We start from the raw sequence: 288,358 nt of genomic DNA on the forward strand, positions 1-288,358 counted from the left end.
TTCATAGTATTTATAGTGACCAGAGACTAGGTTCTAAATGTGGTGTGAGCTATAAGAATGTAAAAAGGATTCTGTGCCAAAGAAAAAGCTTATAAATACTCCTTGTCAGGATTATGCATGCAACCAGTTAGCAGGAATTACTGGGGTTTAGGCAGCTGGAAAGCATTCTTATGTATTAAATGTTTTCGATTGATTAAGTGCAGCCTGTCTGTAAATACCTCTTCTTACCTTGCTGCTACAGTGTCACTTTTTACACTACGTGATGGACCCTTCTTACTCCTTGGCTTGATTTTTTTCTTTTCTCTTTCACTTGTGGGTGACTGAAAGTCTTAGACAATGACAACAGGCTGCAATTTGTTTTACAAATGTGGATGAGCTCTCTATAGAAGGCAAGATAGAACCTGGAAATAGGGTTTGAGTTTTGGGGCTGCAGATCCTGTGTATGACCCCTGAATACATATGTGGATCTCATTCCAAATGAGAAAAATATGACTTTAGACAAACTATTTAAAGTATGTAATAATAAATCATAAAAAGTGAAGAATAACTCAATTGGAAAGATGGTTTTGATGCTTTTTGTTTATTTCAGATGGTTTAATACCAAATTTTTATGTACATGTTTGCAGACATAAGCTCATGCTTTTATAAGTTTAAGAATTCAAGTGAATTTTTGCATGAGTCTTTCCAGACCTTGCTCCTGTTTGCATTATCATTCACATGCCCCTGGCATGCTTTAAGGGACATTTGCTTGAATCCCAGAAGAATAAAATAATTTAAAATGGCAAAAGACATGTCAAATGTATTTTCTTATTTCATGATGGAAAAAATTGTCTGATTTGTGCAGGAATTAAAAATATGTTTACTAGAATATATTGCTAGCTAATGGAAAATGGTAAGTTTATTAAATTATCTCAGTAAAAATGTATGGTGTTCTGATCCAACCGTTTTAGTATACTTAGACTTGGACAGAAAAATGAGTATTTCAGGTAGGTTTCTTGAGCCCTTTTTGCCCTTTATTTCAGTAACGGAGTCTTGTGGCTTGGGCAGGTAAGTAAACCATGTCACTAATCTAACCTTGGCTAGTGATGAATTGCATGGCCTTCGGCAAGTAATGAAAAAAAACCCATATAATTTTTGTCTCAAAGTCATCCGCTTGCCATGAGTTGGAGCTTTGTGAAGGCTGAGCCGTTTTTGTAAAGAACTTTCAGGTTCCTCGGTATAGCACACTGTAAAGAAGTCCAGTATTCACCAAACAGCTCAGAAAATCCAAGGTCTGATAACTTAGAAATGATGCTCTAAAAATGTTAACTTGAACTTTGTTACAAACGATGTTGAGAATATGCTAGTGGGATCATTCATGGAATGAGCCTCTATTTATCTATTTGAATACGAAACTTTTTGATGATGTTGGCTAGTAGATCCTGTATGTCTAAAGAAAGTATTAGTGAATAGGATCTTGTATTTTGGGAGTTAATGCTTATTTATAGCTTGCCTTAGTTCTCATCCCATTGACTCTCACAAGCCATTCTGTCATTGATCTCTGGGACTTCACAGAGCAGTTAGTCATCCAGAATTAACTGCCTCTGGTTTGCTTTAGACTGAGGTAATGGTGCTGTGGCTGGGTGTCTCAGGTTTCTCAAATTCCCACTAAAGTGCATGCAGAAGCATTGCCACTGTTGGAAAAAGTGAATCAAGAAGCAGAACTCCTTTTTTTTTTTTGTTTGTTTGTTTTGTTTTTGTTTTTTTTTTAGGCCTCTGTAGGTGCTTACTTTCTAAAAGGACTGTAGTAATTATTTGATATTATTGAACAGTTCAAGATTTGGAATATTTTGACTAGTGGAATTCAGGAGTTGCAGCTGGAGTTGAACTCGAGACTCATCCCAAGAATGATCAAAGGCAGGGTAACTTTTGCTTCTGTAAAAAACCCAAACTTCTTGGCCTAGGTCATCTTCCCACAAAGATGATAAAGGAAACGAGTGCTTGCAAAAGTAGCCACACTTCTATTTCTGTGCTTTCTAGAAGTGCTGAGCAATTACCTGTATGTGTAGGCAGCCAAGTGCCTTTAAAAATCAAATGTTGCAATGTCTGTCTGTGTATTTGTTCTCCAGCCATACAATGAAAATAACCTGGTATTGTCAAACATCTAAAAGCTTGACAAAATCTGTTCAGCAGGCCTGGAACTGATGGGCTCTTAAGCTTTTTGAAACATCTAAATTAACTTTAAATTGTTAGGTGGAGGAACGTTCTCCCTTAGGAGATGAGAAACAACAGGGAGCTATGCCTTCTAGGTGGATATTACAGGGCTGTGGTGGTTTTGGTCAGAAGTAGTAAATTAAGGTTCAGACACCAGTGTTCACTTAAAAGGTGATGTTCCCATACCATCTGGGATTAATACATACTACAGAATGATTCATAAAACTGCACGGAAATGATGTATGTTTATCCAGTACCTTTGGCTCTCAGCACAATTCATAAAAACATAAGTGTTCTGCTTCCTTTGAAATAGAGACTTGACAGTGTATAGGGTTCCCTGCTTCTTGTTAGCATCTCATTTAAGCTAGGAGTGGACAGGGAACCTTTTGATTTCTCCTGTGTCTCAGGGGAAGCGCAGGTCAGTCTCCCTCCCCATTATCCTGACTACCAGAGTTCCTAGTCATAAAGTTATAAACAAGGGTGATTTTTCTGCTAAAGCTGGTCTTGGATGAGTTGAAGATCAGCTATGCAAAAAAGTTTAGTATTTACTATGTAAAAATGTAAACCACCAGCATGAGAATTCTCCCTGGACTATTGTTAAGCCCTTTAAATCTACAACAAATGTTACTGAAACAAGCAACCCCAAAAGAAAACCCAACGTTTTTAGGCAAAACAAGCCCTGGGCAAAAAAAAGTAGAGTCTCAGCATTCATTATACATTACAGGATGCATATTCCTATAGCTGCAGGTGATCTAGGGATTGCATAGCAACAACCTTGAAGCATTTTTATTCAGTATTGTATCATTAAGTAGCAGCAGTTGCAGGGACTCTTCAAACACAATTTTAATCTTTGACAGTCTACCAGAATTTTGGAAACTGAACTTTATTTCTCACGACAAAGATTTTCAGCAGACAACTTTTACTCTCAAAAAACCCCAAAAACCAAACCCCTCACCCCTCCCCCAAACCTACCCTAAACCCTTACAAACCAAACATTTCTCAAGTGAAGCAATGGGTTTTTTTACAATGCTTTTCTATGCAAGTCCAATCCCAGATTGAACACTATACCACAGGCAGCTTTGAGCACAGGCAGCCAAGCCCTTGGTGGTGGTAAATGGCTGCAGAGCCTTTCGGTGCACTTGGGCCCTTATAAGAAAATTGAATGGTAACTTGAAAGTTGTCTGAATTAAGAATTTACACTGGAAAAAAAAAAAATCAGCAATTTGGTAGCAATAATTTTGCAAAATCTCTGCTTATTTTAGTTTTTAATTAAATTACAAAATCTATTATATTAAAAAAAAAAAAAAACAAAACCACTTCATAGGACCAGTTATGTTTATAATGCAAATTAAGTGGTATTGAACACCTTTTATGAATAGCCTCAGTCAAACAGAAGTGGGAGGCTAGTCTAACACTTGAATTCAAGACCCACAGATACGAAGTTGCACATACCCTGATATGACAGTTTTCTGGTACCTGGTGACAATCCAGAAACTGCCCTGCGGGTAGCTCTGTGATCCTGAGCGGTTTGGTCAGTCATCTGGGATGTAGGAAACCGACTGCGACATTTCTGCAGTGGAACAAAAATAAACTGAGGAACTTCAAAACCTCTCATGAAATGGAGTTATTTTCTGCTTTGCTATGTTATCCGCTAAACTTGTCCTCCTTCATTTGGAAAGCATGGATTGCTCTGCAGCTGGGGATTAAACTGAACTTGGCATGGGTCCACAATGGAAGAGCAAGCATCCATCCTGGTAGCTGTGACAAGCACTCTTCCCTGTGAGTTAATCTAGACTCAGGAGATTAATTTGGAGACTCGGTGCAAGTAATTGTGCATATGCAGAACAACAAAGCCGTGGGCAGCTTGTTGCATTAGCACATGGTTGGATTTATATATGTAAAGTGATGCTGAAGCAATTGAATGTACCTCCAAGGCCAGAAATAAGATCCTGGCACTGGGCTGTAAGATGGCTTCATGTAACCAATGATATTAGTGAGGGGGTGAAAAGCTTTTCTCCCCAAAAGCTAGGTGTTTGGGAAGCAACTGCTGGACCTGGATTGCTTCTGAAAGTGGTGAGAGCTTGGAAGCTTGGTGGTGATAGTAGTGGCCCTGGCTTCCTTTGCAGAGAAGCAGCTCAGGTGATTGGGGAAGATTGATGTTTGGAGCCGGCTTCTGTGATGGAGGAAATGGGACCACCTTCATTTCTGCTACTCTGTTAACATCTATTTTGGTGTTAGCATGCTGGGCAGCTGGGTAGAGACACAAGCACAGATTTTAAGTGTATTGAAAATGTACAGGACATGAGTGTCAGCAGCTGCAGTGAGCAATGCCCAGAGCCCAGGCCACCAAGCAGTGATTCAGAGCACCTGCTTGGTGCCTCCCCTGAGCACCAGTGCTGCACTGTTGCAGCACCATTGCACTGGGGATAAATGGCCCTTTTCATTGACAGAGGGGCTGATGCTTCCAGAAAGCCATGCTTGGCCTCAGGGGGACTGAAGTGACCCACTATAGATCTGAAAGGGAATGCTTGTGCCAGTATCTGATCCCTTTACTGCCTGCCTGCTGGCATGTAGGCAGATTGTCTTTCTGTGCTCTCGCACTTTGCTTGCGAAACTGTAGTTTAGAGTCTGTGTGGTGAAAGCAAAGGTCTGAGAAGGTTGAAATGAGAATAGCTGTAGTTCTTTCTCAAAGTGAGCACAGCAAATGGACTCTTAATCTCTAAAAGACCATTTTCAGTAGAACACAAAATGAGGTGCTCTTTAATCAGATGTTCAACAATGGCATCAAACAAATTATAACTTAAATGTTTTGTAAAGAAATCTCCATCTAGTGTGCCATTACTCTCAAGCCTGCACTTCTCAGTGTCTGACTTATGATCCCTTCTAGCTGCTTTGTAAAACTCTCCCTCACCTCAGAGATGGGGTTGCTGGAGTGGCCCCTGGCCAGAGGTGATCCTGCTCCGTCTCTGCTGGCTCTGGAAATTGCCTCACCATCCATGGAGCTGGTTCAAACCACTGAATTGGCAGAAAACTATCTCGGGAAATGTTTTAAAGTTTCTTCCAGATGAGCATGTTCACTTACGGCTAGGGAAGATGTAATTTCCCTGTCCCTTGAGAAGGTGCTGCCTGGCCAGGATCTGGGTGCCAACACAAGGTGAATGGCCAATGTAAAATAGCCAAGATCATCAAAATCATCCTTTTCCTAAACCAAGATGGGACTCCTTACTGAAACAATATATAAGGATACTGGACTGTGATGTATGCTGCTGTTGTAACAAAAATCCTTGAGAGTGAAAAATGAAATCTGGGCATCTTTACAATCAGTGGAAAAAAATCTGCTGAAAAATGCAGTTAAGATCTTTCATCATAAAAACTAGAAGTGTCTATTGTTTAATGATGGCTTCATCAAGCTGTTGGTACCCTGAGTCCATGTGAATTGAGCAATTTGCTGGTGCAAATTTCCATTTTGTTTCCTGGTGGCCTGTAGAAATACCAGCTGCATGTGCTAGGTGGGTGCCTGTTTTCCTTTCAACTGATGAGGAAGCAGAAGCTGAAATCTGCTTTCCCTGGCCAAAACCAAAGGGAAATGCTCTCTCAGGTAGGAACATTTTAAAAGAGAAAGTAGATCAAGACACAAAGGGAAGAATTAAGAGCATGTAGTTATCAAATGATGCAGAAATCTGCATCTCTGTCTTAGCCATCATAAAAGCTGGTGCTCTTGCAAACCAGCACTTCTTTTCCCAAAATCAGAGAGTCTGTCCCTTGTTCTCTTGTTAAATCATGGGATGAGACATGCTTATCCACACAAGGTTTATATTTATTTGCCTATGTTGCAGCTTGGTGCAATCTAGAAAATGTGATCATTGTTTCTATTTCTTTGAGCCTAAAAGTTAAAGCTGAACTCTTTCAGCGGATCAGCTAGCGTGCTGTAGAACCTCAGGCACTCCAGTCTCAGCTTTGTGAACTCTTTCAGCGGATCAGCTGGCGTGCTGTAGAACCTCAGGCACTCCAGTCTCAGCTTCGTGGAGCCTGCAGTGACAATGCAAATGCAAAAACTTTTTGCAGGATTTGAAATGGTGATTATATTCATATTATATAGGACATCGGGGACATAAGAGTCATTTGGCATTGACTTCATACTGGCATATTTATATTCACATTTTTCTATTTATGATTGTTTAGGAATAGGATCAGGAAATGGATATTGAAACTCTACTTGCCAAAAGCAAAGATGACTGAAACAGATGATGTGATTCCTTAATTTTGTACAATCAGGAAAAGAAAGGACTAAAGGAGAAAACCAGTCTACATGTCAGTTCTATGAACTCCGGGATAGAAAGGCCAGAAAGTATAGTGAGAAACAATCTGAAGCAGTCAGCAGCATTACTTTATTGTGAGAAGTGATGATGATGAATTTGGCTACAAAGATGATGAGAAATTCTGTGGTGTAAAAGATCACAGTCCAGAGTTACCAGGTTCACTGGACTGAAATCAGAACTGAAACTGGATGCCAGTAGAATCAGACACTTTGGCTCCACAGAAGAAAACTGGGCAAGAATAAAGATTTTTTCATCCAAATGCCATGGCTTCAGTCCCTGGCTCTGGGAAAAACATGCACAAGAGCTTGGTTATTGTTTTCCCTGAAGATGTATTGTACAATTTGATATAGCACAAGAAATTACATTTACTTATTAGGGTATTTAGAATAGGGCAAAGCACTAGGCTAAAGATAGGAGCAGGGGCTGTAGGTCTGGAATGACCTTTTCAAACATTGTTTTCTGCCCTGACTTGAGAAGCTAGACTGTCATCCGTTCATAATTTACTGGAAAACTAGTTAGGTTTTAGGTTGCTCTGTCCCTATTTGCAGGCTGTTTCAAAGCCTTTGTGAAAAAAAAAACACCTTATTTCTGTTTTAAACTTTTATGAACATTTTTATTTGGCTTAGTTCCTTGTGTTTTGGGTACTATGGCTTACACCAATAACTTTGGAAACTTGAAGGATAGTTGGGAAACTGGTCAACTACCCTCACAGCCTTTGTTTTCATGCAATCATAGAATGGTCAGGGTTGGAAGGGACCTCCAAGATCATCTTGTTCTAACCGCCCTGCCATGGGCAGGGACACCTTCCACTCGACAGGTTGCTCCAAGCCCCATCCAACCTGGCTTTGAACACTGCCAGGGATGGGGCAGCCACAGCTTCTCTGGGCAACCTGTGCCAGGGCCTCACCACCCTCACAGGAAAGAACTTCTGCCTAATATCTAATGTAAATTGACACTCTTTCAGTTTAAAATCATTCTCCTGGTCCTATCACTATGTGCCTTTGTAAAAAAACAGTCTCCATATTTCTTTTAGACTCTCTTCAGGTATTGTAAGGTTGCTCTAAGATTTCCTTGGAGCCTTTTCCAGGCTGAACCTGCACAGCTCTCTCAGCCTGTCTTCATAGGAGAGGTTTTCCAGCCCTCTGATCATCTTTGTGGCCTCCTCTGGACTCACTCCAACAGGTCCACATCCTTCTTATGTTGGGGCACCAGAGCTGGAGACACTGTGCGGGATCTTATGAGAGCAGAGTAGAGTGGAAGCATGGCTTCCCTCAACCTGCTGGACATGCTTCTGATGCAGCCCAGGATACAGTTGGCTTGCTGGGCTGCAAGTGCACACACTGCTGGGTCATGCCACTTGGACATGGAGCTGTTGACCACAACTCTTTGAGTGAGATCATTTTCCTGAATTAGCTGAACTGCTTCCTGCTTCCTACTAGAAATATCTCACCTGGGGTGAGGCTCTTTTTTTTTTTTTTAATACTTTGTTGGCCTCACAGATTTGTATCAGCTTCTGTGTTTGTTCCTAAAACACTTTTGAAAATAATCATAATTTGGCTACCTATGAAGTCCTTTCCCTACGGTTTTCCCTGCTTCCCAGTTCAAGGTAGTTTTAGCAAGCTTCATTTGAGGAAAATTCCAAGGCTTTTTAATATTTACATTCTTGACTTCTACAGGAATTTTTACTTTACTCAGCTTCCCTTACTTAAAGTTTGTCTTTTTGAGACAAAAATCATGGCTATAGATAAACATTTATTCCTTTTTACCTTTACAGAAACTGGAAGCAACTTCTGGTTCCTTAGATTTATTTTGCATGTGCAATTCTCCTACAACATTATTTCAAAAAGTCTGAAAGAGCCTGATTTGTTGATTTGAGAATTATTTCATACAGAAATCTGTCAGCTGCCATGTTGAGGAATAACTTTGTCAAATTATAAGTAGAAAGCACTGGTTCATATAAGCAGATTTTAAATTCTTCATTATAGATTTCCTGATAGTTTCAGCTTTCTAATAAGAGAGTGGGTTTCAATAGTAGGTTATTGGGGTGACCTCTTTAGAACCTCTCTTCTCATGCTTTTTCCATATTTTAAACCAAACTTTCTATCATAGAATGATGTGGACTGGAAGGGAGCTTAAAGATGATCTGACTCCAACACCCCTGCCATGGGCAGGGACACCTTCCACTGGACCAGGCTCAAAGCCCCATCGTGCTGTCCTTGCTTATTTCCTTATAGTTTGTTACATTGCTGATAAATAATTCTGCTTCCCTGAAATATTTTTCTTAAGCACCTTTTCTTTCTTAATAGCTGCAGGTGCCTGTATTGGTTTAGAGTAGCATGTTCTCTTGGGTTTGGGTTATTTGTATAGTATCTGTGTACAGTCACACATTAACAAGTTTATCTCTTCATTTTTCTGCTCAAGTTTATTATACAAATGGCAGTAAGGGTAAGTGTCCATTTTAAGCTATCTAGGAACTTCATGTATAAACTTGGGTTTTCAATATTTATTGAGCATTTAAGCCTGATTGCCTTTATTCCAGGACTTCATACACTCATGCGGGTAAGACAAATGCATGAGTGCAAAGTGCTTAAGCATATGTAAGAGCTTATATGTGCAACTTAAGTAGTTAGATCAGGCCTACAGCTAACACTGTGTTAAGCTTGTAGTATGATCTCAGGTGCCCTTAAAATGCATAAACCTGTGATGATGAGCTATTTTATACCAACCTCATGGAAAAGACCATTAAACAACCAAGAAACTGCAGAAGGATGGTTTGTTACCTAAGTTCTGTTAAGTTGGAAGAAGCTGTTTTTCAGACAAATAATCATGGTAGTGTTCGACATTGATCTGAAATACTGGGACAGAAATGGCATTGACATAGTCAGCAATTGCCAATGTCTTGTTCGGTGCTATGCAGTGGATTGTTTAATCTTCCAGTTCTCAGTTCTCTACCAGGAAATACAGAATAATATTTAGCTTTCTCATAATGATAGCATGTTAGGACTAGTTTCTAAAGGCTGCTGAATTAGGCAGATGAGGAGCTTCATAAATCAGACAATCTAGATGTGAATTGCAATCTGGACTCCTCCTTTGGGACTCACTTGGAAGGCAAGTATATTGAGACATTTTCTCTTGGATTATCATACAGCAAAACTGCTCTATGAGTATTAGTCAGCTTAAAGTTTTTAGCATTTTCAGTATGTCCTGCTTTTACAGAGCCTATTATTCCTGACAATGATCAGAAAGTTGGGGTTTGAAGTGTAGACTGCTTGTTTCTCATTATGCTAGTTCAGGGCTAGTCCTGGTTTGTTCGCGTGATTTTGTACCCCGAGACCAGCTGCAGATTGAAAGTGGAGCTGCTGTGCAGTGGTACAAATCTCTTGAAAAATGTCTGATATCTTAGTTTATATCAAATCATGAGGACTATTAGTTATGCTGTTCCTGGTCTTCTTTACCATGGCTGTCAGACTGATATCCTTTCTAATCAGTTGGGTAGAAAGGGTTTAAAGCCTCAGGCATACATGCAAAGTGGAGAAAGAAGCACTCTGAGACTGCCTGGAAAAAGTAGCCTTCTCTGTCAGAGGGGAGCAAGACTGAGAGATGGAGATGATATTGAGGTTTTTTATTTAGTTGTTTTTCCAGTGGCATAGCCTTTACTTATGTTCCATTTTGCTCAATAAAGCTCTGCAAGTCTGTAACATATCTCCTTGTCCTAAACTGTAAGAGCAAACTGAGATGGCCCTAAGCTGTGGACTGTTTGCGTCTGACTGTTATCACCCAGGTCCACTTCTTAGAAACAGTTTTTATAAGTGTGACTGATCGGAGCCAATCTCTTGATGATCTAAGACAGTGGATTTTTTTTTTTTTTAGCATGTTTTGCCAACCACAAGAATCTGCCGGTCACCCTCAAAAAGCACGTGAAGTGCTTTGGGAGAGAAGAGTTTAAGCTGGTTGCCAAAGGTAAGATATTAAATGTGTAGCTATTTAGATAAGTGGGAATACTGGAAATATTCCTGAAAATACTTACACATATACTTAACCTTAAGCATACACATAATTCCATTAACTTCAGTGGGACTGTATCTCTAAAGTGAACCACCTGTGTGTTTGAGAAGAACAAGCTATTAAGCTTCTCTGCATGCAGAATTTTATCCTGTGACTAAGTCTTTGTGTATCATGCTGTAAATTTACCCTGAAGCCTGCCATAAAGCCAGTGTTTTCAAGGGTATGTTTGAAGAGCTCCACTGGAGTCTCAAGGCAGTTATAACAGTGTGTATTTGATTTACGGCATGCCATTGAATTAGAAGGGTATTTGAAAGGGGATTTATGTTAAAGTAATGTAGACAGTGATTTAGAGCATGGATTGTGGCCATAAGTATAGGCAAAACAGAAGAGTTTATTGCGGCAAACAGCTCTGCCTTCTGTGGAAAAAACCACAGAAGTAGAAAATTTGGAGATTGTCATCTTGGCTAAGTATATCTGTCAACTAAAAATACTGGTCAACACATGGCTTTTCAAAGTAAAGATGACTTTCAACAACATTTTGTGTAACCAGCACTGGATAGAATCATCAATGAGCTGGAACAGCAATTTGGAAAGGAGAACCGTGAAATCAATAAACCAGCTGGGGCAAGGAGTCCAAGAAATACACATTTCTTGGAAAATGGCAGAGTATTCTGGCAATAAGTGCTATAAATGAGAGTAGATCTGAGAATTTTGCCAAATTCTTCAACAATACTCTGATGGCTCCCGAATAGACACATGCCTTGCCCTGATTAGTAAACATTTGGGTTGTATACAAAAATGCAGAAATGAAATCTTAAAATAATAATTCCAAAGCTCTTTTTATAACTCTCTAGATCATTCTCAGTATTGTTTTCATGATTTCTCATTGGAAGCTTAAAATACAAAGCCAGAACATCAGCTGGCATAAACTGCCTGACTTTTGTGAAGATGGACTGATGTTGATGATATGGGCATAATCTGTCTTCCCCAGCATGTCTATTCTCTGCCTTTAAGCACAATCTGTTATTCTGGATTTAAATGGATTTTAAAAAACATGAGGCTTTTCTGAAAAAATGGAAACATTATCAACATAACATTGAACTTATAAACAGATGTAAAAGCTGTTCATGTATGCAAAGTGACAACTACGAACTAAGCCAACTATAAACTTGCACTAGGAGGGAGAAGATCACAGTGATTCATCTGGTAGCAAAGTGCATCTCAATGAGCACAAAACGTGCTTCTTGTTGCTGCACAAAGGAGCATTCTTCCCTTCCTGAAGGTGCAATAGATAGCAGTGTAACTATGTTTAACTTCTGGGTTTGGATTACTCTATATGATTTTGTTACAAAGAGCTGATTTGGGGTTTGCCACACTTATCAGTTGGCTGCTTAGTTTTTGGGGGGTTTTAAATACTAACACTTGGAAAACAAACCAGTAATGATCCCTGATGTGAACTTGAGCTGCGATTCTCTGCTGACAGAATCTGATCAGACAGCTTTACCCGTGAAAAGATCATAGATTCATTCTTGCAGTCTGAAGTCCCAGTGTAAAACCTTCTGGGATTCACTGGGAAAGGCAGTGCTGCTTTCCATGACACCAGCCTCATGAGTGAAGTTACTCAAACCTCAGGACAGTGGATAAAATCTGATACACGACAACTGCTGAGGACAGAAAGGTCTATGCAGTGAAATGATGCATGAACTATTAGGCGGGTGGGTGTTTAGCAGCTTCATTAGGAGGCCAAGGGAAGCATTCTGCACACCAAGAAAGAGTGAAGGCAACTGTGCCTTGGAAACTTGACAAAGAGACCTGTGTGTTCTCCTCTCGTGCTCAGTTCAGCATCGTCACTCTTCTCTTTCTGGAAAATGCCCTCAGACACAGCAGAGGACCCTGTGTTTCTGTTTGGGTGGATATGCAAGTCTTCCTCAGACCTCTATCGCTGACACACTGAATCAGTCTCCTTCTGAATCCACATGGATTCACACAAACTGTGGGAGCTGGATGGAGAAAGCTCTCCTCCTCTTCTTTCAGGCAGGCTGTATGCTCAGCCAGATGCTTCAAGATTAATTATTCTCAAATTTGAGTTTATGTACGAGCCAGGGAATGAAAGAAATTGCAAAATTGAGTTAAAGATTGTATTTGTTTTTTAAATGGGGAAACAGAAGTTAATGCCAGAGCTCAAGGCTTTATCTGATACTTGTGCCAACAGGGAGCGAGCTGATGGCAGAAGCACAGAAAATGGAGCAAATAAATAAGTGGCAGCAGAACTGCACAGAGGACTGGAAATTGAAGATAAGGAACTACCTGCAAAAAGAAATAATTTGACCACATAGAATGTGGAAGGAGAAAGCATGCCAAGGAAAATGACTTTGGCAATACTTGGGAAAATATCAGAATGGACAAGGTTGAACTCAATGTAGTTGGATCAATATTCCTTCTTTGGACATGAAAATTGCAGAAAAGGTTTAGTACTATAAACTTTTTACCCCCAAAATGATTGCAGAGAACATCAAGAAAATGTTCTGTGAAATATAAAATGCAAATTAACATTTTCAAGGTAATTTATCAATATTACAGATAGAAAAAACCTTTACAAATAGAAGTATTTCACAGATACTAATGAATAGACAGTAAAATCTAAAGAATATAAAGGTCAGAGAAAACCATTTTAAAGGTAAATTAATCATAATGCACTGAAAATATTCTTCTGCTTCTGTGTATATATCACTGTTGCTGCTTGTCATATAAGAGTATACTGTTTCATATGGGAAAAAGTGCAACTTTTTTTGTCAGAGAGCTTTAAGAAATTTTCCACCAATAGTACTTATCCTTTAGGATGCTCTGTCTTTTTCCCAAGCACTTGTTAGCTCCATGACGTCTCTGCAGAGGTAAATCCCCTATATTAGATGAAGAAAACAACACAGAAAATTCTCTTGCAGGTTGCAGGTCAACCAGTGCTTGTCCCACTTGTGAGGATCCCATTTGCTTTGCAGTCCAGCTGCAGGACACATGTTTTCAATACAGCTGCTTTGGAGGCTGCGAGGAGATTGTAGATTCAGGGTTTATGGTACCAAGAAAAAATCTCTGGCAGATGTTTCCATGGCCTGGTTCTGTAAATGCTTTCTCATAGATGCTTAACTGTGAACACAGTCACCAGGAAACAGAGAAGGGAATTGCCTCAACACCCTTGCTTGTCCCTAGTTAACTCAATTGGTTTTAGTATGGGTGGTTACGTGAACTGCAGGATGAACTTAGTGAGAGCAGCTACAGTATCAGAACCATGCACTTCCATACTTAGTGGTTATTTCAAGTTACACATTTCATGCATAGTGGAACATAGCAGATGTACTGGAGGGATGCCGATTTGTTGCATATATTAAAGGTAGTTTGCACTGATTCTTCTGTTGCAGGGAGTAAAAGCCTGCAAGTATTTGGTCTGAGAAGTACAGAGAGGTTGCTCTCTTTGTTTCTGAATGTCTCCAAACCCAAATGGGTTAGATGTCTTTACATTTACCAGCAGTAGATGACTGTGTTCCTCTGCTGTATAACTTGTGTGATCAGAGGAGACTCTGTGGATAAGGGCCAGATTTGTTGAAAATACTGATTGACTTCCTCAGCAGTCCAGGAACCATCTTAGAATAAAGCATAACATGTTACTACGTTAGCAAATTATTTATCTGGGTTACAGTTGTTCCAAGTTGATGACCACATGATGAGAAATTTTTCAGTGATAACATCTAAGAGAGGCAGTCTCACAAGAACAGCAGAGGGAATCGCAAGCATTTGAATAAGTTCACGGGCACTGCAGTTAGACTATTTCAAGCACCTCTTACTGGGTTCATTATAAAACCAACTTCTATAACATCAGTAGGCTGATAGTACACTTTCTATTGTACATAATTTTAGTACACGCTGTAGATTACAAAACTCAAAATAAGTTGCATCACATCAGAATTGCAGTATATCATGTCTTCAGGCTAAACTAGGAGATTATTAAACAGGTCCCACAGTTCAAAACAAGTTTTATTCTCTTAACTAGTGCCTGGAAATACCCCATAGTTTTATTGTGGAAAACAGATGAAGGAATTCTGTCTCTTTTTTTAAGTTTTAATTAACTATTGAATGATGGATTATTGTCATCCCAAGCTTATAAGTTGAAGAAAGAAATTTCTTTTGCAAGATTCTGCCTGTATTTTGTAGCACATTTGAGGAACTCTCATGTGGATTAGATCTCCTCAGTCTGCTAGTGGCTGACATATGTTCTGTGAAAAAGGAAAATGACATTGTTTTGTAAAACTATTCCCTGTGTCTTCCTACTTGCCAAGCTTTATTATACATTATCTGAGGAAAAAAGGGTGCAAAATATTTTGCAATTTAGTAGGAAAAGTGGAACAAATGATTGCAATCGATTGTGTCAGTAGTGGATATACTTAAGTTAATATAAATGCTGGTACCAGGAATATTTATTAAGCTCTCCAAGATATTTTCACTTGGCATATTTGAGATTGACTGGCTTGTACTCTGTGGAACAGGCCCAGCCCTGATTAACACAGATAAGTTGAATGTTAATAATCAATACCAGATGAGATGAGCAAACTGTGAAGTGCTGAATGATAACAGCTTTCACAACGCTTTTTGAAATGCACATCCATAATGCTTTGCCATAGAAGCCTGGAAACAAAATACCCTGTTTTAACAGCTGGTATCAAAGAAACTGAGGAGATTATAGAGCAGAAAGAGCATGCCCCTGGACTCTTACATAGTGCAATTATATGTTAATGTATAAAAGGTCCTTGAACAATAATTTTGCTTTGTTTTTCAGGAGATTGCAACAAAAATAAAGAAGTTGATTTTCGGAAATGAGGATTTCAAGACTACTACATTTCAAAATGGTCCATCAGATCCCATGTGTTGCTAAAGTCAGTATTTGGATAGAAACATTCAGAGATAACTGCTTCCAGAAGTGGTAATAATGAGGATGACATGATCCCTGCTTCTTCAGGGTCAACACCAAATTTAGGATTTAGAATGATGCTCTCTTGCTTAATATCTCAAGCTCTTGTCTTGGAGGCTTAGTCTCATCATGTCAATCTACATTCTCGTGTTGACTGCATTTGCACCATAGCTCTAGCTGTGTTTCCTACTCATGTTATAGTGTGCCTGATGAAGTTTCTCTTTGGTGTTGCAGAATGTGTTTGCAGGGATATTTGGGGTCTAAATATGTTGTATGTACAAAGCTGAATTTTTGTTTAGTTGTGTTTTATTTGAACTCCTCTTTATCACAGGCCCTGGTGTTCATAGAGAACTTCAAACACCCTGATGTCTGCTAGAATGGTAACAGGACAGCGCACAACCAACTCAGGAGGTTTCTTGAGTGTATTGAAGACGTTTTCTTGAAGCAGGTGATCAATTAACTGATTACTGGACCTGTTACAAACAAGAAGAACTGGTTGAAAAGGTGAAAGTCAACGGTGGCCTTGGCTGCAATCACTGTGAGACTCTGCAAGCTCCCATGGAAGACAGACCTGGAGGGGAAAGGGGCCTGGGAGAGCAGGTAAGTCTGCAAGGAGCTTAAGAGTAGTCTATTGCAATATGTAGACAGTAAAGTAAGCATAGTAGAATATCATCCTGGATGAAGAGGGCGCTGCTGACTGGGCTCAGATGTGGAAAGGAAGCACACTGAAGGAGGAAGCAGTGATTGCTGCGTAAAAGACACCACTTGAGTGTGCAGAGAAGGAATTGCAAAATCCAAAGCTCAGCTGAGCTGAAATTAGCAAAGGATATGAAGGGCAACAAGAAGAGCTTCTTGTGCATGTGCCTGGAAACAGTGACCAATGTCAGCCTTGGTCCAGTGACCACCCAGCAAGTCTGTTGTGATGAGGCAGGTTCAAGGTCAAGCCAGGAAACAAAGCCAGCAGGTCAGGATCAGGGAGGTACAAGACTGGGCACTGACACAGCTGCAGCACAGCTGCAATGTCAAACACAAGAGCCTCAGCTTGAAAGCAGCTCCCAAGGGACGGAAAGGCAGGCAGGCAGGCCCTTGCTGTGGCTGCCTCCAGCTTTCTTCCCAACAAACATCTCAGATCAGCAAAAGGGCTGTCCTTGCACTTGGTAAACTAAACTCCTAAACCAACTAAAATCCTGGAAAGGGGAGTTCACTCAAGACCCTGATGCAATACAGCCTGGGGATTCCCTGGCCAGAAAGCAGTACTGCAGCACAAATCCTGGGAGACCTGGTGGACAAGGCACTGAATGTGAGTCGGCAACATGACCTTGCAGCAAAAAAGGTTGCCTGCACTCCAGGCTCTCTTACCAAAGGTCAGCCAGCTGCTGAAGAGAAGTTGTCAGTCTTTCTGTTTACTCTGTCCAGTTTTGGGCTCCCTATCACAAGGCAGACACTGACATATTGAAGCAAGTCCCAGTGGAGGGCTGCCAAGATATTGTGTGGCTGGAGCTTGTGAAGGAAGAGAGGCTGAGAGACCTGTGCTTGTTAAGCCGCAAGGAGAGGTGACTTTAGGAGGAACTCCCCTGTTGAAGTTACTAAGGGAAGGGTGCAGAGAAGATGGAGTCAGACTCTTCTCAGAGGTGCACAATGGAAGGACAAGGGGCAGTAAAGATCATCTGGAACATGAGAAATTCTGGTTTGAATCAGTAATTTGTTTGCTGAGAAGGTGGTCAAAACCTCGAGTGAACAGATTGGCTGGCTAGGCTGCAGCATCCTTCACCTTGGAGATATTCAGAACCAGTCTGTTCTGAGCAGGATACTGGACAAGGTGACCTCTGGAGGTCCTTTCCCACCTGTGTGACTTTGTGTGGCAGTGAGGTACTTTGGTGCAGAGTCAGAATGCAAGTCCTAGGACAGCACATGGAGGTTTACACTTAGCAATGTTTGTAATTCTCAGGAACATGTACACATTATTCTGCTCCAACATCTGCTAATAATAGAGTATGAAGCAAAATTACTTTCTAATGGAACTATTGAGAAAAGCAACAGATGGAGGATTCTGTGCAAAGTAAGTAATATCAGTATGATTTTTGTTTGCCTGGGACTCTGGGAACAGAATTGCCTGATGCCGTCTCAGACTTAAAGCAACACTTGACAACTGCTGAGTACCCTACGTTCCCTTTTACACCAGTGAGGAATGAAGCCCTGAAATAGAATGGTTCAAGTGGCTCCACAACATAGCTGTTGCCATCTTTCTGAACTCTCTCAAGCACATCCTTTCAAATGCCGAATAGTATGGTGTCCTACCATTCTTCTGCTCTTAAACTGGATCTACAGCTCCAGTGGTTAGGGTAGGAAGTTGAACTAGCTCCAGTAATTAAAGTCATCATCTGTATCATGAAGGGCTGTATTGTCCCAAGGATAGCCCGTTGGCCTTGCTTTTCTGGATCTGTCACTTCCTTGTTCCCATCTCATTCTAGCTAGATATTAAACTCAATAATTTCTTCAGTAAGCATAGCAGTAATTATGGCAGTTTAGTGTATTAGGTAATTACTGGAGGTTACACACGCATCTGTTGTGCTCTCAATCAGTTTTTTGCCTTCAGCATTCAATTCAGTGGCAAGTCAAAATGGCAAATACATATAGGGATCTAAAACCATCTGTCTGAGCTGCTAGAAGTTACTTAGCACAAGGATAACTTGGTCAGTTGTTCCAGCAGCTCTGAATGAAGAAACCTGCAGAAGACGTGTTTGATATTTCAGTGATTTACCTGCGATCCAATTGAATAGCAAAGCGTTAAGGCAACAGAATTGTAGGAAGTCTTCCTCAAAAAGCTTGCTATGTACCTACATTAGGATTCATATATTGCACAGGGATATAGTTTTTCTTTCATAGAAAAAATATTTATTGATTTTATGCTAGAGCAAATATGCCTTTTCCTAAGAAGGAAGGTTGGCATTACAGGATTATCTGATGCAATTCATTATGAGCAAAGCACCCGCAACAAAATAAGAAGACAGATCTCTGGCCTAAGAGGCTGCCACTGTGGGCTCCATATTATGTCAGCTGCAATATTAGAATGTGGGTTAGGGATGATGCGCAGCTGTCGTGGTTTAAGCCCGGGCTGTAAATCAGAACCAGGCAGTCTACTTCCCAACCCAACCTTTCTTCGCCCTGCTCCTGGAGGGACGGGGAGGAGAATCGAAAGAATGCAACTCCCACGGGTTGAGATAAGAACAGTTTAATAACTAAGGTATAACACAAATCACTACTGCTACCACCAATAATAATAATGATAAAGGAAATAACAAGGAAGAGAACACAAGCGCTCACCAACCGGTACCTCACCCCCACCCCGCAGAGTTCCAGCCCCTCCGGGAACTCTCAGTTCTACATCCTGGGCATGACGTGCTGTGGTATGGAATACCTCTTTGGCTAGTTTGGGTCAGGCATCCTGTCTCTGCTTCCTCCCAGCTTCCCCTCCTCCCTGGCAGAGCATGAGACTCACAAAGTCCTTGGTCAGGGTAAACATTCTGACCAGGAACTGAAAACATTGGCCTTATCAGTATTATTCCCAGGCCAAAAGTCAAAACCACAGCGCTGCACCAGCTACTAAGAAGGAGAAAAAATGACTGCTGCTGCTGAACCCAGGACAGCAGCATATTCTGATAGGTGAGACTGTGTGGTGCTTTTTAATCTTTTTTTATGCAAGTCAGTATAAAAATATACCATCTCTATTGGCTATTTGTAAATTAGATACTGTTCAGAGCTGAGAAACTGGCTTTTTTAATAACTATTTCCATACAAAGCATCTGTCAGTATATACTCTTTCATAACGATGCCAGTGCATACAGAGGGCCTTAATGTATGGCAAATAAACAGCTGGAAACTGTTCTTTTAATGTCTAGTATTGCTTGATTTACTGCTTGAAATTGTTTTGATAGACATAGCAGACAGCTTCCCAAAGAGCTTATAGACATTTAACACATCCTTATTTTAATGAATTTCAGTTCCTAACTTTATGTAAGTTTAGCCTCATCGCAAGTCCACATTCAGAAGATGACAACAGTATGAAATTTTGATGGCTGATAACAAAAATCGGTTTCTTCCTGCTCTGTATAGAACTTTTCAAAACATAACTTTTTAAAATATAACTTTCAAATATGGGCAAAAACCCCCAACTTGCTTCGTGACAGTTTTAATGAGTACCAGGTTCATCAGGTAGCCTACAACCTATAACACTTCAAATACACATTTGAGAAATGTGAGGAGTATACCTTTGCCTAGGCAGAAGACCTGAATTTATACAGCAAGCAAGCATTCAATCTGGTAAGAAACTTTTACTTGCAAATGACTTGAACGAGTGATTTCCTTCCACTGAATACATGCATATTGAAAGATGCTGCCTGACCCTGCTGCTTCACTAAAAAATTCATCCTTAAGAAAACTATCTGTGGGGCTGAAAAAAATCTCCACAATAATCACTAACTGTGGGAAAGAATAGGGTGTATTCCCTTAGTGCTGCCATCAGTGTTTCCCAAATGTTTCTTGGAGGGATTTTCTTTTTATGCAAAGAAGGGAACAGCTCCTTCAGTCTTATTTCCTAGAACTGCCTAACAGGGAAGCTGGTTGCAAGGTGCCTGACTCGCATCTAAACTGAAATTGGGCAAAGACCACTGCTTGTTTTCAAACACTCCTATGAATAATCAACATCCACTGGAAAGCACTTGGTATTCGCAGGCTGAAGGCTGGATTTGGGCAACAGAGCTGAAAGGTGGTTTATTCTACTGTTAGATTCTGTCAGCTGTCATGTCTGAATGAACCAGAAATGCACCCAAATAATTTTCTAGAATGTCTATGAATTGCGGTTAGTATGCATGAAACTATTATTTACCTTTTCTTTCTAAATTAATTTACATCCAAGCCACTGGTAAGATATTAGTACTGCGTAAGTAAAGCGAATGTCTGGTTAAACCTTGCAAAGGCTTGAAAATATTTACTAGCTACATACTTCACATCTTCAGTAGATTGTGGTGCAAATCTAACTAACAAAAGGTATTATGGATCAGACTGTGAGGATTAGCAAATACTACCAGTAAATCAAATGCTGAACTAATACAGCCATGTAATCATTTAAACTTCTAGTTCTTACATCTCTGTAGTCTGAACTTACATTCACAAAAGTTCTTCCATCTCCTTTGTTGAACTTGCAATTAAAGCTGACCTGATTAAGAAGACCTGTGTTCTCAGTGCTCTTGGTAGGACACATTGATTAGAAAGCCTGAGAATCTTCATTCCTATCCAAGCAAGGATCTCTCCCCAGGAGTTTACTGATTAATTAATGAGTGTGTTTACCTGTGAGTGCGTGTTTGCACAGAATAGCCTTTGCACACAGCATGGCTGAAGGGACAATGACACTTATCAGAATGCTGCACCCCTGAACTTTAATGATAGCATAGCATAATCTTCATGCAAAAGTCCTACCCAGCCATGTCTATTCCTTCTCCAGGTGCCACCTTTGCTCATGTTTTCCTTGAATCCTTATCTGTTCTTAAGCAGGAAAACATAAGCTTTTGACTGTGATTTTTTTTTTTTTGAATGAATAACATAGAAAGATTAAAAAAGGTGTTTGGATGGATCATGCAAGAAGTCAATAAATATGTAGAATATTTGTAGACATGTATTTACTATTCATATTAAGTTAATAAACTTCATAGCCTTCTTGCAAGAAACCTATTTTAAATCAGTGACTATCTTTAAAGCTGGATTATGAAATGACCTAATGTAGGTGTCTGGTGTTTCTTAAAAGTAAGTATTTCCTCTTTTAAATATTGTCTCATGACAGTATTATGGCTAAGAAGCTTAATGGAGAAACTGGTGTTTGTGAATTTGGGGGTTTGGAGAACTTTGCATAGGGAGATTGTCATTCAATTACAATTTGGGATAAGTACGCGTAAGATTCAAACAAGCTGATAAAAACATATTCTCTGATACCATTAAAATGAACAGCAAACTTTCAGTGAGATCAGCATTTCATTCTAAGAGATGCTTTCCAAGTCTGTGAGGTCTGACAAGGTGATTATGTTGTTACAAGATATACTGATAGCTGCTGAGATAACAAACCAACTGTAACTTGTTTGAAAGAACGAAGACTAAAAGTGATCCCAGTACAAAAAGGCTCAGGAGTGAATGAAGAAGTAATGCTTCCTACAAAGTATAAATTGCTGATCATATGAACGTGTTCCAAGAAATACTTTGCTGTAACTACAATGGGAAATTGCATCTTTTTTGGTTTTTGACAAACCTATTTGTGTTCCCAGGGGAGAACATCTTTTTCAGCAAGCTCTGCCAGTGGTGTTCTGAAGGAAATCCCTTTATGGGTTTCAGCTAAGAGTTAAGACTACTTCTATTAGTAGTATATTTAGCTATTAAATGAAAGGTACCTGGCCAAGGAGGACTTCAGTAATACTTAAGACCCCTTAATTCACAATACGTGTGCTCCATCTTACGAAGATTATGAGAGCTTTCTTCTACCTCAGAACTGGGTAGCAAACTAAAAAATAAAGCCTTACTGGAGTTAGTTGGGAGTAAATTCAGTTTCTTGCACTCCCTATGAATCTCCTCACGCAAAGCATGTGCGCTTTCACTTTGCATTGGGAGGATTCAAGTTCCCCCATGCTAAATGCTAAACAGAATACTTGTCTTCAGAGGCTTTGTGCTTTTCCCTTCTCTCTGTTCCTTTTACCTTCTCCCTGCCAAAAAAAATCATCACTATATGTGTGTATGTAATGGTTTCAACTTTACAAACGTAATTAGATTCTCACGGAACTTCTCTCTCTTTCTTCACCATTTCCAACCGACGCGATGTGTGGCCAATTCTTGCCTGTTTCTCATATCCCTTTTTGGGTTCCTAGCCCTGCTCTGCATCACTTTTATAGACCCAAACCCACATGGTTTTGATTTGGCAGAGAATGGCAGATTGTTCCATAGTAGAAAGGATGTGGATGCTTGTTTTTGGACTTTGCTTGGTGTTTTTCAACCTACATCCCCTGTTGTTTCCATATTGAATTTGATTGTAAACTAGAAAGTATGCTACTCATTTTGTTGTGTTGATCCTTTGAGATGGAGCTGCCCTTATGCCGCTTCCATCCTTCTCTGATTCAGATCAAGTAGATTTTTTGATATTTTTCACCCAGCCTCTTACTGCTAAGCTTTAATCAGTTTGGGAGAAAATTGTGAATTGTGGGTCCAATTCAGTTTACATTGAGACCTCTTTTACTGACAGCACATAAGAGCTGAATAGTATCTGTAAATACCTGCATCAGTTTTAAGGCTCCTTTATGTTATTACAGTGCTGCAAAGTTGACTAGTGAGTACTCGCCACTGGTAAACTGCAATTAAGACTGAGTAGGAAACTTCACCTTTAAAGTACCTGTTTTACAGTTGCTCATATCGATGAAATAAATGTTCATCACCCCCACCTCCTGCAAATCCTCGTATATCAGTCCCTACGCTAACGCTTTAGAGAGAATTTAGGCAGAGGTCAGCTGTTTTCATGTTATGCAAAGCATTAAGAAACATATTTGTGTCTTCTGGATTACCTGGTAGAATGTTTGACTCTGAAAAGCCCAAATACCATTTGCTCCATGGTTCTAATCTGGAAAGGAAAACCAAAGGTAAAGAAAAGCAAACTAGACTTTCCTGGCTTCAGAATATGCTAACATAATCCACCCTTGCATTATCTCTTAGGTTTTTCTTTCAGTTTCTCCTTCTGCCTCAGCCCTTTCTTACAGAAGAGCTGAAAATAAGTTGCCAGCAAGAGGTGGTTCTGAACACCAGCACCTTTCCTAAAACATTGTCTTTCATTAAAAGCTGCTGTGGTTGCAAAACTGTCTTGAAAGCATGAACTGAGAGCAATCTGGGCACAGATGTCTCTTTAAGCTTTCACAAAGTCTGAGATAATAGCTCTGAGAGATGTGAGCCTCATCTCAACAGGGTTTTCTCTCATATGCCTTCTATTTTAAATGTGAACTTTCTCTACTCTTCTTGCTCTTCCAGGTTTAGTCACTGTGTCCAGTCAATCTACTCTAGTGACAAGGCATGCATTTACTGTGGGAAAGAAACCCTACCCAGTTTTCCCCCAATTATGATAAAATAAGTTCCAAGTGACCTGATGGTCCTGTCTGCCAAGATAGACACCATGCCACGATGTTGGCTGGAATTGCACAGTAGATCAGCCTGGAGGGCCACCAGACTACTCTTCTGTCTGTAAAAGTGGCAAGCATCAGCAGCTTAAGAGAAGAAAGATGCAAACACACAGTAGGCTTATAAAAGTCAGTGTAATCCAAAAACACAGTTTTACTGAAATCCTGAAGCATAGCAATTTTTTTTTCATTTTCTGGTATGCTTCAGATGGATTTTTTTCCACATATATCTCAATATCTGAATAATCACCCAATCCAAATTCAGTCTTGCTGAATTATTGGCTGGTTTTTTTTTGCAGCAGAGCTCCAAATTCTGTGTGCTTTGCAGAACGTACTGGAAGAGACATGGAGGGCAGAAGAGAGGTAGAGAGACAGATGTACAGACAAGATTGCAGTGGTTTCCCTACCCATGTATGCTTTCGGGTGTACTCAGCTTCACTTCCTGCCACTGAAGCTCTTTTGGTTCTGCAGCACCCCTAGGTGCAGGACACAGCCTGCCTTGGGGCTGCAGCTGAGCAGCTCTGGGCTGCTGCAGGAGGGTCCCTGCTTGACTCTCCCCATTGTTCCCTCATCTCTCCTGGCCCTTTAGTTCAGGCTGATCCTATCAGAGAATTTAACAGTGAGCAAGTTAAAGCTGCCTTCTTCAGAGGCCTCTCATGGTACACAAAAATATACATCTGATATTTTTTCTATCACCCTCCCTGAGCTACATGAACCACGTGGCTATATGTTAAGGATACAAAACCCCAAACAGTCTCATTTACTACAGCAGGAGTTGCAAATGATGGCTGTTAAAACACAGCCAAAAACTCTTGCAAAATGAAGGCTGGGAAAGTAAGTACTTGAAAACCAGGAAAATCCCAAAGCTAAGGTTTCTGCTGCAACATTCAGTAGTTTTCACTGCACTTCTATATGTTTTATTACTGTTTAATCTGTATCCTGTGAGGTGTGTAGGATGTTTAATGAAGCCAAAACAATATCGCTTTGGAATGGTTAGTATTTGTAATATCCTGACTTTTGAATATTTGATTTTCTTCATCCTCAGTAATGCACTGTTTTACGTGTTTAATATATAATTGGATTGATTTTTTCTTCTTTTCAACCGTCGATAGGATTAGTTTCTGAGCAAGAGTGAACAGAATGACGCTTTTTCTCTGGCCCAGTACCACAGAATCCATTTAGTGCATTTTTTCATTGCAGTGATACTGTGCTGGGTGAGGGAGACTTTGTGTAGGTGGGAATTTGGCTGCTCAGTGCCTCTCAGATGAATGAGACTTGGAAGCCTCTCAAGGACGGCATTCTTTTTCCTTCCTTTCCAAACTCACTGGAAACACTCGAGGGTATAAAGCTTTTTAATGTGTGTTTATGGGACGGTGCATTTACTTCAGTGCCTTCCCCCGCCACACACCTCTTGAGCAGTTCGGGAGACTGTTTGTTTAGCACTCGGTAAAAATAAGAAGCTAAACAGATTACCGCAGGTTAAATTAACATTTATGACCTCTAGCACGCAAGGCTCCACTTTCCCGCTGTGCATGAAGAATGTAAAAGGGATGCTAAGATGTACAAGCCAACACGTTCTCCGGGCTCATCTGAGGAGCTACTTTGCAGCGGTTGATGGTGTCCAAATGGTGGAACGTGCCGGCCGAGCTGCTGTCGTACCTGTTAGCTGCCCTACCCCACCTCCGAGGGGCCTCCGCCCGGGTTCGCACAGGCACCCATGCGGGGTGTTGCAGCCACCGCGAACTGGGCCTGACGCTCCAGGGCCCGCGCACCTGCCGCGGCGGGCAGGGGCTGCTCTCCGCCTGTCCCTGACGGGGGCAGGCCCCCTGGCCCTCCCCCGCCGGGCTCAGGTGACACCGGCCCCGGCGGCTCCCCGGGCCGCCGCGGAGCTTCCTGCTTCCCAGAAGGTGCCAGAGCGACTGCAACAGGAACTGAGAGACGGGGAGAGGAGGCGGTGCCGCCGCTCCGCTGCAGTCGCGGCCCGAGCCGGGGGAGCGGAGCGGAGCAGCCATGGGCCGCCGCCCGCCGCCGCCGCGCTGAGCCGCCCCCGACACCAACGGCAGAGGGGCCGGCGCCGCCCGCTCGCCGCTGCCGGGCGGGGCGCTTCTCGCCGCGGGGCGCTGGAGCAGCCCCGGGGGCCCGCGATGTGATCATGGACAGCAGGTTCAAGTGAGTGTGTGTGTGGGGGCGACCGGCAAGGGGTCGCGGCGGGGCTGTCAGGAGCGGCGGGCCGAGCTGAGCTCTGCGGCGGGCAGGCGGCGAGTAGGCCTCGCAGCCGCCCCGGCCTGCCGGGTCCGCCAGGCGGCAGGCGGGCGGGCATGGAGGGAGGGGAGAAGGGGGAGCGCACCCGGCGGGAGCGTGCGAGGGGCCGGGCGCGCCGCGGCCGCTGAGTGACAGCGGGGCGGGCGGGAGGCAGCGGGTCGCGGAGCGGGCGCTGCGCGCCGGGCCGGGGCGAGGCGGGACCCGTGGCTCGGGGGGAGCGGGGCGACGCCCCCCCACGCTGGCCCGGAGCCTGGGGAGGAGGTATCTCCAGCCCCCGGCCGCTCCGCCGCCCTTTGCCGTCTCCTGCAAACGCAGCGCGCCTGGCCTGGCATTGACCGCCTGCCGCTGCGGGGGGACCGCGCTCCTGCAGCCGCCGGCCTCGCCGTGCCGTGCCGGTCAGAGGTGCGGGGCCGGGCGGAGCAGGGTGTGCTCTGTCGGTCTGTGGCCGGGGAAGGGCGATGATTAAACGATGGTAGCTGTTTCCTGAGGAGCCCACCCGGCGCGGGCTCAGAGCCCTGCATGGGTCGCCGGAGCTTCCTCAGGCCTGGGCAGTGACCTTGCCTGCAGGGCCTGGCGGACTAAGACTGGTAACGTGAATCTCTCCAGCAGCTGCAAACCTTCTTGCCATTATTGTAAGGCAGGTGCAAATGAAGGTTTTTAGGTGTTTGCAAGCGCTGCTATCCAGCCTTGCCATTCAGGAGCGGCCCCTGGTCTTGCTGACATTGGAAATTGACAAGATGTTAAACACGGGTTTTGGAAATTGACAGAAAAGTGTCCCTGTAAATATACGATGAATTAGCAGGCTGCAGCCGTGTAGCTGTAAAGGAAACGAGAGACAGTCTGACAATGCTCAGATTAGTTTGACACATTTTTGACACTTATAAGCATAGTGGGATGTGAAGAGTAAACTTAGGAGCATTTTTCTGCAAAAGCAGATTTCGAGTCGTATAGTGAAAGACAGAAGGCAGTGTTACTTCAAAGAGCCTTTTTCTCAGGGTAGTTCAGCTTGGGGTTGAGCTAGAATCACTCATCCAGTGTTTGTAACACTTACTGGTACACATTAAAAAAGCCAGCACTGCGGGGTGGGTTTAGGGAGAAAAGGAAAGGGGAAATGGCCTGGGAGTATAAACCCAGTGCCCAAGCTAGAGTGATGTCATGAGGAGATGTCACTGCTTTTAAGGGAAGCATTTCTGTGGTTCGCTTTTCTAGGTGGCTCAATGAAGCCAACCCTTATCAGTTTCATTCTGGCCCTGCTTGCCAGCCAGAGGAACAATGGCTGGGCTTTAATAGCAGACTAAATCCCCAATACCCTAGATTTAGGCTGTTGTAACTCAGAGCAGAATTTGATCTCCTACATACAGGATCAGTAGATAAAGTGTTTTCCCAGCTAAATGCTTTAAAATACGATGCAAAGAAAGATTGTGATACAGGCAGGTTAAAGTCTCCATAACCTGAATTAGACTATAATTGCATATCTCAGTTGGTGATGGTGGTGAGGTCTGTGAAAGCATGTACTGAATCAGTTAATTTGTGACAGCTGAAATTTTACCCAGCTCCACCTTTGGATTTCATTCAAAACTTTCTTTAAAGAAACAACAGGGTGTTAATATGCTGCCTGCTGTATTTGAAGCATTCTAGAAACCTGGAACCAAGTCTTGGGTTTTCTCATTTACCTAAAACTCCAGCTCTCTTCAGAGGGAGTGTCACCCAAGAAGGGAGTTCAAGCGTGAGTCTTTTATGTGGTTAAATAGATAATTGATATGGGTGCGGTTGTACCACTTGTTTTTAATATAAATAGCAGTGTGCTTGGTAAGTAGAGAGAGGTGGGTGGTAGAGTAATGGTGTTTAGATCTGTTTTAATAAATATTTAGTTTGGGATTAGGTTGAGTGTGAATTGCTGTTGGCCTATACAGTTTGTTATTATCAGATGTGTATTTACTGGGGAGGTGAAAGAGGTACTGGCCTTCACACTGGCCATGATGGCTGCTGCAGATATGGAGGTTCTATCCTATTGGCCAGCTCAGGGTTGTGTCCATCCTTAATTACTGCATTAATGTTTTCTCATTCACTGAATCATGCCTGAGATTCAGCCTTTAAAGTTAAAGATCAATATCTTGTGAAAGAAGCAGCTCAGTGATTCTCAGCCTTATGGAGGTAATCATATACATTTAAAGGGTAGTGGCTCAATTCATGCAATTACAGTGGAAGTCTATTGATGAGCTATTTCTATTAAGTAGAAATAAAATGTAGTTCTAGAGAAGGCTGCCCTTGGCTCTGTTAATATGTTTCAGATTGATTGTTAAGGATTTTAGTAGCATTTTTTTCCTGACTGTTAGTCATGGTATGATGGAGTGACTTAAAAGCTTTCTGATGTATAATGCAGTGACAGTATCACTTAAATAAATCGAACAGTTTAGCTTGTTTATCTTCCTTACTCTTTTTTTTAAGGCTGTACAGGCAAATGTGACTTTATTTTTCCTTAGAACTAATCTGATTTCTAATTTTATTTTAATGAAGTTTTAATTTATTTTAATGATATTCTGTACAAATAGAATGGAAAAGATATAACAAAGTAGAAATACAATCTGAAATGTATATGTGATTAATCAATTAATTGTTTGCTTCTTCTAGGGAAAATCCAGAACGTACCTTTGATTTGGTACTGAAAGTAAAATGCCAGGCATCTGAAAATGAAGGTAATATACCCTGCCTATTGATGCTTATTTGTGGAAATGAGATGGGAAAAAAAATGCATCCTGATCTAGTGTCATCTTATGTTTTGAATTGCTCTTGGATTGGGATTGTATGAGAAAGCAACTGTGGTTATTTTATTACCTTTTAGAATCTATTAATGTGTTAAATTATAGTTGTCATGGGTTTTTATTGTTACAAGCCATTTTCCTTTTGGCTATTGTAAAAATATTTTTGTTCTGAGAGAAATACTTGCAAAGCTTGGACTTTAAATGCATCTTCTACAGTTCTGAAGTCTTGAAATGTTAATTTTGCATAAGATTTGATTTTAGCAGAACAACTGACTTCTGTCAGTGGAATGTTAATTTTAATCTGTGTGACAGGGAGAAAGTAAGTTCTTTTCTGAACAACAGGGTCTTTCTAGCTCATGTTTGGCAGCTGCTTTGGTTTGATTCATTATATAAACAGCAATGAGTGCTGACTTGAGCTTATATTAGCCGTCAGTTTCATGTCTCTGTAAACATGTAGTAAAAGAGATGTAGCAATGCAAGAGTTATCTGAGAGAGGCCTTTTTCCTCTTGGGTAAAAAGAAGATGGTATTTCCAGTGCTGAAATTAAAGTGACCTCTAGAAAGTCCATTGGGGGAACTCGGTTCATGTTCTCATCTGAGGTTGTTGGCCTTAGAAAAACACAGGGAGAGAAGAAGTTTTGTTTGGTTTGTGTTGTAGTTGTGTTAGTCTGCAACAGCTCTATCTTAATCACAATTTTATAAACATAAACTACACCTGAAAAATGAATATATTTCTTCTGTGCTGATGAATACTGTTTACAGAATTTATCACTGTAACACATCAGAAGCCTGTAGAAGTTTATAGCCCCAAACTATTCTTTATTGTTAGGGTGGTGAGGCGCTGGAATGGGTTGCCCAGGGAGGTTGTGAATGCTCCATCGTTGGTGGTGTTCAAGGCCAGGTTGGATTAGGCCTTGGGTGGCATGGTTTAGTGTGAGGTGTCCCATGGCAGGGGGGTTGGAACTGGATGGTCTTAAGGTCCTTTCCAACCCTAACTATTCTATGATTCTATTGCTTTTTTTTTTCTTTTTTAATTTCAGCCACCAATTCTGTTAGTGGTGTCATGGGTACATGACTAATACATTTACAAAACCTATTTTGTTAAAGCTGGAAAATGGTAGTTCTTTAGGTCTCTTCCTGACAGTCTCAACAGGCTGCTTTTTTTAATCTTTCTCCTCTTCATAAGATGGTTCATTTAGCTGTGGAATGACATCTTGGTCCTGGTGCAGCCCTTGGGTATTTTCACTTTATTTGTGACCAGCTAGTGTCCTTTGTTTTAGTGCCTGCTTTTTTGGTTTGCTGTTAGTATAGTCATGGTTTAGGGAATCAGATGGGCTTTCCTAACTCTGATCTTTGTTGTGGCTTGCATCATGGCACATTTTACCTTCTGTTCCTTTGCAGTTTTTGCCTTAGTAATTTCACTGATGCTGTCTGTGAGCCCTTCTTAGCTACTTGACTTCTGATCTCTTCCTTCTTGCATTGTGCATTTATTCTCTGCCTCCACCTGACATCCCTTCCTGGGGGCTCATTCGCATCTTGGCTTAAGCCCAGCATCAACCTGAAGATTTTATTCCCTTTTTTTCTTTCCTTTCTGAGAGCTAGACTGTTGATAATCCTTTAAGGTTTTCATCTTGAAAAAATTGTGGTTTTTGTTTTTATCTCCCTTTTGACTTCTGATTTTTGCTTTGCACCTTTCTGCATCTGCTACCATGAGAAACCACTTCTCATTACCTGCAGCACTGTGAATGACTGCCTATGCCTGAAATGTGCTCGTAGTCATTTCCCCTGCCTCCCTTGGTGGGTGTTTTGTGCTGTTCATCAGCTGTCCTCTGTGGAAAGTAGTGTCTTTAAGAAATCTGTGTATGCCCTTGAACTGTGACCTGAGTTAACGTGGAGACTGTATTTGTGACTGTACTGAGGGTGTTCCCTCTTCTATTCCGCTTTTTGTTATCATCCCTTCTACCCCACGTGGGCTCAGTTGCTGTTTGTCTGAGTGGCCAAAGGCAGAAAGGAGGTCTGACACTGGAAGTGTTGGAGTCTGTGGTATGTCAACTAGTGAGAGGTTCCTGGAGACTGTGTAGATTCTTACATGAGTCCACAGATCAGCCCAAAAGTGCAGTCCCCTTTTAACAGTCAGATTGTGCTGGCTGAATATTCCTGCTGTACTTGATGATTCATCTGGGATTTGTTTTAATTTCTTTCATATTATATCTAATTCAGATAACAAACTCACTCTGATGAGGGCTTGACATCATATTTACATATGGTATTATGAGCACGGTGATGTATCAAATTAATATATCTGAATGTTAAAGTTATTTAAAGGAAATTCACAGGGGACGAAAGTGTGCTGTTTTCAACACCACTTCAGAAATGGAGCACAAGGCTTGTCATGCTAGACAGGGAGCTTTCAAGGTTCGTTTATTATAAGGCCTAACAAATTTGGCAGTTACCCTGTATTGTAGGTCTTGCCTTTAAATAGATTTTCATGCTAGGATAATCTTTTGAATATATCGTACTTGAAAACATGATCCATTCACCTGTTTCTTTGCTCATGCCTCTTTCTTTCTTATGAAAGAGATTTGTGTTTAAATAAGGGCTTTCTCCCTCGCATCCCATCTGCTCCTTGTACTTGATCCTGAAGCTATGTCAGGGCTGAATTTGCGACATCACTGTCGCCAGTGTTGCTGTGGAAATATCACAGCCACAAAATTATGATCTCCCTGCATGAGTGAGCAGCAGGAGAAGCTGACTTAGGGGAAAGGAAGACCTTAATGTGACCCATGTATCTTTAAGCTTTTTCTTTTCAGGCTTTGCTATAGTGTGCATTCTCCTTCATTTTAATTTCCATGTGCCAGTGTGTTACTGTTCTAACAAATAACACTTGAGGTAGCCTACTGCATGTGTAGCTATTAATAAGATGATGCTTTTATGGGGACACTATAAGCTTGTAACAGTGTGACATGTTGAGAAATTTGATGTTGAAATCATTATGCTTTTGGAAAAGTATTTTTAAGTAATTTCTTAATTACAGCATAGCTCACAAGGAATGTTTATTTTTCACATCTGACAAAGTCCTAGGGCTCTTCTGGCTATAAAGGATCATACATACATGAAATGCAGTAAGGTTTATATGTACAATAAAATGCGTATTTAAATCGTGCCACTAATTATTTCCAAAATTGGTTTCTATTTAGTGTAAGCGCCTAAGAGATTTCATGTAGGTTAAAATAAATTTACCTATTCATGTATCATAGGTAGCTCCTGAATTGGTTTCAGGTTCAGCTATGATAGCATGTCTAGTTATAGCTGGATCAAAATTTTGTTTACTCATTGAATATCTGTGTTTTTGTCATTTAAGAGTAGCTTGCATACTTGAATATTTATTTCTTAATACTTTGTTACTGACTGGCTAGATCATCTTGGGCTTCTCTTTCTCTGTTTTAAACTACAAGAGTGTACAACAGCATTTCCAGAATAGTGGTCTTCTAACTCTTATTTTTCAGCAGGACAGAAAAAAGGGTACTCTTTGCATAAATATTCTTACAATTGAGCACTCAATTGAGCTAATAGCATGAATTGTAACATTTTTTACTGTTTCTGTCAAGCTTTGTTTATTCTTCGCTCAGGTTATATTTAAAAATTAATATCTACTTATTAGAGGGGCTCAGTGTCTATCCTTAGCACAAAACAGGATATGGGTCCCTCAACAATACAGAATTTAATCTGTATTTTCAGACTAAGTGATGCTTTTGATATTACACTGCATGAAAGGCTTAACCTTGAAAGTTGCATTTCAGCTATATTTAGTTAGACGGTTGAGGCGTATATTCCAAAGAGGAGAAAAAAATCCCTTTAGGACCAAAATCAGATTGTAGCCTATGACATAACTTCCAGTCCTTGGCAGCTTGGTCAGGATGGTAAGCATTGATTAGCATGATGTGTTGAAACACAGTAACTAGTTAGTTAGTGTGACAGCTTTTTCTTGGGAAAATTCATAACCCAATTCTTGCAAAACTTTGAGATTAATTAACTTCTGTTCACCAGAGTTTGCTCAGTGACTGGGATATCAGGGCTAAGCTATTCTAACAGCCCAGTATTTGTTAATGGTGAAATTGGCTTGCAGTGTCAGTAGCACTTTATAGTAAAAGGTTTTACATTGCCTCCTAGGCAGTTGCAGATTTGTGTAACTCTTTCCTATGTCACTTCTTAATGAACAAGAAAAAAAATAAAAGAAATAGCAAAAATGGGTGCCCGTTTTAACATCACCAGCTGGCCCTCTATATTAAATTTTTACTTGCAGACCCAGAGGATGACTTGATAACAGGTAGTAATGTTGTTGAAACTGTTGTGTTATTTTAAAGATGAGCATTGCTCTTTAGATTTATGGTAAAAAGATGCAAGTTTTTTGTACTTTGGGTTGAATCAGTCTCTCTAGGTATCAGAAATAATGCAGTGTTACAGTTGTCCTGAGTACACAGTCTTACATGATGCTATTGGTTCAAGCTTGTATGACAGCTGCACCTACAGCAACTTTACTCTTCTCCTGACAGTCTCTTGCCTCTTGAAAATTATACTGCACCTCATGCTATATGGTATACTTGAGCCTAGAAATTGGCTAAACATAGCAGTCTGAAGCTTATATATTTATTTCTTTTTCTTCCTTTCCTTTTTCTTTTTTCTATCCAGGCACTTCCATCATGAAAAGTAAAATGAATGTCTGGAAAGTTATGTTTCTGAGACAGGCTGAGAAAGTTGGGGCTGTTCAGCCTGGAGAAGAGAAGGCTGCGTGGAGACCTCATAGCAGCCTTCAAGTATCTGAAGGGGGCCTACAAGGATGCTGGGGAGGGACTCTTCATCAGGGACTGTAGTGACAGGACAAGGGGTAACGGGTTCAAACTTAAACAGGGGAAGTTTAGATTGGATATAAGGAAGAAATTCTTTACTGTTATGGTGGTGAGGCACTGGAACGGGTTGCCCAGGGAGGTTGTGAATGCTCCATCGTTGGCGGTGTTCAAGGCCAGGTTGGATGAGGCCTTGGGTGACATGATTTAGTGTGGGGTGTCCCTGCCCATGGCAGGGGGGTTGGAACTAGATGATCTTAAGGTCCTTTCCAACCCTAACTATTCTATGATTCTATGATTCTATGTCCCAAATACTAGTGCTAGTGTAATCTTTGTGAAGAGTACATATTTATGTATCTATAAATATATACATATACAGTATGTGCACAGGCACATATATGTATGAATTTTAGATTTTGATTAAATGTGCGAAGAGGAAGTTGGTAATTTAACTGATTTTATAAACTGCATGTCCTATATTGATTTTATTAAAACAGGATTGCAGAGGCTTGACACAAAAGGCAATGCAAATAGAGCAGCTATTTGAAATATTATTCTATTATAGAAAGGCAATATGCAACGCCTTCTGTGAGCATAAGGTCTTCAGCATTTCTGTCCATGGTTTCCTAAGAAGATGACTCAGATTGGTTTCAGTTTGTATGGTTAAGAGAGTGTTGTTTGCTACACCTTCATTTTCTTTTATTATAACACATACAAAAAGCAACAAAAAGGCTCCATGGAGTGTGCAGGTAGATCAGGGAATTCAACCACTGAATGTCAAGGTTTGGGCATAGGACTGTTTTAGTCCTGACTGTTCCAAGTTTTACTTTGAAATAGCAGTTGATTTTCTGTTCAAGCAAAGAATAATTGTTTTAACAAGGCTTGAAATTTGATTGCTTTGTCTCTATTTCCTCTTTATTGCTAGGAAGCCTTCTATAGCTCTAGGGCTAGATACCTGATTTGCAGAGGTGTTTAAAAGGTTGTGTTCAATTGCATGAATAACTCCTGTAGTTTATCTTGCCTGTGCCAGAATGATAATAAATCTTTGTGATGCATGATCTCTGAATCATTTTTCTTTAAAGGGTCTTCTTTTCATTAAGTTTTCAAGAAAAATCTGTGAAAACCAGTTAACTGTATGTTGGTGGAGTTAAGAACTACTCTGCCTTGGTGAGGCCGCATCTGGAATATTGTGTCCAGTTCTGGGCCCCTCAGTTCAAGAAGGACAGGGAATTGCTTGAAAGAGTGCAGTGCAGAGCCACAAAGATGATTAAGGGAGTAGAACATCTCCCTTATGAGGAGAGGCTGAGGGAGCTGGGTCTCTTTAGCTTGGAGAAGAGGAGACTGAGGGGTGACCTCATCAGTGTTTACAAATATGTAAAGGGTGAGTGTCAGGATGATGGAGCTAGGTTTTTCTCAGTGATGTCCAGTGATAGGACAAGGGGTAATGGGTGTAAACTGGAGCATAAGAGATTCCATGTGAACATCAGGAAAAACTTCTTTACTGTGAGAGTGACAGAGCACTGGAACAGGTTGCCCAGAGGGGTTGTGGAGTCTCCTGCGCTGGAGATACTCAAGGGCTGGCTGGACAAGTTCCTGTGTGATGTACTCTAGGTTACCCTGCTCTTGCAGGGGGGTTGGACTAGATGATCTTTTGAGGTCCCTTCCAACCCTTGGGATTCTGTGATTCTGTGAATTAAGTTCAGGAATTAGAAATGCACAGTTCTTTGTATGAGGCTTCATTGTGATCTATGAGGTACTAACAAGATGTGTAGTTCCAGGAAGGTCCAGATTCTGGGGTTAAAAAAGTAAAAAATGAATGCAGTTCTTATTTCAGTCTGGCTTTGGTAGAGTTTGAATTGAGTCTTCCAAAGCTGCTTTCAGGATTGTGATCAGAGCAAGTGCTGTTTTTTTTTCTTCTTCTTTTTTTTCTCTTCTCTGTAGAGAGCTGTTTATTAACCACAGATTCTGAGCCCATGGGTGTAACGTGCTGATCAGATAACTCATTTCCTCTGCTGTACTTTAGTTTGCAGAGTGTCACTTGAACCTGATGAGAGACAATTCTATCAGTGCAATACGTGAAGAAGTCTGCAGGATTTTTTCTTAAGAGCAATTAAAACTTTCTATTTAATCTTTATATACTGCCAACCTTAGTCGCTCTTGGTTTTAACTGGAAGGATACTAAATAAGTACTGGCCTACAGAAAGTTGTTTCTCTAACCTTTTAAAGTGTGCTGTGTTCTTCAGGTGACGATGAAGAGCGACAATATATTGCTGTGAACTAGATGAGATTTCTCACAAGTTTTATATTTAATTGTAGATTTTTAGCCTCAAATATAGTGTCACCATATTAGAATTTATTTTACACCAATACAAAGGTAAAGGTGCTTTTTCATTTTATACAATGGTGTTTCAAAACCTGAGCTATCTGATAACCGTCTTAGAGGCAGTTTTTGTATATAAAGGAGTTTCATTAAGATTCACATCCCCCCAGCTCCAACACATCCCCCCTGCTCCAACTCATTAACTGGTATGTTGTTACTTAAGTTAGTGCTACTTCTCTGCAACAGTTTCTTGTTTCTCCTCTTGAAACTTTCAAATGTGGTAACTAAAAAGCTTGGAAGAGGACATTTAATCCTTGTTTCTCTACAGGAATACTGATTGATGAGGAGCAGAATATTTCACAGTCTTTTGCTGAGGACTGTATAAATGTTTTGAGGGCAAAAGCAGGTAATGCCCGAGATTGTGCACCACTTTCTTCCTTTTTGACAAAACCAAGATATATATGTGCCAGAGTTTGGCTGAAGCTGTCTTGTGTGCAAACACTAAGCATACCTGTAAGTCCTTCATAAATTATAACCTTCTGTGTAACTTTAAACCTTCCACTTGTATCTAGATGAATGCTTTCATTATATTTAAATTTCTTTGATTTAATTAGCAAGCTCCTCAGGGTATAAACAGTGTCTTCTTCCGTGTGTTTGGACTGTCACTAGCAAAGAGTGGGTGTTGGAGAATTATGAACAACAAAAACAATTAAGGCAACTATAATTCTTGCATCTAAGATGAAGATTGGCATTTCGATCCTTTTTACCTTTTCCTTCCAATCTCCAGAGGCTGAGAAATGGAGGGCAGTCACTCCAGCTTTCAGCTTCTCTTCACAGATGCAAAAATGTGGAGGAAAATGTTGCTGCTTTTCAGCGCCTCGTAGCCTATAGATTTTTTTTTTCCCTCCAGCTTAGAGATTCTTGGAGGTATGTGTAATTTGGAGGTGGGTGCAGATATGTATGTGTAGGAGGGGGAAGGGTGAAGGCTGCTGGAGAAAGGGGTCAAGGAAGCTCTTTCCCCTTTCTTCCCTGCATTCTTCACTGAGGAGAAGAGGCCTCGGTGGGGAGGGATAACCCTACTCCCTAGCAGCCAAAAGACAGTCCTGGGAGGAGCGGCATGCTCTGTTCTACTCCTGAGATTCCAGCTGTAGTAACGTGGGGGCAGGCAGTGTGGTATCAGTGCTGGCAGAGATGAATTATTCCCCTGCAGGCATTTGTCTGACTGTAATTTTTTCATGTAATGCCATATGCCTCTTTCAGCAGTGTGATCAGGTTTTGGGCAATGAAATTAAAAGGGAAAAAATTGATGAGTTAAGTAATAACAATATGAACTTGTTATAAAAAGAATTTTTAAATGAAATTCACAAGAATGATGATACTAGTATTAATATAACTAAATATAAGCCAAAGCCAGCAACCTGTATCATGTAATGTAGTCAATCAGTATGAAAGTTGATGTTCCTGTGCTTGTTTTAGTTTCATTTTAGTAGTTAACTATTTGAGATGGCTGCCTGGGGGATAGTTTGCAGGGTTTTAAATTGCTTGCATTCAGAAGTGTAAAGAGTTTGCATATTTCTCTAAGCTAATGTCAAGCATCCTTCACCCCTCCCACACACTGAAGAGTCTGTCTCACATGGAGGTTTATCGTTCTTTCAGGAGATATGTTATGCTACTGGCTCTCTTCATACATACTTTAATGGCTTGTCTTTCATGTATGGAGGATTTAAAATCTGCTTGAAAAGCTTTGAAAAGTGGTTAAACTTTTAAGGCTTAAAAAGTTTTTTGCAAAACCATGAGACACTTCTCTCTCACTGACTTGAAGAGGCTGAAGTGTGGGGTTTCCTGCCTGGTTCACAGAAGTAGTCTTGAATTATTTTTCTTCTGCCACTGGGGATGCAGGTACATATAGATGCGTGTGCTCATCATATAACTGTTGGGATAGATACTTCTGTTTGTAAATAAAATAGAACACGACCAGGGTTACAAAGGGAAGAGCTATGTAACTGTTCATGAAGGGCTTACAATTCCCTGAGGCCAAAGAAAATTTTCCCAGTAAAGAGCTGTTGTTCCTTAAAATAATTTTGTGTGGTAAGAGCGATTGGAGCACAGCCCTGCTTTGCAAGTAATGTGTTAAGAATCTGTGTGTTTTTGTGGTAGGCTGACGTGATAACTCCAAGATCCAGGTAAAAAGATAATATTTACAGGCACATATTTGGGATGGAAGATTCTTTGCAACTGACAAATAAAGCAAATGGAAACATCAACTTCTTATATTTGTCTTTGATTTTTTTTTTTTCCATTTGTCTTGGAACTGTAGCTTTGTGTTTTGAACTGAATAATTTGGGTGGACGAAGAGTTCTTATCTTTTGTGATTGTTGTTTAGGAGAAAAGATTAAAACATAATCCTGAATTTTATATGGAAAAAAGAAGAGAAAAAGCAGAAGCGGTGATAGAAAAAGGGCCTAAACAAGATTTTGGCTGTGGTATCTGTGTTTCCTGAGCTGGGAAAGCCAAGGCAGCGTTTTACAGTCATACTGTCTTCCTTTGCAAAATTCTTAATCCTTGTTTGGAAGGTACTGTCCAAGTATTAAATCTGTATTTAGAAATAAGGCTTGGACAATGCCCTTAGATTATGTTTCCTAGATCTGGTTTCTTTACACATTGGAGTGGGTATTCAGATACAGATTATAAACTACCTAAAATTACAAACTTGAGTCTGAAAACAGCCTATTAGTTAGGGCTTCTGTGTTTACTTTAGGCCATATTTGACAACTATCTTAGTTAATGCCAGGTTTTAATCGTCATAAAGGCATAATCATCGTAACCAAGGTATTTTGCCACAGATGGTTTACCACTGCATTTTTTCTTAACTTCAAAGTGGGAAAGGGTGACACAAAGAATGATTAATATACTTCTGCTTAGCTTCTAATACAGAACAAGAAATTCCTATTCATCTGACTTCAGATGCTGTTCATATCAAGGGTTTTATTTGCCGTACCAGTTGAACCTGTTTTAGAACACATCTGTATATTGTAAAGTTATGGTGTCATTGTGTAGATGTAGTCAAATGTTTGCTTTTGGGAGGAGGCAGTTCTTTGCTCTGATACAGGACAGGCCCAATACAAAAATTTGCCATCTTTGTATTTAAATACTGGACGCTAAATGTTGAATTTAACTCTGTTGCAAGAGTTGCACTTGACACAGAGTAGCCAGGCTGATAGTGTTTATGAGGTACAGCATCATTTCCATTAGAAGTTGCAAAGGAAAGCTTAACAGGTTAAGGCAGCTGTTTCCAGGAATGGAGCTGCCTTATTGTAGAATGATGATAATTTATGTATCCTTGGGTTAAGATGCGATATAGAAAAGCAAATGTAAAAGTGTTTCATGTTACAGGGAATGTGTTTATGTTGTCTTTAAATGCAAAATAACAAAAAGTAGCAGGTAAAGAAAAAAATAAGAAAAAATAGAGGTAAAAGACAAGGATTATGTGACTTGATACTTGGAAGTGACCACCTCTGAAGTGCCTGGCTAAAGACATTTTTCACTGTCAGTAAACACTGTAGTAAATTAAAGCTTGCCTTAATTTCTCTGGCAACTGGTGATGGTGACTGTCTTCTTTTTCAATAAACAATCTTGTGGGACAGTGCTGGACACTGGCAGATGTAGCAAGCTACTTTGTTGTTGAGAGCACTTGTCAGACCTCACAAACTTTGCAGGGAATTTGTGTTGTGTTTTCAACAGTGAACACAACAGAAATCCTTTCAGTTCCTACTGTTGGGGAAAATGATGAAGGACAGGATAGACCCAGTCAAACAAAAATGAACTGCCAGAACTTTCACTGGAAGTGAAATAGGATGAAGGTTGGAAATAGACAGGTGAGTGAATTGGTGTTTGCTGTGGACAGCACTATGCTCAAAAGCAGTAAATCCAAGAGGATGGGCAAATCCCAAGCACTTGCTCTGTAAGTGGCCTGGGAACATGAACTTGGCCTGCTCGTATATGATCTGCTTTTTGCATTTTAAATAGATGAGTAAGATCTGAAACTGCAACATGCTTTGAAGCTCTAGAAAGAGGAGAAAGGACTTTGCTTCCAGCCCTAAATTACTTCAGCTAAATCTGTAGGCTTGCTAAACTCTCCTAACATGGGACTGAAGGTGTCTCAGCTCTGAAATGCTGTTTTTCTCTGCATTTCCCAGAAAACTTCTCAGTAATGGCACTTGCTGTCACAGAACCCATCTGCATGGCTTCTGGTACCCAGGTGTTTGGATGGTGGTGCTTTCTATGATTGCTTGACTCTTGCAAACTGAAAAATACTCCATGTGGTAATCTGTGTGAAAACAAAGATGCCTTGTTATAAGATTATCTCTGCAGAAGGAGTACCCAGTAGATATTTTGGCTTTCTGCTAAACAGTGGCTGTATTTCATATGCTGTCCAAGTTTTAAAATGCTCAATAGCCCATCTAAAGAGAGACAGGTATTCAGGATAAAAATTTGGCTGTGTGTGCAGTCACTTCAGTAATCTGTGGTTTGGGATTGCAGAATGATCTGGGCATTCACCAGTTAATATCATCATTAATGACTCAAGTAAAAGAGAGTCTGAAATGAATTCAACCTAGGACAGTTGCAGGGGCACTAATTACAGTTGTATATATACCCTTACTGTATAGGATGCAGATCTTCTGGATTCCTGATAGGAACATAACTGGGCTATGTATGGAGCCAAATCAGAATTGCTCATGTTGTGTTTTAAAATCATAATGGTATTTTATAATCTGGTAAAAGTGCATTGTTTGCTTCATGTCTCATCATGTGCACTTCTCTTTATGTCTTAATATAACAGGGAAACTTGATACTGATGTATGCTGTTTCTGCTACTGGAGTTCTGCTCCTGTGTATAGAAATTATTCATCTAAGCATGACCAGTATGTTTTAATTGTCAGCACATCTTGAAATATTCATCTTTCAGTGAGCAAGAATGCAATGGGTTCAGTGGGTCAGAACACAGTGTGAATCATGAAACAGATACAAATTGCCTAATCTGAGCTAAATGTTGAAACCGTTAAGTGTTACAGAAAGTGAGATAGTGCCTTTCTGTTGATTGATGTTCCAGAATCTCAATTTTTTCTTTTTAAGTCTCAGAAGTATATATTCAATTAATCTATTTCATGGGAATACTTGAAGTCATGTCATATATGTAAACCAAAAAGAAGCAGCAGTGTACGCTGTGTGTTAAATGAATATTTCTGTAACAGGGCAATACAATTATGAAACAAGAAAATAATACATCTTAGAAGCCAAAGAAACCACATTTGAAACATGAATCAATAGTTCTAATTTAATTACCCTGTCATATTCGTACTTTGTTCACCAGCATTTCTGAGTGATTTTGTTTAACCCTACTGTGTATCAACTAGACATGCTGGAATGATGCGAGTGTTGCAAATATGCAGGTTTAGGCAGACAGCCAGATTTTATTCTCAGATCTACTTTGAACACCAGTGGCTGAGAGAGATGAATATGAAATCAATGTTTTCAACTTCATAAGGTTCTTAAGAAAATGTTTACTATATGGCACTGATGGAAACAGTGGTTTGTTGAGATACACTCGTTGACTCTTCAAATCTGAACTTCTTGGACATTATAATATAATTTTTAATTATCTTCAAATAAGATATGTGAGCAGTGAAATCTTTTTATAGCTGTGTTAGAAGTTATGGTCATTGATAGAATGCACAGGTATATGGATAAAATCTGCTTTATGTATGATAAACTGCAGTCATCCCCTCTAGAAATTTCTGTGCTCAGAAACCTGGTCACGTATGCCAAAGGTAAGGTGGTACAAACCCCAGTATCATACAAAGTATCAACCAAGTCTGGTTTTGAATGGTAGTAAGTCAACAACGAAAAGCATTTTATAAACTATTGATGAAATGTCTTCCTAACTTGTGGCTAGATGGCTCAGTAGTTATTGATAGGTTACAAAATCGTTCAGTGCTGGAATATGTTTACAGAGCTAGCTCTGTTTTTTTTTCTTGATTTCTTTTGAGTGTCCTGTTATTGTCTATGCTTTCTCCTTTGCATGTGTGAGGTTTACATTTTCATCTGACTTAGCAGCAATAATGTAAAAGGATTAAAAAAAACCCACGTGGTAAGGGCCAGACATAATCCTAGATCCCTGTTGTACTTTGAGCTTTGCTGATGTTAAGCTTCATCCAAACTGGGGGGAAAAAATGGTTCCACAAAGGTAAAACACGTAGTGTAGTAGGAAGTGCAAGCAGCAGTCACCCTGAAGGGGACTGAAGAAAGCCAAGATCTTGTTGCTGAAAGCCCAAGTGATGTGTTACTCTGGGCCATCTCAGTGAGCTTTACTGCTGATAAGCATCCATTAGTTAAGTTCTGCAAAAAAAGCCAAGTCTTTGAATAGCATTTTCCAGGAAATAGTTCAAGTTTGAAATGAATGAGTAATACTGAGCACAGCGCATTTCTTGGTAGTAGTTTTCTGGCACTAGTGATAAGTATTCCTGTCTTCTGTTCTACAAACTTATCTTTCCATGGGCAGCTTGGAGAAAGCAAAAGCTGTGTTAGTTCCTGTGTGGCTGCACAGAAGTTGTGTTGGTGTAACTGTAGTAGTGAGGGGAAGAGAGGTCCTGAAACTGTCACAAAGGAAATGGCATATACATACTGGTTCTCCATGCTGGAAGTCGAGATATGTGTGTTACAGAGAAATTGCGTGACTTTCCTGAGTGTTAGCTTTTCCTGTCCCTGAAGTAAGGGGTGTGTGTGTGTGTGTGTTTTCTAAATGTAATTTTTAGAGTATCAGGATATTGCTTACTTTTTTTTGGTTTTGTTCATTGGTGACTAAACCTTAATTAGCAATGTACTGGCTGTAGCTAAAATACCTTTCATGAGCTCTCCTTCAAGCAGGAGCAGTGGAGGTGAAGTCTACAGTTAAGCAATGCTGTCACCTCAAATAATCTGAATTTGATGGGTATGATAGCGTATAATCTTTTAACATATTTAACCAGTAAAAAAACCCTTTTTTTATTTCTTTTTCTCTTAAAGCCTCTTTATAGGCTATTGTGTGTCATGAAAGATGAGAAGACTGTGACTGTGACCTCCTTGAAGTGCTGTAGTACATGCTGTTGAAAAGATTAAACAAGACAATACATGGTTATTACCTTTGCACCACAGCAGCCCTTCAGCTGCAGGTCTGTGTGAAAGTTATAACTCCCTACTAAACCTGTGACTTCAAAAAGAAGGTTGTTCTAGGCCTTATCCAAGTAGAAAATTTACTGGAAGCTTCATTAAAACATCGTTAATGTTGCTTGATGCAACAATACCTTTCCAAGATGTTTTTTCAAGATACTTATAATTGAGTGAAATCAGTAAGTTACTAACTTAAAAACTACATGACATTTTACCCATACCTAATGAAACACATCACTGGTTACTTACTGCCTTCTCACTCTTCAAGGAACAGCAGTTGCGAGAATGGTACCCACTTTGCTTGCTGTTTTTACTGCTGGGGGCTTGGATGCCTTATTTCTTTTGGTCCCCTTTGTGTGGCAGGGTAAAGCTGAAAGACTTGTGTCACCTCGTACTACAGTCCCAGTGTTGCTTTGCTTCTCTGAACTTGTCCTGCTTAAGAAAGCTGGCTGAGCAAAGTGGGTGGGTTTCTGTGATTCTTAATGGGTGAATGGCTTCCGATGGCATATGGAGAGCATCTAGAAAACATGGAAAGAAAATTCAATGAGCAACAACAGATTTCAGAGGGAACAGATTAGGATTGTGCTGGTGTTTAGCATCATTCTTCAAGTCTTTCTTTTTAGGGGGGAGAATATTGCTGAACTCTTGCTCTCAGAGTTCGAGGTACTACACAGATGTGTTACATTTAAGATAACAGTTTATTTGCATTAAAGCTAGGTTAATGTGCAGAGACTAGTGAAGTAGACTGACGGTTTGTTAGTTCAGGCTGAAACTTGCCATGTTTGTAATGCGTTTTAGCATTTTGGAGCATCTGAGAATAGCTTCTGTTAATAACAGGTCATTACTGCTTTCTGTGTAAAGCACAGGATTTAAAAATAGATAATTCTTTTAAAGAACTTCACAAATGGTTGAATCTACTATGCATTCTTCTTGTTATCAAAACCCTCCTGTATATTTAGCAAAGAAATAACAGTCACTGAAGTGCAGGTTTTTTAAGATCTGGTGTAGAGTTTAATTCCAAAAGTGCAACAAAGAAGTGATATATTTGCTTATCCTTTATTAGAACATTTTTTTTGGGAAAAAAAATGAACATTTTGTTGTCAGACTTTCCTTCAGTATTTTTCAAATATTACTGGAGGATTATATGCACTAACCTTTTTCTTTTTAAATTTAGCTGCAGGGCTCTGTGGTACTTGAAATGACTCACGCGTTGTACCATGGTTTAAAAATGTATCCCTTCCTACATGTAGAACTGTAACCCACATTTTTGAAGCAGTTTTAGTAACTGACTAATTAGGATTAAAATGACTGATTTTAGAGCTCAAAAGCAGTGGTAGATTAGTAATTCTTTGTGTATCTGTGAGTGTTCTAAAGGTTTTAGATGTACCCTTGTGTGTAGTTTACTTTCCTGCATTTGGTGCTTCTGGGATGGTGCATATTGTGTGATTGTTTAGATGCTAATTTAATTATATGCTTGTAGATCAGGAATGAAGAACAAAATAAGTTGTCTCAAATATAAGAAAGAACAAGATGGTAAACAATAGCATATAGATGAAGAACAGGGCAAAGTAGGTCAACCACATAATCAGTGCAGGGTGATTCTTAAATAATTGTTTTGTGTGGTTGGCACATAACTGTCTATAAAATAAATTCTGTTTAGCACTTGCGAGGAGATTTCAGTATTTTGCTCAGTAGCTTAATGAAGTATCCCCTTTCGTAGTGCAGTTAGTTCCTCATTTTGCTGTTGTCTTATTTTTGGTTTTAATTTTGGGTGCAAGTTTATGTGGGAGGAAGTTGTGACTGAGGCTTTTTTGTTAAGGCCGTGCTCTGTAATTTAAAGAACAACAAACTTCTGTGTTTGGAAATTTATCTTTCAGCAGTTCTGTGCGAATGAAAGAAGTTGCTTCTCATCATCAGGACAAGTAAAGATTCTGTTTTTTTTCACTGCAGATGAGTTATCTGTGTATTCCTTGCTTAATGCATGCGTAATCTGTATGAAGGCATGTGCTCCCTTTCACATAACTGTTAAGACATCGGTTAGCAAAACCAGCTGAAGTTAGCCACAGCAGGGCTTGTCATTCAGTGCTTTGGTGATACTGGCCTGCATGACCTGAGTCTGGCTGAATTATCCAGAAAACTTCTTCCGACATGTGCTAAACTCTGCTTTCCATATCTGGCAGCTTAAAATGGGTCTGACGTTTCTGCAAGGAGCTCAGTGCGCAGTCTTTGAAAACAAGGCTGCCTGCTTGGAACAAAACACCTGAACCCTCAGCCTAAGGTACAAATCCTTTCCTGCACTGGATGCACCTTCTTTCCTGTGTGGATCCAAAACTAAACTGTTACCCATTTCTAGTGGATTCCAAAAGCATCAGGACTCCCTTGCCTGTGTGAAAACTGCTCTGTCTTCCCTTGTCACAGATGAAAGCGGATGGCCTGACTAGAGGTGTGTTTGGAGGGCTGCCCCCCCAAGACGACTCCTTGTGATTGTGTACCTGGTGTGACTCCTTTCTTGTGTCTAACTCAAAGAAAAATGGAAGATGTGTCAAAACACAAATTCTAGCCTTCCAAACAGAGAAGAACTAGGGGCAGGTTTTGCAGTTCATTCCGCCTGTGTGTGGCTGCTGGTGGTGGTAGGCACAGGCACAGTGTTCTGTCTGTCACTGCCCAAAAAGTGCCTTGGTGGATGCCAGCATCCTTCCTCCAGCATACATGCCCATGGTCAGCAGCTTAGGTTAGAAAGTTGGTTAACACTAATGTTTTCTCTCATGGCCAAATGTGGGCCTGTCTTGTGCAAGCACGCTTGTCTTTGAGCCTCCTTTTTACCCTTGGCCTCTGCAGCACCCCAGGGCAGTTCGATCAGCGGTACAGAGTTTGCAAGCAGTTTCCTTCTGATTGTTTTAAACATACTACTGTTGATTAATTTGGGTATATAGGTTTTGTATTTGAAGAAATGGGGAGTGTTTATTTCCTTTTCTCCTTCAGTTACATCTTTTATCCCCACCAAAGCTGCCTTTCTAATCTGGAAGTATAATTTGTTGAACCTCACCATGTGTAGGTGCTTTTCCATAGCTATGTTGTATCCTTTTATATTCTTTACTCAGTCTTTTTCTGTCGGATTTCCACAGCAGCAGGGTGATGATTCACGGGGTAATTTTGGTTCTCAGGTTTTTTTCCCTGTGCTTGAAAGCAAGTGTTTGTCACTTTTACCCATGGTGGAGAGTTTGCTTGTTTATTGTTACTGCTGTTTCTCCTAACAGAGTATAAATATGAAGTTGTAAAAACAAACATCACCATCCGCAACCCAAAACTTTTGTGAGCTCTTTGTCTATTTCTAAAGCTTCAAATCAGTAGGTCATCTGTTCTCATGTAATGCAGTTTGTCAGTGTATTTTTTTCTTGATGCTATGGTGCTAAAGTGGAGTCAGAGAATATAAAAACTGGCTCAAAATGTGTTTTCAGTACTGGAAGAATAATTTTGGATATTTACTTCTAGCCACAGGGAGAATTTCAAAGTGCACTGATTTTAATATCTCTTGTGTTAATGTTTTTTCTGTCAGTAACTTTGTTGAGAACTAAAAATAATTGTGAATCATAAGAGAAGAAATTAATTTCTGTTACCATACTCTTGAGTTAATGGTCTGGACTTGTTCCTTCTCAGACTACACTTCTCAGATGTTATGCCTATTTGAAATCAGTTTACATATATCCTCTCAGGCCTACGTGTGTGTGAAAATGGGCATCTTTTTGAATCACGCTCACCATGAATATTTATAAATGAGCAAATGAGCAGGGTTATAGTATTAGATCCTCAGATGTTTTCTTTTGTGGTGGCCACGTTGTTTTGGGGAGCTGATTTAGGTTCCTGTGTAGCACTACTCAGCTTCAGAGAAAAATGGTTATTTTACAGAATCATAGAATAGTTAGGGTTGGAAAGGGCCTTAAGATCATCTAGTTCCAACCCCCCCGCCATGGGCAGGGACACCCCACACTAAACCATGTCACCCAAGGCCTCATCCAACCTGGCCTTGAACACCGCCAACGATGGAGCATTCACAACCTCCCTGGGCAACCCATTCCAGTGCCTCACCACCCTCTCAGTAAAGAATTTCTTCCTTATATCTAATCTAAACTTCCCCTGTTTAAGTTTGAACCCATTACCCCTTGTCTTGTCACTCCAGTCCCTGATGAAGAGTCCCTCCCCAGCATCCTTGTAGGCCCCCTTCAGATACTGGAAGGCTGCTATGAGGTCTCCACGCAGCCTTCTCTTCTCCAGGCTGAACAGCCCCAACTTTCTCAGCCTGTCTTCACATGGGAGGTGCTCCAGTCCCCTGATCATCCTCGTGGCCTCCTCTGGACTTGTTCCAACAGTTCCATGTCCTTTTTATGTTGAGGACACCAGAACTGCACACAATACTCCAAGTGAGGTCTCACAAGAGCAGAGTAGAGGGGCAGGATCACCTCCTTCGACCTGCTGGTCACGCTCCTTTTGATGCAGCCCAGGATACGGTTGGCTTTCTAGGCTGTGAGCGCACACTGAAGCCGGCTCATGTTCATTTTCTCATCGACCAACACCCCCAAGTCCTTCTCCACAGGGCTGCTCTGAATCTCTTCTCTGCCCAACCTGTAGCTGTGCCTGGGATTGCTTTGACCCAGGTGTAGGACCTTGCACTTGTCATGGTTAACTTCATCAGGTTGGCATCAGCCCACCTCACAAGCGTGTCGAGGTCCCTCTGGATGGCATCCCTTCCCTCTGGCGTATCAACCGAACCACACAGCTTGGTGTCATCGGCAAACTTGCTGAGGGCGCCCTCAATCCCACTGTCCATGTCACCGACAAAGATGTTGAACAAGACCGGTCCCAACACTGATCCCTGAGGGACACCACTCGTTACCGGTCTCCAGCCGGACATCGAGCCATTGACCACAACTCTTTGCGTGCGGCCATCCAGCCAGTTCTTTACCCACCGAGTGGTCCACCCATCAAATTGATGTCTCTCCAATTTAGAGACAAGGATGTCGTGTGGGACAGTGTCAAAGGCTTTGCACAACTCCAGGTAGATGACGTCAACTGCTCTGCCCCTGTCCATCAGTTCCTTAGCACCATCATAGAAGGCCACCAAATTGGTCAGGCAGGATTTCCCCTTAGTGAAGCCATGCTGGCTGTCACCAACCACCTCCTTGTTTTTCATGTGCCTTAGCATGCCTTCCAGGAGAATCTGCTCCAAGATTTTGTCAGGCACAGAAGTGAGACTGACTGGTCTGTAATCCCCCGGGTCATCCATTTTTCCCTTCTTAAAAATGGGGGTTATATTTCCCTTTTTCCAGTCTTTGAGAACTTCACCTGACTGCCATGATTTTTCAAATATGATGGCCAGTGGCTTAGCAACTTCATTCACCAGCTCCTTCAGGACCCGCGGATGGATGTCATCAGGTCCCAAGGACTTGTGTACGTTCAGGTTTTTAAGATGGTCTCAAACCAGAGCCTCTCCTACAGAATTTTGTTACTGATTTGGCCAGCCTATTTAAGAGTAAATTCAATGCTGATGTATCAAGTCGAGCATCAGTGGCTGTCTTGCACTGAGGATGCCTTGTTTGCAGAGAAAGCAGAGTGCAGTGGACACATAGCAGAAGGCATATCTGATCGGTTGTGTAAAAACCAACTATTTTCCTGTCCAATTTAATTCTGGTGGATGCTTCTTTATTAGTAATTCTTTGTATCAGTTCTGGAGATTAGTGATCGTATGGTGGGGTTTATGTATGATAACTGAGTAAAAGCAGTTCAGTACAAGCCCGAGAGTGTTCTCCTGTTGCAGTGCAGCAGGTGTGGCTGGAGGTGACTGTACCGTGCAGTATGTCTCTCCTTGGTATGCAGTCTAGTGGTCTTGGGAAAGGTCACAGAGCGAAAAACACAATCACATGTTGACTTAAGTATTTTTTTTAGCTGAAGGTATTAATACCCAGCAGTCTGTGGGTATGAAAGCAGCTATCTTGTGTGGGATTTTTATTTATTTGTTTATTTATTTATTATAGGGTATTACAGGGAACACTAGAATACTTGGGCTTGCAAAGTAGCTTCTACTTGGCCTGTATGGTAGAGGGGGACAGTGGCATGTGCTTGATGTCTAATATTCCATGAAGGCAGAGAAGGTTATCTCCCATTTTCTGCCTCCTTTTCAAATCCAACCTTTTATACCTGTTGAGAGAACTGAGGTTGCTGTTATTCCCATCCTGGGGCATTGCAGTTATAGTTGTGTTTGTTTTCAGGCTCTTGAGTCCTGTTGCTTTCGGCATACTGCTGCCATGACCAGGCCTTGTAGGGTAGCTGGTAAGGGATTAATGTGGGGTTTTGTTGTTTCTGTTATGGCAAGGATGATTTCACACGTTCTTGTTTCAGCACAGAACATGTTTGAAAAAACCAAACAAAACTCCCCCGAACAAGCAAACACCTCATGTTCCACCAATCAATCAACCTGTGCCAAACAACAATTTGTTTGTCTTTTACTTTGAGACACCCTGGCTCACTTTTTAAAACATATTGGGGAAATTGGTGAGAGATGCATTTCCTCAGCTGCGGCTTATTCTTCTGGCAAAACCTTGGGAATTCTTTCTGAAATACCCACTCAAGAGAGACAATAAGAATTCCACAAAGATGCAAATGGCTATTTGTCTGCAATAATAAATTTGTGTCAGTGATTCACAGTATATCATATGGTTATTGAAACATTAAAGTATTGCTCAGATCTAGTTATGCCTTTTTTTGTGTTTGTTTCTCTGGCCTGTCTGTGGATTTTTTTATCTTGAGAAAATAGCATATTTTTAAATCCCATGGTTTATTTGCAGTCTAACTTCATAAAGATCCTTTCTTGCCCAGAGTTCTCCTTTTCTGATAAGTGATGCTGAGCACTTGCACATCTTGTTCCATACAGCAAAGCATAAAAGATTTGGTACCATACTTCTCTTATTTTAATTGCTGTAAATATCTGGGACAGTGGACAATACTGATGCTATGCTTTCAATTAATTCTGGGAGATACACTTCCTGTGTCTTGAGCTTGTCTTTAGTGTATCCTTAGTGAGTATAAAGTTAGGCTCTGTAGATATCCAGAATGCTAGGCGCTTGAGTATAATTTAATAATCTGTGTATTATTTTAAAGATGCACAAAAGCAATAGCTGCTTGCTAATAAAATGCATTTACTGACCCATGACTGAATTGATCCCTATGACTGTTTAAAGCTTAGGGCTCTTAAAGTTTTTCTCTTATCTTTATGTTAAACAATGGAAAGTTTTACCGTATGTTCAAATAACATCTTCATCAGGTTCACAACAGGATACCATAGTTAATTTTCAGTTGAGTGCTTTACAGGATTTTCTTTTTGCTGGCTGGTTGGGTGAAAGTCTAGACACTGAGAGACGAGGCGTTAGAGGGGCCTCACAATATCGTTATTGTGAATGGTAAGTAGGAGCAGCTTCCTCTGATGTACGGACTCCATGCCCAAACCAGTAGTACAAAGGCATAGCTTTTGTTCACGGGGATAGGGGCTAATCCGAATGCTGCACACTGTGAAAAACCTTTTATAGAAGGGGGAAAAACTTGCCTTGAAGGTGAGAGGTCAGCAGTTTAACCTCTGACCATAAAACAAGAGACTAGAGAAGAATGGGATGAACAAGGGGGAAAAATACTTCAAGTACTCCATTCTTTGTTTATCAAAAATGGGTCAAGCAAATGAGTGTCAGGAATGGTTACAGGAGTTCTGATGGGACACAAGGGAGTCTGAAGATGTGCTCTGGCTTTGCTGTGCATTACTAGAGTTTAGAGCTTGCATTGCTCTCTCTTTGCAAATGCTTGATAAAGAGATCCCCAAATGAAAACTTAATCTTTCAGCAACCCTTAAAAGCACAGTTACTGTGCTCTCCTCCTCCCCAGATCAGGCCAGTTTTTTATTATTTTTTTAAAATTCTAATCTTCCTTTGCACAGATTAACATCATTTGGCACTTGGCCTTGTAACTGTTTCCACTGTTTCTGGGTTGTTTTTTGAAGTTCATAAAGAAGCATCACAGTAATGACATGCCTGAAAGCGTGTGAGATGGGTCAGTCTTAGTTAAAACGCAGATCTTTGGGCGGTCAGTGCTATTGTACAACAGCAGGGGAGAGCTGTTTCCAATCTTTGTGTGAAGGGAATATGGAGGCTTTTCTGTCTGATCTCATTTTGGTATTATCAGTGCTGAGAATTTAGTTGCAATCCAGTTAGAAATGATAGAAGATGTGTTATCTAATAGTTAAGACTTCCATATTCTCAGGTCCACCCATTCAGGCTAATTGGTTGTGCTACTCCTGACTCAGGCTGGCAGAAGATACCAACAGTGATTAATATACTTGGTGCATTAAAGCTCAGCTCCCTGCTTGGCATACATCCATTCCTTGTGCTTTACTACATCCAGCTCATGAGAAGCACTACTCTCCTCCCTCCTGATCTCTCCCAGCATTCGAAAAACCAAAGATGACGTAATGCCTTGCTTGTGCACCTCTAGAAGTTTTGCACTTCACTGGACATAGATGTGTTTTATATATGAGGTAAATTCCTCTTCCTGCTTCACACAAAGGGATTAAAGCTAAGCTTTGTTGTTGACCCTCTTCACATGTCACGTCTTCAAACATATGCTTATGACTTGGACAGCTTTAGGCCTCTGGCGTTAAGAGAAGTGATCAGTAACCACCAGCATTCCTCAGCCAGGCAGTGGCAGGGCTTAGGGCTTCTTGGCACCTGGGAAAATGTGTTTTGGTACGTGCTTAATTTTATTTGTGTGTAGAAGTAGCACAGCCTCAGTCTTCATGCTTCTGCTGACCCTTGGCTGAGCTTAATCCTTTGTTTCTCAATTTCATGGACATCCATTCTTGTTTTGAAATATATTAGACGTAAATTCATCAGGAAGGTAGGACTAAGTGTAGTTACATGATCTGACAATCTTCAAGTGAGAGAAAAGACTCTTCATTCTGTTTACATTCCTTAGAAATTATTTTGGGTTCATTGATTTCAAAACACAGTGAACAGGGTTAGCAGAGAGCTTGCCAAAACCACAGAGTTGTTTAATAAATGAATTGTAAATTAAAGACTTAGGATTGTGGCTAATGCTGAACATACCTGTGCAGGTGATTTCTATAGCTGTTAAGTGAAAGTAAAATTCATAACCCATTTTACTGTGTTTGTCTTGCTGTTATAGCTTGGTTTTGTAACTTTTTCAGTGGGCAGCTTACAATAGGAATTGTGAAATTTTCAAATTTAATGGCATAAAATGGTGTTCTCAAGCAAAATGATTGACACTTTTGCCTTTGGGGAAGCACCAGAAATTAGAATGTTCATGCATTTTAGAGCAGATGACCTTCCAATGTCTTGCATTTGAATTTGGAAAATAAGAGATCAATTTTTTTCCCCCTATAATTATTTCTTCTGGAATCTTTAAAAGCAATCAAAGCCTCTTCCATACCTTATGAAAAATGACTGATGATATCACTGTGTTCTGCAATAGCATCTGATGCAATAATATGTCCATATTTCTGGAAAAAACATGGGCTAAACTTGCTGATGTACGATAGATGTAGTTTGCAACTTATTTTTATATATATTTTTTTTTCACCTCCCTCAATTGCTATAATGGGAGGAAACTTTGTGATTAAGAATGACTCTGTGTGTCTGAAATAAATTTTTAAGTCGTGTATCTTAAGGTTGTATATTGGCCCTGGGAAGGCAAATGGCGAGTGTGGAGTTGAGCTAGAACAGGATTTTATTTCTCGAATCTTAACTGTCCCTTTTGCTAGAATCATTTAGTTTGGAAAGGACCTTTAATATCATTGAGTCCAAATGTTAACCTAACACTGCCAAGTCCGCCACTAAACCATGTTCCCAAGTGCCACATCTACCAGTCTTTCTAAATGCCTCCATGGATGGTGACTCCACTGCTTCTCTGGGCAGCCTGTCCCAGTGCTTGACAGCTCTTTTGGTGAAGAAGTTTTCCTAATATCCAATTTAAATCTCCTGAGGCACAACTTGAGGGTCTTTCCTCTTGTCCTATTGCTTGTTACCTGGGAGAAGATAGGACCCCCACCTCGCTACAGCTTCCTTCAAAGTAGTTGTAGAGTGTTATAAGGTCTCACCTGAACCTCCTTCTTTCCAGTTCCTTGAGTTCCAGTTCCCTCACCTGAACCCTCCTTACAACCCCAGTTCCCTCAGCCAGTCCTCATAAGATTTGTGCTCCAGACCCTAGGAGTTACCTGGGACTTGCTCAAGAGAGTGTTTCTTTCTGCTTGAAAGGTGTAGCAGTGTTTATGTACCCTGTAAGTTTTTTTTGCTAATTATCAAAATAAATAAGTAAAAAGGTTGTATAAGAAAATACTTTCTATAGACTTAACTTACAAATACTTCATATCCCATTGATGATGAAATTGGCGGTGTAGGTGATTATGGTTAGACTTCATGAATTAAAAAGTGGAATTGGTTATCTTAAAGCAAAGCAACTTCTCTTCAGCTACATATTGAACTGCTCTTGATGAGGAGTGCATATGGATGGTTAATGAATGGTTTCCGCTGCAGCATAATGTATTTTAGCACAAGAATTTGCTTGTATGAAAATATTTTAATGCGTCCCCTGAAATTTTTTTTTATGCCTCATGGAAATTGATAGTCACTTGTGATTAATTCTTGGTTTTCCTGGCTTTTTCATTTTTCTGATAAGATAAATGACCAACAGGACAATGGTACCATATTTTTGGGGCCCATCTGGCCATGACTTTAATTTGTGTTTAGATCAGAAATTAATAGCCTTTAGCACTGATTTCGATAGTTCACTGTTGCTGGTTGAGGTTTCACAACCATTCATAGAGCTCAGCTGTTTCTCCTAGAGGTGAGTTTTCTTTTGTTTTCGGAAACAAGAGGAATAATTAAGAGGAAAGCTCCAGGTAATTATCAAATTGTTATCAAACCAACCTGATCGTTCATATCATCGTTTTAAGCCGCCTTGTGGTGAACGTGCAGCCACGGCAGCAGTACTGTCTTACTGGTGGAGGCAGAGAATGTGCGGGAAGACAGAGCATGGGTGTGAAATGACTGGAAGTGATGTGGGATGTGAGGTTGTAGGTAACCTGAGATTTGTGTCATGACCTGCATCAAGGAAGAAGTAAAAATAGATGCAAGATGGATGCTAGAATCATGCAACCTTTCCAACATGTGGAAGACACAACAGCATCTAATCATTTCATGCAAACACTGAACACAGAGAAATTGTACAATTAGAGAAGGGCAGTAGTTGAGAGAAGGCCTTTTTTTATTTCTTACAGATTAATGCAATATAATAATAATATTGCATGACATGTCAGATATTTCAGTTCCTTGTGCATTCTGTGTGTTGACAGCTGTTGTGCAGGTTTATAGGTGCATTCTGAAGTATTAACATCAGATTTATTTGGTAAATCGATGTTTTTAGATGAGACACAACCTTAAGTTATGCTGATTTATTAATAAGTCATTCTATGTTCTTTCACATCAATAACAATACTATGACTTTTTTTCCTTGATAATATTTTTGATTGCTGTATATCTAATGCATACAAATGTGTTACTCACGGTTTCCCTGTCCACAGCTCACTTCATTTTGCTGTAATGCTCTTGAGAAAGTAAAATTACGACCTTCATTACTTAAGAGGCAGAAATACTCAGTTCAAACATACCGATGGCCCATCTTTCTGTAATACCCACTTCCCGTAGTCCTTATCTCCCCATCCCCAAACACCCCAATGCTCTTCTCCCATTTCAGCTGTGTACCTTGCAGGGTGCCTTCATTGTTGAAGTAGCTGCTTCTGGCTTAGGTTCTTGCACTTTCAGGACAGTTAGTTTGAATTTAGACTGCTGAAATGGGAGAAGGCAGCTTAGCCCTCTGGAAAAGCTCAATTTACAAAGGATGTGTTGAGTTCTGACCCTACAATGGGCCATACAAGTGCAGTGTGTCGTTTTGAACTTTAGCTTTTTCCGTAGAGTAAAATATATTCTCTGCCATTATCACACTGTTAAAATAATTTTCACTGTTTTCTGCACAATTTATTTGAGATTTGAGATGAAGCAGGCATTGAGCCTTGAGGTTCCATAAAATAGAAAATAGTTTTGCACTCTAACCACATCACAGTGTAACTTTGTAATAGGATGTAAATTGAAATCATATATCTACCTCACTCTCCTACTTTGCTGTTCTGAATAAACACTACTTTAGAAATTAGCGGAGAAACGTAACTCTTCCTGTTTTATCACTGGTGTACGTGACAAGAAATGTCTTGGAGTTTCCTAGTTATTGAATGTGCTTTGGGATTAGTAACTCATAGATACTGGAACCCAGATCTCCTCCTTCCAGGACAGTAACATACAATACCATTCTGATTACAGCCCCTTTATGAATATCGGGATGCCATTTACATCCCCTGTTTTGCTGACCCCAGTCTGGCACATAGTTGGTAATTTTGACCTGTGTAACTGTAAACACTTGTGAAAAAACCCTTGGCTCACTTTTCCTTGTCTTATGTGTGTGTGGCCTGTTCTTTAAAATCACTAAACATGGGCTAGCATGGGAAGTGCCTTTTTCTTTTTTATGCCTGTAAATATGCTTGTGAATCAAAAAGAATTCATTTTCGCAAGGTCTCGTGATATTTGGGGACCTGAAATGACTGACTTGAGGTCATGCAGCAGCTAACTGGTGGGACTGAAAATCAGAGTGTGCGTCTTCTAATTCCTGGCATGTCACGCTGCTGGCTGGGCCTATGTTCTAGCTCTGCTGAAGCAGAGAGGGACAAACACTGTTAATGAAGCTGCACAACAAAGAATACCATTTTTTTTTCTTGCTACCCTCTGTGACTGGTTTGTGACTCTTCAGAGTTTTGAAGCAGTTGGAGAGAAGGGCACAGAGAGGTGCAGCAATGCCAGAGTTTGTTTTAGTTAAAGATCAGTGTATTTTTCAGTAAGAAAATGCCAAACAAACTGCGTCAGTGCTCCTCTGTACATGTTGTTCCCCTTTTAAAGTCTCAGTGAGGGAAAGGTGCCTAGTTTGGGAGTATCCTTGGGAGGGATGTGCTGCAAAGCCTGTGCTCCTGTCCTGGGAGGCCTTGGTGGGGATCAGAGGGGTGTCTCTGCCCTAGGATGTCAGGTGCCAAGGCCATGGTGCCTCTGCTGGGTTAGCCTGAGCCTCTGGCTCTCAGCGTGCATTGTGTATGGTCACTGGCTTGGAAACTTCTGGGAGACCCTTTTTTTTTCTTCTTTTTAATGTTTTCTTTGTTTTGTGTGAAAAAACCCACAAGGTTTGGGGATTCTGTGTAGGAGGTTTGGTAAATGACTGGAATTATCTTCATTTGCTGTACAGATTAATATACTAGAGGGGACTTTAAACATAAATGCTACTGTAAAGATAGTTTTCTGTACTCTTTCTGTTCCTGAACATGGCTATTGGATACTAAAACAGGAGTGCTTTATAACAGAGAGAAAATCTCAGCTGATTAGAGGTTTATTAGCTGTTGGAGTAGCACTGATCTTTCTGTAAGCAACCTCTTAACCTGCTTTTTGTGCTTTGTTCTTATCAAAAGTTTAGTGTTGACTTTTAAGGATTGGTATGTGAAAAATGTCAAAACACTGATTTTCAGCTGCATGCTGCCTGCCGTAGACACACCGGGGCTGAGTGCATGTGGGCCAGCCTCTAACATTTTTTGTTGTTGATTCTTGCTCACGTGGAGGGCCCTTGGGACAGATGGCCCCTCGCTGTTGATGGTTCGATTACAGGGATCACCTACAGCTTCAGAGGAGTGCGAAGAAAAGAAATTGCTTTCTTTGTCAAGGTGTTTTCAATTCAATTCTCACCCATTAGCCCTGTTTGGTTAAGTTTTGAATTACTCCATCAGGTGACTGATGAGTTTATTTCCCCCCCCCAATGTTATTAAAATGGATTTGGTATTAGATGGAAAGCAAAGGCAGAGAAAGATTTCTGCTTATTGATCAGTGTTCCTTCATCTTTAGTTTGGTTTTAAGTGTCATGAAAAACGAAGATAAAAATGGTCACTGAATCAGAATAGGCTAGAAAATAGGTATTTTTTAAAAAATATTTTAATTATTTTAGGCCTGTGAACTGTTTGCACATATAGCAAACTATATATGTAGGCTATGGCTAATCAACATGGTTGTTAGTTTTACAGCTTTGTGTAGCTGAGAGTGTTTATGGTTGTTTTAATTTGTAGCAGTTTATATATATAAAATTATGAAATGTTGTCTGCTGTAATTAAAGCTTTCATAGTCAGATGTGTTTCAGTTTTGGTGCTGTAGATGTTCTAAGGAGTAGGAAACAGCCAGGCCAGGTCACATTTGTCTGTGCTGTTCAGTTTCTTCCTACCACAGCTAGTAAGCAAAGCGTGAAAAGTTTGAATTTCATATAGACAACATTAATTGTAATGGGGGAATGAAACCAGGATAAAGACAGAGAATTTGAAACTATGTGTTTGTAACACACAATTAAGTTCATTATCTTTCACATATAAGTTGAATATCACTACACAGTCCCCAGCTTAATTTCATAGAGTAATCATAGAAATGGGGTGAATATAGTAGTATCTGTATTAGCTTAAATGTCATAGTCTAGAATAAAACAATGAACAGAAACTCTAATCCCTCTCCCTGTAGCTGTCCTTGATTGCAGTGACATTGTCAGTGGGATTGGCACTGCAGAGCTCACTAAGCGCCAGAGAGGTACGTCTGAGCTAACAGAGGGGGAGAATGCAGCCTGAGGATTGGGCAAGAAGTCCTCTTGGTTTGGGTTTTCTTGTGTATGTTTTCATGAAGGTCTTCTGCATTAGTACAGATATATGCTAGATTAATGTTCATTTGGGCAGGTGAAAAGCTTGTGGTTACTATATGTATTTTGCATTCAGAAGACATGGATGGAGTTTGTATGATGGTACAAGATGAATACTTGATCCTGAATGATGCTCAGTAGTACAGGTGATAGTGCTTTCACTGCTGCTGGAAACTCCGTAAATATCAGAGATATACCGTTTTAAGAATGAATCTCCCTCCTGCTACAAATCAGAGGTGCTTGAATATGAAGTCAGTGTCTAAGGCAGTAGTTTTCATACCTTTAAGCTTATCAATGCCCTTGGTTCCTGCACCTGCAAAGAGCTGCTGTTTGAGTTTACCTTCTTTCTCCTCTGTGTTTGGAGAAGGCAGGGCCTCTGGGAAGAGGAAACGAAACACAGCCCAGCCTGCAATTTGCCTTGTTTCCAGCTCCTGTTTTGCTCACAGTAGTCTCGTGGGAAAGGAGAAGGTGTGCTTGAGTGGGGACACAGCCCCACCTCACAGCCTGGTCACTGCTGCCTGTGCTGCATCCAAACCCCACAACAGTTGGTTCAAAGAGAACTTTCCTCTTCCTTGTGTCTGCCAGATAAAGAAGAACAGCTAGACAGCAAGCAGGGTAGGAAGCAAGAATGGAGGGAAGGAAACACAGATGACAACAAAATATTTTTCTACCTTAGTGTTTTCCACATGATAAATTTTATATGCTTAGGTTTTGGGGATATTTTTTCCCTGTTTGGGAGCAGTTCCTCTAAAGCATTTAGTTGGGGACAGTATTAGTGGAGGATGTTTGAAAGTGACATTTGTCTACCAGTGTACCACATATGTATATCATATAATGTTTTTGGTTGAAAGGAACCTTTAAAGGTCATATAGTCCATCCTCCTGCAATGAGTCATCCTTCAACTAGATCAGATTGCTCAGAACCCTGTCTAACCTGACCTTGAATGTTTCCAGAGGTGGGGCATCTACCACCAATCTGGGCAACCTGTTTCAGGGCTTCACCACCCTTATTATAAAAAATGTCTTCCTTATATCTAGTCTATCTATATAGCACAATTAACTTTGTAGTTTGGATAATGATATTCCATGATAATGTTACATATTCCATTATTCCAGTGTTTTATGTATTCCAGTATTGCTCTGGCCTAAGAAAAGTGTTAGTTGTGGAATCATCACATTTTGCTGCTTGTGCTAGTTGGTATTTAAGGCAAGGGGCTTAATTTACAGGGAAGACCTGCCCTCAAATATTAACAGTTGGGCTGTGACCAGGATGTGGTCCTCACCAGTGGAAAGTGGAAGGAATGTTGCTGCACTGTTCAGGCAAGAAGTGATTTAAATAGATAGACATTGTGTCTTCTCTGGCCAAGAGAGAGTTTCCCTGCAACATTGATTTTTTTCTTTCAGAACCAAGAGGGCTGGACTAACTTCTGCTTTGAAAAAAATTTGCAGAAGCATTAGGGTTTTTGTTAAATTTGTACTTTTTTTTTTTTTTTTTTTTTAAGCATGTAAAATGCAATGTAAGATTTTGTTTTGCATTCATGTTGAAAAATGTCCATCAAAAATGGCTTGAATATTATTTTGTGTTTCCTGCAACCAGTGTCACAGGGTTTACAGGATCACGTATATTCCTGTTTTTGCATCCAAGCTGATACCAGATTTGTATTTCTTGAAGGGAATTAGGAAGCAGTAACTCGGGCATCCATAAAATACTGAGATGTAGTCTCTGTCATGTACCAATAGCTTTTATCATTTTCCTAGGTGCAGTCTGTGTGAGTACCACAAAGTGAATATAATATTTTACCTGGTGAGATAAGGTGTTTGTCTCTGGTCAGACATCACTGACATGGGAAAAGGCAAGTGACTGGCCCTGTCCTACTGGCTTGGCTGTGCAGGAGGTTTGCTTCTTCCTAATTTACTTAGTGTGTATTGCCTGGTAATAATGTACTTGAACTTTTCTAGATCTTTCTCAAAATCAGTCTTGCAGCACTAATGTGGGAAAATGTCACGTAGCCCACAGTACTTTTCAGGAACTTTAAGTCCTGTACCTTCATCTAAAACAAAACACTGCACAATGTGTTTGTTCGCAAGGGAGTGTAGTGAGTTAGTTTTTCATCCTTACAGGGCAGGATGTAAAACTTGTATTTGGTTGCAAAGGTGAATGACCTTAGTCTTATTGTTTTCAGTTATTGTTCATTTCATTTCATCACTTGCAGCCTGTCTGGTTTAAACTTCCTTGAGCAAGAGACCCAGTGACAGCAGAAGTATTCTGTTTTGTAAACCTTCCTCAAACATCAGCAATGATTTAAGGCCTCTGTGTTTCTCACTTGCTTCTTGTTTTGCTGCCTTAGTTTTTAGACCCTAATTTTCATGAGCTGTAATTCACTCATGGTTAGAAGTTAAAAATAGAAAAGTTAAAAATAACACTGAGACTCCAAAAGCATACAGTTATTGCCACTCTTTACAAGCCCATTCTAAAGACTTAGCAGGTAAAAGAAACTCTTGCTTATCTTGCAGAGAGACCAAATGAAGGCTGAACATATCCATTTTATCTGTGTACTATCTGTGCAATGAACTCTCACCCTGATTAAGGTTTTATCCTGAAGCATAGCTAATACCATTCCAGCCAAAAGGACCCTTCCTTTCTGTCCCTACTTAGCTGATGCTCTGTCCTTCAGTAGTAACAAATTCCTGAGCAAAAAGGGATTGACCTGTGGCTCTGAAGGAGGCGGCAGATTGTACCTAGTTTTAATTATCTATTTGTTCATAAAAGGGAAGAAGCACTTATTTCCTGGTTTGAGTGCATTACACACAAGGGAAATCAGGAAGATCAGAGGAACTGTCGGGTCCAAAACCTGTACTGCTGACAGGCAAAGCCCTGCATTACTACAGTATGGCAGGCTGAACCTTGCATGTGATTAGTTGGAGTTCAGTATTTGTGTGCTTTTCACATCCTAGATTTTCTGAGTACTTTGAGGAACTGTTAAAAGTTAAAGTAGAAGTACTTGAAAAATAATTCTGTGGTAAACTTCAAAATCAGTAGATCTATTGTGTGGCTTTCAATGAAATGTACACGTCAGATTCCCATACTTCGATACAGATTGTGAGCTGTTAATGCTGTGATGGGGTAGTAATTACCTGCATGTGAAAACTGTGGAGTTGCTGTGATGTTGTGATGCTGTGAGTAGCCAACTGAGCTGGGCCTCCTGACTTCAAATGTGAGTTTTGTTGGTGTGGTGTTGAGAAGAAAATAGTGTGTGTGATTTTTGTTTAAACACCAAGTGACACTTGCAGTTGTGGGTTGTATCTTTGTTTTCCCATGTATTAGAAACAAAATCCTGAATTTCCACAGACATGGTGTGAGCACTGGTGTCTTGAAACCATTTAGTAAGTTCCCTGTCTGTGGAAAGATGTAATCAAATTCTTAGCCACATGATAAGTCCATGAGTAATTTCGGTTACTTGTACTTTGGGCCATTTTTTCAAGCATAAGTCCTACAGAAATTATTTTAAACTACAATACTGTTTTCAGCTTACTTGAAAGTCTGCTCAGCATATGTTCAGCTACAGTTAAAAGCAGTTTCCTTAGGAAAAGCTTCCTTGTGGAAGGATGATGTTTTCATCTTACCTGTGAGGATTCAGTCTTTGTAATTACATTTCTGAACCCAACCGAAAAGTCCCTGATCTAAAAATCACATTTCTAATTTGCAAATGCGCAACCACAAAGACTTACAGGCAACAGCTACTGTGAGTGTAACTGAGGCAGGCTACTGAAATCTTATTTTCCATTTTCACTTTCTTTTAAAGGGGAGTATTTAGTGTGTGTTTGTCAACACTGTTGTCATTTAGCTCACACTTTACTTTGTATGAGGAAAGTTACAAGGGAAAATGTTGAAAGTCACACGTTCCAAGTGCCTCCTCCAGTGCCAGTGTGAGTCAGGTACCTTCACTGCCCAAGTAATTTTTCAAAATGGGATATAAGCTTTGCCATCAGTTGGAGACAAGGCAGAAGCCACTGGTGTGGGGAAGGGGAAGCAGTCGGGATACACTGGGCTCCTGTGGTGTGGCCGCATTGTGGCTTATGTTGAAAGGTGAGTCCAGATTCAGCACCTTGCTCAAATGTGCTGCTGAAGTTAGAGACCCAGAAGAATCTCAGTCTGTTAATAGATAGGAGGAGAAGTTGGCAAATGCAATTCCTGAAACTCATTAATGCTTTTCTGTAACTGCCATGGTTCTGAAGTGTCAGTATTTAACTCCTAAAACTGTCAGTGGTCAAGCAGTCAGTATTACGGGTCTTTGGCTTTCTAGAGGAACGCACCTGTTTTGATGCAGCTATTTTTTTGCCTTGTGTTCATTGGTAGCAACTGTTAGAAACTGTGGTGGCAATTTAGGAAGGTGCATTAGTGTGTAAAGTGAGAGTAAAGAAGTCAAAGGTCCTGGATTTTTAAGATTACATGTAGTTTTGTAAATAAGTTGAATTTTGCTTTAATGAGAAGATGAAGAGTGCTGGTTGCATTCTGCAATGAGCTTTCTGTGGAATAGTTAGAGTTAAGAACAGACCTAACGGTCCTGTAGAAGTTTCTTTCAGTATCCCTTTGATGAACAAACAAATACATGGCCTACATGATTTGCATAGAAGTGCACTTTCAAGTATTTTCTGCAGTGGCACCCTCATTTGCATGTTGTCTTTAATCTGACAGGTTTGTAGTGCCAGAGAAGTTAGCGAGTGTTCCTTACTTTCACTTTTTTTATGAAGTTGCTTCAATGTAGTTTTTTCCTTGTTCTTTCTTTTGATTACTGATGCTTGGAAAATTTCTTCCCCCAGTTTCCATGTGTCTTGCTCTTCCTCCAGCTCCTGGCGGGCGCTCCACTTTGATCCCCCAAACCTGGGAGCTGAAGACCACTGTCATGCTCAGATCTTCCTGACAGCAGTGCCTCCTGTTCTACTGCGCTGCTGGCACTTCATGTATGAAACTGTTAACAAGCAGATTTTAATATGATATACAGGAGTATTTTTTTTTTTCCCCTGCTCAAGAAGTAATCTTTTTATTTGAATGCTGGTTTTTTCATCAGATGATTTCATCTGTGAAGACTCTTGGGCTGCACGTGATGGTTCATCTCCTAATTTGTTTCCAAATCTCTCTGGTAGTAATAAAATCCTGTAGTGATACAAAAGAATCATAGTAATTACTGTTGTGGGTCTCTGTCAAATTATTTTAAATATGTAGCAAGTTTTTGCCTTTGAACAATAGCAGTATTTTAAGTTTGGTTTAGAGAACTAATTTTTTGTTGCTGAAAACTACTGATTCTAACAAAATAAATTCTGCTTATTGCATAAGCGTGTGCTTCTAAAGCTGTTCCCTGAGGTAATAATCTATCATTTCAGCTTTATTAATTGCGTTCTTGTGTTTGTGTGAGAAAACCAATCTGGACCTTTTTTTTCCAGACGAAAAAGAAGAACTGTCTGCAGTAAGTTTTTCTTTGCCGCCTTCCTTTTTCCTCTCTCTGCTTCTTCCCACCCCCATGACTCCTGGCCCCAGTCTCTTCTTTCCCCTCCTTAGTGACTGCTTTTTTCCGGTGAATATCTTTACAGCATCAGAGAAAATATAGCTGGAGAGATAATGAGCAGTCATCTATTCCATTCCTTTGCCCCAGGATGTGACCAACACTGCTTGGCAGTCTTTTTGTCTGTCCTGCTCTGTAAAACCCACAGGAATGAAGAAGGTTCCTCCTCTGCAGGCAGAATATTGGACCACTTAATTAATTCATTTCATTTCACCTTAGCTGTGTTTTTCTGTCTGAAATTACTCGCTGTTGCTATCAAGAAAATTACCTGGGATGATGTTTCTCAGCATGTGTTCATCATTTCTGTTCCATTCCCAATTTGCATGTGTATTAGTTAGATTATCCTGTTGTATTTTGGGGTTATATTTATAATCTGCAAGCTTAATGATTGTGAAGAGTGTTTTTGGAGTATATTTATTTAACTACTGAATTTTTAGGAAAGATACCACTCTGAAAGCTTTCTCTTTATTTTTCCGTTGTTCCAATTGAACTACTCCTATCCTCTGTCATGAGAAACAGGACTTTTAGATTTTCATAGATTTGTTACAGAAGCTAAAATGTGTTAGAAATGTTTTCTAAAAATACGGATGACATGCTTTATGAAGTTAACTCTGTGGGAATAGAGTTTTGGAGAGGAATTACCTTGTGGATATGCATATGTTTTTCTCTTCTATTAGCATGCTTCTTACTTACCTGCGTTTTTCTTGTGGAGCAGTTCTAGGTTGCAGTGTTTTGAATACTTTTGTTTTTAAGCATTGCCCATCACTCAGTTTTCTCTTTGTGTCAAGTAAATGGTACTCTTAAGTTTTGGTCGCTCAACAAACCTGCCTATGCTCATCTCTTTTCTGACTTCCACCAAGAGTTGCATCTAATTCTAATTGTGGTCCTCATGGGTTTGACTCGTTCTTTCTGAATCTCATTATAAAAAACTTTCTTTTAAAATACGTATAGACGGACTTAGATGACCACAAATGGTGCAAAAATAGACGAATAAATCAAATGTCACAAGTTACATCTAGCAACATATGCATGAGCTGCAGCCTCGCAGCAATGTGAAATTCACAGCTGGGAGATGTACTTTCCAATGCTGTAGGATATTTAGCAAAGGACTTTCCAAGTGTTAATGGCGTGTGCTAAGAAATGTCTGTCCTGGATGCAGTAGACATAGGAAGAAGTGATGCTTGTATGTGCATATATATAGATTTACATATGCAGCAATATATATGTTTACACATGCAATGCACAGACTTTTTTATGTGTGCAATTAACAATTTCCACTAATTACTACGTTTACGTAGAACTGGTACAAAGAGTTTTTCCCAAAAAGTCTGTTAGAAAATGAGGAGAAACTCAGTAGTTCCTTGGCTGGCTATAGCACCAGCTATTTCTAAGTGATTCTCATCCTCTCACCCATAAAATCAGCATAAAATTGACCTAATGTTGCCAGATCAAATGAGGTATCTGGAAAGTAATCCTCAGGGAAGAGAAAATTCAGTCTTTGTAAATCTGAAGATAAAGTGCATGAAGTTGCAGAATGGGATTATACTTTCTCTTTTTGTTTCTATATCAGTACCCCTTTGTTTCTTCCTTTGCAGCACTTGTGAGGAGTTGCCACAAAGATGTGTCAGATGCTGCCTGAGTCTAGCTCCAAAAGTTAGAAACAAACATAATCTTGAAAAAAGCCCAATCCCTGACTTGGATAATTATCATAAAATCCTAAGGCTTTTTGTAGGTGTTAGGGTTTGGTTTCAGAGGGTGAAGGCGTAAAAACGGTACAGTAACCTTTCTTTTTGAAGCACAAGTCACATCAGATTTTCTTAGTTAATAAATGTGTGGCAAGTATCTCCTAAAATAACCAGGTTAAAAGCCAGTAATAACAACTGAAAACCCAGCTCAAAGCAGTTGGACAGCGTTGGAAGCATGTAATTTTGCTGAATGTAGCACAATGTTTTTCTTGAATTAGGTATATTTTTCAAAGTGCTTCATGAAGGAGTATTAAGAGCATTATTCTGTCTGTTTAGATCACACTGATTTATACTCTTATGAGACAAATATTCTGTCCTGATATGAAACTAAATATTGTTATACCTGTAGTTGAGTGAACTGGTATTTACTTTAGAGTTTGTATAATTTCAAGTGAGACTGGAGTAGTACGAGAGTGTCCTAATATGAAGTGAAGATAGCAAGCTGAGGATGACACTGACTTAGAGTTGCAGGCTTTGTATCTATCAGCATATCAGGGCACCAAAAGAAGTTATTGGAGCTGTTGGGCTTGTTGCCAGTAGGTTAAGGGTGCTCATGTGAAATGCTGTTCAGCTTTGTTGACACCTCACTGAGGTGTTAGTTTTTTTGTTGGTTTTTTTTTTTTTAATTCTTTTGGCCCCAAGCCCCTGGTTACCTAGGGCCAAGTTTTGCTTAATTCTGAGGTGGTACATTGCTTCTGATTGTGACCTTTTAACATTGTACTTGGAGGTTTTGCTGTTGTGATCTTCTTCCTTTTTTGAAGCCTGGCAGTTGCACTTCCACTAGAACTGTGACAGAAAGAAATCGCATTTCTTTCTGTTCTAGCCGTTTATACATTGAACTTTTTAGAAAATATCAGAAACCCCATGATTTTGTTACTGTGTTGCTAAGCATTCCCCGATACTAGATCTTTCTCATGTAATTATTCTTCACATCTGCCAAAGCAATCTGCCTGGTTTCACTGCTTGGAAGAGCCGAGTTTGCCAAGCCTGCTCCTCCGCGGCAAGGCAATGCCCCAGCAGCTGGCTTTACTGCAGAGTGGCCTGCGTGCCTGGTCACAGCAGTAGCTCTTGAGTTTTTGCAATAGAAGAACTATAAATGGTACGGCAGGACTTGGGAAGTTTTGAACAAGAACTAGGTGATAAGAAACGGAACTAGAGGCAGCGAGTAACCAGCTTGTATTTCATGAGGTCTAGCCAATGCTTAAGGCTGGATTGCTGCCGGAGGAAGCAGTTCTGCTTCCTTCTGACCACAGCTCCCCATTCCCCATTTTTTCTTCCTTTTTTTTTTTTCCAACACAAAACTAATGACTTCTGGGGAACTGATCTCATTGATGCTGACCTGAAAAATTCCAGAGGGTTTGATCTTGGTCAGTTCCCTCATCTGGTTCAATGTGTAGCTGTGGAAGAGCCTGCAGCAGCAGAAGAGACATGATGGAACAGGATCACCAACAGGCAGCTGATAGTGAGAGTGCAATGGGATTGCTCGTTTGCAGAGAAACTTATGCTTGACGCATTTGTAAACATATGGCCTCAGATTTGAAAGCTCTTTTAAAGTACCTTTTGGATTCTGCACTGTTTCCAGTGGTTTATAGCAGATAAATACTTACCATTGAGTATTTAATAGCAGTTACCGAGCTTGCTGCTCCTTGAATTTATCTGAGATCACTGTTGGTCTATAATGACTTTCTTTTCATATTCCGTGATACTAGATCGAGATAAAATTAAGAGATCCCTTACAGAATACGCACTGAGATATTCAAACTCCTCTTGTATCTGATCATTACACAGATGTATTTAAATGCACACAAAATAGGTGGGGGCAAAAAAGTCTTTGTTGTAAGTATCTGTATTTCTTTACTCATTTTTACAAACAGAGCATCTTAAAAGATTCTTTGTGCAAAATACACACATTTAAATAAATAATAGCTGCAGACACCACCCCCTCCCCTGACTTAGGAGTAAAAAATGTGCTTGTCCAGTAAGAAGAGTGAAATGGGGACATTTATATCTAAAATCTCAGATTTGAAATAGATGAAAATTAGGTCTGAATTAGGTTGAGTTCATTGAAGAGTTGAATTTTGCAATACATTTGAAATGCATGTTCCACTGTTGGTTTAACATCTAGCCCAAAGTGAAGGAGGAATGCTGGTTTCAGTCTCCAGCTCCTTGTGAGTGGGCCAGCAGCAGACATGGGTGCAGCAGCTGTGTGTTGAGTAGTAGGATTTGAAATCAGCAGCTGGGAATGAAAATACCATTAATTTCCATTCCATTAAAGCTTCATTTGCAGCTGCAAACATGTGTGGTAGGATGAAGAAGCATAGAAACCTCTGTTCTTTGCCAAAAGTAGAGAACCCGCTGGTCCTGATGTCAAACGTAGCAATAAGAAGGAAGTTTCTGATTTATCAGACTGTGCTAGCATTAGAGGAAGAAGTGGAAATCCAAATACTTTTCCCAGATCTTGGCTTCTTAGAAGACAGGAATCCCAGCAAGTGCTGTGGTAGCCAAAATCTTGTAATTCTCATCAGGCAGTGTCTCTGGTGCTTACCAGGGTGTTTCACCATTTATTTTACTGCTCTCTGGCACCTACAGCTGTCATCAGCGATGCAGTCAGTGGTGGGAGGATCTGCCTGATGTTGGCTGGGACACAAACAGGAACTGGAGAGCTCTCCCTCTAGTTCAGGGTTTGGCACCGACCTGGGCTCCTTTGCAGGAAGATGGGTGATTTCACTTTCAGCACATGGACAAATGCTGCTGCTAATCTGTTCTATGGAAGTGCTGTGAAGCTTTGTGGGTGTTTGTGATACAGTTTAACAGTAGCACCTTGGGAAGGTTTTGTATCACAGGAGATTCAAAGCTTTGGGGGGATGAAGAGCCTAATTCGATTTTTGTTGAAATGCTATGGTTCAGATTGTTGTGTTAGATGACTTAAATAATGTTAATTGTAGACTAATACATAGCCTAAATAACACTGATTATTTTGATAATTAACACTTAATAAGTTAATGAAACTTTCAAGATATTATTGAAATGCCGGTTTTTAAATGGCTCTGAACAGAAAATATTCAAATAAGCTAGCTCTTCTAAACTGTTCCTTGAGAGTGCTGCTTACTTTGATACTATCTTTAAAATCGCAAATGCCACTTTTCTATACCTCATAGAGATCTTTGGTTTCCCCTTACCATTTTACATTTTTTTTTTTTTTTCCTCTGGATGGAAAGAGGTTTTATATCTTTTTATTTCTTAATTAAATTAAAATATGAAAATTGAGCATGTGCTTAAAAAATTATGTACTCAAAGGTTGAAAAGAAAGAGATGAAGATAGTTTGGTATGTTATAACCTGCTATGCATGTAAAACAATAAACATATAGTTTCATAATTAGGAAATAAGTCTTTTTAGTCCAGTATCTTCCTTAGTTTTTAGATATGTTTTTGCATTTGCCTCAGAGCTTGACGCTAAGCTGACCCTCTTTTTAATATTAATGTACTTTGACTGTAATACTCTGTTCCTTTGCTTCTGATTAATGCTGTCTGTCAATTATTTACAGATCCAGTGGTACTGTGGAAGTTCCCGGAGGACTTTGGAGACCAGGTTGGAAACATGAGATTGAACTTTTTTTTATGTTAAAATAATAATAAAAAAGCTCTCCTATTCAGCTGTGGAGAGGCAGATGCTAATGATAGAGGGGAGGAAGTCTTCACCCAACTGGTGGCCTGGTGATTAGAATACCTTTGTGACAGGAATATACAATAGCAGTTGTAGAGCACCATGTATCACACTAATTCTCTATCAGCTTATTTTTGATGAAGAGTATTTTATAAGCTGTTTCTGTTGGAGGATAGAAAATGTGGCAAATTTGTCCACAAAACTTTGGCAAACATTGATGTTAGAAATTGTGCAAACAAAAACCATCAGAACAAGAAAGTCAAAGAGCTGCACGTGTGTCCTTTTAATGTCAGAATGTGTGCGTCTTGTTCCTTTAGTCCTTTACAATGTAAAATTTTATATCTTTATAATATTTTAGAAACACCCTAGTTATTTGCTTGGGCAAAAAATCAAAACCCAATAATCCTCAGACCCTTGTAAGAGACGGTGATCTAAATGTGCTGATTTTGAAGGCATGAAAATCCTAGTTTCTGTCTATAATTAATCCTCAAAGGAAAGTTTATACATACAGGACTGATGGATTATTTCCCTGTTTGTAGTGATAGCAAAGCTATTAATTAGTGTGTTTGTTTTTTTTTTTTTTCCCCCCTGGACTATTTTATTAAAGTTATTAATATTAAAATTTAATGAAACAATAAAATTTTATTATTTCAGCAAATTTTAGATGAGTTTCTACCATAGGAATATTTTTATTTTCATAAACAAACCCACATAAAACCATGGAACAGAATAAATATCTCTGACTCAATGTCTTTATTTGACTCAGTGTCAGTCTAAAAAGAAGAGCAAACATATTCTTCATTGCTAATATCACCACAGTAGATGATCTGGGCATAATTTTGTGCAGTAAATATTGATAAATTGCTGATTTATTTATTTATTTATTTCTTAAAATCAATATTCCAGAATTCTACAAAGACAGCTATAAGGTGATTCATGATGAAAGGAATAAATAGACAAACATAGAAAGAGGATGTCTGGTTAGGGAGTAGCATCAGTCAGAAACATGTGCAGCTTATAAGATAGTGATAAATGGTACATGACTGAAGTGTGCTGTTACTTGTTCTTAGTTAGACATCCAGTAAGTTTTGATAATTTTCCTGCCTGCAGAATGATCATCTTCATTGTCATTCAAGTTATCTTTTTTCCTTATTTTGTTTTGTTCTTTTGCCTAAGAAAGACTTGATCTTAAAAAAGGGAGGGGAGGAGGGAAGAGAAATTATGTATAAGAAAAAATGGGAGCTTATTCAGTAAGTCGAAGGTTACTCAAAGAACAGCTGGTGTAGAAAAATGATTAGAAGATGAAGCTCACCAAAGACTGGAGGGGAAGCATACAAAGGTGCAGTAGACTTACCTAATCTATAGAAACCAGAGCCCTTGGGCAGCTCTTTGCCCTTGGACTCTGAAAATCCTATGCCTGCACATTCTCAGCAGTGTAGGGAATCAAGTGTTTCAGGTAAATTGCTTGTGTTCCTGGAAAACAGTATGTATTAATACTCATCCTTGCAAGGGAAATTTCCCCATTAGAACAGAACGGATAGCAGCTTCTATAGCAAACCCCTGAGCCAAGTAGTCAAGTGAGATTAGCAGAAACATTCTGTGCACGTGTGTGTGCGTGCATATTGAACTTGGTAGGTTTGGATTGGAGACCTGATTGTCTACCATATCTAATTTAAAAAAAGAGATCTTGCTAAAATTCTCAAGGCTGATTTCAATGAAAGTTTGTGGGGAGAACACTAAAAAAAAAAAAAAAAAAAAAAAGGAAAAAAAAGAAAAAAGAAAAAGAATCTTCTCCATCCTATTTTCCAGTCATTTCTATTTTAAATGTAAAATGTGTGAGTTAGTTTTTGGATGTATCCCAAAGAGTCATCTTTCCTAAAATCTGAGGGCTGTCTGTTTGCACAGTGATGTGATAACAGTGGGCAAAATATTTTCCTCACTTCCTGAATTTTTCTACAGTTTATCATGTCACCTTTTTGTTGCTTTCATAATGCAAGGAAAACTTGTCTAAGCCATTTTGATATATTCCTTCTCTTTCTCACATTTGTCCTCTTGGTATGCCTCAGCTTTCCAATGCTTACTCATCCCTAATCTTCTCTTATTCTTGTGGCCTGACATTTTCTTTTATGCTGGGCAGTATTTTAATTTTGGTCTCTCTTATTCTTAGATGTCAACTTTGCAAAATCTTGTTTTGCAAAACATCCCATCTGTTTTGGATGACATGTAGAAACTACTGATGATCAGGAGAAAGCAAAGATTAGTGATTTGTCATAATCACTTAGAGTAGTTCATGAAGTAAAGGAAATACTAAGGTGCGCTTTTTGGTAACACAAAAGATTTTGCAAGATTTGCTGTTCATTTTGTTACCTGCAGAGACTGCGGGGAAAACACTTGTTTTCTATCTGGTAACTCTTCAGATGCCAGAATTAGAAGGAAAAGGTTAAAATGCAGAATGGGGAAAGAGAAATAATGCTTCAAGGCAGAAGATGAAAAATACTTCTCTTTGCCAGAGTATTTCAGAAAGTTGTTTTTGTTTGGGTTTGGTTTTTTTTAATGGTGGAAGTAATTCACTTTTTAGTGACTCTCAAAACTATCAGTTAAAGAACTCATGCCAGGCAGAATTCTAAGTACAGAGGACCATACTAATATTCCAAAGAAAATCTTTAAAAGGATCCCAAAAGCCAAACGTACTAATCCATTGGAGACATCATAGATTTACAATTTACTGTTTTACTTGCATGAATGATACAAACCTCAGTTTGGCAATGTTGAAAAAGTTCAGAATAATGTCATCACTATAGAAGAAGTGAAGATTGCTGATTTGAGCATATATAGCTCTTCTATGTTTATCCTCGCAAGCTCACATTTGGAAGAGGAATGGATTGTGGCCATCTAATGGAATATATTTTTATTATTTAAAGTGTATTTTGAATGTATGTGCCTACAGGCTCTGTCTTGTGGTATGTTCAAAACTCCCCTTGTGCTCAATGAACTATTTATGATAAGATGTGTATGTTTTTAATCTTGAAATTCCTATGTTGTTTGTTCAAACTGGCTAAACTAGAGTTTAATTTCAGCCTCGCAAGCTCATTTTCAAATGGAAGTCTATACAGAAAAAATAATAATGCTGTGATACCTGGAAAAAAATCCAAAAGCTTTAAAAAATACAGTATTTTTTAAGTGCTTTAGAGAAGCAACCCAAATGAAAAACACCACCTTTGCTTCCAAAATTAAATACTTCATCCCTGTTGAAAAAGCAAATATGTATCTCTGCAGAAATGAGTGTCACCCAGAAGAACTGAGATCTGCTGATGCTCACTGTCTCCTCACGGCAGTGGAGTCAGTGACAAAGTGCTATTGATGTCAAATGTGTCCAGATGTCCCCAGTATGCCTCTGTTCATAGCTATCCTGGAAATAAAAACATGCAAGCTCCCAATAACTTCACTGGCACAAAACATTCCTTGGAAAAGGGGTAGTGTTGGCACAAGGAAGGACAAGAGCTTAGTGTGATTGCAGGTGTTAGTGGCTCAGTCAGAGGCAGTGCTGCTTTCTGTGTTGTCTTAAACTTTGAAGCATGTGAAGTCTAGCGTTTCTTACCAAGTTAGTAATTACAGCTATTCTGGGTATTATTTTTAGCTGTGTGAGAATTGAGCTGCTTTTTAATCTCACTGCTTATTGACCTGAAGTGATTTCCATCTCCAGTACGTCCCAGGGTAGATGGTGTATAGAAAAACTGATCCATTAAGTAGTTCTTATTCTTCTTCCTTCTAATGACATAATTTCTCCCATTGTTCTCGTGGTGAACCTGCCTTCTCTCGTGCTCTGCTTTCAAAGGCAAGCAGACTAAATCTGCTTTCTCATGTTAGGCTTTTCCCAAACAGTGCAGGTGAGTAACCAGTAAGGCATCCCATGTGAGGAACCTCTACTGTTTTCTATGAAGTTACTGTAACACCCTTTGTGTTGTTGTTTCATATTTTATGCAAAGTCACTACTGAATTGTGAGCAATAAATCTTACTCCTTATCCTGTAGCGACCCAAAAGCTGATCAAAGCCTGATATTATACATGTAAATCTGTCAGCTTCAGGTGAAAACATTTGTATATATAAAAACATAAAGAGACACGCATGCATCCAAACTTCAGCTAAGGGGTCAATCCTATGAAGTACTAATATGTTAGCCTTCCCTCAGCAAAGCACTAATGTCATGCTTTACATTTGATGTATGTATTAACTATAGAAAGTAAAGACTGGCTTAAGTGAGTGTCTGCTTGGAGTCAAAGTACTCAGTTTTTGCAGAATGGAATATTTAATTACAAGCATTGCGGCAGCAATTATATAAATGAGGTCAGTATGAAAGAGATTATATTCTTTTTAAAAAACCTTAAATAATAGCACAAAGTCTCAAGAAGCAAGCTAAAGTCATCTGTGTCAAACTAATGTGTGGAAGCCAGTTGTGGTGGTTTTGTGTTCCTCTGTGCTCTCCTAAGAGAGCACCAGGAACCCAGGAGGTATGAGGCTGTTTACACTCTTTTCAAGGCTGCAGGCAGGCTGTTAGGGGATGTATCTCCATTTGATGGCTTTGTTCTTTTGTTCTGATGAGGCTTTAAATACATGTTTCAAATGTTTATGCTAACTAGGTAGGTTTTTGCTTTGCTGGTTTTGTTTTTATCAGTGAATGGTAAAAAGGATTTGAAGATTTTGTTGCTTTTGTATTAGTAAGTTTGATTAGTATTTAGGTACATCAGTAGGAGAAAGGAGGAATGAATCAAATGACATTGCTAATTTTCAAAAGTATTTTTGTCTAAATGTTACACATTGTTGTTCGGTTCAAGGATACTTTGGAACTTGAATCCTTATGTTAACTTTGAGGAAAACGATGAACCCAGCTGAGATGATGGCAACTTCGTGCGCTGCAAGTATGCTTTATAAGGTTAGGATAGTTTCCTGTGATTTCCTGACACTTCGTGTTTGAAGTATTGTTTTTATTGAAGAAAACTGCGTGTAAGGCAGCACTGCTTTCTGTCTATTCAAATCACAGCCAATAGATGATGGGTGGAAAAACATTCAGAGGTGTATTTATAGTTGCTAACTGTGTTCTGTGAACAAAAAGAAATCGGTCCAATCCTGATAAATGTTCTGTGAAATAACTGCCCACCTAGACATTCTGGGAACACCCAGGATCACCGAGATCCTTACATCATTCAAGATGTAAATATTCCAAGATGCAGCCTCTCTTTTATAATTCATTCCAACAGAGACAGAATAAATCTTCGAGACTTTTATTTTTAAAATCATAAAAGCCCAATACTGAAAACTTGAAACTTCCTTGAAATTTTGAGGACAGGTGGCAACATCAAGTATGCTTTTTTTTTTTTTGCAGTGGTTTTGTTTTATAGAGCTTTTAAGTTAAAAATGTTGAACTTGATCAGCATATGGTACTGGCTAGCTTCATCTCTACCAGCTCTTTTGTTATCTTGTTATTGTTACAGGTTTTAATGACAGTTGTAAGCCATAGTTCTGGATGCAGGGGTTAGTCCACCCTGGGGAGGAGAGGGAGAAACAGCAGTGTGGATTATGGAAATATGAATTGATCTAAAAGCAGCTCTCTTGTAACAGAATGGGTCTCAAAGAAAGACTGGGGAGAAGCTGGTGAAAAGACGATGGAATATGATGTGAAAATGATCATTTGAATGCTTTCCTTTTCATTCCCAGCTGCTGTGTTCTGGTGAAAAGGCATGCATTTGTATATCTTAAGGCTGGGTGAAAAAGGGCCAGATGAATGGAATTACTTGTTAGATATGTTTTCATTTTGAGTCAAATAAATTATGTGCATTTTAATAGACTGTATGCATATGTTAGCCATTTTTTTTTTTTAATCATACAGCTGTGATATTGGGGGACTACATTTTGTAGAAATGTTCTTTTCTCTGTTTGCTCAAATAAGTACAGTATTAATAATATTTGACTGTCCTTCAAATATTCTGTATCAGCCTATCAAAAATAACTGTTAGTAATTTGGCTTATTCCTACAGCCTTCAGCAATGTGCCAAACCAAAGAATTAAAAATTAACTGATGGCTGAAACAGTGATGACAATCATTTGGAATGTCTTCCAGAAAGATTGCCAAATTGTCACGTGTGATGTTGTTGTTGATTGTCCTCAACTGCCCTCAGAATATTCCATTCTGATGTCATTTCTTATTCTGTGCTACCTTATACTTTCACATCTACTTGCTTAGAACCCCCCATCCTCTTTAGTCTTCAGGATGTTGCCTGCATTGCTTTACCATTTTCAGCTTTTGTCTCTCAAGCTTACTGCTAGTCTTTGAGAAATACCTGAAGTAGCTCAGGCTCTTTTTATGCTTGGTACTGGATGTAACATTCCTGAACCCTGTGTTTGGTTCTTGGCTCTTGTTCTGCCTTTTTTGATTATAGTTTTCTGCAGAGCTGGGAGAGCATTTGGGACACATGGGTTCACTGTTACTGCTACAAGTATTTGAAGTGTCACTTCAAGCAATCTGCTTATACTTTCTTAAATATAGCTTTCTTTTACATATTATTCATATTAGGAAATGGTCTGGGATCAAATGTCATAATCCAAGTACAATGAAATCACGGAACCAGGGCACTCTAGTGCCAAAGATTGAGACCTGATGGAACTGAGATCCAGGAACTGGAGGAGGCAGGGGACTTTGTCAGGAGCAAGAGCAAGGCAATGGTGATCAGTGGGCTGCAGCTGGAGTGGTCCAGGCTACATGGTTTGGGATTTTGGAGGAGGAATATGTGAAAGTGAAGCAGCTCCAGGCAGGTGATCAAGAAGGAAAAATACATGAATCCATCAGAATATCTTATTTCTGGTACTCATTACTTCTGTATAAGTTTTCAAGGCACTGTGAACTACTTGGCTTCTTCCCTAAGCAGAGGTGTTGAGTTTCTTGGTTTTGTGTGTCGGTTTCTGTCTGCAATCATTAATAAAAATCAGTAACAAAAGATCCATATCTGAGAAATAACCTGTCTCCGAGGTTACAGAACATACTTATCTCTGTCCTTGTCCTTCAGTTGTTACTAATGACCATTATTAGAGAAGACATACTGGGCCAATGCAGACTCGCTGCCATCAGTTCTTGAGTTTTAGACTAAAGTCAGGAGGAGGGAAGACCTCTTTCTATTTATGCAGAAATCCTGCTGTAGGAACAGGATTTTTACTGATTTTCAGCATAGTGAGTACTCGGGTTAGATTTGAGAGTTTCTTCCCTGAGCATGGGCAGTTTCATTCTTCTGGATCAAAGTGAAGCAGTTGAAAATCTTCCTGGCTGTAGCTGCTTGTGCCATCTGGTTTGGCGGCGGAAGCTGCCTTCTTTTCCTCTTAGCTGGTCAGAGTTGGCTTTTGCTATATCAGAGGTCTAAGCTAAGCTGATTGACTTTGTGCTGAAGTCACTGATGGATGCTCACATGTAGAAACATCAACCTGAAATTGTTGCAGAGTAATCTCTAGCAACAAAGCTGTAGCAGGGTGTCAGGTCTGGACAGGCTCAGCCATAGGCAAAGTGAATGCACATTGTGTATCTCCTTGAGAAAGAATGCATCTAATTGTATGTACATTGTGGTTTATGTTTTGCAATAGTCATCTGTCTGCATCTGGTAATACAAGGGATATGTAAGCACTTTAAAATTATGCTTGTTTGCTTCTTCCTTGTCTGTCTTCGGTCTTTGAGTTGTTTCATCTCTCTTCCATTTTTCAACACTGTTGATAATATCTGAATTTAGTGCTGAAAAGCTATTGCTACAGGTGATTCTTTTTGAGCTGTAAGGCTTTGAATTTGACCTATGCTGCCTGTAAAACATAAACTGACTTCTTTAAAGAAAATCACAAATAATTGTAACTATGACATGATAATCCTAACAGGTTCCTCACAAGCTGATTTCCTTTCTCAGTTACTTTTAGCTGTAGATTCTTCTAGCTCAAGAAACTGGGCCCACATGTGTATTTGGTTTCACTACCCTTTACAACATAATGCTGTTCCCTAACTTCCCCTACTACTGACAGCTGTGTGACCTGGCATGCTCCTCCATAGTACTGCGCATTTAAGAGTTGGATGAGCCCAGTCAGGGCTTTGCTTTTGGACTGTCTCACCTTATTTCTCTGCATAAGTCACTCTTTACTACAGATGTTTTCTTTTGGTGTGGCACTCGACTTCTTCATTAACTTATGTGATACTTCATTCAGTATGTACTTTTAAGTTTCTGAGTTGCCAGCAAAATCAGGATTTTGTCAGGATATACGCTGTATGGTGATTTCATGAAAAAATCTGTGGATAGTTCTGTTTCTGGAAGAGCATCTTCTGGCATTATAAGGCACAGTTTCAGTCCTCAGCCTGGGCTGGCCAATTCTTGCATATAAACAATCTTCAGAGATGGTGCTGACCTTTCTGTGTGCGTCAGTACTGGGTGTTTACTGAGCAGACCAGTTGTTCAGTAGAAGCTTTCTAGGCAAGGAATGACATCCTACTATTTACAGACACTCTGTTTTCAGGGCTTGTCTTTTTGGTAACTAATGCAGTACTTCTTATTTATACTTAGGATGTAGTTCAGAAAAGGAGCAATTTTGTTTGTCACACTTGGGCTGCTATTCCCAATTTGGCTGTTGTAGTCGTAATGTTTGCTTGCTTCTGCAGTATGCCTGGGTGAAAGCATAATGGTTAGAAAACTGAGGGAGTCAGAAAGTGTAAAGTGATATTTCAAACAAGGTGGAGTTTTTAGTTTGGTTAACTTTTTTTTTGCCTCTCAGCCTGCAAAAGCATGTTTCATGGAAAAGCTGAGGCTTTTTACTGATGGCACTAAGAGGAGACTTGAAAGAACTGCAGTCTTTCAAAAAAAGATTGCTGGTACACTTCCAAAAGTCTGGCAACCTCTGATCGCCTGTACTAAAAAGACAACACAGTGCTGTATGTGGATAGAAACTGTTATCTAATTTACAAGGTAAATTCATTTAGCTGCTTTCTCCTTTCTGCCTCAGAAATTATCTTCTTTTCTTGCCTCTGACCTTTCATTCTGGTTTTCTGGTTGCTGCCTGTAGTGAGCCTTCTGCCTTGGCTACTTCCATCAAAATTGCAGTTTCTTTTTTTCATTCCTTTCTTTTATAATAAGTACTATGCACAGTTTGAAGTGTCTGAAATGCTCGAATTTATGGAGGAAAAGCAAATACTTAGAACAAAATATGCTTGGAGTTGAAATGAATCTGTATCAAGTGTCATCAAGAGTAGAGTTTGACATGCTTGAAATTTCATTACTTTTCAGTGTATTTTATTTCTGTGGAAATACATCTATTTATTATTTGTAGTATACTTTTATAGTTAATTTTTGTGTTAAAAATGTCTTTCCTTGGTGACAGAGAAGCAAATCTTGCAAAAAGTAGCCTTTTGAGCCAGGCACCAACTACTCATGATATTTCTTGATATCGTTTCACAGACATTTCTGAGACTGCAAACTTCACTTTAAAGCAATATATTGAATAGGTAGAGCTGGGTAATTTGCAAATGTGGTTATTTCTGTCCTGAGCTATCAGAGTATTCCAAGGTGGAATTAAAAAAACTAACAGGTAAAACAAATAAATAAGAGTCAATTTTAATATGTGCTTTATTTTATGTTGGTTATTTTTTCACCACTGGAGAAGCAGCATCTGAACAGGATATGCAGGAGGTTTTCAGTGGTGCTGCCAGAGTTGCCTCTGACTGGTGTTGTAAGCAGTGGGAAATCTTCAGACATCTTGAGTGAAACAAATATTGCTGCCCTCTTAGCTATGCAAGGTGACATGTGGATTTTAACCTGCCCTTCAAAGACTTGCATACTTGGATTTTGAAAGTGATGTCTACTTTATGTCTAGTTTAAGACAGTTTTTCTGTTGACTTTCCAGAGCATAGGATCATACAATCATAGAATAGTTAGGGTTGGAAAGGACCTTAAGATCATCTAGTTCCACTCCCTGATTCTGTCAATGAAAGACCATATTAATAAAAAAGTCTCTTTTTCCTTACTGCATGATGATAGAAAATTGTCATGTATGTCATACTCTGATGTCCTTGCTTTGTACAAAATGTAATGCACTTTCTTTAAGAAAATACTCTACTACCTTAAAAGTTGAATGTTGCCCACATTGTAATCTCAAGAGTGGAGACGGAAGAGCATTATTTCCTGTTTTTCCCAGCTCTCTGATACTGCCTAGGGAATAATGGTCTCCCCAATCTGAGTCAGGGAAGTAAGAGGAAATTATTTGTTGGTGCATTAGATACAAATATTATATGCTTGGTAGAGTTGTATGGCAAAATATTTATCTTCTTTTTGTTTGCCTTTCCAGTCATATGGGTAGATTGTAATATTTCAGTGAATGCCTGTTCCAATGGGAATTTTCACTGGGAAGAATAACATTGTCAATTTTTATGTTTTTATTATGAGTTCCAGGAAAGTTGAAGGTGTTTTTTTTTTTGAAGCAGGAAAATTAACCTGTGCTGAACTTGATACTGTTTTAGCTGTTCTGCTATTTGTAACTGAGGTTGTTATTTTAAAGTGAACTTTGGGTCCCTGTATGCTATGCTGGACACAACTGTGACTAAAATATGCTTTATTTTTAGCCAGTTACATGATGAGATCCAGAATATTGACAAATAGACTTCAACATTTTATAACTTACTAAAATTCTCTGAATTTTTAAAGTTACTCTGCGATTGTTTATGTAGTTATGGAGGCCTGATAATGACTTCCATGCTTTAGACGTTTAGATTGCTGGGATTTCTGTGAATGTAATCTAAGATTAAATGTTTTTATTATTCAAACCATTTGGGCCTGCCGTTATTGTAGCTACATTTTTTCTGATGAGATTTTTAGCAGAGGTAAGAGCTACGCCTTTGAAATGTAACTACTGCTGCTGGCTTCACATGGGTCCCTGCTGTGGGTGTGTGCAGCTTCAGAAGAAGGAAAAGTCAGTGGCTAGGACAGAGCCTGCCTTTTCATCAGCTGTTTCATGTGACAGCATTAGAATTTCACCTGCCTTGAGCCATAATGATGAAGGCCTCAACACTACAAGATACTAAGCAGCCTGGCTTTGGTTTAAGAATGAATCTAAATCTGTGCCATGTGAATCTAAATCTTTAACCATTTAAATATTCCTATTGAAGTCACTAGATTGAGTCAGAAATACATGTCATTAGAGTCTTAAATCTCAAGTAGATCGCTTGTTGGTGTGTTTGGACTGGCACAATGTGACTGTGAAAACTATGATGAGGAATGACAAAATAGAATCCCCTGTGAGGAAAGATCAGAGAGTAAGTTGGGTTAAGAGTGAAGAAGAGAGGACATTGGAGATAAAGAATTGAGTAGGGAAAACTGAAAGGAAGAGCCAAAGTAGAGACCTGCAGTCAAATGTTTCAAGAGAAGACATTTGAGGAGAGGTTAGTAGGGAGAGGAAGTTCTAGCAGGAAGAAAATCAGAGTTTTGAAGGACAATTAAGTGAAATACTAAAATAGACTAGGAAGTAGCTTTTGTCAACAAGTGGGAAAAAAGGGAGACTGTATTATCTTTGTCATGTCTACTTTAATGAAGACTGACAAAAGAAAGAATTTTCCTTTTCAGTGAAAAGTGGTGAGGAAAAAGGATTTCTCAAAAATAAGGTAGAGAAATCAGAGAAAGACAAAAGCTATAAAAGTATTGTTACCGAGAAAGAAAACAGTTGAGGAAGTAATGATCGTGGGGGGAGTGGTAGTGCAAAAGCATTTTATAACAAAGCGAATGACCATTTCTTTGTGCTGTTATAATTGATATTTCTTTGGCTGATTTCTGCCTCAAAACGGAATAGAGAGATGAGGTTGGTTAGATGATAGATAGTAGATAGATGCTAGTTTATATGAATGACTTCGGTAACCTGGTCCAGATTCTGGAATTAAATAATTCAAATTTTCTTGGTTACTGCCTGTTTTATTTAAGCCATTTCTTGGCTGTGTATCCTGATGTGTCTCTGGAATGGACACAGTGTGACTGTGTCTCAGTGTAAGGCTGTACCCTTTCTTCTAGAGAGATGCTCTTTCCATATGTAGAATTGATGTGGGGGAGAACTCACCAGCTTGCTTGAGGAACAGTCTTTTGCTGCAGAAAAAACACAAAAATAATTGTAAGGTAACAGGACTGTCTTTTAAAACCAGTGTCTAAACTGCTGTTTATGAATGCTGTTACTCTTCAGCATTCTGGATACCTTAAAATATTCCTATCAGGGAAGACTTCAATCCTTTCACAGGGGTGCACTTGGAAAGAATCAGGTTTTTTGCGCTTCCCACTTAAATGCACACCATAGAATTTGTTAGAATAAGAAAAAAAATGCTGAGGTGAAGGTGAATAATTCCTACATCCTTCTAACCTCAGAAATTAATGAGGTTAAGCTTCAATACTTGAATATTTCAGTAGTATAATAAAGTGATGAACTTACTTTCTGTTGATTCATCAAGGCGTCAGCCCTCATCAACATGGAAGAAGGTAACTGTTTGAAATGCTAAGTTAAAGTGGTAAAACCCCACTCATACGTATATAGAGATAGATTAATAAACTGATTCTGTAAAATGTTTCAAATCTGGTGCAATTTGGAAACTTGTTCAAGTGGAAAAAGAAGCAAGTATCCTTGCAAATCACTGTGCTTTCCAGTGTATACTGAGCAGTGGTGGAGGTTTCATGTGCTTGCATCAATTGACTGTGATATTATTAAAGATAAATAACTGCCATTCTTTCTAGTTAGTAAAGAATATGGTGTGTATCTTGAATCTAACCAAAATGGATCTGATGAATATGGTGTGTATCTTGGATCTAACCAAAATGAATCTAATGAATACGGTGAATATCTTGAATCTAACCAAAATTGCTGACTAACCAGTATTTTCACTGAAGGGCAAGACTGAGAGTTATTCAGGAGCTTTTCTCCAGAAAGCTTATGTGTATGAGCTCAGAAGTATCTTATACCCCCTTTTACATTGCTTTATAAAATGCTGATACACAAAATTAGTTGTATAAGTATCAAAATAAACAAGGAATACTAAATAATTTTTATTTTTTAGACCTCTCTAATATCATCTCAGTGTAGAGCCAGTAATCTTGGCCAGGCCAGGCTGGAGTTGGGTGGTGCAATTGGTAAAAATGAATTAATAAAGCCATTGGACCATGAGCCTGTGAGAGGGCAAGTTTCTGCTGCTGTGCTACAGGCATAAAGGAAGTATTTTCTTAAATGCCATTTCCATTTTTGTTTAAGTGTTTTGCAAGGGAAGCACCGTGCTGTAGTTCACGTTATATTTTATTCGGTTAATATGCCGGAGGGAAGGGATGCCATCCAGAGGGACCTCGACACGCTTGTGAGGTGGGCTGATGCCAACCTGATGAAGTTAACCATGCCAAGTGCAAGGTCCTACACCTGGGTCGAAGCAATCCCAGGCACAGCTACAGGTTGGGCAGAGAAGAGATTCAGAGCAGCCCTGCAGAGAAGGACTTGGGGGCGTTGGTCGATGAGAAAATGAACATGAGCCGGCTTCAGTGTGCGCTCGCAGCCCAGAAAGCCAACTGTATCCTGGGCTGCATCAAAAGGAGCGTGACCAGCAGGTCGAAGGAGGTGATCCTGCCCCTCTACTCTGCTCTCATGAGACCTCACTTGGAGTATTGTGTGCAGTTCTGGTGTCCTCAACATAAAAAGGACATGGAACTGTTGGAACAAGTCCAGAGGAGGGCCACGAGGATGATCAGGGGACTGGAGCACCTCCCGTATGGAGACAGGCTGAGAAAGTTGGGGCTGTTCAGCCTGGAGAAGAGAAGGCTGCGTGGAGACCTCATAGCAGCCTTCCAGTATCTGAAGGGGGCCTACAAGGATGCTGGAGAGGAACTCTTCATCAGGGACTGTAGTGACAGGACAAGGGGTAATGGGTTCAAACTTAAACAGGGGAAGTTTAGATTGGATATGAGGAAGAAGTTCTTTACTCTAAGGGTGGTGAGGCACTGGAATGGGTTGCCCAGGGAGGTTGTGAATGCTCCATCGTTGGCGGTGTTCAAGGCCAGGTTGGATGAGGCCTTGGGTGACATGGTTTAGTGTGAGGTGTCCCTGCCCATGGCAGGGGGGTTGGAACTAGATGATCTTAAGGTCCTTTCCAACCCTAACTATTCTATGATTCTATGATTCTATGATTCTATGATTTTCTTCTTGGAACATGTGTAAGGAATGAGATAGTTTAAGTGTGCAATTAAACTCAGTTGTATATGCAACTATAGATGTTTATTTGCTGTTTGAAAGCAAATAGTCATCTTTTTCTTGTGCGGGTTTTGGGTTTTTTAATTTTTATTTACAACATGGTTATCATTTTCCCCCATACACAATTCCTTTCCTTTATGACACAGGGACTATTTCTTAAAGCACTAATACTGTGATAACCAAAGGAGGAAATAATCATGGGACATGTGATTCAAGGGTATTTTGCTTTCTGAAGACTTGTACAGCTTTTTTCTTCAGAAATACATGTATACTTTTATGAAGCTATGAAAATGAAAGTCAGTAAACATGTTGGTCTTCCTCTGGGCCTTTGTATGTTGACTCAAGAGAAGTCCTAGCTGAGTTATAAATCCTTGAAAATGATGACCCATTAGGAGACTAACCTGAATTTTATTCAGGGGAGGGGTTACTGAAAGTATCAACTAATTGTACAGGAATAGTGACTCTGTATGTGAATGTGTGTATAATGTCATTTGCATTTTAAATGTGTCTAGGAGCATCTCGGGGGCATCTTGTTTTCTTCCATTTTAAAAATCTGAATAGCACGTGCAATTAAGGGAGAAAACCGAGCCCTGGAAGCTAGGTAGGACTTCCATCTATTGATCTGTGTAAACCCGGCTTAGGCTGTCAGGGGAGAAGCAGTCAACTGCTGAGCTGCTTTGTCACTGACATAAGCTGAGAGAGGGTTTTTTTTGTGTGTCTATACTGTTTATACACCAGTCTATAGACCTGCTGGCTGGTTGAATTTTAAAGAGCGCGGAGGTTTAAAGACTTGTCCCCTGAGGGATGCTCCTGCCAGTTGGGAAGCGAGCTGAGGCTGCTCTGCAGAAGTTGTGTGCACGTGTGCTGGCTGGGGGAGGGACAGGGAAATGCGGTCCTGCAGCTCAGCCCGCAAAACACTGCAAAACATACCCGTAATTTTCAGGTTGTTTAGTCAAAATATTGAACTAATACGTTTGGGGTTTATTTTGTTTTTATTTTCTTTCTCTTGTGTGATAATTTATTCTAAGAGAATACAATGGGGAACATAAATGAATACATTTCCATACCAAATTCTGAGTCAGTGCTGAGCTCACCAGGCAGCAATTAAAATCCTCAGCAGCAAGGAGAAAATGACTTCCTGTAGTGTGAGAATAGGTGGAGATGTGGAAGGAGAATTTAAGTAGAGTGTAAAATACTATTTATTTGGAATGGGCAAAACAAGCTTTGTGAGCCTGAAGTGGGAGACAATTTGGACATGCTTAGGAAATTTCTGAGTTAAAAGTTCTGATTAGCGTGTTCTGCTTGCTATCTTTTGTCAGAAGCTTCTATTACTACTACCAGCATCCTGTATGCTTGTTTCTTGCCACAGAAATTAAAATGTTTACCTGCCCTGTTTGTGTTTTGTCCTTCACCCTTCTGCAGTGACCATTCACAGCAGTCAGAATGGTGCTTGAGGTGGTTCTTTTGGAGTATATTATATGTACTGCTGTTGTTCATAATTAATAACTTTCCCAAAAATTACATGTGGCTTTGATGCCCTTCTTTATCTGTGCTGACAAAGTAAAAGTTACAAAGATTTCTTGAACTCCCTTGTATGACTTACAAATCCTAGAAATGTTGACTTTTCCCTTTTGTACTATACAGTGATTTACTTGGGCACATCATGCACCTTTTAAATGTTGCAACAAACACATGCTTGTCATACTCAGAGGCAGCTTTTTCTTGAGCTATTCGTCCCTTGCTGATTAACTTGCATGGGTTCTTCATGTTTTACACTATCCACTGAGCCAGGCAAATGTTTGAAGTAAATAGTCATTGTGGTGTGTAGGAATTTAAATACATAATTTTCCCTAATGGGAGTTGACTGTTCAACATGCAGTAAACAGAGAGTTCAGGCTGGAGAGTGCTAACATCTTAGATCAAGTTCTTAAATCCCCATGTGCAGCTCTGGAAATTTGCAATCAATATGCATCTTTCTGAAAGCACACACCTTGCGGAATAACTCATGTATATACAGCAGTATATGTCTGTTAGTCTGCTACAGAAAGGGAATTCTGTAGCTTTGACCAGGTACGTTGATGTTGACTATCTTAGCTGAAGCACTTCACAGAAGGTGTGTTTTCCCAGCTGGGAGCACAGAAATACAACCTGTATTTTTTTCTGGGATCTTGCAAAGTTGTTGTTTAATATTTGCTGCTAAGAACTGATGTGGTAATCCACGCCTTTTTTTTTAAATAAAGAAAAATGTTGACTGGTGCGAGAGCATTTTTATATTTTAATTAACACATTTTATTTGCCACTAAACAGCTTCTGAAATAAAATTCTGCAAGAAAGAGTAACATTATCCTTTCATATTATGGTACGAATGTAGATCCGGTGGATTTCCCCTCTTGCCTTTATTAATAGCAAGGCTTGCTTGTGAAACCCAAAGAGTTAACCGTATAAATTTCTCCTTTGGACCAACAGACGATTTCCATCATTTTCAGTATTTGACTATGGAACATGTATAGAGTTGTTATACCTCTCTGTAATTCATTCTGCTGCCAACTTCATTCCCTTTTCTCTGCCTGCATTTTAATTGAAACAACATTTGTATTTTTGAGCCAGGATCTGTCAGAAGTCCCTGTGGCTAGTCTGTGGTACAAGTAGCAGCAGACGTGGCTTACCCATATGGTGTGGTGCTTCTTGTAAAATCCATATGGCCTTGTTGAAGGGAATCCCAGCGGGGATGTGAAGGGTGTTAATACCCTTCAGGCCAGGCCCTTCCCTCCTGGGGCTTCTATGGCATTGTCTTCGCAATCTGCCAAAGCACTAACTTAATTCCTTTTTAATAATCAATTATTTCAGTCCAGGAACGTGTGCTGTATATTTTGCAATCATATATTCCTTGAACGTATTATCTGTTATGAGTACTTTTGTGTACTTTTTAAAAGCAAGCTGTAGTTTCTAGCCAGTGCCCTAAAAGCCTTTCAAAATCCTTTTCAAAAAGCCTAACTTTCTTTCTTTAACTTGTGTTTACAGGAAGTGCTGAACAGCATTCCAAAGTTCTGCTTTCCTTTTGACGTTGAAAGGTATGTGTTACAGTTAACATTTATTTAAAAATATACCATAGAAATAGATATTTAGCGTAATTGCAAGGGAAGATGTAAAGAAAAGGAAAACATATTGTACCCTCTGAATTTGCACCTTTGTTGTGCAAGTCTGAAATCACTAGTAAGAAATTATCACAGCAAAATGCAACCTTTACAGAATTTTGGGGATATCTCTTTTGAGGTAGAGCTATGTTCCAGCTCCCAGTTTTGTCCATTATAATTGTAAACACCGTCTGTGTTAATATAAGGATATAACTTTAGTTTCCTTCAAACAGCAAGCATCTTAAAAAAAGTTAAAATTACGGTGCACCAGGATATAAAACCTCACTGAGCAGTACTGCAAACCTATTGTTTGAGTTCAAAGGAATGAAGACTTTAATTGCATGGAAGTAACTGAATATGCAATTCTTTTTTCTCAAAGAATCAAGACCATGATTTATAATTAATTAGCCCTTACCTTTCTGCTATCAGTTATAATGTGGCTTCCATGTAATGCTGTCAGTCATTTAAAGTGTTCATATTAAACATTTTTATTAATAAAATATTTATTTAGGCTTGTCAAAAACAGTAATGGAAATTAAGTTAATAAATTGTGCTCAGTTTGAAAAACTCATGTTGTCTAAATAAGCACAGATTGAATTAGAAGCTTGATTTGCATAATTAATGGAAGATACACCCAAGTAGTGTGCAGACTGAGCTGGTTTCAGAGCAACATTGGCATCAGTTGTAGATGGAGACTCAAAAGATGAAAAGGATCTATTGGGTGCAAGAAGCTGCTATCAGTGGAGTAAAAGATAGTGGCTGTATAGAGAAAAGAAGAGAGGCTTAGCAGAAAAACACTGTCAGAATAGATCTTCATAAACACAACTTCCTTGAAGTAAAGCAGGTCCACTTGGTCTTTTATAGTTGAATTTAATTAAGTTGTTTGGCTTTTGAACTGGTTTAAGCTCACTGTCCTTTAAGCTGTTTTAATGACTCAACTAATACGGTTGTCAGTGTTAGCTTTAAAGCATTAAAGTCTTTAATGTGCTTAAGATATGTACCGAATTCTGTTTAAAATTGGTAATGAAGATGAATAATGGAAATAAAATTTGAGGATAACAGAAAAAGGTGAGGCTCTGTTGCTGCCATCCAGTGGCAAGAAGATAACCAGTGGCAGCAAATACTTTCAAGTAACTCATCTTGCATTAATCATTTCTGTTGAACCATTCAGAAGACAGTTGCTAGTATGAGATGGATAAGCTTAATCAATAAACTGTGGGAATATGTGAATTTATAGCATAGCTAGGTTTGTATTTTAGCTGGGTATCTGAAATGGAAAAAAAAAAAAAAGAAAGAAAAAGGAAAGAAAACGTTATGGGATGTTTGTTCTTTGTTTGTTAATACTGTCCCGTGCCCCCTTCCCAGACATGCTTTTTGACTCTTGGCCTCAAACTTGACTGTAAAGCAGTGCTCCCAAAGGTGCAAAATTTCTACATATTTCATAAAAATTGGCAGTCAGACAGAAGGAGGAGAGGTTCTTGGAAGCTGAGATAGACTGATGAGGGCAACAAAATCTGTTGTGTTTGGTCTAGCCTGCTAACTGCTCCGGCGGTAAGTACTGTGGTATCTTTAAAATCAGCCAGGGCACTCACAGCTTCTTGCGTAACTGGGAACTGAGTTCTAGGGGATTTGTGGGAGAACCTAAGGCAATGCGGGATCATGAGAGTATAAAAGAGCACGGACGGGAAGGAGGGACAGAGCTATTGTGGGATAGATATGCTGGAAGCTCATTCAAGAAAGCAGGCAACTGTTTACTAGCATGCTATTTGTGTGAAGGACTTACTGGCTGTGTGGTGTATTTGCTACTTATTACCCGGTTCAAGCATGTTCTAGAATGTGGAGATACATTTCCACTTTTTAAGAAGAAAAGGAGTTGTCTTCTGTTTTTTGTTTTGAAGTTTGGACTGATAATGGAAAGGATTGAGAAGAACACTGCTGAAGTTCCTTTTCATACTGTTTTTTTTTCAATGGATGATAAAGATGTGACAGGCATTTAATTTTTGTATACCCATAAATGTACTTTTCATTTGTCTGGTGATGGACCTCAATCATGATAGACCATACACCTGATGCCTCCAGGTACCTTACAAGCAGTTTCAATGAATCAAGAAAGTTTTGATTAAAATGAAACAGAAAGTATTTCTTTTGTTGGTTGAGCATATTGCATTATAGAGAGCATAGTTTCTCAATCTGTTTTACGTGAACTGTACACATAGAAATCACTTCAAGCAGTATCCAGTCCTGGTAAGAGTTAGAAATTACTAGTGCAAAAGTGATAACTTCCGCTGATGCTGCTAAGATACCTAGAATAAAAACTGTGACTCTGTTCCATAGATTGCTTCTGGGTTCCTAGTATAGGAAGAGCAGAAGGGAATGGAGTGTCTTTTCTGTTAACTAGCTAAATAAAACTTATCGAAGTAGGAAATCTATGTTCCTCAAATTATGGAAATAAGAAAGTTAAAGCACCATTAAAGCAGAATAGTAAGATCATCATGACCTGTTTTCTTCCAAATCACCTGTATTAATCAGTGAACAAAATGAGACCATGTATTTGATTTCGTTTTTTTCACTATGTTACAGTGATCGTAGATAGAGATCCAGATTTAGTTCTCACTATTTGGTGCTGCTTACATAATCTCAACAGCCATACTTACTTTATCTCTTATGCAGATGTTGTAATTAACTGTACGCTACTTGTTCTGATTATCAAAATTGGATTCTGTGAAAGGTCATTAAAAATCTAGAGGTAATTCCCATTAGATTTAAACTGAAAGTCAAGCCAGAAAAGGTATTATAGTATAATTTTTCGAACATGACTTAAACTTTTAGCTTTTCATATATATATATATATATATGAAAAATAAGCACATATAATTTCATTACTGCTGGTTATGGCTTTTTATTTTGAAGGTACTAAAAAATTAGTTGCACCGTAGAAGTTCTTGAGCCTTTGCTTCAAGAGCCTATTGGTTTTTTTGGTGAATAAATTAGTTTAGGCCTAATAAATGGCAAAATCGAATAACATTTTAACAGTTTGCTTGTAGATATTTACGAATAAATTCCCTTTCTTTGCCACAGAATTAATTTCTCTGTTACTTTTCGTATGGAATTGGAGGAGTTAACATTTGAGAACCTAGAGATTTTAATTTCCTTGTAATGTTTGCTAAATTAATATTACTACCTCAGAAAAAGCACTTTGTCCTCTCTTTTTTTCTTTGAATCCTTCATGTAAATTCTGGTTTTCTTCACTTTTTCTGTCTCCAGAGGTCTTAAGTTTTTTCACTCTTGACTCAAAACTAAGTTGTAACTTTGCAGAGAGCCCACACCTCATGTCTGCATCTGTCAATTATTTAGCTGGGTGATGACTAGTGAGCATGCATCTTCTCCTCTTGTTCCTTCTGGACCCATTTCAATTTCAGTCCAAGGTTGCACTACATCACTGCTCAATTTGATCTGTGCTTTGAATGTCTCTCATATGTCTGTGCCATAAATACTTCCCTTCCTCTGTCTTTTCCCTTTAAGGATGCATTTCTTCAGCAGAATATCTAGCACGCATGCCGTTTGAGCTAAGACTTTGGAAACTGCCTTTAGGATCAGCATGGAGACAATGATACGTACCTCATTAATTTCCTCTATGGCGCTCACTCGATCACAGGGAAGTCTTATATTTTGGAGTGTAAGAAGTGGTGCTGCTGCGGCAGATTACTCATTAGCAGTAGAATATTGCTCAAGTATGGGAATTACTGTGCATATTATTTAACTCATAATCTGTTAGGGTCAGTGAGTGATGATGGCAGGAATGACATCCCTTTCACTCCTGTTCCTGGCTGATACTGTTTTTGTTGATTGTTTCTGGTGAAAGTCTGTGTTTAGAAGCAGCTATGTTCAAGACAAGTAGAGATCAGTGGATTTGTAGATCTTGTGAAAGGCGATTATAAGATATCTTACACAAAAATTTTTTGCCTTCAAAGTGAATAGTTGAGAATGAAAAGTAAATAATTGAGAATGTAATTCAAGCTGAATGGATGAAGGTAAATAAACTGTAGTATTTCCTGTATACTTCAGTCATTCCAGTCAGTTTGCAAAATGGGTTGCGAACTCAAAAATGCAGCAGGAGTATTTTACAACTGAGTTTTTTCCATCCTTTGTCTCATTGTATTATAGTATGTTAATGCATAATATAAAATGTATGTGTAAGAGAAGTCTTTGTAAGGACAGGTTGCAGTGTGCACTGTGCTTGGTGGAAGATTGTGACTGTTGGTGTCGAATGTGGGTTTTTTGTTTTCTATGTGTGTGCAGAAGTGGACCTGTCTGAGAGGAAACCTGGGCACGCTGAGGGAGCCGCAGTGTGCTCTGATACATCCTTGGCCAGGTACAATGGCTAGGGCCTGTGGACAGAGTAGGCTTCTGTTGCGACTTAAAGGCACTCAGCGAGACTCTTTACTAACTAGTTGTGGTTTCCTTTAACACTTCCATTGTGTTGAAAACAGAACCCCAATTATAAGCTAACTATGCCTTTTATTTGTGGGAATTTTCTTTCTTGGTGGTAGCTTTGTGCATTTTCATACCTTTTGTGGTTTTCTTCCCATTCCTGTGTTTTCTGATGTGTAAGGATTTGGAGTTTCTGAGAAGCGGATCTCAAGTTAGATAGCTCAGTTAGAGCAGATGAGCCCTCCACACAGGGAGCCTAAGTAGTGGAGTCGTGGATCGTGGAGTGGGCTTGGAAGTGGAGAAAATAGACATAAAATCACAGAATGGTTTGAATTGGATAGGGACCTTGAAGATCATCTAACCTTTAAACCTCTCTGCCACAGGGCAGGGACGCCTTCCAGTAGACCAGGTTGCTCAAAGCCCTGTTTAGCCTGGCCTTGGAAGCTTATATTTAGGGGTTTGAAGGAGATGGCCCAATGTAGGGTTACTGTAACCCAGTCTCTCCAACAGCTTGTACCAGTACGTTGACATATGTTTTTCAAATTCCTGCTTGAAGCTGTTTCTAGCCAATGAAACTGTGAATTAGGATGAATGACTGGTGGGGTTTGCTTTTCAGCATCAGACTGGGAGATTAAATCCATCTGAAATTTTCGGGTTTAGGTAGGAGCCACCAGAGCTTGACTCAGGACTGTGTACTTTAGTTACAGTAGTCAAGTGCATGTATGTACAATGCCACTAACTTTGTTTTATTTTAAAAAATAAGTGATCAAAATCTGTATTCCCATGGATAAAGTGTTCAATTTTTTTGAAACTCGCTGAAAAAAATCAATGCTCTGAAAATCTTCCTGAAATCCAAAACCCTTTAAAAATTCCTAAAACTTGAAGAAAAAAAAAAAATTTCAAACATCATTTGTGTCCTAAACAGATTAATTTGAAAGAAGAGCAATTCTTACTGAGAACAAGGCATAAATTCAATGATTAGATGTGCTGGTTTTCATTTGAAGAGATTTAATTCCTGCCTTAATCAGCTCTTTCAAGGCTGACTTAAAAAGAGGCCTAAGTGATGACTGTAGTATAAAAAAAACTCTTTAAAATGACTCTTTAACTACCGCAAGGGTGCCAAGGAGCCTTTACTGTGTTGTGTAGATATGTACCTAAAAGTATTTTAAAACTACTTTTATTCCTATAGTGAACTGTAATAACCTTGAAAGAGCCCATTGTAGTCTGCAGGGTTAATAAGTATTTACACACATTCTTTGCTATTAGTGATTTATTATTGTTAAACTAAGATTAAAAGCATGCAGGGCAAGAGTTGAAAGTAGGTCAAAAGTGAGGCAGAGGAATGAGTGAGAAGGTCAGTGGCGGCTGGGAATGACTTTTGTATGCTCTCCCTGCACAAGTGAGTAGATGGTGCTCTCTCCAAACAGCCGACTAGACCAGTGTTTTGCAGACAGTTTATGAAGCTCAGCCAGTTAATCCTGTGCTCTGATAGCAAGTCTAGATAACGTTTTGTGTAGGGAATTCTGGTACACAATAATTGTGTTTTACCTGTGTTGATTTTCACATTAAGAAAATTTAAGAGGCATCATTGTTGTGGTTCAGTAGCAGTGCCAGGAGCTGCTACCTGCCTCTGAAAGTGAGATTTCTGAACAACCTGAATGTGCCACAGTGAAACAAGAGAGGCATTAGCCCCAAGTCACACAGACAGTGTTTGTACACATGATGGTACATGCAGAATATATTAAAACTGTACTGCTGGCACTTCCTGTATATTTTATGTTTATCCATCATGGTTATCTATTGATATAGAGAAGTCCCCAGTCATCATTTGTTTCTGTAAGGCTTTCATATAGTCAGTTTTAATTCTGCTGAAGAGGAGTAAAAAACCAGGCTTCCTTGCTGCCCCAAGACCTTAAGTGGCGTTCTCAAATTAGAAACCCAGAATTAACTCAGTATTTTAAATCTGATCTGTGGTCTGCATGGATGGTTGCTGGCTTATTAAGTGTTCCTTTGAAACAAATGAGACCAAATGCAAACTTTTGGGTTCTTTGTGGAGATTCAGTTGTAGTGTTGGAGTTTTTCTCATTTCTAAAATCTGGTACATGCTGCTTGCATCCCCTTCTAAACTGTGTGGGAAGCAGTTTTCAAGCTGAGACACTTTTACGCTGACTGTTGAAACATGGAGTTATCTCTTTTGAAGAAGCAAAGGGAGAATGTTGAGTTGGAGGTGTGAGATGGCATTGGAATTGATTCTGCTGAACTCAGAATTGGGCTGGGCTATTTCTAACAGAGAATATCAGAATTTAAATATAATTTTTGAAGTGGTCTTGTGTAGTGACATGTTTACATATGCTTGAATTGCAGTTATTTTTCCGTGTCGTTTTCACATTTTGGGAGGGAAGGAAGCAAATAAATGGAAGCAAGATGTCCTTACTGATGTATTTTTTGACCTAAGGAGTTGTTTTTCAGCAGTAAAGGAGCAGTCATTTGCAGTGCTTGCACAGATCTATTAACAGTTGATTTTTATGAATTATCACTGATTCTTTGGGTTAAGGTGGTATGTGAAGACCCCAGCCTTAACCATGTCAGGTGTTTTGTGGTGTAAGAAAAAGCCATTTTTGGCTGCAGAAAGCCCCAAACATGATGGTGGGATGCAGCAGAGCAAAGAGGGGTGGCAGCAGGAGGCAGCCCAGGTCTCTTCATGGGGCATTGCCAGTTCTGACTAAGCCTGACCAGCTACTGTGGAATTACTGTGTAAGCCCCCAGCTCCAGTGTGCCCTGGGATACTGAAACCATACTTCAGGTTCCAGTGACGATCTGCTCTCAGGAATAAAGAGGAAAATGCAAAGAAAGATGTGAAATATAAAACTGCAGCATTGACAGGGGAATAATAACGCACTGTTATTGATGGCTCTCTGTTGTATCAGGCATGATGTAGAGGCAGTGTGCTAGCTACGCAGAACCTGAAAAATGAAGGACTGAGTGAAAGCCATTGAGTTTTACTGTGTTTGAAGAGCACACTAGGTTGTTCCAGTCTATTGAAGACAAGTGGGGAAAATCCTTGTTTTAATGATCTGAGTTTAACTACCTAGCTAAAAAAGTTAATTATCATGGGTTTCCAGTGATTATATTGGACTTAATGTAGCTTGTAATGTCATATGTGCTCAACATAGGCTTTTCTTTTTTTCAGCTTAGTCACTGTGTGTTCACAGTGGACCAGACCAAACTGAAATGAGTGGGAGACTCTACAAGTGATATCACTTTAATGAATCTTTTTGTCATGCACGTGTTAAGCAGTATGATGTGCATGTGTCCCATGTAACTTCTCTAGCCCTTTGATCATCTGGCACTTCTTTCCTAGAAGGAAATTTTTATGTTTTATTTTGTTGGAGATTAAAAAGAAAACCAACAACCAAGCCCCCAAAACCAAACCAAACAGTTCACAACAGGAAATCCCAACCCGTAGTGCAGGGTATAAATTAAAAGAGTATTTTGTGCTCTTAGATTGGAAGACTGTGAGATCTATGGTGGTTCTCAGTTTCTCTGAGAATTAATTTTCAGCTTGGTAGCTAAGATAATCACATACGTCTCATGTTAATTGTAGCCTTACTAGCAGGTGCTTAGATGTTCTGCTGTAGAAGATCATGAAAGAATGGGAAAAGAACAGTGGACAATAGAATTAAAGACAAAACTGCTGCATTTTATGTTTTCAAATCTACATACATGTGCCATCATAACTGTTGTTTTCATTTGGTTTTAATTAAATCTTTAAAGATCGCTTCCAACACAAACCATTCTGTGATTCATTTTATGCCACGCATTACCTGTCCTGGCTGAAAATGCCACGTCTACCTAAAGCTGATTTTCTTAGGGAGATTTTGGATAAGTGCAATATGTGTCTCTGTGGGTAAATTTCAGATACAGTTTATTGCTGTTCTAAAATGCTTGTGTTAACTGCATTTGGCAACTTCTGTGAAGATTACGAAAGTTTGGCCCTATTGAAAAGCAGGTCCATCCCAGCAGGATGCCCTGACTGGAGCTGACAAATTACACAAGAAAAGTACCTGGCTTGAGATCATAAGGGAGATAAGAAACGCATCATGGCAGTGAAGATGTCATTTCTTCTTAAAGAGAAATTGGGAAAAGGTTCATACTGTCAAGCAGAAAGTGAGGGGTCAGGAATGGAGGCTGGGACTGGGACCTGGAGATGAGTACAAAGAGTCAGAGGTGACCCTGGAGGGGAGGTAGAAAGTGAGAACAAAATGCATTAGCCTACATTGCTGAGGGGATGCTGGCTGAGCAGAGCTTGGGGCTAAAAGGAATTGAAACATCAGGCATGGAAGTTCTGTGTAAACTTACTCTGTCTTAACTGGTTACATGTTTTGTTACAGTCTTGAAGATACTACTTATTATTTTAGCTCTCGTGCTGTTAGTTCTTGATTATTTTCTGGCTTTTGCATTTCCAGAGCCGAACAAGTTTGCACTAAAAAAATGAACTTAAGGTCTTTGTTGGGCAACCTGTAATGCAAAAACGGTGTGTGGGGAAGGCTGCCAGTTTAAGCAATGAAGCTATTCTGTAGGGGAAAAAAAACCAGCCCACAAACGAAAACAAGCAGGTTTTCTAATGTCTGTCTTCAGCCAGGCCTGTATTGTGACATTATTTGTAGAATTGTAAACCTTTGTTTTGGTTACCAATTTTGAGTGTTGAGGTGTGCACAAAGCCAACAAGCAGTGGCAGGCTTGTACTGGTTCTGCTTAGGCCTTACTTAAGAAAGATCTTATGAGATGCCCCATCTACTCTGACTAGGGGCCAGATGCTGTGGGGCATGGGGCTGGAGTGGCAGCCAGATGCATGGCTAAAGTAAGGACCCAGCCTCTTTTGTGCCAAGGGGAAGGAGTGGGATGCAAGGGGCAGCCTGGATGGGGAAAAGGGAAAGGATAGAGAGGCTGGAGTATGAAAATGCTTGAAACCAATGACTTAAATGCTCATGTTTTGTGTGATGATGGTGGCTTTATGCTCTCTATCTAATTTTTCAGGGTGTCCCAAAACCAAGTAGGACAGCATTTTACCTTTGTGCTCACCGACATTGAAAGTAAACAGAGGTTTGGATTTTGTCGTTTGACGTCAGGAGGCAAGGTCTGCCTCTGTATTCTAAGGTAAGTCAGTATAAGGAAAATTATGTCAAGTACAAAAAGAGAATTCTCTGCTAATGTGTTTCACTTCCCTATCAGGGTATCATTTTTCTACAAGAGTTACAACTAATTTCATATGAAAAGTGGTCCCAAGGACCATGTGATAGTAATTCTTGTGTGAGGCTAAATATTCTATTTAATAATGTGAAGTCTCTGCTTAAAAGCAGAGAACAATACACTGCAGCTTTAGAGGCTTGGAGTGTTATGTGGATATTTTTACTTTCTAATGAGATCTTTGTAAAGTATCCAGTCAATTTAAAAATAGAGTGCACTAGTCTGTATTCCTGTCCTTGGAAATAAGATTTTTAGGTGTCTCTTCAGTGTTCTTTGGCCAGACTATATCTAACATAAGAAATGCTAGAGCCAGATAACTCTCAGTTTAAGAGCATGCCACTTTGTTGCAGAAGAGATACTGATGATGGAGAAATTGACTGCAGCAAAACAAATAACTTGTTTCTCCATCTGTGTTTTCTTTCTTCTCCCATAAGATACTAGTTTTGGTAATGAAAAAACCAACTGTTTAGCTGAGATAAACATCTTTGAATTAATTTAAAGGCAAATTTGCAACTTCAGTTAAGAGCCTAGTAACCTGTTGCTCCTGGAGGAGATGGGAACATCCAGCTCAGCAGCACATGAGAACAAGATGGCTGCAGTCTAATTGCCTTTATAGTGAGAATCCCCAAACACAAAGTGAAAGAAGAGCTCTGTGCTGCCAAAGAGTCAAACCCTTTGCCAGCAGAGGGACAACTTTGAGAAATTCAGAAAGTAATATAGAAAGTTTTTGGAGAAAAGGAGATTATCAGGTATTTGGACACCATGGAAATCAGGCAGTCACGTAAGGTGTCATTGGGATAGATCACATGAGTTAGGGAGACAAACCCAGCGTCAACTTGTAAAAAAGCTGATGTTTTGATATCAGTAAAAGAACACACAGAGGGGGAAAGAAACCCAAACAATATAGAAACTTGTAGAGTAGTGCTCAGAATTATTGGAAATGTCGCATAAAGATGTTTGTGAGCTTTTAAACAGATTCCAAACTAATGTTGAGGACCAGTACACTGGATGTTTTGGGGCAAGTAATGTAAAAATAAGCATTTGCTATAAATATAGAAAAAATATAGTAAAAATAGCAAAAGGAAAATAGTTTAATCTGGAAATTGACTTTCTGATCTTGAAAATAATTCTTTCATACTTCAGAAAGATTAATTCTTAGGATTTTGCAGTGTTATAATACTTAGCCTCTTTGTGATGCCTTCTATTGATATAGCTTGTTAAGGCCCAGAGTAAGAATGTGTGTATATGCTTTTAGCTCTCTTCTCTGAGTTAACCTTTTACTCCCCCCCAAGCCAGAAACAATATTTTTTACTTGTATGCCTACCATTGGCTGGCTGGCTTCTAATGCTATAATAACAAATGTTTCATCGGTTACTCAGTCATGTATGCATCTTTAAATACTACATGTGGTGCTGCAAAGCAAAGGACACAAATTCTCGGCTGGTGTAAACTTTAGTATTTCTTCTAGCATTTCCCCACAGACATACATAAGCTAAAGATTAGGCAGTGATCTGTTACTTGGTAGAAATAACTAGGAAAATGAAAAGTGGCAAGCTATATTTTTTGCTGAACTGTAATCAAAGCATTGCCTTTATTTCTTTGATTGTGACAATGTCAAATTTATAGTGCATAGCTGAATGTGAGCACCAGCCTCATAGCATTGTGCTTCTAACTTGGTAGGCTGTTTCTCTCCAATTTGTGTGCTTGTTGTGTATTTCCATCTGATACGTTCTAGTATCCAGTCTGGTTTCTGCACGGAATCCAAGATTCGTTAGAAGTGACCAAGTGAAAGAAGACTCATTAGCAGATTTCTTTTGGCATTTTATGTAGCTCTCCCTTTTGTAATTAACCAAAATCAAAGAAAGCTTAACAAATGAATGTTGTCTGTATATATAGTGCGTATGGATGTTCATACTCGCTTTCTTCCATATATGAAAATAGCATAAATTTATATCACTGTATGTATATACACAGAATGATTCTCATGTATGAGCAATTCAAACTACTTGTTTGTCACAGATATATTATACAATAGTTATAGACTTTTATGTAAACACACAAATGCAGGCATACATAAATACCATATCGAATGACACATCTACATATGGACATATGTGTGTATCGCCTTGAACAGGAGGAATATATGAAGATTGCTGACTGGGCCTTTAACAAAGACAATAGTCTTTGTTAAAATCAATTACAGAAAATTAACTAATTGAAATTGTCATAAATAACTAAAATATAAGTATAAATCTCTGAAAAGAAGAGCAGGAACAGGCCAAGGTGAGAAGGAAATACTGTAGAAATTTGTATAGGTTGTTGAGTGGGAAACAGGACACAACTTTTCTCTTGTGAATGTCTTTTCTGGATGGTACCAGGGCATGTGTTAACCTATGTGCCAAGGCTGCTAAAGAGATAAGATTTGAGCTGCTGAATGGGATTCTTAACCAAAACCTGAAGAAAAGGCTGCTTGTCCTCAGGTTTTACACCAACAAGGTAAAGCTGCTTGTAGGATTAGTTTTGTGGTTTATGAGACTTCCCTCTATAATTCATTCTTCATCTGAAACACTAATTAATCATCTCTGAATTTGCTGCCACATGTTCCTGCTTTAAGTTGGATAGTTTCAAACAGAAAATGTACATATAAAATTCTTTTGTGAGTTTTATGTTGTTAGGTTTTTTGCACTTTTTCTATACATATGTATATGAATTCTGTAAACAGAATTTTCTGCCAGATCATAATGTTTTGTTCAAGTTGTCTGTATGTTTATACAGTGATATAAAAATCTCCCAAGGTAGCTATCTCAGGCATTTTTGTCTGAAGAACTTAATTGTGATACAGTACAGTCTAGAGTGATCATGCAGAGCTTGACTGCAGCTGCTGAATTCAAAGTGCCAGTAAGAGCAAAACCATAATAAGACGAGAAAATAAATCTTGGATTATTCTTCAGAAGTTTTGTGTGATTCCTTTGCAAGTTTTGTTCTTTTTTCTTTAAACTGCACGGCTGCTTTGTGAAGCTGTTGATGTGAATCCTGCTGTGTCACCTCCTCTCTCTCCACAAACTGCTGAGCTAATGCAGCCCCGTAAGAATGAGGGGTACCGCAATAGGAATGTTGTAATAGACCTTTGTTGTGTTTGTATACTATATTGGATCTTTTCTTCTAGTTTTACCTTTTATATTTTGAGTTATAATTTTGCCAGTGAGATTTGAAGTGGCACAGTAGAAACTTCAGTGTTTGCTTTTGAATAATAGGAGATTTAATTCTTCTGGGTATTATTTCTAAATATCTCTACTGTTTCACTAGGAATAATACTTTCTGGGCTTACATGAAATAGGTTTTTAATTACCTGAACATTTTTTTTTAGTACAAAGTGCAAATAATTTAACTGAAATTTATGTTGTTAAAAATCTTGACACTGTTGAAGGACTCTGAAGTTGACCTTATGTATCCAGAGGAACAATAGGCATCATTAAAATGCTCAGTCTTAGATTTCATTAATTTTATGACTGTAAAATTGTCACCTACATTTCCAAATGAAATGCTCTAATAAGGAAGACAGGTTTATGTGGTAAGCCTTTGTAGTTCTTTGGTTCAGACCACGCTTGAAGGTTTCTCACTCTTCCTTTAGGCAAATCCCTTAGAAGCAGAATGTTTCAATTTTACACATTTTGTGTCAATTTTCCAGACAGAAAAGTAGCCCCTAGACATTAGACATTTAGCTACGGAAAGGCAGTTTCCTTAGTTTTATTTGATTACTAGAAGTTAGGTTCCTGCTGGTAGTTCAGGACTGTTAGTGGTTACCTGACTATTTGACAGAAAACATTTCCTCTCCTTTATTTAACCTTTGACTTATGAATGTAAAAGTTTTATCAGAGCTATAGTAGAAGCACCAGTGAGGTGGAAGTCTACTTATGGCAACAAGGGTACTCATGACTTTGAATAAAAGTCTGAGCTCCTGCCTTGTGGCTCATTTGGATTAAAAGAAAATGCTAAGTATGTTTTTAATTAACCATGAAATATCTTGGGCTCTTGCTTTTGTGGCAGGCAATAGCTGTACTTTTAAATACAGACCACTGTATTCTTAACCCAGAAATACGTATCTGTTAGAACAATATTGTGTATCTTGTGATGTTTCTCTTTATTATGGGAGAAATGTTTTGTGGCAACTTTAGAGAAATTGCTGGATGTTGTTGGAGGTTGTATGTTTGTCTTGTATGTTTCTCAAACAGTTATTTACTGTCACATAAGGAACGCAAAGACAATGTGCGCAATTAAAAAGAACATAAACAAGAAACCAATAATGGTTTCATAGTTTAAGAATCTAAATTATTTTTATTTGAAGTTTAGGCTTCTAAACACATTAAAATTGAAAATTAAAGCCTTGTTTTTCCTCTGTTCTATCTGCTGTGAAGGGGCTTCGTTGATAACCTTTTGACATTTTTGTAAGACAGCTAATTAATTACGAAATGCACTGCCTATAAAAAACTATGAATACAAGGATGATGGTAAGGTCTTTCTAGTAATGGACTTTAATTTTGATTTTATCTGCTATTAAGGTACGTATTAGTGTGACGGTTTTGAATTATGAGTAATATATTAAAGGTCTCAACTGTTAAATTCAGCTGTTCCAAGAGTATTTTTTGCAGACAGTACATTTCTGTACTGACTTGGAAAAAGATTGTGACCCAGCCTAACAGATTTTTTGTGCTGCATGACTTCTTGGTACGTACACCACTAATTGTGTACATAAAATGTGCTAAGCAAAGTTTAAATGAATGTGCAAGATTTGCTGGAAGGACGACCTAGAAGATTCTTTTAGTTTTTAGTCAAACAAGTGCCATATAAGACAAGAAGGCTCAGCGCTGGGTCCTACGCTTCAGTCACAGCAACCCCACGGAATGCTACAGGCCTGGGGGAGAGTGGCTGGAAAGGTGCCCAATGGAAAAGGACCTGGGGTTGCTGGTCAGCAGTTAGCTGAGTATGATCTGGCAGTGTGCTGAGAAAGGCCAACAGCATCCTGGCTGGTATCAGAAATCTTATGGCCAGCAGGACTAGGAGAATGATTTTCCCCTCGTACTTGTACTGGTGAGGCTGCACTTTGAATCCTGTGTTCAGTTTTGGGTCCCTCACTACAAGAAAGACATGGAGGTGGTGGAGTGAGTCCAGAGAGGTACAACAAAGCTGGTGAAGGGCCTAGAGGACAAGTCTTATGAGGAGTGGTTGAGAAAACTGGTAGTGTTTAGCCTGGAGAAAAGGAGGCTCAGGGGAGACCTTATCACTCTCTACAAGTACCTGAAAGGAGGTTATAGGGAGGTGAGTGTTGGTCTCTCCTCCTAAGTGCCAAATGATAGAAGAGGAAATGGCCTCACGCTGTGCCAGGGGAGGTTTAGATTGGATATTAGGAACAAATTTCGTTACTGTAAGAGTTGTCAAGCACTGGGACAGGCTGCCCAGGGAAGTGGTGGAGTCACTATTCCCTGGAGGTATTTCATAGACATGTAGATGTGGCACTTAGGCACATGGTTTAGTGGTGGGCTTGGCAGTGCTAGGTTAATGACTGGGACTTAATGATCTTAAAGGTCTTTTTCAAACCTCAGTGATTATATGATTCTGTATGCGGTGTTTACCTAATGCTGTGTGTGGGTAGGGATGTAAAGCTGGTGTCATGGAAAAGTTCATTTATGAATAAATCTATTTACTAGGGTAGTCTGAATAAACTAATAAAATAATTAACACCTGTGCCTGCAAAATTAGCTTGTGATATAAGTGGAAAAAGATGTTGCTTGACAGCCTTGAGGATGTTACAAAATAAAAAGAGCTTATACCTCCTCTTTGAATTGAGAATCTAATGCTCCATCAGATAGCTGTCTTTATTATGAACAACCAACCTGTGTTTATATTTACTTTGAATGCAGAGATATGTTGTATATGTACACATACAGATGGACTCTGTTTATGAAGACAACAAATGTAACCATTCCTTATTGCATTGAATTAATAGCAATTAGATACATAAAAGAAAAATGTAATGGGAATCTTTTTGCTTTCCATTAGATTTTTGTAATACTTTGTTGCAGTAGAACAGTCTTATTAAAAATATCAACAAAACCTTTTGCAATTAAACTGTGCTTTTGAAGAACTGAAGATTATGTGGAAAGGAAACAGAGGACAGGTCTTGGTGGCCTTTGGTTTCATCCCATATAATGTAATGGAGTGCTTGTTTTGATTTCCCTTCTTTTCAGGTTTAAGAGGCATGCTGAAATTATATTAACCTTGTGTCTGTGATTATAAGGCTTAAAGCAATTCCTTTTCCAGTCTTCCAGCTCAGAAAGGAAACTGGCATTTTTAAACTTTGTTCAAGTAGTCTGGTTTTACAATGTTTTTCTTTGTGGTTTTGTTACATGAAGACATGGAAGCGTATCAAAAACTTGATTTTGCTAAGGAGAAAGGTTCATGTATGAGTACTCTGGTCAGCATGCCTTGCAGTATTGAAAAAACCCCACTCCCCTGGCTTTCTGCTAGGGTTCATTAATTTCAGATAATGAATTTGACCTTTTTATGCATAGACATAAAAATTGCATTCAGTTTTCCTTTTCACAGTAAGAGGAGAGTTGAGATCATAAATACAAAAAAGAGATATTATGAATATTTTATTGAATTAGATTATTTTTATATTATTTTAAACTATTACATAATTCTAGAAAAATTATATTACAATTATATATTATATATAATTATATAATATGTAATTATAATTATTATATAATTCTATAAAATTATTTTTATAGAATAATTTTCATAAATGTTCATTATGAAAAATGAATGATCAGATAAGATTTTAGAATATTCTACAGCAAAATATGCTGGGATGTCATACACTACTAGGCAGAGGTGATAGCAAAAGGCTGGAAAGTACATAATCTAACCCGTTTGTGTGTCCAGTGTTATAATATTGTAATATATACCTATCTGGTCCCTTGACTTGGATAAAATCGCTAGAACACTATTCCAGTCCCTGCTGCAGTTCTGGGCTGGTAAGTGTTCAATAGCTCTGGCATTTGCGGGTACTCTGCATGCTGTGGTGGTGAACAGTTTTGTTTGCCCATCTCTGCGGCATTTCAGCAACATTTATAACCAGGTTAACATTATTTTAGAAGATGATAGAACAGGAGTCCTAGGTGGAAGAAAACTCTAAGGTCAGATATTTTAGGTGCTGTTTTGATGGATTTCTTACAAGGGCGTGCAGCATTCATGCCTGTAAGCAGTGAGTGGCCTTTCACAGGTGCAGTGAAGTAAATTTTATGGTTATCTAAGGATGTATGGAAAAGTAAAGGCAATAATGTCACATCTTAACTACTGTCAACAATACCAAGCTTTAAAAATGTCTGTGAGCATTAAGAGGTTGATGTGATTTTGATGAATAGCCAGCACAGTGTATGGTAAAGTGTGAGTAAGACATTAATGCAGTGACTCTAAAAGAAATCATTGCCTCTGTGGCTCTTTGGCTTTGCAAGAGTAAATTAATGATGGTTCTTTGGTGATTTTTTTTAAGAATCAGCACTTAAGCATTTGTAAGGATAGCATAGTAAGATTGCTAGAGAATGCATAACTATGACTGTATTCAGATTTCCCCTGTTCTCTTTCTTAGCTGAACAAATTTGTGATCTCTTTCTAAAGCCTTTCTTGCTGCGTACTGAGAACAGAGGCATTAAAAAGAAAACATAACTCTTCACTGGACTCACTGCACAAAAGTAGGCTTGGTTTCTCTACCAGCCAGGGTTTCCCTTCACAGGTTTCCTTTGCCTGTCAGGGAAAGTGCTTAGGTTCTGCATACTGGCTATTTCAGTTGCAGATAGCATGTTTCCTGAAATAAAGAAATCTGAAGTTTTAAGGACTGTCCACAGCACACATGAAAGCTTTTAAGAGATGCATGGGAAGTATGTCCATGGATTTACACTGTGCTGAATAAGAAAGTGTGTAGTATTGTTACACTGGACATGAAATGTGGTAAAAACATTTCAGGCTTTTTCTCCTTCCCAGCCCCACTCAAACAACTAAAATTAACTATACTATTACCTGTTCAGTGATGTTCTTTGTGATGAAATTCTAAAAGATATGAGAAGGTGTATAACTTGTAAATAAGGAGTAATTTATACTGGTACTGTTTACCTTACCTGACTTACTACATGCATGTTAGGCTTAAATTGAGATTGTAGAAAGTTCTGTAGCATGTTGTCACTGATGATATCACTTTTATAGGTACCTTCTGTAAATAGATGACAAAAAATGGAATTGATGCCACTGTTTGAGTTTCTTTTCTCATGCGCTTCAGTTCTGTCTCATTTGTCTTGGATTCTTTTTAACTCATTGAGAGTGTTGCACACATATGAGCTGCAGGCCTGTGTTGAAAACTTACTAAGTATTCATGTCTTAATGAGCGCTGTGTTTACAATATTGGTTGAATGCTCTTATTTTTGTTCTGTCTGTGGAAATGACCTTATAGAAAGACCAATATTCTTATATCTTATGACATGTATACTATTGCATAGCATTGCACTACTTGTCAAATACGGGGTACCTGGTCTGCCTGGGTAAAATTGGTTTTCATTTTCCAGAGAAGCAGTAGTTCTGGCAGTCCTCCAGGTACAACAGGATATAGAATTTCAAAATTGCCAATAACATTCCTGAAAGCTGTAACAAAAATAATGGGAATGTGATTTCGTAATGTTTAAAATGATTTTTTTTTTTTTGGTGCCTTTAAAATAATGAGAATTGAAAGTATTATGAGCTAATCTATGCCTAATGGAACTTCAAGCAGGTGTCTAGCATAAAGAAACATAACTTTGCTAATATCTAGCAGTGATGTGTTATTAAAATTGCAGGGAAAAGCTTTATGTGTTTTATTTATGTGTAGAAATATTATAAAAATGTGCAAGTCAACTAATTGTAGTACTATTTTATAAGCATTGGGAAAAATACATTGATATTTTACTAAACTGCTTTTTCCCCTCCTGTTTTAGTTACCTGCCATGGTTTGAGGTATACTACAAGCTCCTAAATACCCTGGCAGATTACTTGGCTAAAGAACAGGTAATTTTAGATACTCTGTTTCTTTCTGTAAGGTAATTATCTGGAAATAATAGTCACTATTTGAAGTGCTCTGAAGTGATTCTGTGCTGTTTAAAAGTTTTTACATTCCTCATATTGAAATTCGAAGAATATGAACATACCTCTGCTACTGTCCCTTGAATCTCACATTAACCATAAAAAGCTGCTGAGAATATACCTGTACAAAGTGTCAGTGTGAGCAAAGTGTCGCATCACTGGAGATCTGTATGACATATTGATTGTAAACTGTAGATCCTTGGAACTATCTGATTATCAGTTACAATATGATGTACTGTTTCACCCTTCATGTTAACTAAAAACAACCTCTCGTAATTCTGTCATCTCTAGCAATCATCAACTAGCAAGACAAAATTACTTGCAGCATTTGGTGAAGAATCATGATAGTTTTGTTTGCATATTCATGAGCAATTAAATGCATTCCAGGATTACGCAGGAAAGGAAGTACTGGCATCTGCCTTTACTGAGAACATTAAAGCTATACCTTTCCACTTTAACTGTATTAGTGTACTAGGTTGTAATTTAAAAAAAGCATCAATAGTCAGCCATATGCTGCAGAGTGGAAAAGTTGACATTTCAGGAATATATGAAATGTAGATTAAGCAATTATTGTACAGTATAGTAAATGGACTATAGAAAATGATGGTATTTTATTTAAAAAGAAAATGCAGTAGGAAAGTCTGGGGTTAGCTGTGTTTAAAGTGTAGAATACATGTAAGTGTTATAAATGGTATGATGGGACTTTGTTTTTGGTCCCAATTTCACTATAACAGTAAAAATAGTTATTAAGGTTATATTTGACAGAAGGGGTAGGGATTGTCTTCTCCTTTGTTTCTTGACCACTGGTTCTGGCATTGCAACTGTTGCTGCAACTAAATTAAACTGCTGGTTTGTAAGTTTGTTGTCTTTTCTGCTGAGAAAACTGTTTTGATGGGTCAGAAAGTTTTAGCAGTGTATGGAAGTATTGTGCTGCATTGCCTAGTGCCATATCTGTGAGGAGGCTTTTAGAGGACATTGCTCCCTTCTGGCCTAGGTACTGCTTGTATGAGCAAGAGCCAGACTCAAAGTCTTGTTTGTTAGTACGAGATCCAGTAATATCATCATTCTTACACGGAGAGGTGGAAGTTTCCTGCAAACTCAGACAACATTTTTAAACACTGATCCTGGCTTGTCACTGGTATTTTTGTTTTTACTCTGACAACAAAAAGAATTTAACCTCCGTGAACAAAAACCCTAAACTGAATGAAAATCCTAAACCAAGGTGGGAGATCCTAGTTAAATCCGGTAGCTGCATGTACTTTTTAGTAGACCTTATTAACTGTTTGATGTGCTCTGATGAATAATTTTTAAAAGGTACAATATGTCTATGTAGCTGCATATTTAGTAAAACTTTGAACAGATAAATATCATGGATAACAGCTTTAGGAAGATGATGTCCAAGATGCACAAATCAGCTAGATGTGTTAACACTATTTTCAGTTGCAAATGATGGGATTCATTTAAGGAGTATATGAGGCAATATGTAGAAGATTGACTTGCAGATACAATCATTTCCTGAGGCAGCAAATTGGCTTGAATTTTGTGCTTAATATTTAAATGCTTCACTGTAAATTACAATTGTCTTTCTCATTAAACATACATATCTTTGTTAATGTATAGTTTAATGTGTAGAGAATTGTCTTTTTTTTTTTTTAATACAATAATTAACTACCTTTAAATACATTCCCTATAGGAAAATGACTCGAACGATTTGTTGAAATCATTGTATAGCCATCCTGTGCCAAAGGCGAATGCTTTAGTCAGTTTAAGTGTGGTAAGTATTCTCTGTTTAACTCCCACTCCAGACTATAAAATAGTATGTAAGGTTGAAACAAACAAAAAGCCCCACGAACTACCTTTGTAAAGAGTAAACTTATGTTACGTCCCATCACTAAGTGGTTTGGCCAACTTTTTTCTTTTTGTCTGTGCAGAGTAGAGTTTGTCTCTGTCTGATGTTGTTCCCTTAAAGTCATAAAGAAGCAGAAATTGGGAGTTTGCTCTATGAATGATAAAGTAAGCTGCAGTGGCATCTGGCAGTGCTAAAACAACTTTTTTGTGCTTCAAGCTGTGTCATGTAGATACTTTTGGTTTCTCCTGCTGTGAATAGGGAGACACTAACTCTGTTTTATTGCTTCTCAAGTCTGAGTGAGTAGACTTGCAGGATTGGACAAAATTCTTTCCCATCGTCCTTCCCCTTCTTCCTAGAACTGCTTGATCATGCAAAAATGCTGTAGGGAAGATGGTAGGAGAATTGTTCTGCATTACTTGAAACTTTCAGCACATCTAGGTGGAAGAATGTGTCCATGCCTACTTTGCTGTTGTGCTTTGACTTTCCATGGTGTGGGACTGGAAATTGATAGCGTGGTGAAGTGCTGTTGCTGCAGAAACATCAAAAAGTGGGCCTGTCTCTGATACAGTTCCTCAAGTTCTTAACAGAAATAGCATATGGGTGCGTGTTTAAATACATTTGTAGTGCCTGCATGAAATGTAAAGCCCACACAGAGCCTCTGCTGTCTCTGAGTTATTGTTCATGTTCAAAGCATCTGTACAGTTGCTGAACTCATAAATATCTGTATGCAAATAACTGTTTCTTGATTAAACTATTACAGGTTGCAGGGCACAGAAAGAAATGACTTTATAAAGGCTTCCTTTATGCACATACTGAAAGATCTTTAGATTATTTATCTTGACCTTGTTTGTGTCATTTCCTTTTAACTAATTTATTTTAGAATTGAGCCCAATACTTCAAGTAAAGTGCAGATTCTAGAAAAGCATATGGTCCTAGTATGAAAGCATACAGAAATGGAGAGTCTACCACTTCTGTTGCAATAGTTACCTTGCTGCTTAACATACTGCTACCTTATTTTATTTTGTCATATTTCACATTCCTTGTTATGATTTTTTTCATTAGGCTATAATATAAAATTGACAAATGCTTGGCTATAGGTACAGTCAAGCAAATACTGTGGGTTTAGGTGGGACAGAGTAGGAAGGAATAGATTAGCCTGAATCAGAATGCTTTTTGGATCTACAGGCATCTACTTTTGTAATGCTCAGTCTTGCAGGGAAACATTTATGGCCACTTTCAGCTCTACCTTTGTGTGCCTAGTCTTTTATATTGGTGTTCCTTCCATGCTCTTTGTATATTGTAAATAAGCTAGACTGGAACCATCAGTGGTAAGAGACTTAAAAAGAAGTTAGAGTCTGAAAAATTATTGTAAAAGTATCATCATGATGTGGCTTTTAATTGTGCCAAGGTGAGTCTAATGCAGAGTTCCTGATGCAGAATTAAGATCCCTCCTCACATATACTCAGGTAGCTGCAGGGCTTATAGGTGTTGAAGCGAGGTTCAGATGGCAGACTACAGTGATACTGAGGACTGCATGTATATAATTATGCATAAACTGTGCCCAATATCTGGATACATGGTGTTTCCCAGTAATCCTTGGTCAGGAGGACAGCAAAATCACTTAGTCCAGTTAGGGACTAAGTTATTCTCTGATCTGTCAGTCCCTGTAACAAATATTTTGCAGCTGAAATTTGAGGGGTGAGCATTCATTCTATGCAACCTGAGCTTAGGTATAATTTGGGTCATTTTTATTTTAACCATAGAGGTGATTGTTACCTCTAGGACTATAATAAAAGTTATTATCTCACTTCTCTCCCCCTCCACATTTTTCTATGTTGGAAAAGCTAATTCAAATAGGGGAAGAATACAAAGAATAAAACATATTTCAGCCAATATTTTAAACTTGGAATATTGAAAGCATTAGAGTCAGCTTTGGTCTTTTTGTTGGAAAACTACAAAGTCAATTGTTCAACCTTTCTGTCATCTTGCATAAGAACCAAGAGATGATTTTTGCAAGTGAGCAAGATTTGAAAAAACATCCTTGTCTTGTACTGGTGAGTTTAAAAGGCAGTGACTATCTAAAGCCTATTGTAATTAAATAAATAATTGCTTGCTATAGGATCTCTCTTTTGATTTCAGGCTTATTTATAGCTGTCCTTCAGGAAATTCTGCTGCTGTCTGTAGCCTAAAAGAGCAGTCTAATATCGATGTACCTAATCTGTTTAAATCAATCTAACTTAAAGAGCTGTCTGTATGTCATAATCCTTTTGCAAAAACCACAACCAAAATCAAACTCTTAAATTGATGAACAAAACTTGCATTTTCTAGTGTTCTTTTAGAAAAAACTTTATACAGGGCAGCAACTATTAATTTAGTATCTCTTCCAAGGTTGTACAGCTTCCTAAGGGAGTTCACAAAGATGTACAAGGACTCCATACCACATTATTTTTGCTGCTTTATGTCTCATAATGACTGCAGTAATGGGTCTCATAGTTCTGACTTCCCCTTCTGTTTAATGAGTGAAATATTATTACTTTGTTAATTATAAATAATTACTTCTCTAAGTTATTAACTTCATTACTCAGAAATCTTTTGATAAATATTCTGTGACCTTATTACATATAGGAAATCATTTTCTGTTCTCAATATCCTTCTGAAGAACGTAGGCATTCCATTATTCTGAATATTTTGCTGTTCTTGACTAGAGAAAAAAAACCTTAGCTTTTTTTTTTCTCTGTTGTTGCAAAACAATAACCTGGGATATTTATTGTGCAAGTGCTATGATGTTTATGGGATGCCTTTTTTAAGCCTTTTTTCCCTGTAAAAATTTTAACTATGGCCAAATGACCTAATTTGTGGGGAACATTTTCTATTAAATGTATCAAGCTGGTTTAATAAGTCTCCTAAACGGAGTTAATAGTATTGATATTTTTTTTTCTCAAACACAAGACACATTTAATATCTTATAGACTTCCTTAATGTTTTGGTATATCTTTTTCAAGTTTGACTTGAAAACAAACTGTGTCTTTGTGTTGTTAATTATAGTTTTAAAATACACTATAAACCCAAAGAAAGTCTATGAAAAATGTCAAAATTCCATTCAAAACAAATAAAAGCTAAAAAGTCAATAATCACATTTGCTTAGTATGCACTTAAGGTTTTCTGACCTTGAAGATTTAGACTAATATGCAAAAATTCCTTAAAATAACTGAGCTAATTCCATGTCTGATAGCTACTAAACACATTGGATTAATAAAAATGATTTAAATTACATCTGTTTTTAGTTTAATCCATTTAATATTTACATCCTAGATGACCTCAAACTAAGATGTATAAAATTGCTAATGTATTTCATAAATGATTGCAGAATTTCAAGCTGTCAGACCTTGTATTTCTGTTAGCACGTTTTTGAATCAAAGATTTTTGGAAAGAGAAGAGAATGTATATCAAGTAATAATATTTCTATGCTAATTAATTTTCTCATGTGAATGATGTTTTCTTTTCCATTCTAAATTCACATTTTGTCCTTTCATGTTTGTGGTTTGTTTCTGTTCCAATCTTTAAATCAATGCCCAAGTTAATCAGTGCTGCTCTCAGGCTTGTGACAACATTTAAACCTGGGTTAATTTCAGTGTTGTTTCAAAACTGCAGCCCAGCGTTTTATTCTTTTGGTTTGTGTGCTGTGCTGAACCAGAGCTTGTCATCTTGTGTCGTGATCTGCTTAATTCTTTGTCTAGTAGTGGTAAGAATGCTATTGGAAAAATGGCTATTTGCTTAAACAAAGATGGGGGTGGCAATCCTAAAGGGTGGGCTTTTTTAAAATGAATTTTTTGCTTTTGTGTGCATACATTATTAATTCTTTTTCCCCATTGATTAGCACTCATATTTCATTACTCCTGATATAACTGGATTGCCAACAATCCCTGAAAGCGTAAGTATGCCGTTTCTTATTTATTTAGAAGTATCAACCTAATTCTGTGGGTAGGGCTGAGCTCGGCTTTTTTTTATTTTTATCAATAAGAGATTTTTTTTTTCCAAGACTGTTTTTAGAGTGTGATTGATGTCTATTATTACAACCTTTAGCTTGTAGTTACTGTTGCATTCATCATTAACCTGTTTTAAAGCATTAACAGAGCATTTTTGCCCACTGCTATAGCCACCCTTCGTTCATAATTACTTGGCTTGTTTGCGTTTATTGGGATTATTTGTGTAAAATATATTCTACTTCTACACCTCGTGGTGTTTGAATACCTGCCCTTTAAATGCTTCATTGCTAAGCTGTAAAATCAGCTATCAAGATATGCAGTTGTTATTTTTTGTGCAAGAAGGCATTGTTTCAGGCTTTCTAAAAACATGTCATACCTGCTTACATTTGGATGGTAACCATGCACCAGGAATGCTGGTGGTGGTTATTATTATTTTTTTATCAAGACATGCATTATGTAGATGCAACATCCTTGATGGTGCTGGGGGTAGGCTGCAAGTATGAAATCTCAGATCACATTCTCTGTGATGTGTTTATCTGGATAACAACTAATAAAAAGCTTCGAAACTTTCTGCTTTCCACTCTTGCATTTAAGTCTGGAATTGAATATGGATGTATGAATGTATAGATGTGCATTTTTACACTTTCAAATAATAACTTCCTTATGAAAGTTGAGCTGTTTTGGGGGTTCACCCCAGTACAAAATCACTCAGTACTGCAGAACTTGTTCTTGGTAGATGTGGTGTTAGTGTAGGAGGCGTGACGGAAGTGTGCTCACAGCCTCTGTGTTGGTGCAGCAGCGGGGCATGGTGGGGAAGAGGTCCCAATCACCCGCTCCCTGCCTTCATGCTGCTGGTGAGAAGGGAGGTTGTGCCCCTCAGCATCTTAGCTGGGCAGTGGCCCCTGCACTCTAGGGTGGGATGGGCAAGGGAAGAGAGAAGGGGAAGGAAACAGAGCACAGGAAACTTGAGCTGTTAAGGATTGGTAGGGTGCTTATAGCAGATGGAAGGTCTCCAGGTGCATCTGTGATGGTGAAAAGGATTCTGCACCAGGGACCCTGCAGAAGGCGCAGCCCTTGTTGTAACCCAGAGCTATGGAAAGTTACTGGGTAGAGGTGTAAAAGAGAGAACTCTTGCTACAAGGGCTCCTTGGGCAGGACAGAGCTTTGTTTTTAAGTGTTTGGTTGGGGCTATTAGCAACCTGGTCAATGAAAGGTGTCCCTACCCATGACAGGGGTTTGGAACCAGATGATCTTTAAGGTCCTTCCCAACCTAAACCATTCTATGATTCTATGATCTGTTTCATCTTCCGGGTTGAATTCCTTATTTTAAAGAATTCTCTTTTCTAGCTTACTGTTTGGGCTTCTAATAAAGTATAGCTTTGGAGGTTCAAAGGTGTGTTATGTGTTCAACTTGAACAAAATGTGGGAAAGCACCATTTAGCTTCTGGCTGATGGAGGATCTTGCAATAGTAGCACTTTGGATTTATTCTGTGGGAGAAGGGAAAAGTAATTTTCAGGGTGCCTTTCTATAATTCTGAATCAAAATAGTGTGGTACTAATGGAGAGTTAGAACATGCAGGGAGTGAAGACACGAGGTAATTACAGTAAATTAGCAATAAAATGAGTTTTCTTATTCTTTGCTCCAAGATCAACATCTTTCAGGGGCAGTAACTTTTCAGGTGTAATGCAGAAATAACTGTGACTGTCTCCCAAAGATCCACTGGTCTGTGCAAGATTGCAGACTTTTACAACAGCTTTTGCAAAGCATAATCAGCTCACCATTATCAGCTATAGTGTTAGAAGGTGTCTGAGGTAAATTGGACTCAAATTATCAAGGTGAATTGGCCTCTGACAACCAGTTAAAAGTAGCACATGGAAGACCAAAGTTTCAGTCTCAGTGGAGTGTTTGTAGCCTTAAAGCTCTTGTTGTTATATTTTCCGAAACTTTATGCAGCATGGACCAAGAATAATCTGTGCTCTGTGTCTTTGAATTAATAATACTTTTCTGAATTTACATGAAACTGGATCGTCCATTGGATCTTCTTTTGTCTTTTCAATATATTTTTAAATTTAATATCATAATATATCCAAAAAGGAGGTCAACCTTCTCATCATCATCCAGGCTAACATTTCACATAGTGGAGTCTGTAAGGAGATAAACCAGCAGCTGGTGATAGGTAGCTCTGCCTCATGCTGCATTCCCTGATAGCGGAGGACTGTGAGCTGGAGAGTCTGTAGCTGGCAGCTATGTCTTCGCCCCGGTAAGAGAGGTGCCGAGAGTCAGCAGGGTCACCCTGCCCTGAAGCCTTTACGACTTGTCTTGCCCTCACTGTTTGTTTCAGGGTTGCATTGCCTTGCTGCCAACTGTTAGCCACATCCAGAATAAACTAGCAGTTCCAGTGTTCTGATTTGTATCCTTGGGTTGGAGCACAGTTAGTAGACCTCCTACATTAATATGCAGTAATATGTTGTTTCTGAGAAGAGATGAGTAAGAGTTCTGGTTGCAGATATGATAATGAATGTGTGAAATTGAATGCTCTGTATATTATGAGGTGTATTAATATATTTTCATACATATTGTCTAACGTTTCCAAAAATTTGCTGTTGTCCTAGGCATTTTTACTGGTAGCCATTTTATCTGATTCAGAAGCTTATTGTATGTCTCTGCACTGTGCCATGCAGAAATACTCTTAAGTTCAATTTAAGAGATCTTTCTTTAAGTACTCTTAAGCTTAAGAGATCTTTCCCCCCAACCTCTTTCTCTTCCCCTCCATTTTGAGTTGTCTGAACTATGAGTAAGAGGTGCTGGTGAGTTTGCTTTTCATTCAACCCCCCGTGGGGATGGCAGTGGAGTTCTTGTTAGGAATGAAAAGTGTGGCTGCAGGAACAACCCAGTAGCTTCTACCAGTGCTGCTGGACATTTGATGTCTGGTATATACAGCTCAAGCGAAAACTTGGTGTTTTTCAGCAAGCTGTTTTGCTGTACTTGAAGTAGAATAAAATGTGTTGACTTTGGAAGAGCCTGGCAAAATAGCACAGTTTTACTGTTATAGCTATGACAGAACAGTTATTGCAGTGGTGGAAGATCTGTTTTTGGGTTGGGAGTAATGGTTACCTTAATTAGCATTTGATGCTACGGATATAATGCCAAATGCCATATTTTTCAAAATTTTTGGGGGAAAAAAAAAAAGGGGGGGACAAGTCTACATTCACAAACAAATTCACAAACATAACTGAATGAATAACTTACACCAAATTAGATTTTCATTGGCTTTAAAACTTAATTATTCTTAAAGCATACAAATTTTAGTGCAAAGGGATTTCTTTCATAATTTGGGTGTTTTTTTTCCTCACCTACTAATTGGACACACTTTTTTTTTTTAAGTAATATATTTAATGTTCCACTTAGCTACTGTTGCTGCTGTATTGTTAACATCTTATTTATTTAAACAGAGAAACCTCACTGAATATTTTGTTGCTGTGGATGTGAACAACATGCTGCAACTTTATGCCAGTATGTTGCATGAGAGACGAATCATTATTACCTCTAGCAAACTAAGCACTGTAAGTACTTCACACATCTCCTTTTAAGTAGAATATATTGAACATTTCACAAAATGACCTACAGACCTTTGTGGTTTTAGATATGTTCCATGTGTACTTGTAAGACAATATCTACATACTCTTCTGATATATGGTTTTAGTCTGACTCTTGAAGTACAAAAGTCTGATTTATATAAGAACTACTCAGATACATTAAGTCAGGTTAATTATTTTTCTTATCAGCAGATGAGAGTTCTTTAACTCTCCTGAGTTCATTTCTGTGCCTTCCAACCTAAAAAGAATTCTTAAGGGCTATTATAAGATCTTTATTATTCACTTGTGGCTTATGCCATTGGAGCTACTTGAAAGAAATCAAGGGTCCATAATAATAGCAGCTTTCCTAACCTGGTAATAGATAGATTCATCTTTCTTAGAGTGGTTTGGGAGTGCATACTGTAATATCTCTGATTTGGAGCAGCTCTTCAGACTGATAATAATGTACAACTCAAAATAGCATTTTTTTTATTAAAGGTTTTTAGGCTACATTAATTTTATTTTTTTTTTCTTGCCTTATGCCTGATTAATAAAAGAATGTTGAATTTCATTTTGGAAATATGCCTAAATATTCAGATGTTATTTTGTTTTACTCTTCACAGAATCTTACTGGTTTTTAAAATATCCTCTCTTTTGAAACTAGTTCCAAGATTAATTTTGCATTACTATAAGACTGTCACTTTATAAAGAACTTTCACAGAGTATATTTTTTATGCAGAATCTTTAGCCTGTTAAGCACAGTCATTAAAAATACCTTTATTTTTTTTGAACAGTACTGCATAAAATCATTTTGTTTAATATGTTTTCTGTGGTGGAAAATCAACTTTATGTTCCTGAACACTGTTACTTGTACTACCAAAAAAATGAACAGCTGTTTTCAACACATAGGTATAAACTGGATATAGTATTGAAAGTTAATATTTTTCGAAGACTTGCAGGTGCTGATTTCCAGTACATATGTGAACATGCAGGGAGTGAGACACTTCCGATTCTAAATAGTGGATAAACCACCTTTAAATTCTTTTGAGTCAAAAGTAAATTGAAGATGGAGAAGACTCAGAATAGCCATGCAGGGCTGACAGGTTTTACAGTTCTTGGTGGTAGTAACCATAACTGCCTTACTATTTTCCTTTTTGGGGAGTAAAAGAAATATGGGGTCATATAAGCAGAGGCTATGCAAGCAACTGTAAACCAGAAAAATAGCAAATGAGTGATCTTCAAATTACCAGTCTTTGATATATTATTTTAACCACCAAAGATTTTATTTTATCTTAGGAAATGTCCGCGTTCTATCTGCGCCTCCCCCAAACCCGAAATAGCTAGGGGAAGAATTGGGTGTTGCAACCTGGCCCTAATCTTTTACTGCTTTAGTAGAGGGGTGATAGGAATCACAATGGCAGCTCTGTGCCTGTGGAAGATTTGTTCTGCAGGTGGGCAAGTGTGTGTCTGCTTAACATGATTTGGAAATGTACTCTCGGGCTGCATTTAGATCCTTGCGAGACTTGTTTCTGTTAGGCTGGATATCTCAGCTTTCAGTTGCTATTATATGATGAGAAGAGGAGGTATCAGGATCGTACTGCACTGATCCAGACTGCCTTATTTCTTTGTTCGCATTCCAAATGCTTTGGAAGTCATTACAGAACAATAAATATAATATGCTGGTTGTGAGAAGCTTTAACTTTGTTCAGAATTCAGCTGTTTATTTCAAATTTTTAATGAAGTAGTAGTTATTTTGATGGTGTTTTCATTTGAAAATTTATATTGCTCTTCTGGACAATGATAGGTAGCAATAGCAAACATTAGTAATGGCATTTGGATGTCCTGAAGAATGTCTCAAGTTGTGAATGTAAATTGTAGATTGCAGGTCAAGTCCAAGAAGAGACAGCACATGAATTTCACTTCTGATTATTTCTTCAGTCTACTAGCGTTACTCAAGTCATAGCTAAATGAAATTACTGCCACATCATGTCTGATCCACATTTGATATAGGACTGGGTTAATTTTCACTTGTACTAGTGAGTTCTGATAAAAGAGAAAAATAGACTTGGCTTATCAGGAACTTCAGGGACAGCTGCTACCTGCTAATCTCCTTCATAAACAGAACAGGACTGATGCGATAAGGCTTGCTTCTTTACAGGGCAGTGTAATTTTAAAAGTAAATTAAACACTTCTCAGTATCTCCTGTAAGAATTTAATTGATTTGCCAAGAATGATTAAATGTTTTTGGCATAAGATATTGCTTCTTTAAAACATTGGATCACTTCAAATAATACAAATAAGCAAACGGAGTGTATTTGGACATTAGCATTTGTTAGCCTTGTGCTTACTGTTGTGTACAAATCACAGCAGACTGGTACTTTTTGTTGCAAAGGTCATGTTTTAATATTCCTAATTTACAGCTTGACACCTGAAAAGATTATTTGTTCAAAAATAGTGCTATCAAGTACAACTTTCTGTTAAGGGAGTTGTTCCTTATCTTTGGGGTTAACTGAATATCAAGTGTGTATGTCAGTTCATGAAGACTGGGTTGTGATGTCACCTTCAAGTTATCAGCTCTGTTTCGGTTCACTATCTCAGGGCAGTGACTGATAACAAAAGGCATAATTCAAGACCTGGCTCACTTTCTCCTCACCCTTCTTGTGGGGGGTCAGGAAAGGATAACTACACTTGCTTACGTACAGGAATTCTTTGTCCAACATTTTTGCCCTCTAAATTTCATGCATTCATTGTACTCAAGGTTTACATTGGAGGAAAAAAGAGGAAGAGAAAAGAAGGTTGCCTATTTTAATCTGTTGAATAGAGTTTTTTAATTAGGGGGAAAAAAAAATAAAAGGGGTGTGTTTCAATTGTCAGCTTATTTTATTTCAGCCAAGCAGGCCTTGTTTTATATTGATCTTCTGATTTTTACAATTATTAGGTATTCTTTGCATCTTTCTTTAAATTGATTTGCTGTGGTTTTACCTCCTTTAAAAGCTCCTTTAGTGGAGATCTTTGTGTATTTGCCCTACCAATTGCTATGAAGATGTCAGTGGAAACTTCCCAGCACTCCTTTCTGTCATAGCTTCTGGGTCATTATTTCCCCTAACTGTTGATTCTTTTCTTAGCTTGACTTTCCAACCACTTTAATAATGTGATTATCAGCAACCTCACAGCTTGCTTCAGGCTTAGTGTTAGAGTGAGATGGATTCAGCTAGCCCGAAGGATTATGCTCTGTAAGATGTTTGTAGCAAAAATTACCATTTCTGGGTTTTGAACAGTAAACTATGAAAGAGAAACAAATTAGATGGCTTTGGATTAAGTAAAAGGATGAATGAAACAAAGGAATGGATCTGTTCACAGAGGTGGCTTTTAGTTGTTTCACTTTAGCTGCAAAAGGAAGACCTTTCCTAAATGTCATTCTGTATGTTCTTGCAGAGCACTGTTTCCTCACACGTTGCTGCATCTGCATGTATTATTATTCGTTGCATAGAGCTGTATGAGTTTCAGTACAAGTAATTTTTTAATTCAGTTTTCCTATAAATTATTGAAGTGCTGGGGACGGCTTTTCCAGGAAGGCTGAACTACGGCATTGATTTTATGCATGCTGGAGGCAGGCCCTAGATGTTTCAGCCCCAAGTGCACCTGCTGTGGTAGTCTACCAGAACATCATATCACACTCTCACGTATTCAAAGCAAAGGAATAAATCATGATTGTACAACAGTGCATCAGTTGACTTATTGCTGTTTTGTGACCGGAGGTAGGAAGGATTGCTGTTTAAAGCCATGTCATCGGTTCTCAAGTCACTCAAGCATGAAAGCTTGTCATATGCCTCTGTAATTGTACCTCACTGGTCTTTCCCTAACTAGTCAGCTGGGGCTGTGCGTTTTGTCTCAAACACCCGGCTGGCCAGTGTCTGACAGGAGCTTTCTCATCATCCTGTCAGCAATATGCTAACTAGAGTGTATCTTCTGTGGCCTACACTGGCAGGTGGAAAGGATGCTACACTTTAAAGCAAATGTATAAACATTATCTCCATTTTGACCAGTATTTGTTTCAGGTAGTACAAGTCTGATGTGTCTGAGAGCATGGTGGTTACAAAGTTCTGCTTTGTAGTGGCTGTAGGCTTCTCTGGTGATCCCTCTGAAACCAAACGTATATGTCTGTAAGCGATACAGATTTTTTTATTTTCTTTTCTGTGGTGAAGAAGCACTGAATATAAATTTACACACAAACATACATTTTGTGCAGTCGCTTTTAATGTTGCTTATATGCAGAGAGAGCTTTCTGCAATTGCAGTAGTGAGTTGGACTGAGTGGTGGCTTCACGTTCTTTGCCTGTTAGTCTTCATGTATGGTCATGCTATTCATGGTTGCTCAGGCACTGGGAAGATGTGGAGGTTCCTTGGAGGATGTAATGCCAGCCACTAGAGAAAGCAAAACACTTCTCACTCTGAACATCTTGTCTTTATGAATCTTTTCACTCGTCCTGCAACTCACCCTAAATCCGAGATTAAGTTTAATCTAAAATCCATATGTCCCAAAGCAGTGATACTGGCAACTAAATCAGAAAACAACTGTGATGGTTGTCTGTTTCTCTCACTTCACTTAAATCTCTTTGTGGTTTACATGTTGGAGATTCATGGATATGATTAAAAAGCTGCCAAGCAGCACTTTATGGCTGGGTGAGAGCACTGGGGTGTGGTGTTGGGAACACCCTGTGCATGTTAGTGTGGAGCTTGGAAAGACAGGTAGCTCCTCTTTTGTATTTTTATGTTTCTAAATTCAAAGCTGGCTATTTATGGAGTCTCTTCTGTGGTGCACACTAAAAATCCAAGACAGTGGAACAGTTGGCTCCATACAGGCCTTCCATGTCGGAGAAAACAGTAGCATTGGGAGCTGTCATACAGCTTAGTCATGTGCTCACATTGCCTTATGCTAGGGTGATGCTCCTAATTGTGACCAAAAAAAATAAAACATCTAATTTTTTTTTAATTGTGCACTGTAGTGCTGTCACAATTTTATCTAGAAATGTATTTATGAGCTGTATGGCAGATCCATGGTAAATAATACTGTTCTAATAATGAAAGGAAATAGATTTAAAATTTAATTTATATCTCACATTTCTGCGATGTAGTACGTAGTGGGCAGAAATGTGCAAGGGCTAAATTTAGTTCTTGGAAAACAAGAAATAGATGGGAATTTATTATTAACTTGCAAGGCAGAACAGATATTCCACTGATACTCGCTGAGCTCCCAAAAGCATAATTAGAAGTCATTTTGGAATATTAGGTCAATTAGACCGTTTGGTCTGGGAGTAGATGAGGAGTGGTGTTTAATAACTTATTTAGATTTTAATAGTTCAGGTGTAAGCAGTCTGAAATAAACTGGGGAGAGGTGGGTGTTGTGGGTGCATTTATGGTCCCCTTGAGACCCTGTAAGGAGCATACTTCTGGCAATGAAACTATGTGATGTCAGTATAGAATCAAAATGTGGTTAGGATATACAGCCAGACCTGGAAGGCTCTCCCATCTTGAAGTTTGCAATATTTTTTCCCATTGCCATGGCATAATGTTAGGAGAAATAATTGTGAAAGAATTTGGGAAAAGAAATTGAAACGTGTAGTCAACAAATGATTAAAATTCCTTTTCTTTTAATAAGGGGGGGCAACAATAAAAAGTAACAGATTGTTGTTGACTGCCACCTGTGTAAAACAAGAACATCTGTTTCATTGGGGTTTATTAAAAGAATAAAATAAAATCAAATGCCAAACCCCCAATACACACAGACACACAGACACACACACAAACCCCCTGAAACCCCCCAAAACCAAAACCAAACCACACCATAAAAGCATGTAGACAGACAGTCCTAAAAAAAAAAAAATCATTTCAGAGTTATATTTGTGACTTCTTAGCACTTCCATGAAAAATCAAAGATTATAATAATCTGGGCCAAAAGTTGTTTCTTTTTCCAATTCATATATAATCTTTGGCAATTCAGTAGAATCTGCCAGAACAAAATGCTGTACAGAGCCAGTGCAGGTGCTGCTGTGTGCATATGCAGTCTAAGAGAAGCCTATCAGTGCTGAGTCCTTGTGATTGGACTGTATGAGAACTGGAAGAGTCTGTATTCTGTCGACCAGAACTGTCTCACCCCCTACAAAAAATACCACTGAAGTCATTAATGGTCATGTGAAGCATCAGATGTGAAGACAAGTTATTGAAGGGTGTGTGAGTGTAATACCGGCTCTCTGTTCTAGTGTACCATTATGGCAAGATTTCCCCTTTTTCACGGCCGCTGCTGCTTTATCACTCTCTTTTTCCAAAACTCAGTGGTTATGTCTACTCTTGCTCACAGTAAATAAGTTGTCTGTCAGCTATACATAAGGAAGCCGTTCCCTGCTGCTTCTTAATTAGTGTATGGCAGAAGAACATACCATGGAGTTGCTCTGGGGGAGAAAAGATTAATAAAAATTATTTTCCTGGAAGTTTTCCTTTCAGAAGTGAGAAACATTTGTAGAACTCCCTTGTTTTATGGGAAGTTAGCTCATCCTGCATGGAGACAGGTCATAAAATAAAGGAGGGAGGAAACGGTGAGTCAGGAGATAGTCAGGAAAAGGGACAAAAAGGTGTGCGTCTTCGTGTTCTGCATTTTTGTGAGAGAGGAGGAGGTAAAGAAGTTGGGAAATAAATGAATGCCAAAATGAGAATGAACAAATTATCAAGAATGTGCAGAGATGAAATGAAGAAATATAAGGAATCAGAAATTATTGAACAAATCACATAAAGAAGCATAGTTAGTTTATTGTAGGATAAACCAATATCAGAAGTGACATGTCCTTGGTATAGGCACAGTATGCAAGTGGTATTCCTTGTTGAGTGCTCACCTGTCCGCTACCACTTCAATTTTATTTTCTGCTCAGCTTCCACTATTGGGAAACATGTCACTTCCAGAGCCACAGGCAAGGAACAAACCGTGTCTGCAGTCTTTTCTTTTCCCTTCCAAGCTAATGCACAAGAATGGAGCCATAATGCTGCTTTGTGAATCAAGAATTGCAAGAAAAGAATGAAATTGATTGTATATGAAGTGCTGTCATATTCATGAATAACACTTTTATCCTTCCTTTCCTCCCCCCAGAAATAATGATAAAAGGAAGTGGATAATACTGAAAAAACCACCCCCCAAAACAAACGCAGAAGACAATAAGGTTTTTTATATTAGTGTTTTCTTTTTCACATTTAATTTTCACAGTGGAAAAAGTGGAAATTTTCATTTGAAGACTAGAAATACATTTCCCTTCTGCCTGCCTCCTGTGATTGAGGAGAGCTGGGGATCACATTTTGCCAACAGGAGGAAAATGCATTATGGCTCATTTAAGGTCCTCTCTCTTTTTCTTCTTAAAGATTATGGGTATGGCAGATGGGAAACAATTAGCCAGGAGCTAAATTAAAGAAATGCATAAGAAATGGCTTTGTATATCATGGCTTGAACAGCATATTCTGTTATCTTTTGTTGCTGAATTTTGTTTTCATTAGTGACTTCTGACTTCTCATCAATGCCAGCAGGATGGACTAAGCTTGTGATTCAGTTCCACTGTTCATTCTTTAGAGCTGGGAAGGGATTTATGCTCTGTTGTAATCTAGTGAAAGCAAAGGCTCCCTTCCCACTTCTGCTTTCCAGCAGGTTCCCCCACCTAGTCAAGAAATGGATGGGAAGGTAGGTCTTGGTAGCTGTTAAGTATCTGTCACAGGTTTGGTGCCTGATCTCATTCCTGATCAAATGGGATTTAGATATGGATGCACCTCTAACAAAGCTTGTAGTCTTAGGAGATGTAATAATGTAGAGGAGGGGATTCCTTTCACCTGTACATCTGTTCCACTTTCAGGAAGTGGGTAATGGTTTCTCTATAGTTCTTGTGAACTGGGAATATTGGGGTAACAGCAATAAGAGTTGATCCAGGTTAATGGTAACTACTGTATATGTGTGAAATATATATGTGGTGAAATGTGACCTGTCCCCTACAATTTATTGCCATAGGTATTAATAAGTAGATGAGATAACTAAACAGAATCTTTGGCATCTTTCAACATATGTGTGGTCAAGGCAGTGGGAGGGAAACAGTTCTTTGACCCAGTGGGGCTGTGAGAGAGGAGGGAGAGAGCACACCAGAACCCATTTCTGGACATGGTGTTGACAGAGATTGACAGTGCTTGTGGATTTTTCAGGAAATGGTTTTATCACAGTAGTTCTTTAGCTGCTTACAGTAGCTTGTGAAAGGTTGTATAGTATCACAGGTTAATTTTACTTTAGCATTTTGTCCAACTTCTGTTGCTGTTTTTGGCTTTCTGACAAGATTCTGCTAATCAGTTTCTGTCTTTCTAGTTTGTGCGTTGTGGTTTGTACAAATCTTGCCACCTATGTTCTGCCTCTTGAATAAAATAATGTATCTAGATAGAAGGTTACTGCCAGGTAATTTTGGGCTAGGATATGCAGAATACAGAATAATTATTTTCCTGTTACTCATCAAAATCATGTGAATAATAGGTATCAAATGAGCATATGTGTGAATCTGCAGCCAGTCTTTCAGCCAAAGTAATATGGCTCTAGACATGTCAGTGTTTTAGCAAAACCTAAAATTGGGGGTGCAGGGGGGAAAGAAAGGAAAGAAAGGAAAGAAAGGAAAGAAAAGAAAGTAAAGAAAAGTAAAGAAAAGTAAAGAAAAGTAAAGAAAAGTAAAGAAAAGTAAAGAAAAAGAGGCCATTCTCTTTGAAATCCAGAGTGGAAAGGTTCATTGGTGGAAGTGAGCTTTGGGGTAAGCAGACACACACATCAGAATTACTGCATCCACATGAGGGATAGGGAGGAGCTGCACTCTTCATGTTCCCAGGAGCAGGTAAACCTGCTTTGATCAAGTCATGAACTAAAACTTTTCCTGACGGTTCTTGTTCAGCAGTGCGTAGATTTGAAGCAACAGTCATCCCAAGTGGCTGTTTATTGCCATAAGGTGGAAAGTAACTCATCAATGTCTAGGATTTGTGCATTATTTCGGTCTTGCAGGGGTTTGGTAGTAATTATTTTACTTTGTGTAATGAATTTTGCTAACAGGCTTTGTAACGTGGTCTCTCACTATTTGGGGAAACTCTACTATTACCAGACACATAGTTCCAGCTTTTTATTTATTTATTTATTTGTTATTCAGGAAGCAAAGATAAAATTATTGTCTCAGAATCACTATGAAACTGGAGAAAACACCACACACTTTCCTTACAGGGTGCTGAAAGTTTATATGGTGATGCTGGCTGCAGTGTCTTATCAGAAGAGATCCGAAATAGGCTGAAACTTTCAGTTTCACTCAGTAATGTTAGTAAATTCATTACTGAGAGAATGGGACAGGAAACTTCTTTTTATGTTTTATGCAAAAGCTCGGGATTTCAGATTAGTCTGAGGGTTGAATGTTGATATTTTTTGTTAGAAGCTTTTTAAGTAGGTCAATTGACCCATATTGTTTATGTAATTTAAATTACTTAGATTTTAAAATGATAATCAGATTTATTTTTGAAATCAGAACCATTTAAACTAGAATACTTTATTTGAAATAGAGAAAAACAGTCTAAAAAAATGTTGGAAGCAGAAATATTAAAAGTTCTGTTCAATATTAAATGAGTTTCAACAGACAAAAACTTCACTTAAAAACTGCATGCCCATTTTATGGATAGAAACGCAACTCCGGTAGGTCTTTTCCAGTCCAGTGGACTATAGGAGGATGTGTCAATTTCATTTATTGCTTCAAAACATGGAATAAACTGTTTGCAGTAACTAGGTTCTGCAGCTCTGTTTGGCTATAATTTAAGATTTTTCTAGCAAACTGCAGAGTTGAGCAATGATGTATGTGTATATACAGAAATATATAGCAAATTTTGTTGGGCAGATGCTTTCACCTTGTATGTACAAGCTTATCTATAAAAGAGTATCACAGTTGATGTATTCTCCAGTTGTTGCTGACAAAACAGGTGAGGTTGTACACAGCCTGGAATATTACTTCAGTTAAGGATAACAATTGCCTGTCTTGAAAAAGAGACTTTTTTTTCTGATCTATGACATTTATCTTTTTTACTTTATTTATTTATTTATTTATTAAATGTTGGTAATTGCCTTTGGAATAGGTAGCAATCAATAGACAGGCTCCATACAAATGTTTTTTTCCCTAAATAGCATAAAGAATTGTTTTCTGCAAAAGATCTTACCAGTTGGTCAAGCAACAGATGCTCATTTCTGCAGCTAGGAGCTTATGCTGTGCTCTCTGCCTTACCTCCTCCTCCCTCAGTGCCCTGCTGGCTCTCTGGCTGGCTCCACTCCCAAGCACAGATGCTATCAGACACCTCCCAAATCCAGTGTTGCCTTTATAGACTTCTAAGCTCAGATGTAAGCAGTCAGGCTCTACCTGCTCACTGACTGCTTTTCAGATCTCTTGAACTGTCTGGTTACTTAAGACATGCAGCATTATTCCCAGATTTGCAGTAGTCCCTATTCTATTTAGAAGGGTGAATCTGTCAGTTAGAGGTAAGCTATTTAAATAGCTAATGCATTTGAGAAATGCAGTCACTGTTGAAACAATAAAAAAGGCAAAAAGAGAATTTGCCAGAAAGTGTGCAGTTTTTAATATGAAATCCATAATTATCGGTATTTGCTTAAAGGCAGAGTTGGCACAGTATTAAAATGTCACACAGTTTGAAGAGCAGCAGAATCCCATAGCTGCTTGTATTACAGGCTGTATACAACAGGAAACTATAAAACATGTTCATGCCATACTAAAATGTTTGGAAACCTATTTCAGCAGCGTAGATGGAAATGTATAATTAAGATGTTATTAAATAGAAAAGCAAGGAACAGTACAACAAAAATTTGGGGTGTAAGTAATCAAATCTTTACCTCTCCTGCTAGAAATGCTAAGATTTAGTAGATGTTTTTAAATTATAAATGTTAAATAGATGCTAGTCTGGGTGCCACATTAAAATATAGATTGTAAAGCAGGAGAGTTAATAAAACTTCAAGTGTTTTTGAGGGAATTATCCACTTCCCCTGTTAAAGTGATAAATAAAATATAACATAGACATGCATAAGATGGGAAATATTTCTTCTTGCAAATAGTATAATCATCTTGATTCATAATTTAAGAATGCCGATTAAGAGGAAGAGGGAGGAGGAGGCAACTGTATGGATTAGGGGATATCTGTGATACTGTATGGTCAGCTTTATTTCAGTCTGTGATTGAAATACACAAAATGCTAATTTTTATATAGATAGATGCAGCTTGAAATTTATATACAATGCACAATGGTATGTGAAGATACTAATTAGTAATTCCATATCCATTTTGAGTAAAAGAGAAAAAAAGATGATGCTGAGATTGACTGTGCCACATAGTGTTAGTTGAACTACAGAGATAGATAATATGGAAATAAAACTCATAAATCCCACTGTGTAGAAGGGGGATAAGATACTCATTTATTTCTTCCCCCCAAACAATTAATTCTTAGTAACAAAACAGCCATTATTATAAGTCTAAAATGAGAGTAATTGTGGAGGTTTAATGTAAAAGTAAGAAATGAGATGTTAATTTGAAACAAAGAGTTTAAATACAGAATTATGATATACTTGACTTAGTGTAGCTGTCAGGTTTGGGCAGTTCGCTGGTCAATAGTGACATTCTGTGTGTCAGTGAACAGAGTCTCCTGATACCTTAACCTGCAGTTCACACATTACTGGAGCTCCAACTGTCGAACATTCAAGTCCCTTGGTACTACTGCAGCTTCCAGATTATCCTGACTGGCTCATGTTTCATTCTTTGGCAATTTGCCCTAATTATATCCCTCAGGAGCTTTCAGGCCCTCTTCTTTTCCATATTTAATCGTGTTATATTAATCTGAGTGCTGAGCAAACTATGCTGTGCAAATTGTAATTGTCCAAGATTTCTGCTGCAATGGTCTTACAATTACTTTTCTTCGTTTTTAGTGTAAAAATACATGTACGAAATTGCAGTATAAATTTTATTTACAAGTCTAAATGTCCAAGACAGCCAGGGAATGAAAGCTTTAACTGCTGCTCTGTTCCACAAAGAGGTTTTCTTTTTTTCCCTGTAGAATCCATGATGTTTTAGCATTTGCTGTATGGACATGATTTACATTTCATTTTTAGCTCTTCATTTTGTTACTATGAAAGTACAAGTCTAATAAACACTGCTGTTATCAACTTAACCTCAGACAGTAATTTTGTTGCGATATAAAACATTAGGACAATATTGTCTTTTTCCATAAGCTTGGTGACTTCTGCATGGGGCATTCCCTTTTAAATTTTTATTTTTCTTCATTTTTATTTTTAAATGGAGTTTGTAGTGTTTTATGTGCTGGGTGCAGGCTGCCTTATTTTGAACACAGTCTTGGTATTTCCTGATTATGTTATAACTCTGTGGCTGCATAATAAAATAATCTGCATGACTCCCTGATAGCAAAGTGGTATTTGATGGATCAAATGTGAATTCGTTAGGTTTTGCGGATTATGTTGGTCACTTGAGGACTGAAGTTGTGCTCATTTCTAATAAATTCCTAGTTTTTTCTAGGGTGCAGTGGGTGCTTTTTTATTTGCTATTTTGTTTTAGAAAAACAGGGGTGTCTGTTTTGTATGGAAAACGGATCATAACACCTTTCTTGGTTAAGGAGTCCTTCATTTTCTGGCAATGCTAATGCCAGCCTTGCCAGTCTCTACTGTGGGAAGAGAGTTTTGGAAAATTGTGAAAAAATAATAGAATAAAGTGTTGCTTTGCTGTCACAGGCAGCGCTGACTTCAGCTTTATTTAAAGCAGGAGTTAATCCTGTTCCTGGGTTTAGTGCTCTTCTGCACCTTCATGCAGGTTCAGATCAATTCCAGTTGTTCCAAATAGTGGAAGTGTGGACCAAAAAGCTCTGCTGGGTCTTTCCTGCTCAGCTGAGCTGAGTGCAGCTGGGATGCACTCAAGTTCAGTGTGTTCATGGCAGTACCTGCATCTGACCATGATAAGCATCAAGTAGTGCATGTTTGTTTTCCTTTGTTCAAGGAAATAGCTGAGCAGGTCTACCTTTTAATTCACTTGTTAGCCTGACTTCTTGCAAATGTTGTATGTGTGTATGTGAGTTCTTCATTGGTGCATTTCAGCAGTTACAAGTAATTTAAAGAGTGCTGTAATAGGTGGTTGGGGAAGGTTAAGATTCTTGCATGTCTGAAAATTAATTAAAGATTTTGTATTTTCTTTTTATTCATATTTTTTGTTGCGAATTCTGTGTGTATGTTTTTATTTTTAGTTAACTGCTTGTGTTCATGCGTCAGCTGCATTGTTGTATCCAATGTATTGGCAACACATTTACATCCCAGTGCTTCCTCCACATCTTCTGGACTACTGCTGGTAAGACAGCTAACCTGTTACCCTCATTTCTGAGATTCTTTCCTTTTTGTAATTCTGAGTTACTGATATAAAGACTAACTACTTATGTGACTGAATAGACAGGATCCAGTTTATGAAAGTACTTGAGCCAGTGCTTAAGGAACAGGGATATTTCAGCATGCATTTACATGGTGGTTGAGTTGGTACCTTGAATTATAGTGCTGATTGCTATTAATGCAGCATTTAGAATCATGTCTATAATAACTGTTCCTGTTTTATTGTTAGAGAATGCATTCAGTAATTTAAATATGACTGTTTTATGGTTTTATCTTATTTGGCATGTTTTTTTAACTTGAGATAAATTATACTGATAGAAGTATTGAGAAAAAAAACCCCAAACCTGATCAGTTATTCAAGAATCAAGTGTTAGTAGGCATCAGTGTTCCCCTTAGGACTATACAGTGATTTAATATTCATATTTTAGACTCAGACAGGTTCAGGATCAGATCCAACACCTTCCCAAATGAGCTTAAAAATCTCCTTTTGGTACTTAGGAAATTTTCATTATAGGAATTATCTTTCTCCTGGTGTGCTTCTATTCACATTATAGACTTTGTGGTTTTGGTAAATTTAAAGTCAAAGAAGAAAAAAAAAATCACTTTTTGAGTTGCTTCTGGTCCTTCAGGGGATGGTGTTTCCACATGACTGTGTTTCAGGATTTCAGGCTAAGAAGGCATCTACTGTCTTTTATTTGTAGTAGTGCCAATGTTACCAAATAAAAGTTTCCATTAAAGTACCTAAACCAGGAGTATTCATCCCTGGAGACTTTCACTTTAGCTAGACCCTATGGATCTGTGGTGGAAAAATGATTCATTTAAAGTCATTTTAGAGATCAGAAATTATTATTATGTATAAAACCTGAGTCCAAATCAAATGCCTACCAACATAAGTCTGCATTTCTGTTAACGTTTTTCTTCACAGAAATGCATCATGCTTGTATGTTTGCTGGGCTGTATGTTTGTGGTAGTTTGGTAGGGTTTTTCTTGTTTGGTTGGGTTTTTTTCCTGGAACCTATAAATATTGATGTGCATTGAACTCTACCCAGTCTATTGAACTTACTGTTTTCAGAGAAATTCTCATTATGTTTCCTTATGTCTCTTTGATTGTTTTTTCCTCAAGTTTACGATATTTGCCCATGGTATATCTTTTTCTGTTGTAGTTCCTATACTTAATGTGTATATTATTTATTGTTTTTAAAAAGAAATCAAATATTCTTCTCCCACTTCTCCCTTTACTTTCAACTATAGCTAAGCCTTTCATCTTTAATGATAGTTTTCTTTTGAAGAAGCTCTGTCCTAATTGTTTTTCCTCCTAGCTTTGACAAAATGCACCAAAATGGGAGTAGAGTCAATGTATTTGTTTAGGTTTTGTATTGCTTGATCTTACCATCAGAAGCTTTTGTAATTTCTTCAGTATCATCCATAAATGCTGTGTAGATCAACACCTCTATTCAAGCTGTACCCCGCAGAGTGCATCCTGAATACTGGAAGACTTTTTTATTTGCCCTCCTAAGCACAGATAATGTTTCCAGAAATAATGATGTTAGATGCTGTACACAGCTTCTTGTGATGATGATAATAGTTGAGATTCTAGGTCATTGTGGCGTGACCTGAGACTTCTTTTACTCATTAAAAAGAAGCATGGAGTTTCTTAAACTTGTAAAACTCATTTATATCTCTTTTTCTTTTTCTCAGTAGTACAATAGAGTGGGGGAAAAAAAGTTTCCCATTTTTAGAGATGTTCTAATGGAAACACAAAGTTCATGAAAGGAAATGCACAATTGATAAATTTACCACAGTAACTAGAATTCAGACCTTTTAACTCAGATTTTTTGTGCATTTACATTTCTCTGTCTCATCATGTCTGGGTTTGAATTGCTCTTTTGTGAGGCAGGTTGGAATAGTGTAGTAAAACCACATGAAATACTTAACTTTCCTTATGTTACAGCATATTAACTGTAAATAAGTGTTTTCCTCATAGGTATGCAATATATCAAGTTAGGAAACTTTAATGAATTCATAAGGTCAAAGTTTATGATAGGCCAGACCTAATGTGCAGTCAAAGAGGATTGTGTCAACCTAAAGTTAATAAAATAATTTTGTAAATAATCTTTATATTTTCATTTTATGTAATTTTGGTGGAGCAAAGTTCATTTATAAAAGTGCCTTTTTTCCTTTTAGCTTAACGTGCATTTTCATACCTAGAAACTACATTGCCATTGCTTCACTTGGACTTTGTTGGGATGTCTCGCAGGAACTCTCATTTTCTTAGTGTTGTTCTGAGATGGTGCTCAAATGAGTATCAGTTTGATAATTTTGTTTGTTCTAAGTGAGGAAGGCTATTTCCAAACAAAGTTTAAATACATTTAAATCTATTGCAGATCAGTAAAGTTGATCTATGTTAAAAAATTGTTTAAATTCTTCCATTTGCCTTTAATCAAAAAGCATCTGAGGTTCTATCAGGCAATCTGATATACAGACTGGTTTTAGATGTAACAGATATTCTCAAAGTAGTCCAAGCCCATGAAAACTGAGCATCATGTGAACTGTGACACCATCAGGACTGGCCAGATTATGAATACTTTCAAGGTCTCGTGTGTGAACATACTGTGTATTTATTTACTTCAGGATGGTTCCCTTCAGCCCTACTGCCCCGTAGCTTATCTCAGCCTTGAATTTCATTATGAGAGCTCCAATGTGAGAACTGGAACAACTATCCAAAAAAAAAAAAAAAAAGAGATAAGGCATTTCTTTTTTCTAAATGATAGCAAAATATTAGGCAGTGAAAGTAATTTTCATTTTTGCTCTTTCCTCTTTTTAGAGGAAGAAAACTGAATGTAGTTAACTAAAAAATCTAGTTTTCTGAATATTGTGTTAAGAATTGATTTTTCTTCTGCAGTTAAGCAAAATGATACTGGTACGCTCAGCCCAGTAGATGGCTGGCTTTTGAGAAAGCTTTTACGAAAACTGAGTTTGAGCATTGATATAGTAATTATATTCGCATGAAATTAATTCCTGTAAAGGAGACAGCCAGTTTCATCAAATTTCTATGTAATTTCTTGGCAAACTAAGGCACTGATATAAGAATGTATGACAGCTTTGTCTGTGGATGATAAAGCATCTGTTCTACTGATGCTGTGGTAAGAATATAATGCAATTAGAAAATTCAAGTTGCAATTACAACATATCTTTTTATGAGATTTGGTCTCTTCTGAATTGGGCTATATACACGCCTGTTTACATGAGAATGGGACAATTATTTTCCAATTAACTTGCCTGTTTATCATAACATAGTAATTATTTTAGCCAATGATGCTGTAGATTAATAACATTTTTGGTAGCAACGTGCATAAGCAAGAGAGAAACTGTATAGCAGCTCCCAGTAGTGTCATAGTAAGCAATTTCATGTACATATTACAAAACTCTGCTGTTAGGCTTTCAGAATCCAGCAGTAATAAAATTCATTCTTTGCTGAAAATGATCAAATAGACTTTCCATACCTGCAATTTTTATTTCCTGTATTTTCAAGATGTTTATCTAATTAGCTTTGTACCTTTATTCTGTTAACTTCTCAAAATTGAAATGATGTAGCTGTTGCTTTGTTCTATAGAAAAGAGCTATACGCTACCCTTTTAAATGACAGATTTATTACTGGAGCAAATTGTCAGCTATTTTAAGTCAATACAGGCCTGGTGAAGCTGCTAGAAAAGTGTTGGTGTACAAGAAAACAAGTGTGCATAAAATGGATAGATGATATAGCACTTGTTCTCCCCATAGTTTCTTCAGTTCAGGTTATTTGTAACACTAAGATACTCTGATGCAATGAACCTGAGGATGTATTTTGCTGCATATTCAGCATATGAATCCTGTGTTACATGTCAGTCATAGTCATTCCCATTAGCTTGGTTGAAAGTTACGTAGTATAAAGCATTCTTAAAATTACTAAGTGTTTAAAGCTGTCTGATTCCTCTCTGAATATAAATGTGTGTCTGCTCTGTACGATTCCATGTAATTTGTGTTTAATCCACGAAGGCTTAAGGTCTTAGACTGGAAGAAGTCATCAGAGGTAATAAATTTTTCAGTGTTGGCCTAAGTGGCCATGTGGGGGCAGAGGGCTCTCCATTTCTCTTTCTGGCATTCCCATTGCCTAGAAACCTTAAGCCATACCAGTTTGTAGTCTCAGCAAACCTTTATTTCAATAGTATAAACATGATGAAAGCTTGTTTTGACCCCAGTCAGTTGTTTTGTTTGTCTGTGGTTTTTCAAGGGGTTGTTAGTGGTTTTTTGAGGTTTTGTTTTTGTTTGGTTTGGCATTTTTTTGTTTGTTGGTTTTTTTGTATGTTTTTTTTTTTGTTTTTGTTTTTTGTTTTTGTTAGTTTCTTTATTTTAACCTATCCTCTCCTGTTAATGGGAGCAATTGGCTAACCCATAGGATATACGGGTTTCTGAAAGTGACAGCAGTGGTAGACAGCTGAGAATTGCTACTTTTCTGCCCAGAAGTGGGACCAAATTGAGAAGGCCACTGGGAACTTATGCAGTGAAGCCTTTCCTTGGGCCTCAGGAAGTCAATCACCAATCAGTTGGTGCCAGACGGTGGCTCAGATTCCTGATCAAATTAATACAACGGGTTAAAACTTAAACAGGGGAAGAAATTCTTTATTGCGAGGGTGGTGAGGCAGTGGAATGGGTTGCCCAGGGAGGTTGTGAATGCTCCATCCTTGGCGGTGTTCAAGGCCAGGTTGGATGAGGCCTTGGGTGGCATGGTTTAGCGTGAGGTGTCCCTGCCCATGGCAGGGGGTTTGGAACTAGATGATCTTAAGGTCCTTTCCAACCCTAACTATTCTATGATTTTATGATTCTATTATTGTTTTATTATTATTTTTATTATTATTACTAATACAATGGGAGATTATTAATACAATTATTGTATGTCAACTATTTGTGCAACTTCGTGTAAATCATCTCATCTTCCATTTATTTTTCAGATAATGGTTTTATTCAGAGTTTTTCTCTTTAGTCCCATAGTATTTAATTTCCCACTGAGTTGCTTAAACCAGCTTATGTATTGCTTGCTTCTCTGGAGTGAATATGTTTAGTAATCTTGCAGTACTCAAAAGTGTAATGGTGATTGTTGGATGTTTTTTTTCCCTTCAGCACTGGATACTGAATATATTCTCAACCAGATATTGTCAGAACACACTCACTAGAGAAAGAAAGAGAAGATTATAGAAAACCGTGATGTTTCTTGCTTGCATACTGCAGGAGGTCTCACTCCAGAGGCTTTGTGTTGATATTTGTTTTATTTTGAGAATATAGTTCCTTGTCTTATCCAAATTGGAAATGAGAAGTTTACTATCTGAAGTTAAACAGGATACTATACAGCTTGCAAGCACCCACCAAGGAAGGGTTTCAGAAGCACACACAGAATCAAAAGTGGCGTTAATTTTGAGTTGCAGTGTGGTGATATTAACTCATACAATATTCTTCAGAATAGTGTTTTAAAACCAGTGTAGTTCTAAAGACCACTTTTGGAACAGCTACCAGGCTAGTTCTGCCATACGGTATGGTTGGTTATGGAAGCCAGGTATGGCAAAGTGGTTAGCCAGCTGTATACATCTTCTCACTCATACTTTACCTTTGATTTTGTGGTCATGCTTACTGCAGAGTAAATAAATAAATACCCTTGTCTAGTAAAAATTTCAGTAGCAATTGTCTTCATTTAATGCTAAACAGTGAATATTAAATAAGGACTCTACATTCCAAGATTTTAAATCTTTTTTGCTCCACCTGTGTTGTACTAGTTGGTACCTAAAACTTGACCTTTTCCTCTTTTCCTTCAGTGCACCAATGCCTTATCTAATTGGCGTCCACTTAAGCTTAATAGAGGTAAGTTTACTATTCACTTCTGCATACTGGTAAGCATGAGGTGTGTGTGTGCCATAAATGATAATGGAAATGCTTCTGGAAAAATCTCTGCGTAGAGAAATACGGAATTTAAGTCTCAGGTGCTTTGCAAAGTAAAAAATGGCTCTCTGAACCTTACTTGTGAAGTGGTTTATGGACACATGTAAGTTCTACATCATGATTTCTTCATGTGTCTATCTAATAGCTCAATTATGGTGTTTTTCCAGTCTTTTTTAGTGGTTCAGCAACAGATTTTCCCAATAATAACAGTTAAAATTTATTGTGGAGTCACCATCAATCAGAATTCAGCATCATTCTGATTTCCCTGATAATTTATGTTCTGTCCCTCTTAAAATCTGAGTCTAACATTTAGCCCATAACATTCGTAACTATTAATTTAGAACTGAGCAATTTTTACCAAAATCGAAGAGGTAGCCTTTTTGTATTTCAACATACAACGAAACAATAGAACTCACCTGAGAGATAAGTAATAGCTGGGTCATAAATAGATTTGGGGCATAAGCATTTGATGACACCATTAAGCCTATGTGTGAAGTCTGTTTATCATGCAGAGGAGATAATTTCTTAGGTAAATTTATTTGATTTATGTTCCTGCTAAAGCAGTTTCTACAGAACAACTCACATTTGCTAAGCTGATGAGGTGAGTTCTCCTCCTGTCTGAGCCACTAGCACTTTTGTGTTTCCTAAAAAGAGCCTTCTGTCATGTATACTTCTTAAGTCTAGGCATAGCCTTCTGTTCTCTCAAATCAGGTTCATATGACCTGCATACATGGATTGTAGTGTCTTGACAAGGATCTTTTTCCTTATTCTATCAGAAAATAATGGAATAGAAAGCCTTGCTCTGAAAAAGAAGTCACTCATTTCCTCCTTGACCGCACTATTCTGTGTTATTGTAGGACCATATAGAAAAAAGTTCCATCATTTTATTTTCTTTTTTTTCCTGAAAGGAGCAAGTCATTTAATTCTTAGCTGCTAGTCAAGTCCATTGATGGAAGATTGTTTAATCCATTTTTCCATAATATTAGTAGATGTCACATGCCTGGGACTTACATAGATCTGCAAATAATTACTAAATTTTCTCTGGGTTTCATCTGATTATATGCTTAACATCCTATCTGATTTTCACAAATAGGAGAGAATGAAATGTTGTTATAAGATATGTATAGCTCCAATATATTTAATTATGCTTTGCGTTAATCTCCGTTTTCAAGTATTCATTTATTGAATGTGCTTATATTTCAGAGATTATTAATATAACTATAACCTTACCGTTTGAAGAGGAGGGGATTTTAAAAGCTTCTCTGCATTCTGCATCTAATTCATAAATCCTGCACGTAAAGCTCAGAATATTGTCTTTGCCATTTTTGTCCCTTGTAGAATCATCATTTATAATGTAGCCTATGATAACAAAAATGCAGTTCCTGAGGATGCCATAGTAAAATGCTTTTCCACTTTTTTTTTTTCTCTCCTCTTAACAGAGAGTGAAAAACAGATCACTGGAGGATGTGGTTTTGCTAAATGTTGACACAAACACTCTAGAAACCCCTTTTAATGACCTGAACAACCTACCTGGTGAAGTGGTGAGTCTTACGGATATTTAATTCTTTTTTTCTTAATTAGATGCTTGAATTACTAGTAGTTATTTTTGCCTGGTTTTGCTGGTATAAAAGGAATAAGGGGGTGAAAAGCACCAAGACCCCTACATTTGAGATTTTTAGCTTTTTGACAGTTGAGGAGATGTTGAATGGAACATCATATTTCTCATTGTAAAAGTAAGATCATAATTATAAAGCTAGCTGCATTCATTAGGCATAGCTGCTTTAAACGCAAGAGTCTCTTCATCTCATCTTAATCATTATATTACAAAGTAGGCATTTCTGTCTGCCTAGTGGCATGTCTTGCAAAAGAACGAGAGTTTTTGAAGGCTAAAAGAAGAAGGGGGCCAATTATCGGCTTCTGCTTCCCTGCCACCTGCCAGCGCTTTTCTTTTAATTAATGATCTGATGGCACTGGTCAATATAATAAGAAATGCTTGTACAGTTGGGGTCAGAAAATTCAGGCTTTGATCTTCTTCAACTTTCTGAAACATTTATTTGTTTTCTCTAAATTATTTCAGTTTTATTTTAATCTCTTCTATCCTGCTGAGGGCTGCGTGAATGAAAACCTATACTGTTTGTCATTTGCTTTGGCAGAGCAAAGACTGCTTACTTAGAATTCTATTTGTAAATTAAACTGCAAACCCAGTTTGTCATAAAAGACATCTGATCCTTTTGAAATGACGAAAACTGTCTTTTGTCTGTAAAGGATGATAAATTAAGTGCCAGTTCCTTCTGGACTTTGATCTTGCAGAGGGTGTCGTCCCCCCCCTTCCCCCCCTTTTTTTTTTTTTTTTTTCCTCCTTATTGCCTATAGGGGAACATACTCTGTATATCATTTTAAATAGTCACAAAATTCACTTACCTTGTTTTTCCCAATAGAGCTCTAAAAGAATTTCATTGTGAAACCACTTTTGATTATTTAGTTATTGATGCTCGAGCTATCACAAATGGCTGTTGAGACAAAGAATTTTATATGAAAATGTGAAATCAAAGAGTTACATTTTCTGAAATTGTAAATCATAAAACCTAACTCTCTTAAACAAATTAGGGTGCTGTAGTGACATACTATGTCTTTTGGTTTTGTTGGTGATTTGTGTATATTTATTACAATAGAAATCAAGCTCTTGAGGGTTATATTAATGTAATTTCCCTTTCATTTTAATAATGTTAAAGTCTGGATTTTTAATAGGTCATCTGTTCTATCTTTTTTTTGATTCAGTATGTTAGTGTATGAAAAAGCATACAAAGGTATACACTTACATGTAGGTACACTAATTTTGCCTGTACTGTATTGTTCAAGAGTATAACCAGTTAAGTAAGAAAGGAGTCTTTTCTGGTGTGTCAGTAATTTTAACTGACCTTGCATTCGATGACTAAGGTTGAGGTTATAATGGCATGGAGGAACATACCTCTTGTCAAATAATAGCTGGATGCAGAATCGAGAATTAGGCATCATCTTCCATAAGATACTGGAGGTGTAGCTGAGGTCCTTCAAACAGGAAAAAAATGGATGTTTGTGCAATGAGAGGGACTTCTCATGTATTTTATAGGTGCATATTGGAATGATCTCTTAAATGAGTAGGCTAGCATGAAGAAAATAAGGATACAGATCTTTGTACATTTAGAAGTATATTCTCCCCCAGGATATATGCATGTTACTATTTTTAATGTTAATGAAGGTCATCCAAGTGTATGGGCTATACAGTAGACTTAAAATATTTGATTCCGTATCTAATATAGAACAAAACAGAGCAACCTATAAATATAAATATATTTGCAGAATTTGAGGGTTTTATAAGGAAGCTTTTAATTTTAATATTCCCATCTATTCCTCTACTTCAACCTGTAAAGCACTTTAATTAAAACAGCTTATTGGAAAACATGTACAATTTTAGTGGGAAAACCTCGGAACTAAAGGCACTGAAAATATCTGTGTTTGGCTCATAAAATGACAACATGTTTGTCCTCTTTTTGCATTCATGAGGGCCAGTGCAACTGCTAACATCTCAGTTAAAAAGTGTAAGACATAGGAGTGTAGAATCAAAATGGTAAGTTAGACTTAAAACATTAAAACAAATGTCAAAGATACTTGCACGTGAAACACTTTAACGTATATAAATAAACTTCATAAGTATACATACAAAGGCAGTAAAACTTCTGATGAAAAAATATGGTGAGTACCTCTGAAGAGTGTTAAAATGGAATGAAGAACTGAAAGCATAAAAGAAGCTGTAGTCTTACTGTCCCTTTCAAAAATTGATTCCAGGTTGGTTTTGCAGCCTAACAAAAGAAATGCAGTATTTTCAAAGAGTTTTCCAAAACTGTTTCTTGTGTCTGAAGGAAATTGAGTAATTATTTTCTTGATCAGTAAGCTTGATGATGTCCTCACAGCATACGTATTTAATAGCTTACCCGTGTATAAGTAATATGTCTATTAAAATGCTCTGATTGTGTATTTTTTCATGATAAATCTAAGCTTGAAAAAAACATTATATGGCATTATCTAATAAACTGTATAATAAATTAACTGAGATTTAAAGGCATTTTTAAATCATTCACTTAAGCATTTAAATTATAGTTACAGGCTAGATGACTTTCTATGCATGTGAACTCTATTATTCTGTCAGACTGACCAGTGGTCTTGACTGTGCAAAGGTCAGTGGTCACAGTTGTCCTGAATTACCAGTCCTTTTTTCATGTGGACCCTCTGCTGCGTTGCATGCTGTAATCTTCTTAATGGCTTCATTCCAATATTCACACGTAATATTTTAGATTTATTGACTGTTAGAAATACTACCATGCCAGTAGCAGTTCCGCTACTCCTAAGGTATTTAAAATTGGAAAAATAAATCAGTGCAAGACTTGCAGGAATCCTTTGTTTTCTGAGAGGGGGGAAAATCCCTCTTTTTCGTCTCTTCTGACAAGAACACTTGTTTTTAAATTTCATCATTTCACTGTGAATTTGTCTATTATTTTATAATTAAAAAAAAAAAAAAGAAAAGCAAATGCGTAGCTACTTCATGGGAGTAAATTTCCTAATGCAATAATACATAGATCACCACTTTAATAATGTAAGACATTAAAAAAAGAACGTTTGTGGTGTATGTGAATTAGTGTAGACCGTAGACAAATATTTATAAATTTTGAGCATGATCCTACAATACCTGCTTGCAGGTAACTGACAAAAAGACTACTCCTTTGCTCATATTTGAACACGTTCAAAAAAAGCTTAGAGAATTGAGGGCATTGCTTTTAGCAACCAAGTCTTATTGGTTTCTTCATAGACAAAGCAGAAATTTATAAATATGATTTTCAGGCTTTAGAGGTTTTTAGCATCTTCTCTGGTCATTAAATATTGTTAACAGTAAAATCTACAGAGCTGTTGAAACATGCGCGTAGCTTTTGCAGCATGTGGCGCCTACCCACTATGATGCAATACAGAATCTAAACAGGGTTTGGGAGTTTTAGTTTTGAGATTCCTAAACTCACAGGATTTTAACACTGTTTAACTGGGCATTTGAACGTTACTGTTCTAAAAGTAGCATTTGAGAAGTAGGCTGTAGTTGCCATAGAAAATTGAAGTTACTTTACTACAATTACTGGGAGTGCAAATTATTTCTGAAAATACAATGATTGGTAGCATTATAAAGAAGTTATGGTCAACATGTAGCAGTGAAGATGAAGAGGTTTTTTTTTTGTGAAATTCGCATATTATAATTTACTGTGTTTTCCCTATCCAAAAATAGCCAAAATTATTACTAACATATTTTAGAAACTCAGAGCAGTTTGCTGTGTTTGCAGTGTTATGAGGCAACTGTTTATTGTAAATAAATTCTTTAAGCTGAGATCCTGTTGAGCCTCGACGTAGTTTTAAAAGGTAGAATATGAGATTAAAAAGTACAATTAATTTTGAAAACATTCGTATTTAGTTGTTTTCATTTAAACAAGTATCTGTGTTTAAATGTTGGAGGGCTTTCTGAGATGTTGAAATTCTGTGTTTGTAGATAATATCAAAGATGTAGAAGCCCTTTCATTAACACTATTGATTTTAAATCGTATCAGATTCCATTTTGTTGTAAGGTTTTTGTTTCATTTTGTTTCTCTTCTCTGCTGTCTTCTCTCACTTTCTCCCTGCGGAGAGTGGGCTTAATTTTATAGTGACATGAACTGATGGGGAATGCCAAAAAAAAGTTTAAAATATAACAACTGTCACTGATACCAGAGAAATACCTGGATATCTTGTTTTCAGAGATCTGGTAGTCATTGGGAACCTCAGTGCATGGTTCTGCATTTCTCGCGCAACAAATGTTTTGAAGACTTCTATATGAGCTTAAATTTGTATGTGTGCTTAAATTTTTGCAGGAGCAAAGGCTTTGAATAATAGTTATATGATATTATTAATGTGTTGTTTAACTTTATGTGCTGTTCTATTCTTCTACTCACATGGATATTGAAGAGAGATTGATTAGTCATGCTTTTTTTCTGATCAGATAGTTGTATTTTAGGAATCTTAGAAAGGACATAGGGTGATTATTTTAGAAAATGATGCTTTTTGTTCTTATGACCAGCACAGTATGTTTCTACAATTTAGGTATACTGAATTCCGTATGAAAGCTAAATCACATCTCAATCTCATGACTTAATAAATCTCTGAAAAACTATTGTATTGATTTAAACCTTCCTGAAGCTCAGATTGCTCTTAATTGGTAGTGTTTAGCAATCCACTGAAGTCACCTTTCTGTGAGAAGTCATTGCTAGGAGAAGATAAAAGCTGTTTGCTTCTAGTGTAAATTAATAATACCATTTCTAAAATCGATTCCTAGTATCTTCCATAAATAAATTTTAACAGCATTCTAACCCCTGTGGTTTGATTTTGAGTTATTTTTCTTATGTAACTTTGTAAAAGGCTATTTTTGCTTAAGACATGCAAAGAATGGGAGAAAAGAAGCTTGGCATTTTAATCATAGATAGCTAGATGGATTGAATCATACATGAGGAAAAGATTTTGATAAAGATAGTACTTGGTATTTTTTTTTTTTTTTTTTTGCTTGATATCAGAATTATGTAATTTCTTTGAAACCTGAAGACCTATTAATGATGTCACCAAAGGGATGTCTTGTTTTTAGGTTCATGGATCTAAGCAATCACAATCCTGCTGTGCACCAAGTCCTCCTAAGTAGTTCAAATCATCCAGTCTCTCACCTATACCTACTGTATTGACTGTAATAACTATCACTCTGATTAAACTGTGGACCTGGGAGAACTTGCCAGTAACATACCCAAAAGTTCAGCTGGATTTGCCATCACTTGGTGTTGGGATAAGCCCTGAGTAGGCACTGTCCCTCTGCGTGCATGTTTGCTTACCTCAGCAAGCAAACCTAGGCAGGTATCAAGGGTCCTTCAGACTCCAGTTGTGACAATGGGGTAATCAGGGTTGTGTCTCACATTATCTCTGCAGACTTTTTCTTAAGAGAACTATGCTCCTAGTACTTCTGCAGAATAATCAAATAGAGCTCTTCCTGCCTTTTACTATTACCTCCTGAGAAATGCAGAAGTTGGAGGAACTTTGAATTCCAGCATAGCATTTCTGAGGCTCAGACTCCCTCCAGAATGGCAGCACAAAAATGTGCATCTGTGCTACACATTTTTGTGCTGGAGAACCTGGCTCTAAATTGCCGGCCCATTGTGATGTTCTTAATATTGTTGAACTCATAACTTACGAATACTGCAGTGAAGCAGGAGATTTGTTGCTTTCTATTGTTCTTTTTAACAGGTTTTTGCTTAAAGCATCCTGTTTATTGACTTACGTTAGGGTATATAGGGCCTGCCAGAATTAAGAAAATCAGAAAATACTATTTTCTTTCACCTCTCCCACATTATCCAATAAATCCTCTGCTCTTACATCATCTTTACCTCCTTTCTTCTCTTACCTTGTCTTACCATCTGCCATAATTTCCCCCAAGCTCACAAGGTATAATTTAGAAGAATGTAGACTTAAAAGAATATAGAGAATTTTCTGCCTTTTCCCTCCCTTGCATTTAGAAAAGCTAGGCTTTGTCTGTCATGCCAGAGACAACATTTTAAGATTGACAATTCTTTTTTTTATCTCATGTTACTGCTTATGTTTTCATGAAACTGAGCTGACATTGATGGGCAGATTTCCCTTCTACAAAGGATATATACATTTATTTCCCCTGGGATTAAATTGACCTCATTTTTAATAACTTTGAAATAATCATACAATCCAGGAAAAAAAACCACAAAAACAAAAACAAAAAACCCCAAAACAACAACAACAAAAAAAATCCCAAACCAAAACCATGCATTTATTTTTTCAACCTTGAACTGCGAAACAGATTTTTGTACTCAGACTTGTACTTTTTTCTATTCTTTTGAGGTGTAAGGAAAAAACGTAAATGAGCATTGGTGTATGCTTTCCATGGGCTAAACGAATCAGGCTCCCAACTTTTATCTAGATCTATGGAGCTTGGATATAAATTGAAAAGATCACAGCTATGGGGAAAAGACCTATACTGTAAGGGCTTTTCTGCATAGATTATGAACATCATAACTCAATAATTTTTTTTTTCAAAACTATAGTTATAATTGGACCCAATGGGGGTCTCTCTCTTTGATCAGATCACAGTAACTGTGACTTTACACTGGAAAATGTCACTACTATGAAGGTTTATCACCTGTAGAGCTGGTCTTTTCTCTGATGCCATGTTCAGTTCTCATTAGCATTATTCAAAGTTTAGTTGTTAATTAGGTTGACACTTCAATTACAATCATCATCTACAAGAGCAGTCAGGACTGCTTGCATAAAGAAACAAAGATACTCATTCTTGCATGTATTTCTGAAAGAACGAAAGCTGTCTTGGTGATAGTTTGTGTTTACAATGTTTTGTTTAAATAATAACTTTATTACTTTATATAGCATTTAGTGACTTAAATATTGCCTTATTGGCTATATTGCAATACAAAAGGATGTAGAAATATGTATTCTATATAATTGGAATTGACTTCATTCTCCCAATGTCCCTCATGATGAAAATCTGGGGAGTGTAGGCTATAACTGGGTGTAATTCCGCATATCTTTAAAGAATACTGTAATAATTTCAGAATAACAAGAATAACGTGATTTTTCTCCAAAGTATCTCTGAGTAAGAGTTATCTAAATTTTCTTTCTTTCTCCTAATTCTATATAATCAGTGATTGCCATTTGCCAAGTAAAAAAAGACAGACCTCCTTAAAAAAAAAAAATCAAAAAAAATCAAGCACTAAAATAGATTTTTTTTTTTTAATTTAATTTTTTTTTTTTTTTTTAACTGCAGCTGCCTCCTAAGTGGTGGTGTTACTTTTTTTTCCCTCCTTTCAAATATTCTTATCTTTGAGGACAATTCTAAAGGCAGGGTAGCACTGAATTTACGCAAACTTCTCAACTATTTAACAGTGGTAGCAGGTACTCCCATGGTGCATGGGAAATTATATAAGACAGTAATTTGACTTTAAAAAAAACCCCTAAAACTGAATAGAAAGTGGCCATTAAGAGTCGTTAAAAATAAGCCTTTGTAGCACAAATAAAAAATATCCAACTGTCTCCATTCAAAACAAGTAGGTACATGTTATGATTGAAAAAAAAGATTCTGCAGAAAAGTGGCTCACATGCATTTTACTGTAAAATAATTAAACTTATTTATGTCAAGAGGCCTTGGGAAAAAGAGAGCATAAACCAATTTGCATTAGCACTCTACCATCATCCCCTGCTTTCATTTCAATTAACAGACCAGCAGGTGCTCTTTGCAGTTAAAAAGATAAGCTATCAAGGAGGAGGATGAATTTTTGGCTGACCTGTAGACACCATGGTTTGCCTGCTGATTGGGTTCGTACCTCGCTGTACCAATTTCTGAGGTGTTAATTTAACTGTTCCACTCTGTCGTGCAGGTCTCGGCCTTGAAAAATAAACTGAAAAAGCAGTCTACAGCTACGGGTCATGGAGTAGCCAGGGCCTTTCTTCGGGCACAGGCAGCACTGTTTGGATCCTACAGAGATGCACTAAGATACAAACCAGTAAGGCTTCTTCTTTACTTCTTTACTAATTTATGAGAGCATGGTCTCATTCTTTGCAAGAAAAATATGAAGTGTTTTAGCCCAGTCAAAGAAAATGTTATACATCTTACTCTATGCTAAGGATACATTGGCAGTTCTGAAGACACTACCACCTCCTGACAATGAGTTATACCGAAAAATAAATACTCGTCCAACCAGCTATTTTCTTGTTTGTAACACTTGTATAAATTATTTAGTGTAAAATCAGATTGTATTGATGAAACTACTAGCATGCAGTTCAGCTGGTTTAATGTGGTGAACTGAAGAGGCTGTACCTTTGACTCCATTGTTTGTCACTTCACTGGTCTAGAGACTTTGCTGTTTGAGGCCAGAAGCTTTTTATTTCCTAGCAGAAGTCATATATAAGTCAAACATGCATCTTTTCTCTCATACGCTTATCTTGATTCCACTGAGAAGTTAGCAGAAATGAAAATCCATTTAATCTCATCAGAACTTCAGATTTTGTATTTCTGCCATTTTGCTAGTAGTCAGTAGATGAATGTGCTATGCGCTTTCATCGTTTCTGGTTTATGAGGGTGGCACATATTGAGCCTATTAGAGAGAAAATGGTTTGTGAGAAACAAGAGATTAATTTCATCAGTCAGTCCAGGTTCTTATGGTTTTTGTACACTACTGATAATAGTTCCTTCTGAGGTGGAGGGAGGGTTGGTGTGGGTTTTTTTGGTTTGGTTTGGGGTTTGTTTTCTCTTTGTGTGTGTGTGTATTGCTTTTGGTTGGGCTTTTGGTTTGGTTTCTTTTTTTTGTCCACTGGTTGCATAGAAAAAAAGATTTTTATGAAACCATTGTGGCCTGATAGGGTTTTTTGCCTTTTTTTTGAGATATGTTATTTCAGAATATCTCAACAAGTAGAAGTCTGCTGGCGAATACTGGCATGTCTTGGATTGGCATCAACTTATCCAAAGACAAAGCATATTTGAAAAACCAAATAAATTATTGTTTTGAGCTGTGTTCACATGGTTTTAACTAATCTTATATTATACAGAAATTTTGTTCTGGATTAGTAGAAACTAAGAGGAGTTGTCCCATGATTGTTCAGCTCGTTCTACATGTGCCTTTTCAACTCAGTTTAATGCATTGTGAATTGGGAAGTTCAAAAAAACTAGTAACATTTGACTGTATCAGCACTATTTCTGGAATTGCAAAACTTGTGAATTCTTATTGCAAAGAAAATACTAGCCTCTGCTTTGGAGTTTGCGGTGCTAGATCTAATATGCCACAGCTATGGGCTTTATTTACATTCTTTCAGGAGCTCAAATAGAATTCATGTAGAACATTTGTAGGTGGTATACTTAAATGAGAATATTTTCCTGTATAGATTTGGAATACTTTTGCTAGATTTAAGCTTGCCAGATTTTCAGAATCGAGCACCAAGAGGTTTTGGGGTACCATTTCTAGGATCACAAACATCTGATGAAAAATAATATATTTGGATAGTTATCAATTGCTTGGTAGTTGAAAAATGTGTTTAAGTGATCTATTTTCCTTGCAACAGTGTGATCTGTATGATTTTAACTTGAAACATGAAACAACTGTCATTAATATTCACTTTGAGTAAAGAACAGCTTTAATAGTGTCTGTACTCATCCAACACTTCACTCCAAACGCTGTTCATCACATTGAACACCCATTCTGTGCAACTGTTTGTTTTCAGCAGGGGACAGATTCTCCTTGGTATAGCAATATGTCTTGAACAAACGTCTAGCAATTACTGAAAAAAAGTGATTTGTGAAATGGAAAATGGGAAGCTTCAGGGATCTTGAAAAGAGTTCATGGGACTCCAAAAGACCATATGGAAAATTTGACTACTTTAATACAGACAGGAAATTTGACATATAATAGATAAAGGTGATCATATATGTTTGTGTAATAAATGATAACAAAAAAATTGTCTTGGTAAAATTTTCCAAGAAAAGTGGAAATAGTTGTTTTTTTCTGATTTCGTCATGATACTGAATTAAAGAAATTGCTCAAGTTGATATAACTGCAAAATGTATTTTTGTAATATACTACACTTTACCTTAGTAAATACTGTGTAATAGGAGTGGATCTATGGAGTAAAACAGTACTGACATCCACAGTGTTCATTTCTAGGTTTATTGTGGTTCTTATTTTAGTCTGATGTTGAATACTGAATACCCATGACTAGCTGGAGCTCAATTTGTGCTTTAGTTTTTTAATCCAGAAGGAATCCAGTTAGGTGGGGATGCTTGAACAAATTGCTTCACTGTAATATGGTGAATGACCAAAACATAATCCGTAAGAAAATATCATTAGTGAAACGGTGAATTATAATGTTTTTGTATCTGGCCTCATTCATGTAGAGGACTGCAGTCCATTTTGAGACGTTGGGTGAGATGCTGTGACAGGTGAATATGCGTGGACTTTGGGGTGGGGTTCTGGCAGTGGCAATAAGGTCATTCAAACTGTTTTGGTATAAGGAGCCCTGGCACATAGAAAGGCAAGTGGTCAGTGCATAGCTGTACTCACCCAGCTAGCAGCTGCAGTGGAAGCCATTGTGCCATCTGCAGCATCAGTGATCACCGGTTTGACCACAAGAGTAAACCTACTGAGGCATTGCTATTGTGAGATAAATGCTTCTTACATAATGTAAATGTATAAATTCAAATTATATATATCAAATTCAAATTATGTATACTTTGAGTTGTCACAATTTAGCCTTGAACCTTTTGTTGCTTTTGTTTTCTTTAGGTAGTCCAGCATTTGGGAATTTATCATGAAATAATATTGGATGTTCCATGTTTCAGAATTGCATGCATAAGTGGGAGTTAGATACAGGATTAACATTGTGCAGTTCGTATCAATTTGTCAATCAGTATATGTGCAGCGTTGTGTTTTTTTTTTCTGGCTATTTTACTTTACACATGCTTCTTGGGCAATTTTTAGGCACCCTTCCTCATATCAGACAAGACCCATGCCGGTCAAACATTTTAACAGCTCTGTGATGATTAGGGAAAATGGGCTTTACATATATACTTGTGCAAACCTAGCAGATGAAAGTGAAGACTGGTAAATTTTTTCAATTAGTCATATACAGTAAAGTCAGTAAATAAAACACTATATGATGGAAAGAATTCTTAAACAGGCAATATTCCCAATCTATGTCTAGAGACGGAATGGTAGATAACAGAACAAGGAAGGAGTGGAAAAATGATTACTGTAAAAGTATTCCCCATGATAGAGATTAATTTTAACATCATCAGGAAAATAAAGCAGAAAGGTTGTTTGCTCCTAAGAAGCAAACATCAGGAAGAAATACAGGTGTGGGGATTTTTGTTTTTTTAAAAAAAAGGTAATTCATCATGGTAGCACAAATGCATTTCAAATGTATTTCAAATAAAGAAATCCTCGTACTTTATGACACATCTATTAAAATATTATGAAATATAAGCAACAATAATTTATTATCTGCCTTTGAAAAATTGTCTTTTCTTTAAAGAATTAGCTAACAAAAGATGAAGTCATAGAAAAAGTATCACTTCTTTTGGGGAAAAAGTCCTCAAAGTTCTTGATGTTAAAACAAAAGAAATGAACCCTGGATAGCTTTGGTTTAAGTTATGATGGTTGTAACATCACTCATCAGAAATTAAAAAATGAAGAGCAAAGGCTAATGGCTTGCTCTGGAATGCTCAGCAGTAGGAGTTCATGGTCTCGCCAGCACGGCAGGGGTGCCAAGATAACTTCCAGCTCGAAGATAGTGCAACCGGTCAGACCTCACTTTAATTGAATGCTAACTAGAGTGCTTTGGGCCAATATCGACACTATTTCAAGTACTGACATTGGCTCTCCAACATATGCAGATATTGCATTCAATATACAATAAATTAAAATAATACAATTCAATGTTATATTAGGAAAGAAAAGATATTTCAATATTCAGAATGCACCTGAATTACTTGAGAATGCATAAAATGATTGCTTATAATTTAATTTCAGAATGAAACCTTTTGAGGACAGGTATCTCTTGGAATCGACGTTGACTTCTTTACCTTTTTGCCAAGAGTTAGGCATAAAAACTACAGCAGAGTATAGAAACAGAGAGAGAGAATAATGGAATGCCAGAACACATTTGTGTTTAAATCCAGAAGCACCCGTGTAATATCTATTAGAACTATTTATTGTTACTTCCATAAGAATTTTATTTTACATGTTGAAAACTATATTGTTTAATTTGTCTTAAGGACCATAGTAGCCATTATTATATTAATAGGAGTTGTTGCAGGGTGGAATTGTGACCATAAGAAATATCTGCACATCAGAGTCTTTTATTTGGGTAGATTGCAAGAAATTTTCAGATTTTTCAGAAATTTGTTTGCAATTTTAAATGGCACCTTACTGAGTAGAATCATAGGTCATACTCAGTTATCCCCTGGCCTTTATCTCCAAAAGGTATGATAGCAGATGAAATTTCAGCTTTGTACTTCTTTGGTTTTAAACAGAGGACTTTTAATATCAAAACAAAAATGGTGTTTTAATACTTTGGTGGTGGGTTTTTTTGTTTCTTTAAAGTAAACTGTACAAAACTGAAGAAGCTACGGCCATACCTACCAACCTTACACTCTTCATGTAATAAGCAAGAGCTACCATATGAAACAGTATTAATTATAGCAGTATTACAAATATGAGTCATCTCATGCTAGAGCACTATGAATGTTTTCTGAAATAAATAATTAAAATGTACTTCTTGTCCAAGTTAAATATCACTAGATTGAGAAAGCACAAACATTCCTTCTAATCTAAATTATTTTTCCTTTTAAAATGATCCCACTGTTTTAACTCACTGTTTTCATGTTCCATTGAGGTCTGTATAAACAGGTTGCTTAAAAAGTGAATGCAGCTTAGAGTAAGAAATTCTTGCTGTGTGTGGCAAACTATGAAAGGGGAAGAAAATTCTATAGCAACTGTTGTTAAAAGAACAGATATCCTGTTTGGGCATAGGTTGTTTGGTCTGAGTATTAGCTGTCTACTTTTCAGTATGGAGTCCCCACTGGGTTTTGATTGAACTTGTTTTGAAAGTACATTGTAGATCAATACAACAGGAGCCATTTGATGGTCTACTGGTTAAATATCAGTGGATCATTCCTCCAAAACTCAGTTTCTAAAGGTACCTGGTTGTATTTACAGAAATGAGAATGTTGTAAGTCTTATGTACAAAACCTCCTAGAGCTATATTTGTTTCTATTGATTCAATAATTTATTTTTTAAATAGCACTTCAAAAGGCTTCATGTTTACATTAATGATCTTGGAGATTTGCTAAAGTTTTATTTGGAAAATGATTTTGTTGTTCAGAGCCTTGTACAAATAAAAAAGCTAGAAATTAATTGTATTATTTAGTGCAGTTTCAGTAAAGTTACAACAGGTACTCTGAGAAAATGTGGAATTTCTACAGGTTTCAACAGATATTCTCATTTTGGTGTGCTCAATAGGTAGGACCTTTAAACTTACTCAAATTTTTAAAGCAACCTTGGTATGAGTAGGTTCAAATAAAAGGTGACTTTTGGATGTGAAGTCTTTATAGATCTAAATAAATTTTCAACTAAGGAATAGCTTTGGTTATTCTGTCTCTGAATACTGATAAGGGAACAGATGCACCAGTGTATGAGTCTTGCTAAGTATCTGAAGCATCCAGTGGTTAAAGGAAAGTATTTGGGAAAATATTGCAGCCATGCACTAAAAATGTGTGTTGAACTACCATTTCCTGGCATTTTGTTACATGGCTCAGGCACGGGAGAAGTGCCGTCAAGGGTGACTGTCTGATTGCTTTCTTTTCCCCAGGCTGATGTGGAAGGGAGAGGAAGCATGCCTGTTTTCTGCTGAGAGATAACCTCTCCTTTTTCATTTCTCCCAAGACAATGGTCAAAGTGACAGTGAAAGCATAGCTTAGTTTTCATTATTTACAAAATATACTATTTAGAAAGCTATTTTCTTTCATGCTTCACAGTAGGTCATGAGCTATCATCTAGTAAGTTCTGCACTCCCATAAAGCCTCTGTATTTCCAGAAGACATTTCTTTATGTAGCAACAATGCATATATATGTAAATAAAAATAAAAGAAGGAGTTGTTATAATTTGCTGCCTTGAAATTTTTTTTGGAAGAACTACAGAACTGAGAGGAGAGTCTGCCCTCAGGAACACTGTGTCTTGTACCACCATGTCTCACTGGAGACTATTCCATTTGTTTTGATGCACTTTTTGCTAAGTAGCTTGGGGTCATATCCTTAAGACAAGAGTCTTTAGGAGCTCATGAATAGCTAATGCAAAGTGGGTCAGGAAGGCACTGCTGTTTAAAGCACCACAAACATTTCAAGCTGTTTGGCAGATCCAGCATGTCCTGCATGTGTACAGTTTTCACAAGTCATCTTGGGATAAGAAGTAGGTAGCATAAGTTGGTTGTTTCTCCTGGAGACTTGATCAGCAAAGTGCTACATACTGCGCTGAGATGGCTTTGCATATCACAGCATTCCAGCTACCCTGTGAAGGGGGAGGAACTATGTTAGATGAATGCATGGCTTCTGGCTCTTCCAGGGAGGTTTCTTTTCTGAAAGAGGTTCTGTAGACAAGTAAGGATGTAAACCTTAAAACCAAATTAAATATGAACTCAAGTACTTTGCTGAATAGTATTGGACCTCTTAAGAAAGACTTAAAACAGGGAAGCCTTTGATAGTATGTAAGGATTAAAAAATGGCATTGCAGTGTTTTTACAACATTTCCCTGGATCATACTTGAACTATTTAAAAACAAAGTGCAAGGTGTAAAGAGCAGCTGAAAATGATTCAGAGCCACTCCACCAAACTCAACTAGGTCACATGCAGGAAACATCTTGTGATGTTCTGGGAGCACATAAATGCACAGTTAGGCAGAACGGTAGGAAAATGAAGTGAAGTGGCATGTGTGGTTAAACAGGGTTAGGAGGAGAATGCTGTGCTGGTCATGGGCATGAATACATTTGTCTTTAAAGTGGGTGGTGGAGCTATTGTGAAGATCAGTATCACAGCTGTGTTTGATCTTTTCTGTTCTGAATGGCTGAGGTTTCTTTTATTCTGTTGTGAGGCTGCACTGTTATATGTAGCTTTTGGGTTGTAAAATATTTGATAGTAGGTTTAGGTGTGGCATTTTGTTGGATTCCACATTTTCTGTCTTTCAGACCTATGGTAATTTTTTCTAACCTGGTAATTACTTTGGCTTTGTAAACTTGGGTGAGAGGCCTTTTGGCTTCATGATGAAATCAGTTCATGTACTTTGATCACTACACAAACTTTGTAATATTCCTATAATCTATCCAGTCATGCCAAAAAGCTTCAAGCATTTATTACAAAGTATTGACCAGAATAACAGTATTGGAGAGAATGCTTATCAGAAATGTGCAGTGGTCTGTGCAAATGAAGTTAGCAAATTTAAATGAAATTATGGACTAGCATAGAGTCAGTTTGATTGATTGTAAGCAATTTTATTAGTATCTTTTATTTTTAAATAAGTGCTGTTTTCAGTAGTAATTTTTTTCAAAAAACAATTTTCAATTTGTACTTCTTTATCTTTTATCAAAGTGTTTTGGTGCAGGGTTTTTGGTAACTATAGGCTATGCTCTTTTCTCATGTTATGGAAATACATTTCATTGTTTAAATTTTAATCTCATCTGTCAAGACTTTCTCCATAGCAATGTTCAAAAAAGTCTGTAGCTTTTGTTTTGTATAAAAATAAAGTAAATATTTCTTTTAATAATGTCCTGTTAAATCAGAAATATAGTTATGAATCTTCTGAAGTTTGGTAGAATAAATGTAAGAATAACTTGATGCAGATACATATTTTGGTCTAAATTAGAGTTATGGTTCAGTAGCATTGCTGATTTAACATGCCAGGGAATCAGAGTAACCCTGAACAATAATGCATGTGAAATTATTTGAAGCAGTGGACCTGCTCTTCCTCAAAATTTGCATCACTTCCCTGAAATTATTAATGAAGAATGCTATAAAGGTAACCTGAATCAAATGTAAACCTCTTTAGTTTTTCCTTCCGGTGCGTGTTTTATAGGCCTACAAACCAGACACTCAACTGCAAAATGTATTTTGAGAACTATTTCAATATTGTATGAAGATTTTGGGCTTTTTGTTGTTGTCTAAATCTGTCTAATTAGATGCATGTTTATCAAGATTGCTTGAAAGAGAGTAATTGCATGTATTGGTTATTAATAAATGATTTATTAATGGAGAATTTAAAATAAATAGGCATATTTCTGTGCCCTAGTTACCATCTAACTTTTCCTGCTTAATTTTTTTAGGGAGAGCCTATAACATTCTGTGAGAATAGTTTTGTGAAGCATCGTTCCAGTACTACTAAGCAGTTCCTGGAAACTGCTGTTAATCTTCAACTGTTTAAACAGGTACGAGAGGGTAAATGACCCATGTTCAATGATTTACTTGTAAAACATGTACATATTTAAATACATTTTCCTTTCTGTTAGCTTATGGAATTCTGGGATAAATTATAAGTGCATTGTGTACAGAAAGTATTCTCAGTTTTGTTGTATTTTTAAATCTTCAGTTGTGGTTAAAAAGCAGGCGGAGGGGGAACTCAACAGAAAAATAACCCCAGGATGCAGACCCAGTGCAACATCTCTTCAGAGCCAGTCAGCTTCTTATCTAAACAAGAAAAATTATGGATCTCCCAGCTTGATGGTTGAACTTCATTTTCAGCTGTCTTGGCTCATAACCAAAGAACCTAAACAGCATAGTGTTTACTTAAATTGGACTTCAGTGGGCTTTTATTTAAAACCTGGATTCGTACTGTAATTGCAGTTTTCATTGCTAGGCTTTTTGCAGTATGTGCATAGAGAATGTTATAAACCCAAGCCATAGGGGTGGCCTGAAGAATTTCTAGGTGATCTGTTAATGCAGATTTTGAGCTAATAGAGAACAAATTGTTGAATATCTGGCACAGCTCAGTAATAGTTTTGTTACAGTCCTTGAAATGATTTTTTTTTTTTAATTTTTTTTATTCTGTAGCTCTTTTTTCTCTCTTATCATCACATGACCCCTTTGCATCAAAAGAGTGTTAAGAATCTTATTATTAGGTTTTTAGTAAAATCAAGGAAAATCTGAATGAAATCAGACTACTCATAGAAGTATATATTTTTCCTGCAGATATCTGGAATGATTGAGGCACAGGAGTTCATGTTTAAATAAGCTGGTGGACTCCTTTGAAGATATACTGCCCTGGTAGATAAGGGAAATTCATTATATATAGAATCTTCTAATTTTCAAAAAACATTTGGTGTTAATCAGAGGCTAGTGTCTAATGTAAAGATTTATGCAAGGATGATAGTTTGTAGAAGTCCTGTGAAAATATGTTTCTTCTAATTGTGTAAAAGTTAAGGAAATCCTCATCATAGAATGGGGCTCCTTTACTTTTAATGTGTTTTATTTTATACATTAAAAGATTTTAATTAAAAATATAATAATAAAGAATAAATCTGAAACCTTTTGAAGCATCCAGCACATGATTGAAAAGGAAAGAAATAATGGAGTAAACAGTGTTGTTTGTATTTTGTATATCTCACTGTGATAGGCTGGTGTGAAACTTTCTTAATAGAAAACTGCTTACAAGCAATGTTTCTAAATTGTTTTCACACTATTGCTACTAAAGCAAGACCTTCAGCTTAACTCCACTGAAATGAATGCACTTGTCAATGTGGCTCTGTACTTACCCATTACATTTTAATATGTGTTCAATTAAGCAGAGTCAGTTTACAGTTTGTTTATAGCTTGGTTTAATTTTATTTCAGCTACAGAAAATAATATATTTTAGAGGATAAGGAAATAGTAACAATTTTGATGATGTGTGTGGTTTAATAGTACTACTAATAGTAGATTTTTTTCATTCCTCTAGTTTCTGTTGCAAAGGCTACTCCTACTTTTTCAGTTAATCCTCAGCCCAGCTGCATCTTCTCCAGTTTTTCCCACTGACAAATGAGCTGTTTTCAAAGTTGTTTGTGCTCAAAAGGACTAAACTGTATTTTACTTTGTTCTGGAAACTTTTAAACAGAAAACAGTTCTTAGAAGCTGCCTTAAATCTAGACCAAGCAGAAAATAGGTACTTTAAATGCACTTTTTCCCATAACTGACAAGTAAGCTTTATTTGTGCTATTTTATAAAATCCTTCTTCTGTCCTTTTTTATTAGTAAGTTTTTAATCCCCAGCCCATCCCCTATATTAAAACATGTTAATTCCTCTAATTCAATCACTGTTTTGATTTTGAAAGATGTATCTTTTCACCAAAGTACAAGGAAATCACTGTTGGAATAAATTGTGGAATTAATTCTTTGTGTTACTTCCATTCAGATTATTTTCATCTTCAGCATCATCTTGTTTTTACTGTGTTAAATTTTGATGTTCTTTCTATTTATGATAGCCCCAAACATATTAGCACATGCCAGTCTTTTGTATCAAAATCTTTAACCTGTAAATAGGATCATTCCCGGCACTTATCTATAAATACCTTGACCAGTGACATTTGTTTTTTTCGTTACAAGATGTTAATGTCTTTTTGGGCCGGTCCCTATCCAACCTGAAGTTCAGGTGTACTATTCAGGCACTCTGCTTTTATTTAATCTAAAATAGAATTTTTAGACACATGAAAGAGATTTTTCTGGGGTATAGATAAATTGCATTTCCTTCATCTAGGAAAGTAATTGTTAAAGAATCTGTGAGAACCAGAGTTTTGATAACTCATATAATATATCTTTCCGTTTACCCATTTAATCTCCCCCCGCCCCCATCTGTTTGTAAGCCTCGTCAAATTGTAAAGGACAAATGACAGACCATTTCTTATCAGAACCTTTGTTTTTTAAGTAATTGTACTGTTACACTTCAGTTTAACTGTGTTTTGTTTACCTTGATAGACACAATTATTTATTTATTTATTTTTACCTCCAGAGGTATGTGCTGGCTTCCTTAGAATCATGTAACAGAGCTGAATCTAGGGAGTTCGTGACTTGAGATTTATTCCTCGGTTATTATAATGTAAATTTCTGCATCTTATTTTCATTAACACTTCTATTTACGTTCCCTTATTCAGCATCATAGTCTTCAGTGAAAATCGAAGCAGGATATTTTTGCAGGGACCATGCCTATATTATCTTTTAGCCTCAAGCCTTTCTCTCAGACTTATAGAGATGCCTTTTACATCAGGTTTATGAATTCACATTTTGGAAATTGAAAGGACTGTTTATATTGCTGTGATAGAGACTAAACCAAAACATACATTTTCCAGGAATTTGTAGAAGTAAATATATGATAAACACCCTCATAGGGTTCACAACTATAGGGACATGTGAACTTCAGTTTGCTGGTTTTAGTTCTCTAAAGCTGTTTTCTGTTCTGAATAGATTTAATTATAAAAAGCCTGGTTATAGTTAAACTATTAGGATATTTAATAATATTAAATTTTTTTTCCTTAAATGTTCTTATTTCCTGATTAAATATTCTGTGTATGACAGTTATTCTTTAGATTAAGTGTTTTTTTTCTTAATTTAATTTCTTAATTCGTAACTTAAACATTTAAATATTTAACTAAATATATACTTATGTTACTACTTTTCTCACTGGGGTTTTTTTTTTCCACATATTTGATATTTGTACTATTATGTATGCTGTCTCTATATTAGCTTTTTTCAGAACCTTAGAAAGGCTCTCCTTTCATTTTAATGAATATTTTTTATTTAAATCTAATTAAATTTAATTAAATCTAATCTTTATTTTAAGCTGTAAACATAAGCAATTAATAGTTGCATCTTACATGTTACATAATTCTGATGAGTGTCCAGGAAAAATATCAATTCATTCTTAGTGCTAACATGACCCTAATGCTAGAATATCTTGTTAAATAATGTAATTATGTAAGTAATGTAATCTGCAACGTTTACTGGAATGTGTTCCTAAAATGGTGGAAAGTACTAACTGGAAAAATATGTAATGAATGCAGGATTAGGACTTGAAGAATATGAAGTCTTTGAACAGTATTAGTAATTTCTAATTTCATTTATAAAGTTTATGAGTTGAGCTCTCTTCTTGCAAGCTGTTGGGCTGTTATTGTGTGGAAATCACATTTATGATGATGCATTTGCTTCTACTAACTTTTTATTTTTAATAATGGTTGAATAGATTTGGAATTTTTACTTCTGCCTAAATAAGTTATTTGGTTTAGCTCACAAACATCATCTCTCCTCCCCTACCCTTTATCACTTGTGCAACAAGATCTTCTGAAATGGATATGCTCTATATTTTGTTCTTAGAAATAAAAATTATTTAGGGATTATGGTAGTTCTGTCCATAGTCATCTAAAAATCCAAGAATAGCACTGGAATTACTAGTTTTTCATGGAAAGTGCTAATCAACCAAGGGCTCTCTGATCTCAACGCAAATGCATTTCTTGAGATACCCGTAGTTCCCTACGTCTTCCTTTTTTCCTATTTTCAAAGTGGGTGTTATGTTTCCCCTCTCCAGTCAGTGGTAACTTCAGTGAACTGCCACAACTTCTCAATATGATGGGTAGTAGCTTAGCCACTTTACCCACCAGTTCCTTCAGGACCTGTGGATGCATCTTATTGGGTCCCATGGACTTGTGCACCTCCAGGTTCATTACATGGTCTCGAACCTGATGTTCTACATCAGGTGGTTCTTCATTCTACCAGTCCCTGCCATTGCCGTCTGTGACTTGGGGCATTGTGGCTGGAGCTCTTGCTGGTGAAGACTGAGGCAAAAAGATCTTTGAGTACCTTGGCCTTCTCCATATCCCAAATAACCAGGTCTCCCATTTTCAGCTGGGGAATTTCCATTTCCATTTCCAGCCCACATTTCCCCTAGACTTCCTTTTGTCACCATCCTACATACAGAAACTTTTCATGTTGCCTTGGCCATCCCTGGCCAGATTTAATTCTATCAGGGCTTTAGCTTTCCAAATAATGTCTCCAGTATCTTTTTGCTAACAGTTCTGTTTGTCAGTATTTACATTAAATACTCTGTTGGAGTGATCCTCTAAAATTTAGTCAGTGTCTCAGCCTTCTGTTGATAGGGTTTACCAAATGGTGAGTATGACCATAAATCTTACGGTAGTTTATAGTATGGAATGAATTCATAACTTTCCCAAAAGAGATAACGTCTTACAGTTCAAAGGCTGGGGATGGAAGGGATGTGGCGTGGTTTGTTTGGATTTTTTTCCCCACAGCAGTAGCTAAGGATGCTCTTATCTCTTTTTCTTAATGTGAAATAATCCAGTGATCCCAGAGTGGTCTGACCATGAACCAACCTATTTGGAGAAAAGCCAACTTGGAGTAAAATAAAAAAAATAAATAAGGAATTTAGAGAAGAAAGAGAAAGAAATGGTTAGCTTTGTACTTGCCTTGTTTTTGCTGCTAGAATTATTTTCTGGTCTGAGAAAGTAATTTGTTTCATGTCACTAGGTCTGTTCACTGACAAGCATAAGATTGTCACTGACACTGTTTGGATAATCTGTGGTAAAACAGATAGCCAAATAATTAATTCTGGTTAGTTCCTATGTACTGTTTAGTACCAGTGCATAACTGATAGCTCTTGCTAGAAGGTGAACTGTGTATAACTGGAAAAATGCTTTCTCACTTAATCTCTCAGGCTTGAGTTAGCCTTTTCAAAATAAAAAGAGAGGGGTTGCTTCTTGAGAGAATTTTAAACCCTTAAGAATGTGCTCATTGTACTTCTTTGAAGCCTAGTAATACTGGAAAAGAAAGTATTCATACTTCTGAGATGTTTCATCATTAATTATCTTATTTTGACTTTTTCTGACATATTTGGATCATTTCAGTCTTTGTACACTTGTATATAGATGTGAATCCACGTGCTCATGTGTCTGTAACAACAGAAGGGACAACAAAATGTGACTTCATTCTTTCTTTCTTTGCTTTTTTTCTGCCAGTTTATTGATGGTCGGCTATCAAAATTAAATGCAGGAAGAGGATTCTCGGATGTTTTTGAAGAAGAAATCACAGCAGGAGGCTTTGGTGGAGGTATAGGATTAATTTGGGTGTACTCATTGATGATGCTTCTTTGGGAGCTGTTCAACGTGATGAAGTCCTTATGATGTTCTGTAAATTTTAGAAGTCACTGATTTTTTTACTGTTTCACTGTTTCCATTGGTTCTTGGATTTAGCCTATAACAAATGACTGCTGGGACACTTACTAATATGTATCATATATTATATTATAGCAGTATAGTAAATGAAGATATTTTGGTAATCCAGTAAAATAATACTTAATTTTCAGTGTATGATGAAATATCACTATATTACTTACATTTTTTTACTGCAGATTTTTATAATATGATACATTCTGTCAATTGTACTTTTAAAATTTTGAAATTTATGCTGCAAATATTTGCTACTTATGTTTTCCATAAACTTCTTTTTTCACATCATTATTTCTGTAATGCAGAAATCGGAGTGATTTCCCAAATTTTTAGACAAATTTTATTTCTTCCACTTGCTCTAATAAAAGAGGAGAAATTTTTTAATGTTTATATGTCATGTGAGAAGCGACAATGGAAGTTTACCACCTAAACATTAGTATTATTCCTTATGTTATTTCTGTATGTTCACTGACAATTCTTATAACACTTTTCACATTAGCTAGCTTACAAAGTTAACCCGTATAGAATAGTGTGTGCTTATTCCATTCCTGATTATTAAAGGATTATTGAGTGGTTTCCTGTGAAACATTTAGTACAGCTCAATTGTTATATATGCATGACAGCAGAAATGCTATTTTATGGTCAGTCTTGAAAGTAGTTTAGAAGCACCAGTCTCTCCCCCAAGAAATCATCGAGTGATGCAGAGCCGTCTTCACCTTCTGCAAAACACCTTTTTTATACTAAGAGTATTTAAATGCTTTTGTTCAAGATTCTCACTGCCTTCTCCTGCCCTCTGTGTCTTGTGCTATGATCTAGCACATAATTTGTGCTTTTTTTTCCTCGATTAACATGGGGTTAGTTATAAAGAGATTTACTTCTTTTCTGCCTTTTTAGGGTAAGTTATGCTTCTCTGTAAACAGATTTTAGCCATTGAGCATCCATTATTCAGATAGGTGATGTCAGTATTCAGAGTTTGCTTGCTGACTGCAGTTAGGGGGTCATCAGGCTGCAATAAAACTGCAATAGAAGTTAAATAAAGCTTGTTTCTGGCTGTGTTCTGGCAGCCTGTGAACCACGTCTCACCTGGCTCTGCTCGGGAGGGAATGCTCAGCTTTGCTAGCAGTTCTCGGTTAGATGGCACTGCGTGTGTACTTTTCAAGTCAGACAAGCTGTATATTGCCAGGCTGTGGACAAATTGCTTAGGGCACATATTCAGTATTTACATAACTGCTGTCTCATTATTGTTATGAAGTGCAGGGCTAACAATATGTATGCAATTAAAGGTGACATTTTGTGAGGCTAATGGTGTAGAAATATGATCTTTTTGCAGAGTTAACTCCCACCAACTTTATCAGGAAGCCCAAGGTTTTAAACAAACAGGTGAAACTCAGACTTCAGAAAAGTCACAGAAAGTTAGTGTAAGGTACAAGCTATTAAAAGGACAGGTGAGCATATTCTTAGCTATAGAGAGTGTTATTTAAAATTTACTGAATCAAGTGAGAAGTGTTTAAGTAATCTCTTTTTTAATTTGCTTTTTTCCAGCACAGAAAATTAAACTGGAAATTGGAGAATAGATGTAGGTTGAATTAGTTTTTATGATTTCCCCTCCCCCCCCAGTAAAATGGTCAAAAAGAATACGAAAAGGAATTTGTCAGCCTTCTTTATTACAGTTCTCACTTAAAATTTTATTTTCCCCAGAGCTATGCATGTAACGGAAGTATTAGATCTCAAGAGTTTTATGTAACTTCAATACAAGAATATAGTGATGCTAGGCTTAGCACTTGTATTCTTGTAGAATAGATCCATAAAATAATTTGTAATCACATGGGTTTTACTAGTTGGTCTAATGTGAATGGTGATAGTATAAGGAAAACTGAAAACCTTTGAACCTCTCATTTAATAATAATTTATTTCAAGTAGTCAGCATTTTCTTACTAGTTTTAGGAAGTTCAACTCTTGCTGGGGGTATGCAGTGTTACCATGGCCTTTTCTGTAGATGAGTATCTGTTTTCTTCATTGCTTTCCCTAAAGTCTTTCTACACAACTAGAAGAGAGTTTAACTTCTTGTTGATTTTCGGTGAACTCATTTACTGACTCTAGTAGTTGCATTAGTCATAAGCTGTGACAAAGAAAGCTCAGATGTGGAAGAAGTCACTGTTAAGGACATCACAAGCCAGATGCTGTAGAAATATAGTTTATAAGAATTTGAAGTTATAAAATGTCATGTTAGAGAAAGTACTTATGATTCATTGAAATTCCATTAATGCACTAGCAGTGGTTAAATGTCACCTGGTTACATGTTATTTGTATACTGCTTCCTATGGTGGTTCCAGGGAGCCAGATCGAAGACGTAAAAAGTGAACCATGTTTGCCTAAAGTTGTGCTTTGTTGTTCTTACTGGAGATAGGAGCATCATCATTATCAGGCTCTCTCCTTTCTAAGCGACTATTGCTATCACTTGCACCATCATTCCTGAGAGTTTGGCTTTCTTGAAATTGTTTGTAAAGAATTTAGTGGAGTGGGTGAAAGTGCCTGATATGAGTATAAACAGCTCATTTTTTTCACCTCATTGAGAAACTTGAGAATACCTTTTACAATGATCCAGTTAGTTCTCAGCCATGTTCTAGGAGAATGTGTTGGCTTTCCACTAGCCACTGCAGTAATTCCACCCAGGCCTTAGTTAATTGATTATGGCAAGGCTTAAGAAGTTTTGTGAATTCCTGTTAAAAGTCTGTAACGTCAAGGATGTTTCAAAACAGAAAAACTCTCTGCAACTTTGGCATTCTTGCCTCGTCTCGTCTGGGGTTAGAAAGAGCTCCCAGTACTGGAGTATTCAGGTGACTGATGTATTCTAAAACTTACTCAAGGATCAGGTACCCAATCTTTGATGTTCAACAGGAAATAGTATTCATTTCTTCATCAAGTGCTCGGTAGAATTGAGCGCTTTATAGCCAGCTTAGTGGTGCTATGGTCCTCAGTAGTTCTACAAAAGCCAGTAGCTCTCACTTGCCTTTTAGAAATTTTCCTTTGTGAAAGAAAGTAGATATGATTAATAATTTAAAAGGGCTTTTTCCTGCACAGGAGTATATGGTTATGCCATAATGCTTAGACTTTTCTCTCCTTCTTTTTCCTTGGGATGGTATCATCTGCAGTCCATGTAATTTTTGTACTTGAAAGTTTGCTCAGTGGGATCATTAAGCTTGAATTCAGTTCATTATATCTTGTTCTTTCGTTGGAGACATGCTTTTCTTTTTAGCCTTTTTAGCAGAATGTTATAGTTATTGTAGTTTTAATTTATCTTTCTACCTCAATTGGAATTAAAAACTCTGTTCAGTGAAAAGAAATTGAAAGCATGAAATAAGAAATACTTCATTTTTTTTCTTCTTGTACACATTCTTATCTTTACATTCCTTGTCTGTCTGGAAAGAATGAAATTAATGAATAATCCTCTAAGGGAATTTTTTATGCAGATTGTGAGGAGGCTTGAAACATTTAAAGTTTTGAATGTACATTTAATTGTGTTATATTTTACATTTCTATTTCAGGAAATTCAAGATCTTATCAGCAGTGGATGCACACAGTGAAGGTATAAGCTTGGTTAAGTAATTATACTGGCTATCCTTTTCTCTAAATCTTTGTACTTTTACATACATATATGTAATTGTAAAAGTTTGTTTATTTGCAAGGCAATATAAGTGCGTTCTATAATAAATACCATGTGTATGGTTTCTGCAATATTTCTTTTTTTTTTTGAAGGTTTGGGTTTTTTTGTAAGAAGCAAACAGCGCCATACACAAAACAAATGCCCAAACCCACAAGGTTTTTCAGTCTGTATAGTCAGGGAACGCTGCTGTCTGTATCATGTTACATTCCGTAACTGTGAATTAGGTGTGACAGCAGAATTTGATGCAAAGTTTATCACTTCTAGTAAATAGCAGTTTTGTTGAAATGGATTTGTGCAGTCTGGCTAGCAGAAGACCCTTGGTATAACCTTGTTATTCTGCAGGATTACTAAAATATATTATTTTAGATTAAGAGAATTCTTGTGTGATTAAATGAGAGGAGTTCTTTCTGTCAGGTCAAAGTATTTTTAAGTTGCATAATAAATATGGTAGGAAAGCATGAAAAATAGCCATAACTTCTGAATTGATTTTGAAATAGTTACAATGAATAAACAATGAAAATACATCATTCTTTTAGAATGCATTGATAAATGTGTCAGCTATGATAATGATGTACTGTAACCCTTGTGTAGCTGCAGACAGCAGGTTGGGGAGCAAACACAGCTGTGGTTATTCTTACTGATTTAAAACGAAGATGGTCATTTCTCTAAAGTACATAGTTTATTTTTCCTTGCTGTTGTCTTAAGGTTGAATTATGTTAAAATGTTACTGAAGTACATCTTTTATGTCTTTCAGAAAGGAGGTGCACTGATCAACACAGCAATGACCAAAGCCACTCCGGCTGTGAAAACAGCATATAAATTCGTAAGATCTTCTATTTCAAATAAATAATACATAAAAATACTGCAAATTCCTACAATCTCTCATTCTTCCTGAATAGTTAAAAACCTTAGCATTTTATAAATGTATTACAGAAAAACACTTCAGCCTGTAGAAAGTTCTAGCTTCATTTATTTTCTCATATAGCACTAGGATTTAGAGTTGATCTGGTCTCCCAGATAGATTGTATGCAACAACAGAGATTTTCAGAGCATCAGGGTGCTGTTTTTGTTTCAATTATAATATATGCTAGAAGCTTATTTGAAAATCAGTTAGATATTTGATATACAGCTGTAAATTCTTCCTAACCTAGTGACAATATGATTGAAATATGGACTCTGAAAATAGAAATTCTCATTTACACTAAAGTCCTGTAACACAGCACAGGCATTAACGTGAGTGTAAAAAACATTTTGTAAATATTACATTTATATGTAATATAAATACAGTGTTATCGTATATAGTTACATAGTCTATAGTGTTAACATGATGTAGAGATCTCTGCTCAGAAGACATACAGTTTGTGCTGGACAAATGGAGTCCTGGCTTACACAGATGCAATTTCACTTTGGCTCAAAGTGCTGCACTATTGAAAAGATGTGGTAAAGCATCGGTAATATGTGCAGCAAGTCTCTTCTATCATCTCTCTTTTAAAGATGATACTAGCATACTCATTTTTAGCTGGATTTAATGCTTATACTTTTGAGCTTAAAAGATCTTGGTTTCAAAGACTGTCTAACCAATAAAGCATGTGACATTATATGGTACTATGCGGTATAGGAAAACGGCAGTAGTGTCAAATGAAGTGGGAAGTATTTTAAGGTTGCATTTTTAGTATATGGGAAAAGACTTTTGGCTTCCTTTTTGCTTTTCAAAATGTTTCACTAGTTGGATGCATAATAAGTAGCCCTGAATCAATCAGTACATCAATCTGAGCAAGTGTATTTTAAGTAAACTTTTCAAACAGAATTTTTAATTTTACATCAGTTGAAAAACACAGCAGTCATGGAGAAAAACAGGTAAATAAATTAAATGTGCTTCATATTCATGGATTCATTTATAATTTAAAAAATGGTTCATTAACAGGTTATCTGCAAATTATTCTTTTTCAATTTGCACTAGGTTAGACTGTGGTTGTATGGTCTTCTCCCAGCCTTCAATTTTGATAATTATGTCCTTAACAATAAAGGCTCTTCAGAGTGAACTTCTGTGTATGCCAGGAAACATTGGTAATTTTTGTAAGGATCTATGTATATAAGGTATTCAAATTTATACTCCATTTAGGTTCTTATGCTGTTGCCCTTTGTAGTGCCTTCTACTAGAGAAATGAAATAGGCATTTCTTAATTGCTAGATAACTGATTGGTAGCCTTGAGTAATGTGTTTGGTACCGTTCCTCAGTTAGAGCAAAGCACTCCAAAATTCATCCAAATGCTGTGAGCATGATCTGGAAAGTTTAAATTGTCTCTCAGGTTAGCATCTGCTACATGGCACCCCATTGTGCTGTTATTGAGCTTATAGATGTATGATTTAAGGATCAAAAAGACTCTCTGACCTCTTGATTCGAGAAAATGATTTTCTTTTTCTGAAATCCTATGTACAGAAACACACAGAAAAAATAGGTGGCTTCCACATATTTATGCCCTTAAATATATTTTTTAAAGTCTTGTTTTCAAGACAACCTTGCAGACTTTCATAGTTTTTTCCTGTACTCATATAACAAAGATACCTTTTTCTTCTGTTAGGGTTAGGGGCTTTGGTGCTTTGCCCCACCCCACCCCCCTTTTTCTTTTTTTTTCCCTACCCCTTCTCTCTCCTTGTTTTTTCAATGTTTTTAAATGTAAGTACGCAATATTCTGTACTGATAATTCATTTCTTTATTCTCGGCTGTTTTCTATGCAACAGTGATCCTTGGCTGCCTATTTTAATACACACAGAATTCTCCCCTAAGTAGCAGCACTACACTGTTCAGCAACACTGGGCAAAATCTCCATCTGCATAAGAAATCATTTCTCTTAAGATTGATGTTGCCCTGCAAGTTGCCAGACTGGAACATCGTAACAGTCATCTTAAAAATCTTGCATGCCTTACTGCTAAATACCCCTTTAAATTTAAAGGACAATTTCAAATAAAGGAGTACATGACCGCTTTTAGCTTGACCTTAGTAATATTGGAGAATTTTTGAGTATGTGTGTTTTCACAGCATTGGGGTGCATGTACTGGAGAAAAATCCTTAATATACAGGCAAGGCATAAATATAAAAAATATACTGACAATACATGTATGAAATTTGTGATAAAGGTTATTGCCCTTCTTTATATCATCAGGTATTGTGTAAAAAAAACAGTAAAATTAGTATGGCATTATAAAGCATGTTCCATGGCTACAGCCAGCCTTTTGCAGAGCTACTTAAGTCCATTTATTTTTCTAGGCAAAATATCAGGCAAGGCAAGGAATAAAAGAAGTGAAGAGTAAGTTAAAACACAAGGTAGGTAGTATACTTTTTACTTTCTCACATTGATTCCTGTATCAGTTTGAAGCTTATACTTTACAAATCACATGAGATTTGTGTTTTTAATGACTTTTGAAATATGCTTAGCCCTTTGTTCAACAATACATTTTTCATAACGAGCCCTCTGGCAACTATCTGTCATTCTATGCATCCACTGAATAATCTCTTTATTGTTTGCATATTTTATCATGGAACAACAGAGGTCTTCAAAGATACATTAACAGGATGTATGTTTTCATAAAGTTGATTGCTTTGATATCACAATCGAAGCCTTTGCTTCAAGCTGAGAATTTGAGAGGGGAGCGTCTTACAGTGCAATGTATTTCAGAAAGTGTAGTTGTTCTTTTTGGTTCTATAAGATAGGTGAACAATGGCAGTGTTTAAAAATGAAGGATTAATTTGTGGAAAAGCAGCCTTGCAAAAATATCAGAAAAGATGGGTTTTAGGCATTTTACGGCTGCTTTTCCTATTGAAAATTTTGTTTCCACATGAGATTTTTCTACAGGAAGAATGATCTGGGTTTTAGATGTATCTTATGCTATTTTAAGAAAACTTTCAAAAATATTTCCTAGACATTTGAACAATTCATATTTTAAATGACAATGTTGATAATTCAGCTTCTTGAAAAGCAAAATTTGATTTTCTTCCTACAGATGGTATTTTCATGACAGTAATAGATTGTGGCAAGATAATTTGGATGCATTCTGCATGCATAATATGGAGGGTACTTTGCAGATAATGATTATAAATAAAGGAATTTAAAGCTGTTTTGTTGCATAGGAGAGTGAGGAAGAGTATGGAACTTGCAGTGCTGGGGCAGTACGGACTACTCCTGTCTACACATTGCATTGTGAGAAAAGAGCAAACTCTGAAAAACGAAGACTGGCACAGGTAAGGCACCTGAAACTCCTGTTCTTATCCACATATATGTATGAGGAAGATTTTTGCCACTTAATACTAATTCAGCAGTGAATCTGTTTAAGGTTATTTTACTGTCTGTGCTTGGATAGTGATTAACAGACTTTATAGAAATACTCCTATACTGCTGAATGGAGGAAAAATGCTATTCATATTTTATCCCTGTTGAGAGGGGAAAGCTCGGGAGATGTGTAAGAGATTTGACTCTTAAATGCTGTTTTTGATAAAAGCTTCTCACAGACAATACATTCTGGTCTATTCATAGATCTGTGTTATGCTATCTTTTTTTTGTTTCTTATAGTGGGGCACATTCATTTTGTATTTATAATAAATTGATTTGGCAGTCATATGGCCTTTATCCTTACTTAGCTAGTTATGATTTATTATTTTATTAATAAATCAGCTAGATATTTCAGTGCCAATCTCTTGTCCTCTTGTTCTGTGAACCTTTCTAGTCTTGATTTGAAGTAACAGGTGTAGCATCTCAACTTTGGCAAGTGTTTTCATATCTTTGGATTCATGTTGACAGTTTAATTTCATAAAATAATTTTTTGTAACACATTTTTCTGGGAATAAATGCCTGCATATGTACATATTTTAATGTGTGGGTGTATATTTTATATTGTTATTGCATGTTTTTAATACATATAATTAATGTTTATACATGGATTTTTAATGCATGTGTCTTCTTCGTATGGGAATTAAGTATAGAAATTCAGTACAGTGGATCTAATAAAATTTTGTTTTATACTTGAGATATTGCAATGATAAAAATCTGAATTGTCTATTTAATCAATTTGATTTTTAATCAGTTTTTATCCATAACAAGTGTGAAAATTTAATGTGAAATTGTTGCAGTTTATTGCTAAATTATGTTAAAATTGTACATTAGTATTAGGTCATTATTTTTAGTAGGGTTATTTATAATACGAAGACTAGACTTCCTGCTTTGATTATTTAGGTAGGTTTCACTTTGTACTTTTTTTCATGATTGAAACTATGTGCCCTCAGTATACTTTTATATCCGTACTTTTATGTACGGGAGCTGTAGTGCTAGGATTCTTTTGAGAATTTGTGTACAGTAGATTTTCTTCATTGAGTATCAGAAGAGAGATACACAAATCTAAACGTATGAGTACAGAGCTCGAATGTTAATAACATGAATAGTTCTTCAAATGTTTGTTGCTAATAGGTAATTGTCTTCTTAATACATAGCAACTTTCCCCCACCCAAATAATTTGATTGTGTGATATACTAAAAAGCTTTTAATGATTTATAAGCCAACAATCACAGATTAGTGTAGGTGAGCTTACAATTGTATGTATCTGTGTAAATATGTAACACAAATGTATCCTTGTAGTCAGTGAATTTTTAGAGTCTGCTTTTATTAGCGAAATCTGCAATAATTTACTGATATGGTAGTGCTGCATACTGTTAGGTACAGAAGTCCAGGGATGTGAAGGAATATAATTTACCTTGGTACAATTTAATATTTCTTTTGAAGGCCTGCGTTTGGACAGAACAATTTCACTTCTGCATGCTTTTGTGGTTATACAGCTGTATATGGCTAAATCCTTTAATATCATTGTTGCTGTTTCTCCCAGTCATCTTTTAGTTTTGAAAACAAGACAGGAGTGCATATCAGTCCATAGTTTTGTTTTCATATATACATATACACACGCGTGTTTATGTACATGTATACATATATTGGGTTTATTTACTAACAAAGCTTGTAGCTAATAGCCCTGCAATTTTGCCCTGTTGAAGGTCCTGTGTGTTCTCCCCAGCTCTTGTTCCAAATGTCACATGAGCCCATTGAGCAGGAAGGAGCAAATAGTGATCACTTCCCAAGAAATCTGCTCTCACATAGTCTCCTTCACCTCTCACTCATCCTATTCCCACTTCTTCCTGCTTCCCAAAAGCAAAGAAACCAAAATGTTTCTAAAAAGAAAGTCTACTATTGCTGCTCTTGGGGTTTTTTTTTGTTCTTGTTAAGTATTTGAATAGGGTAACATAAATGTAAGTTCTTTACAAATAAGTGGTGATATTAAACTTGGCATCCAAATAAAAATATATATTTGAATTCACAAGTGCATGTGTATGAGAGAGACTGCTCTAGTACTGAATCTGCCATTTAGAAGTGAATTTCACAGGTAGCTGCTGTTGTCAGGTTTAATCCTTTTTTCTGTAACTCTTTATCCTGCAAATGAACCTCTCCACCTAGATTTCTAATAATGGTGCCCGTGAGTGTCTATAACAGTATAAGGATAGTGCTAATGTGCAGTTTGTGCATTTTGGTGTATATTTAAGGTAAGGATGAGAAAGTAAATTGCAATATCAGTGTATTTGAATTTACCCCAAAATGTAAACAAAAACAAATGAAAGAGATTGCTTTTAATGATCATCTTGCTTCCAAACAAGGGCCACCTCTGCACTTTATTGCTATTCTCTTCCATACTGAAACATTTAGAAACTTGTAAATATAAAGAATTTGGTATAATATTTTGTCATGTTATATGCAGGCGTTAAGCTTTTCATTCTTTACTTCTTAGAAACAACCATAAATACTAATAGTTACCGAGATGCAGTAAAACATTTACTTCAAAACATTGTGTGGTATGAAATTTTGTTTCACTGTAAAAGATTATTTTAATAATTGATTCATAATAGGATTTTGGGGTCTGGGAGGATGTTTCCTTTACAATAGGAAGTGAATCTGCTTTTACTCCAACAAATAGCAGTTTATTTGTGGGTCTGCTAATTAGTACGGTTATTTCCTGTTTTGTTGATGAGGCCTTAATAAATGTCAAGGGTACAGCCATGAAGATCTCCCAATTAGGCTTTGCGTTTGTAAAACCCAGCCCCTTTGCTTTTGTGTGAAGATGACAGTTCCAACTGCAGCCTCAGCCTAACAGGGCTCAAGGGAAAGGATACTTCTCTGGTTTTATTGAAAACAAGGCCAGTTTGGCCCAGGGAGAATACCAGCAGTGGTCACAGTGCAGAGCCATTTTTTACAATGAATATTTACTAAGCTTTATCACTGCTGTCATAGAGGGTTTATTGTATTTTCTTTTTTTTTTTCTCCGGATTGGCAATAGACTTTTAAAAAATTAACAGTAAATCAGAACAATTTATAGCGTGTAAAATAGCTGTCAAGGCCTAATCAGAGGGTAAATAATTGTGTTACTGCAAACTGTAGCGATCAGCTAGCCCTCCTATCATTTTCGTTTCGAAAGTCTTTCCTAAAGAAAAGAAATAAACAGGAGTGCCATCATACGTGCCTGTGTGCCTGCACATGTGCGCACACACAATTAATCTTTGCCTAAGATGAATTGTTCTATCTCCGTAATATTCATTTGAGCTTACTCTTGCTTAGGTTAGCTGTTCTAGGCTTTTTATACTGGTGTGAGCTTAACTGTATTGCAAGTCAACATTAACAGATGGATTGCCCTAAGCAAGGGAAAACCACAACACAAAATCTAGCGAAAGTGGAGGACTGAAGCTTTTTATTGTTAAGCCTTATTAAAACCTTGGCATGTGCACTGCTGTTAACTGTTTCATGCCTAGATATAATAATACATCTCTCCTACATTAATTAGGTGAATTAGCAGCTAAAATTTTTTAAATGAAAATTAATGCAAGGATGAGATTGCTTCAGCTCTTCTCGCGGTATCTTGCCAACGATATAGCTGACTTCATTTAACTATTGATGAGAAGGGTACAGCAGTGCACGTATTAGACTACTGCACGTTCAGTTTTTGCCTAATCTATTTTAATGCTATTTCATTATAAGCTCCCAGGTGATGCAGATTTCTTGGTAGACAGAGGCCTAGATGTAGTGAGGACTCTATAAAATTGTTCTTATTTAATGTATTATTAAAAAGTAAGCATGTTTATTATAGGTCTGGATAGAATTCCAGGAAGATCTGTTCGACTTCATGAATATGACCTTTGTGATTTTACTGTTATATCAGGTGATAGGGTAGCTTATAAAAAATGGAGAATTTCAGGATGTCAATAGTCCTAATGTATTCAGTGGCTAGTGAAACATTCTTGAAGATTTGCAGAATACTAAATAAGAACTACCAGTTCAGTTTATAATTAGTTAGACAGCAATGCCCCCTTGTCTCTAAGGAAATATGTGTAATACCTGTACCTTTAGGTATGCACTACCTTGCAGCTGTAATGGAAACAGGGTTTGGTTTCGAAGTGTGGACTTACCAGGAATCCCTATGTGTCAGCAGTGCTTTAAATGTTTGTATATAGAAGAAACCAAGTGAACTACTTCCCATGACTAGGCAGGTTCTAAATACAGTGCCTAAGAATGTTTTAGAAACACTTGCATAAGTAAATGAAAGCCAAGTTAGACTAAACTTTTTTCTTGATATTTTCAAACAGAAGAGAATTACCATATTTATTCTGGTTTTGAAAGCTTCTTTCAAATACAGCTCTTAAACTTTTACTGAAGTGTATCCTAGTAACTAGACAATATATAATTCAGCTGGCAGTAGGTATACGTGGCTTCTGTTCAACAAAGATAGCAAGTGTCAGGCAGGAGGATGTGTTCAGAATAACCTTACCTTCAGGAGTGTCCGATTTATCAATACCCCTGCAATGGCCAGTAAAATGAATGACATAATTATTAGCTACAAAAGGTGTCGAGTAACTGATTACCCTCCTAACCTGAAAAAAAGTGGTGAGAGTGGGCTATTCTGAAGACACTTTTTTCTGGGAAGATGAGAGGAGAGGGAATTCTTGTGATACTGCAGTCTTAGATATACATATTCTGTGACTGGAACCCCTTTAACAAAAACACCACAAAATAAACAAACGAAACAAACAAACAAAAACCAAACCCACAGACAACTCCACAATACCTTCAGAAACATAAAAACTCTGATTAAGGGCATTTACCTGTATTTGGATTCAGATAATGTGTTTAAGATCACATCTATGCCTAGCATCCACAGATAATACTGGTTATATAGCTGGAGGTACTCTCACTGCCTAAAATATTACAAATTGACAGATGTCATAAACAGCAAGAGGTAGTTTCTAATATGAATCATGCTTTGTTTCTTTAAAATGTAGGTTTGAAGTAAGCTTTGGTTTATTAGAAAATTCTGTTTCTTTAGATAATGTGTTATCATTTGAAAATATTGTAGATTACATTAGCTTCCTTTAATTTGGAGAAAAATCTTTTGTCTTGGTGTGTCAAGTAAGATCTCTTCATTCCGCAAAGCAGTCAGACTTCCTTTTAATTAAAAATGAAAAAGCTAGGCAGGAAAAATTCAAATTGTAGATTACGAGAGTGCCCTCTCGTGGCTCTGATACCTTTCCAAAGTAGTACGGGCACACATGCGTCCTTTGCCTTGCTTTTTACAACAGAACCCCTCTTAGAAATTAAGCAGTACTTCCTTTCTTTTTTCTTCTTTTTTAATGGAAAGATCGTCTGGATTTTATGCAATTTAAACATTTAGATGTTTTCAGGTAGCATGCATAATACTTCAGGAACATAGGGATGCTGGGGATGGACTGTTCATTAGGGACTGTAGTGACAGGACAAGGGGCAACGGATAAAAACTTAAAAAAGTGGAAGTTTAGATTGGATATAAGGAAGAAATTCTTTACTGAGAGGGTGGTGAGGCACTGGAATGGGTTGCCCAAGGAGGTTGTGAATGCTCCATCCCTGGCAGTGTTCAAGGCCAGGTTGGACATAGCCTTGGGTGGCATGGTTAAGTGTGAGGTGTCCCTGCCCATGGCAGGGGGGTTGGAACTAGATGATCTTAAGGTCCTTTCCAACGCTAACTATTCTATGAGTTTAATATATGCTTCTAAGGAGAGGTATAATTACAAGATGACTCAAACCTTCTCCCTCCCCCCTCGATAGGAGATACAGCCTCTAAACAGTGACAGTGACTGATTTGAATTTAGTCAGTGAACACAATTGAAGAAAAAAGATGCGGTGTAAGTTTGTAAAGCTTGTTTGATTTGTTTTAATTCAGTGTGGTTTTAGGTGAGCTCTCCTTCTCTGCCTGATCTCTTCTCACCACGGTTTTAAGTGAGGGACTTTTGCAAGTCTCTTCAGAAGACTTCTGTTGTTTGCTCTGCACCTGTAATCTAGCATAAACCTTGTGGCTGCCCCTTCCTCTTTTAAGTTTTGTGGTAGGCAACACTTGAGAAATCTCTCCACTAATTACCATGACACCAATTTTTTTAAAAAAAAAAACATGATAGGGTGCTGGTGAGGAAATCACTCTGGAATTTTTTGTTACCCTTTGGGCATTTCATGGAATGCTTGGATATTCAGGACAAAGTCATCTACCTCTTATTTATCCTGCTGAGAGAGACACTTAGACAAGCAAAAAGTTTCCAGATGCTATTTCTGGCTATTATTGTCACCTATTTTAGTTCCTAACAAATAGAAAGGCAGCCTTTCTGAGGGTAACCTACCAAGGTTTCTTTGTTCTAAGGATCAGAAAAAAAAAGGCTATTTCACAAAGCACCTTCAAAACTGGATGAACCTTTCTGTCCTTAGTAGTTCATTGAAATAACTGGATTAGTTTTTTTTTTAACAGGAGAATTTCTTGACATCTAATGTAGCAGTGGTATGCTCTGCTTTAATTTGCTGTGTATCTTCTATCTTCCATGGGTCGTGTTTTGGCTCCACCTAGCCAAAACAGGGAGCCAGAAGAAACGTAAGCAAGTGGTTGGGACCTGTATTCCAGCTTCCATGTTGCCTTTGCCTTCTGGCTTGAAAGTTAAAGACTTTTAATTAAAGAATAAAGGTTTGCTGGAAGCAAAAGGAGGCAGAAGAAGAAGAAACAGGAAAAGCCATTACTTCAAGGATCTTGGTGTCTCTGAATGTGAAAGCCCAGATGCAACCCAGTTTTAGATGGTACTGAAATGCTGAAGTTAGCAGCAGTGCTGCTTCAGGCTCTTTCTGTAGTAAGTGGAGAGAGAGGGGCATGATCAAAGGGCGCTCAGCCCACCTAGAATCTACATTGCATTCTGATGATGCATCTCTCCTGCTGTTTATTGTGTAATTTAGGCCCTAAAATATCTGAAATTAGTGAGTAGCATCTAAATCTGAGTGCCAGCCAGGTTCATTAGCACTGTGTAGAGAATCTTGAAGTCTGGAGGTATATGGTTTTTATATGTAGGATACGTCCACATCATGCATTTTAACTCCAGGGGTTTTGGTAAGTTTTTCTTGGAAAAAGTCACATGTGAGCTGCAAACAACACTTCTAGCAGTGATTTTACATGTGATAGTTCTAATCTAATGATACAGCGCACATTTGAATCAAAAGATCAATTTAACCAGCAGTCTCTGTTTTACCTTTTTAAGAATTGTATCAAACAGGTAGCATGTTCCAGGCAGATGAACTGTGTTTACAGTTGTTCAGTTCACTGAAGTTAAACACTGTGCAACGGAGTTACTTCCAGGTCTCTTGACTTTGCTGTTATGTCAAAACAACATTCTCTTTTCTGCCTTTGTGCATAGACATGGATCAGATTTACTTTTCTGACACACGATCGCCCTTATCTTCTTGCTTCTCTCTCCATTCTGTGATTTCCCTTCCCTCTAATCATTGAATAAACTTAAGGCACTGATAACCATCAGAAAGGGAAAATAAGTGATATTTTTCTTAGTTATTGTAATTGGACGTTCTGCCTGATGAATCTGATTCTTAAAATCATCCACAAAAAATTCCATAGAGAATACTTGTTTAGAAAAAGCTGCTCACTTCAGTTGTTGCAAATGGCACTGAAAATCTCTGCATCCTGTTTTAAAAGACTAACGCTTGTGCTTGTTGCCAATTAAAGTGAAGCCAGGCTGCCTTCAGCTCATGCATTCTCTGCAGCTAGAATGATGTGTGGCATGGTGCCACAGTGTGTCAGCTTAAAATGGCCTTTTTTGCTAAGAATAGCCTCTGTGCCACTGAGAATGAGCGAGATCTGGCTATTTGGAAGTGATACCTGACTGCGGGCAGCATGGGGCCTTGATCTGATTTAGAGGGCCAGGAGATGGTGCAGGCGTCCTAAGGGAAAACAGTTTGTAATTCTTCTTAGAAAATGGGGGTTTGTTTGGGTTTTGGAGAAAAACATAAAAATTTCTGAAAAAATATTTGCAGAAGCATAATTAGTCCTTAACAATCAAAAGCAGTGTTGCAAAATTCTCAGATATTGTCTCTATTCAGGTGTATAGCATGCATAAAAGGTAGGAAGCTTGGAGTTTGTTAATTTTTCACCAGAGTAATTTAGAATGTAAATAATAATATGCTATCCATGACTAAGTATCTCAAAAGTCTATTATCCTTCCTTACAATAAATCCCACCTTGGCATGGATATTAATGTTTCCTTTAACATTATAGAAGTCAGTGGAAATCTCTGTTGCAGTACAGCTTGCTTCTCCTTTCTGAGTACTGTGTCTGTACTCTTTCCTACACATTTCTGGTTGTCTATGTGTCTAAAGAGATTTTTGTGGATTTCCTGCTATTACAGGCTCTTTATTCTCACAGAAAAGGATTTCTTTCTATCAGTGGGGGCCGACTTGTTTTCTCTGTTTCCCTATGATTTTAATTAACACGTTCTCAGAATTGATGACACTTGTCTCATGGCATACGGCTGTGGATGTTTCCAACCACTTCATGTTCTTTCAAATACATCATCTATATGTCTGGTTCTGTTAAAGCAGAGAACGTTTCTGTCCTAGGAAGGATGAAGGGTTTTTTTTCATTCAACATAATAGTTTTTAAATTATCCATTAGTCCTGTGTTGTTGTAGTAGTAATAATAATAATAATGGCAAATATGGCACCCTACATAATATCTGTTTCATTTATATCCAGGACAAGTTTTCTGATACCAGAGTGTTATTTGTGTGAGGCATCATCACTTGGTGTTACTTTCTGTGACTCAAACCACACAAGTAATTTCTTTGAAGGGATTTCTTCTAGAAATTAATCTAGAATTATTGCTTGCATCTATCCTGGTCTGGTGTTCACGTAGCTAATAGGTACCTGTGGCACTATTTAAACTTGTGTTTCTTGGTACCATGTCCCAGGAAAAGAAGGACATTGAAGAAGAGAAAGTTTAGAAACTACTACTTTTTCATATCTCTTCTTTCCTTATTATCCCATCAGTTTCAGCTCTTACACTTAGTGGAGTGTAATGTGAAATACTTTCCTTTGATTTCATTGTCCTGTGATTTCATTATCCATTGCTTTAGGTCTAACCAGAAAGGAAGGCAATGGGTTGTGCTTAACTATAAAGTGTGATTGAAAGATCTTTTGCTTCCCTACTGGAGGTGAAGCCATACTTATGTCTGTGATTGAGTTGTAGAGAAGGATTTGTAAAATAAAATACTGAATCTTAAGTAACAGTAGATTTGTATGTATTTTGCTTTCTCATACTGAATAAATAATCTTTAAATTTTTAAGAAAGAGGAAACAGTACTTCACAGATGTAAACCATAGTAGATATTTTTCTTTTCTTGAAACTTTATACGTGTTGATGTATTGAGTAGCCAGTAAATGTGAAATTATGTGTGTGCTGCCATTTATCAAAAGATTATTTGTTTCTCACTCTGAGGACAATTAATAACAGCAGCCTTGTTAAACTTCCTGCCTCAGTATTGATCAATAAGCACTCATTCAAGAAAGCTGTGCTTCTGAAAGGTCTAGCATTAAATAAAAAGTTGACATTTTAAAGATTGACTTTCATGCCCAATCAAGAATGTAACCACCTTACATTTAAATCCTTTAGCATTTGTGTATTTTGTCTACATTTTTGTTTTGAAGTAGTACGTTTTATAAGGCTACCAGCAAGCAGAAGAGAACAGTTTTCTCACTTTCTTTGTTTCCACCCGTATTTATGCCTTCTTTTCTTAGTTTCACTGATCAGCATTTGTCACAACTATATAGTTAGCAGACCATTTACAGAATGGGATTTTCAAAGTGGAGCAGAAACCAAAGAGGATGTGTACAACGTATACTATAATAATACGTAGCCTCATGCCAGCTGCAGTTGTTCTTTGCTGTACTTTATGTACAGGCTTGATGGTTCAACAGTGGCTTATGGCGAACATGCACTTGTCTTTATGCTTGCTTATGTATGTTGAACTCTCTTCACATTCTTAGCAAAGTGAGAGATGGGTTCTTGCAGTGCAGTGTACCTGAAGATGAGCGAATTTTGATACAGCAATAGTTGAATCTCTGTTGGTGTTTTGATGTAGATACATTAAATAATACATTCATTATGTAAGCAAAACTAGTTGGAAGAAGCAAACCAATTGAGTACTTTAAAGAAGTTTGTTGCTTCGTTTTACAGAAAAAACCATGACAGCAGTCTATTAAGTCTTTATAAAGTTCTGGAGCAGCAAGAAAGGAGTGTTGCCATATCATTTCTTGTGGTAATAAATTTAAATGGTCTGGTTGCTATTAGAATACTGATCAGGAAGGAAACAGAAGTCTGTCCTTTTTTTATAAAAAGGTATAAAAAAGGTTACACACTTCAAAATGCAGAAAAGACAGAAATTAAAAGCTTAAATAACTGCAAACAGCAGGGTACGTCAGTAACGGAAGGACTTCTTAAATGACTTTGACAGCTTTTGCAGGTGCACATACTATGTCACTTTGCCTAGTGGAGCATTGAAAAAGATTTATGTTCTCCTTTTGGAATTTATTAAGCGTTTCTTTCTTTCATTTTCTTTCTTTGCAAAGTAAGTCTGGACATCCCCCTCCCTTGCAGTCATTTTTATTACAGCTCCTGGAGGAAAGTCACCTATTTAAAAACATGTGTTGCTTGTTGTCTCCATGGCTAGCTCACAGAGCTGTAAACTCTGGAGAATGTTGTTATTTACAGCCACATATTTTCCTTTCCTCCCCTTTTTCCTTTTTGTTTTTCTTTCTATGTAAATCCCATTTTATTTGTTTTAGTTCTTGAAAGTCTTCCTGGGCAATTTTGTACCCTGAAACATTTAAATTGGTAACAAACATTTTTTTTCAAAGAGAGAGTCTGACCATCAGGATCTAGAAGGTATTGGTTTTTTTTATCAATACAAGCTCTCCTGGGCTCCTTTCTATGATGTTCTTGCTTTCACTAACACACTTGCATAATACTGTTTGGAGATGTTCTGAGGGGCCACTGCTGTGCCTGTGGTGTTTGCAGATTCTAATTAATTTTATTCAGTTCCTGTTTCTCAAAGACACAATCTTTCCTCTTTTTTTTCATTATTTCTTGTTTTCATTTTATTTTTTGAAACTTGCCATCTCTGCTTTTTGAAACATTCTTTATTATTTTGACAAATAAGTTAGGGTTATCTTGTGGGATTTATTCTATTGGCAGAGTTAAGCCATTACAGATGAACAAGCGCCAGCTTGGTTTTGTTTTCTGAAATTTCTCAACATTTTCAAACCTTCTTTCTTTCAAAATCTTGTGTTTGTGTTAGTAGAAGTAAATGTGATGGCAGCATCTAATGCTGATGCAAATTCCAAGAAAGCGAGACATAGATAGAATGTCTTCCAAGAATCAGTCCCAGGATTAAAGCTTTAATTACAATGAATATTGAGTCAGAATTTTCTTGTGGAAGTAGTGAATTACCAGAGTTATAGAAATTAAGTATTTTAATTGCCCCAGTGAAGATGAATACTTAAAGCAGCAACTTTTAAACTGAAGCAGTGACTGTAGTTGTGTCAGTAATCAGTAAGATAACCACTTATCAATATCATTTGTCTCTTTAGTTGCAAGTTGTGATATGATTGATGTGATATGATGGGGATGACACAAAGAACACAGAAAACTGGGAAAGAGTTAGAAATATTTAGCTCTTTATATCTAACTATCTAACACAGAAACTCAAACATTTCTGTGTTCCACCCTGTAACTTTTGCTTGGTATGAAACTTAGTTTGGGTTCTTTCAGAAGTTTTGATACTCTAATAATTATCTCATTTCCTATCACCTGCTACTTGGTTTAACACATTAAGAACCACACGTTTCTTCTTTGTGGACAAAAACCTGTATGAAAAGAGTTATCAAAACCTGCAGATTTAATTAAATCCTCTCTTGTCGAACAAGAACGTGTCAGTTTGTAGAGTGAACATTGTGACAGTCTTGTCAATAATGGGTGGGGGAAGGCGGATTACAGAGAGGGTCCTGGTACATGTAGAACACTGCCAACATCTGTAATAATGTGACATACTGAAATCCTCACAGTACAAGATTTCCAAGCTCCTTGTAGTCTGAAATTAAGGCCATATTTCTTCCCCATCAGGGGCTTGTTGCAGGTTTAAGCATTTGGTGAACTACATGATGAGATGTGGGCAGTAGCACTTACTTTTGCTTGCATGTAATTTTCGTCAAAGTTAGGTAACACTATTCTCCCTTTGCACAAATTCTATCTATATGTCTTTAAGTTATGGTCAGTTTTCCAAGGTTCGGAATCTCTTCAGTGGATTCATTGCCTGTATAGTTAGCCTTGCAGGTTTTTGAAACAAGTAGAAGAGATTCATGGACCATAAGATAGCAATTTGTGAAGCGCAAGTGACTGAAATACCTGATTTTAATGTTCTGGTCAAGATAGAGACTTTTTTTCCCAAGTATTTTAGAAACCTTTGGCCTGGTTATGTTTGCTAAATAATGTGATATAACAGGTTAGTGAGTACTCAGCATGGTAGTATGTGAATTTACAGCACACTAGCTACTCTATAAAAGCTCTCCATGCGATGCTCTGAGCGTACACTAACTTTGAGTTAACTGTAATTTACAGTGAATCATCCTGCACAAAGGCATTCTTGGTGTACAGTTTTTGAGCTGGCATACTACTTATTCTGCAGTTCTGTTTAATACCTTAACATAAATATAGCTATGTAAAGACACGTCTGATTTCTTTCGTGTTTGCTACTTCAAAAATCAATTTTTCCTCATGCTCAGTAGGCCACAATAACCTAAACTTGGCAAATATTTCTATCAGAAAGTAGTAAACCATAGTGCTTCTTGTGATAAGCTAGTAAGTTGAGTGATGCTTTTCCTCCAATAGCCAGTCTTCTGCTAATCAAAGCTTTCCATAAGTAATAAGGCACTCCAGGCTTTGCATAAATAATAAGGCCCTCCATAGGCCCTGAAGAAAAATGCTTCTCTTCCTCTTTAATTGGTGACGCTTGAGGACTTCACATCCTGTTATAACAACCTTTAGAAGACTTGATCAATATGTGGTTTTCCTCCTAAAGTGCTCAGGAAGTCTTAATGAGTAAAGTAGCAGCTAGGCTCCAAATAAATAATGCTGAAATCGAAAAAATAAACAAAATTTATAGCAAATTTTCTATCCTCCAGACTTGTTTCAATCAGCGTCTCAGTAACCAGGATTTTGCCCTGGATGAAGATGATGAAATGGAGAGAATAAGCAAGTAAGAAGCCTCTTTGGATGTGTGTGTATGTATGGGAGAAAGGGTAACTAGTGTTATTCAGCAAAATTGAGTTCAAGTGATGCATCTTTCTCCTGTCCAGGCTTGATTCCTGATCTAGATGATGTCAAATGGTTTAGGATTAAATCTGCTTTGAAAAAGAGGAACAGGCTATTGTATCTTTTCATTATTTATAGTGTCTAGAAGAGCTTGCCATAATCTTGAGTCTTCACAAATTCAAGATAAAAAGACTCCATACACAAAAGAAGCAGCAAAACAATATTCATCAATATGGTGGGCATATGACCTCAGCTAATCTATTCTTAAAGTCTTGTGTTGTGGTCATGACAATGGGAAGTTTTCTGAAGGGTCTGAAATAGAATTTTTGCCTTGCAAATTATCAATGTCTTCTGTAAATTAAAGGAAAATCATAAATTGAGGTTTAGGCTGCACTGAGGCACTCTCTGATTGAAATCAGGAGATGACTTTTGATAATAATGGATATAAACTGTGAAGGACCTTGGTGCAGTAGGGAAGAGTGAGCTACTGAAGTGTTAAGGGTATCATCAAGACAGGGAGCCATGGAAATGCCCTTTGTAGTAGTATTCTGGATAGACAGACATAGAGAAAGGCTGCAGTAACATGGGGGTCAGAGGTATGGGTATTGCAATGAATGACAGAGAAAATAAGAGACAAAACCATCAGCTGTCCTTGAAAATAAGCATTCTCCAGTACATCTGGTCATATAACAGAAGAAGATTTGCAGTGTGAGAGTCTCACCACTACACAAAAGTATGTGGCTAGGTTAGCTGGAGAGGTGTAGCAACACTGACCAAGATATAAGGTGCAGTCAAGGGAAAATATTAACTAATTTTGGAATAACTGTAAAATTTGGAGTGAAGATTTGGGAAATCATATTAAGGGTGACTTGAAATAGTAGTTGCAGTGATTGGGGAAAAGCAAGGAGAGGGAAAAACCAGCTAATGGTAACTGCATCTCCATCGATATCATGTATCTATGGTTAAGAAGCCCTTGAGTAGAAAGAAATTCTGAGTTTATGGTCCCTTTCTAAAGTTTTGGAATGCTTTCTCCTATTTACTTTCAGAAGTGTGTGTAATAAAATGGCTTTTATGTTCTTAGCTGATGGAAAAGTTTTTGTTTTCAGATTATCATCAGAAGACAGTGAAGAAGCTTCTGCTTACTTTTATGATAGTGATGATTCTGGTGAAACTGGAATAACTCCTCAGCATCAAGGAGAAATGGACTTGCTTGGGGAGATTCTGGACACGCTGAGCACACACAGTTCAGATCAAGGAAAGCTCTCAGGAGCAAAAAGCCTGGATTTCTTTAGGTCAATGGATGACATTGATTACAAGACTGCGGTTAGTCTTCTGCTTTCATTTGAAAAACAGTTCCAATCCCTTTATAGTGGAATTCTGCACTTGTGGAATCACTAACATGCAGTTTAGACGCTGTAGCATATCCCTTAGGATTGCTAATCTGTCTTCCTAGGACTATGTAACAGTGCACCCATACTGGCCACTGCACTACTGTTCCAGCCAAGAGGCTGGTCACATGTCAGTTTATCAAGTCATTTTGGATCAGTGTTTTCCCCACGTAACAGTAACCACATATAGAGCTGTGACTAATGTAATAATTTACTTAATATTATATTTAGCTGTTGACTCTGGTATTCCCAGAGCTGGTGTTAGTCTTTTAATGTGGATTAGAATATATTTATTTCCATTTCCACCTTGTATCATTAAACTAGTCATAGTAATATGGTGATGTGGTAATAGCACCTGAAACACAGCTATAGTAGTACTCCAGAGCTTTCCAAGAGGCCTCCTCCATCTTTTTTTAGGTAGAGCTGCATAGGACATGTAGTGTAAACAAACTGCTTGCCTACAACTTTAAAACCAAGCCACTTCTGTGATGTCAGTCAAAATAAACATTAGTGGTTTTGAATTCCTGCTCATATCAGCTGTCCAACATTCCTTTTTGCTGAAGGGGATCCTGTAGTAGAAGATTTGTTACTGGAACAGCAAGTTCTGATGCAAATGCTTAAAAAGCTTGTAATTTTTTTTTTATCATGAGTGTCACATAGGGGTCACATTAATAAAATACCCATTTTTGTTCATTTTGCCCCAAAAATTCAATATTGAAAGTTGGTATAATTAATTACTGAAGTGAAGAGGAAATGGCATCTGGTTTTAGTTTTAGTCCAGCTCTGTCTAATATTATGGGTACAAACCAGCAAAGTGTGTCTTTGTTCACTGTCAAAACTGCTTATGGAAAGACTGAATGGAGAGGGGAGACAGAAATCCTTTCTCTTACAAAAGGCAATCCTTAGGATAAGAGACAGTTTTCTGGTGAGGAAGTGTAAGCACACTTAGTCTTACATTGTTTCTGGGATTGTTGTTTTGTAACATTGAACCCAAATCATAATTTAGGAACACACAAAATTCTTTACTGTATTTTTTTTTTCTAAAGTGTTAGTGTAGAGACGTTTCTTGTGACATTAACTATAAACACATGTTCTTTCTTTCAGAACAAATCAAATGCACCTAGTGAGAGCAACCTTACTCTGCTCTGCAGCAGTGCTAATGATCAAACAGAGTGGAACCTTGGGCAGGATGACAGTGTCCTCCATGGGAAGCAGCTCCCTCCATCACCAAGGAAGCAAGTTTTTTCTGGTGGCCATAGAGAATCTCTCTCAAGGCTGGAAGAAGAAAGTAATGAGAAAACCTATATTACTGACAAGATGGACACCACTAGTATGACATCCCTGCCTCCAGTACGATCAAGTGCCCAGTTTACTTCTCTAGAAAGTTTCAAACCAGGCTATTCTTCCTGTAGGTATGCAAAGCAGAACGAAACACTAAGCAATACCTCAGAAGATCAGCACCCAGCAAGTCTTGCTCAACATCCATCCACTCTGGTCCCCTGGGAAAAAGAGGGGAAGAAAGGAAATGAAACTCCAGAAGAGGGTGGGCTTCTTCAAGAAGTGGTGTCATTATGTAAACTGAGTTCTGCTTTTCACTATGGTTTAAATATTTCAAAGGATAGCTTATCCAGCACTAGCAGTGGAAATAAAACGTAAGAAAACTATGAGAAGAGAAACTTGACTCCCATCAGAAGTTGAAGGGAGACTACTCAGGACTCAATATAACATGATAACCAAAAGATGAAAAAGGAATAAGAGGTCTTTGATTCTGAGAATAATTCACTTCGGTTGAAGAGAATTTTTTGAATGCATTTTCTGCCACTGGGACATCCACTTCTATGTTTACCCAGTTCATTTGTTGGCTTTAGTTTGGTCCGCAAAATGGAACTAAATAGATGAATGCACTCTTAAATCAGGTACTATTTAGTCTCTGTGTTAAAAATACAGCAAGTGTATGCTGCTTCTAGCATTTTCTTCCTCTAAGCAGCAGGAAAGATATCACCTAACAGGTAACCAGGTTTTGAAGGTACTATATTAATTCCATTAAATATGAAATACACTGAACAATCTGATTTGTCTGAAATGTACAAATGTTACTATTTGTAATGAATAATAACTGCCTTAATCTTTTGAGAAGAGGTTTAACTATCTTAGAAGATAAATGCAAATCTACAAAACAGCAATAATGATTTTCCATGGAAAGATTTTGCTTCAGCAAAAGGGGGCTGAAAAGGAAATTTTTTTTTAAATTATGGAATTTCTTGTGACTATAACTTGGAACTTGAAACTAAAAGTGTGGCCCTGTCTTCAGACTTCAAAAAGGTAGCGCATGCTTTTCTCACTCTGTAAAGTACATGAAGTGCTGAATTGTTTACAACTAAGACACTTTAAAGACATATTATCTGGGTTCCCTAGGTAGACTTTCACCTAAAAATCTTCAGAAAGGAAAGTGTAAGTGGAATGTATAGATTTCTATTATTTTTTATTTTCCACAGTTTAATGGTGTTCGAAGACTGTGCCTCTTCTAAACCATTTTGGTTCCATTTATTGCAGCTGCCTTTTTGAAGGTAGACTGAATTACTGTTACTTAGAAGTCATATTTAGTTAAATTATTAAAGAGTCATGACTGAAAATTGCTTGTAACACTAGAAAGCTTAAATTACAGATTCAGTTTGAGACTGCATTTAGCCAACTTTTATTTTGTCCAAGTTGAACAACCAAAAATCTCTTTCTAAATTCAGTGAAGGAGAATAAATGAACTTGATTTATTTAGAAGAAGCATTAGAACAAGCATTTGTCCTCCTGGCAGCATTCCTGAGGAATATTTGGATATTTTAAAGTCTGAAAAATCTTGCTGCTGTATGGAGCAGCTTTCCTTTTTTTGTCCTGCACAGATAGTAAAGACATGAAGTAAGTTTCAGCAGTTTGGAATTGTCAGCTTTGAAGGATATTTGTGATGCAGTTGGCAGAAATAACATGGGTATAAAATCAGCTGTGCCTGAGAAGAATGTTCTCCAGCTCTTCCAAACTCTTGTCAGAAACTTTTTCTTTCTTTCTTTCCCTCTTTGGCATGAATGGTTAGTCTTAATCTCAGAGTAGGCCTGATTGAGCATGTTAATAAGGTCAGTATTTGGACCAGATCATGCTTTAATATCTTAATTGTAGTTTGTAACAAAGTCTAATATCAGTTGCCACATTGAGATTTTATGAATTAATTTTCTTTCTAGCTAACACAAATTTAAAGGGGCTTTTTTGGCTGCATTATAGAAAGGCAGGTGACCTAGGAGAATGGATCCATGTTATTCAGAGGCAGCGGCTGATGCTTTACCAAAGGGATTCAGTAGATTAAGACTTTGGCTTTTGTTAATGTAAACGTTTAAGCTTGTTCCAGTATGAGAAGGACTGGGCCAGTACTTGTCATTGAGGATGAGTCTCCAGAAATATTTTTTTCTAAATTGGTGCAATGAAGGTAAAAGTTTGTAAAAGTGAAAATCTTACAGAAATATCTGTGCCAGATTAGAGCGTGAACATTTCTGAGGGCATCTGCAGTCTATTCTCTAGCATTGCTAGAGAATCTCAGTATTCCAGAGGCAGAGGTTGTGTGTCCAGAGTTCTGTACTACAAAGTCTTTATCTATCCTTTGGTTTCCTCTTGTGTATCAACGTGGTTGTGAAGATTGTTTAGTAACATAAAAATGTTATTTGGCAAAGTATTTTGCTATTGAAAATCAAAAGTATCATAAACATTGTGTAAAATCTTTGCTCTAAACTTCTCATTTGCTGGTTCTAAGGATTACCTAAATGTAGTGCTGCCAAATGTGTCTAAGGGAAGACAAGCAACACAAAGCTTTCTGTTCTTGTGGCACTTCCTCACTCATTTTCATTCATGTCTTTGCATTTAGTTGACAAGATTCACTTTTTCTTTTCCTCTGCATCTGACATGGTGTTTCCGTCCATGGTTCCATCTAAAATGATGTTTTGTTAGAGATAATAAACAGGATAGATGTCTTAAGGAGAAAAACAAAAAAAAAAAAATCTGAAATTATGGCCATTACAGCTTGCAAAACCATCAAACACGTAAGTCCAGGAATGCTGCCAGAAAAAGTGGTTTTCAAAAATGCCTCTCTGATAGAATGAATTTCACTGGCTTTACATGAGAGTTAGGCACTGAACTTCTGTTACCACCTTTGTGAAAAAAATATGGAAGCCATGTAAGACTGCTAAGATTCTTGTAGTTATTATAAGGATCATAAAAGCGAAAGCTCAGTAGTGGAATCTTTCAAAATTGATGCATAGTAATTCACTGTCTGGGTGAAATTTGAGTAAAATGCAGGCTGAAAAGAAGTAAACAGAAGATGAAAGATAAAATTAAACTTAGAATTATTTTTATTTCAGTCAAAATGTTACTGTGCTTAATGCCACATTGCTTTCTTACTATTTATAAAGTCCATGCAGTGTTTACACTCATTAAATAGTACGTCCTTTTTGGATTTGAATCTTGTATGGGTTCAGAAAGTTGTCTATCTATGTTGAACTTAGCTGTAGGTACATTTTTAAGTCAATAATATTATGGAATCTTTTCCACTTACTATCAGTGATCTTATAAAAAGGCTAATATTTGTGCCTTATTTCAACAGAATTACCAGTTACCAAATAGATGAGTCCAAACTGATATTTCCGGTTAAACACTGTTGTTCTCTGTCCCTGTGATAATATAAAACTGTTTATTGGTTACATATGCAGTATTTTTATTACCACATTGGGTACCATATTAAGATAAATTTCCAGGTCCAGTACTTTTTACAAGTTTTATACTTGTGTGCTTTTTATTTGTAGAAATCCTCCTAATGTCTTTGAAAAACATCAACATTCATCACCAGCTACTGGTGAGAACCAAGTTCTGTTCATTCAGAGCTCCTGTGGTCTTCTTCAGAAGCATGTCTTTTCTTCAGGATCTCAAAAATTTTCCTATTTCTCCTGTTTAAGGAAGATACTAGGTTATTAGACAAAGCTTTGTAATCTGTTACTTACACATAACAACAAATTTCTGATATAGGAAGTTGAACTAGGACTAAAATTTAATATCTTTGAGTTTCTTTTGCATCAGTGGTTGCCTGAAATGAGCCATATCACTCATCTGGTTTGGGAGGCAAAAAGCAAGGGCAGTAGAAAGACGAAGGGATTCCTGGGTTGTTCCAGTGGTGTGTGGTGAAACAGAGCCTGGGAGTCCTCAGGAGGTATGGAAACTTTAAGGAAATTCAGATTTCACAATGTTGTTTCATGTTCTTGCTCAGTTGTAGTGATTTCAACCCAGCCATGTAGGCAAAAGTAATACTGCCTATGGAATTAATTCCTTGTGGGATATGCAGAATGGATAGTATGTTGTCCCAGTCAAAGCCTTGCCATCCATGTGTTTAGAGATGCAATATGTTAAAAATAGTGCAGATATTCAGGGAAGGACAGTACTGTGGATGCCAAGGTGATCCTTACCCACCCTCTATGCATGCAGAGGGAAGTCTGTGTAGAGTAGCAGGGGTTGGCTCTTCCATCCCACATATTTGGGCATCATGTATCTGGAAAATGGACTTGTTCTGAAGGAAAAATGTAGTTGTAGAATTGCCATAGAACTTGTTAACTGAACCCTTCATTGTCATTTAGCATTTCAGTGGTACTGTTACTGTTTGGGTGGTGTCATCAGAAACTCTCAGCACTGGCTGAAGTCCCCTCTCAGGCATTGTAACACAGACTTCAGCCAGAGTTTTAGACACATGCTGGGTGCTTTTGAAAATCCCACCCAGTCTATTAGAGGAGTAGTTTAGATCTCAAAAAAACTGTTTTAGATGTCTTTTGAGGGTTTAGAACAAGCTAGTTTATAACCTTGTGTTCTTGTAAACGACGTAAAGTCTAGGCAAAAGAACAGTTAAGCCAGGTTTTAAAACAACGTCTGTCTCTCCACCTACAATCAATCATATTCAGTCCTACAGAACAATCTTTCATTGGTGCAGCTGTCTAATGGAATTGCTAGGAGCATCTAAAGTCTTTTTTCTATGCATGTAATCAATTGAGGAAACATTTCATGCAATAATCGATGTGCCAGCATAAGGTCCCTTTGCAAATGCACCCCCTGTGTAATAATGACTGTAGTACCCTGTGCTGCGGAAAGAAGCCCCATAGCCACTGACCTCCCTGACTCTGCAGGGAGTCTTAGAGGGAGGTCTTTATTTCCAAGAGCGTTACCATCTTCTCTCTTGGTGCCAGGCTCTAGCCCAGGTGCTGTGAGACTCCAGCCAGTGTGTTCCCAACAGTCTGAAATCTCAGGCTAAAGAAATGTGCTAATGAAATTATGCCCAAGGTGAGCAGCTTCCTTATTGCAAAGCTCAGGATGGTGAAGGCTGTCTGTCCCCATGGTATTGCAGTAAATCTTTGGAGAATGAATGTAGAAATAAATGCACCAGCAAAACAAGTATGAATGGTGATGTGACTAGTCTTCAGTAACTTCTTTGCTGCTATTAGATGTGTATGTCCTTGCCAAGTGTTGTTTACTTAACAGAATCTGGGCTGAGTAGAATGTGTCCTCCTCATCACCCCAAGAGCATGGACCACAGCTGGTCTAAAATTCATGGTCTTCAGGGTGTTGAAAAAAGGAATGGGAAAGCGATGGTATGTGTTTTTGTGCAAAACCTTCCTTGATTTGCTTTGTAGTGTGTGTCTGACAGTTTTAGTCGGTGGCCAATTGAAAGTACTTGATAGGTCTTTCCTGGGAGCTGCTAAACTTCTAGATATAGTTGCCTGATGAGTCCCACAGCCACCTTAGTCTGTAGGGCCATCCACCATCTGCATAGTTGTCAGGGCCATTGCCATTTTCTGCTGGATTGGAGTATGAAGCAGATGACACAGTTGAAGTTACTCCAAGGTTTACTGTAGTAAAGGGTACTCTAATTTGTACAATTACTTACATCAATACTAACAACATTTGTATTTAGTCCAGTAACAGTATTAGCATTAGCATTTGAAAAATAAGTTAAGTTCAAGTACGTTGACATTTATTGCAACTCCATGTGAATTGACATTTTGTTTCTGTTAAAAATAAGGGAGCTACTTGGTTGTGGGGGGGGAAATGTGTTGACTTTCAAATCTTCAGTGAATTTTGTGCAATATTTTTCTTTGTTTAAAAGTAATTTAGTGCACATCTGCTTTTCAGGCAGATATTGAAATGTTTTGGGTTTTTTTTCAATAATGTGTAAAATTACATGTAGCTTTGAAATATGGTTGTATGATAAAAACATGAAGAATATATTCTAATGAGGCAAATGTATATTTCCAATGACTGGAATGATTATGGATGTCACATTCTATGAAAATAATTAGCCTAAACCAATGTTCGCATACCAGTAGTTCTAGGTAATTCTTAAAACTATAACATAAGTAAGTTGATGTAAGGTTAAATATTAAAATTTATTATGTTTAGCTTATCATTTGACCCATTTTTTATCATTGATAAAAAGATGAGGACTTAAGCATCGCTTTTCAGTACCACTGATGATGTGAGAATTCATGGTGACGACCATATGTATTAAGAATTTAGTCTGTGACATCCCTAATTATCACAAGTCATTACTTAAAATATCTACTAATGTTACCAGTATCCTTTTAATTTCTTGTAAATTAATTTCTTTGTATATTGATGTATATTTTGTTTTAACCTTTGGTTTTCCCTTGAGAACTTCTTTAAATTAATATACTTGAATGAGGCAATAAAGCACTGTGGAACAGCTAGTCTTGGTGCAGCGTACACACAAGCACATCTCGTCTGTTCCTTCATCATTTTTGAGGAGGAAGAGAAATGTAAAATGCTTACATGTTTAGCCAGCTGACAGTTAGTGTTTGTTATTTTCAGATCTGTGTCAGATGTGAGAAATGCCTCAACATGGAACAAAGCAACATCATGTAAGTTTTAGTGAACTTTGGAAACCGTTCCTAATAATGTCCTTGTGAGCCTGTAATGCTGACAGGAAACGCATAAAATATAAGACATTTTGAGCTTTTATTGATCACTTTAATAATTTCAGAGATATAAAAACCCCAAACAACCAGCATTGCCCTAAGTTTTAAAATTGTACTTAGTTACTGACCATTAATAAAACCAGAACCAAATCTAATAATTTACTCCATACTTTTGCACCCTCTGGACTACTGCTCAAAGACATCTCAAGAACTGTGATTCAGACCTTAGACTACTGTCAGTAGCGCACTGTCTAGATTTGTAGTAAATGAGCTGTAATGTTTGGTGTGCTTTGTTTTTTACTTTATCCCTCCAAATCTGTGGTGTCAGTAGAAGTTTTTGGTGAACTCCACATTACCATAAAGTGCCCAACACTGTACTATAAAATAAAACTTAACAATATCAAAATCTCTTGGGTGGTGCAGGTTCTTGTTTGATGGGTTGATCTGGATAGCATTTTCATGCTTATCAGGCATAAAGGTTTAAAATTATGCCATGATACTGTATTATACTGGAAGTTTTTCTCCATTGAATGATCATCTCAGTTTCTTAAATCTACGGAAAGTTGAATGTGCTTTCTTAGTAATTACTTTTTATATAGTAGAAAAGGGAAATGCTAATGTCCTTTATAATACCAGTGGCATTTTGCTTCTTTTAAATATCTGTTCATGCCTGTTTGTTAAACAGCTTTGTTTGGTCTGTAGATCTTCAAGTTCATACGAAAATGTAGGTATAGTCTCTTGGTTTATAGATTAAGAAATTAAGATTTTAAGAGGAAGATGCATGCAGAAGGTACAGGAATAATAACTAATGGGTGCCATGGTTTGGACTTTTAGCATTGGGTATGAAAATCCAGACTTGGGGAAATGAGTTTAATTTATTATGAGAAATTAAAACTAAATCTTAAAACATCTTCCCCCCACCTCTCCCTTCTTGTATTCCCAAATTGTCTACTGCCTCCCCACAAGCAGCACAGGGGGAAGGGAATGGGGGTTATGGCCAGTTCATCACATGTTGTCTCTGCTGCTCCTTCCTTCTCAGGGGGAGGACTCCTCATACTCTTCCTCTGCTCCAGCATGAGATCTCTCCCATAGGAGACAGTTCTTCACGAACTTCTCCAGCATGGGTCATAGAATAGCTTGGATTGGAAGGGACCTTCAAAGGTCATCTAGTTCAACCCCCCTGCAATGAGCAGGAACATCTTGAACTAGATCAGGTTGCCCAGAACCAGATCCAGCCTGGCCTTGGACATCTCCAGGGATGATGCATCCAGCACCTCTCTGGGCAACCTAACCCCATCCTTCCCACGGGGTGCAGTCCTTCAGGAACAGACTGCTCCAGCGTGGGTCCTATCCATGGGGTGACAAGTCCTGCAACAAACCTGCTCCAGTGTGGGCTTCTGTCTCCATGGGGCCACAGATCTGGCAGGAACCACTCCTCACAGAAGCCACCTGTAGCCTTCCTGCTACCACAACCTTGCCATGTAAACCCAATGCAACATAACATAATAACACATTATAAATATGTTATCAGGTATGGCTTGGCTTTTTACTGTAATGGCTTTGCTGAGTCATTTTATGCAAGTGTGTAAATATAATTCAGTTAGAATTTTATATTAAATGGCTATGCAGTATAATCTCATCTCTGATTCATTCTTCTAAATTAAAAGCATTTTGGTATTTTATGCAGACAAACCATAGAGACTTGGTTTCGCTATTGATATACTCAGTCCACAACTGATGAAAAAATTTCAAATTGTGTTCATACAAAACAACGAGGGTGTGATTGTGAGATTACCATTAGGCTTGTGCTGGCTTATTGTAGCCAGCAGCATGATACAAGCTTTGAACACTGGTAACACGGGGATCTGTGCTAAATTAAGCATGGCACATCTTGTAGTCACTTGTTCATTTTGCCCACATTTATTCAGCTATTAAAAAGAGAGCTGTGGCAGTGAACTTCTTGTCATAGGTTCATATTATGAGCCAATGAAGGGCATTATAAAAATGTAGAAGCCTTTAATTTTTGCAGAAGAAGCAATAAAGTATGAAGATCGTGTCTTTCAGGATAAGTTTGCCTGATTTCTTTAGTTTATTATCTCAGGGCACTGAGGGTATGGTTACAGCTTGCTTTCTATAGATGTTTCAATTCAGTAAGTTCTTTCAAACCTAAGCATGGCAAAGGATTGAAAAAGAGGAGGTAAGTTAGTTTAAGTTAAGTTGGCACATTTTACACAGGTGGTACAGCAGGACTCTGTTCCTGTCAATACGAGTATACCAAGGGTCTGTGAAAAACAATTTCATGGGAGTCTGGTGTAGCACCCAAAGAACGAAAGCTGATGCATCTATTAAGAGTTATGGGATTTGGGAAGAAAAATGCAACTCAAAGCAGCATCTTGTTTCAGAGGAGAAATCATAAACACTCCTATTCATTATTAGCTTCATGGTTGGTTGTGCTTCAAAAGCAGCTGAGACTATTGCTTTTGCAAGGCACTTTTACACAGTGCAGCTGTACCTGAATGGTGGAGAAAGCGTTTCATTTTCTCTCCAGAACTCAATGTGTGTTAACCTCGTGTTCACAAAATGAAAAGTAACTTTATCAAATTCACAGATTTAGATTTTTATTTGATGTGACAAGCAATAACAACAACAACAAAAAAGCTAAGCAATGCCTGAAGTGATGTTGTGGGTTTGCTGGTATTCAGATAAAGCAAAGTCAAGTCAGTCTGCAGCTTTTCCTCAGTCAGAAAAAATGCTTGCAGCTTCTTTAGCTTCAAAACCCCAGAGATTGTCAATCCCGTGACAAATTCTGTATGAAACATAAACAAGTACTAGTTCTAAAAGGAAAGTTTGGGAAGCACATTTGGAATATGCTATGGGCTGTACATAATTTCCTGGCTGTGGCTGCCTATTTCATATTCCTCCTGAAAGTCAGAGGGACAGGTTCCTGGTTGTGTACTGCTCCACTCATTTTGTTTCTTTTCAAGTCTACTCTTTCCCTCAAATAATTGTTATTGAAACGTTGGGGAACAAAACAGCAGCAAAACCCAACACTCATCGGCACTGGAAAGAAGAGTATGACACGGGCTACAAAGAACCTACTGAATTTGGTTGCAAACCTTTTCCTTTTAGGTCTGTTATTTGTTTTTAATTGTTTAGTCATGCAAAACACTCATCATGAATGAGCCACAGTAAAAATGTACTCTGCCATGTAGAGCTTACACAAGACTTATTTACCTACCAAAGTTTATTTTTCAGGTAAGTGTAATTCTATATATATATAAATATTTATAGATAAATATTCTATAAATATATAAATAGCTTAACTACTATACTTTCCAAGGTGAGAGGGTTTTTTATCCTGGTATGAATTAATTTTATTTGATATATCTTAAGACACTTCTGATGAAAAGGAACATGATTCCATGATTTCTGTGCATTGAAGATGGGCAGAGGGAGCTTTTCTGTTTGGACTGTTCAAAGGCAAAACCATGTTTGGCTTTCAGGTTTTAGCCATGATTTGCTCATCTTAAAACTTCTGGAACCCAGGTTTTTAGAGAGTGGTTTAGCATTGGTGACTTAATCTAAATTGTGGTAGGTGACTTCTGAGACTCTGGGTCCCAGTGCCTTGAAATGTGCTTTGGAAGTCATAGATACAGCAGAAAGATGTGGCTACCTGCTCCCCTGGTCCTCCCTGCAGACCATTGTTCAGTTCTGTGCTACCACTGGCTCTGCATTCAGTAATACACTATTTTATAGTATCAGCTGGTTTCTATTCACCATTCATTTTAAGAAAATAACCTGTTAATATAATACCACCTGTTTAGCAAGGAGAAGGATTATGTACTTAAAATGTTCAGCTGAATAATGCATACAAACATCTGACATTTGGCCTGCTCTGAGAATAGGTGACATGCTTATTTAAAGATTTTGAAAACGTTAAAAATGGTGAGGTAGAAATTATAATGTCATTTTTAAAGTATTTGTATTTAACTTATCTGATTCAGTCCTTTTCTACATTTCCCCTTGGCATATTCAACCCGGGGGTCATGGTAGCAGCCTGACACTGTGGATACTTTGAACCAAATACTGAACACGGTTGGCATTTCAGCCTAATTAGTTGCATCCTACTTTGTGATTTGTCTTTGGTCCTCTGGGTTGCTGGCCCAGGATTTTTTTTTAACCTCTTTTCCTATGCTCATCATTTTCTTATTTTAAATGTCAGCAGACCAGTAGTTGTGTAATTGGTTTTTTCCCCTTCTTTTCTCCCCAGTGTCAGAAAATTTGACAAGCAATTTCTACATCTTGGGCAGGCTACATGAGAAAAGTACATCCCAGGACCGAGTGACAAACACAGGCTAATCTGGTCCTGGAGGTCAGGCTTAGCAGGATCACCTATGATCCTGCGAGAGATGCTTCTGAAATAAAATGCTTGGGCACTGGGCTTGATCATCTGACTTGGAGGTTTTATACATTTAAGAAGGAAGGTGCCAACCTGTAGATTTACTTTAAACAACCCTCACTTAACATAGTGGTGCACCTGAGGAAATACTGAAATCTCTAGAAGAACTAGCGTCACCAACACATGAGGGTGCACTGCTAGAAACCAAGGAAGAAAAGCAGTTCACCTGCTGTTGTTCTGGTTTGCCTTTTTGTCTGCCCTGTCACTTGGGGTCTGAGTCAAGGTGACTCCTGGGGGTCTTGGTCACTGTGTCCAAAGTGTTCAAACAGTAAGTGCTGTTGACACCCTGAAAAGAGGGCCTTTGGAGCCCCAGTTGGTCTCGAACTGGCTGTGGTACAGGCAGGGTGCCCTGTCAGCGCTGGATGCATGCAGCTTATAATTTGGGTACTATTTGACTGCTAACTAAGGAGATGATTCAGAAGTAGCTAAAGCGTCATTTAATTGTTCAAGCTGTTTTACACTTGGGGCAAAAATACATGGAAATACCCTGCACATCTTCCCTGCAGACTTATGCTTTTCTAATCTGCTTAAAGATTGTAGAGTTACTTAGGAGTAACACCTGAAATTCTGTTCATACTTTGTACCAGCTGCATAGAAGACATTAATTAGTTATTCTGTGGGACAGAAAACAGCTATTTAACCTGATGCTGCCCTACGCTGTGACTACTTGTATGCTGCAAACATGCTGCGGTGCAAATAGCTGTTCATACAGCTGAAGAAGGCTCGCAGCCCAAATGGTCACATGTAATTAAGATCAGTTTGCTCTCATTCCTCCAGTGCCTCCATTGCTGTCGCTGTTCCTGGATTTCTGCTGCTAAGTAAAGTTTAGCGCAGGTGCCAAATGAAACTAAGCGGGTTTAAATTGGAAACATGCACTTTTGTCATCACTAGTTATTACAATACATGCCAATAAAAATTGTCTTTTTGCTGGAACTACAGGTGAAATCCAAAAGGTCATAACCAATATTGAGCTGAGAAAAACACTGTGCTTTAACCAGTGCCATGGAGAGCATAAAACCAGATGAAGGCCTGTGTAGGTTTTCTGTGATCAAAAAAAGATGATTTAAAGTCATGATCTGGATATATCTGTCTTGCTTGTGTCTGACAATGTTAGATGAATTTCTGGTAAATGTAATTGCTTTGCCAAATTATTTTGGAAAACAAACCAAACCAAAACAGCAGCATGATGAAAGCAGAAATTTGAAGCAACTTCTGTGAAACTAAGTCAACATATAACAAAGTTCCTCAAATTGCCTGAAATATTAAATCTTCGATCCATGTTTATCACATAAATATAATCTGAAGGAATCTAAACCTAGAAAAATCACCACTGGACTGAGAACTCTGTTTGGCCTCCAGGACTCCACCTGTGCCTTGATTCATAATTTATGCTCTGGTTTTTTGATGTGCAAGAAGCCTTCACACCTCATGGCATGCATTATAGATGGAAGAGTTTAGGTTAAAACATGCTTTTACTGTGCGGCATAGGGTATCACCCGCTCTCTGCATCAAATTCATGAGTACAATTTAAACAAGACCTTACTCTGCTCCCAATAAATACACACCAGATGTATCCTTTATAAATGTGTAAATATAAGGGTTTGCAGCATCTTGACATGTGCCAGTAGTCTGAAGCCTGGGCATGCTTCAGCGAGGCATGAAAGCCCCATCCACTCATTCAACTGTGACGTTCTGCAATAGGCAAAATTTTAGTGTTGTCAGCTGTCCAACTTTATTGACTTGCAACATCGAATCTGGTGCTTTTCTTCTGAATTGTTCTCAGAGGTGTCAGTTTTCTTTAGTTGAGAGGTGATTAAATAGTGCAGGAAAGGGAACTTGGCCAAAGTCCTCTGATCTGTGATTCCTGATGTTATGTGACATTACATGTGTAAAGTTTGTCCTGCAGTGGGACCTGCAGGAGACTCGGGGCTTGTGTTAAATAAAACAGCACAGAAAATTTTGCCTGAGAAAAAGACTTAGCTGTCTCTTACCTGGAGACAAGGTTTTTTGGACAGAGCCTTGGGTGACATGGTTTAGTGGGAGGTGTCCCTGCCCATGGCAGGGGGGTTGGAAGTAGATGATCTTAAGGTCCGTTCTAGCCCTAACTATAATTATTGCAGGACTCTATTTATTATGGCCATTTAGTGAAGTGTATCAGCTATGTTCTTTATTTAATACTATAATTTAGATGATGCTTATTATTAATTAGTACCTGTTTGAACAATAATAACTAGCCAGACATAAGATACAGGCAATGACAATTGTGGCTTAGATTCTCATTGACCAGAAGGCTGAATGGGCTAGATGCTTTCTTGCTTCCTCAACGGCCAGGGGGCATGAGTTTTAGAGACCTCAGAAAGCAGAGTATTACCCATCTGAGAGCCCTCTGCTGAGAATGTCTTGTCCTGACAGGAAAACTAGAGTGGCATCACAGCTGTAAGTCATACACTACCAAAATTTCAAATCACTCAGTTGTGCTGAAAAGGAAAGATAATTGTATTTTGTTGAAACAAGTAACTGTTGAGCTTCCTCCCATTGTGAAACTTATCTTTGGTGGGGTGGTGCTGTTCACCTCCCAGAGAACACAGGAAAGAAATGCTTTCTATCTAAGACCCACAAGGTCAGATCATGATCATCAGTGTTAATTGCTCGGAACAGCAAGGTTTTACAGCATCCAGTGCCTAAAATAAAGGCAAAGCATGGGTTTCATGGGTTTTGAGATGTTCCTTAGGTTCAGTCTGAATAAGTGTGATTAATTTAAGCAGTGAAATAGACTTCCCCAGAGGTCCTGTTGGCACGCTTGATTCTCCCGCAGTCATTTGTGCTTTTGAAGGATACATAAACCTTTACTTAAATTTCTGAGAAACAACAAATTGGGCAGATATTTAAAAACAACTAATGATGCTTACCATAGCCCCTGGAACAGAGTTGCTTATGGGGATTATGAGATAGGACGATACTGGCTGATAGACACTTATCAAAGGAGGAGATAAGAGTAATTGCTCAATGTGGTATATTTAGATTCACTGAATTGTACCCTGTGATTACTTGGCAGGTGCTCGAAGCGCCCTGCTCTGGATGCCAACATGCAGAGAATGTCTTTTCTCCCCTAAAGGTCATGTTCACCTACATGCTGCCCTAGTTGTACCATTTGTGAAAATGAACTACTCTTACTAAGACAATTTGTAACAACCTACTTACCTTCACCACACAGGTGCCCCTTTCCAAGAGGGTCAGAGGACAGAGGTGTGGGCAGGAGAGACTACATAAAGCATGGAAAGTGACTGGAAGTGAGCAGAATGGGCTGGTGACCATTGCCTCAAAGCATCTTCTTACTGTTGCTTGATGTTTCTTCTAAGAGTTACCTCTTCAGTGCTCTGTGTTATTCAGGAAGTCAGCTGCTAGAGATGGTCATCGGGGCAGGGTTGGGCATTGCTTAAAGAAGGCACATAAAAGTGAAGGAAGAGCATCTTACCTGGAGATGGCCTGGGGATGCAGTCATGGCAAGCTGGGCTTGCAGCACAACTGCAAATGTCTCCATAGCTGAACTCCTCTGAGGGGACCCTTTCAGTTGTAACTAGTTGGTGCCTTCAGGACAATAAGACTCTTGGTTTCTGAGATTGTTCATATTTATTGAAAAGTAATAGAGAAACTTTTGAAGTGAGCAGAAAAGTCCCTTGTGAAAATGGGACTTTTAAGTGAAAAAAATTCTTCCTGCTCTGCCATTTTTCTGCCTGCACTCATCCACAATGCTGGAAAGACAGCAGTTAACTTAAAAAACAGAGGGTGTGATTTTCAGCTTTTATAAACTGAGCTCCAGTGAAGCCGTATTGGTTCATGCCACCTTGGGACCTGGCATAAACATGTCCCTGTGATGGGCACAAGTCAATAGGTTGGCATGGATGTAGTCAAGAGGATGGTGCAGATTGCAGTGCTGAGGCTGGCAGCCTTGACCATAGCACAGAGCACATACATCTCATTTCCAAGTACTGAAAATGTTTTTTGATCACTTGGTTCCAAATGGCAAATTTGACTTTTTAAACTGCAAATGTAGTCCTGGTCTGGGGATACTTTCCTTTGCAATTGCATGATGAAATAATCCCATAAAAAAAGAAATGCAGGTTGCATGTGGCTCGATGGAATCCTTATTTATTTGTCATTTGATCCTGTACACAGCAAAATAATAATATGAATGCACAATCTAAGCTATTAATACATTATGTACATACAGAGAAGGAACAGTTAATTTTACATGAAATGAAAAAGGCACGTAATGCAGTGATACACTATGATCATTTTGAGCTGGCCAAGTTCCAGCTGCAATATTTTTATGCCACCTAGTGTAAATATTCCTGGGACTCTGAAGATGCTCCTCACTGTTTCACAGGCTGGACATCGCCTCTTTCCAAAGGAAAAGTGAACGGTCTGAAAGGGAAGTAAGTAACTTCATCGTTCCTCTGCTTCTGAATATGTTCAGAGGGATTTTGTGCAGAGCAGATCTTGGGTTCTAACTTCTCTTTGTAGAAAGCTCTTAGGCGTGAAGAGAAAGTTTAAATGTGTAAAGTTTGGGACAATATTGTGCATTTGCTTCTTTAATGGATAAGTTGCAAGTGAGCATGAATGAATGATTTTACTTTCAGCTTTTAAGTCAAATAACGAGATTGATTAAACAAATGTAATTTTGAAACATTTTAAGTCTTCTGCCTGGAGATACCTCCATGTTAATGGAGGTCATCAGTGCTTTTTGAGAAACCAGAACCCAGTAGTGATATTTTATTCTTTATAGAAGCACAAATGCTCCTCACAACTCTCAGATGTTATGGCTCCTCCCTGAATGTCTGTGCTTCTGTCTGCATTTTATAATACCCCTGGGCTTAGAAGCAGTAAATAGCTTGACATCTGCTATATCAGTCTTAATCTATGGTTTAAATTTCAGCAAAGATTATATTAGACACTTTTTATAATGCATTCTATTTTGTTTTAGCTGTTGTTCCCTGGTTGAGATGTGGCTCAGAAGGGTCAGTCTTCCTAACCAGGCATTTCATGGTCACGGTAGCATGTTAGTACAGTGGCAGCTTTGGGACTTTTTGTGCTTCTCCAGGCAGCCATTGAGCTTTTCCAGCTGCATCTGCCTCCCTGCCTTCTTTGGATGTTGCCTTGTTAATTCAGCTTTCCAGACAGTGTATTTAGAGCTGGCATTTTGCCTTTTGAGCCTTTTCTTGTTTGTTTCTTATGAGATCATAGAGTTTTAATATTTCATATTTTAATCTCTATTTGAAATAAAATGTGCTCCTTCTAAGTTATCTTGCACAGATTAGCTTTGGTAGGTAATTTTCTTCCTGACTCACCCTTGTCCTCCCTCCCTTTCCTATGGCCTCATTGCTATGAAAGTCCAGCTTCACCCTTGCTGTGATCCAGCTTTTGCCTCCACTTTCCTCAAGTACCATCCACTTTCATTTCCTTTTCTTCCCTCACTTTTGAGTGAATTTTCACCACTCTTAGTTTTATCTTTTTCTCTCCACTGAGACTGACAGCAATCACAACTTACTCTAATCTCAGTTTAAAGGTTTTTTTCCCCTGCCTTCTGTCTCCTTGACTTATCTTCTACAAACCACACTCATATTTCACTGTGAGATTTTCCCTTTGTTGTGCTTTTATGCATGTCTTTTTAATTCTTTAGGAGCATGTTCCTCCAGAGCTCTCTTTGGTCTGTATGAAAACTCTTCAGGCTTTCATCTTCTCTGCCTCTTCCTTCCTCTGTACACGTTCCTGGGTATCTCGCTCAGCCCTATAGACTCTTTGTGGCACTACTTTCTTGCATATTTTATTGCATCTCTACATATTGTTTTTCTACTGTCTCCACAATTTAATCCAGAAAGTTACACCAATGAGAAGAGCAGAATTATTTTCCACCCACTTCGTTATTCTTGCCTCTGTCTTCCACTGTGAACAATAACACTTTCCTTCAGGGTAGTTCTCCATGCAAACTGTCTCCATCTTCACCTCCTTCCTCGCTTTTTTCCTTTTCCTTTGAATCATATAACTTAGCCTGAAAGGGACCTGCTGATGTCATTTAGTCCAGCCTCCTGCTCAAAGAAGGGCGAACGTCAAAGTTACATCTTTATTATCACCATTATGCTATTTCTTTATTATAACCATTCTGCTATTTCTGAAATGACCTGATTTCTAGTTTTCTTTCTCCATCTCTGCTATTCACTGAGATCTCTATCAATTTTATTTCTCCTTTTAGCCCACTGACTAGAAATCCAAGAACATAAAGCTAATGTGTGGAAGCATCTTCTTTGCATCTGCTTTACGTGTTCAACACTGCTTCTGCTATTTGTGCCCAGTTCTTCTAGATTGTCAGTTTTTCAGAGCTATCTGTTTCTCTCTGTCCCCAAGCTCTTCTCAGCCTGCAGCCTTACAGCTCTTCTCCACTTAACTTACTGCTCTCCCTCCTCTTATCACAGGTTCCTGTCTTTGGCAGCTTTTCCACTTCCTAGGCAGAGATGGCCTCACTTTCGTGTCTCTCCCAGCTTTTTTAGGATGAGACTAAAGAAACGTGTGTGAGAATCTGCACAAATCATCCTGCTTCTCTTGTGGCCCCTCATTCTCACATTCTGTTCTTTCAGTGTCATTTGCTGAGTGTTTGCTGCCCCAAAATGTACACTCACTGAGTCAATTTCTTATTTCTTCCAATATTTTCTCTTTCTAGAAATGGTCATACTTAACAAACATTACGGTACACTTTATTACGCCTTAGAAGTATCTCACAGGGTAAATGCTGGGATAAACCAAGTTTCACTTAAAAGCTATTCAAGCTGTAATTACATAATGCCATAGAATCACAGGCTGGTTTGGGTTGGAAGGGACCTTAAAGATCAGCTAGTTCCACCTTCCCTGCCACGGGCAGGGACACCTTCCACTAGACCAGGTTTCCTAGCCCCATCCAACCTCACCTTGAACACTACCATGATTTGAAAAGATCTACCTTGAATCTCTCCTATCTTTTATCCTCCATCATATTTTGGTAACTTATTTTTCCACTCTTTCCTTAGTTGCCATTTGAACTCTTCAGATTTAGACTGCAGCTGTACAACAACAATTGCATTCAAGATAATAAGCTTCAGTAGTAAAGTTGTAAATTGGGCTAGAATAAAATCTGTTGTGTGTTTTCAATGTAACTACATTCTGCTCTTTTAGCTCTGCTTGAATCCTACCATCCACTCACATTTTCTGTTCTGCTTTGTTTTGAAAGATATTGGTGAAGATTGCAAAAAATCCAGAATGTGCTCATGATCATAGTTACTGCTGATCATTTAATACAAAAACAAATGTAAGTGACGTTGATCTTCAGTAATCCCTTAAGGGGTTCATTCAAAATGATTTATGAACTGATCGTCAATTAAAAAGATGAGTTAAACTCTTGGATACTGAGTGTGCATACTCTATCATGCAACTCCCGGAATAACCATCTGGGGGTTGATGCGTATATCTGGGATGTTTCACAAAAGAAATGCCATCATGGACTTTCCACTCCACTGCTGCTTTACTGTGGGTTCAGTTTGTGTGGGAGCAATGTTTATGCTTTAATTTCTTGACTACATCTGAAAATCAAATGGATGAGTTACTGCTAAAATTTGCCTCTACATTTCAAAGAGCCCCTTTGACCTGGGTGTATTTTTGGCACATCTTTTCCTACTACAAGTAGGATCATTAAATCTCTTTAATATTTTCAAATGTCATTTTCATCACAAGATTTCTTCCAAACTTCTCCTGGTATTCCATTACATTTTATGTGTTTCTTTTTCAACAAACAGTTGCCATCCTTTTGCTGCTGACGTTTATGAGGTAGTTAAATGGAATTATCCCTGTTTTAAACAAGGAAAATTGAGGCATAAAAATTTATTTGCCCATTATCATATGAGAAGTCTGAGCTCCAGGAGAAGCACTGAGCCAGTCACAGTTATTTCCAAGTCAGTGTTTTACTTGTAAGCCATTTCTGCCTCTTTTCTGGTATTTTCCATGGGAAACCTTTCTGAGCGTGCTTTTTGGCAGCCAGAGTAAATTTGCAATATGAGAAGCAATAGTTTTCTAAAATGGACTATCACAGAATAAGAAAATAGCAATAGTGTGGATGCACAGAATTCATTTATGGTGTTTAGATTCCATGTCCCTTAAGAAGTCAAATTGTGCCAATTGAATATTTTAGGACACAGTCTTTTATACTCTGAGAAACATACGCTTTTGTGGAAACTGAAATTCTTTTCAGTAGGAGGTGGAAGGGCAGCATAAAATGAGAGATCTGGAGGAAAGAAAACCAATTTAATTTGAAGCATTTATTTTGGGGAGTTTTTGCACAGCTTCCTTTTAATCCTTGATTAACAGATGGAAGTAGATATGCTAAGACAGAGCTCTAGTACTAGACCTTTGATAACAGAATTACAATGTCTTTATTGTACAGGCTCACTTGATTTGTCTGTATCGTCTCCTGCAGCAGTGATTTCTAGGCAGTCAAAGGACAGCACAAATGAGAAGCTGTTATTCATGTTGCGTCTGAGACAGGCACTTACATGTATCCCAGAAGCCATTACTGTCTGTAATGCCTACTGCTGATTATCAAGGCTGGAGCTTCCAGTGCAAATAAAAATTGTCCTTGGATGCATTGTCCAAAACCACAATAGAAGGCATTGGTTCCCATAAATGCTATGCAAAATTTAATGTTATTGAACTTAAAAGGAAAATACTGAAAATATTGAAAGCCCAGAGTCATTGTAATCTTTATAATGAGTATTCCTGGTACCAGACTGAAAGTTAACATAGCTAACATATGTACACTGTCCACTTTCAGCCATCTTCCAGGATGGAGGAGTGCTTGCTTCTAAATCAGTCTTTCCATCGGCGGTGGCTGCACCATGTTCCACATCTCTACCCGGGATCCCTCCTTCTCCTGCCGGCTGGGGCTGTAGGTCCCTTGAGTTGCCCGTTTATTGGCAGCGATGACTGAAACCACAACTGCCAAGAAGAGGATCAATAACAAGGCCAGCGTTACTGAGCCAATGGAGGTGAATATGTTCGAGATCAAGTCAGTTGTCAACTGGAAGGATTGAAATAATCACAATATAATTTCCGTCAAGAGAATATGCAGACACACTTGAGCTACCACGGAAGGAAAACAAAAACCATTCTATGGACCCGGCTTTGCATAGATGAGCTACTGCCAAAGCACTGTTTATTGGTAGAGAAGTACATTACCCCCTGCAGATTCTGTTCTTTCAACTTTTCAGAAAATCACACACTTGGTGCTGCATATTTAATATACAAGGCAGAGCTGGATGAATTTCACACAATGACCCATTTCATTTGACAGCTTCCTTTCTGCTTGAAAATAACCTGTAAGTTAGTGTGTCCGTGGACTGTAATAGTAATTCAGCAATTACTTGCTTAATCACTTTAATAATAATTCATTTTCCCTAGTTTGGTTGGGAACACATTATTGCTAGTGTTTGCTACTGCAAGTTAAACATGAGCTATTTTGACTGGATGTATATTCAGTCACATTTGTGTTTTTCTTGCTGGAGAAGTCAAGTTTATGTGAATACTTAGATATAGAAAATTTGTTTATTGTAAATGGTTTTGTAGAATGCACCATCTCTGCAGCATTCCTGCCAGTAAAATTTCCTACCAGCATGTTTGCATGAAATAAGTGTACAGAGGCTGCACAAGAGTGCAACTGAAATCTATGAAGTTAGAAAGCAATCCATATATGTTCACAAATACTTTTTAAAATATCCAGCTCTTCTTTTACATACAGGCTCTGCAGCTTCATCAACAGAAACACAAGCAGCACAGTACAGGATGAACGTAAGGATGCTCTGATGTTTTTTTCTGTTTTCATGTGGGAGTGGGAAATGTGATAATGTCAGAAGGCACAATGCACATAAACAAATCTGCCAGGTGAAAAGCTTTAGACAGAGAAGTTTTATAGTTTGTAGCTGAATGTTTTATACATATCTATATATGCGATTTTATGTGTAAAACATGCTTCTGGTAAGGTAAGCCAATGAAGCGATGTGGTTAGTGTGGAAAAGTGGTCACTATGGACAGAATGACCCTAGCAGGAATTGAACTTCTGGGCAGATTTTGCCATCCATCATCTTTTGATTTGTATTACGAGTGACAGCTGAACTGCCATAGATGGATGTGTGCTTCAGGCTGAACTTTCAAATCCCAAAGTATTTAGAAATGGAAGACAGCAGGTCGAAGCCCGTTTCCCAGTTAGATGCTGCACGTTACAGGATATTTTAGTGACCTGCTTACTCATCACTTCTAAGGAAGTGCAATTACAGTCCTGAGAATAATGATGATTTTGCATTCAGCAATGGATGTCCTGTAAGTGGATGCTATTGCTGTGCGTGCATTGCTTGGACTTATTCCTTTGCAGAACAACAATGCCAGTGGGAAGATGTTAAAACAGTCCTTCCTCTTTTTTAATCTCTCCACCTCCACGCTGATGTAAGGGGTCCTACTATAATATTAATAAGTTTGGGTCAGGGATTCTCTCTCAGGGATGCATGATCAGCTAGGATATTTTCCTCTGTCCTTGGCAGCTAAATATATGGTTTCTATTATTTTAAAAACATTTTTCAAATAGAAGTCATTTCGTGCCGGTGACAGTCCTCATGACTCCAGCCCCCAAAAAAGGTGATACAAAACATGTTGGTCTATTGAATTGTATTGGATTAGGAAGGTCATTTCATCTTTAGATGATGCAGCAGATATATTTGAGATGTTAGTTTTCCTCTGTACTGCACTAGACCATATGACCCTTGTTCCTCTTGTCTCAGAGAGACTGCAACTTTTTAATGGAATCTTTATTCTCAGAAGCTGTGTTTTATTGTCATTGTCTGCTCTAGGGAACAGGACCAAGATAATCTGCGTTAACTCTCATTCAGGGTTTGAATAGGACATTTCTTTCATGAAAGAAATTCACTACCGCAAGCAAATGGTAAAGCCCAGTCTTCGATATGTGTAATTTCTGAATGTATTCTCTTATTTTCCAGCCCATGCTCTTCCTATTCCTGTTGTAAGTTTGCCTGTATCTATGGAGACATTTTCATTTATGAGATCATTCAAAGTAATTTTATTACTTAAAGAAAAAAATATGCCAAAGAATAAATGAGAAAAAACCTCTGTAACTTGTTAAAATCCATTCACATTTCTAAACCTCATTCTCAAGTTAAAACAATCATAACAGGGCATTTTTTCATTCTGTAGCAATTACTTATTACAGAAACCTTACCCGTAGCAATCCACTACACATTTTGTTTCAATTATTTTTTTTTCTGTTTAATAACTACTGTTGATTAATTGGACTTGGTTTGGTCAATCAGTGACTTGAACTTGAAAAAAACACTGAAAATTGCCTGTATTGACTGTAGATGTGTTGGACAAAACACTTCCTATTAAGCTTGTATGTTAAAAAAATCTATTTCGCGACTAAAATCCAGACAGCTGGTGTTTTCACCATGACCAGATACAGAAGTTAATTCTGTTTCTGTGTTTATGTTGCTTCTAATCTCTAACTACAAAAAAAAAAAAAAAAAGGCCTTTATGTCATCTTTTTGGGTGGATTATATTGACCCACACACACCCCCTCCCCAGTTCTACCATTCAAGTGCTGTCCCCTAGTTTATCAGCCCACAAATCACTGCCCAAGTTTACACTATAGGTAGCCCCTTAAGCACTAGCATTGACCTGATAACAAGAGTTGCCAGAAGGCTCTGCAGTCTGGTCCCATCAAAATCAACCACTTCTGTAGTAATGAATGGCTGAACAGTTAAATCAACTTTGAAAATCGTCTGGCTGGTCTGGAAAAATACGTCTGAAAAGTTCTGTCCCCCGTCATCTCAGACCATTTATTGCAGTATTTGGTGGTGATGATAGACTGAAATGATTATAACTGGCGATCCCGAAGAGAAAAAGGATTGAGAAGCATTTTTAGAAACATAGTGCTGCTGAGACAGCAGAACAAGAGGCTTTCTGTTATGGACCCTACTTGTGTATTTTGCATAGTGATGAGGAATGGCCTTTTAAAAAGCAGTTTGAAAGTAAAAGTCCCATATCACTGCTTCAGACTCTTCTGGTAAGTCCTTGCCTGTTGCTTCCACCATAGATGGATCTAGGCTATGAACTTCTCCGATGTTTCACAGAGCAGAGCCCGTGTGACCACCATGGGACTGCTCAGGTGTGTAGCTGCTTATATCTGTGTTCACACCATGTAGCAGATCACCCACGGCTGTGAGTCTATGAGCGTCCTAAGGCATGGGGTGTTGAGCCACACACAGCTGATGTCTCTTTGGTTAGGCTACAACATCACTTTTCAGCTTGATATCACACAGGCTGCTCTTCCCCATGTTAGCTTGTTAAGATCTGGTTATTGAATTGACTGCTTGGGAGATGGCCACTTGCTATGAATATACAGTTTTTTGGTGTGTTTATTACACAGCCCTGGCACAGTCCCATGCAAGACGTGTTCTTAGAGCTTCAAAAGCAGAAGGGGAAACTCTGGAAAGGAAGGGATAAAGCCAGGCAGACTTCATTCTGTCTCAGCACAAACAGAAAAAGCCACATGAAGAGAAACGTTACTGATTTTTTTTGCTGGAGACCTTTGCTATTAGGGAAGCCTATGAGACCCACATACACTGCGATAGCTTTTCAGATGTAATTCTTGCTAATGAATACTGCATGGTAATCACAGCTATTTCTGAAGGTTACTTAAGCACTGCTTATGGATAGCTAAATATATGTAGGGTAACTGAAGGAGGGTTAATTTACTGACTGGGCAATACCTTAGAGATTTGCACTGCCCTTTGAGCAGGAGGTTGGACTGGGAGATCTCCTGAGGCCTCTTCCAACCTGAATTATCTTATGAACCTGTTTAAAAGTTGTGACAACAGCTGTGAGAGTTCCCGTGCCCTTCAAATACAGCAGCTGCCAGTAAAAGCTCTATCCTTAATGGTAATGGATGCTGATGGCAAGATAATGTCATGTGCTATGACAGTACCAATAAAACAAAGTCTGCTAACACTAGAAAGCCAATCTGCTTCTCACTAAGATATTTTATGTAGCATATTCAATTTGTATGTCTTTGGATGTCAGCTGGAGCAAGGCAAATTTATTTTGGAAATGTTGAGAAGAAAAGGAAGAAAAAATATTCTTGCATTCAGTTTTCTTGTAGTGCCTATTTCATTTAAAGAGAGGAAGAAATGCAGAAAAAAAACCTTGCCTTTAAGAAACAAATCCTTTGGTTTTTCACTGGTGATTTCATTTCAAAGTTGATTAATTTTTTAGGTTTTCTAAATTATAAAATAAAAATGAGTTACAATGTTTAGATTAGAGAAAATAAATCATTGGATAGAGTGAAATTTCATTGTAGGGCTGGGTTTTGCTTTTCATTTTGTTATTGAAACAGATTGGCTACTCTGCCTTGCTTCCTTGATTTGCTTTGTGGATGACCAGTTTGGTTAAGGAGGGCCCAGTTCGCAAGGAGAGAAATGCTCAGTAGCATTTATCAATCCAGCCTATGTATGCTTGTCTTTAAACAAGCCATCTTCTAAATGGTTATTTTTAAGAGGGGAACATTAGGGATTTGCTATATATGAACGTTTCCATGTGTGTCAAATGTCAAAGGCAAGTGGAATAGCACACACGAGCCAGAAAAATACAGAGGGCCTCTTCCTCTTGTGTGTTTTACATCAACATGACTTAGCTGATCTAATCCAGCTTCATGTCAATTGGGGGATGAGAATTATTGCCACAGACACTGAGGGCTGAGCCAGATCAGGGAGAGAGAAGAGCAAGCCTCAGTGCCAGCGGGGAAATCACTGTGAGAGAAGTAGCATGAGCTTCCTCAGAATGCTGCTACCCAGGCATGAGCTTTGCATGGGAAAGTATGGCTCGGACCGAGGGTAAATGTCTTTTGGATGTGACAGGCATAGCGTGCTCTGAAAGCAGAAGTGTGCCTCTGTGGCTGGGCATTAAGAATTAATCAGCCTTCACTTCAGCACTCGCACAGTAATGTGCCTGATTCTGGATGCTTCACAAGACAGAGACATCAACAGAAGCTTTAAACCACAGGGATTGCCAAACTCTAGAGAATTCCCTTCTCTGCCACCTGTGGGGCTTTCTGAGACTTCTGCAGCTGCTCATGTGCACTGGAGCTTTTGCCGTCAAAGTGTCTGGATCCTGAGTTCCTGACACCACTCACAAGGTTATCACTTCATTCACAGTAAGAACATCTGATCCAAGCCATCCAGATTTACTGCCCCCAAATCAAAACCATTTGCTATAGTAATGAGGGATGATTGGCTTGAGTGGTCCTAATCCATGTCAGAATTACTTTGAAAGGTTTGTGGGCATACAGGGATAATACTGTGCAGCTGAAGAAAAGCCATTAACTTGACTAAAAAGCCCATAGATATGCTGAGTTTATTTTGTTGAGGATTTACAACCATCTCATCAGGTTTTTTTTGTTGTTGTTGTTGTTAAAGGCTGAATTCAAATAAGAATCCCGGTAGTTCAAGAAGAAATCCAGTCAGTCATACACAAATCTGTTATAATGAGATACATTGATAACCCCAGCTTGTGGGACTACAGTTTATTTTCAACAGCAGTAAAGAGGCCATAAATCTATACATTGACTTTATTCCAATAAAAGTACCTAAGCAAACACCTATTGCTCTCCCTCACATCATCTGTAAAAAGTAGCGAGTCTACTTGTGCTAGACACCAGCCACCAGGTCCCAAAAGCTGTATTGACATAGCCATTGGGTTGCTGGGTTGAACCAATAATCCATTTTGGACTCATTTAAAGAGATCAGATTCATGTCTGGCTGAGCCAAACACTGCACAGGCCACTGGAAATTGCAAACTGGTTTGAAGATTCTATATGCATCACCTATTTTCCTTAACTGCTTTATCTTCTTTATGCTCTACCCTGCTTTCCTACTCTAGTTTCGCTTTCTTAATGGATAAGAACAAGACCAGTTTGTATTAGGACCAGATTCAGAATTGGGGCCCTGAATACATGATGAAGATCTCTGTAGCCTAAAGCTGTGACTGCTTCCACCTGCAATTAGCCAGCTCATAGCTCCAGTTTAGGCTGTCCTGTAGCTGCCACATAATGGCTCTGGTGCCTTTTGTATGCCAGGTAACACCCCAAGGTAAGCATGACTACTTATCTCTCCACATCTTGGGAACTTCTCCCTCTGACACCATGCCCACTGTGAAGAGCCTATCCTGTTGAACCTCACCTATCTCTGTAGTCCTCTGAAAGTCTATCCATCTATACTACATATAGAGCTGTAAATAATCCTGAATTTTTGACATTGCTGATATCTGCAGGAAACAACAATCCCATTGCTGGAGAGCCTGACTGAGATCCTGAGTGCTGCATATATCTTAATGGACATTGCTGAAGACAAAAAAGTGACTACTTCTGATGTGATGTATTTTATGTATATATATATATATAGGCAGCTCACCTTGAAGAAGAATGATTGTAAGTAACCTTTCTTTTAATTTCTCTGTTTTCTGGTGGATACATTCTCTGCCACCTCTATTTAGTATATTTTTGATAAAATATAGTTTGAATAGTTTGCCTTAGTTGAAATGTGGCAGTTTGAGTGAATTTCTTCCTAAAAAATGTCAGCTTTTAGTTGTCTGACAGCTCTTGAAATCAAAGCACAAACGTAGAGAGAATTAGTGTTAGCAGCTGTACTGATAAACTGATTATCTGCCTTGACCAATTATAGATCGGAAAAATGCAATCTTTACTATCAAAAAGTACTGTGTCTCTGGTGTCCCATGAGAAAATGAAGAAGGAGATGATTGAAGTCTATGATTTAGCTGGGCTTGCAAGAAAAACGCCTCATTAAGAAATTTTGACAGCCTCCCTCCTGACATGTGAAGTCACAGCATTGTGACACTACAGAAGTTAAAGAGGAAGTTTGTTCTTATAGTGGAGCGAGAAATTGGAGGTTGGGGATGGACCTTTCTAAAGTGCTGCAACTAAATTCTAAAGACTTTGGTTAAACAAGGGATTTATTTGCATTAGTCTTGATCTTCCAGTCACATTAGTGTACACAAACCACCTCATCTCCACATTAGGATGCAGGACAATTCCTGAATCACTTGGAAACAGCAAGTCAAACCAATTTGCCCCTCCTTAGTGCTAGTATTTGCAGTAATGTTTGTCTCAAGTGGCCTTCTATTGACAATATTAGCCTTTTGGCTGAGTAGCTTTTCAAACTCAGAAGCTGGCTTTTAGGAATTAATCTTTAAAGAACAGGTTGCATACAGTAACTGTAATTACTTTAACTGCTTGTAGTGTTGATGTCTGGTATATATTAACTGCTAAATGGAAGTGGTCCAGCCATTAAAGCAGTGATATTTAGTATGTCTGGGATTGTCTGTTTCAGGCAGAAGAAATAATAGTTTTGAGTTTGGCCACTGTAGTTTACGTTAACTCAGCCAAGGACCAAAAAAGCCAGAAGTACATAAGTAGCCCCTTAAAATCTCCAAATATTTTGCTGGGTCAGTATCTCGCAGGACAAACTATTAAATGCCTTTTCTCTTAGACAGCAAAGTGTTGGTTATACACAGAGAAGTGATTTGGCTGGCAGTCTGGGAGGTAAGCTCTCATTAAGCTGTGAGCTTTGAGAAGACTCCTCGATAGCATTTCTGCAGCAACTGCCAGTGTTAATTTTGTAAGTGTGCTCAGCTCTTTTTAAGATCATCTTGATGGTGTAGCACAGATTAAATGTGCAGCTCCAATGTGTTGTTATGAGATGCCTTTTAAAATTCTATCGACAGCCCCTGCTGTAGGAACTCCACCATCTGCTGCAATCTGAAAGGATAAGAGAGAGAATAGCTGGTGCAAATCCAGGCATACCATGCTAAGGAGGAGTTTGTCCCATAGCTGCTAAGTCTCAGACTAGACAAATGTTTTAGTAGAGGTGTCAGACTCCGGGGTGGAACATCCCTTTCCAGTTTGGGGAATGCTTTGAGGTTTCATATAGAATTATTTTTCACATGGGTAACAGCACAGCACATCAGATGCATGTAGCTGGGTTGAGTTCGTTGAATCCTTATAGCAGCCACAATAGAAATGACTCCTGAAGAGGGATTTGGAAGAATACTCAGTAGTGGCCTTTTGAAGAAAACTGCTCCTGTTGTCATGGGAGAGTGAGGTGGATGGGAGGGGGTCAGTAGGTTAAACCCAAAAGCAGAAGAAGAATAGGAAAAGATACTGCAGTGATGAAGAAGAGAGCAGGGCATTTCCTGAGGAAAAGAGATGAAGAGAGATTCAGTAGATTTCAGAGTGAAATAGTTAAAGTGATGAGAAGGAAGAATGAATGACAAAGCTGCTTTCTTCATTGATTGCATAGGTGTTGGATAGACCAGCTTGTGAAGGGTGATGTTACAACATTTAAGATAAGGCAGATGGGAATTACAGCATTTAGATAAGAGAACAAGGCAGGAAATTATAATATAAGCTATCAACAGCTATGTCAAGGGTGAAAGTAAACCAGCTTCTGATTTTCTGAATTTTGCAATCTCTCAGTCTAGGTTTACCCACTCGCCACCCCCAATACAGAAAAAACATAGAAGAGAGAAATTTTGCTGAGGTGTTTGCAATCTGGAAGCATAAATCCTGTCTAAGTGAGCACCTGCACATTGTTCCTCCTCACTAATATATTTCCATGCACACTACTTTCACCAGGCATGATTTGCCTGTTTTCTGCATTATTAATCTCTATTAACTTCAATGGAGTTGCACAATTTGAATTGGGGGCACAGAACTGATTGCTCAAAACTCCACCTTCCAGCACACAACTGTTGAAGTTAAAGATCTCTTCCTTAATTAGTGATCATAGTGATAGATGTCCTTCTATTTCTGTGATCAGACAATTGAGAGCAGCAATAAGTACCCATTGAAGACAAGCATCACATACAGGTGCAGCCTTTTTTTCTGCGGGCTGTGGTTCCTGACTGTGGCAATGTGAAGCAGAGTGGTCTATCTCCCCAGATCCTGGTTCTCTGCAAGAATTGGTGCAACCTGTGCTGAAATGGTCAGTGTTGCCTCTTCCCACTGTGGGAATAAGGAACTGTTTCGGCCAGTGGCACTTAATAGGCGTGTCAGAGGTGGACAATATAGGAGAGGCAGTTCTATGATTTGAGTTGGATTTTGTAACTGCCAGGAACTTTCCATCCCTACTTCTGTGCTCATAAACTATGCCTACAGTCTCAAAATTGTTCCATGAAATACTTCTCCCTATTTGGTGTTAACCTCCAGCAAAACAGGCATGTATTTCTACCTAGCATTAATATTATGCTGTCAAGTGGTGATGAAGTAAGTAGCTATTTGACTGTTTCACACTGTCAGACAGCAAGGTATCAAGTCAACAGCTAGCCTTTGTTGGGTGCAGCACTTCGATTGCAGCCATCTCGTGCTTCCAACTGTAAAAATGGTATAAGGTAGACCTTTATTGGCTACATAATACTTGCCTTAGCACGCTACATGACACTGTTGCATTACTTAGCTAATTATATTCCTTGAGAAAAATTTTGAGTATGGTTTTATCCTGCTGGCTTTTTTTCTAGTAGGAAATTGATTAGAGACAGCAAACTTCATTGCATTTTAACTTCAGGAAAGACTATGGAAGAGATGCATACATGAAAAGTGTAAATGGAAAGAAACCCCTATAAATGTCTATGACAATAATTACTCCTTGAAACTCTGTTTTAATCTTGATTTAGACCTTTGACTTGTTGGTAGAGTTATTTTTGTTGTGGCTTTTTTAGAGACATATGGGTGTGCCTCTACCTGTGAACAGAGATTATTGGACCAAGTACTGCACAGCTCATATAGCATCTAGTCATGGTATTACTCTTGCTGGCATTCAACAGGTTTGCATCTGAATGTGATCTGGATGAAGCCAACTCTAATAATTGTTTTTTAGATGTGTGCTGAAGATGCAAGTGGTTCATGACATTTCTTTCCGTGTTATAGCTGGTGTTATAGCCAGCACAGTACATGAGAAAATGATCTCTAATAATGTGTCAGATATTTACCTTAATTTTCTACTCCATGCTTTTACCTTACTGCCACCTAAGGATAACTAACAGAAAATACATTGTACTTTGGACAGGAGAGATTTACTCTTAACACGCCAGGAAGTAAAGGCAGCCTTATCAATGCTTTTCTTTTAAGACGATTTTCTACACTTCCAGATTTTCTAGATCATACTTCTTAGAGAGAGGAAAAAAATGTCTGCCATCTCAGCTCACTGAATTTATGTCAGGTCCTTCAAGGCAAAGCATATTAACTGTGAGTGTAACTCAACCCTGTTTCTAGACAGATAATTAATCTAGATCTGGGGGCTTCTCAATACAGGCTGAAAGTAGCAGTTTCTACAGTGCATTGAGTCAGGTCAAAATTCACCTTCATCTGCAGGTGTAAGCTATTTCTGATACATCTCCCTGTTGATTCTCAAATACCAGTGCTGTCCTCTCTAGAACAGGCAGGTAACCATGAAATCCACCAAGTTATATGTAATTTTGGAAGACATGTCTAACATTAACATTTTCTTCTGGAAGTATTCTTCCTCTTCCTCTTTCATCAGTGGTTTTGGGTGAGGATAAAAACATGACCATGAGCTAGGAATTTCAACTCAAAACTTTCCCAAGATAAAATATGTTTCTTTAGGGTTCTGGTTCCAGGGCCAGTTACACCCCAACCAGCCTGTGCATCAGGCCTGAGTGCTTCTCCAGGGGAGAGGGTAGCTGAGTACTGAAGGGAAATATCGTGTTTGATTAATGGAAACAATAAAATAAGGTAGGACCAAATGGAATTTTCCATGAGACACAGCACAGTGTCTCGCGTCACTCTCACAGTCAATATGCTGCATCAATTCACAAAATGGTAGGCTTTGGGATAAAAAAAGATATCAATTACATTTCCATATCAACTCTGTGGAGGAAATGTACATGGCCATTTCATCACAAACAGTTACTACTTGGAGAAAAGGGAACAGAGGGTCCCTCAGGGGTAAGAGTAATGCAGCATGAGTTTTACCAGTGCTGCACCAGACACAGATGGAAATATTTCCATTTATTTCTATAATGGATTAATTAGAGCCCAAACTATTTATGTGTTTGAGGATCTCCAAAATCCCTACCCTAGCATTTCACAGCGTCCACCAACAACCACAGTTTTCTGCAGTGGTGCAAAATGTGCTCATACTAAATAATTACAAAGGTTTGTGAAGCTGCTGATTCTCCTTTCCGCTGTATTACAGCAGTATCACCTTTTTTATTTTGCTGCTCTTATTCTTCTTGAGAAATGAATCATCTGTTCTACCAAAGAGTGCTTGAATAAATTTGAGGACTGTTGTGTTTGCTGTACAGCTAGTTTGGTATAAAGTTCAGACATTTATGTAACAAGCTCTGCCTTTCATTTGAATGGCTCTCTCTATCAAAACAGATAAGTATTCCTGATCTTTTGAAACCAAAATATTTTTCACATCCTCAGGAACGGAATTTTTTTATTGCTTTTTAGTGGAAAAATATTCTATAAAACTAGTAAAGTGTACCATTTTTTCCAAGAGTTATTAGGAATGGGAATTTCATAACAAGAACTGAAAAATACTCTTACACAAGAATACACTTTACAAGAAGAGTTCATCAGGAGATGCGTAGGCAGATTTACATGCCAGCCTTGGTTTATTTGGAAACATCATAATTTCATGGACCTTTGATAGTAATCTTAAGCATATAATTAGTTTCCAAGACATCAAGCCTACAAGATGTATTTGTTATCCTGAGCTAAGATGTCAATACCCCTAAGGAGCTATGGCACTGTCGCTGTCTAAATAAAGTAGTGGTTGGAATAGAGGACCATGGTTTCCATCCAGGCCCGAATAAATGTGGGTAGATTTGCCGAAGTACTTGATCTGTAGTATCTGGGAAATCTCCTTATTTCCCCTTTATGTGGCATCCTTTATATGTATATAAACCTATCTAAGGTGTGGGTAACTTTCGGTCTTTCTCATTGTAATGGTGATGAATGAGCTTCCTTTGAAGCCACCTGGTTCTTAATCTGGCAATAAATTCCAGGTAAAGCCTCACAACCATGTTTCAGTTCTGTAAATTTTAGTGAAGAGGACAAACATTGAATCCCAAGGGATTGCTGCCACCATGCAACCAGTATGAGTAAGTTATCTTTTCCATCATAAACTCCTTAACTTCTGCTCAATTTCTTTTTCTTTTTGTAAGTACTCAAGTGAAAGACCAGACTAATTTTCAGCTTGAAAATGAGGCTGGAATTCTGTTTTCTTTAGAAGCTTTTTGTCAATTAAGATATTTAGGATTTATGGGATTAAACCAGATTTATGGTCTTGTTTCCATCAATGTTAGGCTAAGTTGTCCAGCAAGCAGAAAGCATCTTACTGGGTAAAAGTGGAAACCCATAGGTGACTAACATCTGCTGTTGGGGTATCACTGTTGTTCTGCTATTTTCTAGATAAATATCCATATTTTTTTAAAAACAAAGTTTAAAAAAATTAGCACTGAACATAGTAATTTCCATGTCCTTTCCATTTTCAGTAGAAAACAGACACCAAAACACAAAAAAAGAAAGGCTTTTTGATACTTGCAGCAAAATAATTTTCTCATCAATTGTATTTTAAGAAACAATGTAAATGGAACATGCCAAGTTTCAGCATTAGATCATAGCAATATCTAGAAATATGAGAATTATCAAAATGCTCATTCATGTTTGGATAGTTCTTAGGATGAGATGAGAGTAACACTTTATTACTACACAGGTGGAAGACAGAAGTATTTGTTCCTGTTCCTTACAGAAAAGTAAATGCGAAGTATTATTTTGATATATGAGTTAACTGTTCTAAAGCAACTTCCAGAATACCTTCTTTCAGTGCTGCATTATTTGAAGATAGAAAAAATAGATAAAAGAGAAAGAATATGAACTCTCATGAACGATATGAGAAAAAGATGTAAAATTTAGTATCTGAACAATGCAGGCACAGAGTACATGAATGTGTTATAAAGTGAGCAATGACTGAAGTAAATGCCCATGTGATGTGAATGTGAGTCTACAGGGAAAACATCAAAAGGTGAGAAAAAGGAAAACAATGCCATTGCAACACAAAGGATGGTGTATAGACAAAATGTGTTAGCCTGAGTACGGAATGTGTTATGTGAATACCATAGTTGAGCTGATTCCTATAGTGCAGAGTGTTATGCTGTCATATGTCATCTGGGCTCCCTTTTCTGCTTATATTTACCATGCACATTAAATATTCAACTGCTTTTCACTGATGCATGCAGTAATGCTGGCCTTGTGAGGAGCTTTCTTGTATTTCTCAGTTAAACACATCAGATAACCTTATTGTCTTTGCATCCTAATGTTTTTGTACCTTATGTTGTGACACATATTAAATATGTTCCTTGCAATATCTTTTTAGAAGTTTTAGTTAAATCCTGTGTTTTGAATGTAGACTAATAGAAAATAGCAAAGGATACTAAGGGGCTGCTCTGCTCTGAAAAACAACTGTAAAAATGGCATTGTGACATTTCCAATGACTTCCAGAACAGAGCTGCTCATTTTACAGATCTAAAGATGTTTCTTCTTACCCCACATTTGACCTGACACAGCAATAAAGCTGGGTTCTCTGGCTCCTACCATCAGCATTAATGATTCTGCCATGATGGGTGATCTACAACCATGTGAATGAATGAAAACATATAAATGCTAGCTTTTTCCCTGCTCAGTTAGGCTGACCCTGCTAGTCTATTAAAAATAGTAAAAACTTACTTCAGTCAATGAAATAATATTATTTTAATAACCTTTATCAGACTGTAATAAGTTTACCTATGCTGTGCAGTCTTTTTCTCTAAATAGTTGATGAGGGTTTTCTCAAAGTAAGATACTACAGAGAGTAAGTCAGAAAAAAACAGGGAAAACCCTTTATGCTTCCAGCAGCAGCCTGACAGAATGCAGCTTATATAGGACCAGACTGCTTATTGTCTACTGGAGAAGTCACAGTAGATACAAACATGGTCACTTACTGAGACATCAGTCTGATGCTCTCAATGGCTTGACCTGATCTTGCTGCCTGGAGTCACGGATTGTTCAGCCACACCGTGAGGCTACCTCCATGTACGGCAAGACCCTCTCTGTTCACTCTCTGCAGGTTATGACAGCTGGGATAAGCTTTGCAGTGACCTGGGGCACCGGCAGCTCCTCAGCTGGTGCTATAGAGGAGCAGTGAGTGGCTTGTCTGAAAATCAGGATGGTAGCACTCCTCAGTTTCAGTTAACTTACCCAGCCTTACTTCTGAGACTGGCAGCTGAATATTATTGACTTACAGTTGTCAACATTGAGCATTCAAGCTTAGGCTAAGAAGAAAATACATCTTAGGCTAAGAAGAAAAAATATTATCTTGCCTTAAAATAATTATATTTATGTACGAAAAGATACTTTTTTTTTTTTTTTTTTTTTTTTAATCTGTGTTGTATTTCTGCACTTCTGTGGCTCTTAAATTCTTCTCCAAGCTTGGAGGGCTAGCAACTTGTCTGCTTTCATGCAGTCTGAAATCTTTGTGTTGGAGCAGAAATACCAGCTGTCTAGAGGCAGAATTGTTTGTTCAGACTGAAGGTATTGACAATACTGCTACCCTAGTTCCACAAAAAGTATGAAAGTGTCCTAACCATCTGCAATAAGAAAGAGCACAAACTCAGGACAAGAGAAAATCTATACTGGTGACAAAGAGAACAAAGTTCTTTCACCAAACACTTCCCCTTACAAGAGTGTAAACTTTGCAATTTTTTGTTCCTGTGTCCTGCATTTGAAGAAGCAGAATGCCAACGCTGTCTCTTGCACTCCAACTCCTCTTATTTGAGAAATTTTCGGCTGAAAGGTGGAGGTGAAACTTCAGTTTTTTTCTTTTCAAATAATATCCTAAAACTCTTCTCAATTGTTTTGAAACCTGAAGACTCAAACTGGTGAGAGTAGTGGCTGAGAACTAGTGCAGTGTGACTGCTAACCTGCCTGGCTGTGTTTGCCATTATATCACTCTATAGGTCTTGGAAATAAAATGTTTTTTATATTTCTGTGTGTAATGGCAAGATAGAGGTACACAGGAGCAAGACAACCAGGTAAAGACACAGTGAGACTGCGGGAAAACGGTGTACTTGTTATATTCCTGATGACCACATCTTTTAGTCAAATGATAATTATCCATTAATAGCCTCATAAGTATGAATATGTAAATAGCTGTGGAATGCATTATTCATGAATCACTAGGCATTAATTATTGTAATTAAGTATCATTTGCTACATTGATATTACTAACCCTTGCAGTTAATGAATACATTAGCTAATCGCTGTAGAGCAGATTCAATCAAAATTCTGTGTCTGTGCTATGGAGGCCTGAGAGAGTTTTATTCAATTTAGTTTCAATATTGAACACATCTTACATGCTTATCAGTGTATTTTTAATGACATTAAATGTGAATCATAACCTCCAGTGCATGATGCTTGTCCTTGCGCCCAGGAGAATGGAATGGTACCAGCTGGAAGAGGATATGAAAGCAACAATGGTGCACATCAGAGCACATAGGAGTAGCTCTCAAGTAAAGCTTTAATTCTGGGACATTAAATCTACCACCACTTTCAAGTTTCATGTATATTCATGTGAACAATAGGAGAGGGTGTGCTTTGTGAGGAAGTACTGCCCCAAAGGTGTAGCTGATGAGAATATTGAAGAAACAATATCAAAGCACAGACTGAGCTGTCAGCCATTCGGTGCAGGTATGTGTCTGCCTTTTGCTAGCACAGTGCTAGCAGGATGTGCTCCTGAGTCTAATGGAGCCTCAGGGCATGCCTGAAACACAAAATGAACAACCAAACTCTGCTTTTTAATTCATGGTCTAGAGATCTGTTTCAGGTTATGGTAATCTAGGAAACTCAGAAGATTTGGTGGAAGTTTTTTGTTGATTTTTAGGTTTTATTCTTAGAACCAGGCTTTGTGGTTCTTGAAGTAGAACAGTTTTCCTATTTTGGGGGAGGATCACTAACTCAAGATATAATTATGTAAGTTCAAGTGCTAAAAGTTAATAGATAAAAGTGAAGTGCCCTCTTGGCTGAATGTCTCATGGTGTCCTGGTTTCAGCTGGGATAGAATTATTTTCTCCCTAGAAGCTGGCACAGAGCTATGTTTGGCTTTAGTATGAGAATAACACACTGATGTTTTAGTTGTTGCTAAGTAGCACTTAACCTTTTCAATCCCTCATGCTCTGCCAGTGAGGAGGGGCAGAGACAGGACACCTGACCCAAACTAGCCAAAGGGGTATTCCCAGGAAAAATATTTTCAATGAAAGAACAAAACCTGATTTCATCAATGCCAGTTTGAAGCAGACTTTTTCCTAAATTTAGTTTTACCAGCATACTGTAGTCACATGCACTGCATAAATTGAGTATTGGATGTAGTTTCTTAAAGGCAAATGTTCTGGGCGCAAGAGAATGCAAATAAGCATACAATATGAAAGCTATTTTCAAATTCAGAAACAAGTGGTCTCTTTGTAGTTGAAATTGTGATAGGATACTGCTGGCAGAGTATGAATTGTATTAGAGCATCTGCAGAGGAGAGTCAGTCAGAGCTTGATTTTTAAGAGTCAGAAGTAGGAACTGTGGTCAACAAAGCAAATCTGTCATTCTCTGTGTACATTGCCTCAGTGAAATACCTTGCATGTGTTTGCCAATCACATTAAAGAATACACTTTCATTCATCCCACAGCTGATGTAAATCCCTTTGCTCTTCTCTTCCAGTACTTCCATCACTGCTGCCTTTCCCCTCTGTTCAGATATCTTAACTCTGCCTCAAGCCCTAACACTGTTACTTCTCATTACTGGTATTTCTGAATTATAGTCACTGGCATCTGAAATATAATTTGAATCTTAGTATCAAAATATAGAGCGATCAATTACAGATAATATCAGTGTTCATCATCACAAGCCATACCTCCAAAAACTCAGTACCTTGCTTGTTTGTTTTCTCTCGTTTGCATGTCTTCTATCCCTCTAATTCTGAGCATTCATCTGACATTTGTTTGTTTATTTTTTAACCTTTTAAACTAGAAATACCAGGTCAGTTCTCCACTGGGTATGTTGGAAGACCTGTGCGTGGGACAGGTCCAACCTATGGATTATGATAGCTCAGTGGAAAGGGATGACCTATCAATATGCCATCAGAGACCTTGTAACATTTAAGTTTTCTAAGTATTAACAGTGTGCTAGGAGGAACTGAGTAATAAGAGTCACATTAAGCCATGTGGATAAAACCCCTCCCTCTCTGAATTGTTGGTCTAGGGGCTTGTTTATTTAGTTATGCTCTGTTAGGTACCAAGGGTTACCCAGCAGAGGTAACAACCCTGGATGGGTAACACAGTATTGAAGCCAAAGTGGTTAAATGGCTGAACAGCTTCATTGGGAAGAAACTGCATGGCCGTGCACCCTCAGCATTCCTGGAGAATACAATAGAAAGATGCAATTAGTTTTTGTGTGATGTAGCTGTGAAATGCAAATGTTCAGAAAGCATGGAACACTTAAAGCAAATTAATAGAGTCATTAGCAGAAAATGAGGAGCAGACATAAAGGACAAAGGCAAAAGGTTTATTTTGTGTATAAAGGTAGGAAAGTTATGTACACATGCACAAGGTAGTTGAAAATACACAAGTACAAAGAGGAAAGGAGCAACATTTCTGAAGCCAAGGGATGTTTCATGATGACAAGGCATTAGAGGACAGAAAGAATTCAATTATAGGTGTGTATTCAGTAGAAGAAAGAGTGAACTGGCACTCTGCTTATATATTCTAAATTAATAACTTCCATATTGCTGTAAATACATATAAACCCTGTATTTAATATTGTATATACACTCTTATCAAGTTTCTAGTATAGAAGAGAAAAGGTTTTGGAATCTCCATACAGATTTATTCTTGGCTTTTCATTTTATACATATTGCTATACTCTGTGTCAGACATACTGTTATTACACGTATTGCTTTCTAACTTCCTTCAACATGAACACCAGGATGAAATTCTTGCTTATTGTACTGTATCCTGTAGTGTATATTCTATAATGTACATAACAGTTCAATTTATTTATGAGAGCTGAACTAAACCCAGTAGAAAAATAAAGCAAACAACCCAAACAAACTTGATTGTAATTTTTCTCACTTTAAGTTTATAAACAAAAACGTGCTTTGAACAGTTTTTATTTGTAGCATCAGTTTTTTCATTTGAATTTTCAAAATTTCATATTTATTTGTTTTTAGTTAGCATTCCGAAATGATGCAATTGTTTTCATTTTAAATTATTTGTGTTTAAATTTGTCTTCATTTCAATAATACTGAACCAAGTAACATTTTTAGCTATGATTAAATGAAAGCTAGAGTTTGGAGTAGAATTTCCAACATAATCTGTTGTTTATTATTTTAAATTCCTCCATATGAAAGAAAATTGACTTTTTAATTCAGAACAATGTGAAAGACTTAGTTTTCTTTTGTCTTTGATATTTTAAATCAAAATGCAAACATTTGACATAGAAATATTGATTTCATTCAAAAAAAATATTTTCCTCCAACATTGTAGGTTTGATCACGTTACTTTATCTGGAGTAAAAAGCATTTTTCCAAACCTATATTTTTGTAGGGGAAAAAAAGAGGCAGTTCAGTTTTGATTTGTTGTCTTTGCCTGTGTTATATAAATCACAATATTACATGGGATTCCTATTAATTAAGATAATTAAGCTCTACATCTGATAGGATACACAGTTTTGTTACTGACACTGCTACATTAATTTCATCTCCAGTGCTGGAACGTGCATTCCCTTGTGTTTATTTATTTATTGCTTACCAAGAGGAGAGGAACTTTTAGCTGAATGATTATTGTTTGGTTAGTTGTTTTTTTAAATAAGAGATTAATAAGAACATTACCCCAATCACTTTTCTGCTATGATAAAGACAGCAAAGAAATTATCCTTTTATAATGCAATTATGTACTCAAGTTTTCATACTAAGGCAGGTGCTTGAGATAGGAATATGTGGCATATCACAGGGATGAATCATGTTTTTTTTTCCCCACAAATAAACAAAAACGTGTTTGTTTTTGTCAGGGTTGAAGAGGGGAATCAATGGGCTCAAAGACTTCTTCAAAAGATCAGCTGCTCTCCCTGGAGTCATAAAAAGCTCATTGTTAGTGTTCGTTAGCCTATCCTCTAACTAACTGCTATATGCCATATCAATACTAAACCACAACTTTATACATGGTTATCTTTTGTATCATCACTCAAGGACACTATTTACATTTAAAGAATTTAAGAAGAGTACAGAATCTATATAAATATAATCATGAATATAATCATGAGTGCCCAAAGAAATGGTTGCTCCATTCATAAATGGTTTTACTTTAAACAATTGTTCAGAAAAACAATTTTTCACTATTCTTTAGTTTTGTGCAGTGTGTTTCCATTGTGTCTACACTCTTCAAAAGCAACTACACAGATGTTTTGCTGGAATATTTTTTGCTAAACCTCCTGGTATTCATAATTTTCAGACCCTTTATTTTCATTCTGTAAAGAATCCATGGACAACCAATCCACTGATTGGCCCACCTTGATTGCTTCCTAAGAAAGAAAAATCCCATATTTTTGTCTGATGACACTCATATTTATTGATGGATAACACAGAGTTACTTGAAGTTGTACAAATCTTAGAACAAAGATAAAAAATCTATGATTTTAAGGTCTGATGTACTTACTGGGCCTTTCTTGAAAGAGGAGTCATGGTGAAAATTAAGAAGGCTGTATTTTAACTCAGTATTATACACTGGAGGTGTACAAGCTACTGGAGCAGAGGTTCAGGATTAGTGATACCAGTGCAGGTTTGCCACTAATTCAAATGGATGTGAAGTGTCCTCACCATGTTGCCAATTGCTATCCAGACCATTATCTAATTATCAAAAAATATCCTATATTCATTCACAGATGTGAGACTTTACTAAAGAAACAACAATGAATGTGCTATGTGATGCAAAGATAGTTACCGTCTGTAAGATTTAATGGTAAAATTTCCATTTTTGAAGGCAGTGGGTCTTTGCCACTCATTGCAGTAGGGTTTGAATGCCACAATCAGCAGACTTATAGTTCTTATTAGTATGTATTGCCTTTTGGCGTGTACCACTGTTGTCCACTGGCAGTGTGTATGTAGTGAAATGCTCTGGTGAAGGGGAGATGAAATATTTTCTAGCATTTTTTCTAAAAGTAAGTGAATGAACTAAGCCAGATCCAAAGCAATTCACAGAAAATCATTCAAAGAAATATAAAACAAGTTTTTAAACTCTGATTTTTGTATTGGTTTGCTAAGCCGTTTGGCCAAGGCATCTTTTGCTGCATGAAAATACAAAGGTTTAGACTGCTTAATAGTCTTCCTGATCACCCCACTCCACTGCTGGATCATCATCCATTCGTAGAATAAGATAGGAGAGAAGCTGAAAGAGATTCTGCCACAACAGTAAAGAGACAAAAAAGGAGAGGTCGCTTACATCTATCTCACAGCGGTCTCCAGCATAGTTCACATCACAGAGACAGTGAAACTTGTTGAGAAGGTTCTGGCAGAGGCCTCCGTTCAGACACGGGTCGGAGCTGCACTCATCAATGTCCTTTTCACACCTAGAGTAAAGATTGCAAATAGTGAGCATCTGAAATCACAAATTAAATGTATTGGATAAGTACATTTTTAATTCAGAAGCTTTAGGAGCAAGGAAAGAGGAGGATCCTCTATTTGAAATCTGTGGCATATATCCACATGTTTATGATTTTACTAACTACCTGATTAGCCACACTCAAATCCTGAGCTTCCTGTATTATTTTCAAGCACAGATAGTTAAGCCAGAAATTTCATTTCTTTAAGGTTTCTTTAAGGTTTCTTTAAACTTTCAGGTTAATGGTGCTTAGCCAGGTGAAATGAAAGTTTGTGTGTGACTTTAGACCTAGATCTGGCACAAGTCCTGCTGACAGCTTACTTATCCATTTTGGTTGTTCTGGGAACCTGAGGGAACATTTTCCTTCTCAGTAGTCTGGATGTAAGTCAAACAAATGTGTGGTTTTTTTCCCAGCCAACTGTTCCTGGGAATATTCACCTGCCATTTCTCTTCTTCATTTTTTTCTCCTCAATTCAAAATGCCAGTAGACCCCAGCAGAATCTCCTATCCAATCTCCCTGAAATCATCTCCAAGAACGGTAAGAATGGTGCAGAACAGGGTTTCACAAGCTTAAGTATGTATCATTACATGGTTTTGAGTTAATTCTGATGATAAAGGAAATTTGAGTTCTCATAATTTCTCAAGGCAACCAATCAAATATTAATAAGGAATTTGTGAGATGATTGTCTGAAAACTAGTAGTGATTTGGTTATTTTCTGCTCTGATGATGTTCCCTTTTAATTCTCTGCTCCCCCTTTTTTTTTTTTTTAATAACTATGACAGTTAATCCTAATTTTTCAGATAAAAAAGCAGGTTTAATCTTGAGGAAGAATGTGAGATTCTCCTTCTAAATTACAAGGAGTTGCTTTCTCCAATCATATTCATAACCATGCAATACGCTTTCAGTGTTACATTAGAGAAGAGCAGTTCTTTATATCTAATTTTCTTTTATCTAGTTTTCTTCATTAAAATCTAAAATCACTTCAGCAGTTTTCCTTCAATGGTAAATTATATTCACACAATTCAAAAAGCTACATTAAAGTAATTTTCCAATATATAAAAAATTCTATACCTCTTTTTATGAGTAGTAACCTTTCCAAATTTCTCTTTCCATCTGTTAGTAAGTTCATTGAACTTTTTTTGTGATCCCAATTCATTGGCATAGAAAGATATCGTTTTCTCTATACTGTGCATCAATGGCTTTCTGGGGGGTGAAATACTGTCTTGAAGAAAAGTGCCTGTTTTATCAATCTAATACATAACTATACAGAGGATTTTGGTTTTAGTTTTCTTATTAACTGGTATATTTGAATTTGTTCTGAAAAACAGGAGTGAAATTTTCTTGTTTGATATACTATGATCTGTAAGCACAGAAGTACTACTGGTACATGGTTTGACAGCCTGGAGAAAAAGAGGACGAATAGTCAATTTTAGACATTGGAGAAGAATGCCTTGCTGCAATAGTCAGTTACAGCACAGCATGCTCAGTACAAAGCTGCCGTTCAATATGAGAATCGTGGGAACCATAAAATAAAGAATATTGCCAGCCAGTGGGATGGATGTAAGGAAGGCTCATTCCCAAAGCTGTAATTAGCAAGTTGCCTGGAAGGGAAAGAAAGAAGGACAAAGTACTTTCCTTCTACCTCATAGTCCCAAGAAGCATACACACCAGAGAAGTGTCTCAGAATATGCTTTTACTTTCTTATATTTAATTTGCTTTGATTTTTCCACCTCTTTTTTTTAATATTGTGAGGTGGTGAGTTAAGTGGTGCAATGCATTTTGACATGTCTGCCAAATGCACTGTGCATTGAGTGGGAATTTTCATTTCATTTATCTTTTATTTATAGCTTACTGTACCATTCCCACAAAATCAGTGGTTTTGAGGAGAATGAAAACCTTTTGTTGAAAACTTTGTGTTTGCAGAGCCAGCATTACTTGGTCCTGTTGGACTTTTGGATCCTGTACTCCGATGTAATGCACTAAGAGCACATATGGTGTTTCCTTTCTCACTATCCAAGAAGGTGCCCTTACCTGTTCAGACTGTATTGTTACTGTAACAATGTCTTCCTGTGTTTCTACAGCACCTAATGCCCTGAGGCTGTCAGGCCTCCCTACTTCAGGGCTGATCTTAGAACATTATCAAACATTATCGAACGGTAAGTGTGAATTGCGACAATATGCTACAAGATACAAATTTCACTGTGAGGAATACCCCTCTGTTTCAGACTAAACTGTAACATGTAAAAAATATTTATTCTTAACATAATAATTCCCTTTTCATAATTCATCATTCAGTAAGAAAGTAATAAGATTCAATACGACCAGGTATTTCATCTCATACAACCCTTGTGAAAGAATATGTTCACAACATGTATATATGAAAAAGAAACAGCTTTGCATATTTGTGTGTCAGTGTATTGTAGCCAATTTTTATCTATGAGCAGGGTATGTGGCTCCACCTATGGAAAGATAACATTCTAGCTTGTCACAAACAAGCATTGGCATGAATCGCCACAAACAGAATTGGCATGGAAGTCAAAAAACACACATGTTCTTAACAGAAGCAACTGTAAGATGCTGCCTAAGAAATAATATCAGTAACTGGAGTTAGTGGTGCTGTGTTGGATTGATTCTTGCTGCATTGATTTGTCTTTTTTTTCTAAGACTCTCAAAGTCATTTAAGCAAGGAACTGCTGAATTAAACAACTGCTTTGCCTGTATTTCTGCAGGAGATCAAAACCTCCATGGGCATTACCCTCTGGACCCTTCTGGAACAGCTTTTGGAAGAATTGCTCCAAAGAGACCTGCTGAGCGTCTCACCGTTCTCCAGCAAATCCCGGCAGGCACACACAGGTCAACTCGCCACTGAGATCAGTGCAGTTGCCGTAGTTAAAACACGTGAGGTTTCTCTCTTCATTCCCACAAACTGTATATGGTAATCTTCTGTATCTAGGTAAGTAAAAAGGCAATGGCAGTTATTTGCACTTTCCTCATTTCTGAGTATTTTGTGCTTTCTCAGCTCTTCACTTGACTCTAGTCCAGTTCTTTGGTGGAAAATATTTAGATCTACCTCTACATATTTGTTATTTGAATGCAGAATCTAGTTCTGTTTGTCTCCAAATAGAGGGAGCAGTGCTCCTGCTGGCAAGTGCTATTCAATACCAATGGGAAAGGCATTACATTTTACCTGTATATGAACACAAAGTTTCAGGGGATGCACATACTCAGTACCTCCTCGTGTTTCCTCTTGGAAAGAAACCACCACATCTCTGAGCACTGACACGCCTGGAGCCTGGGGTACTCGGTGTGCTCACGGTTAGTGGCAGGCAACAACCGAACCAGGAAAGCAATGCTGTTACTGGTTGGGGTATTGCCCAAAGGAAAGACAGCAAGAACAGAGGTTTAAAACTCACAACACCCACTTTGCTTAACTTTAGTTGGTTGAATTTGGTTTTCCTTCTCGAAATATTTACTGGCAACCTAATGATTATTTCTAGAAAAAAAAGGAAAAAAGGGTAACACTGACATGCCTCTGTTGAAAAGTGGACAGCTTAGAGTACTTCAAAAGAGAGAATTAGCATAGAAGATAGGCATATCAGGCCAATATAAGGTATCTTCAACTCTCAGGATGTCCTCACTACCCAAAAAAAGGGACAAAACAAAAACTGACAATTGTGTAATTATAGCCTAATAGAATGTGGTTGGGCAGCATGAAGACAATTGTCTGTTTGCATCCGTGAAGCTGCATCAGACTGGCTTTGTTGGAGTCCTTTGGGGGAAGGAGAAGGGTTTTTCCTTCTCTGAGAGCAACAGGACATGCTCAGGAGGGAGATGTTTATGGTGTGTGGAGAAGGGCAATTAAAGAAGAGGCAGACCAGGGAAGAGCTGCAGCCTTTACAGAGTTGTATCTGAGAAGATTAGGAAACAGACATAAGAAGAGTCTCAGAAGTGATGTCAATAGTGGGCTTTGTGGTGTCTGCAACCACCAGCAGTGCTGGGCTGGGAGAGCAAGCTTGGAGGAAAAGACCCACTTAACAAAGATACAGTAGGTGGGGAGAAAAACTCTACAAGCCATTGTTATTTTCTTTTACCCACCAACTCTGAATTTCTCTACTTACAGTTCTAGAGATCTATTACTGTAACACAGTTTAGAGATTCAAAACCCTTAGAATCTTAATTTCTAAGAAAGATGTGACACATCTGTCTCTGAGCTCTGGTAGACTTGTAGTCCTGTCATCAGAGCCTGTAAAACCCAGACTGGCAGCAGAGCTGGACAGCAGAGCTGTGCCTTGTTTCTTGTCTCCTTGCCTCATTGGTCTCTGCCTGAGCTGCCAGCTCTCCACTGCCTCAGCCCACACCTAATTGATCTGTACAGCTTTGTGTACTGCAGACTCTTTATACGTTAATTCTGCAGCCATGATTAATATATAGAGATGCATAACATCTGTGTTTAAAATGGAGACATCAGTGATGCAATTACCCTTTGGAAGACACCCGGCAAAATCACATGGATGTGCCTTGTTTATAGTACCTGCAAAATTTTCCTGTGAAGTTACCAGCACACAGGCAAGAATATCCATTAATCCCATCAATACAAGTGGCCCCATTTGCACACTGGTGGCCACGACAGTTGTCTATGTCCTCTTCACAATTCACCCCTGTGTAACCAGGTTCACAACTGCACTCATAGGAGGAGACCCCGTCAGTGCAGTTTCCATGAATGCAGGGGTTTGAAGAGCATTCGTCTATGTTGACTTCGCAATGGGTGCCAGTCCATCCCTTTGAACAAATGCACCTGTAGGAAGTATAGAACTCTTCACATATCCCCTCATGCATACAGGGATTTGAGCTGCAGACATCTGCTTGCAAACAGCCAGTAAGAGCAGGGTTTGCAGATATTTTGAGAAATTGCTCCTCTTGAGGTTTTTTTGTAGGGATGTCAGCATTTTCGAAGTATGAGAGATAAATGCCACTGATTTCTATGGTGCTCATACATCCTCTCAGGCCATCCAGACTGTCAAAAGCCTTGTCAGCCACATAGATGTCTGTCTCTTCTCTTAAAAAGTTGAGGCTTCCTGCGGCAGTTGTACTAGTTGCAGTGTCTTTCTTGTTGTCTATATCAATGTGCCATCTAGAGAACTGGGACAGGGGCTCTACCATAGAGACCATCACTTGATGCCATTTCCCATCACTCACAGGCAGCGAACTAGCAAGGGTCAGCTTATAAAAGCTGTTGCCGCTTTGCAATTGAAAGAGTAATTTGGAGTTGCGGATGCTGATGGTAACAAACTCTGGCTCCTTCTCTGCGTACAACAGTATCACATCAGTGTCCCTAGTTCGAAAGCCAAATATGATATTGGTGAGGTCTCTGCTGATTTTCCCATTGCTTCTGTAAAATATCGCACTGCTTCGGCCACTAAACACTGCATTAGCAAGACCTGTGCAAAGATAATAATTGAGAAGTCAGTCCAACTTTAAACCTATACATGTGGAACAGTATTTCTTCAATGCCTCATGTTCCCTGACTTGTAAGTCCTTTTGGGTTTGCCGAAAAACAATCAAATTCCACCAGTGTATCAGTTTATCCTTGTCTGCCCCTTATGGCCATAGAAATTACAGAGCAGCTCAAGCTATCCTGACATCAAAAGTGTGCTGCTTTGCATCATCTCAAGTTATATTCTAAAAGTATAATTCTACATTAGTATTTCTTTTCCTTTATTAGACAAAGAGAAGGAGGTGATCATAACTGCATGCATTTCACAGCTGAGGCTGAGAGGGTATTTCAAAACAAGAAATGTCATTTTTGGTTTGTTCCCTAGTTTTGTACAGCAAGTTATTGCCGATGACAGATCTGAATGGGGTGAACCTTTGTTCTCAATTCCTGTTTTCTTAAGTAAACCATTAAAGAGGTTTTAAAAAAGTGTTTGATTAGATCCCAATTTACTCTCCATGGTGATGAATTTAATTGAAGTCAGTTGACACAAAGTCCCTTTAAAATCAATGTAAGAAGAGTTGTGCCTGTCACGTTTAAAACCAGCTTCTTCTGCTGCGTGTCTACTGCAACAGCTCTGCTGATGGAACAGAGCCTGTGGTGGCTGGGCTGGGAGGGCAGCAGAGTACTCAGCTTGTACTGCTGTGAGTGAAAATTGATGGGTAACATTGTGGCAGTTTTATGGATGTCTTCACAAAGGTATTTGACATCTTCCATTAGCATGGTTTCTACTAAAATGCACTAACTCGCTGGGCTGTACATTTGCACATTCTGAGATTTATGAGGATTATTGATAGGGAGGAGGGACAGGAAGGAATATCTTCTGTCCATTCTTCAGACAAATTCAGCTTTGTAAGATCCTAGCACTGAGATTAGGTGGGTTTCTGATCTATTTGTGGACTTAGAGATAGATCAGATGTAAATCTGGACGAAAAGAACCCCTGGGAATCACAGTAAGAAATTATTAACTGTATATCCTGATACTGAGGCAGCAGAGGTGTAACCACACTGCCTTGTGCATCAAATGTGTGTCTTTCTCATAGCGAAAGTTTCCTCAGAGGAAGCCACACTAAAAATGAAAGTCAGAACTTTTATTTCTGGTCTTTTAAATGTCTCACAAAGCTGAGAGTTTCAAGCTCATAATTCTAAAATATTCCTGTAGAACTCATTACTAAGTCCTGAGCACAGCAAGTTGTCTGGGTGTGCTTCTACTCTCAGTAGTGACACTGGGAATACAGATTTGCTATCAGCTACTGTTCCTCACATCTGCTTCCTGTATTCACCTTTTCTCTTACTTCTGGAGTGTTTGTTTTCCTATTGGGCTTGCTAATCATAGCTATCTAGCTTCAACTAGAGCCAGAAGTGTCTGAAAAACAGCTCTTTCTCTGCCTTTGTTTAAAATTGTACCCAGAGCATAACACAGCAGGCTGGCAGAGAAGTCACTGGCCATCAAAACTCCTCATTTTTTCATTACCCTCTGTTGTACAAGAACAAAAACTTATGCTGTAGCTAAGAAAACAACTAGGTAAAAATATAGCTCTGTAGTGCAGTTCTTTTTGAATATTTATTAGGGAAACTCCCTACTATTGCCACATAAACCAGCACAAAAATCAAAACATGATCTAACAGTGTAAATTACCTTGATTTTAGCAAAAGGAAAAGGTTCAGATACTTTTCACTTTGCTGTCTGTGTGTGTTTATGTTCTACTGTAATAGGCAATAGTAAAGTTTATGAGAGAACGTATTTGGATGTTAGCATTAAAGCCATCTATTAGAGATGGCGCACTTATTTTAATTTCAGTTATAAATTTTAACAAGTGGTGCAATGCTGGTTCCAACAATCTCAACAAAAATAGCACCGTATTGGTCTGTCAGCAAATTGTCTATGATAGAAAGCTTTTGTTGACCAACCTTCTCATTCCTAAGAGTCAGCCATTCTAACAGCTTCCACCAGAATCTGTGAGTATTTATCTTCTTCACAGCATCGTTAGGGCTTTCTTTGATAGCAAAAAGAAAAAATATTGATTCAAAATCCTTACTTGCTTTTTAAAATTCCACTCCATGGTGGGAAGGAGAAGGAAAGTGGAAAAAGAAAGAGACATGCAGGGTGGCTAATGTTCTTAAAGACAGCTAATGGCCATCAATTTTTAAATGGACTGCTTGGCATGCAGGTGCTTTTTCGGAAGTTACTAGTTGAATAACTGTAGTGCTGGCATTAAGGTGACTTCCTTCGAAGATATTTAACATTTAAGAAAATCAAATGATGCAACGTATGTCCTATAGCTTATCTTTTCAGAATGATGGACAACATTCTAAGGTTAATCCAACACTGAATATCCTCTTATCTCTTTACAGTGGAAGTATGAGGGGTACACTTACACTCTGGCAACATATTGATCTATTGTACAACCTCGACAAGTTGTGCTGAGTAAGTCAAAAGCAAAGGTCTTGTAAACATCAATGTCTGTGTCAGGGGGTCTGGTTGAAAATTCTGTATTTGGTAGGGCAGACTCTTCCTGTTAATGTTATTTAGAATAGACTTAATTATTATTTTAATACAGAAATAACATTTGAATGAACCTTAAAGGCAGTGAATGTTGAGTTTAAGGAAATGCTGATGAAAATTTCTATAGTTTCTAATCTCCAAAGTTTATAGAAATAACTGAAATGTACCTACATTCAAATCCCTGGTGTACCAGCTGGCATTGTGCTTCATGAGGACAGGACCCAAGCTCACACCACTTAACTTCCTCGCATGCCTTCCCCACTGTGTAAGGGGGGCACGTGCAAGTAAAGTCATCCCAGATTGAATAGCACACACCACCGTTGTGGCAAGGGTTGGACTATGGGGAAAGAGAAGAGACAACCTAAGTGTGAATAAAAGCTGGTGGACTCTGAACTCTAAGGTTGAGGGACTGTTTGGCAAAAGAGAGAATTCCAGTTATTTCAGACAGAAAGTGACAAAGACCAGCACTATGACAGCACAGCATATTCAATTGGTGAAAAGGGTATTTCAACCTTAAAATATTTTAATTCTCCCCTATGCAAATACATTTTGCTGCTGATATTCATCATATGTAGCATAACTTAACAAAATCTGCTCTTTCTAACATTTCTATATATTTTCCTAAGAAGTCAGTATCATCGAATAATGTATGGGAATGTACAAAAGATTAAAGGGAATCCCCCATTATAAACATGTGAAAGTGCTCTGAAACATGTAATTCTTACCTTGCAGAGGTTGTCACTAGTGCAGCCTTGGGTGACATTGATAAGAGTTCGACTGATAGCAGAATTCAGTGGATTGGTGATGGGGAAGAATTCCAGTGGCTGGTTATTCACTCTTACATCTTGGATGCAGCCTTTGAAATACCTGCCATTTTCATCAGTTCCTTTGTTATCTGGTAAGCCTCCAATGTAAAGAATATCCTTACTTTGAATGGTTAGGAGTGGAGTAGAAACAAAGCCTAGGTATTGAGAGGACTGGAACAATTCCACCTTATTTGGTTCTATTTTTAATGTTATTAAGTAAAAGTTTCCATCATTCATAGAGTGTTTCCCTAATAACTTAATGGAATTTAGAGCTAGTACTGTGAGTTTCCCACCTTCTAAGTAGACTCTTACGTAGAGGTAAGTACTGTTTCTCAAAGCCAGTAACAAGCCAGAAGATTTGCGTGTACGGACAAACATTGATATGTTCAACTTTTCATTCTGAGTGGCATCCTGAGTGGCATCAACAGGAAAAGCGGCATAGCCTGAGGAGTCTTCAGATCCAAACCGGCCTGGAATGTACTCTTGAGGTTAGGGATATGGGAAAAGTTTAAAAAAAAGAGAGAAGGGAGAAAAATAAAATCATTAGGGCTAAATGACAAGAAAGCCAATGATCAAATAGCTACTTGATAATATTTACGTATGGTAGTAAGATGTGCTGTTATTTATGGATGAATAAAGACTTGGTCCAGCTGTAAATAGCTTCTATTCCAAAATTCCTCTTGGCTTCTATGGCTATAGCATTAAACCCCAGTACAGGACCAGATGTTATATTATTGGGCATATTTTTCCCCTTTATCATGCTCTGTGTAATGCTGTGTTTTCAAATGGCTAAACAAGGACAGATTTCTACAGTTTCCTGAGTTGATCCTCAGAAAGATCATCTTGAAAAGAATCTAGCTGCTTTGATCCTCTGGTGACCATGGAAGTTAATGTAATTCTGGAACTCTGTGTTATTTTTTGCACTGATTTCAACCATAGAAATAGTCCAAACCTTCTCAGCAAACCGCTCATGTGTGAAACCTCCAAATGGGGCACCTATTTGGTGCTGCATAGGCTCCCCAGTTCTCTAACAGACTTTCTATTGCTGGGGCTCAACATGTGCTTGTATACATCAACTTGTATCTAGTTGTGGATCCTGCTCAGTCCTGTGAGTGCTCATCACGCTGTGGTGTTGAGGGGGAAAAATGATCCAGGATTGAGTAAGCTTTGGTTTTTTCTTTCTTTTTGTGCTTATCAATTAAAATGATTAAACCGAAACCATCTGTCTCTCTCCCTTGCTCTTTATTTTCAGTAATGATTTTCAGACTTGTAAGGATACAAAATATGTAGCCAAACCCATATTTTATTCTGATGAATCATCTCGTTAAAGCACAACAAAGTGTTTCTATTTTTACACTTTAAGTTTCATGATCTTGTCCTCAACATTACAGACTTCCTGCCTAAACACTTTCAAAAGCTATTTTTAATGTAACAAATTCATAGAAAGAATAAACCAAACTTTTTCTTAAATGCTCACATAGCTAAAGAGTCAATCCTCTTTTGTGCAGTAAAACTCCAAGAACAAGACCTCATAGGCCAAGTTTCTGCCTGCAGCACTGCTTTTTTTATGACTACATTAAAAAACCCAATGAAAATAGGGGACTGACTGTGAAGCCCCAACAGACCCTTAATAACCACACTGCACTACTATGTGGAATGGTAATATTATTTAGCAACAAGAATAGAACCCTTACTTGTTCCTAAACAGACAATTCCTTAAACACATTAAATATGAAATATTGTAATTCTATGAATAAGACTACCTATATATCTACATCTGCCTGTTAAAACTCTGGTATGTAGAAATAATTATTTGTTGAAATGAGTGTTTTGAGGTATTAAATCTCTCTAAGTTTTATCTTCTCTGTAGGGTGTACCAGAGACCGAGACATTTTTCCATGAGGGTAAAAAGAAAGTTTCTGCTGGAATGAAGATTACACATTTGCAGTATTAGAAGGAAGCATTAATCTTCAAAAAGGTATTTCATGTTTACAATTACTTTGTTACAGTTCTCTCTATTTATAAAAATACACACACATATATATATACACATCATCATTCTGATCTTCTCTTTGATGAGATGGCTAGCATCACCTTGGTCAATATTAACCTCTTGGGTCACAACATCTGGATGTTGATCAAAATGAGTCAACATCTGTTTGTTATTTTGTATATGTAGAGAAAATATTGCCTCTTGTCAATTAAATACTTGGCAGCAACTTTTTTTCAAAAAGACACTAGCACTTCTTATGTTATCCTTTACTGCAGGTCCCCCCGACTCTGCCTTTAAGAAACCTGCCACGGCCTTTTAAATATGGCATATATCTAGATCCTATGTATCAAAATGGCATGGTGCCATGACTTGCAAGGAATATTGTGGTCAGCAGGAAAAAAAAAAAAGAAATGCATGCTTTCTAATCATTCTCAACAGTTCTAATGCCAGTATAAGCCTCTCCTGGCCCTGACTGGTTTTAATTTTGCTTCATATAAGGAGGCAAACATATTTACCAGATGTTGTCCTATGCTCCAAAGTTGCCTTCCAAATCTTAGGATAAATTACAGCTAGACTTCAAAGAAGTCTGTTACAATTACCTCTCAGACTTTGTCATTTTGCAATAAAACCAAGAAGAAAAACTATTGAAAAGTATTGATAACTATTACAAAATGAAATTGTATTTAAACATTTTGAAATTTACTTCAAGCTACAGCTTTCTGCAGCAATGCATTCAATAAACCCCTGAGGCCAGTCATTCAGCTGATGTAAATCAATGTAGCTTCACTGGCGACAGAGCAGCCATGCCGATTTACACCAGTTTATGGATGTATGGATTAGAATGAATCTGTCCATTCTAATCTGACCGTGGCTCTGCTGTTGCACTTCATTTTTTCCAGTCCACTTGGAAAATATGTATACACAAATATATGTAAATATGCATATTTGTGTGTATGCATGCATTTCTTATTCCCTATACATTGTTATGATAGACCATGTGTGCATGGTTAGCAAGGGGGCAGAGAGGGAAGCAGAGCCAAGGATGCTGTGTGCAAGACTCATTCCTGTGCAATTTTCTTCAACAAAACTGCTTGTTTGAAATCCCTAAAACTTATGCTGAGGAAGTATTGCAGAGTCCACCCCAAAATGCTCCTTAGGGGTGCTGTACTTCCAGCTCCAGAGGGTTTCACACAACAGATGCAGTATACCACGCAACCAGGCAGGGACCTCCTGTTGTCCTTCCAATTTGCCTCAGCCTGCACTTGGAAAGATCATTTGTAGCAGCGAAAATGCTAAGGGCATCTGCAGCTTTTGTATTCCTGCCTGTCACTGCCAAAGATGCTGTTTGCTGAGATGTGCTCTTTCGTTTGCTGAGACACGAGCAGGTTTTCCTCTGGTCACCAAGCAGTTATCTGGTAATGACTGCCTTCATTAGTGATTCTCTAGAGCTGCCTTGGGAATGGCTGAGAGATGAATGGGCCCTGTTTCCAGTCTCTGAAACCCTGCCTTCTACTTGGGCTAATCAGATTAAGTTAATAGTATAATCTCTTTCATTTTTTTTAAATTGGAATCTGTCTTTTTTTAACTTGCAGTACTTCTGCTTGCCTTTCATTGCCTTAAATGAGTTCCTTTATAAAAGCCTAGAGAGCTCAAGGATAAAATGTTCAAAGAATGCTTTGAAAGTAAGACTTAAACTCCAAGTGACTTAGTTGCTTTCTAAATTATGCTTGGGGTGCATAACCTATAGCGAACTACAGTTTTCCAGAGTTTATGCCGTGCTAAAAGCTCTAAGAAGATTTTAAAGCTGGATGAGTGGAATCCACCAGTTTAGCTTGACTTTTTTTGTCAGGCTGAAAAGTAACTAGAAAATACTGAAGGTGTGCTACTACTAACCTCTTGCACTTGCTTACCAGCTGACATCAAGCTCCAGAAATCCTAAGGGTTGTGCTGTTTCATCACCATGGTAACAGGATGGTTTATAATAATTTTTTCAGTAACCATTAAAACACAAATGCCCACAGCATTTCCTTACCTGTTGTGCAGCTTGGCCCTGTGTACGGCCGGTAGCAATCGCAATGGTAGCTCAGCCAAAGGTTGGTACAGCGTCCTCTGTTCTGACAAGGGTGGGTTTCACACCAGTCCTTTTTAGTACAGCCTGTTCTGACATTTAAAGATGATTCAGGTGATACATTCTCTGGTGTAATAACATTCAAGTCTATTTCAATGTCCTGAAGACAGCCTACAAATGAAGGTGCAGAATGTATATTATAGATGTTAAGTAGAGAGTTGCCGCTAATGTTCCCCACTGGTAAGCCGCCCAAAAACGTGCTCTGAAATGCAAGCATCATGTGATCATTATCTATCACAGCAGACGTTTTATTGAGACACGATTCTACACAAGAGCTGTCAAGCAAATTAAGAGTAATAGCTCTTGCCAAGGTTACCTCCACCGAATGCCATTCTCCATCACTGACATTATGTGAAATATGCAAAAGGGCCTGTGGCTTGTTATTGACTTGCACGGATAAGTGTAAGTAGCCATTCAGTAACTCCAGCTTCGCAAATGTATTTTTCTCCCCTCGGTAAACCAGAAAAGCTGTAGGTTGCACAGTTTGAAACCTCAGGTTCATATTATAGAAGAATTCCTTTTTAGGGTTCAGGGGATTCTTCAATAAAAGAAAACTGTTTCCTTGAAAAGAAAATGTGGTTACAGTTTCACAGTGTATTCCAGTATACCCAGGTGAACATATGCAGCTGAATCCGTGTTGGCCATTTTTTAAATGTGGGATACATATTCCATTGTTTTGGCATTGCTGATCAGTACAGCCATGGAGAACTTCTGTACAATTCCAGCCTCCGTAATAAATCCCTTCTTCGTCAGCAGGTGGGCAATGGCAAGTGTAATTCCCAGGAAAATTCTCACAGATTCCACCATTTTGGCAAGGGTTCATGTAACATTCGTTGATGTCTTCATCACAGTGAGTACCTGAAGGATAAACAAGGAATTAGATATTCTGGGTTGGATAATGGGAGACCCAAATGGTATTTTTTAATAACATGTGTTTTCTTGAATTATCTTTAATTAAAGGGGAACACCTTGATAAATAGATGATTGACTCACAAGCCTGTAATATGTTAAATATAAAAATGCTATTCACATGTCACAGTTTTCTTGTGCACAGTATTATGTAAACACAGCTACAGCTTGAGCGGAGAAGAGATTCAGAGCAGCCTTGCAGAGAAGGACTTGGGGGTGTTGGTCGATGAGAAAATGAACCTGAGCCGGCTTCAGTGTGTGCTCACAGCCTAGAAAGCCAACCATATCCTGGGCTGCATCAAAAGGAGCGAGACCAGCAGGTCGAAGGAGGTGATCCTGCCCCTCTACTCTGCTCTCGTGAGACCTCATTTAGAGTATTGTGTACAGTTCTGGTGTCCTCAACATAAAAAGGACATGGAACTGTTGGAACAAGTCCAGAGGAGGGCCACGAGGATGATCAGGGGACTGGAACACCTCCCCTATGAAGACAGGCTGAGAAAGTTGGGGCTGTTCAGCCTGGAGAAGAGAAGGCTGCGTGGAGACCTCATAGCAGCCTTCCAGTATCTGAAGGGGGCCTACAAGGATGCTGGGGAGGAACACTTCATTAGGGACTGTAGTGACAGGACAAGGGTTAATGGGTTAAAACTTAAACAGAGGAAGCTTAGATTGGATATAAAGAGGAAGTTCTTTACTGTAAGGGTGGTGAGGCACTGAAATGGGTTGTCAAAGGAAGTTGTGAATGCTCCATCCCTGGTGATGTTCAAGGTCAGGTTGAACAGAGACTCGGGTGGCATGGTTTAGTGTGAGGTGTCCCTGCCCATGGCAAGGGAGTTGGAACTGGATGATCTTCAGGTCCTTTCCAACTCTAGTTATTCTATGATCCTATGATCCAGGAGAAGCTGTTGGAGAGGTTTGAACCTGTGCGTCCCAGCAGAATACTCCTGGTACCACGTATCTACGGTGGAACTTTCTTTACCTTTCCTAGATACAAAATATAAAGCAAGAAAAGGTGAAAAGAATATTTTCTCAAACATCTCAGAGCTTGTTGATGAGCACACTTCCATCAGAGGTGGGCAATACATACTCATATTTCCTCCTCTTCCATATAACACTTGGCCTCTGGTATATTAGGTAAAAGGAGTGCTCCTCATCCCAGCTTCACTGGTAATTCAATTCAAATAGACCAAAGTATGCCTACTGGATCAGATTTCACAAAGGGAAATAAATCTGTTCCTCTTGTAAAACTAATCTGTTTATCCCTCTTCACTGTTGTTCATCTATAAAGTGGTAATTATAATAACTTCTCCCTTGAGCAATCAAGTGACCGATATGTATGCAATGGATCAGGGAAAATCTGTTTCTTATCTTCCTTGGAAGCAGATAAAATACCCAAATACTTTTTTGAAAACTCATGCTAAGTGCAGCACCTAATATTTCCACTTTCCTTCATAGTTATTCTAGAGAAAACGGGAAATAATTTGCAGTCAGTTTACAAACTAGTATCATCAGCACAAAGTAGTTAATAGGCATAATTATGCACACCTACCTTTATATACAAACTTGCATTGAGCATTTTTACAGCAAAACACAGGCATTTTTCATGGAAAATTACAGAGCAGCATTCAGCCACAATTAATGGCTTCCAATGGTAGATAAACATAGTTACTCAGGCTAATTCCTTGCCTGTTGACTTTATTCAATCACAATCATAAGTAGACCCACCTCGGAGAGGAGCAAGTTATAGGAGAGCCAGAAGGGAACTGAGAATTGGTTGAGATTTGTTTAGAAGATTAGCTAGAGTGAAGTGGTCATAGCATGTATATAAAAGGCTCTCTCTGCAGTGATGCTCCTCACTTACGAGTTTTCAATTATAAAACATAGTTTTCACTTGAAGCTTCGGATTATCAGACACAGCCAGTGCTATCTCCCTGGTCTGGCAGCGAGGTTTTACAGCAGCAATCTTTCTCTGGTTTCCAGCCATACTCATATTTACTGCAGTGTGAGATGTCTATGTATACCTTAATGTGTAGTGGCACCTGGCAGAAATATGACTCATTGGGACTGACTTTCTGAAAGTGAAGGGTACTTCCCAAACCGTTACTGACTGGGGGCCAGGATGATGTCTGCTTTGCTGAGTTTGTGGCAATTTCTGTGTTAGTGACTTGTCCTGCTTTCGATATTCTAGTATATGAAAAGTGAAACTACCATGAGCCATTTCCTTTTTGCTCAGTGTTTTAGTACATCTCACGCCTGATAGTGCTCCCTTCCCTGCCTGGACATTAAGAACAATGTGTCCATAGGTCTTGTATACAACTCAGTTTTACTGGGACAGCTGTAGAAATGCAGGTCTCTTTGGGGTTTTGTGTCAGAGATAAAAACTAGTTCAGTGTGGAAGCACTAGGATGAGAGATGTACTTAGCCTTGTCATAGGGCTATGGAGTGCTCAGAGCATGCTTAAGGATTTATAGTTTGGGAGCCCTTGTAAAACCTTTCGTATTTGAAGTCAGTACAGTGAATGGCTGGATACTTAGTCACTGCATTTTCAGTAATGCATGACGACTCTCTGTGTATTAGTCTGTTATCCCATGGCATCTGCAAGGCATCATCTTTGCCTTGTAGCCTGTGGCCTGACTCACACCTTGCAAGACTGTCTCTGGAAAGGGTGACACAGATGCATAAACTGAAACCAACTTTACTATAATATTTTGTCTCTGTGTTGTTTTCTACTTTATCTAATTAGATATAAAGTTAATGAAATAATTTCAGGAGAATGCTAAACTTCTTTGAAAATCATATATGTTTCTATTTTTAAATTGAGATAACACATTTGAAAAAAATATGTCAATATATAACAAAGAAATAAAATTATTTTTATGAGGAGGTACACATATTCTAAAGGTATTCCTTACTTGCAGAAAACAAGCAACATCAGTTATTAAATGCAAAGTGACTGCCACAGAGATGCTTAAGTAATTCAGTGTCTGCATACAATGCTTATTTATTTAAGTAATTATATTAATAATATGTTGCAAAATAATTATTTTGCAGGGTTTTGTATATATATACATAAACATGTATATACATACATCTATATGCCTACAACTCCATAAAATTAGCACAAACATATAGGTCACACCAAAAGATGAATAATAAGCCATTTTTTCATATCAAGAATACATAAATCAGCTGTTCTTACAAGCAGTATTGATATTGATTGTTATCTGCCAGTTATTACACAAGCAAAGACCACTGTCACTCAAGATAAAAGCACTCTAGATAAAAGGATTAACCAATATTTATAGAACTGTACAAGTAGTTCAAATAGCTCAGGTTGGAGAAGTTTAGAATGTAAGAAAAATAGTCTCTAAAGACATAAGACATACCAAAAGCAAGCACAGGGGGAACTACTGTTTTCTTTTCAGTGCTTACATGCATTAACTCAGTGAAACATATTTGTATTTTTAAAGTAAAAGGTAAAGTAAAATCATTCAACCTTTTCTCTTCTAAATATATTCCACACCCACCTAAAATTTATCATGTTTTTATAGATAATGATTACTTTTTCCTCCTGTGAAGTTTTATTCAAAACAGAGATGAAATGGCTCCTTTAACTCCGTTTGATAACGCCATTCATGTCTCCTTTTTTAACTTGCACATTATTAATATAGGGTAGCTATTTTCTAGTTAGCGTTTTAATTTAACTATCTGTTTCAAATTTAGCAGCAAAGGTTTCCTGCAGAAGAGGGATGACAAAAGCTTCTTTCAATTCTGCTGAATGCCACTAGTTTTCATTTTGATTAAAAATAATGAAAATATTATCCAAATCAGACTTTTGATGCACACCTTTGGTTAAAAATTTGTTTACAGCCTTCTACCTTTCCAGCTCCTAGACACTACATAAATATTAGGCAAATACAAACAAGCAGTCTGCATAGATACTACATGTTCAGTACAGTCTAAAGGCACATATAATTTCACAAAGAGAAGGTATTTACCTGTAAACATTGCCATTAAAATGGTGTAAACCTGTATCCTAGTTGCAACCATCTTTTTCCAGAGAAAAAGATCATTTAGCACTTTAGCAGTCCACAAAGTAAGTTTCTGTAAAATTCAAAACAGTTCTCAGTATAACAGCTTCCTTTCCAGGATTAGCTTGCTCCACTTCTGTACCTGCTGATGTAGTCTGATGGTGTATTTTGCCCAAGCCAGATCAACAAGGCTTAAACTAAGACTCATTAAACTGCTTACGCAATAGATATGTATACTACTTAAATTCTTTTTCAGCATGTTCCGTCCAAGTGTGCTCAAACTAAACTTTGATCAGGTTTCACAGAAAGGCATATTTTTAGGATCCATTCAAAATTGATTTGTTACTTTTTGGTGTTTTACAAGGTGCTGGGTTTTTTTTAACACCATATTTTCTTTGATTTTCAAGAGATTTGTTAATCCAGATCAACTCTTTCATGCTCACTGCCATTCAGAGAAAATGTACAACACAACAACCAGATAGAAAAGACCTAATATTATATATTGTTTCTTTATTTCATAAAGTATTTCTGTTCCACCTCTCTCATTCTACTTCCTGGAAATCTATGACTGCAGATTTTTGAGTGTGCTACACAGGGGGGAAAGAATCAACTAAAACATTTTCTTTCTTCGGCTCTTGGATAGGACATTTTGATTTGGACCTAATTTAATGAGAGGAAAATAGAGTTCAGGAGATTGAACTTCTTATTTCTGTGATAACTTAAGCAGCAGGCTTTTTAAAAAATATTCATTATATTTTATTTACATGATATAATAATGAATTGCTTTAAATATTGCTAGAGCAATATCTCTGAGTAATCAGTTAATAATTATAAAGCAAGGAAGTCTTTCCTAAGGTTGATACGTATACCATCCACCCGGCATATGGCAAGCTGTGGATTCAGATCTTTGTTCTGGCAGTTTCCCATTTTAAAGTTTCAACAATGGATCCTGTAGTTTCTCTCAGCCTATCCCCAAGAAAGTGTTGATTTTTGGCAAACATGTTTTTCAGTTCCTTCTTCTCCCTAAATGGAAATTCCTGACCTTGTGTCAAATTTCTTTCAAGGTTCACCAAAAGACCTGTACGCAGGATACAATTTTGGATTCATTTAATCTATAGTTCACAATTGCTTCTATGGTGATGCTCAAAAAACTGCTAATCCTTCCACCCTCTGATAGAGGCATTGAGTGACTTTTCCTATAACAAATTCAAATACCATAGGGTAAGAATGTCACCCAGACTCTTTGAAGGGTAAGTAAGGAAGCTTTAAACAAAATAAAGTTCATGTTGATAAGTTAGTATGCATGTACTTTATTAGTAGTGCTTATCAGATGTCCCATGCTACAGCTTGGAGTTTAATATGTATTTTTTATTTTGAAAATAACAAGAAAAAGTTGGAGGTTCTTGGTAAATGTCAGTCTTTTTGCAACATGATCCTGATAAATGTTCTGAGGTAAGATTATGAACATACACACTGTCAACAAGTTGGGATAGGCATAGACTGTTACAGCTCAGTGAAAACACAGAGTTGATGACACTGAGACAGGGGAACTTCATACCAAGGTATTTAGCAAACTGCCTGAAGCCATGTCAGAACTGCTAGTGGGTGTTTTGAACAAACCTGTCAAGAACAAGTGGGTTACAGAAGATGGTAGTTACTCTAATTACAGCAAGGGCTTGAAACTGTCTTTAATACCATTTTTGTGTACAGACCAAGGAGAAAAATACTTATGGAACCACCACAAAGCGGTGTAACCCACTCAGAAAGTAACAGTCAGAGGCTCCCTGTCAAACTCAGAGGCTCTTTTGATTATGGCTTGGGATTGTCCTGCATTTGCTAAGGTGAGTGTTTTCCTGAAAGATGTGCATGATATCTACTTATTAAGTTGTCTGATAAAGCAGGCTTAAGTGAAACTTTTGAGTATGCTAAAGACAAAACTACCTTTATAGGTGAAATTGGAGAAATGATCTGAAAATATTGTATTCAGCTCTGGAAGGACTCTCAGTTTCAATGGTCTCAGGCTGGAATAACCATCAATCAGGTAGTGCAATAGCTCCAGTTTATAAAGCCTAGGTCAACCTTAGCAGGAATACTGCTGGTCATGGAGATCATAGTAAGCAAGTGAAGAAGTTATGGGTTTGACCTGCACCGAGAAAGATCCACACTTTAGGAAAACATTTCTGATGATACTAGGGCAACAGTGCCTTGGTACAAGATATACACTGGGAGCCATAAGGTCTACTTTGGATCCTTAAAAATAGATTAGAGACACAAGTGCAGTGTGACATGAATCCGCTGCTCCTGTCTTAGACACACAGATGACCCAAAGGATACCTCCATGTCTGTCCCTTCCATTTTTTTTTTCCCATATTTCTGTTATTTCCTTGAATAAAATAATTCCCAGCAACTGAGCTGTAGATGTGCCAAGTTCTACATGCACATGTATGTGTCTGTACACATACAGGTATAAAATGCATGTAGGATTAAACCTTGGAGAAACTCAAATTGTAGCATACCCTTTAGAATACGCTTTATGGAAGACAAAGTTTTGCAATAATGCTTCCTCCACCTATACTCTCCATTTTTAGTGTGTCTGTTTACAAAATCCTACCTCAGGCAGAAACAACTTTTTTCAAGGGGGTCAATAATCCTGAGGCCATTGGAAAGATATAGCAGAGCATCTATTCTTCAAGACTCCAGGTATTAGCAGACAATCATGATAATTCTAAATCTGCCACATCTGTGCTGATAATTGCAAAGATAATTACTCTGTGATGGAAGGAGGAAATGCACGTTCATGAGTGAGCAAGCGCAAGGAAAGAAATTGACTATCTCTATGTCATTGTAATTAAAACTAATGCTTCTGGGTGTAAATCAGTTGTCACGGAGGTCAAGAAGGAGATTTTACTCTTATGTACATCAGTGTAGAGCAAGTGAGGGGTATGTAAATGGATATTTTTTCTCCTATTTTATTTAAGTAAAGGACCAGCTTATATTGGGTATTGAAGTTAATGTGACCAGCGATCTGATCTAGCGTGGCAATTTTTGTTGCTGTCTTAGCTGGAAAACCTCATGTAAAATGAAGGACGGAATACAGGGCAGAGCTGGAACACATGGAAAATTGGTTGCTTTAAAATAGTATGATAACAAGCATTTGCTAACATGGGGCTAATTAGCACATGATACCTTTCACACAGAACTCTGATTTTGTAAAGTTGTAAGACCTTGCTGGTTATTCCTTTATTGCAGGCAAATTCACTGTTCTGTTATTTTTCCTCTTGCCATTTGAATTGTACATATAAAGTTAATACTGGCTAGGAAAAAAAGTTAAAATAGAAAGAGTTGAATGATTTGGCTTAATCATTAAATATGTCACTCTATATGAGGGATATGGAATTCATAACGTGCTACATTCAGAATGGCATGCTGTAACTCAATCTTTTTAAATGTTGCTGGCCTGAAGCTAAATAGACCAGTTAGAATTTTCAGTAAAAATGGATTTTTTGAAAGCAGTAAAAAAATCCCAATCCCTTAATCTCTTCAATCATTAAACTTTTTCTGAGAGCAAAAGTACTTGGAAATGTTTTTCCACTTGTTTCACATGTTTTGTCACACCTAAAATCGTTTTCATTTAAAAGAAAGAAAGAGACCCATGTACATGCTGTAGGTGATTAGTTGTTTAGTGAGATCTGGTGTGTTTATTTTATTTTATAAATATTGGAAACAGCCCACAGAGTTAAGCATTGGCTTCAGCTTCCGGGCTGATCAGCCAGCCGTTTTCACAAGCCTGCTCTGCAGACTATGAGTGCTCCTTAGGCAAAGTTGTGTGAGGGGCGCAGCCAGAGGTCAGACACATACAGTCTGTGAATGGCAAGGGGCCATGTCCTAGAAGGGCAGTACGGCAAAACTGTTGCTTGTAGCCTACACCTTCATCCCATATTTTGATTAACACAGCCAGCCATGTGGATCCAATTGTAGGATTAGGGTCTGAATCTGGAGTAAAGAAAAACTTGGTGAAGAAATATGTCCCTGCATGGCACTCATTTTCCTTTCATTTCCCTACTTCTAGAGTCAGCTTTATATATAGGTGAAAGAGACAGCTGCTGTTGCTTTGACTGATGGAGGTAAGAAAGAAAATCAAATGGTGGCAGCCTGGTTTTCCCAGGCAGCATCCTTCTTCAGTGGGTTTTCTGGCTGCGTGAACATATCTTTAGCTATGGCCACATCGTTGATATGAGCTAAAAAGGGTGGATGAGAGAAGGGAGAGCACAATTACAGGGTATGTCAGATTAAAGTGGATAAAGGTGATTTATGAAAGATACCCTTAAGAAAGAAAAGAAAATAGCAGGGAAGATATTGGAGATTGAACAGTTGAACAAGCAGAGAAAAATATGAACAGAAAAAAGGAAATGGAAATACAGAAATCAGTGGTACCCCAAAAGATACTTATGTTGGCATTTGAGACAACATTCTTGTTAGACACACAGGCATCTAGGGGCAGCAAGAGGAGTGGGTGTATATGTGTATGACCATTAATCTATACAGGAAATGTGAGGGATGCTTAGAAAGGCTACAGATCGGGGATAAGGTCTACACAGAGGTCTGAGATAAAATTGAAGTGGAGCAAGGAGACCACAGGAACAATGACAAAGGCAAAAGACTTGGGGAAAAAATAAGAAAAAAAAAGAAAAAGTCATAGATTTTGTGGTAACTAAATAATGATAATCATGTGTGGTGGAGCAGAAGAGTCAATTCATAAAATGTAGAAAATTAAGATAGAGTCACAGAAAAAAATAGATGGAAAGGGACCTTCAAAGATCATAATCTGTTCCAGTGCTCCACTCAAAGGGTTGGGACATCATCCAGACAAGAAATAGGAATAGTGGGTCTCAGAGAATTTGATTTGTTTATACCTGATTATGGACCAGATATTCAAAAGCCAAAGAAAGGTATTTGGTGTTCTGCTTCCAGTACATTTCTGTGTGTGCTAAGTCATGAAAAAATAAAAGTATATATTATTCAGGACTTTTTCATGTTTTACCTTTTAGAGAACTGTGGCAAGACTGTCAAATTCCAAGCATTAATGATCTGATTTGCATTTTTTGTAGATTTATGCGCTTGTACATACAGATGTTGTGTGTGCATTTGAACTCAAATATATCCAGAGGGATCTTAAAACAACCAATACCTTTGAGTTGCTTAATTAGATCATACAAGGTCATGTTTCATTGACTTGAAAATCTGTTTGGAGCATATGACTCACTTTGGAATTGGAAAACAAATTAATTTTCAGTCCTACAAACACTTAAGGGCTTTAAAAGAGTGCTTGCTGTTGATGAACACATCCATGGAGAAATCTATGCTGTGTCTAGTCTCCCCTAAAAGGGATTTTCTACTTTGTCTCTTATTGGCTGCTTCCTATTTGTTTTAACTGAGGTAGGCAAGCACAGCCACTGTGCTGTCTAGTGTGAAACAGCTACTGCCCTGGAAACAGTGCTTTGAAAAATTGCAGTCATTTGCAAGATTTTCTGATTTTGTTAAAAACAATGTGAATCTCTGCAACATACAAAAGTGACTGTATTTACACAACTTCACTGCCAGTCCATATTGAAACAAACTGAAAAAGCCAGTAGGCTAGAAAATCATAGTTTTAATGGGGCTTATACAGCTTAACTGAGAATTGAGGCCCAAAAATAGAAAAATAGAACATATGAAAGTGTGAACACATATAACATGTTTTTGTTGCGTGTATTTTGAGCTGTGCGTAGCATAGCTGTATAAATAGCATGAATACGATCTGTATTTATGCTGTGTAAAATTACACTTCTCTATTCTTACAGTATATATTTGTATATAATTTATTATCACTTTAAATACAGGGGGGAAAAACGTCTTCTACCCTGAACTATTCACTTCTACAATATATTTTTTTTTAAAGCAATTACTCTACCTGATGTATGTTTTCTTTCCTGTGTAAATAGCTGTGACTTGCTATAGAGCAGATGTGGCTGCAAAAGACCTTAGACTTTGGACTGTGATCTTTTAGTCCAGTTCTTTATCAATGGGAATGGCAAAAGATCTTGTTCCTGCTCTGGCAGGGGGATTGGACTAGATGATCTTTTGAGGTCCCTTCCAATCTCTAACATACTGTGTGATACTGTGATCTTACCTCTATTCACTTCAGCAGCAGTGTTCATTTCTCTCATTCCCTACAATCTAAGTTCTTTTGCAGTATGAAAACTCATCTAAACAATGGCTTTGTTTACCTAAAGTGTCATATGTTTAATGCATCTTGAAGCTGGGAAGCAGGAGACCCAAACTAGTTTCACTTTGGCTAGGACATATAACGGTGCCAGTGGCAATGGGATAGCCTGGACTTTAGCTGTGATTGTGTGTGCTTGCTATGGTGTGCTGAATGTCTTATTGGGGGATTTCCTGGGTACATTTTAGACAAATAGCTAGATTAAATCTAGTTTTTCTATGTCTTTATGTGCTGCACTTCTGTAGCTGTGGAGATATGTTCACAGTACAGTATTTAAACAGTTTATTTATTATTATAGGTAGTGATTTATCGTGTTGTTCTGGCCCCACAAACAGACCTAATAACAGATTCTGAACTCTCTGTTAAGAAAAAATAGTGCCCATAGGACTGACTACAGCCATAATTGTATTGATTATTATGATTTTCTGTAATAGTGTATTGTTTTAACACAGACTCAAAGAATTACAACGGTGGAAGAGCAATCTGAATCAGATACACCCAATCTATTTCTAGCAGTTAATTATTAGCATAAATTCGCTGTCTATACTAGGCTTTTTTTCTTCTCTCTGAGATTGTTTATTGAAAGTGCAATGTTCATTATCAGCCAGGGAAAGAGTGGTTAATCTGGTTCTCCTTACACAACCAGCAGAAGTCCTTCTCTAAGTTAATTCAAAATCATTTCTTTTAAAGGGACCAGCACTCAGGTGATCAGTAAAAGGTTAGCTTAACTTTGAAATTCTCCTTGCACCTGAAAAAATCAGCCCAGGTACCTAAACAGAGGCAGATTCTGCTTTATTATAGTCACCTCAGAGTTTATTTCAAACAGTGCAAATGAGCAGACATAAAAATACAAGGCCTTATCATTTTTCATCCTATTAGCAAACAGTGAATAATTAAGAGCTAGATGCTACAGGGAATAATTCATGGAAGAGCTTTTATGTAGTATATCACATAAAATTAATTTCGGTGCTTGCTTTACCAGCTTATTTTTATTACTCTATGTGTAAACATACTGTTTATGTCCTTGAGGAGACCTTAGACCTGGGACTCATCAGTGACAATCAATTGCCAATGAACTAGAAAACTGAGTCCAATACAACAAAGGCATGAAAGTGATTTTTTTATTATTATTATTTGTTAACAATTGGAATTCTATATATGTATGCATTTCCGTTTACAAAATTGGAAAGAGTTGTGCTGCCAGAGTGGCCTCAGCAGGCTGGAGGAATAGGCAATCTTCGTGAATCTCATGAAGTTCTGCAAGGGGATTTGCAAAGCCCTGTACCTGGGGACAAATAACCCCATCCACCAGAACACACTGGGGACCAGATGGCTGGAAAGCAGCTTTACCATGGTGGTGAACAAGTTGGACATGAGCCACCAGTATGCCCTTGCATCTTGCAGAGGTCCAGCCGCCTCCTGGGCTGTATTAGGAAGCGTGTTGTTTGTTGCCAGGAGGTCTAGGGAGGTGACTCTTCACCTCAGCTCAGCACAGTAAAACCACATGAGGACCAGGTCTGGGCTCCTCAGGTACAAGAAAGAAGTGAACGTACTGGAGCAGGTCCAACAAAGGGCCATGAAGATGATGAAGGATTTGGAAAATCAGGAGAAGCTGAGAACTAGGGTTGCTCAGAAGTTGCAATGAAAGTAAATTGTAAAGGCAGTCAATAATATTTCAAAGAAAAAAACTCCACATTTAAACTTCTCTCCAATTCACCATTCCTTTTCCTTTAAGAACTATGTATTGCCTGACCTGTAAACATGATTGCTCTCATGCATGCAATTCTACTTAAGATCTGATCGCTTAAGTATGAGGCTCAGATGTACAGATACCCTGCTCTTAAATATAAAATGCTGTATGTTACATGTCCTTTATAACAGCTAAAGGTGTGAAATCTGAGACTTGTACTGTAAAAGTTAAGAATATTTCGATTCTTTACTCTGTTCCTCCCGTACATAGGCTTGGTGGTGTTAATTCAGGAAGGTTTAGAAGATTATGTGTACATGACAGCCCTGAGGATTTCCATCATTGTGATTTTCCTTCTACTCTTTTCATTTCTTTTTGAAGAGCATAATGACCTATGACAACTAAGCTTTATTCTCAGTGGAGTCTGACATTGCTTCTCTTTAATGGATTAGACAGTTTGTGATACATCAGTACTTTCTTCCCTACGTCAACCTCAGGTATCCCTTCAATATTTCCCATCTGTGTTGACCTGTGTGATCAAGAGGCCATGTCCTTAAGTCAAACCCGGAATCGAAACACTCACTTCTACCACGGCCCAGACTATTAATGTAACCCATTTAATTTATATCAAGTTGGAACTTGACATTCAATTTCTCAGTCCAGAAGCAATTATTTTTAAAGGAACATGCCAACAATATTGCTTGGCTTAGAATAGCAAAAGTTCAAAAGGGTAAAAACATTTCACACCATAAATAAAGAATTGATTATACTTGAAAACAAAGTTTGTAATTACTACTGACATTTCTGAGCCTAGATGAGGTGGTTTTTATGCTATAAAAACTGATTTCATTTATGCCACTGGCATTATGGGAACCTTATGTAAGGGTCTACAATAGTCCTTTGCTGGTATTCTAAGGATCAAGAGGAAAACATGAGTATTTTGCACAATGCTTGGGTCAAATATTTTCTGTTAAGCAAGGGTGCAAAATTCACTGTGGGTGCTCAGCCTTTAGCAGGACTGGAATTCCTCTGCTTCCTTTCACCCCAATAGCTCCATCAGCAGGCCACTGAAACAGTCAGTAAACCCCAATACTTTGGGAGGGAAAATGGTGTTATTCTTCTCCTGTGAAAGCCAAGTCTCCAAGGCACTAACAGCTTTCTAAGTAGGAATAGCCGTTATCTGGATCGCCAAATCACTCTTTTGTACTTAAAACTGTAGTGCTTGTTTTTGCCATAGCTCTTTCAGCCCTGAGTGGTCCTTGTGTGACTGGCCAAAGACCAATATCTCCGAGCTCCACGTGGACGAGTCTGCTAATCAAACTGTGGTGCAAAAGCTAAAACTGATGTTAAGAATTTGGACTAGCAAACAGTGTTCATCACAAAACCTTTGAGAAATAGCACCTTGCAGTTCAGATTGTTCTGAAATATCAGCTAAAACTAGATTTTTCTAACGTGTAGCAGATGCTATACATTGACAGTGTTTCATGCTCCCTCTACTGGCTAATAGGCACAGAAGGAGTACAGAGAACTTCTAATTCTCTAAGCTTTTATATCTGTCAGAGCCCTGCTGGTACCAGAATGCTGATGCTAGTTCAAGCAAATTGCATATTTTCACATATTAGGGCAGCTTATACTTTTCTGGAGGTGTAATACAAATAGAAGTTTACCAAGTAAAGCCCTTTACCACGGATGAACAAGAATGTTATCCCACTGTTGTGGGTTATTTGGGGAAGTTTGTATGTCAGAAAGGGTATTTCAAAGGCATATTAAAATCGGTGAACATGAAAAACGAGTAGCTAAGCTACATAAAAACTGTAACCTCTATCAGAATCAAGTGATGAATGGCATTATACCATTCATTTTGATGCCATAGCAAGATAACAGCAGCCTGCATACTTTCATCTTAAGTAAATTTACTCATGCATCTTGACTTCTTACCTGAATATAGGTCAATATTGCTTTCATAAAAAATATATACAGGTTTGGCATGCAAACATCATACATGTCCTACTGTCAGAGCCATGCAATTAAAATAATTAATTAGTAATGAAGAATGACATAAACTCTGCTCATTAACAAGCGCACGCATGGCATACTGCAAATCTTGCAGAAAGAAATAAAGACAAATCTTTCATTCTTACCACAAAAGAATCCTGCCAGAAAACTGTGCACTTCAGAATAGAAAAGATGAAAGTTGTAGACATTTTTAATGAGTGATCAAAGAAAGGCTTCCTATTAGCAGAGCAATAAGGTACTCTGAAGCAGCTATTATGTATGTGCTTACATATATGTGTATATATAAGTGTATTAACACATATGTATGTGTGTACACACTTTTAGACGTACATGCATATGGTTCAGAACTACTTGCTCATGTGCTATTTCGGACTGAACTCCTTCAGCTTCTGCAATGCAACTTCTAAGTTCCTCCATTATTGAGGGAAAAGAGAATTAATGCCTCTTAAATGTTTGGTTGTATAATTTACTGTATTTCCAATAAACTGGATTTTAATGGGGTTCACAATGGTAAGATTATTAAGGCTGTTTTCAAAATCATCTGTTGAGTAAAACATTAAACTATTAAATTGGGTCATTTTGTTTATCACTTGACTTTTGACCTTAAATATTCCATAAATTACAATGCATTGAGGAAGTGTAATATATTAGTCCCATAACACAGGTCTTCTCTTTACTGTCTACTTGTTAAGCACTTCATCCAGATTAATGAAAAATGTACAACATGTAGATTTAAAGAAAGTTCATTTCTGTTTGGGGAAAAGTTGTGCATCTGCTTGACTTTGCCATTTGACTGTAAATCGACCAGAATGATGTAGGCTTATACAATACAATGCTAAAAAGCATATGCTGTAAAGTAGCTCCTGAGACGGTCTATCAAATTCTTAAGAAGATGAGCAAAGTTACGCTGTCAGTTTAGTATGTGCAATAGCTTTGATTTCTCCAGGGTTTGTGCGTGGTTATCGCTCAGACCACACTTTAAACTTTGCTTTCACTAGTGATTGTCTTTGCTATTGAATGAATGTGTATGCAAGAAAAGCCTCTCTTTAGGAAACATACAGGATTATGTGTAATGCCAGGGTGTGCTAGCTGTGTAGACCTTACATCAGAATATATATCAGGAGATACACAGCAATTTCTGTTTATATAGGGAAATGAAGATTACTAGTTTTTCAGCAACAGGAAGAGTAAGCAAAATGAGTCCTGTGTTTGGTTCTAGCCTGCATAGCATGTTGCTGGGCTGGCAAAGCAAGAAATTAAAAGGCCAGAGAGATTCTTCAATAGGCAAAGATGGAACTGAGCAGGTTCATAAGCTCAACCAAGAGGTGGTAAAACTGGATTGTAGGAGACTATAAATATCTGAGGCATGACAATTAAAAAGGCTAGGAAAAGTTTATTCACAGTATTAAGAAGGAAATTAAAAAGGTAAGTAGGCAGAGCCTGAAGAGAGCCCCAGAAGTAAAATTCTTACTGCATATTTAGACTAGTGTTAACAAGTAGTCGACCATGTGAGGGAATGACCCACCAGGAATAACTGACAGGAAAATAATAGATGCTTGAAAAGCGTTATTCTTGCTGCCAAATAATAAACAACTGTCATTTTTTATTATTATTTTTCCCTGGTTTTTTTTTAAGCACTTTCTGACAGGTACTGGACTTACAGATTCCTTAAATCTTAGGACATTATCTGCCTGTGTCTTGCAAGATGGATTGAAAGCCATTCATCCCCTCTTCCTTCCCTTCAAGGATAAAAGCTTTTCAAGCTAAAAAGTGTTTGTGTGTAACACGGTTTAACACAGAGAGATATGCCAGATTCAAAATATCCACTGCTTGCAGGCTCTGTCAATCACATAGGACTACATTGTACAACTTAACATATCAGTGTAACTAGAGTAAATACATCATAGTAATGATGGGTCAGCTGTCAAATTTTAAAGCATAAGAATCTAAATATGTTTTGAAAATAATATTGGTAGATGCTTCCTACTGTTTAAATCTCATGTATTTTTAACTCAAAAAAAAACAAAACAAACCAAACAACTTCACATTTGAGCATTTTCTGGTGCTGAATAATGCAGTAGTCATGGCTGTGGCCTCTGTATTTTCGGTGAAATTTGCAACAAGAAGAGGAGAGATACTTTTTATGTAATGCATATTTTTCATGAAAAAATATACATAAATATATTAGGGCCCCAAATATAATTTTCAGTGTTGAAAACAAATTTTCAGGTCTGCGGGTTAATTCTGTAAAGCACTGCTGTGAAAAGCCCAAGGGCTCCTTTCTTAATGATCATGGTTCAGCTTTCACAAAATTTTAACGTAGATTGTCACTGCCAGTACAAGTCATCTTGTGTCAAAAGGTTCCCTTGCACAATAGGAATAATAGGGACAAGCTGAAGTTTGCAATAAATTCAGAATTTGTTTCATTAAAAGGAGTCCTCTGCATAGTTAGTGCCCTGCTTGGTTCATATTTTTTACCTAGGATCTGAAACTATTTCGGTCTCTACTTGGAGAACATTAAATAAGGTAACTGGATCTGGTAATGACGTACAAATACATGGGTTATTGTGAAACTCCACTCTTCAAAAGGTAATTGTAATAACTCATCATCATTTTGGACTTTAATCTTCCTGTCTGTCTTTCTGAAGAGGGGAAAACACATACTTCACAGTGGCGACATGTAACTGAATTTGCTTGTTTTCATGAAATGGTCAGATTTTAGTGAATCGAAACTCAAGCTGCAGAATATTGTGGTAAATACAGAAAGATTACCAAGTTTTATCAATATTGGTTAGAGTTATATGCTGCTGTTTTCTGAAGTGTCTCCCACTAAATCATAATTGTTTAGTGATAAACATTAGGTAACCATTACAACTAGAACTGGTGCATTTAAACAATTTCTCTCGCAGTCCACTGCCATGCAGGGTGGCAAATTAAGTCATTAGATTAATTTTTGCAAAAAATGCTATTAGGATCTGACAAAGTATCTCAGGATATAAGCTGTTAAGGAAACAGCTGTCACAAATAACCCAAGTCAGTATTAGCCGCTGTGCTGATTTATGTGGCTGAAGAATGTAAAAATTACACTTTCTTGCACTAAATGGTATTTCTTACAATGGCTGAAGAGGAGCATTACCTGCAGTAGAAAATAAATGGAAATGTCCCATGAGTTCTATAATGGAAATTGATAAAGGAATGGCAAATTCATTAATTTTTCCAGATATAGCCTAATGTCAGTGCTGCCATCAGTGTTCTGAGGTATGCTTCCTTCATACGGCCATTACAGCACAGTGTGCCAGTTCTGAGTTCAGCCTCAGCTTTGCTTCTGGGGGACTTCCCAGAGAAAGACTGGTTAGACTAACTTAACAATTACTTGATTTGGGAGCTAAGCATATGAGAAATAATTAGCGCTTCTTGCAAAGAAAGCAGTTTGATCAACAGTTAACAAAGAGACAAGCAAGAATCTAGTGAGCACACTGCATTCTTGGAGTCTGCAAAGCTGTCTGCCTCTTCCCCTGGAGTAGTCTACAGAGCAGGGCTAAAGGATGCACTCTGCCATTCAGAGAGGATATCCTGACCAAAAATTAAGAAAAAAAGAGAAGAAAGAACTCCTTGACAAAAGTAGAGGAGATGGAGAAGACTGAGAAGGACCCAATCCTGACGACTATGTGAACATCTCCTTACCAGGATGATTAGCAGTTGAAGAAATGTTAAATGGTGTTAGGGGATAGAATCATTAAAAGGCTCTCCAAATGTTCTTTCAAGATCAGAAGCTTTAGTAGAGGTGGAAAAAGTACTTTAAAGTGCTAATTGTCTTTTTTGTGTGGTGCTTTTACAGCAGCAAGCTCCCGCCAGGCCCTCAGGGGCATCCTGTGTTGGTACAGCCCTTGACTACACTGGTCTTGTAATACTGGGGCTGCTAGAAACCGCTAGAGACTGGCTGGGAGCAGAGAGAAAGATCCCTTCCTCCTCCCCACCCTGTGCTTTTGAGCATGAGAGTATAGGGAGATCACGGATTCTGGAACAGAGATAAGGCAGCACTGTAGAAATACCTCTAGAAAAGCAGAAACTTCTTCCCCATGTTCAGAAAATAGTGACACTTTTTAACATTTTGCTGCAAAACTGCCCAGCACCACAAAGTTGATTTTGTAAGGGAATCTTTCACAGCAATCTAACAGTGTAAAGGAGATCCTCTACCAATTCTGAATTGAATTTAGGCGGGAAAGGTGTATGTTTGCATCCCCATTAGAGCCTCTGTGCAGTGACAGAGTGGTAAGAAGACTATATACACCTCAAGTCCTGATTCTGTTTTTCAGTGATTCACGCGTGTCATGCTCGTATTTAGAATTTCTCCTTAAACCAGCTAACCTTGACTGGTGCTTGGTAGTAGCAGCATTTTCCTTCTCCAACCTTTGTTTCTGTGGGAATAATTATTAGCTAACAGTATCTCCAGACCTGCTAATTTTGAATTTGAGTCCCTGCTTTGCCTGTGGGAGAAGCCTAAGTCCTACTGAAAAGACGAGCGGTGCCCTTAAAATGTGTTCTTAATAAAAAACTGCATTTTCTCTCTGTATCTCCTTTTTGTCATTACTTTCTCCTTGAACAGTCTTGTCTCCTTATAGGGTCTCAGAATCAAGAGAAAATAACCTTTTAAACTGTGATGACAGGCCATGCAATAAAGTGAATTAACCTGGTGTAACGGAGGAAAGATTGATACCGTGGTGTGAACAGCTGAAGGACAGATGAGGAAATAAGGGAAAAAAGTATATTTGGAGTTTGGGTATAAGATGAGAACTCTTCTATTTATCTGCTTGATTTCTTTTTTGCAAGACTGACATTACTTTATGTACCTAAGAAAGATGGCAGCTCTGTGATCATTACACTGATGGTTAAGAAGGGAATTTAAAAAATAAAGAAACCAAAAATATATGCATGTATTTTAAGCTTCCCAAGTTAATGATACTGTGCCTACCATCCTACCCATCCTACCCATTACTCATAAATAATATCTATGTCTGTATATACTGTCACAGACCAGGGGAAGGGAATATGCCTGACTGAGACAGTCTAGCCTGTCATCTGCTGGGTGGTCTGCCTATTGCAGCATCTAAAGATATGGAGGGAAATGGAAGCCCAACTGCCTGCGTGCTTCTGTTTCTTTCACCCTGGCCTAAGTGCAGAATGAAAGCCCAAATGATTTGGCTTTTAAGTACTGGTCCTATGATGTTCACAGCTCAGTATCTGGGCTGAGGTTTTCTTTAGTTCAGTACTCTCCCATACTGGCCATTTATCTGCCCATCTTCTGGCTCCAGGAGACAGTTTCTTTCCCCCATGCATATGCCAGGAATTCAATACGCATACGAAACCAGTCTGATCATATCATTTTCTCTTGCAGCTGTCCAACAGGCTGGGAAAAGGGCCAAAGAAATTTAAAAGGGAAAACCAGAAAACAAGACAAATAAATGAAAAGGCCAAGAACACTTAGGAATTCATGATGCCAAAGCAAGCAGCAGTGCTGATGGCACAGCTGGCACACAGCGGATAACACCACCAGAAGTAAAAAGGTCCTCAGCAGCCAGTGCTCGTCTGCATGTCAGCAGGCAGCAGGCACTTTGCCTACAAATAGGTTAGTGGGCTCTGCTCCTCTTCCAATCACTCTGCTGAAACAAAATGGATGATCTTCATCCCTGCCAGCGGTACTGTCACACACACCTGTGGACCATGGGCAGCATGACTTTCAAGGCACATGGAGCAGGACCCACCTGCCTTCCACACTCACTGCTCCTTGGCTCAGTTCAACACTGGAATGTGTCACTTGATAGACCTTGCAAGTTCAGAAGCTCTTTAATTTTGACATGGTGTTAAGTTTATTACAACCTGGTGAAATGAGTCACTACCAAATGCATAGCTCTGCCCTCCTCCTCCTTTCCCACATGTTTTCATAAGCAAAGCGAAAAGTTTAACCTTTCAAATAACAGTCAAATGTGCAGTGCTAGAGCTATACAATATATCCATGGTATGAACGGACACAGTTCCAGGGTAAGTACTGCCTTTAGCTAGCAGTAACAAATCACAAGCCCTTTAAATAAAAGCCCAATCTATTAAACGTGCTGTTGCGCTGGGGAGGGGACAGCAAACCGAGGTAATATAAAAAACCTAGGGCTTGCTACTGCAGAAGTACTGAGACTGAGACCGCTTGAAACCTGAGTATCCCAGAAACATTCGTTTTAAAAGGGAGCTGCAGAATTTAACCCTTTGTAGAATCTGTGCAGAAATTTTTTATCTAGGATATGGCATCTCTCCGATGGCTTCAAATAGTTTCTAGCTGGGATGAAGTCTCCAGACTGGTATTTTTGCTTTTTATTTTGAAGAATCCAATTGTGTAAATAATTTTGTTGCAGATTTTTTCCTTCCAAAACTTCTATTATGGCCAGTGACTGTTTCTCAAGTCACCTAAAAAATCACTATTTATAACAAGATACTGCCAGATAATATTTATACCTTTCTCACAGCTGGGTGGGGAAGTATTTTATCCTGACATAGGCATGTGTTTAGGCTCCACTATCTACTGCCCTTAGGGGCTAAAACTGTAGTCCAAAAGGCAGGTATTTTCAGTTTTTCAGTTGATTACAGTAAAGCATTTGCAATTTTATCCACTAAGTTCAAAGATACCATTTTGTGCTTGTTAAAAATTGGCAACCATCCTCAACTTAATGACATCTTTCCATCTATTTCAATGGCTTTTGGATCAGGCCCTCACAATGTAGAGTATGTAGATTATTATTTCTTTGTATTACCCTCAACAGTGAAGTATGATTATAACATTCTGTGAGCGCTTTACTGAGGAAAGCGGCATAATAAAATACTAAAAATGACTTATGAAAGAAAATCTTTGTCCTGCTTCAATAGGAATCTGAGATTTTATATCTAAAGCACAACTGTTCAGGGGTTAAGGCTGGAAGAACTCCTGATCTACAGCCACAGAAATGCTGGACTTCAGCTGTTAATGAAATGTACTGATACCCGAATGAAAGGATATGACCTTTTTTCCAGGTGTCTGTTGATTCATATACATTAGATAAGCACCCATATAGTAAGGGATCCTGATCAGCAATTCATCTGCTACCTTGAATCGTACTACCTGCTACCAACTCTAATCCTAAATCATCTTTAATTCCCATTAAAACATGTGGTGTATATATTATGAACTTGGCTATAGGTGGAGAAATTACTTATCACCATGAGAAGTGAATTTTCCACTCCACCCTTTAGGCTTTCTGTGTGTATGTTTCTGACATACAAGGAGGCTGAGGCTGAGGCTTATTTTGAGCATTTTCTACTTCCAGGTGGGAGAAGGGCCAGAGACAGATGCACAGTGTTACTGGGGCAACTGGGGAGGATGGCTGCATTGTACCTAAAGGCTGTTAGAGCAAAGCCAGGGAGATTGGGATGCTAGGTGCTACTTAGAGTAATCCTGCTGTGTTCTCAATAAATATGTGAATTGCTTTACAACGTCGTACCTCACACAGGCTAGCGAAAAGAAGAATTTAAAATACAGGCCATGCTGAAAAACAAAGGCAGGGAAAGAGCTGACAAGAGCAGTCAGATTAACCTTGTTGTACCATTATTTTGCAGCATGTTACTGAATGACATTTCACATGCAGCTTTTACAACCATCCTTGTTAAAGATTATGTTCTTCCTGCCTCCAGTTGTCTGAGCACACTGTTTGGTTAGTAGTCCTATTTTGTGATTTTTTCTAATGAAAGTTATGTATGTATAATTATATATATGCTATATATATATAATCCAACAGGAATGTAATAACTAAACTTACATAAGGTGTTAAAAAATATAATGTAATTTGCATATGAAGTCAGCAGAAATTTCAGGGTCTCTAAGACTCCTCTCAGTCATGTTTTGGAGATTCCTGCATTGTGGTTGAGGAGCTTATCTATTGAAATATTTAGGAATAATTGATTTAAATGTATTCTGATACCTTTTTCAGTGTCAGAGTCTGTGTGTACTCACTGGGGAATAGGAAAGTCGTCCATGTGAATGAAACCAGCTGAATCGCAACTCAAATCAGGCAAGCAAGCCAGGTGAAGGCAATTGATAAGGAAATGAAAGGATAAAGGATGATGATTAAAAAAGGAAACACGATCTGGGCTGTCTCACAGAGCATAGATGTTTAAAAGGTAGGGCAAGAGGAGTGGCAGAAGAAACTTGAGAGGTGGACGTTACTGGAAGGAAGCAACCAGAAAGACGTGGCAAGTGAAGAGGTAAGGGTGATTAGGACAGCCTGGGTGATTTTGCAAGCCTTAGCAGAAGCCTCGTAGTACACTGTCTTAGACAGAACAAAAAGAACAACAGCAACACTTAGTGACAGAATAGGGAAGGGCAGTTAAGGGGAAAGGATGGGATAAAAGCAAAGAAGTCTTAATGCCACTTTAAGGAAAAATAAATTGGGAATTCCAAGTGAAAGTTGTGATCTCCGTACACTTTTCAACCTGCTATGTTGCAGGCATTGTCATGCAACTCACCAGAAGGCACGAGAAAGTTTATAAGCTGCTCAGGAGGTGAAATGGATAAGAAACTGAGGGCTAGTTAAATGAATCCAGCTATTAGTTATCTTTTCCTTTAGAAAGAACAAGAGAATGGACTTGACAGAAAAATGCTGTAGACCCAGAAGTGTACAGTCCAAACTCAACTTGCCTGTGGCTACGTTAAATATTGCAGGCTGAGTTAAATGCAAATCTCAATACATCTTTTAAGGATTATGGTTATCTGTAATTTGACAGGGGTTTTTCCCCCTTAAGAGCACAGCTATGTACACAACCTGAAGTTATTTTTCTCTTAAGCTGTAGAATAACACCATCACGCTACACTACTATATTTATGCAAAATGCTGTCCTGTGCTCCGATGAAGTGTTCCTGCCATTCCCCTTGCTGCTGTGTAGAATTATTCAAGGATTGTATAGACAGAAATACCAAAATCTTAGGACTGTTTCTTCATGTCCATTTCATGAAAATACTCTCATCTATTACTCATGGTTTTCATTCATGCAATAGAATATCTGTGCACAGTGAATTTCAAACTCGTGATAGAACACCTGCTAACTGAAGTTCATCCGTTGTTTGAGCAAATCTGGTTATGAACAATGAGGCTTTGTGGACAAAGTGATGAAAGAAACCATGTCTCTCTCCCGCCTGGGCTGCCTTAGGGACCGTACCCAGCTGCTGCCCCCTTGTCATGTTTGTAACTTGTGCACCCAACTCCCTTTATTCCATGCAAATCCCTATGAAACGCGCCTGTAGTGACCACCAGAGGGACCCTTCACACTGTGGCACCTTAAAATACAGAGCTGATTTAAAAGGTTTATTTATACCCTTGCCTAAACAACAGAATGCTGCAGTAGATCACTTCCTACGCTTTCCCCAAAGGAACCTTACCAGTAAAGCCTGGCCTGCAGCTACAGATGTATCCCTCAGCCTGGTCATAGCTGAAGGCTGGCGGCAGGCCTGGGATGCTCCCGTAGTAGTGGGCCCAGGAGCGTTCCACGCAGTCACCCCCAGGGAGGCAGGGGCTGCTGCTGCACTCCTCGATGTCCTCCTCGCAGTGGGAACCCACATAGCCTGCCAAGAGCCATGAGGGGAAGGCATTCAATTAATGTGCTCTTCATTCATTCCAGACACAAAAATACTATTCTGAATATATCCTGTGAATATCAGATATGTTGGGTTTCAGACTTTGTCATGTGCTAAAGGATTTCCTCTGCTTCTTGAAGGTGTGAACATTTCCTTGCAGCTCTCTGCCAGGGCTCAGGGCTCAGCAGCAGGATATTGCTATGGCTATTCTGCATTAGGTAGCTGAGCTTTGCTGTGCTGTACAGATTTCAGAGGTGGTTTTTGAAAGCAATGTGGAATCCATGTGGATAACAAGCCCCTGCCTTGTGGTGTAGATATGGTCTCAGGCTTTGTAAAGTTTCCTTTTTTTTCTGCACCACTTCCCTATGAAAGAGGAGGTCAGGGAGTATAAATTAACTGGTGTTCATAAAGTGCTGTACCTGGAGTTTGAAGGGCCACTTAACTCCCCAGTTTCTGGAAAATGCTAAGGGTTCTGCCTAATTTTTCCATTCCTAATGCACCAAGAACTGTGTAGTCCAGCAACCCTGTGGTATTAACTCCTCACAATGAGTTGTGCTCCTGCATCCTCAGTAAGGATACAGACGTTAAACATTGTAGAGAGACTTTTTTAAGTTAGTCCACATGCTGGAAGATTCACAAAGCCTCTCAAGAACTCAGGTTCTGTGTCTACACTGGGGATGTGGGAGCCTTCTAGCGAACAGCTGGATATGAAAGCATTGCTGGTAGAGGAGAACACAGCCCAGCATGTTTCACCCTACTCTGCTAGACACAAGAACTTGCAGTGGTGAAGGAGTCTGGTTTCCCAGTGTAACACCTAGCTTAAGTTTTATTCATAAAAAAATAACATTTGGCATTGAAATATGAACTTCTAGGTGGGTTTAAAAGTCATGTTAATGAAGACTAAAAAAAGGTCAGCTGCAGCAGTGATCAATGTATCACACGGGTTGATGGATTAAGAAACTAGGAGATGGCTTCCAACTTCGACTCATCTCCTATCTTGACTCCGTAATACTGGCACTTTTGGTTTTGCCCAGTTCTGCTGTGCAGGGAAAACAATCCTTAGCTGAAAAAAGACAGCAACTTACCCATAAGGCTCTGACTCATGATGAGTGAAGCCCATCTAGATACAAGCCCATAGAGTATTTTAAGATTATGTAGCTTCAACCACTCATTGTATTAGACAAAAACAAATTACCCAGACAAAAACAAAACAAGCAAACAAAGTTATATCTACCACACGAGGAATGAGAGCATTTAAATAACTTAGAGCTCACCTGGCCAGCAATGGCATGTGTAATTGTCAGCGTTGTCCTCACAAGTGCCATTATTGTAGCATGGTTGCGACCAACATAAGGGAGTTAGGGTCTCACAGTGTGGGCCCATAAATCCAGTGCCAGTGCAGTTACAGCTGTACCTGCAACACAGAATGCAATGTTCACTCTAACTGGAAGTGAGGAGATCTGGGCTTTGTTCCCAAATGTGCACAGGCTTCTTGTGTAGTCTTGGCTAGCAGCTTGTATAGTGGAGTCCAGGCTCGAGACCATCTGGTGCTCAAGGAGAAAACGCAGAAATTGGGAACTAACAATGAGCTTTTTCCTGAAATACGTGGTTTTGTCTGGAGAAAAAAATCTGCTTGTGAATTCAAATTGGTTTTGAGAGATTATTAGTTTTTCGAAGATTTATTGATTTTTATTTTTTTTATATATCTTCTTTTGAAAAAATTTAGGGGAAAAAAGTTTCTGCTATTTCCAATGCAATTTTTGTAGGCTTAACCTTATCCACAAAATGAAAAGGGGAGAGGTATAAAGTGTGTTACTATTCTTTTCTCTTGGACTGATAGAAATTGAAACAGGCATTGTCTGTTCCTTGACTAGGTGATATTTTCTGTTTGATGGAAACCACTGTTTCATTGTTGGGTTAGAACAAAGATGTCAATTGCTTCATATTTCCAATAATAATAGTAAACCAATCTTCCTTTTGATAACATTGTTACTACTATGGGTTTAGAAGTAAACTAACTGGTATATATAAATGAATAATGCGCAGGTAATCAGCAAGGTCTGGGTTTTCTGTTTGTGGGTATTTTTCAGGAGAACTGGTTATAACTAGCTAGCTATAAAGTATATAATTTGCATGCTTAGGTCATAAGGTGTAAGGTCAACCTATTTGTGTCATAAGAAATGACAAGTTTTTGCATTAAAATAATGTTAAATATGTATGCCTGGTTAGTCTTTGTTTAATGATTTGAAACAAAAAATTATCCTTACATTGCTTTAAAATGATACACTGGTTATTGTATAATTGAAATCATGAGGAATCTAGCTGAACAAGTGATAAGTATATTTCTTTGATAATGTCTGTGCTTAATATCTAAGAGTTGGAATAAATCTATGGAAAGAAAGCATAATTGGTGATTATAAGAGGGCATCAGAGAACTGACTCATGCAGTCTAACAGAATAAAACGTGTAAGCTTTTTACTACACTAGTTAAGTGTACATAAGCAGAAATTTCTGGCAGGACAGTTTATTACTAGTGTATGGATTATTCTTAAATCAAAATCAGAGATGGCTTAGGCCAGGTGGCATTCGAATTTAGGATATAAAAAGTAATGAGGAAGATGTGAATCAGAAAAACAATTTTAATTCCCAGGTACGTACTTAAAACAGAAGTCTTTTCTTCTGCTGTATTTTTCACACACTTCCTCCATGTGCCTTCAGTTTAGTGCTGTTCAGCTTTGTGGGGAAAGATTTTTTCTGCCTTAGTCCAAGCTTCTTTTTCCCTTTGGTCCAGAATCATGGAGAAGTTAGAAATATTCACAACTCGCTGATTAATGTGAAGCCCCACCTGTGTGCCTTTTCCCTCTGTTATCTTTAAGTGCTTGACATTGCTGTGGATCTTAAAGGATTCTGGAGGGTGTCCTGCTTATGGGCAGGCTATGACTGAGCAGGCAGATGCCACCTTCTAGTAAGAGCAAAGAGCTCTAGATACTCTACCTAACGTATTTTTGGGCTTCTTGTTTGGTGTTCTCACAGTATGCAGAAAGCAATACACGCAGGTATTCTTTCCCATGCAATCAAAAGAACATTGAAGGTCCTGGGAATATTTCCAAATGAAAAAAGGAGTTGGAGCATGCAGAGGTATCCTTTGTGCCTGTGCACACCAGGATTCGTAGGTCTGAATAAAGTACTTCTGTAAGTTGTTGACTTTAAATAAGAAATGTCCAACAATGTGATCTCTTTTCTTAAGAGATCGAGTTCTACTTTGTTGAGTTCCTGAAACATCACTGGTAGATCAGTCTGAAATTTAGGAGAGAATTTGTTTTGGTGTTTGTATTTATGGCTTTTATTAGTGCTAAACCTTGCACATTCTGAGAGAGCTGATAGCACACACACAAAAGCCTCAGCTATACCACAGCATTAGTCAGAAAAGGAAACTACAGTTAAAGACTACAGTTCTTCATTTAGCCCAAAAAAAATACACAAAAGAAAGGAAATTGTTAGGCACCCTTTGGTTTTGAATTGCTTTGTTGTCTAACCCTTTTCATCATGTAACAAATGCAGAGCTCCATCGTTCTCCAGATATCCTGCAGTATTACAAGCCAATTAAAATTGCCTTTACACGTACCTCAGCTTCAAAAACTAGGAGAAAAATGAGGATTAAGTCTGGCCTGAATGAGCATCCCAGTTGCTCACCTCATGCATGTATCCTCAAAAGGCTTGCAGGTTATTAAGTGTGTCTGCTGTGAACTAGTTCGGTGCAAGGTGACCTCCCTCTCCCTGCTGTCATGCTTTAGCTACACTGGAAAATAGTAAATTGCTTTGTCCTGTTCAGAGTCGTTCAGTGCTGCTGAAAAGGAGCTCCACAAGGTTGGTGTCACGTCAACACAATGTACAAAAGCTCATTCCCTGAACACGATCTTTTCACCCTCTCATTCAAGGCAAGAACACCTCTTGCTGCCATGACTTTTGGACTGATTTTTTGGGAACTAAGATCTTCAAAACTGCTTTATAAAAACTGGAAAAATACACAATAGAGGACAAATCTTACACTGGTGAGAGGAGCACCTGCATGAATACATTTACAAACTTTCAGACTGAGCTTATATGTATGTATTTTCAGTTTGGGAATCTCATGCTGAGTATCTAAAGCCATTACTGGTGAATGAATGCCAGAGATCTGGCTGCCTGGGCTGTGCTCGGACCTCTGTGTAAGGCTATTAACAGAAGGTGGAGAAGTTCACTTTGCTATTGGCTTGTATTCTCTTTAATTTTTCATCTTTGTCGATGGGCTGCAGGTTGTTTTGAATAATGAGCTGTTTTCCTATATGCCTGTAAAGTTTCTGACACATTTCCCAATGGTATCTATTACTATGGTTACTACAGTTTTCCTCTGCCTCTCTTTTCTGATGCTTCTGTCTGTCAGTGTGGGCAGCTGCTGTTGGCAAATTCAATTTTATACACTCTCACGTCTCTCTTGGAATACAAAGTTTGATGAGTGTTAGAAGAATTCACTTCTAAATGACAATCCTCATAGCCAGAAACACAACACATTGTAAATGTTTTTAAGTATAAATGTGAAAAATGTACTTCTTGGTCAGTCTTTGCCGTAAATATTTTGTTGTCCTATTGGGTCTGAGACCAGACTTGCTTTCTTTAATCCTGTTCAAATGTAAACTGAAATCAGTGCAGGATCAAGCAGTGAAATCCACAATTTGAAGTGAAATCAGCCACCTGGCAGTGCAGGCTCTCATAGCATTCTCATCTGCAAACAGAGGAGCTGGTAGCACCTCACATGAGTGTTACCCAGCTGTAGAAGACATACCCATTGGCCTTGTCCATGCACTGTCCCCCATTGAGGCATGGCTGGCTGACACACTCATCGATGTTGGTTTCGCAGAGGTTGCCAAGGAAGCCCGGTGCACAGGAGCAGGAAAAGCTCCTGACAGAATCATGGCAGGTCGCGCCGTTGAGGCATGGCTGTGACGAGCACTCATCTATTTCCAGCTCACAGTTTGTACCTTCAAAACCAAAGAAAATTAGCAAACCCCAAATGTAGGAGATAGCTAGTTTTGAAGATCTCAGCAAGGACTGTACAATATCCACATAATCTTCCTTTTTTAAGCAATTGCCTATGTTTGAAAGGCAGCTCCTCCTCAATGTGCGCTGCAAGACTAGTTTTTTCAGAGCTTGGCAGAGTTTACAAAAGAACAAGCCAGCTGTTATGCACAAGAATAGTTAGAATAGCAACTTTTTATGTGAACTTGAACACGGAAACAGAACAAAAAATGTTCAGATTATTAAAACCATGCTACTATCTTATTTATAAAACACAGCAATAGCTACTAATTTAATGACCTCAGAAGAGTCTGTTTGAAGCTGCAGAGTTAATTGAATTCATTGGGAAGCTGTCTGTTTAGCTGTGGTTTATTGCCTTTTAAGATTTATCAATTTGTAAATAAGTTGGTTATGATGCCGTGTTTGTAACAGGTCAGAATCTTGGAGCTGCTCTTCAGAGATAGCTGTTGGAATTTAATCAGTTCTAGTATTAGTTTACAGCTATTTAGGGTAGTTTGCATGTAAAATCTGTACTCCTTTTATCTCTAGCACAGTCCAGGAGACACTGAAAAAATGTATAATTAATGCCTTGCAGGTCCTGCTTTGCTTCTATCAGAGGTTTGTATGCTTATGCACCTACTTAGTGTTTTGAGTAATAAAGTGACTATTAAGTAATAACTTTCACTTTCTAATTAAATTTCTTTTAACAGCTATAGTATCTGCCACAAACCAGACACAAAATGGCAAAATATAATGAGGAAGCTGCTTTTAAGTGAACTTCCCCGTCTTTTATTTGGCTTACCAAGGTAGCAGTAGTATTGTAAATAGTTTTCAGGGGAATTCTCTACTTGAAAGAGAATCTGCAGCCCTGAGAATGGGTTTAATTTGTTTGGAGAGATGAAGTTTTCAGTACAAGATGATGGAGCAGGCTTTCAAAAGATGGCAACAGCCATGTTTTGATGATAGGCATTATCTTCACAATTAACTTCAGAGCTCATCTCTAATTCTTTCTTTATGCTGTTTTAGCCAGCTCTGTCCTGCTGTGAAATTTGTACATTCTAATTTGGAACATCTTTCTGACAGTCTTGACTGAGATTGCTAATAATTAGCACTTTTACTCAGTTACTAATTTATTTTGACATTTTTGAATGTAGCATCTTTATTTAAAAAATAAAATAAATAAATTAAATCCATATTATGGATAAATACCTGGAAATATTTTAAAATTAAAAAAAAAATGGAACACGTTAACTTATATTTTTCATTGTATTTAAACATTAAAGTGCAAATTCATCTTTGAAGTAATAAAAAATACTACTGCTCTAATTTTAGACAACACATTTTTATAGTTCCCTGAGACTACATATAGAACACTGGATGGGAGAAGTCAATGATCCCACACCTTCAGTTTAAGGCTCACTGCTCAGCTAGCCACTACTTTCAGTGGGAGCCTACCACGAGACCCTAGCACAGGAATGCTTTCTTATGGCTTTATGGTAATGTACATTACATCTAGATATAGTAATCCCTCTGTGGTCATTGCCCTGTGAATTCACTGTAATCATAAACAATGTGTTTGCAGAAGTATGTCTAGTGACCGTAAATCTGCCAGAGCTTGTTAACAGCTTACTGCGAACACTAAAAATCGTGTGACAAAACAAGCCCTGTTCGACTGATCCTCGGTTCAGCCAAATTTAAAACTACAGGCCTGAGAACAGCCTGACAATTAACATGAGAACATAGCGTTGTTGTTTTGGTTCATGTCTTTAATCTATCAAGCCCAGTAACCTGCCTTTGGCAATGTTGCCTCAGAAGAAAACTTCTCTCTGTATAATGCATCCATCCAATTTGATATGCCATGCAAACAGGGGAAATTCCTTCCTTAGCCTCTACTGAATCTGCTGTCAGGCTTTCTTGTATGTGAAAAAGAGAGATGAAAGGATTAGATCTGCATTTGCACCTCAGTCTAATATTCTGTCATAAATATGCTGTATGCCAATTATCATATGCCAAAAAGGAAAAAGAGCACCAACCAGCCCCGCCACAGTTATTGCATGGGGCTACACCATCAAGAGCAAAGGCTTCCCATCCTAGAGCAGGCTGAGCATTTCAGCAGGTACAAATTCAAACCACACAAGTGGTTTGAATTGAAAGACTGGGAAGGTAAATATCAGTGTTATTTACAACTTTTGCAGTTTCTTTGAAGAAATAAGATTATTTCTTATACTGCTTGCTTTTCAAATAAATCCTACTGTGCGCTTTCGTACAGCCACAGTCAATAAAAAGTAAATGGAGGCGAGGATGAAAGAAATACAGCCAACACTTTCAAACTTGCATGCCTACGGGTATATTGTAAGATCACCCTCTGGTCAAAGATACCAGGGGCTTGCAGGTTCAGTGTAGTTCCAGGAGGACCTGCATGTTCTTAGTACAGCTGGAAATTGGTATCCAGGTCACCCCTTGTGCTCTCCTGTGCTTTAGTGCTGTCCCCAAATTCCTCAATCTGCATATAGTAATGTTATGTGCTGTAATCTGGATCAAGTGTCAGACAGCTGTTTTCTAGGCACCAGCTTTGAAAGGATGTGAAGAGAGTTCATCAGTAATTAGACAGTGAAGAGTTCAGTTTATTGGAGCAAGGCTCCTCCTTTTTGCACCCAGGCCTATGCTAACCACTATGCACAGATGTAAGTTGTTACAGGTCTTGCAACACTGCACTATGCAGACACAATCAGGAGAACAGCAGGGCTAAATCAAATCAAAGGTTTCAGCACCCTGAAGTTATGAACTGCAACAAGCACACTTTGCGTGTACCTGCCCTCTGCCAATCTTTATTTTGAAAACCCTTCAATGTGCAGCAAATACTGCTGGGTTCCTTCCTCATCACAATCTTGTGTATGGGAATCTCGGCAGAGCTAGTAACCTGGGCTGAATCCTCTGTCAGGCTGGCTAGGTTGGGAGTGTGTCAGGGCACAAGGTTGGGAGTGCTGGTTTGAAACTTGAAAGCTGAGGAAGGCAACCAGCTTTCCACTTTGTTGGCCATTGCTGTGTGATGGGCAATGTTGTTTGCTATCAGTATCCACAATGATATTGCCATGAGCTTGTTGGGAAGCAAGATCTGTATTTGAGATACTTCATCCCATTGTCGAGGCTTTAGAGCCCCTGCTTGCCTTTACATGCCTAAGGCTTATGATGCATCTACCCTAAATATTTTCATGGCGGATGCATCATTGATAAGGCTAATGCATGAGAACTTATCAGGAATAATTTCCTCATACTGTACAGAGTTAATCCCAGCCATGGTTACATCATCGTAAAAGGTATTGCTCAAAGTATGAAATTAGCTCATTGCACCTATTTTGCCTTTCACTGAAACACTTCTTCCTGCTTTTGTCTTGGGCTAAGACTGAGTTTTGGATCTGACATGTATCCCTGATAATTCACGCTCAAATGATTGTTGGCAATGGAGAACCACTTCAGTTGTGTCCAGCAAGGTAATTAATGTACCTAGAGGTGGGTAATAACAGGCTCTTACATCGTGCTCTGCTGGGGTGAATTAAAAACAAGTGCAATTAGTGCAATGGTGGAAAAAATGCATTCGATTAAGGTTGCCAGCAAAACTTCAACAAACCAATTGAGCTTCATTATTTAACAGCTGTGTGACACATGTCTTGTAAATAATTTCACACATGCAGAACATTATCATAGAAACTGTGGATTTCATGCTAAATTTTCCAGTCTTTGGCTCTCGGTGTGTTCTAACCTCTTCCATTTGTGTAAGAATTATGTGTGACATTTCTCAGCTATTTTCAGAAGTGCTGCAGCATACCAATCATACAAAATAGCAGTCATAGTCCATGAAACAAGTAGCAACTGCAGTCAGTAACTCAAGCATTTGGTTAACATTACTGCTATGGATTTACTGTACGTTCTCTACCTACGTATCAACAGGTATAACCTTTTTAAGGTCTTAGGGAAATGAGATGAAGCAGGATGACTTCCCACAGTAATTCATGGTGTCAGGCCAGGATAATAATGGTCGGCAAGATCCTCTGACAGAGTAAATGAGGGGTTTTATTACCAGTGGGGACACCTCAGGGCTTTCATCCAGTAATCCCTCTGGCTTGCACATTTAGCACAACTCACAGCAAGGTGCAGAAAACAACAAGAAAGAATGCTTCTCATAAATCATTTTGTTAAGTGGCCTTTAAAAGCTGGTGGTTTACTGCTGAAGGAACAGTCTGCTATTCTATAGAATTCTTAGGATTAGTCTCTCTGCTGCTGGAAGCCATGTCAGAGCTGTATGTCAAAAACTGCAGCCTCTTTGTATTTTACACCTTTTCTCCTTCCTTGGTTCTCTCCTCATTTCTTAACTCCTCTTGTGCCCAGTGTGGAGCACTTGGTGATGTTGCTTGATTTTGGGTGAGAGCAGAGAGCATCAGCCTGGAAAACAGCACAATTTTGGGATGAAAGTAGAGCAGTTCCAGCAGAGAGAGTTACCTCCAGCAGTTTGTGTTGATCTAAATCTTCATTTCTTTTTGTTTGGGCTTCATTATTTTATTATGTTTTCTCTATTTTTGTCTCTAAGGTTTATATTCTTTCTCTTTCAAACAGAGTTCCCTGGCTACGGATCCAGGCCTGGACCCCACTAACAGTACAAGTTAAACAAATACAGTTTCCTGAATACGACAGGAGGTCTAGGCTGAGTCTGATCATTGCAGAGTGACCATGCTGGTTGTTAATAGGTTTTTCCTTCTGCTCTTCGGCTTTCCTCCAGTTGTGTAGTGGCTGGCATGGGCTCAGACACCCGCTGGCAGCAGCAGGGTGGTGGGAAGGTAACAAGCTTCCTTCAAATAACATTCTCTGTGCTCATGAGGGATATTAACCAAGGGCTGGCTTCCAGCAAGTGCTGTGTCAGACACAGGAAAGCTGCTTTTTACCTCTGACTTCCCCTCCTGCATGGGGATTTGGGGATGGAGCTATAAACCACATCTCTTATTTCTTATTCGTTTGAATCACTTGAAGCAATAGCTGGGGTTTTTCTCTCTTTTTGCTCTATGACTCCTTTTATTTTTTATTATTTTTCTTTTCTTTGCTTACCTGACTGGCAATCTACCACTAAAATGCCTTCCCTTTTCTCCTTTTAATGATTCAGTGTGCTACCTCTTGCAGTCCTGCCCCTGAATACAGCTTTGAAATTTGAAGGGAGCCGTCTCCTGCAAAGATTCTAGGTCCTCCAGCAGAGGAAGTAGGCAATAAAAATCATACCTGTACTTAAAAATGCAGCCACATAAAATGGGATTATCAAAAGTCTTCAGTTTGGGAACCCGACAATATTTTTCCATTCTATTTAACTTACGTTATGTTCTAGTTGCAAACATGTCCTCTATTTTGAGGAAGGATGGTAATGTATCACAGCTAGGTTTATGAATACAGTTTGTTGTGGTTAGCAAATCAAGCAAATCTAATTAGATCTAATTCTTAACCCTATCAAACAGAGGTTTTATCTGAGGACATGCATTTTAAAAATGTTTCTTTTTAAAGGAAAGTTAACTTGACCCTGTGACATAGCTTTATGTGCACAAAACTGCTCTGTAGTTTTCAGTAAATGTGAGATTTCTTTATTCCTTCTCTATCTAATATCCGTAGTTCACAACGATAAGGTAATCTATAATGTACCAGCAGTCACTGGTGCTAAAGCTGAAGGCAAGGTAGTAATAGAGACATGACTAAATAGGTAGGTGGGTGAGTTAAACTTGGAACATGAATTATGATGGTTCTTCATGATGCAAATAAAAAGTTGTTTTAACAGTGCTTACCTGTGTACCCTGGTGGACAGATACAGCCATATTGTCCTATCTGGTTGAGACACGTTGCCCCATTCAGGCACGGATCTGACACACACTCATTCACTTCCAAGTCACAGTGCTTGCCTTGGTAGCCTGGGACGCAGTAACAGGAGTACTCATCAACCCCATCCCTGCAGACTGCTCCGTTGTGGCATGGTTCAGAAATGCATTCATCAAAATCCATTTCACAGAGTGTACCGGTGTATCCTGTGCTACAAAGGCAAGTGGGCCCAGCCAGGCCATTTTGGCAGGTGCCTCCATGCTCGCAAGGGTTTGTGTCACACATGCTGACAGCTATTTCACAGGTAGGTCCATTATACCCAGCAGGGCACTCACAGGTAAAGCTGAGGTTTCCATCAGAGCTTAAACAGGTAGCATTTTGAAGACAAGGGTTTGAGGAGCAAGGATCAGAGGTTTTATTGCAGAATTTCTCCACACTATCCACTGATGCATCTGCACAATGGCAAGTATTGTCTTTATGAGCAGGAACACATGTAGAGTTCTTTTGGCAAGAGTGTGACAGGCACCTGGAATCATTCGTCGTGCAAAGTGACTCTAGGAAGGAAACACAAAAAATCCTGAGGAATTCCTCAGCACTGGGAGTAACCAAGGACAAGAGAAGTGCAAGCCTTAACACAACTGAGCTTCAAAACAAATAGCTCCAACTGTTGGCTGTTGAGAAGAAAACAGGGCTGGTAACTGTGTGAAACATATTAGTAGACTAATAAATGTAAAATGAAAGCAATTATGAAAGTATAGGTAGTTCATTATTTCCTGTTCTTCTGTCTTCCAACAGCCATGGCCTAGAGTGTCAGGATTGCTTAACACTATATTAAGAGTAGAGTTGCAAGAATATTGGTTGTCAACAGGTACCCAACGATGTGGAATGCATTTAGGTATATTTAAGACATTGGGGTTTTTTAACTAGAGAACAGAGTTAAACCACATATTTCAGTTCAATACCACTCTGTATTCCTTTGTGGTGTAGTTTTCTGTATTAGATTTCAACAAAGCTGAGTGACTCAGATGAAGTTACAGCTCAAGTAAGTGGTTTAAACCACCATGCACCTTGATTTTGACTTCCTGATTATAAATAGTAATTGAACAGTTGTACAGTATTTCCACCACAAAGAATCTCCCAAACACCTGAGATTCAAAATAGTCTTCTGAGAGCCTTCCAGCCTCTGAGGCTGTAAGGACATGGTGAACGTAGTGTAAACACGTTCCTTACCCTCCAGGAACTGAGCTCCTGGCAGGAATTGAAGACTACTTGGAGTTATTTGGCTGCTGTAAAGACTGGCTGACTATAGCAATAGCTACTTCCCATGTCCTAATCAAGGAGAAGGGAGCTGTTACCAGCATTGTTCACAACTCACAGCTGAGAAGCACTGATAGAGTTAAAGCAGGGCAAGTAGTGAAAGATGCTCTTTCTAGTAAAAAAACCCAAGAATTTGGCATGAAACTGTATCTTGGTTTGGTTTTGGTTTTGTTTTTTTTTAACCGTGATTAATTGTCTCCATAATGAAAGAAATGGCTGTATTCAGATAAGCATAGCACACATAGGTAGGAATGTACCTGCTGTCTTGAATTTAGCGTTAGGCATACTAAGCAGTTGCAACAAGGTTCCTAATACAGAATGCATGAAGTAGGTGCATTGGTCTGGGCTGAATCCTCTGCAATCACAGCTTCCTTGCCAACACCAAGTGAGCTAGACTGAAGCTTGTGTACTTTCATGTGTGCTATAATCAGGTCACCCAGATACGGCACAGATGTAAAGAGTGCAATGGGGTTCTACTGATCACTGAATTCATCTTGTAATATCATGTTGCTTCTGTCATGATTTACCATTGTGTTGGTATGGACCAGTAATAGCAATGTTAATCACCAGTACACATCCTGCAGCACTTGGGAATTTTGTTACATATAAAATGACTCAAGGCTGTGGAGATAGTAAGACCCAAAAAGATGACTGCAAATAGGGTGTTTGCTCTAGGTCTATCTTGGTCTAAAGGTCAAGCTTTTGAGTGCTGAGAAGCTAGTGGAAGAAATCCTGGAGTTACCTCCAAATACTGTGCTAGTAAAATAAAATAATGGCAGATGAAACATCATAGACAATGCTTAATGAAGAGAAGAAAGGCAAATAGTTATTTACTGACAGAAACCTCCTAGAAGATAAGACCCACAAATACTGACCTAAAAAGCCAAGTGCATGTACAGTATTTTAATTCCTACTGATCAAATTGGAAAATCTTATCTGGAGTATAATAACAAAGAGTTGTATTCAGTAGAATTTTGGTTTTGTAACTGATTTTCACCGTATTATAAGAAATCCTCTACTGAATAGTGAACATCTGAATGCCATCAGACTTCTAATGTGACTGCAATGTGACATTACTCAAAATATGAGGGCAAAACTGTAAACAAATATTTTGCATGCTGCTAGAGAAAAAAGTTATTTATACCATGGGAGGGGAAAAAAGCAGGCGTATCTTGGCCAAGAATCTATGAAATAAAGCTGAATATTCTTCTTGGGGAAAATGCAATAATTCAGAAGGAAATACTGGTGGGCTGGAGAATGAAAATTGCATGAAATGACCTATATGAAAGTCCTGTAAACATCCTGCTTTCTTCTTTCAGTTTATACTTTCATTCTGGAGTCTTGTTTGGAAGTATGAAGGGTATGTCTTCTGCAGCAGTTACTTGAAAATGAATGGCAGGACAGCGTATGTTTGTGCAAAAAGGGTGTTGTGGATAAGCTGCGCTTCTTGAAGAAATTCAGACCTATCTACCACAAGTCTCTAATTTTTTCCAGGTTCTTGGATCTAAGATTCAGGAGGGTGGACACTATAGAGAAGGAGACAGAGCACTGAAAGAGAAATAGCTTGTAGAGACGGTTATCAATAACTGGGGCTAGACCGATGATGATGAAATCCTGGGACAGATCTCTGGTTGTCTGGGAAAGTGAGAGGCTAGGGCTGGACATCTGAGGATAACAGCCAACCACTGGGCATTGTCAGAGAATACAAACTGAGTAATGCAGATGCATTTTCATAACATGTATTTTAATGACTAATGAACTTAATCCATTTTTCCCAGAAGAGGAAGTGGAAGAAGAAAGCCTCAGAAGCGTTTACTACTTAGGAAAGACAGCTTATGTAGATATGATGGTATGATAATAAATGGGGATTTTAGAAAAGTTATCTGTGTTTCATCATTGTGCCTTCTGACTTGAGATGTACAGAAGAGCAGCAGTACCTCTGGGAATAAAAAGCATTAATCTGAACGAACATGATGCTCATGAGTAGGTACACTGAGTCAAATAATTAATACTTGTTTGAACAAATGGAATAGAGATTTATGTAGTAACATTGATAGTAACAGTGTCATAATTTAAAAAAAACTAAAGTGTTGAGGATTGCATAGGAATAGTTTCTTGATTGTTTCTTTGGAGTGTTGCATGTATAAGTAAAACCTGGAAATTTTTTTGTTCAGACTGTTTTCAGCTGTTGTCCTGATCATATATACCAGAGGTGCAGAAGAGAAATATCTAGAGAAGATATGGTTTTGGTAAAGATTAACTTTATTTAATACAAGCTGTGACAGACCTGATTAAGAAAGCAAGCTAAATGTGATTACCAGAAGGAGAACTGGAGCTTTACCTCATGTTCTTTGAAAGAAAACAGGACAAAAATAGCACCTCTGATTTAGACTGGCTTTAAAATGATCATCCACAAACCAGTCAACATTCAGTTTTGCACTGGGAAGAGATATTTCATCCTTATGCGACATCAGCTGTAGTTCCCCCAGCATACATGTCTCACTCAATGCAAAATCAGAGACACTGGCCATGGTGTGCTGACTTACTCACTCCAGCCATCCAACACATCCCCATGTATGTTCCACTGTCCTAGTTTACACAATTTTCTATATTACCCATGTATTTGGTTTCTTTAGCCTGGGTAATAAAGAGCTTTACTGCAACCTAGTAACTACAGTTAAAATGAGCAAAATTGCATTCTTTAGGAACTTTTGCATCCCACATTTTTCTTGGGGTTGCACAACTTTAAAGAGTTTTCAGTCTGTCTGCCTACTTAAACTTCATCGAATGTTTGAAGAAACATTGCTAATCTGAAGACATTAACTACGATTAAGTTACGTTACCTAACTATTGTAGTGTGTAAACTACAAGAAGTGAGGTCAATCATTCAAGTCCTTCTTAAATAGCATCACTTTGACACCAGAAGCAATTTAGTTAATTATTACTGCCTTTCAGGAGATAATTTTCATGTAACAGTTCAATTTCTTGTAATGACTGTGAAAGAAACTGAAGCATTTGCCAGTGTGCAGTTTTGATACCAACATACTAGCTTTGAGCATGGGTTAAAAAGCTTCCTAGCTCTCTGAGGCAGTCATAGTGGATGGAAAACAAGGGAAGAGGCAAGAAAACTCTGAAATCACAGCCTGTAGTGAAGACAACCAATTTGTTTCCAAGGTGACACCACAATGCAAAAAACATGAAACAGAATACCTTTCCTGGATTTTTTTTCTTTAATTAGTTGGGGTTTTTTTTAATTTCAATTCCTCTAGCTTTTAGGAAACAAATTTCTTAAGTAGCAAATATGAACAGATAGTTCAATAAGCTCAGTACTCCTTAGAGGATGCTTTTGTCTGATCTGTGCTACAAGTTTACAGCAAAGCAATAAAGTTTTTGGCATTTTTATCTTCATTCTAATGTGCAGTGCCATGTTTTTTATTATTTGTATAGTTCTTGAGTTCTGAAGGACTTAGCAGAGATACAATCACTGCTGAGTTTTAGCTTACTTGTGATTTAAAGGCTAGGTCCAAGATCTTTTGTTAGAGGTGCTATAGAGTAGTTTTGCCCCAGCAGCAAAACTGCACCTCACAAAGGTGATCACCAAACAGTATGCAATTATTATACTGTGGTTATCAAATGGTATGCAGTTTACCAGGACATTCCCATGATTCTTTTTTGATGATCCTTAGATCCTAGTGCTAGTTAGAGCACCATTTTCTACCTACTTGAGACAAGTTACTTATGCTACCTCCCTTCCTGCCCCGAGGGAACTCAGTTTTGCTGCTGCTCTGGACTAATGTGAAGAGATAGATTTTGGGAACCTCCTGAGCTATTGACAGCTATAAGGAAGACGATCATAGCATGTGGAAGCTGAACTCCCCCCATGCTCTGTAATGTGGTGTGGCAGGGTATGATGATGTCTGATGCAAAGGCTGGCTTAGTTTGAGCTGATGGCTGAAGAATATTCCCTAATTCATTTGCAGAAAGAGCTCAAAGAAAACATTTCAGTGATTGGGGGAGCTTGATTTTTGGTAAGGTTCAGAGAGAGAACCTGAAAAGGCCTCATGCTCTACCTCAGATATGCAGAGAAGTTGTTTTCATTCTCAAACAATTAAGGTCACTTCAGCAGTGACTTTTTCTGACAGAGAGCCTTAAAACTTGTGCGTAATGTTAGAAAAATAGAGACAAAATGCTGATCACTTTGGATTTACACTGATTGACACTTGAGGTATTTATCAGTCTCTTTATAAACGTTGGTACGTTAACATAATTATAAGAAGAATCAGTGCCAAGCATTTTACCTCATGGTTAAATCTCTTTGATGCAGATGAGATGTTTGGCAGTAAAATTCTTTACGGTAAAGCTTGACATCTAGTGGCAAATCATCAGTACTACCAGAACCATGTCAATACCCCCATCTTTTAGAACTGGCACAAAATATTAAGTATAAGAAATGCTGAGGAAAAGACAGTAATTTTTTCCTCTTGCATAAGCTTATTTAAATTCATTAAAGTGATCTTGTTAGTGTATGAATAATTGTACTTATATAGCTAATCAGCACTAAAAATTCATTATTTTGACAGTAAAGACTTCTTAGTGATCAGAAAGCACCATAATAATACAAAGCAATTTTTAGAATGTTGGAAATGCACGATGATAATTGTAAGAAAGCAAAATTAAATTAATGGAAAAATTAACATGAACAGGGCAGGATTTTTGAAAGCGCCAAAGCAGATCTTTGAAAGGGCACAGATTTTCTAACTCCTGACAAAGAAACTAATGTTTCTAGTAAAGCAGATAATTTTGAAGAGCTCATCTGTATATCTTTGCTGACAATTTGGAGGGTTTTTTTGTTCCTAGATCTCGTTTGACATGACTTTTCCTACAAGTTGGTGAAATATTATAATCATCAGCAAAATCTGAAATCAAATTTCAGTCACTGCTAATCACGTTATGAACTAGAGTTCTCCAGACTGTGGTCATGCCTGAACTTTACTAATCATCTCATCGTGCCTGGAGGCTGCTTGTAATTTGCAATGCTGTTCTTCAAATGTGCCTTCTTCCCCTGAAGGAGAACCCTTAAGCTTCACAGAAGCTCTCAACACTAACAGCTTCAGGGTCTTTTACATACACTGCAGAGTTTTCCGACCTTCTTAACAGTTCCAGTCTATTTTCAAGGGGGGAAAAATCTATCAGAAGATGGAGAACTTCATACTCATATAGTCATCAGCATTGATGAATTTACTGTGCTTTGAGGAGCACATTTTTCTTTTACTTATGTTTTCTTCAAACAAAGAGTTATTACTTCACATGTTTGAATTAAAACTAGGAAGCTGCACCAGCTAATGCAGATACAACAGTTCACAGCAAAACCTGACATTTTATTAACTCATACATTTTGGAAAGAAATGGATAGCAAAAGCCCAATATGTTGATTTAAGAGTTGAGAAACAAAACTTAAAAAATACTTCAAAGGAAAAAATGAACAAATTGCAATAAAAAAAAATTTAAATGTGTGTGTTTGTGTGTTGGGATTTTTGTTTGGTTTGTTGTTATTTTGGGGTTTTTTTTAAACAACCCAGAAAATGTGTGTTGGGTAGCGGGATTTTGTTGGTTTTAATTTGCTAAAATAGCTTTCATAATTGGCATCTTGGTTGTGGTCAGTCTGTAAAGAGATAAAATTTCATTGGGATAAATGAAGCAACCATTGCCTCTCTTAATGCTATTACTTCAATCTGTTTTCTGGTGAATCAAAACCATTATACAGCTTTTGTTCACAACTGAAGGCTTACCTTATGATCAAACAAGCTCACTTATAAGCTCATGGGATAACATGACGGTAGCAAGGGTTTAGATAGCCCAGTGCCTGGAGTTAGTAATGAGAAACTTCAATGCTTGTATTCATTTCTTGCTTAAAACTGGCCCCTGGGATTTTAGAACAAGTGTGCGAGTCTGTATCACTGAAATATCAAGCTCTGTGACTTTAGTGAGATCTTGAAATAATTAGCATTTAACTGGAAATATTAAAATATTTCCCAAGGTATTTAGGGTTGCATTGAAGAGTGCTTGGCTTTGGTATAACTAAACATATCCCCATTTATCTGTAGTTCACCATGACATAGAAAATACGGTTCATCACTATGACAATAATTTCCTTGCAAAGGCAGCCTTAGAAAGTTGTGGGTGTGTGTATACATTGAATCTTGATGTATCTTGAAGAACTAGGGAAGAGATGAGCACAGCTGCATAATTGACAGTGACAGAGACTGGAATCAGACACCTTCACCATGACTGGAAGGCAGAGAGATGCCATTCATGGATCAGCATTTGGCATATGGGGAAGAAAAGGACATGCAACCACGCCTTCTGGACAAAACAGCCAGGTGAGGGGCTATCTTAGCCCTCAAAATAGCTTTTCCATTGAGATTCTCTGTGAATAGATCATTTCAGGTTTTTCATGCTGTTCTGATTTCTAGACCAAAGCTGCAAACTTCCTGAACATTGTGCTCAAGTTATTTCACCCCTCCCCTTCCCACCTTCCAGTACATTTGTATACTGTTTTAATTATTTAATGTAATGAGCAGCTTGTAGTTACTGTGGTTCCATTTCTCTTTTGTAAGCTTTACCAAGGAGGAAAGCATCTGCCCCAGGACCTGACCTGCTCTATCCACCACAGCCAGAATTACTACTCAGTCTGCTCAATGAAAAAGCACACCTTGGGATGGTATGAACAAACTTCCGCCAAACAAGCAAGCACTTGTCATAGTGTCCACAAATACTGTGGTCATAAATGGTTAATCCTGAATCTTTAACTTCAATTGTGTGCCAAAACATCCTAATATGTTGTTATAGAAACCACTTCCAGGCTTTAAATCTTGAATCATGATTATTACCATAGTAACCACCACTGCACACAGGCAGGAAAGAAAAAAGGCGGTTATACAAATATTCATTTCTATCAAAAAGCTGATCTTGTTTTCAAGTACATTTGAATCAGCAAAACCAAGGAAAGTAAATTAACAACTCATTTGGTGAAGCAGAACTATTGTATATTAGTGTAAGAATGACAACTGGATAGCATTAAAATTTCAAATGTTGTTTAGAAAACACTTAAAACTACCTGTGATTCAAATTACAGAACTGGTTATTAAATCAATGTCTCCATTTCACTGATCCCCAAATATTTCTGTAAGCTGACAGCAATTTGGTGCTGTTCCCTGAGAATGAACACCATTACTGCTGGCAGTCATCTTCCTTTCCTGTCATTTTACCTTTGTGCTGTCCCAGGCTTCCTTACCCTATAAGCACCTCAGTGGCAGCAGTCATCCTGACAGTTGTGCTGACTGATTGTACTAAACACAACAACAATTTGACAGGCTTCCCTACAAAGCAGCCATGCACTGACTGTTTTATCACATGGTGATGAGGTGTGGTAGTTGAAGGCACTCACTTGGTGTGAGCACATGAGCACACTTTTGGCTGCTTTCTGGCTCTTGCAAAAGTGCAGGACAAATAACACAAACATATCAAAAATAGGGTAAATGCTTTCTTCTAAAAGTAAATATTTTTTTTTTTGCTCTCACTTCATGTTACATCATATTGTGGTGTCAGTGTTGGGAACAAGAGACGAACCAGGCCTAAAAGCTCAACAGGGCTCCTATAGATTGAATTTGGAGATTTTTGGTTTAAATCGGACATCAAGGCACAGGGCTATCAGCAATGAAAACAGACTGGTTTTTAATGTGAATAAAAGAGTTTATCCAGTGTTTCTTTACATTTAGCACTACAGAGCTGCAGTTTAAGTTGATAGTGCATAGTGATCATCGTGCTTTTACTACGCAGATATTTTTGTTTGTGCAGGACAGTGGCTGATCTAGCTCAGAAGGTAGCTGATATCCATTACAGAAAATGGTGCAGACACTGATGCAGAAACTGAAGTGAGTTCTGCTGTGCAATCTCCACTACTATATACATTCTATCTCAACTTAACTTTCCTCTTTTATAGTTTCATGATATGTCTCCATGTTCTTATTTTCTAAGTCTGAAGAAGAGTAAAGACTTGAGTGTTAAAAAGGTGTTTCTTCTCCCTTTAGAGGCAATGAATTTTCTTTTTAAGTTGAATTCACACAGCAGAATTTATTCTTAATACTACAAAACAGGATTCCTCTGCACAGGGACATGGAGATAAATGGACAGGTGAGCAACAACCATGATGCATGGTGGGGGGAACCTGGGGGCCAGCTTCAAATTTGCCATTCTATCAGCTTTTCAGAGGCAAATAACATGTAGAATGTATTATGCTCAAAATCCGAAACAGTCTTATTTAAGTGGTGAACTTGATTGCTTATAGGAAAGATTTGGTGATTCTTCAGGTTAAATGTTAGTCCTCACGATTCAATCATGCCTTTTCTGCCTGTGCTGCTCTTAGGGCTTCATTAAAACTGGGGACATTCTCAGCATACAACTTGGGATACAGAGCAAAGTGTGTAAAGATCTCTTCTGTGATATGAAACGTTTCACAGGTATAAAGAGGGAAATCAAGAGAAAAAAAACTGGTGGTTTAGTTAGAAGTGTGAATTACGGTTTATACTTTAAAACGTTATCCTGTATTGCTTGTCATTAGTGAGGTTTCTCAGCATGCCTAGATGGGCTTCCTGGGATGAGTGGATTTGTACTGCTTTTGTGAAAGGTGTGGCTCCTGCCTCGCTCTTCAGAGGAACAAACATGGCAGCATCAAGCCTTTTAAAATGAATAGAAGCACAATCTGCTGTTTCCAAACTTGATATCAGAACCCAGTGAGGAGTGCAAGTAGTGCTGGGGAAGTGGAAAAATGAAAGCAATGCTTGGAGTTGGAAAGATACCACCTGTATTCACAGCTACACTAATGAAAAAGGCTAAAATGTACACCTTGGAAGCAAACACTTGTCAAAATAATGAGGGACATGGTGCCAGAGCTGAAAGGGGTTGCAGAAAGACTAATGCATGGTCTCACTTCTTTGCACCAATGGGGGCATTTTTAGGAACACAGAGGCAGTAACACAGCATAAAATTGTCAGTTTGTGAGTTTGGGTGAAATCCAGTTGCTCCTGGTTTTGTTTGAATTCTAAAGAGTGGAAAGTAGGGAGCAAAGAAGCTATTGCCTCTCAAAGAAGCCAAATCTCACCTTGAGAGCCACAAGGTCTCAGCTCCTCTGGGGTCTGGAAAGAGTTTATCGTATTTTGCCTTTGTGTGAGACAAAGGCTCCGAGCTCACACTGAGCTCTTGGCTCCCACTGAATTCAGCAAGGAGCTGGGGGCTTCGCAGAGCTGGGAGCCGCTCCCCCTCACTGCAGACCAGCTACCACTGACTTGCAGTGCTGAGATCTGATTTAGGACAGAACATGCAAGCAGCCATGCAGCTACTGTGCTTGATTACGGACATGGGAAAGAAAAAGCAGTCAGAAATGCTACCTACTACTGCTAAATCTTTGATCTACTGAGCTTGGTTTAGCGGGGCTAAAAATTGAGTTAAAAATGGACTTTGGGTCGAAGTTCTGCGTCCATGTGCTGTTTGCTTTTGAAAGCTGGAGGAAAGTGTTTCTTTCCTCAACTTCATTACCTCTCATCTTAATATGAAAAGAGTATACAGCAGTGTTTCTGATATACAGTAGCACATAAAGGTGCTGTGATTTTAAAACATAGCCCCAAATGTCTTAAATGCTGACTGAGGTGTGATTTCTTTCTGTGAGTCAAAACCGGATAGGCTTAAAGCCCTGGTTGTTAGGAATTTGTCATACCAGCCTTTAACATGGGGCAAGAATTTCTCTTCGGTGAGAGATTTTTTCAGCCCCACTTTGCAAGTCACAGACTCCAGAAAATTAGGTTTTTCTCCTATGTAAGTCATGCTTACATCTTGGCTTCAAGAAAATATGTGTATGCTTGCTGGCCAAATCTACTACACTAGCAAATGATAGGGAAAATCTTATTATCAGGTGTATCACACAGACATATGTTCAGAACCAGGTTTTGATGATTCACAATTTAACATAGTCTTGACAAGAATTTGCTTTTATGGCATTTTGATAACCAGAAGATCCCATTAAGGCACATCATATCAGATGCATCGTATCTGTTCTGCACAGTCAAATCTCTAGCAATAAAATGTACATTCAGAAAATGGTGGGGTTTAACATGCTAGAACAGGGTCAAAAAACATGAGGAAACATGTAAAGGTTTTTATAGATCTATTCCTTTTCCCAGCTGGCGCACTACACTCTACTTTGAACTGTAGGGAAAAGAATGTTCTACAGTTTCTAGGTGCAAAGCTGTGTACTGATGTGTGCAAATGTTGAGATTGCCTCTAGAAGATTCTCAGTAACACAGCTGAGAACTAAATGTTGCTGAAGCCAACAAAATGCAGCAGAATGGCAAGATCAGCTCCAGCTTTAGACTAGCCTCACACTGATACCCATAGCCACCTGAGTCATGCTGTCCCTCCAGGCTTGTTGAATGTATAGTCCTTTCCTCACACACAAATTACTTATATACTATGTAACAGTACTCTCATATTAAAATCATGATTGCTACTCCTTTCTCTCCAGACTTTCAAAAAGTAATCAGCCCTGTGGCAGATCAGCGTTTTGTTGCTGGAAATAGAGTACACTGTGATTTAAATGCCACAGGAACCACATCACAGTGTGGCTATGATGCACAGTTAGTACAGAGAAAGCAAGGTCATTCTTTTCCAGCATGAACTTTGTATATAGAGTTCACATTTCATCTCTTTCTGCTATTTACTAAATTCTTTTCAATAGAAATCACCTACAATTAGCTCTGCATAAGCTAATTACCAATTGGGATTTAGAGACCACTTGGGAAAAAGTCACAGCAGCTCCTGTATCATGGGACAGGCTAGAGTCCTAACAGGGATAACTGGCGCAATCAGAGTTTGCATCTGCTCTCCTGTGGAGCTCCTGTGCTGAGAGCAGTTATCAGCAAGGCCAAAGTCATAACACTGAGATTGATGAAGAATAATGATGTGATCATGATCTGCACAAGTTGCCCTCATTGACCTCATACAGATAAAAATCAATCACAGGCCCAATAGAAGGATGCTACCATATGAATTCCTGTAGAGGGCTAGTCTTTTGAATGCTAGTTTCATGGTCATGGCTCTGCCACAATGTGGTTGCATTCCTGACCTGCAAACAGACTATACTGTAGCATCCTAAAAAATCTACTGACTTGTAACAGAGGAAGAATGACTTTGTTCTGTGATTTTACAACATTTTATTTCCAGAGTAAGATTAGAAGCAGATCCTAATAAGACTCTAACCTACATGACATGAAATTACAAGTCTCAGTCCACAGACCACCATGGTTTCCTCTCCCCTGATTTCAAGAACCGTTTACTGATTAATAGCAAAACTCTATGTTCACTCTCAACACACTATATAATGCACAGAGAGATGTTATTCTACTAACTCCACCTTTCCCTAAGAGCCTTCCTTGGGGAACATGCTAAGTAATAAGCCTCTCATATCAGAGGAATATCAGCAAAAGACAAATTGTTTCTATAAGCCTAATGTGGTGGTGTGTTTTATAACAAAAACACCTGTCACTAGGGCATAAAATATCTGCTGTAAATGAAGAGGTATCCAGCAAGCCTTCATCAAAATTAGATCAGTAAGATTTGTGTCAGTAAAAGGATACAAAATTTAAAACCATGAATAAATAAACACTCTCCAGTAGCAATCAGTATCGTGGTGACATTGCTCAGAGTTTTTTAAAATTATTTTATATATTTCCCTGTTATTATTCTCCTTTATTTCCTCTGTTTATTTAGTTTGTGTAAGTGGTCGATCTGAACTCGTCTCTCCTTCCTTTCCTAGTTCTCACTTTTCCGCCTTAGATTTCTTCCATGCATTCTTCTTTTCTTCCTCTGAGGCCTGATCTAAAGCAGACTTTGATTTACCAGGCAGCAATGGGAAGTTACAGCAACTTTGTGTGGCTGGCAAATAAGCCTGCAGCTCCTATAGACCCAGAACACAAGGTCACTCATGACACCAGCTCGAGGAGGTAACACAGATGCCACTGGAGCTGTGTTGAAGTGCTCATGCTCCACAAAATGATCCAGAGGACAATAAAGATTCTCTGGCCTCATATTGCCCTGGATATAAGCTTTAGTCATCCCTGTTGTAGGGACAGTGGAGTTTTGTGTCACACAAATCTGCTCTTAAGACACAGGAATTGCTTAGGATGGTGGTGGTGTAGTGGCTGGGGAGTAGAAGATAAGATGATATGACTAGCAAGCAGAAGGAGAGAACTGAAGCCTCCACAGCTTGACATTGAGAAGCTTTCTCTATCTGAAGAAATTTTGGTGCCGTCCATTGATGAAAAAGCAGAAAGAATACTTTATCCAAGCGAAAGGGTCCTTCCTCACAGCTGGATACTAGTCCATACTTACCAGTACAGAGTACATTATAGGGCAGCATCCTGACCCTGCTTTGTATTAAATTATGCTATGTAAAGAAATGAGATCTGTGTAACAGTAAAGGTCTAGCCAAGAAAAAATCAAGATTTCATGGCAATAATGAATACGTGATAAATATTTAGTGACTATCTTGCTGGGAGCATTTTTTGCAGAGAGCTCTATGACAGGACTTGTTTTTTGATCCCAAAGGGCATCATGCAACCTACTGTGCTGAGAGACTGAAGAACAGATTGGGAAGTAATTCTCGGTACTTAATACCTGGGGATTCTCAAAAGCAATTTTCTCTTAAGATCACATTCCCTTTGATCATTGGGATTATTAATTATAGATAGACTTGAACAGAACAAGGCACTGTAACTGTATTCTCATTTAAAAGGCACAAAATATCTTACTTAATTAGAGATTCAGCCGTGGTGTCCTTTCAAGACACTTTGGTATTGATTTCACTGTAGTAGCTTACTGTAACAAATATTATTCCATTAATAATCAAGGGAGCTTGTAGGCATAGCAGTGTAGGAAGGACACATCAAAATGTTTGTCATTCAGCTTGCCAGGGCAGTTGGAGTATTGCCATCCAGTATAGCATTTAAAGCATGGATTACTGTCTGTAGTTTAAAAGTGCCTGCATTTATGTGGAGCCCACTCCTTTGTGCCATTTTTCTTTATTGGATCCAGCCTATGCTTCAAGTGACCTCAGGCAGATGCTTTAAAGGTTTAATTTTCTCTCTGGATGAATTGAAGCATATTTTTTCCATCAATAATTATTTAGGCTAATTTGGTTCTGTTCTGTTTGTGTCTTACCTGTTCGTGTTATCACGATTGAACGTATGAAATTCAGCACAAAATTAACCAGAATATATACGTGCATGCTCAGCTCACTCTTAGCATCATGTGCTCATTATTAAATGTATTGATTCATTCTTGAAGAATGGTTTATTTTTGCACATTCTGATGTGAAAAGAAGATTTTACTGACATTTTGTTCACTCTGCAATCCTAAATATACATGCTAGAGACATGTGGGAATTACTGTATTTTCCATGTATTGCATTCACGGATTACACCTGAGAAAGCAGAAAGCTTAGCTCCCCAGCAATATTGGTCTGATTCCTGTTGGGGTGGATATGCAGAGCCAGGTGCAAGTCTAGCAGCAGATTACAAATTAGCACCTCAGGCCAGTTGCCTCTCCTTGGCTGGTTAGGGAGCTAATGGGAAGGGGCAAAGAGGGAATGGGCTAAGGTTTCTTATAGCCCTGAAGCCCAAGCCTGTGTAACACCATTTGGGTTTCTGTTGCCAGGCTAGCTCTGAAGTTTGGGAGATTCTGATTAAGAGCCTATGCTCTGTGAGGAGAGAGGTTTAGTGCTGGTCATCAGCCCTGCTGTCTGTAGGCTCTCTGAGAAAGGACTGAGCTCTGCAGGAAAGGAAGTAAGCTTCAGACTCTTTCCTCTATAATTAAACTGGGGAGAAGAAAGCAAGCTGCAGTAATGGAACAGGAGAGGGACAACTATGCTGGAGAACTAGTGGTTGTCTGATCTGCTGGGAACACTACACGTCACTTACAGAGCAATGTAGTATGCCCTGCTGATGAGCTCCATTCTGCTTTCAAATGGATGTGCTTTCATTATGCTTTCCAGGTAAGATATGGATTGTGTGCATGAAAGCATAATATGAAGTAGTTTTTAAAAGTAATTTTTGTATCACCTAGGTACTCTTGTCCGTACCAAGAATTTGGATTAGTATCAAAGCTATATATGCAGAAGTTTATTTTATGAGGAAAAAACCCCAGAACATCAAACAAAACCAAACAAATTAAAAAACCCCCAACAAAAAATTCACACACACCCCTCCATGGCTCCTCGTGATGGGAACTCATACTCAAAACAGTTGTAATTATGTCAAATTGTTGAATCACAAAGCTTAATTCGTCAAGTACACGCATGGTCTTTAAGCACTTCATTGTATCCCTACTACCCTAAAATAGTTTAGAATTTGCTTGGAAGTTTCATTCAACCATGGAACACTTCAAAGTTACTAAGCTTACCCCACGTATGCTGGGGGTTTTTTGCCTATTACCACAATGCTTGGCATTTGATAGATTGATTGAGAAGGAGTGATGCTTGCTTTCTAGGCTACTCTTGTCTAAGTTGTGAACCAACAAACTGATACTCTGCTTTTATTATTAGCTCCAGCTAACCTGTTGCAATATTCTTCTTTCTCTGATACCTCTCTGTCCTGGCTAGCCCCCAGAGGGGTCACAGTTTGAATGGCATGCTTAACAAAAAGTGTCTCTGGAGTCAGCATTTCACAGTAATCCAGCATGCTCTGCTCCCAGAGAAGTCAGCTCAAGTAGCTTTCATAAAGAACCTGAACTCATGGAAGTAAGAGGGATTGTCGTTTAAGAACATCTGAATTTTAGCTACAGAAGTCATAGCTGCCAACTGATTTCTTTGAGATGGCTTTTGCCAGCCTTGGCTAAAGGCTTTTATAAAGCAGTTTTTATTAAAAACTCACTAGGTACGTAGTTTTGAAAGAGCAGAATCTTGTTTTCACTAGTCTGTAATTCTTCACAGTTCCTTGAGAAGTTTCATAACACTTTTCTTTTCTGTATTGTCATGGCTGTTTGCTGCAGTGATTGAGTTTTCTTAACTGCCAGAACAATGTCAAGACAATGTGAAGACAGTGTCAAGGCAAATATAGAAGGGTGACAGTGTGAAGGAGGGAAAGAGAAAAGAGCCCTCAGTACTTGGAGTGCTCTATAGAGAAAATATTTCTATGATAACAGCATTGTCACCATGTGCAGAGCGATACATTTATTTAATTTAATTAAAGTTGCTACACTATGGACACGTCTGGATGAAACTTGGAGTCAAAGAAGGACTTAACACAATTTACAAGGATGCTTTTCCTCCCTAACTCTTGCCCTGTAGTGTCTTCTAGACCATGTTCCAGTCCCTAATAGTCTATCAATACGTCACCATTGGGATTTAAACTTCAGACGTATTAACTTGTAACAAGCACACTTCTGAGAAAAATGAAGAACAGGAACAAAAAATATATTTTTCTCTTTCTAAACAGCATGGAAAGATATTCTATTGCCCACCTAGAGGAAGGGCTTTTCCAGCTGACATAATTCCAAGATACTTTCTTGAGTGTCTGAGCCACAACCTCTGCTTGTGGCACACTATGATTGTTGCAGCAGTCTAGAGCACGATCTAATTGTGCTCCGAGTTCAGCACTGCAAGGTGCCAAGTA

At 38.1% G+C, this 288,358-nt stretch overlaps 2 protein-coding genes across 2 annotated transcripts in view; one reads left to right on the forward strand and one right to left on the reverse strand.

Moving 5' to 3' along the window:
- Positions 1–25,768: 25,768 nt before the first annotated feature.
- On the forward strand, positions 25,769–182,805 carry DENND1B (DENN domain containing 1B). The gene is made up of 23 exons (XM_080624123.1): positions 25,769–25,838; positions 28,563–28,627; positions 68,782–68,825; positions 86,188–86,237; positions 95,769–95,888; positions 105,002–105,071; positions 106,840–106,920; positions 108,990–109,049; positions 110,873–110,926; positions 114,435–114,545; positions 127,892–127,992; positions 133,871–133,916; positions 135,434–135,535; positions 143,498–143,623; positions 151,978–152,079; positions 157,644–157,734; positions 161,399–161,439; positions 162,272–162,340; positions 164,786–164,842; positions 165,647–165,757; positions 179,121–179,194; positions 180,357–180,573; positions 181,743–182,805. Exons 1-23 carry the CDS (start codon positions 25,822–25,824, stop codon positions 182,292–182,294), a joined length of 2,361 nt encoding a protein of 786 aa, XP_080480249.1. The 5' UTR covers positions 25,769–25,821; the 3' UTR covers positions 182,295–182,805.
- Positions 182,806–201,981: 19,176 nt separating this feature from the next.
- Positions 201,982–288,358, reverse strand: part of CRB1 (crumbs cell polarity complex component 1) — a gene marked incomplete at both ends in the record, with an annotated part of 101,256 nt that continues 14,879 nt past the window's right edge. The window contains 11 exons of the mRNA XM_080623716.1: positions 201,982–202,197; positions 222,789–222,915; positions 225,769–225,897; positions 227,480–228,386; positions 231,117–231,282; positions 231,671–232,233; positions 235,777–236,730; positions 260,226–260,408; positions 261,695–261,834; positions 265,243–265,438; positions 271,292–271,876. Coding sequence (XP_080479842.1) covers positions 201,982–202,197; positions 222,789–222,915; positions 225,769–225,897; positions 227,480–228,386; positions 231,117–231,282; positions 231,671–232,233; positions 235,777–236,730; positions 260,226–260,408; positions 261,695–261,834; positions 265,243–265,438; positions 271,292–271,876 — 4,166 coding nt within the window. The remainder of the gene's footprint in view (positions 202,198–222,788; positions 222,916–225,768; positions 225,898–227,479; positions 228,387–231,116; positions 231,283–231,670; positions 232,234–235,776; positions 236,731–260,225; positions 260,409–261,694; positions 261,835–265,242; positions 265,439–271,291; positions 271,877–288,358) is intronic.

Source organism: Psittacula echo (genome assembly GCF_963264785.1).
Source record: "Psittacula echo genome assembly, chromosome: 7".
NCBI lineage: Eukaryota > Metazoa > Chordata > Aves > Psittaciformes > Psittacidae > Psittacula > Psittacula echo.

What these genes read in the sequence shown, in the direction of transcription:
- DENND1B (XM_080624123.1), top strand. An exon ending in TTTCCTTTTGACGTTGAAAG is followed by an intron (nt 86,238 to 95,768) that starts GTATGTGTTACA and finishes CTAATTTTTCAG; the next exon opens with GGTGTCCCAAAACCAAGTAG. An exon ending in CATCTTCTGGACTACTGCTG is followed by an intron (nt 127,993 to 133,870) that starts GTAAGACAGCTA and finishes CTTTTCCTTCAG; the next exon opens with TGCACCAATGCCTTATCTAA.